Source organism: Oryctolagus cuniculus, chromosome 18 (assembly GCF_051225735.1).
Source record: "Oryctolagus cuniculus isolate XC-2025 breed Fujian yellow rabbit chromosome 18, ASM5122573v1, whole genome shotgun sequence".
Lineage (NCBI taxonomy): Eukaryota > Metazoa > Chordata > Mammalia > Lagomorpha > Leporidae > Oryctolagus > Oryctolagus cuniculus.
The window spans coordinates 1486656-1768257 of record NC_142884.1 but is presented as its reverse complement, the minus strand read 5'-3'; the positions used below and the strand labels follow the sequence as shown (position 1 = coordinate 1768257).

General features: G+C 46.5%; 14 protein-coding genes and 1 non-coding gene across 45 annotated transcripts; 13 read left to right on the top strand and 2 right to left on the bottom strand.

Moving 5' to 3' along the window:
• The first annotated feature begins 7683 nt into the window (after positions 1–7683).
• LOC100341826 (ubiquitin carboxyl-terminal hydrolase 29-like) lies at positions 7684–10988 on the top strand. Its single transcript, XM_008249040.4, has one exon. It carries the CDS (start codon positions 8062–8064, stop codon positions 10258–10260), a length of 2199 nt encoding a protein of 732 aa, XP_008247262.3. The 5' UTR covers positions 7684–8061; the 3' UTR covers positions 10261–10988.
• Positions 10989–29555: 18567 nt separating this feature from the next.
• Positions 29556–36608, top strand: LOC127486158 (ubiquitin carboxyl-terminal hydrolase 29-like). 2 transcript variants are annotated; one of them, XM_089319927.1, is made up of 3 exons: positions 29556–29612; positions 32679–32790; positions 33312–36608. In XM_089319927.1, exon 3 carries the CDS (start codon positions 33696–33698, stop codon positions 35892–35894), a length of 2199 nt encoding a protein of 732 aa, XP_089176053.1. In that variant the 5' UTR covers positions 29556–29612; positions 32679–32790; positions 33312–33695; the 3' UTR covers positions 35895–36608. The 2 variants fall into 2 exon arrangements, with proteins under 2 accessions (XP_089176053.1, XP_051685849.3); XM_051829889.3 differs by having other exon boundaries at positions 29558–29612; positions 32676–32790.
• Positions 36609–47917: 11309 nt separating this feature from the next.
• LOC138846740 (ubiquitin carboxyl-terminal hydrolase 29-like) lies at positions 47918–54952 on the top strand. Of its 2 annotated transcripts, none has more exons than XM_089319928.1 (3): positions 47918–47974; positions 51041–51152; positions 51674–54952. In XM_089319928.1, exon 3 carries the CDS (start codon positions 52057–52059, stop codon positions 54253–54255), a length of 2199 nt encoding a protein of 732 aa, XP_089176054.1. In that variant the 5' UTR covers positions 47918–47974; positions 51041–51152; positions 51674–52056; the 3' UTR covers positions 54256–54952. The 2 variants fall into 2 exon arrangements, with proteins under 2 accessions (XP_089176054.1, XP_069919424.2); XM_070063323.2 differs by having other exon boundaries at positions 47920–47974; positions 51038–51152.
• Positions 54953–70147: 15195 nt separating this feature from the next.
• Positions 70148–77300, top strand: LOC127488019 (ubiquitin carboxyl-terminal hydrolase 29-like). Of its 2 annotated transcripts, none has more exons than XM_089319949.1 (3): positions 70148–70238; positions 73326–73440; positions 73961–77300. In XM_089319949.1, the coding sequence occupies exon 3, from the start codon at positions 74637–74639 to the stop codon at positions 76560–76562; it is 1926 nt and encodes a 641-aa protein (XP_089176075.1). In that variant the 5' UTR covers positions 70148–70238; positions 73326–73440; positions 73961–74636; the 3' UTR covers positions 76563–77300. The 2 variants fall into 2 exon arrangements, with proteins under 2 accessions (XP_089176075.1, XP_089176076.1); XM_089319950.1 differs by having other exon boundaries at positions 70184–70238; positions 73329–73440.
• Positions 77301–100880: 23580 nt separating this feature from the next.
• On the top strand, positions 100881–103088 carry LOC100341314 (ubiquitin carboxyl-terminal hydrolase 29-like). Its single transcript, XM_008249038.4, has one exon. It carries the CDS (start codon positions 100881–100883, stop codon positions 103086–103088), a length of 2208 nt encoding a protein of 735 aa, XP_008247260.4.
• Positions 103089–115082: 11994 nt separating this feature from the next.
• LOC100342339 (ubiquitin carboxyl-terminal hydrolase 29-like) lies at positions 115083–126560 on the top strand. Of its 4 annotated transcripts, none has more exons than XM_089319925.1 (4): positions 115083–115172; positions 118278–118389; positions 118907–119065; positions 123160–126560. In XM_089319925.1, the coding sequence occupies exon 4, from the start codon at positions 123583–123585 to the stop codon at positions 125788–125790; it is 2208 nt and encodes a 735-aa protein (XP_089176051.1). In that variant the 5' UTR covers positions 115083–115172; positions 118278–118389; positions 118907–119065; positions 123160–123582; the 3' UTR covers positions 125791–126560. The 4 variants fall into 4 exon arrangements, 3 of the variants coding, with proteins under 3 accessions (XP_089176051.1, XP_089176050.1, XP_008247264.4); XM_089319924.1 differs by having other exon boundaries at positions 115116–115172; positions 118275–118389; XR_016225118.1 differs by lacking the exon at positions 123160–126560 and having other exon boundaries at positions 115116–115172; positions 118275–118389; positions 118907–119125.
• Positions 126561–134309: 7749 nt separating this feature from the next.
• ZIM3 (zinc finger imprinted 3) lies at positions 134310–148687 on the bottom strand. 4 transcript variants are annotated; one of them, XM_089319980.1, is made up of 7 exons: positions 148426–148687; positions 147192–147279; positions 142075–142130; positions 140824–140898; positions 139655–139799; positions 139020–139118; positions 134310–136700 (listed from the first exon to the last, which is right to left on the bottom strand). In XM_089319980.1, the coding sequence occupies exons 5-7, from the start codon at positions 139704–139706 to the stop codon at positions 135490–135492; spliced, it is 1362 nt and encodes a 453-aa protein (XP_089176106.1). In that variant the 5' UTR covers positions 139707–139799; positions 140824–140898; positions 142075–142130; positions 147192–147279; positions 148426–148687; the 3' UTR covers positions 134310–135489. The 4 variants fall into 4 exon arrangements, with proteins under 4 accessions (XP_089176106.1, XP_089176105.1, XP_089176107.1 ...); XM_089319979.1 differs by lacking the exon at positions 140824–140898 and having other exon boundaries at positions 148426–148685; XM_089319981.1 differs by lacking the exon at positions 147192–147279 and having other exon boundaries at positions 148426–148503.
• Positions 144191–144295, top strand: LOC127488025 (U6 spliceosomal RNA). Its single transcript, XR_016225561.1, has one exon. It is a non-coding gene; the product is annotated as a U6 spliceosomal RNA (small nuclear RNA).
• Positions 148688–155580: 6893 nt separating the features above from the next.
• DUXA (double homeobox A) lies at positions 155581–162391 on the bottom strand. Of its 5 annotated transcripts, none has more exons than XM_089319997.1 (6): positions 162258–162391; positions 159437–159603; positions 159108–159222; positions 158303–158478; positions 156571–156675; positions 155581–155970 (listed from the first exon to the last, which is right to left on the bottom strand). In XM_089319997.1, exons 1-5 carry the CDS (start codon positions 162280–162282, stop codon positions 156583–156585), a joined length of 576 nt encoding a protein of 191 aa, XP_089176123.1. In that variant the 5' UTR covers positions 162283–162391; the 3' UTR covers positions 155581–155970; positions 156571–156582. The 5 variants fall into 5 exon arrangements, with proteins under 5 accessions (XP_089176123.1, XP_089176126.1, XP_089176125.1 ...); XM_089320000.1 differs by having other exon boundaries at positions 158303–158463; XM_089319999.1 differs by having other exon boundaries at positions 159108–159210.
• Positions 162392–164264: 1873 nt separating this feature from the next.
• On the top strand, positions 164265–175283 carry LOC100343611 (uncharacterized). 5 transcript variants are annotated; one of them, XM_089319955.1, is made up of 4 exons: positions 164265–165308; positions 166733–166859; positions 170906–170985; positions 173637–175283. In XM_089319955.1, the coding sequence occupies exon 4, from the start codon at positions 173753–173755 to the stop codon at positions 175229–175231; it is 1479 nt and encodes a 492-aa protein (XP_089176081.1). In that variant the 5' UTR covers positions 164265–165308; positions 166733–166859; positions 170906–170985; positions 173637–173752; the 3' UTR covers positions 175232–175283. The 5 variants fall into 5 exon arrangements, with proteins under 5 accessions (XP_089176081.1, XP_017193392.2, XP_089176079.1 ...); XM_017337903.4 differs by having other exon boundaries at positions 164266–165308; positions 170890–170985; XM_089319953.1 differs by having other exon boundaries at positions 165275–165404; positions 170890–170985.
• AURKC (aurora kinase C) lies at positions 174693–196761 on the top strand. 8 transcript variants are annotated; one of them, XM_089319994.1, is made up of 7 exons: positions 192013–192132; positions 192468–192492; positions 192640–192751; positions 193139–193282; positions 194119–194267; positions 196108–196282; positions 196467–196761. In XM_089319994.1, the coding sequence occupies exons 5-7, from the start codon at positions 194122–194124 to the stop codon at positions 196635–196637; spliced, it is 492 nt and encodes a 163-aa protein (XP_089176120.1). In that variant the 5' UTR covers positions 192013–192132; positions 192468–192492; positions 192640–192751; positions 193139–193282; positions 194119–194121; the 3' UTR covers positions 196638–196761. The 8 variants fall into 8 exon arrangements, with proteins under 8 accessions (XP_089176119.1, XP_089176121.1, XP_089176120.1 ...); XM_070063466.2 differs by having other exon boundaries at positions 192015–192132; positions 192640–192831; positions 193139–193277; XM_089319992.1 differs by having other exon boundaries at positions 192016–192132; positions 193139–193277.
• A 3192-nt stretch (positions 196762–199953) lies between these two features.
• LOC100338781 (uncharacterized) lies at positions 199954–212924 on the top strand. Of its 4 annotated transcripts, XM_070063445.2 has the most exons (5): positions 199954–200207; positions 202601–202727; positions 207555–207650; positions 208102–208220; positions 208715–212924. In XM_070063445.2, exons 4-5 carry the CDS (start codon positions 208118–208120, stop codon positions 210343–210345), a joined length of 1734 nt encoding a protein of 577 aa, XP_069919546.1. In that variant the 5' UTR covers positions 199954–200207; positions 202601–202727; positions 207555–207650; positions 208102–208117; the 3' UTR covers positions 210346–212924. The 4 variants fall into 4 exon arrangements, with proteins under 4 accessions (XP_069919546.1, XP_002721938.1, XP_089176077.1 ...); XM_002721892.6 differs by lacking the exon at positions 208102–208220; XM_089319951.1 differs by lacking the exons at positions 199954–200207; positions 208102–208220 and adding an exon at positions 200249–201158.
• Positions 212925–213464: 540 nt separating this feature from the next.
• Positions 213465–238258, top strand: LOC100344112 (uncharacterized). 2 transcript variants are annotated; one of them, XM_002721908.6, is made up of 4 exons: positions 213465–223057; positions 229556–229682; positions 232127–232222; positions 235787–238258. In XM_002721908.6, the coding sequence occupies exons 1-4, from the start codon at positions 223028–223030 to the stop codon at positions 237373–237375; spliced, it is 1842 nt and encodes a 613-aa protein (XP_002721954.1). In that variant the 5' UTR covers positions 213465–223027; the 3' UTR covers positions 237376–238258. The 2 variants fall into 2 exon arrangements, with proteins under 2 accessions (XP_002721954.1, XP_089176082.1); XM_089319956.1 differs by having other exon boundaries at positions 232127–232274.
• Positions 238259–244341: 6083 nt separating this feature from the next.
• On the top strand, positions 244342–267676 carry ZNF304 (zinc finger protein 304). Of its 2 annotated transcripts, XM_017337898.4 has the most exons (3): positions 244342–250317; positions 252622–252748; positions 254868–267676. In XM_017337898.4, the coding sequence occupies exons 1-3, from the start codon at positions 250219–250221 to the stop codon at positions 256649–256651; spliced, it is 2010 nt and encodes a 669-aa protein (XP_017193387.1). In that variant the 5' UTR covers positions 244342–250218; the 3' UTR covers positions 256652–267676. The 2 variants fall into 2 exon arrangements, with proteins under 2 accessions (XP_017193387.1, XP_051691242.1); XM_051835282.3 differs by lacking the exon at positions 252622–252748.
• A 4243-nt stretch (positions 267677–271919) lies between these two features.
• On the top strand, positions 271920–279259 carry LOC149120686 (uncharacterized). 2 transcript variants are annotated; one of them, XM_089319957.1, is made up of 3 exons: positions 271920–272398; positions 276417–276543; positions 277689–279259. In XM_089319957.1, exons 1-3 carry the CDS (start codon positions 272258–272260, stop codon positions 279143–279145), a joined length of 1725 nt encoding a protein of 574 aa, XP_089176083.1. In that variant the 5' UTR covers positions 271920–272257; the 3' UTR covers positions 279146–279259. The 2 variants fall into 2 exon arrangements, with proteins under 2 accessions (XP_089176083.1, XP_017193400.2); XM_017337911.4 differs by having other exon boundaries at positions 271936–272272.
• Positions 279260–281602: the final 2343 nt, after the last annotated feature.

Genomic DNA, 281602 nt, shown 5'->3' with positions numbered 1-281602 from the left:
AGTTTGACTCCTGGGGTGGGAAGTTGAAAATAAATCTTTAAAAAATAATTTTTCAGAATACCAAAAACAATTCCATGGAGAATGTAATTCAGTTAAACACCTGGACAGAAGAGACACTCCATTCTTTATCTGTGATGTGCATTCAACACACTTGTATCTCAGCTCCCACACCACTTTGTTGTATATACTTGATAGCTAGTTGTTTAAAAATATTATTAGAGAAAAAGATAAGGCAAAGAGGAAAATATTTCATTCATATCTCTCCCATCAGTTATTATAAAACATCCTTAACATGTTAACATCATGACATATACACATCTCATTTTTTTTAGAAAAACACTTTTATTTGATTAAAAAGTACATGATTCCTATTAATTACATATTTCACCAAAGTGCGTAGACAGAAATAATCATCCTACTTCCCAAGAGTTCCTGTCTGTTAACAGTAAGCCAATGAAATTCCAGGCCTCTACTATTTTGAGTTCATACAAAGCAAGCTGGAGGGATAGATGGATGAGCGCATGTAAATATTTGGAACAAGATGTCATTAACTGAATGGGAACTCCATGAGGTCAGGGATTTTCTCTGCTGTGTTCCCTGCTACATCCTCCACCTACTTTTAGCAAGGTCTCTCACCTGGGGCTTTGTTAGTATTGGGGCTGGATAACTCTTCATTGCACAGGGTGGGGATGGCAACAGCATCTTCCTCTGTGTTTTTGATCAAGCAGCGTCCCTGGCAAGAACACCCTTTCAGTGTGGCAGCCAAAACCATCTCCACACATTACCAGATGGCCGCTCAAGGGCAACACTGCCACCAGCTCAGAACCACTGACCTAGAAAACATGTGGCACAAAAGAAAGGCTTGCTGAATGGATGAAGTGCTTGGAAAATCATTTAGGAGTAATTTTAAAAGTAAAGCAAACCCTGTGGCATAGCACATAAAGTGGCTGCCTGCAGTACCGGCATCCCATATGGACACCAGTTCAAGTCCTGCCTGTCCACTTCCCATCCAACTCTCTGCTATGGCCTGGGAAGGCAGTGAAAGATGGCCCAAGTCCTTGGGCCCCTGCACCCATGTGGGAGACCCAGAAGAAGCTCCTGGCTTTAGACAAGCTCAATTGTAGCTGATGTGGCCATCTGGGGATTGAACCAGCAGATGGAAGACCGAGCTCTCTCCTCTCCTCCCCTCCCCCTCTTCTTCTGCCTCTCTGTAATTCTGCCTTTCAAATAAAATATAAATCTTAACAAAAAGGGTTGGTGGCCGGTGCTGTAACACAGCAGGTTAAAGCCCTGGCCTGAGGCATTGACATCCCATATGGACGCGGGTTCTAGTCCTGGCTGCTCATCTTCTGATCCAGCTCTCTGCTGTGGCCTTGGAGAGAGAGCAGTAGAAGATGGCCCAAGTCCTTGGGCCCCTGCACCCACGTGGGAGACCTGGAGGAAGCTCCAGGCTCCTGGCTTCAGATCGGCTCAGCTCCAGCCATTGCAGCCCTCTGGCGAGTGAACCAGCGGATGGAAGACCTCTCCTGTCTCTACCTCTCTATAGCTCTGTCTTTCAAATCAATACAATAAATCTTAAAACAAATTGAGCCTGCTGAGAAGTACACAAGGAGAAACACAAAGGAATAGGAGAATCCAGATCTGCTCTGTGCCCTCTACAATAATCCACACCCCGAGTCCAAGCATTTAGCTGACATGGGCCCACACCCGAGTTCAGAAAGGGTGGGTGATCATGAGGAGCTGGGGTCGACCTGTCCATAGTAATCGAGTGAATTCCACGAGTTCAGCAGTAGCAAACAGGCAGAACCGTGTGTTGAGATTGCCATGCCAACCTTCAGGCCACATCAACTCCAGGAATTGGTGCTATGCCTGCGCAGAGCGACCCTCCGGTGACACTACCATCGCAGACTACATTTCCCTTAAGGTCCCATGGCGCGTCCTCCCGCAAGAGCTGCTGGGAAAGCCGCTGCTTGCAGAAGACTTGTGGTGGCCTTTGCCGGGGATTCCATTTTCCTGTAGGGGGCAGGGGGGTGGAAATGAAGATGCTCGAAGCCTGAGAGTGGAAGTCCCGACCCCTTTTAATTTCTCTTTCTCGCTCTTCAGTGGGCCCCTCCTTCGTCAGTGTCTGAGCCAGCCCCCTGTGCACCTTCCCCAGCGCGGGCAGCCACCCCCGCGCGCCTCTCTGCCGCCCCAGCCAGCGCCCGCGGGGCCAGCACCACACAGCAGCCATGTCCGGAGGCTCGGGCTGGCAGCCCCGGCAGGCGCGGGGTCTGGGCTCTAGAAGGCTGGGAAGCGGAGGTCCGCTTGTGCTCTGGGGATTTCTGTTCCCTTCCTCTCTGAGTGAGGAAAAGTTTTATATAGTTGTAAAGACCGAGAATGGAAAGCACGCTGCAAGGAAAAGATAAAATGACCACCCCAGACTCAAGTGGGGTGACCAGGAGGGCTGTAGTCAGCTGTTCCCATGTACTACACGCTTGAGGAAGGCGCAAGTGGGTGTAGGGGTGGCCAGACCATCCCACATGGGTGCCGGTTCTAGGCCCGGCCACCCCGCTGCGCATCCATCTACCTGCTGAGCTCGGTGCCTGGTCCGGCCTCCCGTGGGAGACCCGGATGGAGCCCCAGGGCCCTGGCTGTGGCCCCGCTGCGGCCCTGCCTGAGCCTGGCGGAGCCCTGGCGGATGCCCGGTGTGGCCCTGCAAGATGCCGGCGGAGCCCTGGTTGAGGCCTGGGTTGGCCCTGGCTGGGGCCTGGGTTCTTGCTGCTCAACTTGTGATTCTTATGTATATTTGCAATGATGTCCAAAGTTAAAATTTGTGTCATAGAGGCGGGTGCCGTGGCTCCCTAGGTTAATCTTCTGCTTGCAGCGCCCCCATCCCATGTGGGCACCGGGTTCCAGAATCGGCTGCCACTCTTCCAGTCCAGGTCTCTGCTGTGGCCCGGGAAGGCAGTGGAGGATGGCCTGAGTGCTTGGGCCCCAGCACCCAAGTGGGAGACCCAGATGAAGCTCCTGGCTCCTGGCTTCAGATCGGTGCAACTCTGGCCGTTGTGGCCATTTGGGGGGTGAAGCAACGCAAGGAAGACCTTTCTCTCTCTTTCTCACTGCCTAACTATATCTGTGAAATAAAAAAAAATGGTGTCATAAACAAATACAGTAAAATACAGTTGTCTACTGCTAGCATTTTTTTTGTGGGTGGGGGACAGGCAGAGTTAGCGAGAGAGACGGAGAGAAAGGTCTTCCTTCCGTTGGTTCACAATGCAAATGGACAGTAGGGCTAGCATGCTGTGCTGATCCAAAGCCAGGAGCCAGGTGCTTCCTCCTGGTCTCTCATGCAAGTGCAGAGCCCAAGCACTTGGGCCATCCTCCACTGCCTCTGGGCCACAGCAGAGAGCTGGACTTGAAGAGGAGCATTCAGGTCAGAACCGGCACCCAAACCGGGAATAGAACCCGGGGTGCTGTCGTCTCAGGCAGAGGACTAGCCTAGTGAGCCATGGCGCCAGAGCTAGCTAGCCTTTTTTAGGCATTTTATGCTTTTTAAAGATATATTTATTTTATTTGAACTTCAGAGTTACAGAAAGGCAGAGGCACGGGGGGAGGGTGGGAGAGAGAGAGACAGGGAGAGATCGAGAGAGAGAGGGCTTCCATCCACTGGTTCACTCCCCAGATGGCCCAGATTCTGCAGCTGGGCTGATCCAGAGACAGGCCCTCCTCAGCTGCTTCCCAAGGCCAGGGCAGTGAGCAGGATGGGAAGCAAAGCCCTGGCCTCAGCCCCTGCACCACAACACCCTCCCCTGCAGGCATTTTAAATTCATTGCCCTAGGGGATAGCCACACCTAAAAGGGTGTTTCCTGGGCGGGGCTGCCAGGGGTGTATAAATGAAAGGAGCTGGCTGACTGCACATCAGAGTTCTCATCCACTCCCACAGCGAGGACAGCAGCTCTCCACGTCCACACCGTGAGTTTGCTTCGGCCTGTCAGTGGGCTGTTTGGTGTGTGGGGGTGCTTTGAGAAGGTCCCGGGGCGGGAGGCATTGTGGCATCTTTAGCTGGCCTTTGGGATACTGGTGTGCAGATGGAGCCCTGGCTACTCCACTTCCTCTCCTGCCTCCTGATATTGGTTTGGAAAGCAGCAGATGGTGGCCCAAGTATTTGGGTCCCTGTCCCCATGTGGGAGACCTGGCTGGAGTTCCAAGCTCTTCGTTTTGGCCTGGCCCAGCCTTGGCTGTTGTGGCCATTTGAGGAGTGAACGGGAGATGAAAGGTATCTCTTGGGTCTCCCTCTCTCTGCCATTCTGCCTTTCCAGTGAATTAATAAATCTTTTAAGTACATGGAAATGCATATAATGAAAACATGCATGGATTTTTTAAAAGTTTATACAAAACCTTATCCCTTTTTTTGTTTTAATTTTTGTTTCTTTCTGTTTGTTTTAAAACCTCATCTTTGATGGCTGGCACTGTGGCTCGCTAGGCTAATCCTCTGCCTGCAGCACATGTACCCCCGGTTCTAGTCCCGGTTGGGGTTCTGGATTCTGTCCCGGTTGCCCCTCTTCCAGGCCAGCTCTCTGCTGTGGCCTGGGAAGGCAGTGGAGGATGGCCCAAGTGCTTGGGTCCTGCACCCGCATGGGAGACCAGGTGGAAGCACCTGGCTCCTGGCTTCAGATCGGCGCATTGCACTAGCCGTAGCGACCATTTTGGGGGTGAACCAATGGAAGGAAAACCTTTCTCTCTGTCTCTCTCTCTCTCTCTCACTGTCTAACTCTGCCTGTCAAAAAATAATAAAATTTGTCTTTTCATTCCATTTTCTATGAGCTTTTTGAAGAGCACTCATAGGCACTCAGAGAATGTGAGACTACATTTATTTCCCTCGAAGGATAATCAGTTATTGTCTGAGGGGGTTTATCTTCCACCATTGACGGGGATGAATTATTAAATTAGCAGGTCTTGATTCTGGGTTTTGCTTTTGGAATAGTTTTTAATTTTCTGTGACCTTAGATTCTGGCATCTCCAGAAGGGAACGTGCACTTAAAATGCAAATGATGGGGGGCCAGCCTTGTAGTGCAGGGCAATAACCCTCTTCCTGTAACACTGGCATCCCATATGGGTGCTGGTTCAAGTCCTGGCCATTCTTAACACCAATCCAACAAGCAAACTGTAAACAATACATGATGAAGGCTACTCATCTTTTGGTATCATTTCGGGATGCAACTGGAGATCTCTAATCCTTATGATTCCCCCTTCCCTTAAATTTAAGATTCAGTGAGAAGAACCATCCCCTATGAAAAAAGAAAGTCATTTCTCACAAGCACAGTGATAGGAGGATGAAATACAGGGCCTCTGGGTTCATACTGTGGTCGCTATGGGTACACAATGCAGGTGTTAGTATCTCTCAGAAAATTGAAGATGCATTAACTATTTGTTAAAGACTTACTTGTTTTTTATTTATTTTGAAAGAGTTACAGAGAGAGAGAGAGAGAGAGAGAGGAGGTCTTCCATTAGCTGGTTTACTCCCCAAATGGCTGTGACAGCCGGAGCTGAGCTGTATGGCTGTGTGAGAGCCATTCTTACCAGGGGAGGGAGAGATGTCTCCTCATTGTGGTTTGATTTGCATTTCCCTGATGGCTAGTGATCCTGAACATTTCTTCATGTGTCTGTTGGCCATTTGGATATCCTCTTTTGAAAATGTCAGTTTAAGCCCTTGGCCCACCTCTTAACTCGGTTGTGTGTTTTGTTGTGGTGCAGTTTTATGATCACAACAGTGCTGTTGTTGCAATCCCGTTTCACTTATGTGACACTAAGACCCAGGAAGCTTGAGTTTCAAGCTTCCTGTTCCAAGAGCAGTAAATAAGAAACCAGTCTCTGACTTCTAGCAGCTGGAATGTATATTGTATGATCATAGTGTATCCTCCTTGTTGCCTGTTTCTCAACAGAAAAAAACAACAACAAGAAGCAAACATGCTTAAAGTTCTAGGTCTTTCAAATAAATAAATTTTAAAATTCTAATTGTGGCAGAGCTCCAAAAATCTCCTCACCACCAAGACTGTGGCTGTATTAATCCAATCTATGTGATTGGGAAGGGCTGGATTTAGAAAGGTATTTAGAGGTAATCTCATTATCACACTGGATTTCCTCCTTGGTTTAATCAACTTTTAAGACATTTGAGCGCCAGGTGCCTGGGGTCACTAGGCTAATCCTGTCCCTGCAGCACTGGAACCCTGGGTTCTAGTCCCGGTTGGAGCGCCGGATTCTCTCCTGGTTGCTCCTCTTCCAGTCCAGCTCTCTGCTGTGGCGTGGAAGGCTGTGGAGGATGGCACAAGAGCTTGGGCCCTACACCTGCATGAGAGTCCAGGAGGAAGCACCTGGCTGCTGGCTTCGGATCAGCTCAGTGTGCTGGCTGTATTGGCAATTTGGGGGCTGAACCAACGGAAAAGGAAGACCTTTCTCTCTCTCTCTCTCTCTCTCTCTCTCTCTCTCTCTCTGTCTAACTCGGCATGTCAAAAATAAAAAATGAAGAAAAATTAAGAAAAAAAGGAAGTTGTGAAAATTCATCAGGTGTATCTGAAAAAAATGTACAAAAAAAAGTCATTGGAGGGTGTTGGATTGCCATTTGCTTTCTTGTCTTTACAAACTTTTATTTATTTGACAGGCACAGTTACAGAGAGAGGGAGAAACAGAGATCCTCCATCCACTGGTTCTCTTCCCAGAGGGCCATGGGGGCCAGGGCTGGGGCAGGCTGAAGCCAGGAGCCCAGAGCCTCTTCCAGATCCCACACGTGGTGTGGGTGCAGGAGCCCAAACACTTGGGCCATCTTTCTCTCCCTTCTCAGGCCCACCAGCAGGGAGCTAGATTGGAAGTGGAGCAGCTGGGTCTCAAAGTGGCACCCATAGAGGATGCTGGTGTTGCATGTGGTGGTTTAACCCACTATGCCAAAACACTAGCCTCTGCATTTGCTTTCTACCAGATAGTGAAATCAAACAACAGAAGATGTGGTTGGGAATCCACTGGTGATGACATAAAACTCACTTTTTGAGATTTCCTATTTTTCTTTCAGCAGCCTTGGCACTCAGGATTCTACTTGCAGTGTGGCCACAGACAACTCTCCAAAGAGTCAATTCCCTTGAATTCTGACGCAAGTTTCTTTGGAAGGAACTGAGAATGGACAACAGGTAATATCTTTTTTTCTGTAGTTTCCTTTGAATTTTTTTTTTCATTTGCTTTTTCTGACATCAGAATGTTGGAAAGACACAGACATTCTAGGCTGCTTAGAAAGACATAGGCAAATGGGTGAGGGGAGGGAGAAGAATTAAGAAAGTCATTTTAAATTTTCATTGCATTTGAAAGGCAGAGAGAGAGATCTTCCATCTACTGGTTCAGTCCTCAAATGCCTGCAACCATCAGGGCTGGGCCAGGCTAAAGCCAGGAGCCCAGAACTAGTGCACGTTTCCACACAGGTGGTAGAGTCCCAAATAATTGAACCTCACGTGCTACCTCGGAGGGTCTGCATTATGCTGTGTCTCTCTCTTCATGTTTCTCTTCGCCTACCCTCCTCAATTTTCATGAAAAGCTCACCATCTTAATTCTGTTTTCATACTCCTTGCATGAAATGGCTGCTTGCATGCTCAGCATTTACTCAAGTCCCCACTGTAGCTACATTTCTATTAAAATGTCCGTGTGTCTTTTTCTTTAGGGTACATGCGTTGTATTTGTAAACAAAGAACATCCCCTCACAAAGTGCATGGTTTTGTGCAGACGTGGAACAAGAGGACTGGACCTAGTACGTTGAAAGAACCCATCACACAAACAGTGGAAAGGGAAAAGGATATTCAACTGATTTTCATGTTTCAAGGTGGAAAACCTATAGATAAGAGGTTTTTCCCTAGACATTAATATTCTAGAATGTTTTAGACATTATGGAGAAAGACAAAATGGCCTGTATCTGACCTTCTGGAACAAAACCTGTGTCTTGGCAAACTCTCTCGCACACATACTGAACGGTTGCAGATCTTGCTGGACATCATTCGTCAGAACAAACATCAGTGGCCCATTAAATCAGAAAGTTATTGGGGTGTCATGGAGAGCATGAATGGGTACACAGAGCCTGACAAAACTCCATCTTCCAATGTATGTCGTGTGCCAAGTGCCGAGACCTTTACTACAGAAGAAGGAAGTGGAACAACGTTCCCCCAGCAGTTGCTGGGCAAATCGCCAATGCTTGCCAAACAAGGGTTACCAGAAAAGAAAGATAGGAAGAGAAAAACAACACTGTCGTCCAGTCTAGATACGGATGAAGGCTTCCTGGAAGAAAATGAGAGTGTGCCAAGCAAGAAATTCAAGAAAGATTCCTTGAAAGATCTAGAAAAGGATGGAAGTTCAAAACATGGACCTTCCCTCAGGACCGCCTCTCCTGGAAATTCTCCCCTGGATGAGACTGTTCTTTCTCCTCAGAGTGTGTCTGACAAAAGTCTGCTATTGCCATCGGTACCAGAACGTGCCCAGGACGACCCACAACACGATCAAGACCAATTGTGCCTTGACTCTCACCCAGAGCAACTGCAGCAGGGCTTCCCCAATTTGGGAAACACCTGTTACATGAACTCAATTTTACAGTCACTCTATGCAATTCCATCATTTGCTGATGGCTTACTAGGACAAGGTATTCCATGGGAGAACATTCCTTCTGACGTGCTTATCATGCCTTTAAGTATGTTGCTTGCTTTGAAAGATATTTGTAATCTAGAGACTAGCCAAGACCTACTCAGAGATATTAAAAATGCTATCTCAGCTGTTGCAGAAATATTCTCGGGCAACATGCAGAACGATGCTCATGAATTCTTATGTCAGTGTTTAGACCAGCTGAAAGGCGATTTTGAAAAAGTAAACACCATTTGGAAAACGAGGAGGGAGGCGGGAGATGAAAATTCACCTCCAGAGTTGTTTGCTGGTGATGCTGCCACCAAAGTGTTTGTTTGTCCAGTTGCTTCCAATTTTGAATTTGAATTGCAGGACTACGTGATTTGCAAAGCCTGTGGTCAAGTTGTTGTCGTGATAGAGCCTGGTAATTGTATCTCCATCAACCTACACCCAAAACCAAAAGCATCCCCTTTGTCCCTTCAAAATTGTTTTGATCATTTCTTTACAACAGAAGAATGTGAGCGCCTCTGTGAAATGTGTAACCACAAGAAGGCTGTGGTGATGCATAAATTTGGCAGGCTACCCAGAGTCTTCATTGTTCATCTGAAACGCTACAGTTTGAGTGACACTTACGTGCTAATGAAGGATGACCAACAAGTTCTTATTCCCAAATATTTGAGTTTATCCTCTAATTGCAATGAAGACACCAGACCACCACTTCCCTTGGATAGTAATGCACCTGTGTTGGACCCCGAAGTACTGAACCTCACCCAAGAGGTTAATTCTGAGAGAGTCAGCCCATGCACATCATCTGTGAAGCTGACCTGGCAATCCAGTGACTCTTCAGTTCTGCATGTTGCACCAGACGAAGATGCTGAACAAAACACACCTCAGAGAATTTGGCAAGCCAGGCCAAAGGAGCAGCAGCAGAGTGACCTAGCAAGTGGCTCAAATCTGGAGTCCAAACTGGGCAACGCAAGAGATAGGGAAGTCAGAGAAATGGAGATGCTGGCAGCTGCCTCAGTGATGGATCAGGGAGACATCTCTCTTCTTATGATCTGTGAAGATGAAAGTAATCCTATAAACAACCCAGACAGAGGACTTGAAGAAGTTTGTTGTCAAGAGGAGCCTGAAAATCCAGAACCCAAGGACGATGAGAAAACCAGTACATTGGTAGAGTTAGATTTTGATCATGTTAGTGAGTCTTCAAAAGATCTTTGTGACTACGAAAAACATAAGATTTCAGAAGGATTGAGTGGCATGGTTGAGCAGCTGCACGAATCTGTTACCAAAGACATCGTGGGCACCATAGCTAAGGTCAAGGAACCAAAAGGAAGCATGCAAATGGGAGATGCTCTTCATTCTTACCGACTGATCAGCGTCATCAGCCACATAGGGAACTCCCCGTGTGCAGGCCATTACATCAGCGACGTGTATGACTTTCAGAAGCAGGCCTGGTTCACGTATAGTGATCTGAGGGTGGCAGAAATCCCAGAGGCCATGGTGCAGGAGGCAAGGCTTCACAGTGGGTACATCTTTTTTTACATGCACAATGACATTTTTGAGGCACTTGTGAGCAAGGCAGAGAAGTCCCAGCTAACCAGCCAACAGGAAGAGGTGTTCCTTCCAGGAGAATAAGAGGGCTCCTGAAGACACAAGGAGCTCAGGACAAAGATCAAGGGCTGGTCTTGTGGTGCGAATGCCAGGCTGGTGGAGTGGCATAGCTGCTTCAGCCACCCCTTGGGAAGCACGTAGCCTGTCCTGGAGTGCCAGTTTGAGGTCCAATACCTCTGCTTCTGATCCAGCATTCTTACTAATGTGCGCGGGAAAGCAACAGAAGACGGCCTGCGTCCTTGAGCCTCTGCCACACACGTGGGAGACCACAGTGGAGTTCCTGGCTCCTGGCTTCAGCATGGCCCAGCCCTGGCTGTTGGGGCCATTTGGGGAGTGAGCCAGTGGATGAAAGATCGCTCTCATTCTCTCTGTTGTGCCTTTTACAGCAATAAATCGTCTTATATAAAATAAGATGGAAGATCCACAAGACTCATACATAACTCAGGCTAGGTTGCATGATTCTCTCCTACAAGATTAAAATGGCACTTGTCATGTTCTAATGCAGTGGTTTTCCAAGTGTTGCTGTGCAATCAATGTCACAGCAGCAAAGAGGATCTGATCAGAAATGACAATTTTGAGACCTCTCCAATCCAACTGACTCAGAAACTGCAAATGCGGACCAGAAATCTGATGGACATTATGATGCCCATGAACTTTTGAGAAGCACAATCATAGTGTGTAGAGTACCTAGGTTTTATTTTGCTGAATCTGCTGCTGGGGTGTGTGTGTGTGTGTCTGTGTTTGTGTGTGTCTGTGTGTGTGTATTTATTTAAAGGATTTTAATTATAATTTTAAGCTTCTTGAACTCACGTATGTCTGTTTTGTAAGCTTATTGAAATAAATACCCAAACAATGCAAGTACCATTAACTGGCTTCCACGTGTGTTTGTAACTCCTCACTGGAACAATTTGCTACCTAGCAAGCAACTGTATTTCCATATCCTCCCAGGAGCTGCAAGGTAGAACTTCAGGCTTACATGAGCAATGCAGTTAATGATATGATGAGGACAGGCACTGTGGCTCAGTGGGTTAAGACACTGCTTGGGGTGTTTGCATCCCCTCTTGGAGTTCCCGGGATTGAATGCCACCTCTGCTTCTGAGTCAGCTTCCTGCTAATACACATTCTGGGAGACAGTAGATACTGGCTCCAGGACTTGGGTTCCTGCCACCCACGTAAGAGAACTGGATGGATGTCCTGCCTCCTGGCTTCAGCCTGGCCCAGCCTCAGCAGCAGTAGGCATCTGGGGAGTGAATCAATAGAAAGAGGATCAATCCATCTCTCTCCCTCCTTCCCTCCCTCCTCTCTTCCTTCCTCTAGTCCCTCGCACACATCACTTTACCTTTGGAATAAATAAATTAAAACTGCAAAAGTGGTTTTATAATTAAACACTATGTAAAATGGGGCCGGTGTTGTGGTACAGTAGGTTAAGCCACTGCCTGCAATGCTAGCATCCCATATACCTAGCTAGAGTTCTATCTGCGCCACTCCCAATCCAGCTCCCTGCAGATGTGCCTGGAAAAGCAGAAGATGCCCCAAGTGCTTAGGTCCCTGCTGCACATGTGGGAAACCTGGGTGGAATTCCAGGCTCCTGACTTCAGCTCGGCCTAACCCCAACTCTTGTGGCCATTTGGGGAGTGAATCAGCAGAAAGAAGATCTTTCTGTCTTCCTCTGTCTCTCTGCCCCTGCACCCACCTGGAAGACTCAGATGAAGCTCCAGGCTTCAAACTGGCCCAGCTCCAGCCATTGTGGCCATTGGGGAATTAATCAGGAAGTGGAAAACTTCTCTCTGTCTCTTTCTCTCTCTCTCTGGACCCCTGTCTTTCAAATAACCTTTAAAAAAAAGGAAGGGATGGAGGGAAAGAAGGAGGAAATAGTGATGAGCAATCATTTTCTCTTGGTCACACTTCAGCTGGGTTCTTTGCGAACTCACTCATGTTTGGAACAGTACTTCTCAATGTTGGCATGGTTGATTGGTTAGTTCGTACTTTGGTGTAGTGGGCTGTCCTACTTAGTAAGATTTCTGACCTCAATCCACTAGATATCAGTATAATCTAGTCATGCCATCAAACCCTGTTGAACATCTACCAGGGCTGCAATCACCCTGATTGATGGTTTCTTCCCCCATCACAGTACCCCACATATCATTTGGAGTGATTGAGCAGTACTTTTTACAAGAAGTATTCAAGGTGGGGCGGAGCCAAGATGGCGGAATAGTGAGGGCGCACACCTATTGTCCGGGAAAATTTAGTTTAATAAAAGGGGAGTTATGGTAGCCGCAGAAAAAAGAACTAGGAAAATATTGCAGGGGAAACCCTTCTGGATGGAGTGGCCGTGAATCGGAGGACCTACTGGGAGAACAAGGTCGCCCACTGCGCAGAAGCCAAGTCGCGGGACCCAGCCGCGGAAGCCCCAGGGTCTGCGCGCCAGTGCTCAAAGGGGAGTGCATGCCACACAGACAACAGCGGGGAGACTTGGGATGCTCAGGGCTCCGAGTCCACACATCGGCGCTGGAAGGGGAGGTGAGCTCAATAACCCGAGACATTGGTGGGAAAACGGGGGTCAGAATCTAGAGGGGGGCCGGAAAGTGCAGCAAACTCACTACCAGAAAGAAGGAAAAAAAAAGCTTCGGGGTTTCTCTTCCCCCTAACCTTGCAAAGGTTACAAGGCTGCAAGGCTTGAAGAATTCCCAAGAGACAAAGAGCAGGCCCCCTCTCTGGATTTACATATCAATGGGGGAGAGCTAAGGAACTGAGTCACTACAATTCAGTAGCCTAGGCAACCCAGTGGGAGTCCAGAGGAGCCAAAGACTGTAAGGGAAATACCATCAATTCCGCAGAGCCATGCCATGCGGTGTTACTTACCCCCTGAATAAATAAAATACATAAATAAATAAAAAGAGAGAGATTTACCACGCATAACCTGAGGGTGTCACCTTTGCACACCCTTAACCAGGAAGAACCAGGCAGAGCTCTCAGGCCGCACCCATCTCAAGCCTCCAAGGCTCCTCCAACAGCAGGCAGTCCACTTAACACAGACACAGTAAAAAAAAAAAATGCACAGTGAAGCAAGAATTAACTATGCCGAGTAACAAACACAGAAATCGAGGGAACAAGATCAATGATGACACTATGATGCCTCCAAATAAGCAAAACACCCCAAGCCAAGAGTATGAAGATGATGAGATAGAAGAAATGCAAGATACGGATTTCAAAAAATTTATGATAAGAACATTTAGAAGTTTTCAAAAGCAAATCCTTGAACTACAGAAATCCTTAATGGACAAGATTGAAAATCTCTCTCGTGAAAATGAAATTTTAAGGAAGAGTCAAAATGAAACTCAGAAACTAGTAGAACAGGAAAGTGTGATAGTGAAGAGAAATCAAAATGAAATGAAGAGCTCAATAGATCAAATGACAAACACATTAGAAAGCCTTAAAAACAGAATGGGTGAAGCAGAAGAGAGAATATCGGACTTAGAAGACAGAGCACAGGAAAGGATAAGGTCAGACCAAAGAAAAGAAGAGGAAATTAGAAATCTAAAAAATATTGTTGGGAATCTACAGGATACTATTAAAAAAACCAACATTCGCGTTCTAGGAGTTCCTGAAGGCATGGAGAGACAGAAAGGATTGGAAGGCCTTTTTAGTGAGATACTAGCAGAGAACTTTCCAGGTTAGGAGAAGGACAGAGATATCCAAGTACAGGAAGCTCATAGAACCCCCAATAAACATGACCAAAAGAGATCCTCACCACGACACGTGGTAATTAAACTTACCACAGTGAAACATAAAGAAAAGATCCTAAAATGTGCAAGAGAGAAACGTCAGATTACTCTCAGAGGATGTCCAATCAGACTCACAGCAGACTTCTCATCAGAAACACTACAGGCTAGGAGGGAATGGAGAGACATAGCACAGGTGCTAAGAGAGAAAAATTGCCAGCCCAGAATATTATATCCTGCCAAGCTCTCATTTGTGAATGAAGGTGAAATAAAGACCTTTCATAGCAAACAGAAATTGAAAGACTTTGTGGCCACTCGTCCGGCCCTGCAAAAGATACTTAAAGATGTGCTACACTCAGAAACACAGAAACACGGCCATCAATATGAAAGAAGGGAAAGGAAGAACACCTACCAGTAAAAGAGCATGGGAAGCTCAAAGCATATACTAGAAAATATTTCCGGGAAAATGGCAGGGCAAAGTCACTAGGTATCAATAGTCACATTGAACATTAATGGTCTGAATTCTTCAGTTAAAAGACACCGTTTGGCTGACTGGCTCAAAGAACACAACCCAACTATTTGTTGCCTACAAGAAACACATCTCTCTAACAAAGAGGCATGCAGACTGAAAGTGAAAGGTTGGAAAAAGATATTCCATGCCAACAGAAACCAAAAAAAAGCAGGTGTAGCCATATTAATATCAGACAAAATAAACTTTAATACAAAATCTGTTAAGAGAGACAACGAGGGACACTATATAATGATTAAGGGTTCAATTCAACAGGAAGATGTAACTATTATAAATGTATATGCACCTAATTACAGGGCACCGGTCTATTTAAAAGATATGTTAAGGGACTTAAAGGGAGATTTAGATTCCAATACAATAGTACTGGGGGACTTCAATACTCCACTCTCAGAAATAGACAGATCATCCGGACAGAAGATCAACAAGGAAACAGCAGATTTAATTGACACTATTGCCCAAATGGATCTAACAGATATCTACAGAACTTTCAACCCTACATCTACAGACTTCACATTCTTCTCAGCAGTGCATGGAACCTTCTTCTCTAGGATTGATCACATACTAGGCCATAAAGCAAGTCTCAGCAAATTTAAAAGAATTAGAATCATACCATGCAGCTTCTCAGACCACAGCGGAATGAAGCTGGAAATTAGCAACTCAGGAAACCCCAGAAAGTATGAAAACACATGGAGACTGAACAACATGCTCCTGAATGAACACTGGGTCATTCAAGAAATCAAAAGAGAAATCAAAAACTTTCTGGAAGTAAATGAAGACAACAACACAACATATCAAAAGTTACGGGATACAACAAAAGCAGTACTGAGAGGCAAATTTATAGGAATAGGTGCCTATATCAAGAAATTGGAAAGGTACCAAATAAATGAGCTTTCAGCGCACCTCAAGGACCTAGAAAAACTGCAGCAAACCAAACCCAAATCTAGTAGGAGAAGAGAAATAATTAAAACCAGAGAAGAAATTAACAGGATTGAATCCAAAAAAACATTACAAAGAATCAGCCAAGCGAGAAGCTGGTTTTTTGAAAAAATAAACAAAATTGACACCCCATTGGCCCAACTAACTAAAAAAAGAAGAGAAAAGACCCAAATCAATAAAATCAGAGATGAAAAAGGAAACGTAACAACAGACACCACAGAAATAAAAAGAATCATCAGAAATTACTACAAGGACCTGTATGCCAGCAAACAGGAAAACCTATCAGAAATGGATAGATTCCTGGACACATGCAATCTACCAAAATTGAACCATGAAGACATAGAAAACCTAAATAGACCCATAACTGAAACAGAAATTGAAACAGTAATAAAGGCCCTCCCAACAAAGGAAAGCCCAGGACCAGATGGATTCACTGCTGAATTCTACCAGACATTTAAAGAAGAACTAATCCCATTTCTTCTCAAACTATTCAGAACAATCGAAAAAGAGGGAATCCTCCCAAATTCTTTCTATGAAGCCAGCATCACCTTAATCCCTAAGCCAGAGAAAGATGCAGCACTGAAAGAAAATTACAGACCAATATCCCTGATGAACATAGACGCAAAAATCCTCAATAAAATTCTGGCCAATAGAGTACAACAACACATCAGGAAAATCATCCACCCAGACCAAGTGGGATTCATCCCTGGTATGCAGGGATGGTTCAACATTCGCAAATCAATCAATGTGATTCACCACATTAACAGACTGCAAAAGAAAAACCATATGATTATCTCAATTGATGCAGAGAAAGCATTTGATAAAATTCAACACCCTTTCATGATGAAAACTCTAAGCAAATTGGGTATAGAAGGAACATTCCTCAATATAATCAAAGCAATTTATAAAAAACCCACAGCCAGCATCCTATTGAATGGGGAAAAGTTGGAAGCATTTCCACTGAAATCTGGCACCAGGCAGGGATGCCCACTCTCACCACTACTATTTAACATAGTTCTGGAAGTTTTAGCCAGAGCCATCAGACAAGAAAAAGAAATCAAAGGAATACAAATCAAGAAGGAAGAAGTCAAACTATCCCTCTTTGCAGACGATATGATTCTGTACTTAGAGGATCCAAAGAACTCTACTAAGAGACTATTGGAACTCATAGCGGAGTTTCGCAAAGTGGCAGGATATAAAATCAATGCACAAAAATCAACAGCCTTTGTATACACAAGCAATGCCATGACTGAGAAAGAACTGCTAAGATCAATCCCATTCACAATAGCTACAAAAACAATCAAATACCTTGGAATAAACTTAACCAAGGACGTTAAAGATCTCTACGATGAGAATTACAAAACCTTAAAGAAAGAAATAGAAGAGGATACCAAAAAATGGAAACATCTTGCATGCTCATGGATTGGAAGAATCAACATCATCAAAATGTCCATTCTCCCAAAAGCAATTTATAGATTCAATGCAATCCCAATCAAGATACCAAAGACATTCTTCTCAGATCTAGAAAAAATGATGCTGAAATTCATATGGAGGCACAAGAGACCTCGAATAGCTAAAGCAATCTTGTACAACAAAAACAAAGCCGGAGGCATCACAATACCAGACTTCAGGACATACTACAGGGCAGTTGTAATCAAAACAGCATGGTACTGGTACAGAAACAGATGGATAGACCAATGGAACAGAATTGAAACACCAGAAATCAATCCAAACATCTACAGCCAACTTATATTTGATCAAGGATCTAAAACTAATTCCTGGAGCAAGGACAGTCTATTCAATAAATGGTGCTGGGAAAACTGGATTTCCACGTGCAGAAGCATGAAGCAAGACCCCTACCTTACACCTTACACAAAAATCCACTCAACGTGGATTAAAGACCTAAATCTACATCCTGATACCATTAAGTTATTAGAGAACATTGGAGAAACCCTTCAAGATATTGGCACAGGCAAAGAATTTCTGGAAAACACCCGGGAGGCACAGGCAGTCAAAGCCAAAATCAACTATTGGGATTGCATCAAATTGAGAAGTTTCTGTACTGCAAAAGAAACAGTCAGGAGAGTGAAGAGACAACCGACAGAATGGGAAAAAATATTTGCAAACTATGCAACAGATAAAGGGTTCATAACCAGAATCTACAAAGAGATCAAGAAACTCCACAAAAACAAAACCAACAACCACTTAAGAGATGGGCCAAGGACCTTAATAGACATTTTTCAAAAGAGGAAATCCAAATGGCCAAAAGGCACATGAAAAAATGTTCAAGGTCATTAGCAATCAGGGAAATGCAAATCAAAACCACAATGAGGTTTCACCTCACCCCGGTTAGAATGGCTCACATACAGAAATCTACCAACAACAGATGCTGGCGAGGATGTGGGGAAAAAGGGACACTAACCCACTGTGGGTGGGAATGCAAACTGGTCAAGCCACTATGGAAATCAGTCTGGAGATTCCTCAGAAACCTGAATATAACCCTACCGTTCGACCCAGCCATCCCACTCCTTGGAATTTACCCAAAGGAGTTTAAATTGACAAACAAAAAAGCGGTCTGCACCCTAATGTTTATTGCAGCACAATTCACAATAGCCAAGACCTGGAACCAACCTAAATGCCCATCAACGGTAGACTGGATAAAGAAATTATGGGATATGTATTCTTTAGAATACTATACCGCAGTAAGAAACAACGAAATCCAGTCATTTGCAACAAAATGGAGGAATCTGGAACACATCATGCTGAGTGAAGTAAGCCAGTCCCAAAGGGACAAATACCATATGTTCTCCCTGATTGGTGACAACTGACTGAACACCAAAAAGGAAACTTCCTGAAGTGAAATGGACACTATGAGAAATGGTGACTTGATCAGCATAGCCCTGACTGTTAATGGACAACTTAATACATTATCCCTCTTAGTATTTTTTTTTGTCTGTTCTACTTAATATGACTGGTTTAATTCTGTAATTATCACACAGTTATTCTTAAGTGTTGAAAATTAACTGAAATGTGATCCCTGTTAAACATAAGAATGGGAATAAGAGAGGGAAGAGATGTATAATTTGGGGCATGCTCGGGCTGACTTGCCCCAATTGGTAGAGTTGGAAACATACCAGGGGATTCCAGTTCAATCCCATCAAGGTGGCATGTGCCAATGCCATCTCACTATTCCATGTGATCAATTTCAGTTCACAATTAATCAGAATGAAAGGACTAAGAGTCAAAGGGAGCACATAAACAAGTCTAGTACCTGCTAACACTAACCAATAGAATAAATAAAGGGGAGAGTGATCCAACATGGGAAGTGAGATACTCAGCAGCTCATAGAATGGCGGATGTCCTAAATAGCACTCTGGCCTCAGAATCAGCCCTCAAGGCACTCGGATCTGGCTGAAAAGCCCACGAGAGTATTTCAGGCATGGAAAGCCAAGACACTCTGGCAAAAAGATCTCTGTGAGTGAGATCCCAGTGGAAAGAACAGGTCTTCAAAGAGGGAGGTGCCTTTCTCTGAAGGGAGGAGAGAACCTCCACTTTGACTATGACCGTGTCTAAACAAGATAAGAGTCGGAGAACTCAAGGGGCTTCCATAGCCTTGGAAACTCATGACTGGTGCATAGGGAGATTACTGATGCCATAAACAGGAGTGTCAATTTGTAAAGTCAACAACAGGAGTCACTGTGCACTTATTCCTCATGTAGGATCTCTGTCTTTAATGTGCTGTACATTGAGGCTTAATGCTATAACGAGTACTCAAACAGTATATTTCACTTTGTGTTTCTATGGGTGTGCAAACGGTTGAAATCTTTACTTAATGTACACTAAACTGATCTTCTGTAAAAAAAAAAATTATCAATTCCCAACTTGACCCTCACTGGGATTAAACATGACAATAGGTCTGATCTGATTTCATCATCATTTGAAAAAAATCATCTATTATTTTTCACTTTATGTTTCTGTGTGGGAGCAAACTGTTGAAATCCTTACTTAAGGTATACTAAGCTGATCTTCTGTATATTAAGATAATCGAAAATGAATCTTGATGTGAATGGAAGGTGAGAGGGAGTGGGAAAGGGGAGGGTTGTGGGTGGGAGGGACAGTATGTGGGGGGAAGCCATTGTAATCCATGAGTCATACTTTGGAAATTTATATTCATTAAATAAAAGATAAAAAAAAGAAACTTTACTAAGAATGATAAATAAATAAATAAATAAAATAAAATAAAAGAAGTATTCAAGTCAGTGGGCATGTTTTCAGGATCCACAGCTTTACAAATGTTTAATCACCTGGAATGAAAGAACCGAGAATGGCCTTGTGAAGACTCAGTGACAAGCACCATTTATGAGGCAGTGCTTGTGGAGGTTTGAACTCTGATGTTCACGAACCTATCTGAAGCGTCATTTCTGCCCTACCCTGGTGTCCCAGAACCAAGGGGTGGAAGCCACTGTGACATTTCCCACTCTGATTCATTGGCAAAAATATTTACCCACTACTCCTGTGAATGAGGGCTGATTGGTACAAGCACTTATATTCCAGAGACGAAAGCCTACATACACGCATGTAAGTGTTGCATTCTATGGAACAGACTCTGTGTCAGCCAGTCTGCCTTGATTCAGCTTTTCTGTGTTTAAAAAGTAAACAACTCATGTTGGAATCCTAACCTGTCAGTACTTCAGAATGCAACTGTATTCGGTGATAGGATTTTTATAGATATGATTAAATTAAAATGAGTTGGTTGCATTCCTTAATCCTATGTGATGGTATCCTTATAGGAAGAAGACATTTGGACACAGATACTAAAGGAAGATACCTTGAAGATACAGGAAGATGTCGAGACATCTGCCAGCCAGAAAGGCTTAAAACATCCTGCCCTCAGAGGGAACCAACCATGATGACACCTTGATCTTGGACCTCTAGAGTCAAGTGCTGTCGAATTAAATTTCTGTTGTGGCTGGCACTGTGGTATAGCAGGTGGAAGCTGCCTCCTCTGGTGCTGGCATCCCATATGGGCACCGGTTCTGCTCACAAGTGCTCCACTTCTGATCCAGCACTCTGCTATGACCTGGGAAAACAGTGAAGGATGGACCAAGTGCTTTGGCCCCTACCCCCACGTGGGAGACCCAGAGGAGGCTCTTAGCTCCTGCCTTCGGATTGGTGAAACTCCAGCCATTGCGGGCATTTGGGGAGTGAACCAGTGGCTGCAAGAACTCTCTCTCTCTCTCTCTCTCTCTCTCTCTCTCTCTCTCTCCTTCTCTCTCTGTGTACCTAAACTTTCAAATAGGTAAATGAATTTTTTTGAAAAAAAGAAGCTAATTTCTAGTGCTTAGGCCAGTCTGTGGCACAGTTGACCCTTGAACCATGAAGGAGTGAGGAATACTGACCCCCTTGCAGGAAAAAACCTGAGTAAAACTCTCGACTCCCCTTAAAAGCTAACTCCTAAATGCCTACTATTGGCAGGAAGCTTTACCAATAACATAAAGTATCAGCAAACTATGTATGTTATACATATTATATATGGTGACAAATACGTAAGGATTGAGACATCATTTTTACTTGATGAGTTTATTAGGGAGACTAACTGCTCACATGTGGAAGATTAATGTTACAGGGCATTTCAGGTGGATCCTCACCACACTGGAGCCCACAGTAATAGCAACAAGATGTGGCTAAGAGATTACAGAAGCACAGCATGTGCAAGTTAATTTTATGCAGCTATAATTGAATACTGCACTTTTGTTTGCATTTCTCTTGACTGCGAATGGTGCCATCAACAGTCTGAGTTTTTGTGTGCATGTGTCTTGGCAAAGTTTTACAATAGATTTGGATATTCCATGGTAGTAAAGTACAAAGGAGATGATTATTACCTATACTTCTTGCACTCATGCACATACTTTGTAAAATGTATTTCTAAGTTCTGTGACTCATCTGGGAGCTTTTTCCAATCCCTGTGTAAGAAGAACCACAGAGTTCATACCTGTACTCTCACTACAAGCCTAGAAAACTACCACCACCTCCTTCTGCCAGAGCCAATGCAGGACTAATACACTGCTCGGTCGCTTTGACACGAGCAAGGTTATATGCCTGGTATGGGGGATATTCTGCACAGAGCAGCTCTGGACAGGCACAGCTGTGACAGCACAATGTCTCCAGTAATAAAGATCGGGTCTTTCCTCAAGGTAAACTGCACTTGCCTTCTAGAAACACGGGCACAGGGAAAGGAAGCATGATATGAACAGTTAAAGAAGCCATGGAGACCAACAGTGCTCTCCCACACATGTTCCTATTGACACATGGAGGTCTGGCACATACAAAGGTGTTTAAAAAGTTCACGGAGGGGCCGGCACTGTGCCTAGTGCCGGCATCGCATGTGGGTGCCAGTTCGAGTCCAGGCTGCTCCTCTTCTGATCCAGCTCTCTGCTATGCACTGGGACAACAGTGGAAGATGGTCCAAGTTCTTGGGTTCCTGTACCTCGTGGGAGAGCTGGAAGAAGCTCCAGGCTTCGGGTTGGCACAGCTCTGGCTGTTTTGGCCAATTGGAGAGTGAGCCAGCAGATGGAAGACACCTCTCTCTCTGAATCTCCTTCTCTCTCTGTGCAACTCTGACTTTCAAGTAAATAAATATATCTTTAAAAAAAAAAGTTCAAGCAGGGCCTGGCACTGTGGCAAAACGGGTAAAACCACTGAACCACTGACTGCAGTACTGGTATCCCATAAGGGCTCTGGTTTGAGTCCCAGCTGCTTTACTTCCAATCCAGCTCTTTTCTATGGCCAGGGAAAGCAGTGGAACATGGCCCAAATCCTTGGGTCGCTGCACCCACGTGGGAGACCCAGAAGAAGAAGCTCCAGGCTCCGGGCTTCGTTCTTGGGACTGGCCCAGTTCCTGCCATTGCAGCCCTTTGGGGAGTCAAAGATTCATATTTTCTCTCTCTCTCTCGCTTTCTCTCTCTCCCTTTCTCTCTCTCCTTCCTGTAACTGCCTTTCAAATAAGTAAATCTTTTTCTTTTTTTATTTTTATTTTTTGACAGGCAGAGTGGACAGTAAGAGAGAGAGACGGAGAGAAAGGTCTTCCTTTTGCCGTTGGTTCACCCTCCAATGGCCGCCACAGCCAGCGCGATGAGACCATTGCATTGTGCTGATCCGAAGCCAGGAGCCAGGTGCCTCTCCTGGTCTCCCATGCAGGTGCAGGGCCCAAGGACCTGAGCCATCCTCCACTGCACTCCCGGGCCACAGCAGAGAGCTGGCCTGGAAGAGGGGCAACTGGGATAGAATCCGGTGCCCCGACCGGGACTAGAACCTGGTGTGCCGGGGCCACAGGCCGAGGATTAGCCTATTGAGCTGTGGCACCGGCCTCAAATAAGTAAATCTTTAAAAACACAAAAACACCTAGTCATATTGCCTCTATTTTATAGCCCTGGAAACCCAGGTTCCTCCATATGCTTCCTAGCGTCTTTTTGTGCGTGTGTGTGTAAGAGCCACAATCCTGCTTTCTTTAAGTGAGCTGACCCATCAAGACAAAAGTCTTCAGAACCTTTATGTTTATGTTCAGAGTCTTCTGGAAGAATCTGAAAGCACAGGAGCACCTGTACAGACACTGGAGTCGTTGCTCGCTGCTGCCACTAGGTGGTGATAGGAACCAAGGCCGCTCAGGCTTGCACCCTGCCTTCCCCTCCCATTTAGGCCATTCTGAGCTCGCTTTGGAAGCTCCACTGAGGGGAAGGAGCTCTCCAGGAGTAGGTTTGAAGGTGACAGGGTGGCATAACAGGTCACCAGGTGTTTGTGGCAGCTGAGGGAAAAGGGGTGTCCAGATCATATTCTCAGGACTGTGGCTTCACAGCGCATTGAGGACAGCAGGAGGAACTGTTAACTGGAGCAGCTTCTACAGACTGATGAGCTACCCATGAGACTGTTGAAGCTAAAAGACCCTTGAGCATAAGCAGGGTGCTGAGACCAGACAACCAACATTCTCGGGTCTATAGCCACTACTTGAATTACTGAGTTGCAGAATCAATGCTTCTTCAGTCTTTCAAATTGATGTCAAAATGTGGTCCATGGTCATCTGTCAACTTGTAATTCCATCCACAACAAATTTTATGCTTTTGCAACACCGAACTTGTCCCTCAAGGATCGATTTTTATTCAGCTCTTGCCTCTGTACCTGGAACTTCTTTTTCTGTCAATTTCTAAAGCTCATGTTCTATATATAGCTCACCAGTTTGTAAAATTATTTATTTGAAAAGCAGAGTTAGAGAGGGGCAGAGGGGAAAGAGAGAGAGAGGTCTTATATCTGCTGGTTCACTCCCCAAATGGCTACAAAGGCCGGAGCTGGGCCGATCCAAAGCCAAGAGCCAGGAGCTTCTTCCGGGTCTTCCAGGTGGGTGCAGGGTCCCAAGGACTTGGGCCATCCTCTACCGCTTTCCCAGGCAATAGCAGAGATGGGTTGGAAATCAGCAGCTGGGACTCCAACCCGTGCCCATATGGGATGCGGCACTGCAGGCAGTGGCTTCACTCGCTACACCACGACAGGTGCCAGCCCCTGTAAACCTCACTTTCACACTTCTTTCTGGCATCAGAAAGGTCTACTAAGTGTTTACATGATTCAGTCATATCCTTCCAATGTCATCACACATGGTGCCCCTCAGAACACATAAAGAAACAGAGTGTGAGTGTGTGACCACAGAAGATCCCTGCTGCACTTAGCTCCAGATCACTTGACTCCTGGGGTATGTGAGGCACAAATCTCAAGCAGCTGAAAGCCAGTATGAGGCCATACAGAGCTACGTTTGAGCTGCTGTATACGCAGGACACGGACACTGAGGACGAGAGAAGGCACAGGCCATGGCAAAGCCAGAGCTCCAGGCAAGAGGACGGAAAGTTCCTGGACACAGGCCCAGTTCCATGGCATGCAACAGAGTCTCTGCCGTCCCACAGGGCTCAGAATTAAGACCACCCTGAATGTGGCTTGATTCTCTGCTCTTGCCATCTTGAAATTCTGTCTTGAAGTAAAAATCATATTCCTTCCAGATCCTTGGGGCACCTGGCATTTGGAATTTTTAATGATCTTGTATAAGGGACCAGGCATATTCATGTCTCACAGGACTCCTAAATCAGGTGGCCAGTCCATCTACATAAACAGAGTAAACACAAGGAAACCAGCAGCAAAGACTGAAATAATCAAGAGAGGGCATTGGGCATAGTGGTAAAGATGCCGCTTGAGACACCCACATCCCGGATCGGAGTGCCTGGGGTGGAGTCCTGGCTCCACTAGCAACTCCAGCTGCCTGCAGCATATTGTGTGCCTGATGAGGCAGCAGATGATGGTCCAGGTACCTGGGCTGCTGCCATCCATGTGGGAGACCAGGTTGCAGTTCCTGGCTTTACCCACTATGCCACAACGCCAGCCCCTACTCCACTTCTGATCTAGCTCCCTGCTGATGTGCACAGGAAAGCAGCAGAAGATGGCTCAACTACTCAGGCCCCTGTCGCCCATGTAGGAACCCTGGATGGAGTCCTAGGTTCCTGACTTTGGCCTGGCTCACCCCTAGCAATTGTGGCCATTTTAGGAGTGAAGCAGCACAAGAAAGATCTCCAGCTCTCTCTATCTGTAACTCTGCCTTTATACTAAAGAGATAAATCTTGGGCCAGCGCCATGGCTCACTTGCTTAATCCCCCGCTTGCCTGTCAAAAAATAAACAAAATAAATAAAGCAAGTTGCCCCACCCAAAATAAAGATTTATTTTGTTTATTTTTTTGGGGGGTGCAACTTGCTTTATTAAACAGAAAACGGAATCTGTGTGGCATGGAAGGTGAGGTCCCTCCCTCCTTCCCTGCCTCCTTCCTTCCTTCCTAGCTTCCCTCCCCGCTTCCCTCTCTCCCTCGCTGTTTTTTTTTTTAACTTTAAATTAGTAAACATAAAGTTCCAAAGTGCAGTTTATAGATTACAATGGCTTCCCTGCCCCCAATAACTTCCCTCCCCTCGCACCCCTCCCATCTCCCGCTCCCTCTTCCATTCACATCAAGATTCATTTTCAATTATCTTTATAGACACAAGATCGATTTAGTATCTATTAAGTAAAGATTTCATCAGTTTGTACCCACACAGAACATAAAGTGTAAACTACTGGTTCAGTACTAGTCATAGCATTAATTCACACTGGACAACACATTAATGACAGAGATCCCACATGGCCTAGTGGTTAGGATTCCTGGTTTTCACCCAGGCGGCCTGAGTTTGACTCCTGGGGTGGGAAGTTGAAAATAAATCTTTAAAAAATAATTTTTCAGAATACCAAAAACAATTCCATGGAGAATATAATTCAGTTAAACACCTGGACAGAAGAGACACTCCATTCTTTATCTGTGATGTACATTCAACACACTTGTATCTCAGCTCCCACACCACTTTGTTGTATATACTTGATAGCTAGTTGTTTAAAAATATTATTAGAGAAAAAGATAAGGCAAAGAGGAAAATATTTCATTCATATCTCTCCCATCAGTTATTATAAAACATCCTTAACATGTTAACATCATGACATATACACATCTCATTTTTTTAGAAAAACACTTTTATTTGATTAAAAAGTACATGATTCCTATTAATTACATATTTCACCAAAGTGCGTAGACAGAAATAATCATCCTACTTCCCAAGAGTTCCTGTCTGTTAACAGTAAGCCAATGAAATTCCAGGCCTCTACTATTTCGAGTTCATACAAAGCAAGCTGGAGGGATAGATGGATGAGCGCATGTAAATATTTGGAACAAGATGTCATTAACTGAATGGGAACTCCATGAGGTCAGGGATTTTCTCTGCTGTGTTCCCTGCTACATCCTCCACCTACTTTTAGCAAGGTCTCTCACCTGGGGCTTTGTTAGTATTGGGGCTGGATAACTCTTCAATGCACAGGGTGGGGATGGCAACAGCATCTTCCTCTGTGTTTTCGATGAAGCATCATCCCTGGCAAGAACACCCTTTCAGTGTGGCAGCCAAAACCATCTCCACACATTACCAGATGGCCGCTCAAGGGCAACACTGCCACCAGCTCAGAACCACTGACCTAGAAAACATGTGGCACAAAAGAAAGGCTTGCTGAATGGATGAAGTGCTTGGAAAATCATTTAGGAGTAATTTTAAAAGTAAAGCAAACCCTGTGGCATAGCACATAAAGTGGCTGCCTGCAGGGCCGGCATCCCATATGGACACCAGTTCAAGTCCTGCCTGTCCACTTCCCATCCAACTCTCTGCTATGGCCTGGGAAGGCAGTGAAAGATGGCCCAAGTCCTTGGGCCCCTGCACCCATGTGGGAGACCCAGAAGAAGCTCCTGGCTTTAGACAAGCTCAATTGTAGCTGATGTGGCCATCTGGGGATTGAACCAGCAGATGGAAGACCGAGCTCTCTCCTCTCCTCCCCTCCCCCTCTTCTTCTGCCTCTCTGTAACTCTGCCTTTCAAATAAAATATAAATCTTAACAAAAAGGGTTGGTGGCCGGTGCTGTAACACAGCAGGTTAAAGCCCTGGCCTGAGGCATTGACATCCCATATGGACGCTGGTTCTAGTCCTGGCTGCTCATCTTCTGATCCAGCTCTCTGCTGTGGCCTTGGAGAGAGAGCAGTAGAAGATGGCCCAAGTCCTTGGGCCCCTGCACCCACGTGGGAGACCTGGAGGAAGCTCCAGGCTCCTGGCTTCAGATCGGCTCAGCTCCAGCCATTGCAGCCCTCTGGCGAGTGAACCAGCGGATGGAAGACCTCTCTCTGTCTCTACCTCTCTATAGCTCTTTCAAATCAATACAATAAATCTTAAAACAAATTGAGCTAGCTGAGAAGTACACAAGGAGAAACACAAAGGAATAGGAGAATCCAGATCTGCTCTGTGCCCTCTACAATAATCCACACCCCGAGTCCAAGCATTTAGCTGACATGGGCCCACACCCGAGTTCAGAAAGGATGGGTGATCATGAGGAGCTGGGGTCGACCTGTCCATAGTAATCGAGTGAATTCCACGAGTTCAGCAGTAGCAAACAGGCAGAACCGTGTGTTGAGATTGCCATGCCAACCTTCAGGCCACATCAACTCCAGGAATTGGTGCTATGCCTGCGCAGAGCGACCCTCCGGTGACACTACCATCGCAGACTACATTTCCCTTAAGGTCCCATGGCGCGTCCTCCCGCAAGAGCTGCTGGGAAAGCCGCTGCTTGCAGAAGACTTGTGGTGGCCTTTGCCGGGGATTCCATTTTCCTGTAGGGGGCAGGGGGTGAAAATGAAGATGCTCGAAGCCTGAGAGTGGAAGTCCCGACCCCTTTTAATTTCTCTTTCTCGCTCTTCAGTGGGCCCCTCCTTCGTCAGTGTCTGAGCCAGCCCCCTGTGCACCTTCCCCAGCGCGGGCAGCCACCCCCGCGCGCCTCTCTGCTGCCCCAGCCAGCGCCCGCGGGGCCAGCACCACACAGCAGCCATGTCCGGAGGCTCGGGCTGGCAGCCCCGGCAGGCGCGGGGTCTGGGCTCTAGAAGGCTGGGAAGCGGAGGTCCGCTTGTGCTCTGGGGATTTCTGTTCCCTTCCTCTCTGAGTGAGGAAAAGTTTTATATAGTTGTAAAGACCGAGAATGGAAAGCACGCTGCAAGGAAAAGATAAAATGACCACCCCAGACTCAAGTGGGGTGACCACGAGGGCTGTAGTCAGCTGTTCCCATGTACTACACGAGTGAGGAAGGCGCAAGTGGGCGTAGGGGTGGCCAGACCATCCCACATGGGTGCCGGTTCTAGGCCCGGCCACCCCGCTGCGCATCCATCTACCTGCTGAGCTCGGTGCCTGGTCCGGCCTCCCGTGGGAGACCCGGATGGAGCCCCAGGGCCCTGGCTGTGGCCCCGCTGCGGCCCTGCCTGAGCCTGGCGGAGCCCTGGCGGATGCCCGGTGTGGCCCTGCAAGATGCCGCCGGAGCCCTGGTTGAGGCCTGGGTTGGCCCTGGCTGGGGCCTGGGTTCTTGCTGCTCAACTTGTGATTCTTATGTATATTTGCAATGATGTCCAAAGTTAAAATATGTGTCATAGAGGCGGGTGCCATGGCTCCCTAGGTTAATCTTCTGCTTGCAGCGCCCCCATCCCATGTGGGCACCGGGTTCCAGAATCGGCTGCCACTCTTCCAGTCCAGGTCTCTGCTGTGGCCCGGGAAGGCAGTGGAGGATGGCCTGAGTGTTTGGGCCCCAGCACCCAAGTGGGAGACCCAGATGAAGCTCCTGGCTCCTGGCTTCTGATCGGTGCAACTCTGGCCGTTGTGGCCATTTGGGGGGTGAAGCAACGCAAGGAAGACCTTTCTCTCTCTTTCTCACTGCCTAACTATATCTGTGAAATAAAAAAAAATGGTGTCATAAACAAATACAGTAAAATACAGTTGTCTACTGCTAGCATTTTTTTTTGGGGGGGGGGGGACAGGCAGAGTTAGCGAGAGAGACGGAGAGAAAGGTCTTCCTTCCGTTGGTTCACAATGCAAATGGCCAGTAGGGCTAGCACACTGTGCTGATCCAAAGCCAGGAGCCAGGTGCTTCCTCCTGGTCTCTCATGCAAGTGCAGAGCCCAAGCACTTGGGCCATCCTCCACTGCCTCTGGGCCACAGCAGAGAGCTGGACTTGAAGAGGAGCATTCAGGTCAGAACCGGCACCCCAACCGGGAATAGAACGCGGGGTGCTGTCGTCTCAGGCAGAGGACTAGCCTAGTGAGCCATGGCGCCAGAGCTAGCTAGCCTTTTTTAGGCATTTTATGCTTTTTAAAGATATATTTATTTTATTTGAACTTCAGAGTTACAGAAAGGCAGAGGCACGGGGGAGGGTGGGAGAGAGAGAGACAGGGAGAGATCGAGAGAGAGAGGGCTTCCATCCACTGGTTCACTCCCCAGATGGCCCAGATTCTGCAGCTGGGCTGATCCAGAGACAGGCCCTCCTCAGCTGCTTCCCAAGGCCAGGGCAGCGAGCAGGATGGGAAGCAGAGCCCTGGCCTCAGCCCCTGCACCACAACACCCACCCCTGCAGGCATTTTAAATTCATTGCCCTAGGGGATAGCCACACCTAAAAGGGTGTTTCCTGGGCGGGGCTGCCAGGGGTGTATAAATGAAAGGCGCTGGCTGACTGCACATCAGAGTTCTCATCCACTCCCACAGCGAGGACAGCAGCTCTCCACGTCCACACCGTGAGTTTGCTTCAGCCTGTCAGTGGGCTGTTTGGTGTGTGGGGGCGCTTCGAGAAGGTCCCGGGGCAGGAGGCATTGTGGCATCTTTAGCTGGCCTTTGGGATACTGGTGTGCAGATGGAGCCCTGGCTGCTCCACTTCCTCTCCTGCCTCCTGATATTGGTTTGGAAAGCAGCAGATGGTGGCCCAAGTATTTGGGTCCCTGTCCCCATGTGGGAGACCTGGCTGGAGTTCCAAGCTCTTCGTTTTGGCCTGGCCCAGCCTTGGCTGTTGTGGCCATTTGAGGAGTGAACGGGAGATGAAAGGTATCTCTTGGGTCTCCCTCTCTGTCATTCTGCCTTTCCAGTGAATTAATAAATCTTTTAAGGACATGGAAATGCATATAATGAAAACATGCATGGATTTTTTAAAAGTTTATACAAAACCTTATCCCTTTTTTTGTTTTCATTTTTGTTTCTTTCTTTTTGTTTTAAAACCTCATCTTTGATGGTAGGCACTGTGGCTCGCTAGGCTAATCCTCTGCCTGCAGCACATGTACCCCCGGTTCTAGTCCCGGTTGGGGTTCTGGATTCTGTCCCGGTTGCCCCTCTTCCAGGCCAGCTCTCTGCTGTGGCCCGGGAAGGCAGTGGAGGATGGCCCAAGTGCTTGGGTCCTGCACCCGCATGGGAGACCAGGTGGAAGCACCTGGCTCCTGACTTCAGATCGGCACATTTCACTGGCCGTAGCGACCGTTTTGGGGGTGAACCAATGGAAGGAAAACCTTTCTCTCTGTCTCTCTCTCTCTCTCACTGTCTAACTCTGCCTGTCAAAAAATAATAAAATTTGTCTTTTCATTCCATTTTCTATGAGCTTTTTGAAGAGCACTCATAGGCACTCAGAGAATGTGAGACTACATTTATTTCCCTCGAAGGATAATCAGTTATTGTCTGAGGGGGTTTATCTTCCACCATTGATGGGGATGAATTATTAAATTAGCAGGTCTTGATTCTGGGTTTTGCTTTTGGAATAGTTTTTAATTTTCTGTGACCTTAGATTCTGGCATCTCCAGAAGGGAACGTGCACTTAAAATGCAAATGATGGGGGGCCAGCCTTGTAGTGCAGGGCAATAACCCTCTTCCTGTAACACTGGCATCCCATATGGGTGCTGGTTCAAGTCCTGGCCATTCTTAACACCAATCCAACAAGCAAACTGTAAACAATACATGATGAAGGCTACTCATCTTTTGGTATCATTTCGGGATGCAACTGGAGATCTCTAATCCTTATGATTCCCCCTTCCCTTAAATTTAAGATTCAGTGAGAAGAAACATCCCCTATGAAAAAACAAAGTCATTTCTCACAAGCACAGTGATAGGAGGATGAAATACAGGGCCTCTGGGTTCATACTGTAGTCGCTATGGGTACACAATGCAGGTGTTAGTATCTCTCAGAAAATTGAAGATGCATTAACTATTTGTTAAAGACTTACTTGTTTTTTATTTATTTTGAAAGAGTTACAGAGAGAGAGAGAGAGGAGGTCTTCCATTAGCTGGTTTACTCCCCAAATGGCTGTGACAGCCGGAGCTGAGCTGTATGGCTGTGTGAGAGCCATTCTTACCAGGGGAGGGAGAGATGTCTCCTCATTGTGGTTTGATTTGCATTTCCCTGATGGCTAGTGATCCTGAACATTTCTTCATGTGTCTGTTGGCCATTTGGATATCCTCTTTTGAAAATGTCAGTTGAAGCCCTTGGCCCATCTCTTAACTGGGTTGTGTGTTTTGTTGTGGTGCAGTTTTATGATCACAACAGTGCTGTTGTTGCAATCCCGTTTCACTTATGTGACACTAAGACCCAGGAAGCTTGAGTTTCAAGCTTCCTGTTCCAAGAGCAGTAAATAAGAAACCAGTCTCTGACTTCTAGCAGCTGGAATGTATATTGTATGATCATAGTGTATCCTCCTTGTTGCCTGTTTGTCAACAGAAAAAAACAACAACAAGAAGCAAACATGCTTAAAGTTCTAGGTCTTTCAAATAAATAAATTTTAAAATTCTAATTGTGGCAGAGCTCCAAAAATCTCCTCACCACCAAGACTGTGGCTGTATTAATCCAATCTATGTGATTGGGAAGGGCTGGATTTAGAAAGGTATTTAGAGGTAATCTCATTATCACACTGGATTTCCTCCTTGGTTTAATCAACTTTTAAGACATTTGAGCGCCAGGTGCCTGGGGTCACTAGGCTAATCCTCTCCCTGCAGCACTGGAACCCTGGGTTCTAGTCCCGGTTGGAGCGCCGGATTCTCTCCTGGTTGCTCCTCTTCCAGTCCAGCTCTCTGCTGTGGTGTGGAAGGCCGTGGAGGATGGCACAAGAGCTTGGGCCCTACACCTGCATGAGAGTCCAGGAGGAAGCACCTGGCTGCTGGCTTCGGATCAGCTCAGTGTGCTGGCTGTATTGGCAATTTGGGGGCTGAACCAACGGAAAAGGAAGACCTTTCTCTCTCTCTCTCTCTCTCTCTGTCTAACTCGGCATGTCAAAAATAAAAAATGAAGAAAAATTAAGAAAAAAAGGAAGTTGTGAAAATTCATCAGGTGTATCTGAAAAAAATGTACAAAAAAAAGTCATTGGAGGGTGTTGCATTGCCATTTGCTTTCTTGTCTTTAGAAACTTTTATTTATTTGACAGGCACAGTTACAGAGAGAGGGAGAAACAGAGATCCTCCATCCACTGGTTCTCTTCCCAGAGGGCCATGGGGGCCAGGCCTGGGGCAGGCTGAAGCCAGGAGCCCAGAGCCTCTTCCAGATCCCACACGTGGTGTGGGTGCAGGAGCCCAAACACTTGGGCCATCTTTCTCTCCCTTCTCAGGCCCACCAGCAGGGAGCTAGATTGGAAGTGGAGCAGCTGGGTCTCAAAGTGGCACCCATAGAGGATGCTGGTGTTGCATGTGGTGGTTTAACCCACTATGCCAAAACACTAGCCTCTGCATTTGCTTTCTACCAGATAGTGAAATCAAACAACAGAAGATGTGGTTGGGAATCCACCGGTGATGACATAAAACTCACTTTTTGAGATTTCCTATTTTTCTTTCAGCAGCCTTGGCACTCAGGATTCTACTTGCAGTGTGGCCACAGACAACTCTCCAAAGAGTCAATTCCCTTGAATTCTGACTCAAGTGTCTTTGGCCGGAACTGAGAATGGACAACAGGTAATATCTTTTTTTCTGTAGTTTCCTTTGAATTTTTTTTTTCATTTGCTTTTTCTGACATCAGAATGTTGGAAAGACACAGACATTCTAGGCTGCTTAGAAAGACATAGGCAAATGGGTGAGGGGAGGGAGAAGAATTAAGAAAGTCATTTTAAATTTTCATTGCATTTGGAAGGCAGAGAGAGAGATCTTCCATCTACTGGTTCAGTCCTCAAATGCCTGCAACCATCAGGGCTGGGCCAGGCTAAAGCCAGGAGCCCAGAACTAGTGCACGTTTCCACACAGGTGGTAGAGTCCCAAATAATTGAACCTCACGTGCTACCTCGGAGGGTCTGCATTATGCTGTGTCTCTCTCTTCATGTTTCTCTTCGCCTACCCTCCTCAATTTTCATGAAAAGCTCACCATCTTAATTCTGTTTTCATACTCCTTGCATGAAATGGCTGCTTGCATGCTCAGCATTTACTCAAGTCCCCACTGTAGCTACATTTCTATTAAAATGTCCGTGTGTCTTTTTCTTTAGGGTACATGCGTTGTATTTGTAAACAAAGAACATCCCCTCACAAAGTGCATGGTTTTGTGCAGACGTGGAACAAGAGGACTGGACCTAGTATGTTGAAAGAACCCATCACAGAAACAGTGGAAAGGGAAAAGGATATTCAACTGATTTTCATGTTTCAAGGTGGAAAACCTATAGATAAGAGGTTTTTCCCTAGACATTAATATTCTAGAATGTTTTAGACATTATGGAGAAAGACAAAATGGCCTGTGTCTGACCTTCTGGAAAAAAAAACTTCGTCTTGGCAAACTCTCTCACACACATACTGAACGGTTGCAGATCTTGCTGGACATCATTCGTCAGAACAAACATCAGTGGCCCATTAAATCGGAAAGTTATTGGGGTGTCATGGAGAGCATGAATGGGTACACAGAGCCTGACAAAACTCCATCTTCCAATGTATGTCGTGTGCCAAGTGCTGAGACCTTCACTACAGAAGAAGGAAGTGGAACAACGTTCCCCCAGCAGTTGCTGGGCAAATCGCCAATGCTTGCCAAACAAGGGTTACCAGAAAAGAAAGATAGGAAGAGAAAACCAACACTGTCGTCCAGTCTAGATACGGATGAAGGCTTCCTGGAAGAAAATGAGAGTGTGCCAAGCAAGAAATTCAAGAAAGATTCCTTGAAAGATCTAGCAAAGGATGGAAGTTCGAAACATGGACCTTCCCTCAGGACCGCCTCTCCTGGAAATTCTCCCCTGGATGAGACTGTTCTTTCTCCTCAGAGTGTGTCTGACAAAAGTCTGCTATTGCCATCGGTACCAGAACGTGCCCAGGACGACCCACAACACGATCAAGACCAATTGTGCCTTGACTCTCACCCAGAGCAACTGCAGCAGGGCTTCCCCAATTTGGGAAACACCTGTTACATGAACTCAATTTTACAGTCACTCTATGCAATTCCATCATTTGCTGATGGCTTACTAGGACAAGGTATTCCATGGGAGAACATTCCTTCTGACGTGCTTATTATGCCTTTAAGTATGTTGCTTGCTTTGAAAGATATTTGTAATCTAGAGACTAGCCAAGACCTACTCAGAGATATTAAAAATGCTATCTCAGCTGTTGCAGAAATATTCTCGGGCAACATGCAGAACGATGCTCATGAATTCTTATGTCAGTGTTTAGACCAGCTGAAAGGCGATTTTGAAAAAGTAAACACCATTTGGAAAACGAGGAGGGAGGCGGGAGATGAAAATTCACCTCCAGAGTTGTTTGCTGGTGATGCTGCCACCAAAGTGTTTGTTTGTCCAGTTGCTTCCAATTTTGAATTTGAATTGCAGGACTACGTGATTTGCAAAGCCTGTGGTCAAGTTGTTGTCGTGATAGAGCCTGGTAATTGTATCTCCATCAACCTACACCCAAAACCAAAAGCATCCCCTTTGTCCCTTCAAAATTGTTTTGATCTTTTCTTTACAACAGAAGAATGTGAGCGCCTCTGTGAAATGTGTAACCACAAGAAGGCTGTGGTGATGCATAAATTTGGCAGGCTACCCAGAGTCTTCATTGTTCATCTGAAACGCTACAGTTTGAGTGACACTTACGTGCTAATGAAGGATGACCAACAAGTTCTTATTCCCAAATATTTGAGTTTATCCTCTAATTGCAATGAAGACACCAGACCACCACTTCCCTTGGATAGTAATGCACCTGTGTTGGACCCCGAAGTACTGAACCTCACCCAAGAGGTTAATTCTGAGAGAGTCAGCCCATGCACATCATCTGTGAAGCTGACCTGGCAATCCAGTGACTCTTCAGTTCTGCATGTTGCACCAGACGAAGATGCTGAACAAAACACACCTCAGAGAATTTGGCAAGCCAGGCCAAAGGAGCAGCAGCAGAGTGACCTAGCAAGTGGCTCAAATCTGGAGTCCAAACTGGGCAACGCAAGAGATAGGGAAGTCAGAGAAATGGAGATGCTGGCAGCTGCCTCAGTGATGGATCAGGGAGACATCTCTCTTCTTATAATCTGTGAAGATGAAAGTAATCCTATAAACAACCCAGACAGAGGACTTGAAGAAGTTTGTTGTCAAGAGGAGCCTGAAAATCCAGAACCCAAGGACGATGAGAAAACCAGTACATTGGTAGAGTTAGATTTTGATCATGTTAGTGAGTCTTCAAAAGATCTTTGTGACTACGAAAAACACAAGATTTCAGAAGGATTGAGTGGCATGGTTGAGCAGCTGCACGAATCTGTTACCAAAGACATCGTGGGCACCATAGCTAAGGTCAAGGAACCAAAAGGAAGCATGCAAATGGGAGATGCTCTTCATTCTTACCGACTGATCAGCGTCATCAGCCACATAGGGAACTCCCCGTGTGCAGGCCATTACATCAGCGACGTGTATGACTTTCAGAAGCAGGCCTGGTTCACGTATAGTGATCTGAGGGTGGCAGAAATCCCAGAGGCCATGGTGCAGGAGGCAAGGCTTCACAGTGGGTACATCTTTTTTTACATGCACAATGACATTTTTGAGGCACTTGTGAGCAAGGCAGAGAAGTCCCAGCTAACCAGCCAACAGGAAGAGGTGTTCCTTCCAGGAGAATAAGAGGGCTCCTGAAGACACAAGGAGCTCAGGACAAAGATCAGGGGCTGGTCTTGTGGTGCGAATGCCAGGCTGGTGGAGTGGCACAGCTGCTTCAGCCACCCCTTGGGAAGCACGTAGCCTGTCCTGGAGTGCCAGTTTGAGGTCCAATACCTCTGCTTCTGATCCAGCATTCTTACTAATGTGCGCGGGAAAGCAACAGAAGACGGCCTGCGTCCTTGAGCCTCTGCCACACACGTGGGAGACCACAGTGGAGTTCCTGGCTCCTGGCTTCAGCATGGCCCAGCCCTGGCTGTTGGGGCCATTTGGGGAGTGAGCCAGTGGATGAAAGATCGCTCTCATTCTCTCTGTTGTGCCTTTTACAGCAATAAATCGTCTTATATAAAATAAGATGGAAGATCCACAAGACTCATACATAACTCAGGCTAGGTTGCATGATTCTCTCCTACAAGATTAAAATGGCACTTGTCATGTTCTAATGCAGTCGTTTTCCAAGTGTTGCTGTGCAATCAATGTCACAGCAGCAAAGAGGATCTGATCAGAAATGACAATTTTGAGACCTCTCCAATCCAACTGACTCAGAAACTGCAAATGCGGACCAGAAATCTGATGGACATTATGATGCCCATGAACTTTTGAGAAGCACAATCATAGTCTGTAGAGTACCTAGGTTTTATTTTGCTGAATCTGCTGCTGGGGTGTGTGTGTGTGTGTCTGTGTGTGTGTGTGTCTGTGTGTGTATTTATTTAAAGGATTTTAATTATAAGTTTAAGCTTCTTGAACTCACATATGTCTGTTTTGTAAGCTTATTGAAATAAATACCCAAACAATGCAAGTACCATTAACTGGCTTCCACGTGTGTTTGTAACTCCTCACTGGAACAATTTGCTACCTAGCAAGCAACTGTATTTCCATATCCTCCCAGGAGCTGCAAGGTAGAACTTCAGGCTTACATGAGCAATGCAGTTAATGATATGATGAGGACAGGCACTGTGGCTCAGTGGGTTAAGACACTGCTTGGGGTGTTTGCATCCCCTCTTGGAGTTCCCGGGATTGAATGCCACCTCTGCTTCTGAGTCAGCTTCCTGCTAATACACATTCTGGGAGACAGTAGATACTGGCTGCAGGACTTGGGTTCCTGCCACCCACGTAAGAGAACTGGATGGATGTCCTGCCTCCTGGCTTCAGCCTGGCCCAGCCTCAGCAGCAGTAGGCATCTGGGGAGTGAATCAATAGAAAGAGGATCAATCCATCTCTCTCCCTCCTTCCCTCCCTCCTCTCTTCCTTCCTCTAGTCCCTCGCACACATCACTTTACCTTTGGAATAAATAAATTAAAACTGCAAAAGTGGTTTTATAATTAAACACTATGTAAAATGGGGCCGGTGTTGTGGTACAGTAGGTTAAGCCACTGCCTGCAATGCTAGCATCCCATATACCTAGCTAGAGTTCTGGCTGCTCCACTCCCAATCCAGCTCCCTGCAGATGTGCCTGGAAAAGCAGAAGATGCCCCAAGTGCTTAGGTCCCTGCTGCACATTGGGAAACCTGGGTGGAATTCCAGGCTCCTGACTTCAGCTCTGCCTAACCCCAACTCTTGTGGCCATTTGGGGAGTGAATCAGCAGAAAGAAGATCTTTCTGTCTTCCTCTGTCTCTCTGCCCCTGCACCCACCTGGAAGACTCAGATGAAGCTCCAGGCTTCAAACTGGCCCAGCTCCAGCCATTGTGGCCATTGGGGAATTAATCAGGAAGTGGAAGACCTCTCTCTGTCTCTTTCTCTCTCTCTCTGGACCCCTGTCTTTCAAATAACCTTTAAAAAAAAAAGGAAGGGATGGAGGGAAAGAGGGAGGAAATAGTGATGAGCAATCATTTTCTCTTGGTCACACTTCAGTTGGGTTCTTTGCGAACTCACTCATGTTTGGAACAGTACTTCTCAATGTTGGCATGGTTGATTGGTTAGTTCGTACTTTGGTGTAGTGGGCTGTCCTACTTAGTAAGATTTCTGACCTCCATCCACTAGATATCAGTATAATCTAGTCATGCCATCAAACCCTGTTGAACATCTACCAGGGCTGCAATCACCCTGATTGATGGTTTCTTCCCCCATCACAGTACCCCACATATCATTTGGAGTGATTGAGCAGTACTTTTTACAAGAAGTATTCAAGTCAGTGGGCATGTTTTCAGGATCCAGAGCTCTACAAAAGTTTAATCACCTGGAATGAAAGAACCGAGAATGGCCTTGTGAAGACTCAGTGACAAGTACCATTTATGAGGCAGTGTTTGTGGAGGTTTGAACTCTGATGTTCACGAACCTATCTGAAGCGTCATTTCTGCCCTACCCTGGTGTCCCAGAACCAAGGGGTGGAAGCCACTGTGACATTTCCCACTCTGATTCATTGGCAAAAATATTTACCCGCTACTCCTGTGAATGAGGGCTGATTGGTACAAGCACTAATATTCCAGAGATGAAAGCCTACATACACGCATGTAAGTGTTGCATTCTATGGAACAGACTCTGTGTCAGCCAGTCTGCCTTGATTCAGCTTTTCTGTGTTTAAAAAGTAAACAACTCATGTTGGAATCCTAACCTGTCAGTACTTCAGAATGCAACTGTATTTGGTGATAGGATTTTTATAGATATGATTAAATTAAAATGAGTTGGTTGCATTCCTTAATCCTATGTGATGGTATCCTTATAGGAAGAAGACATTTGGACACAGATACTAAAGGAAGATACCTTGAAGATACAGGAAGATGTCGAGACATCTGCCAGCCAGAAAGGCTTAAAACATCCTGCCCTCAGAGGGAACCAACCATGATGACACCTTGATCTTGGACCTCTAGAGTCAAGTGCTGTCGAATTAAATTTCTGTTGTGGCTGGCACTGTGGTATAGCAGGTGGAAGCTGCCTCCTCTGGTGCTGGCATCCCATATGGGCACCGGTTCTGCTCACAAGTGCTCCACTTCTGATCCAGCACTCTGCTATGACCTGGGAAAACAGTGAAGGATGGACCAAGTGCTTTGGCCCCTACCCCATGTGGGAGACCCAGAGGAGGCTCTTAGCTCCTGCCTTCGGATTGGTGAAACTCCAGCCATTGCGGGCATTTGGGGAGTGAACCAGTGGCTGCAAGAACTCTCTCTCTCTCTCTCTCTCTCTCTCTCTCCTTCTCTCTCTGTGTACCTAAACTTTCAAATAGGTAAATGAATTTTTTTGAAAAAAAGAAGCTAATTTCTAGTGCTTAGGCCAGTCTGTGGCACAGTTGACCCTTGAACCATGAAGGAGTGAGGAATACTGACCCCCTTGCAGGAAAAAACCTGAGTAAAACTCTCGACTCCCCTTAAAAGCTAACTCCTAAATGCCTACTATTGGCAGGAAGCTTTACCAATAACATAAAGTATCAGCAAACTATGTATGTTATACATATTATATATGGTGACAAATACGTAAGGATTGAGACATCATTTTTACTTGATGAGTTTATTAGGGAGACTAACTGCTCACATGTGTAAGATTAATGTTACAGGGCATTTCAGGTGGATCCTCACCACACTGGAGCCCACAGTAATAGCAACAAGATGTGGCTAAGAGATTACAGAAGCACAGCATGTGCAAGTTAATTTTATGCAGCTATAATTGAATACTGCACTTTTGTTTGCATTTCTCTTGACTGCGAATGGTGCCATCAACAGTCTGAGTTTTTGTGTGCATGTGTCTTGGCAAAGTTTTACAATAGATTTGGATATTCCATGGTAGTAAAGTACAAAGGAGATGATTATTACCTATACTTCTTGCACTCATGCACATACTTTGTAAAATGTATTTCTAAGTTCTGTGACTCATCTGGGAGCTTTTTCCAATCCCTGTGTAAGAAGAACCACAGAGTTCATACCTGTACTCTCACTACAAGCCTAGAAAACTACCACCACCTCCTTCTGCCAGAGCCAATGCAGGACTAATACACTGCTCGGTCGCTTTGACACGAGCAAGGTTATATGCCTGGTATAGAGGATATTCTGCACAGAGCAGCTCTGGACAGGCACAGCTGTGACAGCACAATGTCTCCAGTAATAAAGATCGGGTCTTTCCTCAAGGTAAACTGCACTTGCCTTCTAGAAACACGGGCACAGGGAAAGGAAGCATGATATGAACAGTTAAAGAAGCCATGGAGACCAACAGTGCTCTCCCACACATGTTCCTATTGACACATGGAGGTCTGGCACATACAAAGGTGTTTAAAAAGTTCACGGAGGGGCCGGCACTGTGCCTAGTGCCGGCATCGCATGTGGGTGCCAGTTCGAGTCCAGGCTGCTCCTCTTCTGATCCAGCTCTCTGCTATGCACTGGGACAACAGTGGAAGATGGTCCAAGTTCTTGGGTTCCTGTACCTCGTGGGAGAGCTGGAAGAAGCTCCAGGCTTCGGGTTGGCACAGCTCTGGCTGTTTTGGCCAATTGGAGAGTGAGCCAGCAGATGGAAGACACCTCTCTCTCTGAATCTCCTTCTCTCTCTGTGCAACTCTGACTTTCAAGTAAATAAATATATCTTTAAAAAAAAAAGTTCAAGCAGGGCCTGGCACTGTGGCAAAACGGGTAAAACCACTGAACCACTGACTGCAGTACTGGTATCCCATAAGGGCTCTGGTTTGAGTCCCAGCTGCTTTACTTCCAATCCAGCTCTTTTCTATGGCCAGGGAAAGCAGTGGAACATGGCCCAAATCCTTGGGTCGCTGCACCCACGTGGGAGACCCAGAAGAAGAAGCTCCAGGCTCCGGGCTTCGTTCTTGGGACTGGCCCAGTTCCTGCCATTGCAGCCCTTTGGGGAGTCAAAGATTCATATTTTCTCTCTCTCTCTCGCTTTCTCTCTCTCCCTTTCTCTCTCTCCTTCCTGTAACTGCCTTTCAAATAAGTAAATCTTTTTCTTTTTTTATTTTTATTTTTTGACAGGCAGAGTGGACAGTAAGAGAGAGAGACGGAGAGAAAGGTCTTCCTTTTGCCGTTGGTTCACCCTCCAATGGCCGCCACAGCCAGCGCGATGAGACCATTGCATTGTGCTGATCCGAAGCCAGGAGCCAGGTGCCTCTCCTGGTCTCCCATGCAGGTGCAGGGCCCAAGGACCTGAGCCATCCTCCACTGCACTCCCGGGCCACAGCAGAGAGCTGGCCTGGAAGAGGGGCAACTGGGATAGAATCCGGTGCCCCGACCGGGACTAGAACCTGGTGTGCCGGGGCCACAGGCCGAGGATTAGCCTATTGAGCTGTGGCACCGGCCTCAAATAAGTAAATCTTTAAAAACACAAAAACACCTAGTCATATTGCCTCTATTTTATAGCCCTGGAAACCCAGGTTCCTCCATATGCTTCCTAGCGTCTTTTTGTGCGTGTGTGTGTAAGAGCCACAATCCTGCTTTCTTTAAGTGAGCTGACCCATCAAGACAAAAGTCTTCAGAACCTTTATGTTTATGTTCAGAGTCTTCTGGAAGAATCTGAAAGCACAGGAGCACCTGTACAGACACTGGAGTCGTTGCTCGCTGCTGCCACTAGGTGGTGATAGGAACCAAGGCCGCTCAGGCTTGCACCCTGCCTTCCCCTCCCATTTAGGCCATTCTGAGCTTGCTTTGGAAGCTCCACTGAGGGGAAGGAGCTCTCCAGGAGTAGGTTTGAAGGTGACAGGGTGGCATAACAGGTCACCAGCTGTTTGTGGCAGCTGAGGGAAAAGGGGTGTCCAGATCATATTCTCAGGACTGTGGCTTCACAGCGCATTGAGGACAGCAGGAGGAACTGTTAACTGGAGCAGCTTCTACAGACTGATGAGCTACCCATGAGACTGTTGAAGCTAAAAGACCCTTGAGCATAAGCAGGGTGCTGAGACCAGACAACCAACATTCTCGGGTCTATAGCCACTACTTGAATTACTGAGTTGCAGAATCAATGCTTCTTCAGTCTTTCAAATTGATGTCAAAATGTGGTCCATGGTCATCTGTCAACTTGTAATTCCATCCACAACAAATTTTATGCTTTTGCAACACCGAACTTGTCCCTCAAGGATCGATTTTTATTCAGCTCTTGCCTCTGTACCTGGAACTTCTTTTTCTGTCAATTTCTAAAGCTCATGTCTATATATAGCTCACCATTTTGTAAAATTATTTATTTGAAAAGCAGAGTTAGAGAGGGGCAGAGGGGAAAGAGAGAGAGAGGTCTTATATCTGCTGGTTCACTCCCCAATTGACTACAAAGGCCGGAGCTGGGCCGATCCAAAGCCAAGAGCCAGGAGCTTCTTCCGGGTCTTCCAGGTGGGTGCAGGGTCCCAAGGACTTGGGCCATCCTCTACCGCTTTCCCAGGCAATAGCAGAGATGGGTTGGAAATCAGCAGCTGGGACTCCAACCCGTGCCCATATGGGATGCGGCACTGCAGGCAGTGGCTTCACTCGCTACACCACGACAGGTGCCAGCCCCTGTAAACCTCACTTTCACACTTCTTTCTGGCATCAGAAAGGTCTACTAAGTGTTTACATGATTCAGTCATATCTTTCCAATGTCGTCACACATGGTGCCCCTCAGAACACATAAAGAAGCAGAGTGTGAGTGCGTGACCACAGAAGGTCCCTGCTGCACTTAGCTCCAGATCACTTGACTCCTGGGGTATGTGAGGCACAAATCTCAAGCAGCTGAAAGCCAGTATGAGGCCATACAGAGCTACGTTTGAGCTGCTGTATACGCAGGACACGGACACTGAGGACGAGAGAAGGCACAGGCCATGGCAAAGCCAGAGCTCCAGGCAAGAGGACCGAAAGTTCCTGGACACAGGCCCAGTTCCATGGCATGCAACAGAGTCTCTGCCATCCGACAGGGCTCAGAATTAAGACCACCCTGAATGTGGCTTGATTCTCTGCTCTTGCCATCTTGAAATTCTGTCTTGAAGTAAAAATCATATTCCTTCCAGATCCTTGGGGCACCTGGCATTTGGAATTTTTAATGATCTTGTATAAGGGACCAGGCATATTCATTTCTCACAGGACTCCTAAATCAGGTGGCCAGTCCATCTACATAAACAGAGTAAACACAAGGAAACCAGCAGCAAAGACTGAAATAATCAAGAGAGGGCATTGGGCATAGTGGTAAAGATGCCGCTTGAGACACCCACATCCCGGATCGGAGTGCCTGGGGTGGAGTCCTGGCTCCACTAGCAACTCCAGCTGCCTGCAGCATATTGTGTGCCTGATGAGGCAGCAGATGATGGTCCAGGTACCTGGGCTGCTGCCATCCATGTGGGAGACCAGGTTGCAGTTCCTGGCTTTACCCACTATGCCACAACGCCAGCCCCTACTCCACTTCTGATCTAGCTCCCTGCTGATGTGCACAGGAAAGCAGCAGAAGATGGCTCAACTACTCAGGCCCCTGTCGCCCATGTAGGAACCCTGGATGGAGTCCTAGGTTCCTGACTTTGGCCTGGCTCACCCCTAGCAATTGTGGCCATTTTAGGAGTGAAGCAGCACAAGAAAGATCTCCAGCTCTCTCTATCTGTAACTCTGCCTTTATACTAAAGAGATAAATCTTGGGCCAGCGCCATGGCTCACTTGCTTAATCCCCCACTTGCCTGTCAAAAAATAAACAAAATAAATAAAGCAAGTTGCCCCACCCAAAATAAAGATTTATTTTGTTTATTTTTTTGGGGGGTGCAACTTGCTTTATTAAACAGAAAACGGAATCTGTGTGGCATGGAAGGTGAGGTCCCTCCCTCCTTCCCTGCCTCCTTCCTTCCTTCCTAGCTTCCCTCCCCGCTTCCCTCTCTCCCTCACTGTTTTTTTTTAACTTTAAATTAGTAAACATAAAGTTCCAAAGTGCAGTTTATAGATTACAATGGCTTCCCTGCCCCCAATAACTTCCCTCCCCTCGCACCCCTCCCATCTCCCGCTCCCTCTTCCATTCACATCAAGATTCATTTTCAATTATCTTTATAGACACAAGATCGATTTAGTATCTATTAAGTAAAGATTTCATCAGTTTGTACCCACACAGAACATAAAGTGTAAACTACTGGTTCAGTACTAGTCATAGCATTAATTCACATTGGACAACACATTAATGACAGAGATCCCACATGGCCTAGCGGTTAGGATTCCTGGTTTTCACCCAGGCGGCCTGAGTTTGACTCCTGGGGTGGGAAGTTGAAAATAAATCTTTAAAAAATAATTTTTCAGAATACCAAAAACAATTCCATGGAGAATATAATTCAGTTAAACACCTGGACAGAAGAGACACTCCATTCTTTATCTGTGATGTACATTCAACACACTTGTATCTCAGCTCCCACACCACTTTGTTGTATATACTTGATAGCTAGTTGTTTAAAAATATTATTAGAGAAAAAGATAAGGCAAAGAGGAAAATATTTCATTCATATCTCTCCCATCAGTTATTATAAAACATCCTTAACATGTTAACATCATGACATATACACATCTCATTTTTTTTAGAAAAACACTTTTATTTGATTAAAAAGTACATGATTCCTATTAATTACATATTTCACCAAAGTGCGTAGACAGAAATAATCATCCTACTTCCCAAGAGTTCCTGTCTGTTAACAGTAAGCCAATGAAATTCCAGGCCTCTACTATTTCGAGTTCATACAAAGCAAGCTGGAGGGATAGATGGATGAGCGCATGTAAATATTTGGAACAAGATGTCATTAACTGAATGGGAACTCCATGAGGTCAGGGATTTTCTCTGCTGTGTTCCCTGCTACATCCTCCACCTACTTTTAGCAAGGTCTCTCACCTGGGGCTTTGTTAGTATTGGGGCTGGATAACTCTTCAATGCACAGGGTGGGGATGGCAACAGCATCTTCCTCTGTGTTTTCGATGAAGCAGCGTCCCTGGCAAGAACACCCTTTCAGTGTGGCAGCCAAACCATCTCCACACATTACCAGATGGCCGCTCAAGGGCAACACTGCCACCAGCTCAGAACCACTGACCTAGAAAACATGTGGCAAAAAAGAAAGGCTTGCTGAATGGATGAAGTGCTTGGAAAATCATTTAGGAGTAATTTTAAAAGTAAAGCAAACCCTGTGGCATAGCACATAAAGTGGCTGCCTGCAGTACCGGCATCCCATATGGACACCAGTTCAAGTCCTGCCTGTCCACTTCCCATCCAACTCTCTGCTATGGCCTGGGAAGGCAGTGAAAGATGGCCCAAGTCCTTGGGCCCCTGCACCCATGTGGGAGACCCAGAAGAAGCTCCTGGCTTTAGACAAGCTCAATTGTAGCTGATGTGGCCATCTGGGGATTGAACCAGCAGATGGAAGACCGAGCTCTCTCCTCTCCTCCCCTCCCCCTCTTCTTCTGCCTCTCTGTAACTCTGCCTTTCAAATAAAATATAAATCTTAACAAAAAGGGTTGGTGGCCGGTGCTGTAACACAGCAGGTTAAAGCCCTGGCCTGAGGCATTGACATCCCATATGGACGCTGGTTCTAGTCCTGGCTGCTCATCTTCTGATCCAGCTCTCTGCTGTGGCCTTGGAGAGAGAGCAGTAGAAGATGGCCCAAGTCCTTGGGCCCCTGCACCCACGTGGGAGACCTGGAGGAAGCTCCAGGCTCCTGGCTTCAGATCGGCTCAGCTCCAGCCATTGCAGCCCTCTGGCGAGTGAACCAGCGGATGGAAGACCTCTCTCTGTCTCTACCTCTCTATAGCTCTTTCAAATCAATACAATAAATCTTAAAACAAATTGAGCTAGCTGAGAAGTACACAAGGAGAAACACAAAGGAATAGGAGAATCCAGATCTGCTCTGTGCCCTCTACAATAATCCACACCCCGAGTCCAAGCATTTAGCTGACATGGGCCCACACCCGAGTTCAGAAAGGATGGGTGATCATGAGGAGCTGGGGTCGACCTGTCCATAGTAATCGAGTGAATTCCACGAGTTCAGCAGTAGCAAACAGGCAGAACCGTGTGCTGAGATTGCCATGCCAACCTTCAGGCCACATCAACTCCAGGAATTGGTGCTATGCCTGCGCAGAGCGACCCTCCGGTGACACTACCATCGCAGACTACATTTCCCTTAAGGTCCCATGGCGCGTCCTCCCGCAAGAGCTGCTGGGAAAGCCGCTGCTTGCAGAAGACTTGTGGTGGCCTTTGCCGGGGATTCCATTTTCCTGTAGGGGGCAGGGGGTGAAAATGAAGATGCTCGAAGCCTGAGAGTGGAAGTCCCGACCCCTTTTAATTTCTCTTTCTCGCTCTTCAGTGGGCCCCTCCTTCGTCAGTGTCTGAGCCAGCCCCCTGTGCACCTTCCCCAGCGCGGGCAGCCACCCCCGCGCGCCTCTCTGCTGCCCCAGCCAGCGCCCGCGGGGCCAGCACCACACAGCAGCCATGTCCGGAGGCTCGGGCTGGCAGCCCCGGCAGGCGCGGGGTCTGGGCTCTAGAAGGCTGGGAAGCGGAGGTCCGCTTGTGCTCTGGGGATTTCTGTTCCCTTCCTCTCTGAGTGAGGAAAAGTTTTATATAGTTGTAAAGACCGAGAATGGAAAGCACGCTGCAAGGAAAAGATAAAATGACCACCCCAGACTCAAGTGGGGTGACCACGAGGGCTGTAGTCAGCTGTTCCCATGTACTACACGAGTGAGGAAGGCGCAAGTGGGCGTAGGGTTGGCCAGACCATCCCACATGGGTGCCGGTTCTAGGCCCGGCCACCCCGCTGCGCATCCATCTACCTGCTGAGCTCGGTGCCTGGTCCGGCCTCCCGTGGGAGACCCGGATGGAGCCCCAGGGCCCTGGCTGTGGCCCCGCTGCGGCCCTGCCTGAGCCTGGCGGAGCCCTGGCGGATGCCCGGTGTGGCCCTGCAAGATGCCGCCGGAGCCCTGGTTGAGGCCTGGGTTGGCCCTGGCTGGGGCCTGGGTTCTTGCTGCTCAACTTGTGATTCTTATGTATATTTGCAATGATGTCCAAAGTTAAAATATGTGTCATAGAGGCGGGTGCCGTGGCTCCCTAGGTTAATCTTCTGCTTGCAGCGCCCCCATCCCATGTGGGCACCGGGTTCCAGAATCGGCTGCCACTCTTCCAGTCCAGGTCTCTGCTGTGGCCCGGGAAGGCAGTGGAGGATGGCCTGAGTGTTTGGGCCCCAGCACCCAAGTGGGAGACCCAGATGAAGCTCCTGGCTCCTGGCTTCAGATCGGTGCAACTCTGGCCGTTGTGGCCATTTGGGGGGTGAAGCAACGCAAGGAAGACCTTTCTCTCTCTTTCTCACTGCCTAACTATATCTGTGAAATAAAAAAAAATGGTGTCATAAACAAATACAGTAAAATACAGTTGTCTACTGCTAGCATTTTTTTTTGGGGGGGGGGGACAGGCAGAGTTAGCGAGAGAGACGGAGAGAAAGGTCTTCCTTCCGTTGGTTCACAATGCAAATGGCCAGTAGGGCTAGCACACTGTGCTGATCCAAAGCCAGGAGCCAGGTGCTTCCTCCTGGTCTCTCATGCAAGTGCAGAGCCCAAGCACTTGGGCCATCCTCCACTGCCTCTGGGCCACAGCAGAGAGCTGGACTTGAAGAGGAGCATTCAGGTCAGAACCGGCACCCCAACCGGGAATAGAACGCGGGGTGCTGTCGTCTCAGGCAGAGGACTAGCCTAGTGAGCCATGGCGCCAGAGCTAGCTAGCCTTTTTTAGGCATTTTATGCTTTTTAAAGATATATTTATTTTATTTGAACTTCAGAGTTACAGAAAGGCAGAGGCACGGGGGAGGGTGGGAGAGAGAGAGACAGGGAGAGATAGAGAGAGAGAGGGCTTCCATCCACTGGTTCACTCCCCAGATGGCCCAGATTCTGCAGCTGGGCTGATCCAGAGACAGGCCCTCCTCAGCTGCTTCCCAAGGCCAGGGCAGGGAGCAGGATGGGAAGCAGAGCCCTGGCCTCAGCCCCTGCACCACAACACCCACCCCTGCAGGCATTTTAAATTCATTGCCCTAGGGGATAGCCACACCTAAAAGGGTGTTTCCTGGGCGGGGCTGCCAGGGGTGTATAAATGAAAGGCGCTGGCTGACTGCACATCAGAGTTCTCATCCACTCCCACAGCGAGGACAGCAGCTCTCCACGTCCACACCGTGAGTTTGCTTCAGCCTGTCAGTGGGCTGTTTGGTGTGTGGGGGCGCTTCGAGAAGGTCCCGGGGCAGGAGGCATTGTGGCATCTTTAGCTGGCCTTTGGGATACTGGTGTGCAGATGGAGCCCTGGCTACTCCACTTCCTCTCCTGCCTCCTGATATTGGTTTGGAAAGCAGCAGATGGTGGCCCAAGTATTTGGGTCCCTGTCCCCATGTGGGAGACCTGGCTGGAGTTCCAAGCTCTTCGTTTTGGCCTGGCCCAGCCTTGGCTGTTGTGGCCATTTGAGGAGTGAACGGGAGATGAAAGGTATCTCTTGGGTCTCCCTCTCTGTCATTCTGCCTTTCCAGTGAATTAATAAATCTTTTAAGGACATGGAAATGCATATAATGAAAACATGCATGGATTTTTTAAAAGTTTATACAAAACCTTATCCCTTTTTTTGTTTTCATTTTTGTTTCTTTCTTTTTGTTTTAAAACCTCATCTTTGATGGTAGGCACTGTGGCTCGCTAGGCTAATCCTCTGCCTGCAGCACATGTACCCCCGGTTCTAGTCCCGGTTGGGGTTCTGGATTCTGTCCCGGTTGCCCCTCTTCCAGGCCAGCTCTCTGCTGTGGCCCGGGAAGGCAGTGGAGGATGGCCCAAGTGCTTGGGTCCTGCACCCGCATGGGAGACCAGGTGGAAGCACCTGGCTCCTGGCTTCAGATCGGCACATTTCACTGGCCGTAGCGACCGTTTTGGGGGTGAACCAATGGAAGGAAAACCTTTCTCTCTGTCTCTCTCTCTCTCTCACTGTCTAACTCTGCCTGTCAAAAAATAATAAAATTTGTCTTTTCATTCCATTTTCTATGAGCTTTTTGAAGAGCACTCATAGGCACTCAGAGAATGTGAGACTACATTTATTTCCCTCGAAGGATAATCAGTTATTGTCTGAGGGGGTTTATCTTCCACCATTGATGGGGATGAATTATTAAATTAGCAGGTCTTGATTCTGGGTTTTGCTTTTGGAATAGTTTTTAATTTTCTGTGACCTTAGATTCTGGCATTTCCAGAAGGGAACGTGCACTTAAAATGCAAATGATGGGGGGCCAGCCTTGTAGTGCAGGGCAATAACCCTCTTCCTGTAACACTGGCATCCCATATGGGTGCTGGTTCAAGTCCTGGCCATTCTTAACACCAATCCAACAAGCAAACTGTAAACAATACATGATGAAGGCTACTCATCTTTTGGTATCATTTCGGGATGCAACTGGAGATCTCTAATCCTTATGATTCCCCCTTCCCTTAAATTTAAGATTCAGTGAGAAGAAACATCCCCTATGAAAAAACAAAGTCATTTCTCACAAGCACAGTGATAGGAGGATGAAATACAGGGCCTCTGGGTTCATACTGTAGTCGCTATGGGTACACAATGCAGGTGTTAGTATCTCTCAGAAAATTGAAGATGCATTAACTATTTGTTAAAGACTTACTTGTTTTTTATTTATTTTGAAAGAGTTACAGAGAGAGAGAGAGAGGAGGTCTTCCATTAGCTGGTTTACTCCCCAAATGGCTGTGACAGCCGGAGCTGAGCTGTATGGCTGTGTGAGAGCCATTCTTACCAGGGGAGGGAGAGATGTCTCCTCATTGTGGTTTGATTTGCATTTCCCTGATGGCTAGTGATCCTGAACATTTCTTCATGTGTCTGTTGGCCATTTGGATATCCTCTTTTGAAAATGTCAGTTGAAGCCCTTGGCCCATCTCTTAACTGGGTTGTGTGTTTTGTTGTGGTGCAGTTTTATGATCACAACAGTGCTGTTGTTGCAATCCCGTTTCACTTATGTGACACTAAGACCCAGGAAGCTTGAGTTTCAAGCTTCCTGTTCCAAGAGCAGTAAATAAGAAACCAGTCTCTGACTTCTAGCAGCTGGAATGTATATTGTATGATCATAGTGTATCCTCCTTGTTGCCTGTTTGTCAACAGAAAAAAACAACAAGAAGAAGCAAACATGCTTAAAGTTCTAGGTCTTTCAAATAAATAAATTTTAAAATTCTAATTGTGGCAGAGCTCCAAAAATCTCCTCACCACCAAGACTGTGGCTGTATTAATCCAATCTATGTGATTGGGAAGGGCTGGATTTAGAAAGGTATTTAGAGGTAATCTCATTATCACACTGGATTTCCTCCTTGGTTTAATCAACTTTTAAGACATTTGAGCGCCAGGTGCCTGGGGTCACTAGGCTAATCCTCTCCCTGCAGCACTGGAACCCTGGGTTCTAGTCCCGGTTGGAGCGCCGGATTCTCTCCTGGTTGCTCCTCTTCCAGTCCAGCTCTCTGCTGTGGTGTGGAAGGCCGTGGAGGATGGCACAAGAGCTTGGGCCCTACACCTGCATGAGAGTCCAGGAGGAAGCACCTGGCTGCTGGCTTCGGATCAGCTCAGTGTGCTGGCTGTATTGGCAATTTGGGGGCTGAACCAACGGAAAAGGAAGACCTTTCTCTCTCTCTCTCTCTCTCTCTGTCTAACTCGGCATGTCAAAAATAAAAAATGAAGAAAAATTAAGAAAAAAAGGAAGTTGTGAAAATTCATCAGGTGTATCTGAAAAAAATGTACAAAAAAAAGTCATTGGAGGGTGTTGCATTGCCATTTGCTTTCTTGTCTTTAGAAACTTTTATTTATTTGACAGGCACAGTTACAGAGAGAGGGAGAAACAGAGATCCTCCATCCACTGGTTCTCTTCCCAGAGGGCCATGGGGGCCAGGCCTGGGGCAGGCTGAAGCCAGGAGCCCAGAGCCTCTTCCAGATCCCACACGTGGTGTGGGTGCAGGAGCCCAAACACTTGGGCCATCTTTCTCTCCCTTCTCAGGCGCACCAGCAGGGAGCTAGATTGGAAGTGGAGCAGCTGGGTCTCAAAGTGGCACCCATAGAGGATGCTGGTGTTGCATGTGGTGGTTTAACCCACTATGCCAAAACACTAGCCTCTGCATTTGCTTTCTACCAGATAGTGAAATCAAACAACAGAAGATGTGGTTGGGAATCCACCGGTGATGACATAAAACTCACTTTTTGAGATTTCCTATTTTTCTTTCAGCAGCCTTGGCACTCAGGATTCTACTTGCAGTGTGGCCACAGACAACTCTCCAAAGAGTCAATTCCCTTGAATTCTGACTCAAGTGTCTTTGGCCGGAACTGAGAATGGACAACAGGTAATATCTTTTTTTCTGTAGTTTCCTTTGAATTTTTTTTTTCATTTGCTTTTTCTGACATCAGAATGTTGGAAAGACACAGACATTCTAGGCTGCTTAGAAAGACATAGGCAAATGGGTGAGGGGAGGGAGAAGAATTAAGAAAGTCATTTTAAATTTTCATTGCATTTGAAAGGCAGAGAGAGAGATCTTCCATCTACTGGTTCAGTCCTCAAATGCCTGCAACCATCAGGGCTGGGCCAGGCTAAAGCCAGGAGCCCAGAACTAGTGCACGTTTCCACACAGGTGGTAGAGTCCCAAATAATTGAACCTCACGTGCTACCTCGGAGGGTCTGCATTATGCTGTGTCTCTCTCTTCATGTTTCTCTTCGCCTACCCTCCTCAATTTTCATGAAAAGCTCACCATCTTAATTCTGTTTTCATACTCCTTGCATGAAATGGCTGCTTGCATGCTCAGCATTTACTCAAGTCCCCACTGTAGCTACATTTCTATTAAAATGTCCGTGTGTCTTTTTCTTTAGGGTACATGCGTTGTATTTGTAAACAAAGAACATCCCCTCACAAAGTGCATGGTTTTGTGCAGACGTGGAACAAGAGGACTGGACCTAGTATGTTGAAAGAACCCATCACAGAAACAGTGGAAAGGGAAAAGGATATTCAACTGATTTTCATGTTTCAAGGTGGAAAACCTATAGATAAGAGGTTTTTCCCTAGACATTAATATTCTAGAATGTTTTAGACATTATGGAGAAAGACAAAATGGCCTGTGTCTGACCTTCTGGAAAAAAACCTGTGTCTTGGCAAACTCTCTCGCACACATACTGAACGGTTGCAGATCTTGCTGGACATCATTCGTCAGAACAAACATCAGTGGCCCATTAAATCGGAAAGTTATTGGGGTGTCATGGAGAGCATGAATGGGTACACAGAGCCTGACAAAACTCCATCTTCCAATGTATGTCGTGTGCCAAGTGCTGAGACCTTCACTACAGAAGAAGGAAGTGGAACAACGTTCCCCCAGCAGTTGCTGGGCAAATCGCCAATGCTTGCCAAACAAGGGTTACCAGAAAAGAAAGATAGGAAGAGAAAACCAACACTGTCGTCCAGTCTAGATACGGATGAAGGCTTCCTGGAAGAAAATGAGAGTGTGCCAAGCAAGAAATTCAAGAAAGATTCCTTGAAAGATCTAGAAAAGGATGGAAGTTCGAAACATGGACCTTCCCTCAGGACCGCCTCTCCTGGAAATTCTCCCCTGGATGAGACTGTTCTTTCTCCTCAGAGTGTGTCTGACAAAAGTCTGCTATTGCCATCGGTACCAGAACGTGCCCAGGACGACCCACAACACGATCAAGACCAATTGTGCCTTGACTCTCACCCAGAGCAACTGCAGCAGGGCTTCCCCAATTTGGGAAACACCTGTTACATGAACTCAATTTTACAGTCACTCTATGCAATTCCATCATTTGCTGATGGCTTACTAGGACAAGGTATTCCATGGGAGAACATTCCTTCTGACGTGCTTATTATGCCTTTAAGTATGTTGCTTGCTTTGAAAGATATTTGTAATCTAGAGACTAGCCAAGACCTACTCAGAGATATTAAAAATGCTATCTCAGCTGTTGCAGAAATATTCTCGGGCAACATGCAGAACGATGCTCATGAATTCTTATGTCAGTGTTTAGACCAGCTGAAAGGCGATTTTGAAAAAGTAAACACCATTTGGAAAACGAGGAGGGAGGCTGGAGATGAAAATTCACCTCCAGAGTTGTTTGCTGGTGATGCTGCCACCAAAGTGTTTGTTTGTCCAGTTGCTTCCAATTTTGAATTTGAATTGCAGGACTACGTGATTTGCAAAGCCTGTGGTCAAGTTGTTGTCGTGATAGAGCCTGGTAATTGTATCTCCATCAACCTACACCCAAAACCAAAAGCATCCCCTTTGTCCCTTCAAAATTGTTTTGATCTTTTCTTTACAACAGAAGAATGTGAGCGCCTCTGTGAAATGTGTAACCACAAGAAGGCTGTGGTGATGCATAAATTTGGCAGGCTACCCAGAGTCTTCATTGTTCATCTGAAACGCTACAGTTTGAGTGACACTTACGTGCTAATGAAGGATGACCAACAAGTTCTTATTCCCAAATATTTGAGTTTATCCTCTAATTGCAATGAAGACACCAGACCACCACTTCCCTTGGATAGTAATGCACCTGTGTTGGACCCCGAAGTACTGAACCTCACCCAAGAGGTTAATTCTGAGAGAGTCAGCCCATGCACATCATCTGTGAAGCTGACCTGGCAATCCAGTGACTCTTCAGTTCTGCATGTTGCACCAGACGAAGATGCTGAACAAAACACACCTCAGAGAATTTGGCAAGCCAGGCCAAAGGAGCAGCAGCAGAGTGACCTAGCAAGTGGCTCAAATCTGGAGTCCAAACTGGGCAACGCAAGAGATAGGGAAGTCAGAGAAATGGAGATGCTGGCAGCTGCCTCAGTGATGGATCAGGGAGACATCTCTCTTCTTATGATCTGTGAAGATGAAAGTAATCCTATAAACAACCCAGACAGAGGACTTGAAGAAGTTTGTTGTCAAGAGGAGCCTGAAAATCCAGAACCCAAGGACGATGAGAAAACCAGTACATTGGTAGAGTTAGATTTTGATCATGTTAGTGAGTCTTCAAAAGATCTTTGTGACTACGAAAAACATAAGATTTCAGAAGGATTGAGTGGCATGGTTGAGCAGCTGCACGAATCTGTTACCAAAGACATCGTGGGCACCATAGCTAAGGTCAAGGAACCAAAAGGAAGCATGCAAATGGGAGATGCTCTTCATTCTTACCGACTGATCAGCGTCATCAGCCACATAGGGAACTCCCCGTGTGCAGGCCATTACATCAGCGACGTGTATGACTTTCAGAAGCAGGCCTGGTTCACGTATAGTGATCTGAGGGTGGCAGAAATCCCAGAGGCCATGGTGCAGGAGGCAAGGCTTCACAGTGGGTACATCTTTTTTTACATGCACAATGACATTTTTGAGGCACTTGTGAGCAAGGCAGAGAAGTCCCAGCTAACCAGCCAACAGGAAGAGGTGTTCCTTCCAGGAGAATAAGAGGGCTCCTGAAGACACAAGGAGCTCAGGACAAAGATCAAGGGCTGGTCTTGTGGTGCGAATGCCAGGCTGGTGGAGTGGCATAGCTGCTTCAGCCACCCCTTGGGAAGCACGTAGCCTGTCCTGGAGTGCCAGTTTGAGGTCCAATACCTCTGCTTCTGATCCAGCATTCTTACTAATGTGCGCGGGAAAGCAACAGAAGACGGCCTGCGTCCTTGAGCCTCTGCCACACACGTGGGAGACCACAGTGGAGTTCCTGGCTCCTGGCTTCAGCATGGCCCAGCCCTGGCTGTTGGGGCCATTTGGGGAGTGAGCCAGTGGATGAAAGATCGCTCTCATTCTCTCTGTTGTGCCTTTTACAGCAATAAATCGTCTTATATAAAATAAGATGGAAGATCCACAAGACTCATACATAACTCAGGCTAGGTTGCATGATTCTCTCCTACAAGATTAAAATGGCACTTGTCATGTTCTAATGCAGTCGTTTTCCAAGTGTTGCTGTGCAATCAATGTCACAGCAGCAAAGAGGATCTGATCAGAAATGACAATTTTGAGACCTCTCCAATCCAACTGACTCAGAAACTGCAAATGCGGACCAGAAATCTGATGGACATTATGATGCCCATGAACTTTTGAGAAGCACAATCATAGTGTGTAGAGTACCTAGGTTTTATTTTGCTGAATCTGCTGCTGGGGTGTGTGTGTGTGTGTCTGTGTGTGTGTGTGTCTGTGTGTGTGTATTTATTTAAAGGATTTTAATTATAATTTTAAGCTTCTTGAACTCACGTATGTCTGTTTTGTAAGCTTATTGAAATAAATACCCAAACAATGCAAGTACCATTAACTGGCTTCCACGTGTGTTTGTAACTCCTCACTGGAACAATTTGCTACCTAGCAAGCAACTGTATTTCCATATCCTCCCAGGAGCTGCAAGGTAGAACTTCAGGCTTACATGAGCAATGCAGTTAATGATATGATGAGGACAGGCACTGTGGCTCAGTGGGTTAAGACACTGCTTGGGGTGTTTGCATCCCCTCTTGGAGTTCCCGGGATTGAATGCCACCTCTGCTTCTGAGTCAGCTTCCTGCTAATACACATTCTGGGAGACAGTAGATACTGGCTGCAGGACTTGGGTTCCTGCCACCCACGTAAGAGAACTGGATGGATGTCCTGCCTCCTGGCTTCAGCCTGGCCCAGCCTCAGCAGCAGTAGGCATCTGGGGAGTGAATCAATAGAAAGAGGATCAATCCATCTCTCTCCCTCCTTCCCTCCCTCCTCTCTTCCTTCCTCTAGTCCCTCGCACACATCACTTTACCTTTGGAATAAATGAATTAAAACTGCAAAAGTGGTTTTATAATTAAACACTATGTAAAATGGGGCCGGTGTTGTGGTACAGTAGGTTAAGCCACTGCCTGCAATGCTAGCATCCCATATACCTAGCTAGAGTTCTATCTGCGCCACTCCCAATCCAGCTCCCTGCAGATGTGCCTGGAAAAGCAGAAGATGCCCCAAGTGCTTAGGTCCCTGCTGCACATGTGGGAAACCTGGGTGGAATTCCAGGCTCCTGACTTCAGCTCGGCCTAACCCCAACTCTTGTGGCCATTTGGGGAGTGAATCAGCAGAAAGAAGATCTTTCTGTCTTCCTCTGTCTCTCTGCCCCTGCACCCACCTGGAAGACTCAGATGAAGCTCCAGGCTTCAAACTGGCCCAGCTCCAGCCATTGTGGCCATTGGGGAATTAATCAGGAAGTGGAAGACCTCTCTCTGTCTCTTTCTCTCTCTCTCTGGACCCCTGTCTTTCAAATAACCTTTAAAAAAAAAGGAAGGGATGGAGGGAAAGAGGGAGGAAAGAAGAAGGAAATAGTGATGAGCAATCATTTTCTCTTGGTCACACTTCAGTTGGGTTCTTTGCGAACTCACTCATGTTTGGAACAGTACTTCTCAATGTTGGCATGGTTGATTGGTTAGTTTGTACTTTGGTGTAGTGGGCTGTCCTACTTAGTAAGATTTCTGACCTCAATCCACTAGATATCAGTATAATCTAGTCATGCCATCAAACCCTGTTGAACATCTACCAGGGCTGCAATCACCCTGATTGATGGTTTCTTCCCCCATCACAGTACCCCACATATCATTTGGAGTGATTGAGCAGTACTTTTTAAAAGAAGTATTCAAGGTGGGGCGGAGCCAAGATGGCGGAATAGTGAGGGTGCACACCTATAGTCCGGGAAAATTTAGTTGAATAAAAGGGGAGTTATGGTAGCCGCAGAAAAAAGAACTAGGAAAATATTGCAGGGGAAACCCTTCTGGATGGAGTGGCCATGAATCGGAGGACCTACTGGGAGAACAAGGTCGCCCACTGCGCAGAAGCCAAGTCGCGGGACCCAGCCACGGAAGCCCCAGGGTCTGCGCGCCAGTGCTCAAATGTGAGTGCATGCCACACAGACAACAGCGGGGAGACTTGGGATGCTCAGGGCTCCGAGTCCACACATCGGCGCTGGAAGGGGAGGTGAGCTCAATAACCCGAGACATTGGTGGGAAAACGGGGGTCAGAATCTAGAGGGGGGCCGGAAAGTGCAGCAAACTCACTACCGGAAAGAAGGAAAAAAAAAGCTTCGGGGTTTCTCTTCCCCCTAACCTTGCAAAGGTTACAAGGCTGCAAGGCTTGAAGAATTCCCAAGAGACAAAGAGCAGGCCCCCTCTCTGGATTTACATATCAATGGGGGAGAGCTAAGGAACTGAGTCACTACAATTCAGTAGCCTAGGCAACCCAGTGGGAGTCCAGAGGAGCCAAAGACTGGAAGGGAAATACCATCAATTCTGCAGAGCCATGCCATGCGGTGTTACTTACCCCCTGAATAAATAAAATACATAAATAAATAAAAAGAGAGAGATTTACCACGCATAACCTGAGGGTGTCACCTTTGCACACCCTTAACCAGGAAGAACCAGGCAGAGCTCTCAGGCCGCACCCATCTCAAGCCTCCAAGGCTCCTCCAACAGCAGGCAGTCCACTTAACACGGACACAGTAAAAAAAAAAAATGCACAGTGAAGCAAGAATTAACTATGCCGAGTAACAAACACAGAAATCGAGGGAACAAGATCAATGATGACACTATGATGCCTCCAAATAAGCAAAACACCCCAAGCCAAGAGTATGAAGATGATGAGATAGAAGAAATGCAAGATACGGATTTCAAAAAATTTATGATAAGAACATTTAGAAGTTTTCAAAAGCAAATCCTTGAACTACAGAAATCCTTAATGGACAAGATTGAAAATCTCTCTCGTGAAAATGAAATTTTAAGGAAGAGTCAAAATGAAACTCAGAAACTAGTAGAACAGGAAAGTGTGATAGTGAAGAGAAATCAAAATGAAATGAAGAGCTCAATAGATCAAATGACAAACACATTAGAAAGCCTTAAAAACAGAATGGGTGAAGCAGAAGAGAGAATATCGGACTTAGAAGACAGAGCACAGGAAAGGATAAGGTCAGACCAAAGAAAAGAAGAGGAAATTAGAAATCTAAAAAATATTGTTGGGAATCTACAGGATACTATTAAAAAAACCAACATTCGCGTTCTAGGAGTTCCTGAAGGCATGGAGAGACAGAAAGGATTGGAAGGCCTTTTTAGTGAGATACTAGCAGAGAACTTTCCAGGTTAGGAGAAGGACAGAGATATCCAAGTACAGGAAGCTCATAGAACCCCCAATAAACATGACCAAAAGAGATCCTCACCACGACACGTGGTAATTAAACTTACCACAGTGAAACATAAAGAAAAGATCCTAAAATGTGCAAGAGAGAAACGTCAGATTACTCTCAGAGGATGTCCAATCAGACTCACAGCAGACTTCTCATCAGAAACACTACAGGCTAGGAGGGAATGGCGAGACATAGCACAGGTGCTAAGAGAGAAAAATTGCCAGCCCAGAATATTATATCCTGCCAAGCTCTCATTTGTGAATGAAGGTGAAATAAAGACCTTTCATAGCAAACAGAAATTGAAAGACTTTGTGGCCACTCGTCTGGCCCTGCAAAAGATACTTAAAGATGTGCTACACTCAGAAACACAGAAACACGGCCATCAATATGAAAGAAGGGAAAGGAAGAACACCTACCAGTAAAAGAGCATGGGAAGCTCAAAGCATATACTAGAAAATATTTCCGGGAAAATGGCAGGGCAAAGTCACTAGGTATCAATAGTCACATTGAACATTGATGGTCTGAATTCTTCAGTTAAAAGACACCATTTGGCTGACTGGCTCAAAGAACACAACCCAACTATTTGTTGCCTACAAGAAACACATCTCTCTAACAAAGAGGCATGCAGACTGAAAGTGAAAGGTTGGAAAAAGATATTCCATGCCAACAGAAACCAAAAAAAAAAAAGCAGGTGTAGCCATATTAATATCAGACAAAATAAACTTTAATACAAAAACTGTTAAGAGAGACAAAGAGGGACACTATATAATGATTAAGGGTTCAATTCAACAGGAAGATGTAACTATTATAAATGTATATGCACCTAATTACAGGGCACTGGTCTATTTAAAAGATATGTTAAGGGACTTAAAGGGAGATTTAGATTCCAATACAATAGTACTGGGGGACTTCAATACTCCACTCTCAGAAATAGACAGATCATCCGGACAGAAGATCAACAAGGAAACAGCAGATTTAATTGACACTATTGCCCAAATGGATCTAACAGATATCTACAGAACTTTCAACCCTACATCTACAGACTTCACATTCTTCTCAGCAGTGCATGGAACCTTCTTCTCTAGGATTGATCACATACTAGGCCATAAAGCAAGTCTCAGCAAATTTAAAAGAATTAGAATCATACCATGCAGCTTCTCAGACCACAGCGGAATGAAGCTGGAAATTAGCAACTCAGGAAACCCCAGAAAGTATGAAAACACATGGAGACTGAACAACATGCTCCTGAATGAACACTGGGTCATTCAAGAAATCAAAAGAGAAATCAAAAACTTTCTGGAAGTAAATGAAGACAACAACACAACATATCAAAACTTATGGGATACAGCAAAAGCAGTACTGAGAGGCAAATTTAGAGGAATAGGTGCCTATATCAAGAAATTGGAAAGGTACCAAATAAATGAGCTTTCCGCTCACCTCAAGGACCTAGAAAAACTGCAGCAAACCAAACCCAAATCTAGTAGGAGAAGAGAAATAATTAAAACCAGAGAAGAAATTAACAGGATTGAATCCAAAAAAACATTACAAAGAATCAGCCAAGCGAGAAGCTGGTTTTTTGAAAAAATAAACAAAATTGACACCCCATTGGCCCAACTAACTAAAAAAAGAAGAGAAAAGACCCAAATCAATAAAATCAGAGATGAAAAAGGAAACGTAACAACAGACACCACAGAAATAAAAAGAATCATCAGAAATTACTACAAGGACCTGTATGCCAGCAAACAGGAAAACCTATCAGAAATGGATAGATTCCTGGACACATGCAATCTACCAAAATTGAACCATGAAGACATCGAAAACCTAAATAGACCCATAACTGAAACAGAAATTGAAACAGTAATAAAGGCCCTCCCAACAAAGGAAAGCCCAGGACCAGATGGATTCACTGCTGAATTCTACCAGACATTTAAAGAAGAACTTATCCCATTTCTTCTCAAACTATTCAGAACAATCGAAAAAGAGGGAATCCTCCCAAATTCTTTCTATGAAGCCAGCATCACCTTAATCCCTAAGCCAGAGAAAGATGCAGCACTGAAAGAAAATTACAGACCAATATCCCTGATGAACATAGACGCAAAAATCCTCAATAAAATTCTGGCCAATAGAGTACAACAACACATCAGGAAAATCATCCACCCAGACCAAGTGGGATTCATCCCTGGTATGCAGGGATGGTTCAACATTCGCAAATCAATCAATGTGATTCACCACATTAACAGACTGCAAAAGAAAAACCATATGATTATCTCAATTGATGCAGAGAAAGCATTTGATAAAATTCAACACCCTTTCATGATGAAAACTCTAAGCAAATTGGGTATAGAAGGAACATTCCTCAATATAATCAAAGCAATTTATAAAAAACCCACAGCCAGCATCCTATTGAATGGGGAAAAGTTGGAAGCATTTCCACTGAAATCTGGCACCAGGCAGGGATGCCCACTCTCACCACTGCTATTTAACATAGTTCTGGAAGTTTTAGCCAGAGCCATCAGACAAGAAAAAGAAATCAAAGGAATACAAATCAAGAAGGAAGAAATCAAACTATCCCTCTTTGCAGACGATATGATTCTGTACTTACAGGATCCAAAGAACTCTACTAAGAGACTATTGGAACTCATAGAGGAGTTTGGCAAAGTAGCAGGATATAAAATCAATGCACAAAAATCAACAGCCTTTGTATACACAAGCAATGCCATGACTGAGAAAGAACTGCTAAGATCAATCCCATTCACAATAGCTACAAAAACAATCAAATACCTTGGAATAAACTTAACCAAGGACGTTAAAGATCTCTACGATGAGAATTTCAAAACCTTAAAGAAAGAAATAGAAGAGGATACCAAAAAATGGAAACATCTTCCATGCTCATGGATTGGAAGAATCAACATCATCAAAATGTCCATTCTCCCAAAAGCAATTTATAGATTCAATGCAATCCCAATCAAGATACCAAAGACATTCTTCTCAGATCTAGAAAAAATGATGCTGAAATTCATATGGAGGCACAAGAGACCTCGAATAGCTAAAGCAATCTTGTACAACAAAAACAAAGCCGGAGGCATCACAATACCAGACTTCAGGACATACTACAGGGCAGTTGTAATCAAAACAGCATGGTACTGGTACAGAAACAGATGGATAGACCAATGGAACAGAATTGAAACACCAGAAATCAATCCAAACATCTACAGCCAACTTATATTTGATCAAGGATCTAAAACTAATTCCTGGAGCAAGGACAGTCTATTCAATAAATGGTGCTGGGAAAACTGGATTTCCACGTGCAGAAGCATGAAGCAAGACCCCTACCTTACACCTTACACAAAAATCCACTCAACGTGGATTAAAGACCTAAATCTACGTCCTGATACCATTAAGTTATTAGAGAACATTGGAGAAACCCTTCAAGATATTGGCACAGGCAAAGAATTTCTGGAAAAGACCCGGGAGGCACAGGCAGTCAAAGCCAAAATCAACTATTGGGATTGCATCAAATTGAGAAGTTTCTGTACTGCAAAAGAAACAGTCAGGAGAGTGAAGAGACAACCGACAGAATGGGAAAAAATATTTGCAAACTATGCAACAGATAAAGGGTTCATAACCAGAATCTACAAAGAGAGCAAGAAACTCCACAAAAACAAAACCAACAACCCACTTAAGAGATGGGCCAAGGACCTCAATAGACATTTTTCAAAAGAGGAAATCCAAATGGCCAACAGGCACATGAAAAAATGTTCAAGGTCACTAGCAATCAGGGAAATGCAAATCAAAAGCACAATGAGGTTTCACCTCACCCCGGTTAGAATGGCTCACATACAGAAATCTACCAACAACAGATGCTGGCGAGGATGTGGGGAAAAAGGGACACTAACCCACTGTTGGTGGGAATGCAAACTGGTCAAGCCACTGTGGAAATCAGTCTGGAGATTCCTCAGAAACCTGAATATAACCCTACCGTTCGACCCAGCCATCCCACTCCTTGGAATTTACCCAAAGGAGTTTAAATTGACAAACAAAAAAGCGGTCTGCACCCTAATGTTTATTGCAGCACAATTCACAATAGCCAAGACCTGGAACCAACCTAAATGCCCATCAACGGTAGACTGGATAAAGAAATTATGGGATATGTATTCTTTAGAATACTATACCGCAGTAAGAAACAACGAAATCCAGTCATTTGCAACAAAATGGAGGAATCTGGAACACATCATGCTGAGTGAAGTAAGCCAGTCCCAAAGGGACAAATACCATATGTTCTCCCTGATCGGTGACAACTGACTGAACACCAAAAAGGAAACCTCCTGAAGTGAAATGGACACTATGAGAAATGGTGACTTGATCAGCATAGCCCTGACTGTTAATGGACAACTTAATACATTATCCCTCTTAGTATTTTTTTTGTCTGTTCTACTTAATATGACTGGTTTAATTCTGTAATTATCACACAGTTATTCTTAAGTGCTGAAAATTAACTGAAATGTGATCCCTGTTAAACTTAAGAGTGGGAATAAGAGAGGGAAGAGATGTATAATTTGGGGCATGCTCGGGCTGACTTGCCCCAATTGGTAGAGTTGGAAACATACCAGGGGATTCCAGTTCAATCCCATCAAGGTGGCATGTGCCAATGCCATCTCACTATTCCAAGTGATCAATTTCAGTTCACAATTAATCAGAATGAAAGGACTAAGAGTCAAAGGGAGCACATAAACAAGTCTAGTACCTGCTAACACTAACCGATAGAATAAATAAAGGGGAGAGTGATCCAACATGGGAAGTGAGATACTCAGCAGCTCATAGAATGGCAGATGTCCTAAATAGCACTCTGGCCTCAGAATCAGCCCTAAAGGCACTCGGATCTGGCTGAAAAGCCCATGAGAGTATTTCAGGCATGGAAAGCCAAGACACTCTGGCAAAAAGATCTCTGTGAGTATGATCCCAGTGGAAAGAACAGGTCTTCAAAGAGGGAGGTGCCTTTCTCTGAAGGGAGGAGAGAACCTCCACTTTGACTATGACCGTGTCTAAACAAGATAAGAGTCGGAGAACTCAAGGGGCTTCCATAGCCTTGGAAACTCATGACTGGTGCATAGGGAGATTACTGATGCCATAAACAGGAGTGTCAATTTGTAAAGTCAACAACAGGAGTCACTGTGCACTTACTCCTCATGTAGGATCTCTGTCCTTAATGTGCTGTACATTGAGGCTTAATGCTATAACGAGTACTCAAACAGTATATTTCACTTTGTGTTTCTATGGGTGTGCAAACGGTTGAAATCTTTACTTAATGTACACTAAACTGATCTTCTGTAAAAAAAAAAATTATCAATTCCCAACTTGACTCTCACTGGGATTAAACATGACAATAGGTCTGATCTGATTTCATCATCATTTAAAAAAAATCATCTATTATTTTTCACTTTATGTTTCTGTGTGGGAACAAACTGTTGAAATCCTTACTTAAGGTATACTAAGCTGATCTTCTGTATACTAAGATAATCGAAAATGAATCTTGATGTGAATGGAAGGGGAGAGGGAGTGGGAAAGGGGAGGGTGGTGGGTGGGAGGGACGGTGTGGGGGGGAAAGCCACTGTAACCCATGAGTCGTACTTTGGAAATTTATATTCATTTAATAAAAGATAAAAAAAAATAAAAAAAAAATAAAAAAAAAAAAAAGAGTCATTGCTCGCTGCTGCCACTAGGTGGTGATAGGAACCAAGGCCGCTCAGGCTTGCACCCTGCCTTCCCCTCCCATTTAGGCCATTCTGAGCTTGCTTTGGAAGCTCCACTGAGGGGAAGGAGCTCTCCAGGAGTAGGTTTGAAGGTGACAGGGTGGCATAACAGGTCACCAGCTGTTTGTGGCAGCTGAGGGAAAAGGGGTGTCCAGATCATATTCTCAGGACTGTGGCTTCACAGCGCATTGAGGACAGCAGGAGGAGCTGTTAAGTGGAGCAGCTTCTACAGACTGATGAGCTACCCATGAGACTGTTGAAGCTAAAAGACCCTTGAGCATAAGCAGGGTGCTGAGACCAGACAACCAACATTCTCGGGTCTATAGCCACTACTTGAATTACTGAGTTGCAGGATCAATGCTTCTTCAGTCTTTCAAATTGATGTCAAAATGTGGTCCATGGTCATCTGTCAACTTGTAATTCCATCCACAACAAATTTTATGCTTTTGCAACACCGAACTTGTCCCTCAAGGATCGATTTTTATTCAGCTCTTGCCTCTGTACCTGGAACTTCTTTTTCTGTCAATTTCTAAAGCTCATGTTCTATATATAGCTCACCATTTTGTAAAATTATTTATTGGAAAAGCAGAGTTAGAGAGGGGCAGAGGGGAAAGAGAGAGAGAGGTCTTATATCTGCTGGTTCACTCCCCAAATGGCTACAAAGGCCGGAGCTGGGCCGATCCAAAGCCAAGAGCCAGGAGCTTCTTCCGGGTCTTCCAGGTGGGTGCAGGGTCCCAAGGACTTGGGCCATCCTCTACCGCTTTCCCAGGCAATAGCAGAGATGGGTTGGAAATCAGCAGCTGGGACTCCAACCAGTGCCCGTATGGGATGCGGCACTGCAGGCAGTGGCTTCACTCTCTACACCACGACAGGTGCCAGCCCCTGTAAACCTCACTTTCACACTTCTTTCTGGCATCAGAAAGGTCTACTAAGTGTTTACATGATTCAGTCATATCTTTCCAATGTCGTCACACATGGTGCCCCTCAGAACACATAAAGAAGCAGAGTGTGAGTGCGTGACCACAGAAGATCCCTGCTGCACTTAGCTCCAGATCACTTGACTCCTGGGGTATGTGAGGCACAAATCTCAAGCAGCTGAAAGCCAGTATGAGGCCATACAGAGCTACGTTTGAGCTGCTGTATACGCAGGACACGGACACTGAGGACGAGAGAAGGCACAGGCCATGGCAAAGCCAGAGCTCCAGGCAAGAGGACGGAAAGTTCCTGGACACAGGCCCAGTTCCATGGCATGCAACAGAGTCTCTGCCGTCCCACAGGGCTCAGAATTAAGACCACCCTGAATGTGGCTTGATTCTCTGCTCTTGCCATCTTGAAATTCTGTCTTGAAGTAAAAATCATATTCCTTACAGATCCTTGGGGCACCTGGCATTTGGAATTTTTAATGATCTTGTATAAGGGACCAGGCATATTCATTTCTCACAGGACTCCTAAATCAGGTGGCCAGTCCGTCTACATAAACAGAGTAAACACAAGGAAACCAGCAGCAAAGACTGAAATAATCAAGAGAGGGCATTGGGCATAGTGGTAAAGATGCCGCTTGAGACACCCACATCCCGGATCAGAGTGCCTGGGGTGGAGTCCTGGCTCCACTAGCAACTCCAGCTGCCTGCAGCCTATTGTGTGCCCGACGAGGCAGCAGATGATGGTCCAGGTACCTGGGCTGCTGCCATCCATGTGGGAGACCAGGTTGGAGTTCCTGGCTTTACCCACTATGCCACAACGCCAGCCCCTACTCCACTTCTGATCTAGCTCCCTGCTGATATGCACAGGAAAGCAGTAGAAGATGGCTCAACTACTCAGGCCCCTGCCGCCCATGTAGGAACCCTGGATGGAGTCCTAGGTTCCTGACTTTGGCCTGGCTCACCCCTAGCAATTGTGGCCATTTTAGGAGTGAAGCAGCACAAGAAAGATCTCCAGCTCTCTCTATCTGTAACTCTGCCTTTATACTAAAGAGATAAATCTTGGGCCAGCGCCATGGCTCACTTGCTTAATCCCCCGCTTGCCTGTCAAAAAATAAACAAAATAAATAAAGCAAGTTGCCCCACCCAAAATAAAGATTTATTTTGTTTATTTTTTTGGGGGGTGCAACTTGCTTTATTAAACAGAAAACGGAATCTGTGTGGCAGGGAAGGCGAGGTCCCTCCCTCCTTCCCTGCCTCCTTCCTTCCTTCCTAGCTTCCCTCCCCGCTTCCCTCTCTCCCTCGCTGTTTTTTTTTAACTTTAAATTAGTAAACATAAATTTCCAAAGTGCAGTTTATAGATTACAACGGCTTCCCTGCCCCCAATAACTTCCCTCCCACTCGCACCCCTCCCATCTCCCGCTCCCTCTTCCATTCACATCAAGATTCATTTTCAATTATCTTTATAGACACAAGATCAATTTAGTATCTATTAAGTAAAGATTTCATCAGTTTGTACCCACACAGAACATAAAGTGTAAACTACTGGTTCAGTACTAGTCATAGCATTAATTCATATTGGACAACACATTAATGACAGAGATCCCACATGGCCTAGCCGTTAGGATTCCTGGTTTTCACCCAGGCGGCCTGAGTTTGACTCCTGGGGTGGGAAGTTGAAAATAAATCTTTAAAAAATAATTTTTCAGAATACCAAAAACAATTCCATGGAGAATGTAATTCAGTTAAACACCTGGACAGAAGAGACACTCCATTCTTTATCTGTGATGTACATTCAACACACTTGTATCTCAGCTCCCACACCACTTTGTTGTATATACTTGATAGCTAGTTGTTTAAAAATATTATTAGAGAAAAAGATAAGGCAAAGAGGAAAATATTTCATTCATATCTCTCCCATCAGTTATTATAAAACATCCTTAACATGTTAACATCATGACATATACACATCTCATTTTTTTTAGAAAAACACTTTTATTTGATTAAAAAGTACATGATTCCTATTAATTACATATTTCACCAAAGTGCGTAGACAGAAATAATCATCCTACTTCCCAAGAGTTCCTGTCTGTTAACAGTAAGCCAATGAAATTCCAGGCCTCTACTATTTCGAGTTCATACAAAGCAAGCTGGAGGGATAGATGGATGAGCACATGTAAATATTTGGAACCAGATGTCATTAACTGAATGGGAACTCCATGAGGTCAGGGATTTTCTCTGCTGTGTTCCCTGCTACATCCTCCACCTACTTTTAGCAAGGTCTCTCACCTGGGACTTTGTTAGTACTGGGGCTGGATAACTCTTCATTGCACAGGGTGGGGATGGCAACAGCATCTTCCTCTGTGTTTTCGATGAAGCAGCGTCCCTGGCAAGAACACCCTTTCAGTGTGGCAACGAAAACCATCTCCACACATTACCAGATGGCCGCTCAAGGGCAACACTGCCACCAGCTCAGAACCACTGACCTAGAAAACATGTGGCACAAAAGAAAGGCTTGCTGAATGGATGAAGTGCTTGGAAAATCATTTAGGAGCAATTTTAAAAGTAAAGCAAACCCTGTGGCATAGCACATAAAGTGGCTGCCTGCAGTACCGGCATCCCATATGGACACCAGTTCAAGTCCTGCCTGTCCACTTCCCATCCAACTCTCTGCTATGGCCTGGGAAGGCAGTGAAAGATGGCCCAAGTCCTTGGGCCCCTGCACCCATGTGGGAGACCCAGAAGAAGCTCCTGGCTTTAGACAAGCTCAATTGTAGCTGATGTGGCCATCTGGGGATTGAACCAGCAGATGGAAGACCGAGCTCTCTCCTCTCCTCCCCTCCCCCTCTTCTTCTGCCTCTCTGTAACTCTGCCTTTCAAATAAAATATAAATCTTAACAAAAAGGGTTGGTGGCCGGTGCTGTAACACAGCAGGTTAAAGCCCTGGCCTGAGGCATTGACATCCCATATGGACGCTGGTTCTAGTCCTGGCTGCTCATCTTCTGATCCAGCTCTCTGCTGTGGCCTTGGAGAGAGAGCAGTAGAAGATGGCCCAAGTCCTTGGGCCCCTGCACCCACGTGGGAGACCTGGAGGAAGCTCCAGGCTCCTGGCTTCAGATCGGCTCAGCTCCAGCCATTGCAGCCCTCTGGCGAGTGAACCAGCGGATGGAAGACCTCTCTCTGTCTCTACCTCTCTATAGCTCTGTCTTTCAAATCAATACAATAAATCTTAAAACAAATTGAGCTAGCTGAGAAGTACACAAGGAGAAACACAAAGGAATAGGAGAATCCAGATCTGCTCTGTGCCCTCTACAATAATCCACACCCCGAGTCCAAGCATTTAGCTGACATGGGCCCACACCCGAGTTCAGAAAGGATGGGTGATCATGAGGAGCTGGGGTCGACCTGTCCATAGTAATCGAGTGAATTCCACGAGTTCAGCAGTAGCAAACAGGCAGAACCGTGTGTTGAGATTGCCATGCCAACCTTCAGGCCACATCAACTCCAGGAATTGGTGCTATGCCTGCGCAGAGCGACCCTCCGGCGACACTACCATCGCAGACTACATTTCCCTTAAGGTCCCATGGCGCGTCCTCCCGCAAGAGCTGCTGGGAAAGCCGCTGCTTGCAGAAGACTTGTGGTGGCCTTTGCCGGGGATTCCATTTTCCTGTAGGGGGCAGGGGGGTGGAAATGAAGATGCTCGAAGCCTGAGAGTGGAAGTCCCGACCCCTTTTAATTACTCTTTCTCGCTCTTCAGTGGGCCCCTCCTTCATCAGTGTCTGAGCCAGCCCCCTGTGCACCTTCCCCAGCGCGGGCAGCCACCCCCGCGCGCCTCTCTGCCGCCCCAGCCAGCGCCCGCGGGGCCAGCACCACACAGCAGCCATGTCCGGAGGAGGCTCGGGCTGGCAGCCCCGGCAGGCGCGGGGTCTGGGCTCTAGAAGGCTGGGAAGCGGAGGTCCACTTGTGCTCTGGGGATTTCTGTTCCCTTCCTCGCTGAGTGAGGAAAAGTTTTATATAGTTGTAAAGACTGAGAATGGAACGCACGCTGCAAGGAAAAGATAAAATGACCACCCCAGACTCAAGCGGGGTGACCACGAGGGCTGTAGTCAGCTGTTCCCATGTACTACACGCATGAGGAAGGCGCAAGTGGGCGTAGGGGTGGCCAGACCATCCCACATGGGTGCCGGTTCTAGGCCCGGCCACCCCGCTGCGCATCCATCTACCTGCTGAGCTCGGTGCCTGGTCCGGCCTCCCGTGGGAGACCCGGATGGAGCCCCAGGGCCCTGGCTGTGGCCCCGCTGCGGCCCTGCCTGAGCCTGGCGGAGCCCTGGCGGATGCCCGGTGTGGCCCTGCAAGATGCCGGTGGAGCCCTGGTTGAGGCCTGGGTTGGCCCTGGCTGGGGCCTGGGTTCTTGCTGCTCAACGTGTGATTCTTTTGTATATTTGCAATGATGTCCAAAGTTAAAATTTGTCTCATAGAGGCGGGTGCCGTGGCTCCCTAGGTTAATCTTCTGCTTGCAGCGCCCCCATCCCATGTGGGCACCGGGTTCCAGAATCGGCTGTCACTCTTCCAGTCCAGGTCTCTGCTGTGGCCCCAGAAGGCAGTGGAGGATGGCCTGAGTGCTTGGGCCCCAGCACCCAAGTGGGAGACCCAGATGTAGATCCTGGCTCCTGGCTTCAGATCGGTGCAACTCTGGCCGTTGTGGCCATTTGGGGGGTGAAGCAACGCAAGGAAGACCTTTCTCTCTCTTTCTCACTGCCTAACTATATCTGTCAAATAAAAAAAAATGGTGTCATAAACAAATACAGTAAAATACAGTTGTCTACTGCTAGCATTTTTTTTTTTTTTAGACAGGCAGAGTTAGCGAGAGAGACGGAGAGAAAGGTCTTCCTTCCGTTGGTTCACAATGCAAATGGCCAGTAGGGCTAGCACGCTGTGCTGATCCAAAGCCAGGAGCCAGGTGCTTCCTCCTGGTCTCTCATGCAAGTGCAGAGCCCAAGCACTTGGGCCATCCTCCACTGCCTCCGGGCCACAGCAGAGAGCTGGACTTGAAGAGGAGCATTCAGGTCACAACCGGCACCCCAACCAGGAATAGAACCCGGGGTGCTGTCGTCTCAGGCAGAGGACTATCCTAGTGAGCCATGGCGCCAGAGCTAGCTAGCCTTTTTTAGGCATTTTATGCTTTTTAAAGATATGCTTATTTTATTTGAACATCAGAGTTACAGAAAGGCAGAGGCACGGGGGGAGGGTGGGAGAGAGAGAGACAGGGAGAGATAGAGAGAGAGAGAGGGCTTCCATCTGCTGGTTCACTCCCCAGACAGCCCAGATTCGGGAGCTGGGCTGATCCAGAGACAGGCCCTCCTCAGCTGCTTCCCAAGGCCAGGGCAGTGAGCAGGATGGGAAGCAGAGCCCTGGCCTCAGCCCCTGCACCACAGCACCCACCCCTGCAGGCATTTTAAATTCATTGCCCTAGGGGATAGCCACACCTAAAAGGGTGTTTCCTGGGCGGGGCTGCCAGGGGTGTATAAATGAAAGGCGCTGGCTGGCAGCACATCAGAGTTCTCATCCACTCCCACAGCGAGGACAGCAGCTCTCCACGTCCACACTGTGAGTTTGCTTCGGCCTGTCAGTGGGCTGTTTGGTGTGTGGGGGCGCTTCGAGAAGGTCCCGGGGCAGGAGGCATTGTGGCATCTTTAGCTGGCCTTTGGGATACTGGTGTGCAGATGGAGCCCTGGCTACTCCACTTCCTCTCCTGCCTCCTGATATTGGTTTGGAAAGCAGCAGATGGTGGCCCAAGTATTTGGGTCCCTGTCCCCATGTGGGAGACCTGGCTGGAGTTCCAAGCTCTTTGTTTTGGCCTGGCCCAGCCTTGGCCTTTGAGGCCATTTGAGGAGTGAACGGGAGATGAAAGGTATCTCTTGGGTCTCCCTCTCCGTCATTCTGCCTTTCCAGTGAATTAATAAATCTTTTAAGGACATGGAAATGCATATAATGAAAACATGCATGGATTTTTTAAAAGTTTGTACAAAACCTTATCCCTTTTTTTGTTTTCATTTTTGTTTCTTTCTTTTTGTTTTAAAACCTCATCTTTGATGGCTGGCACTGTGGCTCGCTAGGCTAATCCTCTGCCTGCAGCACATGTACCCCCGGTTCTAGTCCCGGTTGGGGTTCTGGATTCTGTCCCAGTTGCCCCTCTTCCAGGCCAGCTCTCTGCTGTGGCCCGGGAAGGCAGTGGAGGATGGCCCAAGTGCTTGGGTCCTGCACCCGCATGGGAGACCAGGTGGAAGCACCCGGCTCCTGGCTTCAGATCGGCACATTTCACTGGCCGTAGCGACCGTTTTGGGGGTGAACCAATGGAAGGAAAACCTTTCTCTCTGTCTCTCTCTCTCTCTCTCACAGTCTAACTCTGCCTGTCAAAAAATAATAAAATTTGTCTTTTCATTCCATTTTCTATGAGCTTTTTGAAGAGCACTCATAGGCACTCAGAGAATGTGAGACTACATTTATTTCCTTCGAAGGATAATCAGTTATTGTCTGAGGGGGTTTATCTTCCACCTTTTACGGGGATGAATTATAAATTAGCAGGTCTTGATTCTGGGTTTTGCTTTTGGAATAGTTTTTAATTTTCTGTGACCTTGGATTCTGGCATCTCCAGAAGGGAACGCGCACTTAAAATGCAAATGATGAGGGGCCAGCCTTGTAGTGCAGGGCAATAACCCTCTTCCTGTAACACTGGCATCCCATATGGGTGCTGGTTCAAGTCCTGGCCATTCTTAACACCAATCCAACAAGCAAACTGTAAACAACACATGATGAAGGCTACTCATCTTTTGGTATCATTTCGGGATGCAACTGGAGATCTCTACTCCTTATGATTCCCCCTTCCCTTAAATTTAAGATTCAGTGAGAAGAAACATCCCCTATGAAAAAACAAAGTCATTTCTCACAAGCACAGTGATAGGAGGATGAAATACAGGGCCTCTGGGTTCACACTGTGGTCGCTATGGGTACACAATGCAGGTGTTAGTATCTCTCAGAAAATTGAAGATGCATTAACTATTTGTTAAAGACTTATTTGTTTTTTATTTATTTTGAAAGAGTTACAGAGAGAGAGAGAGAGAGAGGAGGTCTTCCATCAGCTGGTTTACACCCCAAATGGCTGTGACAGCTGGAGCTGAGCTGTATGGCTGTGTGAGAGCCATTCTTACCAGGGGAGGGAGAGATGTCTCCTCATTGTGGTTTGATTTGCATTTCCCTGATGGCTAGTGATCCTGAACATTTCTTCATGTGTCTGTTGGCCATTTGGATATCCTCTTTTGAAAATGTCAGTTGAAGCCCTTGGCCCATCTCTTAACTGGGTTGTGTGTTTTGTTGTGGTGCAGTTTTATGATCACAACAGTGCTGTTGTTGCAATCCCGTTTCACTTATGTGACACTAAGACCCAGGAAGCTTGAGTTTCAAGCTTCATGTTCCAAGAGCAGTAAATAAGAAACCAGTCTCTGACTTCTAGCAGCTGGAATGTATATTGTGTGATCATAGTGTATCCTCCTTGTTGCCTGTTTCTCAACAGAAAAAAAAAAAAACAACAACAACAAGCAAACATGCTTAAAGTTCTAGGTCTTTCAAATAAATACATAAATTTTAAAATTCTAATTGTGGCAGAGCTCCAAAAATCTCCTCACCACCAAGACTGTGGCTGTATTAATCCAATCGATGTGATTGGGAAGGGCTGGATTTAGAAAGGTATTTGGAGGTAATCTCATTATCACACTGGATTTCCTCCTTGGTTTAATCAACTTTTAAGACATTTGAGCACCAGGTGCCTGGGGTCACTAGGCTAATCCTCTCCCTGCAGCACTGGAACCCTGGGTTCTAGTCCCGGTTGGAGCGCCGGATTCTCTCTTGGTTGCTCCTCTTCCAGTCCAGCTCTCTGCTGTGGCGTGGAAGGCCGTGGAGGATGGCACAAGTGCTTGGGCCCTACACCTGCATGGGAGACCAGGAGGAAGCACCTGGCTGCTGGCTTCGGATCAGCTCAGTGTGCTGGCTGTATTGGCAATTTGGGGGCTGAACCAACGGAAAAGGAAGACCTTTCTCTCTCTCTCTCTCTCTCTCTCTCTCTCTGTCTAACTCGGCATGTCAAAAATAAAAAATGAAGAAAAATTAAGAAAAAAAGGAAGTTGTGAAAATTCATCAGGTGTATCTGAAAAAAAAAGTACAAAAAAAAGTCATTGGAGGGTGTTGGATTGCCATATGCTTTCTTGTCTTTACAAACTTTTACTTATTTGACAGGTGCAGTTACAGAGAGAGGGAGAAACAGAGATCCTCCATCCACTGGTTCTCTTCCCAGAGGGCCATGGGGGCCAGGGCTGGGGCAGGCTGAAGCCAGGAGCCCAGAGCCTCTTCCTGATCCCACACGTGGCATGGGTGCAGGAGCCCAAACACTTGGGCCATCTTTCTCTCCCTTCTCAGGCCCACCAGCAGGGAGCTAGATTGGAAGTGGAGCAGCTGGGTCTCAAAGTGGCACCCATAGAGGATGCTGGTGTTGCATGTGGTGGTTTAACCCACTATGCCAAAACACTAGCCTCTGCATTTGCTTTCTACCAGATAGTGAAATCAAACAACAGAAGATGTGGTTGGGAATCCACCGGTGATGACATAAAACTCACTTTTTGAGATTTCCTATTTTTCTTTCAGCAGCCTTGGCACTCAGGATTCTACTTGCAGTGTGGCCACAGACAACTCTCCAAAGAGTCAATTCCCTTGAATTCTGACTCAAGTGTCTTTGGCCGGAACTGAGAATGGACAACAGGTAATATCTTTTTTTCTGTAGTTTCCTTTGAATTTTTTTTTCGTTTGCTTTTTCTGACATCAGAATGTTGGAAAGACACAGACATTCTAGGCTGCTTAGAAAGACATAGGCAAATGGGTGAGGGGAGGGAGAAGAATTAAGAAAGTCATTTTAAATTTTCATTGCATTTGGAAGGCAGAGAGAGAGATCTTCCATCTACTGGTTCAGTCCTCAAATGCCTGCAACCATCAGGGCTGGGCCAGGCTAAAGCCAGGAGCCCAGAACTAGTGCACGTTTCCACACAGGTGGTAGAGTCCCAAATAATTGAACCTCATGTGCTACCTCGGAGGGTCTGCATTATGCTGTGTCTCTCTCTTCATGTTTCTCTTCGCCTACCCTCCTCAATTTTCATGAAAAGCTCACCATCTTAATTCTGTTTTCATACTCCTTGCATGAAATGGCTGCTTGCATGCTCAGCATTTACTCAAGTCCCCACTGTAGCTACATTTCTATTAAAATGTCCGTGTGTCTTTTCCTTTAGGGTACATGCGTTGTATTTGTAAACAAAGAACATCCCCTCACAAAGTGCATGGTTTTGTGCAGACGTGGAACAAGAGGACTGGACATAGTACGTTGAAAGAACCCATCACACAAACAGTGGAAAGGGAAAAGGATATTCAACTGATGTTCATGTTTCAAGGTGGAAAACCTATAGATAAGAGGTTTTTCCCTAGACATTAATATTCTAGAATGTTTTAGACATTATGGAGAAAGACAAAATGGCCTGTGTCTGACCTTCTGGAAAAAAAAACTTCGTCTTGGCAAACTCTCTCGCACACATACTGAACGGTTGCAGATCTTGCTGGACATCATTCGTCAGAACAAACATCAGTGGCCCATTAAATCGGAAAGTTATTGGGGTGTCATGGAGAGCATGAATGGGTACACAGAGCCTGACAAAACTCCATCTTCCAATGTATGTCGTGTGCCAAGTGCTGAGACCTTCACTACAGAAGAAGGAAGTGGAACAACGTTCCCCCAGCAGTTGCTGGGCAAATCGCCAATGCTTGCCAAACAAGGGTTACCAGAGAAGAAAGATAGGAAGAGAAAACCAACACTGTCGTCCAGTCTAGATACGGATGAAGGCTTCCTGGAAGAAAATGAGAGTGTGCCAAGCAAGAAATTCAAGAAAGATTCCTTGAAAGATCTAGAAAAGGATGGAAGTTCGAAACATGGACCTTCCCTCAGGACCGCCTCTCCTGGAAATTCTCCCCTGGATGAGACTGTTCTTTCTCCTTTTTTTTTGTCAGAGTGTATCTGACAAAAGTCTGCTATTGCCATCGGTACCAGAACGTGCCCAGGACGACCCACAACACGATCAAGACCAATTGTGCCTTGACTCTCACCCAGAGCAACTGCAGCAGGGCTTCCCCAATTTGGGAAACACCTGTTACATGAACTCAATTTTACAGTCACTCTATGCAATTCCATCATTTGCTGATGGCTTACTAGGACAAGGTATTCCATGGGAGAACATTCCTTCTGACGTGCTTATCATGCCTTTAAGTATGTTGCTTGCTTTGAAAGATATTTGTAATCTAGAGACTAGCCAAGACCTACTCAGAGATATTAAAAATGCTATCTCAGCTGTTGCAGAAATATTCTCAGGCAACATGCAGAACGATGCTCATGAATTCTTATGTCAGTGTTTAGACCAGCTGAAAGGCGATTTTGAAAAAGTAAACACCATTTGGAAAACGAGGAGGGAGGCTGGAGATGAAAATTCACCTCCAGAGTTGTTTGCTGGTGATGCTGCCACCAAAGTGTTTGTTTGTCCAGTTGCTTCCAATTTTGAATTTGAATTGCAGGACTACATGATTTGCAAAGCCTGTGGTCAAGTTGTTGTCGTGATAGAGCCTGGTAATTGTATCTCCATCAACCTACACCCAAAACCAAAAGCATCTCCTTTGTCCCTTCAACATTGTTTTGATCTTTTCTTTACAACAGAAGAATGTGAGCGCCTCTGTGAAATGTGTAACCACAAGAAGGCTGTGGTGATGCATAAATTTGGCAGGCTACCCAGAGTCTTCATTGTTCATCTGAAACGCTACAGTTTGAGTGACACTTACGCGCTAATGAAGGATGACCAACAAGTTCTTATTCCCAAATATTTGAGTTTATCCTCTAATTGCAATGAAGACACCAGACCACCACTTCCCTTGGATAGTAATGCACCTGTGTTGGACCCCGAAGTACTGAACCTCACCCAAGAGGTTAATTCTGAGAGAGTCAGCCCATGCACATCATCTGTGAAGCTGACCTGGCAATCCAGTGACTCTTCAGTTCTGCATGTTGCACCAGACGAAGATGCTGAACAAAACACACCTCAGAGAATTTGGCAAGCCAGGCCAAAGGAGCAGCAGCAGAGTGACCTAGCAAGTGGCTCAAATCTGGAGTCCAAACTGGGCAACGCAAGAGATAGGGAAGTCAGAGAAATGGAGATGCTGGCAGCTGCCTCAGTGATGGATCAGGGAGACATCTCTCTTCTTATAATCTGTGAAGATGAAAGTAATCCTATAAACAACCCAGACAGAGGACTTGAAGAAGTTTGTTGTCAAGAGGAGCCTGAAAATCCAGAACCCAAGGACGATGAGAAAACCAGTACATTGGTAGAGTTAGATTTTGATCATGTTAGTGAGTCTTCAAAAGATCTTTGTGACTACGAAAAACACAAGATTTCAGAAGGATTGAGAGGCGTGGTTGAGCAGCTGCACGAATCTGTTACCAAAGACATCGTGGGCATGGAGAAAACCATATCTAAAGTCAAGGAACCAAAAGGAAGCATGCAAATGGGAGATGCTCTTCATTCTTACCGACTGATCAGCGTCATCAGCCACATAGGGAACTCCCCGTGTGCAGGCCATTACATCAGCGACGTGTATGACTTTCAGAAGCAGGCCTGGTTCACGTATAGTGATCTGAGGGTGGCAGAAATCCCAGAGGCCATGGTGCAGGAGGCAAGGCTTCACAGTAGGTACATCGTTTTTTACATGCACAATGACATTTTTGAGGCACTTGTGAGCAAGGCAGAGAAGTCCCAGCTAACCAGCCAACAGGAAGAGGTGTTCCTTCCAGGAGAATAAGAGGGCTCCTGAAGACACAAGGAGCTCAGGACAAAGATCAGGGGCTGGTCTTGTGGTGCGAATGCCAGGCTGGTGGAGTGGCACAGCTGCTTCAGCCACCCCTTGGGAAGCACGTAGCCTGTCCTGGAGTGCCAGTTTGAGGTCCAATACCTCTGCTTCTGATCCAGCATTCTTACTAATGTGCCCGGGAAAGCAACAGAAGACGGCCTGCGTCCTTGAGCCTCTGCCACACACGTGGGAGACCACAGTGGAGTTCCTGGCTCCTGGCTTCAGCATGGCCCAGCCCTGGCTGTTGGGGCCATTTGGGGAGTGAGCCAGTGGATGAAAGATCGCTCTCATTCTCTCTGTTGTGCCTTTTACATCAATAAATCGTCTTATATAAAATAAGATGGAAGATCCACAAGACTCATACATAACTCAGGCTAGGTTGCATGATTCTCTCCTACAAGATTAAAATGGCACTTGTCATGTTCTAATGCAGTCATTTCCCAAGTGTTGCTGTGCAATCAATGTCACAGCAGCAAAGAAGATCTGATCAGAAATGACAATTTTGAGACCTCTCCAATCCAACTAACTCAGAAACTGCAAATGTGGACCAGAAATCTGATGGACATTATGGTGCCCATGAACTTTTGAGAAGCACAATCATAGTGTGTAGAGTACCTAGAGTTTATTTTGCTGACGCTGATGCTGGTGTGTGTGTGTGTGTCTGTGTGTGTGTCTGTGTGTGTGTCTGTGTGTGTGTATTTATTTAAAGGATTTTAATTATAATTTTAAGCTTCTTGAACTCACATATGTCTGTTTTGTAAGCTTATTGAAATAAATACCCAAACAATGCAAGTACCATTAACTGGCTTCCACGTGTGTTTGTAACTCCTCACTGGAACAATTTGCTACCTAGCAAGCAACTGTATTTCCATATCCTCCCAGGAGCTGCAAGGTAGAACTTCAGGCTTACATGAGCAATGCAGTTAATGATATGATGAGGACAGGCACTGTGGCTCAGTGGGTTAAGACACTGCTTGGGGTGTTTGCATCCCCTCTTGGAGTTCCCGGGATTGAATGCCACCTCTGCTTCTGAGTCAGCTTCCTGCTAATACACATTCTGGGAGACAGTAGATACTGGCTCCAGGACTTGGGTTCCTGCCACCCACGTAAGAGAACTGGATGGATGTCCTGCCTCCTGGCTTCAGCCTGGCCCAGCCTCAGCAGCAGTAGGCATCTGGGGAGTGAATCAATAGAAAGAGGATCAATCCATCTCTCTCCCTCCTTCCCTCCCTCCTCTCTTCCTTCCTCTAGTCCCTCGCACACATCACTTTACCTTTGGAATAAATAAATTAAAACTGGCGGGAGCCACAGAGTCTGAGCGCCAGTGCGGGAAGGGGAGTCGAAGCAGCATCAGCAAAAAACACACGCACACACACAGACACCAGTGGGGAGAGGAGGGACGCCCATGGCTCCAAGTCCACACATCGGCGCTGGAAGCGGAGGTGAGCTCAGTATCTGGAAACATTGGCAGGGAAATGACGGACAGAATTTTAGAGGGAAGCAGGCTTTGAAGCAGGAAAATTCAAAAGACTGAGTACAGGAGAGAAGGAAAAAAAAAAGTGGGGGCGTACTGGTACAGACAAGTTCCTCCTGGCCAACCTTGCAAAGGGGAGCAAGAGCCAAAGAGCTGGGATATACATAATAAAAGGGGAGAGTTAAGGCTACAATTCAGTTGCCTGGGCAACTCAGTGGAGTCCGCAGGAGAAATGGAGCCTGCACAGACTCTTTGGGTAGAAGCCAGAGATCGGAAACTAAACACCATCCATTCTGCTCAGCCTTGCAGTATTACTTACCTCCTGAATAAAAAAAAAAATAAAATAAAATAAAATAATAAATAAATAAACAAAGAGAGATTTACCATGCATAACCTGAGGGTGTCACCTTTGCACACCTGTAACCCTGAAAAACCAAGCAGAGCTCTCTGGCCACACCCATCTCAAGCCTCCAAGGCTCCTCCAACAGCAGGCAGTCCACTTAACACAGACATAGTATAAAAAAAAAAAAAACACCTAACAATGAGGGAAAAAGAATTAACCATGCCAAGCAATAAACACAGAAATTGAGGGAACAAGATCAATGATGACACTATGACACCTCCAAATAAAGAAAACACCCCAAGCCAAGATTATGAAGATGATGAGATAGAAGAAATGCAAGATATGGATTTCAAAAAATTTATGATAAGAACATTTAGAAGTTTTCAAAAGCAAATCCTTGAACTACAGAAATCCTTATTGGACAGGATTGAAAATCTCTCTCGGGAAAATGAGATTTTAAGGAAGAGTCAAAATGAAACTCAGAAACTAGTAGAACAGGAAAGTGTGATAGTGAAGAGAAATCAAAATTAAATGAACAGCTCAATAGATCAAATGACAAACACATTAGAGAGCCTTAAAAACAGAATGGGTGAAGCAGAAGAGAGAATATCGGACTTAGAAGATAGAGCACAGGAAAACATACAGTGAAACCAAAGAAAAGAAGAGGAAATTAGAAATCAAAAAATATTGTTGGGAATCTACAGGATACTATTAAAAAAACCAACATCCGCGTTCTAGGAGTTCCTGAAGGCATGGAGAGACAGAAAGGATTGGAAGGCCTTTTTAGTGAGATACTAGCAGAGAACTTTCTGGGTTTGGAGAAGGACAGAGACATCCTAGTACAGGAAGCTCATAGAACCCCCAGTAAACATGACCAAAAGAGATCCTCACCACGACACGTTGTAATTAAACTCACCACAGTGAAACATAAAGAAAAGATCCTAAAATGTGCAAGAGAGAAACGTCAGATTACTCTCAGAGGATGTCCAATCAGACTCACAGCAGACTTCTCATCAGAAACACTACAGGCTAAGAGGGAATGGCGAGACATAGCACAGGTGCTAAGAGAGAAAAATTGCCAGCCCAGAATATTATATCCTGCTAAGCTCTCATTTGTGAATGAAGGTGAAATAAAGACCTTTCGTAGCAAACAGAAATTGAAAGACTTTGCCGCCGCTCGTCCGGCCCTGCAAAAGATACTTAAAGATATACTACACTCAGAAACACAGAAACACGGCCATCAATATGAAAGAAGGGAAAGGAAGAACACCTACCAGTAAAAGAGCATGGGAAGCTCAAAGCATATACTAGAAAATATCTCCGGGAAAATGGCAGGGCAAAGTCACTATGTATCAATAGTCACATTAAATGTTAATGGACTTAACTCTTCAGTTAAAAGACACCGATTGGCTGACTGGCTTAAGGAGCAACACCCAACTATTTGTTGCCTACAAGAAACACATCTCTCTAACAAAGAGGCAGGCAGACTGAAAGTGAAAGGTTGGAAAAAGATATTCCATGCCAACAGAAACCAAAAAAAGCAGGTGTAGCCATATTAATATCAGACAAAATAAACTTTAATACAAAAACTGTTAAGAGAGACAAAGAGGGGCACTATATAATGATTAAGGGTTCAATTCAACAGGAAGATGTAACTATTATAAATGTATATGCACCTAATTACAGGGCACCGGTCTATTTAAAAGATATGTTAAGGGACTTAAAGGGAGACTTAGATTCCAATACAATAGTACTGGGGGACTTCAATACTCCACTCTCAGAAATAGATAGATCATCCGGACAGAAGATCAACAAGGAAACAGCAGATTTCATTGACACTATTGCCCAAATGGATCTAACAGATATCTACAGAACTTTCAATCCTACAGCTAAAGATTTTACATTCTTCTCAGCAGTACATGGAACCTTCTCTAGGATTGACCAAATACTGGGCCATAAAGCAAGTCTCAGCAAATTCAAAAGAATTAGAATCATACCATGCAGCTTCTCAGACCATAAAAGAATGAAGTTGGAAATTAGCAACTCAGGAATCCCTAGAGCATATGCAAACACATGGAGATTGAACAACATGCTCCTGAATGAACAATGGGTCATAGAAGAAATCAAAAGAGAAATCAAAAACTTTCTGGAAGTAAATGAGGATAACAGCACAACATACCAAAACTTATGGGATGCAGCAAAAGCAGTGTTAAGAGGAAAGTTTATATCAATAGGTGCCTACATCAAGAAATTGGAAAGGCACCAAATAGATGAGCTTTCAATTCACCTCAAGGATCTAGAAAACCTACAGCAAACCAGACCCAAATCTAGTAGGAGAAGAGAAATAATTAAAATCAGAGAAGAAATCCACAGGATTGAATCAAGAAAAACATTACAAAAAATCAGCCAAACGAGGAGCTGGTTTTTTGAAAAAATAAACAAAATTGACACCCCATTGGCCCAACTAACTAAAAAAAGAAGAGAAAAGACCCAAATCAATAAAATCAGAGATGAAAAAGGAAACGTAACAACAGACACCACAGAAATAAAAAGAATCATCAGAAATTACTACAAGGACTTGTATGCCAGCAAACAGGGAAACCTATCAGAAATGGATACATTCCTGGACACATGCAACGTACCTAAATTGAACCAGGAAGACATAGAAAACCTAAACAGACCCATAACTGAGACAGAAATTGAAACAGTAATAAAGGCCCTCCCAACAAAGAAAAGCCCAGGACCAGATGGATTCACTGCTGAATTCTACCAGACATTTAAAGAAGAACTAACTCCAATTCTTCTCAAACTATTCAGAACAATCGAAGAAGAGGGAATCCTCCCAAATTCTTTCTATGAAGCCAGCATCACCTTAATTCCTAAGCCGGAAAAAGATGCAGCACTGAAAGAGAATTACAGACCAATATCCCTGATGAACATAGATGCAAAAATCCTCAATAAAATTCTCGCCAATAGAATGCAACAACACATCAGGAAAATCATCCACCCAGACCAAGTGGGATTTATCCCTGGTATGCAAGGATGGTTTAATGTGCGCAAGACAATCAATGTGATACACCACATTAACAGACTGCAGAAGAAAAACCATATGATTATCTCAATAGATGCCGAGAAAGCATTTGATAAAATACAACACCCTTTCATGATGAAAACTCTAAGCAAACTGGGTTTGGAAGGAACATTCCTCAATACAATCAAAGCAATCTATGAAAAACCCACAGCCAACATCCTATTGAATGGGGAAAAGTTGGAAGCATTTCTACTGAGATCTGGTACCAGACAGGGATGTCCACTCTCACCACTGCTATTCAATATAGTTCTGGAGGTTCTAGCCAGAGCTATTAGGCAAGAAAAAGAAATTAAAGGGATACAAATTGGGAAGGAAGAACTCAAACTATCCCTCTTTGCAGATGACATGATTCTTTATTTGGGGACCCAAAGAACTCTACTAAGAGACTATTGGAACTCATAGAAGAGTTTGGCAAAGTAGCAGGGTATAAAATCAATGCACAAAAAACAACAGCCTTTGTATACACAGACAATGCCATGGCTGAGGAAGAACTTCTAAGATCAATCCCATTCACAATAGCTACAAAAACAATCAAATACCTTGGAATAAACTTAACCAAGGACGTTAAAGATCTCTACGATGAAAATTACAAAACCTTAAAGAAAGAAATAGAAGAGGATACCAAGAAATGGAAAAATCTTCCATGCTCATGGATTGAAAGAATCAATATCATCAAAATGTCCATTCTCCCAAAAGCAATTTATAAAACCAATTTTTCAACTCTGATCTCCCCTCCATCACCCCCACAAACATAAAAAGCACAACTCAGGCCTCCTACTACTTTTGATTCTGTTTCTCACAAAGGAAATACATTAATTCAGCCTCAGATCTTAGTCATTTTAACTTAATTCTATTCTTTGTTCTTCATATTGAATTATTGGCTGCAAATTTTCTAACCATATTTTGTGAAAGTAGACAAAAACTTTCCAAAGACAATGTTTTGGTTTCTTTGAATAACCAGTATGCTGCTCTTCCTAGAATATCACTCATCATTAAATTGCTGAATGACTGTATGAACATAAAACTTATCATTAAATTACTTCATGACCGTATGTAAAAAAAAGTGGTTTTATAATTAAACACTATGTAAAATGGGGCCGGTGTTGTGGTACAGTAGGTTAAGCCACTGCCTGCAATGCTAGCATCCCATATACCTAGCTGGAGTTCTGGCTGCTCCACTCCCAATCCAGCTCCCTGCAGATGTGCCTGGAAAAGCAGAAGATGCCCCAAGTGCTTGGGTCCCTGCTGCACATGTGGGAAACCTGGGTGGAATTCCAGGCTCCTGACTTCAGCTCGGCCTAACCCCAACTCTTGTGGCCATTTGGGGAGTGAATCAGCAGAAAGAAGATCTTTCTGTCTTCCTCTGTCTCTCTGCCCCTGCACCCACCTGGAAGACTCAGATGAAGCTCCAGGCTTCAAACTGGCCCAGCTCCAGCCATTGTGGCCATTGGGGAATTAATCAGGAAGTGGAAGACCTCTCTCTGTCTCTTTCTCTCTCTCTCTGGACCCCTGTCTTTCAAATAACCTTTAAAAAAAAGGAAGGGATGGAGGGAAAGAGGGAAGAAAGAAGGAGGAAATAGTGATGAGCAATCATTTTCTCTTGGTCACACTTCAGCTGGGTTCTTTGCGAACTCACTCATGTTTGGAACAGTGCTTCTCAATGTTGGCATGGTTGATTGGTTAGTTAGTACTTTGGTGTAGGGGGCTGTCCTACTTAGTAAGATTTCTGACCTCAACCCACTAGATATCAGTATAATCTAGTCATGCCATCAAACCCTGTTGAACATCTACCAGGGCTGCAATCACCCTGATTGATGGTTTCTTCCCCCATCACAGTACCCCACATATCATTTGGAGTGATTGAGCAGTACTTTTTAAAACAAGCATTCAAGGCAGTGGGCATGCTTTTAGGATCCACAGCTTTACAAATGTTTAATCACCTGGAATGAAAGAATCGAGAATGGCCTTGTGAAGACTCAGTGACAAGCACCATTTATGAGGCAGTGCTTGTGGAGGTTTGAACTCTGATGTTCATGAACCTATCTGAAGCGTCATTTCTGCCCTACACTGGTGTCCCAGAACCACTGTGACATTTCCTGCTCTGATTCATTGGCAAAAATATTTACCCGCTACTCCTGTGAATGAGGGCTGATTGGTACAAGCATTAACATTCCAGAGATGAAAACCTACATACACGGATGTAAGTGTTGCATTCTATGGAACAGATTCTGTGTCAGCCAGTCTGCCTTGATTCAGCTTTTCTGTGTTTAAAAAATAAAAAAACTCATGTTGGAATCCTAACCTGTCAGTACTTCAGAATGCAACTGTATTCGGTGATAGGATTTTTATAGATATGATTAAATTAAAATAAGTCCATGGCATTCCCTAATCCTATGTGATGGTATCCTTATAGGAAGAAGACATTTGGACACAGATACTAAAGGAAGATACCTTGAAGATACAGGAAGATGTCGAGACATCTGCCAGCCAGAAAGGCTTAAAACATCCTGCCCTCAGAGGGAACCAACCATGATGACACCTTGATCTTGGACCTCTAGAGTCAAGTGCTGTCGAATTAAATTTCTGTTGTGGCTGGCACTGTGGTATAGCAGGTGGAAGCTGCCTCCTCTGGTGCTGGCATCCCATATGGGCACCGGTTCTGCTCACAAGTGCTCCACTTCTGATCCAGCACTCTGCTATGACCTGGGAAAACAGTGAAGGATGGACCAAGTGCTTTGGCCCCTACCCCCACGTGGGAGACCCAGAGGAGGCTCTTAGCTCCTGCCTTCGGATTGGTGAAACTCCAGCCATTGCGGGCATTTGGGGAGTGAACCAGTGGCTGCAAGAACTCTCTCTCTCTCTCTCTCTCTCCCTCTCTCTCTCTTTCCTTCTCTCTCTGTGTAACTAAACTATCAAATAGGTAAATGAATTTTTTTAAAAAAAAAAGAAGCTAATTTCTAGTGCTTAGGCCAGTCTGTGGCACAGTTGACCCTTGAACCATGAAGGAGTGAGGAATACTGACCCCCTTGCAGGAAAAAACCTGAGTAAAACTCTCGACTCCCCTTAAAAGCTAACTCCTAAATGCCTACTATTGGCAGGAAGCTTTACCAATAACATAAAGTATCAGCAAACTATGTATGTTATACATATTATATATGGTGAAAAATACGTAAGGATTGAGACATCATTTTTACTTGATGAGTTTATTAGGGAGACTAACTGCTCACATGTGGAAGATTAATGTTACAGGGCATTTCAGGTGGATCCTCACCACACTGGAGCCCACAGTAATAGCAACAAGATGTGGCTAAGAGATTACAGAAGCACAGTATGTGCAAGTTAATTTTATGCAGCTATAATTTAATACTGCACTTTTGTTTGCATTTCTCTTGACTGCGAATGGTGCATCAACAGTCTGAGTTTTTGTGTGCATGTGTCTTGGCAAAGTTTTACAATAGATTTGGATGTTCTATGGTAGTAAATTACAAAGGAGATGATTATTTACCTATACTTCATGCACTCATGCACATACTTTGTAAAATGTATTTCTAAGTTCTGTGACTCACCTGGGAGCTTTTTTGAATCCCTGTGTAAGAAGAACCACAGAGTTCATACCTGTACTCTCACTACAAGCCTAGAAAACTACCACCACCTCCTTCTGCCAGAGCCAATGCAGGACTAATACACTGCTCAGTCACTTTGACATGAGCAAGGTTATATGCCTGGTATGGAGGATATTCTGCACAGAGCAGCTCTGGACAGGCACAGCTGTGACAGCACAATGTCTCCAGTAATAAAGATCGGGTCTTTCCTCAAGGTAAACTACACTTGCCTTCTAGAAACACGGGCACAGGGAAAGGAAGCACGAAATGAACAGTTAAAGAAGCCATGGAGACCAACAGTGCTCTCCCACACATGTTCCTATTGACACATGGAAGTCTGGCACATACAAAGGTGTTTAAAAAATTCACAGAGGGGCCAGCACTGTGCCTAGTGCCGTCGTCATATGTGGGTGCCAGTTCGAGTCCAGGCTGCTCCTCTTCTGATCCAGCTCTCTGCTATGCACTGGGACAACAGTGGAAGATGGTCCAAGTTCTTGGGTTCCTGTACCTCGTGGGAGAGCTGGAAGAAGCTCCTGGCTTCAGGTTGGTACAGCTCTGGCTGTTTTGGCCAATTGGGGAGTGAGCCAGCAGATGGAAGACACCTCTCTCACTGAATCACCTTCTCTCTCTGTGCAACTCTGACTTTCAAGTAAATAAATATATCTTTCAAAAAAAAAGTTCAAGCAGGGCCTGGCACTGTGGCAAAATGGGTAAAACCACTGAACCACTGACTGCAGTACTGGCATCCCATATGGGCTCTGGTTTGAGTCCCTGCTGCTTTACTTCCAATCCAGCTCTCTGCTATGGCCTGGGAAAGCAGTGGAACATGGCCCGAATCCTTGGGTCACTGCACCCATGTGGGAGACCCAGAAGAAGCTCCAGGCTCTGGGCTTCATTCTTGGGACTGGCCCAGTTCCTGCCATTGCAGCCCTTTGGGGAGTCGAAGATTCATATTCTCTCCCTCTCTCTCTCCTTCCTGTAACTGCCTTTCAAATAAGTAAATCTTTTTCTTTTTTTATTTTTATTTTTTGAAAGGCAGAGTGGACAGTGAGAGAGAGAGAGACAGAGGGAAAGGTCTTCCTTTTGCCATTGATTCACCATCCAATGGCCGCCGTGACGTGCAAGTGCAAGGCCCAAGGTCCTGAGCCATCCTCCACTGCACTCCCAGGACACAGCAGAGAGCTTGTCTGGAAGAGGAGCAACTGGGACAGATCCGGTGCCCTGACCGGGACTAGAACCTGGTGTGCCAGGGCCACAGGCAGAGGATTGGCCTATTGAGCTGTGGCACCGGCCTCAAGTAAATCTTTAAAAAAACAAAAACATCTAGTCATATTGCCTCTGTTTTATAGCCCTGGAAACCCAGGTTCCTCCATATGCGTCCCAGCATCTATGTGTGTGTGTGTGTGTGTGTAAGAGCCACAATCCTGCTTTCTTTAAGTGAGCTGACCCACAGGCCATCAAGACAAAAGTCTTCAGATCCTTTATGTTTATGTTCAGAGTCTTCTGGAAGAATCTGAAAGCACAGGAGCACCTGTACAGACACTGGAGTCGTTGCTCGCTGCTGCCACTAGGTGGTGATAGGAACCAAGGCCGCTCAGGCTTGCACCCTGCCTTCCCCTCCCATTTAGGCCATTCTGAGCTCGCTTTGGAAGCTCCACTGAGGGGAAGGAGCTCTCCAGGAGTAGGTTTGAAGGTGACAGGGTGGCATAACAGGTCACCAGGTGTTTGTGGCAGGTGAGGGAAAAGGGGTGTCCAGATCTATTCTCAGGACTGTGGCTTCACAGCGCATTGAGGACAGCAGGAGGAGCTGTTAACTGGAGCAGCTTCTACAGACTGATGAGCTACCCATGAGACTGTTGAAGCTAAAAGACCCTTGAGCATAAGCAGGGTGCTGAGACCAGACAACCAACATTCTCGGGTCTATAGCTACTACTTGAATTATTGAGTTTCAGGATCAATGCTTCTTCAGTCTTTCAAATTGATGTCAAAATGTGGTCCATGGTCATCTGTCAACTTGTAATTCCATCCACAACAAATTTTATGCTTTTGCACCACCCGAAACTGTCCCGCAAGGATCGATTTTTATTCAGCTCCTGCCTCTGTACATGGAACTCCTTTTTCTGTCAATTTCTAAAGCTCATGTTCTATGTATACCTCACCATTTTTTTAAGTTATTTATTTGAAAAGCAGAGTTAGAGAGGGGCAGACGCAGAGAGAGAGAGGTCTTATATCTGCTGGTTCACTCCCCAAATGGCTACAAAGGCCGGAGCTGGGCTGACCCAAAGCCAAGAGCCAGGAGCTTCTTCTGGGTCTTCCAGGTGGGTGAGGGGCCCAAGGACTTGGGCCATCCTCTACTGCTTTCCCAGGCAATAGCAGAGATGGATTGGAAATCAGCAGCTGGGACTCCAGCCAGTGCCCATATGGGATGCGGCACTGCAGGCAGTGGCTTCACTCGCTACACCATGACAGGTGCCAGCCCCTGATCTAGCTCCCTGCTGATGTGCACAGGAAAGCAGTAGAAGATGGCTCAACTACTCAGGCCCCTGCCTCACATATAGAACCCTGATGGAGTCCTAGGTTCCTGACTTTGGCCTGGCTCACCCCTAGCAATTGTGGCCATTTTAGGAGTGAAGCAGCACAAGAAAGATCTCCAGCTCTCTCTATCTGTAACTCTGCCTTTTTACTAAAGAGATAAATCTTGGGCCAGCACCATGGCTCACTTGCTTAATCCCCCGCTTGCCTGTCAAAAAATAAACAAAATAAATAAAGCAAGTTGCCCCCCAAAATAAAGATTTATTTTGTTTATTTTGGGTGGGGGCAATTTGCTTTATTAAACAGAAATGGAATCTGTGTGGCAGGGAAGGCGAGGTCCCTCCCTCCTTCCCTGCCTCCTTCCTTCCTTCCTAGCTTCCCTCCCCGCTTCCCTCTCTCCCTCGCTGTTTTTTTTTTTTACTTTAAATTAGTAAACATAAATTTCCAAAGTGCAGTTTATAGATTACAATGGCTTCCCTGCCCCCAATAACTTCCCTCCCACTCGCACCCCTCCCATCTCCCACTCCCTCTTCCATTCACATCAAAATTCATTTTCAATTATCTTTATAGACAGAAGATCGATTTAGTATCTATTAAGTAAAGATTTCATCAGTTTGTACCCACACAGAACATAAAGTGTAAAGTACTGGTTCAGTACAAGTTATAGCGTTAATTCACATTGGGCAACACATTAATGACAGAGATCCCACATGGCCTAGCAGTTAGGATTTCTGGTTTTCACCCAGGCGGCCTGGCTTTGACACCCGGTGTGGGAAGTTGAACAGAATCTTTAAAAAAATAATTTTTCAGAATACCAAGAACAATTCCATGGAGAATGTAATTGAGTTAAATACCCGGACAGAAGAGACACTCCATTCATTGTCTATGACACACATTAAACACACTTGTATTTCAGCTCCCACACCACTTTGTTGTATATACTTGATAGCTAGTTGTTTAAAAATATTATTAGAGAAAAAGATAAGGCAAAGAGGAAAATATTTCATTCATATCTCTCCCATCAGTTATTATAAAACATCCTTAACATGTTAACATCATGACATATACACATCTCATATTTTTAGAAAACACTTTTATTTGATTAAAAAGTACATGATTCCTATTAATTACATATTTCACCAAAGTGCATAGACAGAAATAATCATCCTACTTCCCAAGAGTTCCTGTCTGTTAACAGTAAGCAAATGAAATTCCAGGCCTCTGCTATTTCGAGTTCATACAAAGCAAGCTGGAGGGATAGATGGATGAGCGCATGTAAATATTTGGAACCAGATGTCTTCTACCTGAATGGGAACTCCATGAGGTCAGGGATTTTCTCTGCTGTGTTCCCTGCTACATCCTCCACCTACTTTTAGCAAGGTCTCTCACCTGGGGCTTTGTTAGTATTGGGGCTGGATAACTCTTCATTGCACAGGGTGGGGATGGCAACAGCATCTTCCTCTGTGTTTTCGATGAAGCAGCGTCCCTGGCAAGAACACCCTTTCAGTGTGGCAGCCAAAACCATCTCCACACATTACCAGATGGCCGCTCAAGGGCAACACTGCCACCAGCTCAGTACCACTGACCTAGAAAACATGTGGCACAAAAGAAAGGTTTGCTGAATGGATGAAGTGCTTGGAAAATCATTTAGGAGTAATTTTAAAAGTAAAGCAAACCCTGTGGCATAGCACATAAAGTGGCTGCCTGCAGGGCCGGCATCCCATATGGACACCAGTTCAAGTCCTGGCTGTCCACTTCCCATGCAGCTCTCTGCTGTGGCCTGGGAAGGCAGTGAAAGATGGCCCAAGTCCTTGGGCCCCTGCACCCATGTGGGAGACCCAGAAGAAGCTCCTGGCTTTAGACAAGCTCAGTTGTAGCTGATGTGACCATCTGGGGATTGAACCAGCAGATGGAAGACCAAGCTCTCTCCTCCCCTCCCCTGCCCCTCTTCTTCTGCCTCTCTGTAACTCTGCCTTTCAAATAAAATAATAAATCTTAACAAAAAGGGGTGGTGGCCGGCACTGTGGCACAGCAGGTTAAAGCCCTGGCCTGAAGCATCGGCATCCCATAGGACGCTGGTTCTAGTCCTGGCTGCTCATCTTCTGATCCAGCTCTCTGCTGTGGCCTTGGAGAGAGAGCAGTAGAAGATGGCCCAAGTCCTTGGGACCCTGCACCCACGTGGGAGACCTGGAGGAAGCTCCAGGCTCCTGCTTTGGATCAGCTCAGCTCCAGCCACTGAAGCCATCTGGCGAGTGAACCAGCGGTTGGAAGACTTCTCTCTGTCTCTACCTCTCTATAGCTCTGTCTTTCAAATCAATACAATAAATCTTAAAACAAATTTAGCTAGCTGAGAAGTACACAAGGAGAAACACAAAGGAATAGGAGAAACCAGATCTGCTTGTGCCCTCTACAATAATCCACATCCGAGTCCAAGCATTTAGCTGACATGGGCCCACACCCGAGTTCAGAAAGGATGGGTGATCATGAGGAGCTGGGGTCGACCTGTCCATAGTAATCGAGTGAATTCCACGAGTTCAGCAGTAGCAAACAGGCAGAACCGTGTGCTGAGATTGCCATGCCAGCCTTCAGGCCACATCAACTCAGGAATTGGTGCTATGCCTGCACAGAGCGACCCTCCGGGTGACACTACCACCGCTGACTACATTCCCCATAAGGCCCCATGGCAAGTCCTCCCCCAAGTCCTGCTGGGAAAGCCGCTGCTTCCAGAAGAGCTGTGGTGGCCTTTGCCGGGGATTCCATTTTCCTGTAAGGGCCAGGGGTGTGGAAATAAAGATGCTCGAAGCCTGAGAGTGGAAGTCCCGACCCCTTTTAATTTCTCTTTCTCGCTCTTCAGTGGGCCCCTCCTTCGTCAGTGTCTGAGCCCCCTGTGCACCTTTCCCAGCGCGGGCAGCCACCCCTGCACGCCACTCTGCCGGCCCAGCCAGCGCCCACGGGCCCAGCACCACACAGCAGCCATGTCCGGAGGCTCGGGCTGGCAGCCCCGGCAGGCATGCGGTCTGGGCTCTAGAAGGCTGGGAAACGGAGGTCCACTTGTGCTCTGGGGATTTCTGTTCCCTTCCTCTCTGAGTGAGGAAAAGCTTTATATAGTTGTAAAGACCGAGAATGGAAAGCACGCTGCAAGGAAAAGATAAAATGACCACCCCAGACTCAAGCGGGGTGACCACGAGGGCTGTAGTCAGCTGTTCCCATGTACTACACGAGTGAGGAAGGCGCAAGTGGGCGTAGGGGTGGCCCGGCCATCCCACATGGGTGCCGGTTCTAGGCCCGGCCGCCCCGCTGCGCATCCGTCTACCTGCTGAGCTCAGTGCCTGGTCCGGCCTCTCGTGGGAGACCCGGATGGAGCCCCAGGGACCTGGGTGAAGCCCCGGTGCGGCCCTGGCTGAGCCCGGCGGAGCCCTGGCTGATGCCCCGTGTGGCCCTGCAAGATGCCGGCAGAGCCCTGGTTGAGGCCTGGGTTGGCCCTGGCTGGGGTCCCCTGGAGCCCTGCTGAGGCAGGCATCTGCGGAGCGAACCAGCGGATGGAAGATGTCGCTCTCGCTTTCACTCTCGCTTTGCCTTTCAAGTGAATAAAAGGAAAAGAACCAAGAAAATGCGTATGCACACACGCGTGGGGTGCGTTTTCCTGACAGAACTCGGTGATGAAGGCCCCGAGCAAGGCCAGGTTTCCCCGTGGTAACAATATGGTTATCTGACAGTAAAAGCTCAGGCACGAGTTGGCCAGAGCTGACCGTGACGGGCGGCGTTGCCAAGCAGGGTTTCGGCAGGGCACCGCAGATAGTGAGCGGGGGCTGGAGCAGAAGCCCCGGCAGAGCAGGTGCTGAGCCCCACGTCCACACAGTGGCTTATGGCCCTCATCTGGGGAAAGCCTTTTCCTGCAGTTAACTCTCTGCTGAAAAACCTCTCTATATGTGACATTAGGGAAATGACCTCTTCCTACGCAGAATACTCTGAAAGCTTTTTTTCACTCAAAATTATTCTTAGTAATGCATTCTTAAAACACAAAAGCAAACTTTAAGATATCTGGTCAAACCATATTTGATGTAAGTTAAATATTACCTAGGAGTTTTCATTTTCAATACAATGTCAAGAGCCAAATACTAATTATTTAAATATATAAATTTTATATATACATTTATATAATTATAGAAGTGAGTCACAGATGTAAGAAAGTTCTTGCTGCTCATCTTGTGATTCTTATGTATATTTGCAATGATGTCCAAAGTTAAAATTTGTGTCATAGAGGCGGCCGACGTGGCTCCTTAGGTTAATCCTCCGCCTGCAGCGCCCCCATCGCATGTGGGCACCAGGTTCCAGTCTCGGCTGCCACTCTTCCAGTCCAGGTCTCAGTGTGGCCCGGGAAGGCAGTGGAGGATGGCCTGAGTGCTTGGGCCCCAGCACCCAAGTGGGAGACCTGGAGGAAGCTCCTGGCTCCTGGCTTCAGATCGGTGCAACTCTGGCCATTGCGGCAATTTGGGGGATGAAGCAACGCAAGGAAGACCTTTCTCTCTCTCTCTTTCTCACTGCCTAACTATATCTGTCAAATAAAAAAAATGGTGTCATAAACAAATACAGTAAAATACAGTTGTCTACTGCTAGCATTTTTTTTTTTTTTTTGGACAGGCAGAGTTAGCGAGAGAGACGGAGAGAAAGGTCTTCCTTCCATTGGTTCACAATGCATATGGCCAGTAGGGCTAGCACGCTGTGCCGATCCAAAGCCAGAAGCCAGGTGCTTCCTCCTGGTCTCTCATGCAAGTGCAGAGCCCAAGCACTTGGGCCATCCTCCACTGCCTCCTGGCCACAGCAGAGAGCTGGACTTGAAGAGGAGCATTCAGGTCAGAACCAGCACCCCAAACGGGAATAGAACCTGGGGTGCCATCGTCCCAGGCAGACGACTAGCCTAGTAAGCCATGGCGCTGGAGCTAGCTAGGATTTTTAGGCATTTTATGCTTTTTAAATATATATTTATTTTATTTGAATTTCAGAGTAACAGAGAGGCAGAGGCATGGCGGGGGTTTGGGAGAGGGAGAGACAGGGAGAGATAGAGAGAGAGAGAGGGCTTCCATCCGCTGGTTCACTCCCCAGATGACCCAGACGCTGGAGCTGGGCTGAACCAGAGACAGGCCCTCCTCAGCTGCTTTCCAAGGCCACGGCAGAGAGCAGGATGGGAAGCAGAGCCCTGGCCTCACCCCCTGCACCACAGGACCCACCCCTGCAAGCATTTTAAATTCATTGCCCTAGGGGATAGCCACACCTAAAAGGGTGTTTCCTGGGCGGGGCTGCCAGGGGTGTATAAATGAAAGGCGCTGGCTGACTGCACATCAGAGTTCTCATCCACTCCCACAGCGAGGACAGCAGCTCTCCACATCCAAACCGTGAGTTTGCTTCAGCCTGTCAGCAGGCTGTTTGGTGTGTGGGGGCGCTTCATGAAGGTCCCGGGGTGGGAGGCATTGTGGCATCTTTAGCTGGCCTTTGGGATACTGGTGAGCAGATGGAGCCCTGGCTACTCCACTTCCTCTCCTGCCTCCTGATATTGGTTTGGAAAGCAGCAGATGGTGGCCCAAGTATTTGGGTCCCTGTCCCCATGTGAGAGACCTGGCTGGAGTTCCAAGCTCTTCGTTTTGGTCTGGCCCAGCCTTGGCTGTTGTGGCCATTTGAGGAGTGAACGGGAGATGAAAGGTATCTCTTGGGTCTCCCTCTCTGTCATTCTGCCTTTCCAGTGAATTAATAAATCTTTTAAGGACATGGAAATGCATATAATGAAAACATGCATGGATTTTTTAAAAGTTTATACAACACCTTATCTCTTTTTTTGTTTTCATTTTTGTTTCTTTCTTTTGGTTTTAAAACCTCATCTTTTAGGGCTGGCAATGTGGCTCACTAGGCTAATCCTCTGTCTGTGTCACAGGTACCCCGGGTTCTAGTCCCCATTGGGGCTCTGGATTCTGTCCCGGTTGCCCCTCTTCCAGGCCAGCTCTCTGCTGTGGCCCGGGAAGGCAGTGGAGGATGGCCCAAGTGCTTGGGTCCTGCACCCACATTGGAGACCAGGAGGAAGAACCCGGCTCCTAGCTTCAGATCACCACATTGCGCTGACCGTAGGGAACATTTGGGGGGTGAACCAAGGGATGGAAAACCTTTCTCTACATCTCTCTCTCTCTCTCTCACTGTCTAACTCTGCCTGTCAAAAAAAAAATAAAATTTGTCTTTTCATTCCATTTTCTATGAGCTTTTTGAAGAGCACTCTTATGCATTCAGAGAATGGGAGACTACATTTATTTCCCTCGAAGGATAATCAGTTATTGTCTGAGGGGTTTTTATCTTCCACCATTGACAGGAATGAATTATAAATTAGCAGGTCTTGATTCTGGGTTTTGCTTTTGGAATAGTTTTTAATTTTCTGTGACCTTGGATTCTGGCATCTCCAGAAGGGAACATGCATTAAAATGCAAATGATGAGGGGCCAGCCTTGTAGTGCAGGGCAATAAACCTCTTCCTGTAACATTGGCATCCCATATGGGTGCTGGTTCAAGTCCTGGCCATTCTTAACACCAATCCAACAAGCAAACTGTAAACAACACATGATGAAGGCTACTCATCTTTTGGTATCATTTCGGGATGCAACTGGAGATCTCTAATCCTTATGACTCCCCCTTCCCTTAAATTTAAGATTCAGTGAGAAGAAACATCCCCTATGAAAAAACAAAGTCATTTCTCACAAGCACAGTGATAGGAGAATGAAATACAGGGCCTCTGGGTTCATACTGTGGTCACTATGGGTACACAATGCAGGTGTTAGTATCTCTCAGAAAATTGAAGGTGCATTAACTGTTTGTTAAAGACTTACTTGTTTTTTATTTATTTTGAAAGAGTTACAGAGAGAGAGAGAGGTCTTCCATCAGCTGGTTCACTGCCCAAATGGCTGTGACAGCCGGAGCTGAGCTGTATGGCTGTGTGAGAGCCATTCTTACCAGGGGAGGGAGAGATGTCTCCTCATTGTGGTTTGATTTGCATTTCCCTGATGGCTAGTGATCCTGAACATTTTTTCATGTGTCTGTTGGCCATTTGGATATCCTCTTTTGAAAATGTCTGTTTAAGCCCTTGGTCCATCACTTCACTGGGTTGTGTTTTGTTGTGGTATAGTTTTATGATCACAACAGTGCTGTTGTTGCAATCCCATTTCACTTATGTGACACTGAGACCCAGGAAGCTTGAGTTTCAAGCTTCATGTTCCAAGAGCAGTAAATAAGAAACTAGTCTCTGACTTCTAGCAGCTGGAATGTATATTGTGTGATCATAGTGTATCCTCCTTGTTGCCTGTTTGTCAACAGAAAAAAAAAAAAAGCAAAGATGCTTAAAGCTCTAGATCTTTCAAATAAATAAATAAATTTTAAAAATTCTAATTGTGGCAGAGCTCCAAAAATCTCCTCACCACCAAGACTGTGGCTGTATTAATCCAATCTATGTGATTGGGAAGGGCTGGATTTAGAAAGGTATTTGGAGGTAATCTCATTATCACACTGGATATCGTCCTTGGTTTAATTAACTTTTAAGGCATTGGAGGGGTCAGCGCCACAGCTCACTAGGCTAATGCTCCGCCTGCAGTGCTGGCACCCTGGGTTCTAGTCCCGGTTGGAGCGCCGGATTCTCTCCTGGTTGCTCCTCTTCCAGTCCAGCTCGCTGCTGTGGCCCAGAAAGGCTGTGGAGGATGGCACAAGAGCTTGGGCCCTACACCTGCATGGGAGACCAGGAGGAAGCACCTGGCTCCTGGCTTCGGATTGGTCAGCGTGCTGGCTGTATCGGCAATTTGGGGCTGAACCAACGGAAAAGGAAGACCTTTCTCTCTCTCTCTCTCTCTCTCTCACTGTCTAACTCTGTATGTCAAAAATGAAAAATTAAGAAAAAAAGGAAGTTGTGAAAATTCATCAGGTGTATCTGAAAAAAAAAATGTACAAAAAAAGACATTGGAGGGTGTTGGATTGCCATTTGCTTTCTTGTCCTTGCAAACTTTTATTTATTTGACAGGCGCAGTTACAGAGAGAGGGAGAAACAGAGATCCTCCATCCACTGGTTCACTTCCCAGAGGGCCATGGGGGCCAGGGCTGGGGCAGGCTGAAGCCAGGAGCCCAGAGCCTCTTCCAGATCCCACACGTGGCATGGGTGCAGGAGCCCAAACACTTGGGCCATCTTTTTCTCCCTTCTCAGGCGCACCAGCAGGGAGCTAGATTGGAAGTGGAGCAGCTGGGTCTCAAAGTGGCACCCATAGAGGATGCTGGTGTTGCATGTGGTGGTTTAACCCACTATGCCAAAACACTAGCCTCTGCATTTGCTTTCTACCAGATAGTGAAATCAAACAACAGAAGATGTGGTTGGGAATCTGCTGGTGATGACATAAAACTCACTTTTTGAGATTTCCTATTTTTCTTTCAGCAGCCTTGGCACTCAGGATTCTACTTGCAGTGTGGCCACAGACAACTCTCCAAAGAGTCAATTCCCTTGAATTCTGACTCAAGTGTCTTTGGCCGGAACTGAGAATGGACAACAGGTAATATATTTTTTTCTGTAGTTTCATTTGAATTTTTTTTTTCATTTGCTTTTTCTGACATCAGAATGTTGGAAAGACACAGACATTCTAGGCTGCTTAGAAAGACATAGGCAAATGGGTGAGGGGAGGGAGAAGAATTAAGAAAGTCATTTTAAATTTTCATTGCATTTGAAAGGCAGAGAGAGAGATCTTCCATCTACTGGTTCAGTCCTCAAATGCCTGCAACCATCAGGGCTGGGCCGGGCTAAAGCCAGGAGCCCAGAACTAGTGCAAGTTTCCACACAGGTGGTAGAGTCCCAAATAATTGAACCTCATGTGCTGCCTCGGAGGATCTGCATTATGCTGTGTCTCTCTCTTCATGTTTCTCTTCGCCTACCCTCCTCAATTTTCCTGAAAAGCTCACCATCTTAATTCTGTTTTCATACTCCTTGCATGAAATGGCTGCTTGCATGATCAGCATTTACTCAAGTCTCCACTAATTCTTCCTAATAATATCCTAGTTTTCTATTGGGCACCAACTATTCTATCCAGTCCAAATATTAAAGGAGTGCTGACTCATCCCCAGTTGAAGGGAGAGGCGAATTAGCCTAAGGTAATTCCAACACCTTGCTACAGTGGAATACTATGTACTGATTGTTTAAATAGGTTACTGCTGCAGGGGGCTTGAGTCTAAACATGAATTGTGAGAATTCATGTGAGTCGATGTGCTAGATGATTAGTGGGTCTTAAACAAAAAAAGACAGGTGTTGGTCCTTGGTCTAATAGATTGGGCCTCCACCTGCGGCACTGGCATTCCACGGGGGCACCAGTTCATGTCCCAGCTGATCCTCTTCCCATCCAGCTCTCTGCTGGTGGCCTGGGAGAGCAGTGGAAGGTGGCCCAAGTGCTTGGGCCCCTGCACCCACATGGGGGACCTGGAAGAACCTCCTGGCTCCTGGCTTTGAATCAGCTCAGCTTCAACTGTTGTGGCTATTTGGGGAGTGAACCAGCAGATGGGAGGCCTCTCTCTGTCTCTCCCTCTCAGTTTGTCTGTAGCTCTGCCTCTCAAATTAAAAAGAAAAGAAAAAATGGCAGAGGGCCGGCATTGTGATGCAACCGGTTAAACCATCATCTGCCATGCCAGCCACATGAGCTCATCCCACGTGAGCACAGCTTTGAGCCCTGGCTGATCCACTTCTGATCCAGTTCTCTTATAAATAGGCCTAAGGAAAGCAGTGGAAAATGGTCTGAGAGCATAGGCCCAAGTTCTCAGGCCATCTTCCCCTGCCTTCCCTGGTGGATCAACAGGAGGCTGGGTTGGAAGGGGAGATACTGGAATTTGCACTAGAACTCCAACAAGGGATGTTGGTGTCACAGTGGTGGCCTAACCCACTGCACCACAATGCCAGCCCCATGAGGTATGTTCTGATATACATTGTGAAGTGATCCTAACCATCAAGTTAATTGACCTGTCACCTTATTTATTTTTAGTGAAAGCACTTAAAGCCCACTCATTTAGAAAATAAGTATCTACTAGGGGACTATCAACTAGAGGGCCATGTTGTACATTAGATATCCAGAGCTTACTCCTCTTATAACTGCAAGCTTGTACCCTTTGACATCATCCTTCCATTTTTCGAACCCCAACTGCTGGAAACTACATTTCTATCTTTGCTTCTATGAGTTTGACCGTTTGGGTTCTACATTTAAGTGAGGAAACTCAGTGTTTTTCTGTGGCTGGCTTGCTGTACTTAGCATAATATTCTCTGGGTTCATCCATGTCAAAAATGGCAGAATTTTAAAGGCTTAATAATACTCAATTGTGTATATATACCACCAATTTCTTTATCCATTCATCTCTTGGTGGACACTTAGGCTGTTTCCATATCATGGCCATTGTGAATAATGGTACAACAAACTGCAATGTAGATATGTCTTCAAGATTCTGATTTCATTTGCTTTGAATATATATCCTGGTGTGAGATTGCTGCTGGTAGTTGTATTTTTAAGGGTGATGTTTCAATACATTTATACAATGTATTAATCAAATCAGGTTGATCAACATTTCCCCTTCTTTGACATTAGCTTATGACTAGAAACTTGGAGCTCCTTTCTTCTATGTGTTCATAAATATAGAGTAGTTCATTGTAAACCATAGTCAGGCAACTATATGGGGTAACACTGGGAGCTCCTTCCTTTGATCTAACTCTAATTTGACAGCTGTTATCCAAATTCTTTCTAACCACCCCCATCCTCCCACTTGCTCTTTTATGTTCACGTTAAGATTTTTTAGCTTCCACATGTGAGGAAGCACAAGCAGTATTGGTCTTTCTGTGTCTGTATTGTTTTATTTAATATGATGTTCTCATGTCCTCCAGTTCCATACATTTTGCTGCAAATGGCAGGATTTCATTCCTTCGTATAGCTGAATAATATTCTATTGTGTTTGCATACAACATTTTATTTATTTTTTAAAACATTTTCTTATCCATTCATCTAATGAGACACCTTGATTATTTCCATATTGGCTATTGTGAACTGTGCTGCAGTAAAATGGTGAAGCAGATATCTCTTTGATCCCATGATATCATGTCTTTTGGACATACACCCAGTAGTGGGATTTGGGGCATCAAATTGAAGTTCTGGGGCCGGCGCCATGGCTCACTTGGTTAATCCTCCGCCTGTGGCACCAGCATCCCATGTTGACATCGGGTTCTAGTCCTGGCTGCTCCTCTTACAATCCAGCTCTCTGCTTTGGCCTGGGAAAGCAGTGGAGGATGGCCCAAGTGCTTGGGCCCCTGCACCTGCATGGGAGACTGGGAGGAGTGCCTGGCTCCTGGCTTCAGATCGGCACAGTGCCTGCCATTGCAGGCATTTGAGGAGTGAACCAATGGAGGGAAGACCTTTCTCTCTGTCTCTCCCTCTCACTCTCTGTAGCTCTACCTGTCAAATAAATTTTTTAAAAAAATTGAAGCTCTATTTCTAGTTTAAAGGAATAAATAGCCAACAAATATATGAAAAAATGAATATCACTAGTCATCAGAGGAATGCAAATCAAAACCACAATGAGATATCATCTGATACCTGTTCAAATGGCTGTTATCAAAGAGAAGGTAACAGGGACCAGGTTGTGGTGCAGTCAGCTGAACTGCTGCTTGCAATACCAGCATCCCATGTGAAGTACTGGTTTAAGTCCCATCTTCTCTATCTGATCCAGTCCCTTCTTATGCACCTGGGAAGGCAGCAGCAGGTGATCCAGGTACTTGGACCCCTGGATCCATGTGGGCAATCAAGATGCAATTCCTGGCTCCTGGGTTCTGCCTAGACCAGCTCTGGCTTTTGTGGCCATTTGGGGAATGAACCCATGGATGGAAGATTTTCCCTCTTTCAAAAGAAATGCATAAATATATCTCTCCCCTTTCAAAATAAAAGAAATACATAATTTTACAAACACCAAATGCTGGTGATTACATAGAGAAAAGGAAACTTTTGTGTCCTATTTTTTTGAGGCAGCTTCATACTGTTTTCCATAAAAGTTGAACCAATTTGCACTCCCAAATCCATGTTCAAGAGTTCTCTTTTCTCTACACCCTCACAAACATTTGTTACATTTTCATATTTTGAAACAAGTCATCCTTTTTTTTTTTTTTTTTTTTTTTTTTTTTTTTTTTTTTGACAGGCAGAGTGGATAGTGAGAGAGAGAGACAGAGAGAAAGGTCTTCCTTTTGCCGTTGGTTTATTCCCCAATGGCCACTGCGGCAGGCGCACTGCGCTGATCCGAAGGCAGGAGCCAGGTGCTTCTCCTGGTCTCCCATGGGGTGCAGGGCCCAAGCACTTGGGCCATCCTCCACTGCCTTCCCGGGCCACAGCAGAGAGCTGGCCTGGAAGAGGGGCAACCGGGACAGATCCGGCGCCCCGACCGGGACTAGAACCCGGTGTGCCAGCGCCGCTAGGTGGAGAATTAGCCTATTGAGCCGTGGCGCCGGCCATTGAAACAAGTCATCCTAATAAGATGATCTTTTTATGGTTTTATTTGTACTTCCCTTATGATTAGTAATACTGAGCACCTTTGCATAACTGTGTTGGCCATTTATGTCATCTCCATCTTCATTTCCTCCTGATAGCTCCCCTGAGATAATGTCTTCTAGAGAACTGGCATAGCTTCACAATATAAATAATTCCCCAAAATAGTCTTTTAATTAGGGCATAAGGAACATACTTTAAACAAATACGATTCAATAAGATTGTACATATAATATCACTGTAGCTACATTTCTATTAAAATGTCTGTGTCTTTTTCTTTAGGGTACATGTGTTGTATTTGTAAACAAAGAACATCCCCTCACAAAGTGCATGGTTTTGTGCAGACGTGGAACAAGAGGACTGGACCTAGTAAGTTGAAAGAACCCATCGCAGAAACAGTGGAAAGGGAAAAGGATATTCAACTGATTTTCATGTTTCAAGGTGGAAAACCTATAGATAAGAGGGTTTTCCCTAGACATTAATATTCTAGAATGTTTTAGTCATTATGGAGAAAGACAAAATGGCCTGTATCTGACTTTCTGGGAAAAAACCTTGTGTCTTGGCAAACTCTCTCGCACACATACTGAACAGTTGCAGATCTTTCTGGGCATCATTCGTCAGAACAAATATCAGTGGCCCATTAAATTGGAAACTTATTGGGGTGTCATGGAGAGCATGAATGCGTACACAGAGCCTGACAAAACTCCATCTTCCAATGTATGTCGTGTGCCAAGTGCTGAGACCTTCACTACAGAAGAAGGAAGTGGAACAACGTTCCCCCAGCAGTTGCTGGGCAAATCGCCAATGCTTGCCAAACAAGGGTTACCAGAAAAGAAAGATAGGAAGAGAAAAACAACACTGTCGTCCAGTCTAGATACGGATGAAGGCTTCCTGGAAGAAAATGAGAGTGTGCCAAGCAAGAAATTCAAGAAAGATTCCTTGAAAGATCTAGAAAAGGATGGAAGTTGGAAACATGGACCTTCCCTCAGGACCGCCTCTCCTGGAAATTCTCCCCTGGATGAGACTGTTCTTTCTTCTCAGAGTGTGTCTGACAAAAGTCTGCTATTCCCATTGGAACCAGAACGTGCCCAGGACGACCCACAACACGATCAAGACCAATTGTGCCTTGACTCTCACCCAGAGCAACTGCAGCAGGGCTTCCCCAATTTGGGAAACACCTGTTACATGAACTCAATTTTACAGTCACTCTATGCAATTCCATCATTTGCTGATGGCTTACTAGGACAAGGTATTCCATGGGAGAACATTCCTTCTGACGTGCTTATCATGCCTTTAAGTATGTTGCTTGCTTTGAAAGATATTTGTAATCTAGAGACTAGCCAAGACCTACTCAGAGATATTAAAAATGCTATCTCAGCTGTTGCAGAAATATTCTCGGGCAACATGCAGAACGATGCTCATGAATTCTTATGTCAGTGTTTAGACCAGCTGAAAGGTGATTTTGAAAAAGTAAACACCATTTGGAAAACGAGGAGGGAGGCTGGAGATGAAAATTCACCTCCAGAGTTGCTTGCTGGTGATGCTGCCACCAAAGTGTTTGTTTGTCCAGTTGCTGCCAATTTTGAATTTGAATTGCAGGACTATGTGATTTGCAAAGCCTGTGGTCAAGTTGCTGTCGTGATAGAGCCTGGTAATTGTATCTCCGTCAACCTACACCCAAAGCCAAAAGCATCTCCTTTGTCCCTTCAAAATTGTTTTGATCTTTTCTTTACAACAGAAGAATGTGAGCGCCTCTGTGAAACGTGTAACCACAAGAAGGCTGTGGTGATGCATAAATTTGGCAGGCTACCCAGAGTCTTCATTGTTCATCTGAAACGCTACAGTTTGAGTGACACTTACGCGCTAATGAAGGATGACCAACAAGTTCTTATTCCCAAATATTTGAGTTTATCCTCTAATTGCAATGAAGACACCAGACCACCACTTCCCTTGGATAGTAATGCACCTGTGTTGGACCCCGAAGTACTGAACCTCACCCAAGAGGTTATTTCTGAGAGAGTCAGCCCATGCACATCATCTGTGAAGCTGACCTGGCAATCCAGTGACTCTTCAGTTCTGCATGTTGCACCAGACGAAGATGCTGAACAAAACACACCTCAGAGAATTTGGCAAGCCAGGCCAAAGGAGAAGCAGCAGAGTGACCTAGCAAGTGGCTCAAATCTGGAGTCCAAACTGGGCAATGCAAGAGATAGGGAAGTCAGAGAAATGGAGATGCTGGCAGCTGCCTCAGTGATGGATCAGGGAGACATCTCTCTTCTTATGAACTGTGAAGATGAAAGTAATCCTATAAACAACCCAGACAGAGGACTTGAAGAAGTTTATTGTCAAGAGGAGCCTGAAAATCCAGAACCCAAGGACAATGAGAAAACCAGTACATTGGTAGAGTTAGATCTTGATCATGTCAGTGAGTCTTCAAAAGATCTTTGTGACTATGAAAAACACAAGATTTCAGAAGGATTGAGAGGCGTGGTTGAGCAGCTGCACGAATCTGTTACCAAAGACATCGTGGGCATGGAGAAAACCATAGCTAAAGTCAAGGAACCAAAACGAAGCATGCAAATGGGAGATGCTCTTCATTCTTACCGACTGATCAGCGTCATCAGCCACATAGGGAACTCCCCGTGTGCAGGCCATTACATCAGCGACGTGTATGACTTTCAGAAGCAGGCCTGGTTCACGTATAGTGATCTGAGGGTGGCAGAAATCCCAGAGGCCATGGTGCAGGAGGCAAGGCTTCACAGTGGGTACATCTTTTTTTACATGCACAATGACATTTTTGAGGCACTTGTGAGCAAGGCAGAGAAGTCCCAGCTAACCAGCCAACAGGAAGAGGTGTTCCTTCCAGGAGAATAAGAGGGCTCCTTGAAGACACAAGAAGCTCAGGACAAAGCTCGGGGACTGGTCTTGTGCGAATGCCAGGCTGGTGGAGTGGCACAGCTGCTTCAGCCACCCCTTGGGAAGCACGTAGCCTGTCCTGGAGTGCCAGTTTGAGGTCCAATACCTCTGCTTCTGATCCAGCATTCTTACTAATGTGCCCGGGAAAACAACAGAAGATGGCCTGCATCCTTGAGCCTCTGCCACACACGCGGGAGACCACAGTGGAGTTCCTGGCTCCTGGCTTCAGCATGGCCCAGCCCTGGCTGTTGGGGCCATTTGGGGAGTGAGCCAGTGGATGAAAGATCGCTCTCGTTCTCTCTGTTGTGCCTTTTACATCAATAAATCGTCTTATATAAAATAAGATGGAAGATCCACAAGACTCATACATAACTCAGGCTAGGTTGCATGATTCTCTCCTACAAGATTAAAATGGCACTTGTCATGTTCTAATGCAGTCGTTTTCCAAGTGTTGCTGTGCAATCAATGTCACAGCAGCAAAGAGGATCTGATCAGAAATGACAATTTTGAGACCTCTCCAGTCCAACTGACTCAGAAACTGCAAATGTGGACCAGAAATCTGATGGACATTATGGTGCCCATGAACTTTTGAGAAGCACAAGCATAGTGTGTAGAGTACCTAGGGTTTATTTTGCTGACGCTGATGCTGGAGTGTGTGTGTGTGTGCGTGTGTGTGTGTCTGTGTGTGTGTGTCTGTGTGTGTGTATTTATTTAAAGGATTTTAATTATAATTTTAAGCTTCTTGAACTCACATATGACTGTTTTGTAAGCTTATTGAAATAAATACCCAAACAATGCAAGTACCATTAACTGGCTTCCATGTGTGTTTGTAACTCTTCACTGGAACAATTTGCTACCCAGCAAGCAACTGTATTTACATATCCTCCCAGGAGCTGCAAGATGGAATTTCAGGCTTACATGAGCAATGCAGTTAATGATATGATGAGCACAGGCACTGTGGCTCAGTGGGTTAAGACACTGCTAGGGGTGTTTGCATCCCCTCTTGGAGTTCCCGGGATTGAATGCCACCTCTACTTCTCAGTCAGCTTCCTGCTAATACACATTCTGGGAGACAGTAGATGCTGGCTCAAGGACTTGGGTTCCTGCCACCCATGTAAGAGAACTGGATGGATGTCCTGCCTCCTGGCTTCAGCCTGCCCAGCCTCAGCAGTAGTAGGCATTTGGGGAGTGAATCAATAGAAAGAGGATCAATCCATCTCTCTCCCTCCTTCCCTCCCTCCCCTCTTCCTTCCGCTAGTCCCTCGCACACATCACTTTACCTTTGGAATAAATAAATTAAAACTGCAAAAGTGGTTTTATAATTAAACACTATGTAAAATGGGGCCGGTGTTGTGGTACAGTAGGTTAAGCCACTGCCTGCAACACTAGCATCCCATATACCTAGCTGGAGTTCTATCTGCTCCACTCCCAATCCAGCTCCCTGCAGATGTGCCTGGAAAAGCAGAAGATGCCCCAAGTGCTTAGGTCCCTGCTGCACATGTGGGAAACCTGGGTGGAATTCCAGGCTCCTGACTTCAGCTCTGCCTAACCCCAACTCTTGTGGCCATTTGGGGAGTGAATCAGCAGAAAGAAGATCTTTCTGTCTTCCTCTGTCTCTGCCCCTGCACCCACCTGGAAGACTCAGATGAAGCTCCAGGCTTCAAACTGGCCCAGCTCCAGCCATTGTGGCCAGTGGGGAATTAATCAGGAAGTGGAAGACCTCTCTCTGTCTCTTTCTCTCTCTCTCTGGACCCCTGTCTTTCAAATAACCTTTAAAAAAAAAAAAGGAAGGGACGGAGGGAAAGAGGGAGGAAAGAAGGAGGAAATAGTGATGAGCAATCATTTTCTCTTGGTCACACTTCAGTTGGGTTCTTTGCGAACTCACTCATGTTTGGAACAGTGCTTCTCAACGTTGGCATGGTTGATTGGTACTTTGGTGTAGGGGGCTGTCCTACTTAGTAAGATTTCTGACCTCAATCCACTAGATATCAGTATAATCTAGTCATGCCATCAAACCCTGTTGAACATCTACCAGGGCTGCAATCACCCTGATTGATGGTTTCTTCCCCCATCACAGTACCCCACATATCATTTGGAGTGATTGAGCAGTACTTTTTAAAACAAGCATTCAAGGCAGTGGGCATGCTTTTAGGATCCACAGCTTTACAAATGTTTAATCACCTGGAATGAAAGAATCGAGAATGGCCTTGTGAAGACTCAGTGACGGCACCATTTATGAGGCAGTGCTTGTGGAGGTTTGAACTCTGATGTTCACGAACCTATCTGAAGCGTCATTTCTGCCCTACCCTGGTGTCCCAGAACCAAGGGGTGGAAGCCACTGTGACATTTCCTGCTCTGATTCATTGGCAAAAATATTTACCCGCTACTCCTGTGAATGAGGGCTGATTGGTACAAGCACTAATATTCCAGAGACGAAAGCCTACATACACGCATGTAAGTGTTGCATTCTATGGAACAGACTCTGTGTCAGCCAGTCTGCCCTGATTCAGCTTTTCTGTGTTTAAAAAATAAAAAACTCGCACTGGAATCCTAACCTGTCAGTACTTCAGAATGCAACTGTATTCATTGATAGGATTTTTATAGATATTATTAAATTAAAATGAGTCTATGGCATTCCCTAATCCTATGTGATGGTATCCTTATAGGAAGAAGACATTTGGACACAGATACTAAAGGAAGATACCTTGAAGATACAGGAAGATGTCGAGACATCTGCCAGCCAGAAAGGCTTAAAACATCCTGCCCTCAGAGGGAACCAACCATGATGACACCTTGATCTTGGACCTCTAGAGTCAAGTGCTGTCGAATTAAATTTCTGTTGTGGCTGGCACTGTGGTATAGCAGGTGGAAGCTGCCTCCTCTGGTGCTGGCATCCCATATGGGCACCGGTTCTGGTCGCAAGTGCTCCACTTCTGATCCAGCACTCTGCTATGACCTGGGAAAACAGTGAAGGATGGACCAAGTGCTTTGGCCCCTACCCCCACGTGGGAGACCCAGAGGAGGCTCTTAGCTCCTGCCTTCGGATTGGTGAAACTCCAGCCATTGCGGGCATTTGGGGAGTGAACCAGTGGCTGCAAGAACTCTCTCTTTCTCTCTCCCTTTCTCTCTCTCTCTTTCTCTCCTTCTCTCTCTGTGTAACTAAACTTTCAAATAGGTAAATGAATTTAAAAAAAAAAAAGAAGCTAATTTCTAGTGCTTAGGCCAGTCTGTGGCACAATTGACCCTTGAACCATGAAGGAGTGAAGAATACTGACCCCCTTGCAGGAAAAAGCCTGAGTAAAACTCTCGACTCCCCTTAAAAGCTAACTCCTAAATGCCTACTATTGGCAGGAAGCTTTACCAATAACATAAAGTATCAGCAAACTATGTATGTTATACATATTATATATGGTGAAAAATATGTAAGGATTGAGACATCATTTTTACTTGATGAGTTTATTAGGGAGACTAACTGCTCACATGTGGAAGATTAATGTTACAGGGCATTTCAGGTGGATCCTCACCACACTGGAGCCCACAGTAATAGCAACAAGATGTGGCTAAGAGATTACAGAAGCACAGTACGTGCAAGTTAATTTTATGCAGCTATAATTTAATACTGCACTTTTGTTTGCATTTCTCTTGACTTCACATGGTGTGATCAACAGTCTGAGATTTTGTGTGCACGTGTCTTGGCAAAGTTTTACAATAGATTTGGATGTTCTATGGTAGTAAATTACAAAGGAGATGATTATTTACCTATACTTCATGCACTCATGCACATACTTTGTAAAATGTATTTCTAATCTGGGAGCTTTTTCGAATCCCTGTGTAAGAAGAACCACAGAGTTCATACCTGTACTCTCACTACAAGCCTAGAAAACTACCACCACCTCCTTCTGCCAGAGCCAATGCAGGACTAATACACTGCTCGGTCGCTTTGACATGAGCAAGGTTATATGCCTGGTATGGAGGACATTCTGCACAGAGCAGCTCTGGACAGGCACAGCTGTGACAGCACAATGTCTCCAGTAATAAAGATCGGGTCTTTCCTCAAGGTAAACTGCACTTGCCTCCTAGAAACACTGGCACAGGGAAAGGAAGCACGAAATGAACAGTTAAAGAAGCCATGGAGACCAACAGTGCTCTCCCACACATGTTCCTATTGACACATGGAAGTCTGGCACATACAAAGGTGTTTAGAAAGTTCACGGCACTGTGCCTAGTGCTGGCGTCACATGTGGGTGCCAGTTCGAGTCCAGGCTGCTCCTCTTCTGATCCAGCTCTCTGCTATGCACTGGGACAACAGTGGAAGATGGTCCAAGTTCTTGGGTTCCTGTACCTCATGGGAGACCCAGAAGAATCTCCTGGCTTCAGGTTGGTACAGCTCTGGCTGTTTTGGCCAATTGGGGAGTGAGCCAGCAGATGGAAGACACCTCTCTCACTGAATCTCCTTCTCTCTCTGTGCAACTCTGACTTTCAAGTAAATAAATATATCTTTCAAAAAAAAAGTTCAAGCAGGGCCTGGCACTGTGGCAAAATGGGTAAAACCACTGAACCACTGACTGCAGTACTGGTATCCCATATGGGCTCTGGTTTGAGTCCCAGCTGCTTTACTTCCAATCCAGCTCTTTTCTATGGCCTGGGAAAGCAGTGGAACATGGCCCAAATCCTTGGGTCGCTGCACCCACGTGGGAGACCCAGAAGAAGAAGCTCCAGGCTCCAGGCTTCGTTCTTGGGACTGGCCCAGTTCCTGCCATTGCAGCCCTTTGGGGAGTCAAAGATTCATATTCTCTCTCTCTCTCTCTCTTTCTCTCTCTCCCTTTCTCTCTCTCCTTCCGGTAACTGCCTTTCAAATAAGTAAATCTTTTTCTTTTTTTATTTTTATTTTTTGACAGGCAGAGTGGACAGTGAGAGAGAGAGACAGAGAGAAAGGTCTTCCTTTTGCCGCCGTTGGATCACCCTCCAATGGCCGGCGTAACGTACCATTGCATCGTGCTGATCCGAAGCCAGGAGCCAGGTGCCTCTCCTGGTCTCCCATGCAGGTGCAGGGCCCAAGGACCTGAGCCATCCTCTACTGCATTCCCAGGCCACAGCAGAGAGCTGGCCTGGAAGAGGGGCAACTGGGACAGAATCCGGTGCCCCAACCGGGACTAGAACCTGCTGTGCCAGGGCCACAGGCAGAGGATTAGCCTATTGAGCTGTGGCACCAGCCTCAAGTAAATCTTTAAAAACACAAAAATACCTAGTCATATTGCCTCTATTTTATAGCCCTGGAAACCCAGGTTCCTCCATATGCGTCCCAGCATCTTTGTGTCTGTGTGTGTGTGTAAGAGCCACAATCCTGCTTTCTTTAAGTGAGCTGACCCATCAAGACAAAAGTCTTCAGATCCTTTATGTTTATGTTCAGAGTCTTCTGGAAGAATCTGAAAGCACAGGAGCACCTGTACAGACACTGGAGTCATTGCTCGCTGCTGCCACTAGGTGGTGATAGGAACCAAGGCCGCTCAGGCTTGCCCCCTGCCTTCCCCTCCCATTTAGGCCATTCTGAGCTCGCTTTGGAAGCTCCACTGAGGGGAAGGAGCTCTCCAGGAGTAGGTTTGAAGGTGACAGGGTGGCATAACAGGTCACCAGGTTTTTGTGGCAGGTGAGGGAAAAGGGGTGTCCAGATCATATTCTCAGGACTGTGGCTTCACAGCACATTGAGGACAGCAGGAGGAGCTGTTAACTGGAGCAGCTTCTACAGACTGATGAGCTACCCATGAGACTGTTGAAGATAAAAGACCCTTGAGCATAAGCAGGGTGCTGAGACCAGACAACCAACATTCTCGGGTCTATACCTACTACTTGAATTACTGAGTTTCAGGATCAATGCTTCTTCAATCTTTCAAATTAATGTCAAAATGTGGTCCATGGTCATCTGTCAACTTGTAATTCCATCCACAACAAATTTTATGCTTTTGCAACACCGAAACTGCCCCTCAATGATCGATTTTTATTCAGCTCCTGCCTCTGTACATGGAACTCCTTTTTCTGTCAATTTCTAAAGCTCATGTTCTATGTATACCTCACCAGTTTTTAAGTTATCTATTTGAAAAGCAGAGTTAGAGAGGGGGCAGAGTGGAAAGAGAGAGGTCTTATATCTGCTGGTTCACTCCCCAAATGGCTACAAAGGCCGGAGCTGGGCCGATCCAAAGCCAAGAGCCAGGAGCTTCTTCTGGGTCTTCCAGGTGGGTGAGGGGCCCAAGGACTTGGGCCATCCTCTACCGCTTTCCCAGGCAATAGCAGAGATGGGTTGGAAATCAGCAGCTGGGACTCCAACCCGTGCCCATATGGGATGCGGCACTGCAGGCAGTGGCTTCACTCGCTACACCACGACAGGTGCCAGCCCCTGTAAACCTCACTTTCACACTTCTTTCTGGCATCAGAAAGGTCTACTAAGTGTTTACATGATTCAGTCATATCTTTCCAATGTCGTCACACATGGTGCCCCTCAGAACACATAAAGAAGCAGAGTGTGAGTGCGTGACCACAGAAGATCCCTGCTGCACTTAGCTCCAGATCACTTGACTCCTGGGGTATGTGAGGCACAAATCTCAAGCAGCTGAAAGCCAGTATGAGGGCATACAGAGCTACGTTTGAGCTGCTGTATACGCAGGACACGGACACTGAGGACGAGAGAAGGCACAGGCCATGGCAAAGCCAGAGCTCCAGGCAAGAGGACAGAAAGTTCCTGGACGCAGGCCCAGTTCCATGGCATGCAACAGAGTCTCTGCTGTCCCACAGGGCTCAGAATTAAGACCACCCTGAATGTGGCTTGATTCTCTGCTCTTGCCATCTTGAAATTCTGTCTTGAAGTAAAAATCATATTCCTTCCAGATCCTTGGGGCACCTGGCATTTGGAATTTTTAATGATCTTGTATAAGGGACCAGGCATATTCATTTCTCACAGGACTCCTAAATCAGGTGGCCAGTCTGTCTACATAAACAGAGTAAACACAAGGAAACCAGCAGCAAAGACTGAAATAATCAAGAGAGGGCATTGGGCATAGTGGTAAAGATGCCGCTTGAGACACCCACATCCCGGATCGGAGTGCCTGGGGTGGAGTCCTGGCTCCACTAGCAACTCCAGCTGCCTGCAGCCTATTGTGTGCCTGACGAGGCAGCAGATGATGGTCCAGGTACCTGGGCTGCTGCCATCCATGTGGGAGACCAGGTTGGAGTTCCTGGCTTTACCCACTATGCCACAACGCCAGCCCCTACTCCACTTCTGATCTAGCTCCCTGCTGATGTGCACAGGAAAGCAGTAGAAGATGGCTCAACTACTCAGGCCCCTGCCGCCCATGTAGGAACCCTGGATGGAGTCCTAGGTTCCTGACTTTGGCCTGGCTCACCCCTAGCAATTGTGGCCATTTTAGGAGTGAAGCAGCACAAGAAAGATCTCCAGCTCTCTCTATCTGTAACTCTGCCTTTATACTAAAGAGATAAATCTTGGGCCAGCGCCATGGCTCACTTGCTTAATCCCCCGCTTGCCTGTCAAAAAATAAACAAAATAAATAAAGCAAGTTGCCCCACCCAAAATAAAGATTTATTTTGTTTATTTTTTTGGGGGGTGCAACTTGCTTTATTAAACAGAAAACGGAATCTGTGTGGCAGGGAAGGCAATGTCCCTCCCTCCTTCCCTGCCTCCTTCCTTCCTTCCTAGCTTCCCTCCCCGCTTCCCTCTCTCCCTCGCTGTTTTTTTTTAACTTTAAATTAGTAAACATAAATTTCCAAAGTGCAGTTTATAGATTACAATGGCTTCCCTGCCCCCAATAACTTCCCTCCCACTCGCACCCCTCCCATCTCCCGCTCCCTCTTCCATTCACATCAAGATTCATTTTTAATTATCTTTATAGACACAAGATCGATTTAGTATCTATTAAGTAAAGATTTCATCAGTTTGTACCCACACAGAACATAAAGTGTAAACTACTGGTTCAGTACTAGTCATAGCATTAATTCACATTGGACAACACATTAATGACAGAGATCCCACATGGCCTAGCGGTTAGGATTCCTGGTTTTCACCCAGGCGGCCTGAGTTTGACTCCTGGGGTGGGAAGTTGAAAATAAATCTTTAAAAAATAATTTTTCAGAATACCAAAAACAATTCCATGGAGAATGTAATTCGGTTAAACACCTGGACAGAAGAGACACTCCATTCTTTATCTGTGATGTACATTCAACACACTTGTATCTCAGCTCCCACACCACTTTGTTGTATATACTTGATAGCTAGTTGTTTAAAAATATTATTAGAGAAAAAGATAAGGCAAAGAGGAAAATATTTCATTCATATCTCTCCCATCAGTTATTATAAAACATCCTTAACATGTTAACATCATGACATATACACATCTCATTTTTTTTAGAAAAACACTTTTATTTGATTAAAAAGTACATGATTCCTATTAATTACATATTTCACCAAAGTGCGTAGACAGAAATAATCATCCTACTTCCCAAGAGTTCCTGTTAACAGTAAGCCAATGAAATTCCAGGCCTCTACTATTTCGAGTTCATACAAAGCAAGCTGGAGGGATAGATGGATGAGCGCATGTAAATATTTGGAACCAGATGTCTTCTAACTGAATGGGAACTCCATGAGGTCAGGGATTTTCTCTGCTGTGTTCCCTGCTACATCCTCCACCTACTTTTAGCAAGGTCTCTCACCTGGGGCTTTGTTAGTATTGGGGCTGGATAACTCTTCATTGCACAGGGTGGGGATGGCAACAGCATCTTCCTCTGTGTTTTCGATGAAGCAGCGTCCCTGGCAAGAACACCCTTTCAGTGTGGCAACGAAAACCATCTCCACACATTACCAGATGGCCGCTCAAGGGCAACACTGCCACCAGCTCAGAACCACTGACCTAGAAAACATGTGGCACAAAAGAAAGGCTTGCTGAATGGATGAAGTGCTTGGAAAATCATTTAGGAGCAATTTTAAAAGTAAAGCAAACCCTGTGGCATAGCACATAAAGTGGCTGCCTGCAGTACCGGCATCCCATATGGACACCAGTTCAAGTCCTGCCTGTCCACTTCCCATCCAACTCTCTGCTATGGCCTGGGAAGGCAGTGAAAGATGGCCCAAGTCCTTGGGCCCCTGCACCCATGTGGGAGACCCAGAAGAAGCTCCTGGCTTTAGACAAGCTCAATTGTAGCTGATGTGGCCATCTGGGGATTGAACCAGCAGATGGAAGACTGAGCTCTCTCCTCTCCTCCCCTCCCCCTCTTCTTCTGCCTCTCTGTAATTCTGCCTTTCAAATAAAATATAAATCTTAACAAAAAGGGTTGGTGGCCGGTGCTGTAACACAGCAGGTTAAAGCCCTGGCCTGAGGCATTGACATCCCATATGGACGCTGGTTCTAGTCCTGGCTGCTCATCTTCTGATCCAGCTCTCTGCTGTGGCCTTGGAGAGAGAGCAGTAGAAGATGGCCCAAGTCCTTGGGACCCTGCACCCACGTGGGAGACCTGGAGGAAGCTCCAGGCTCCTGGCTTCAGATCGGCTCAGCTCCAGCCATTGCAGCCCTCTGGCGAGTGAACCAGCGGATGGAAGACCTCTCTCTGTCTCTACCTCTCTATAGCTCTGTCTTTCAAATCAATACAATAAATCTTAAAACAAATTGAGCTAGCTGAGAAGTACACAAGGAGAAACACAAAGGAATAGGAGAAACCAGATCTGCTCTGTGCCCTCTACAATAATCCACACCCCGAGTCCAAGCGTTTAGCTGACATGGGCCCACACCCGAGTTCAGAAAGGATGGGTGATCATGAGGAGCTGGGGTCGACCTGTCCATAGTAATCGAGTGAATTCCACGAGTTCAGCAGTAGCAAACAGGCAGAACCGTGTGTTGAGATTGCCATGCCAACCTTCAGGCCACATCAACTCCAGGAATTGGTGCTATGCCTGCACAGAGCGACCCTCCGGTGACACTACCATCGCAGACTACATTTCCCTTAAGGTCCCATGGCGCGTCCTCCCACAAGACCTGCTGGGAAAGCCGCTGCTTGCAGAAGACTTGTGGTGGCCTTTGCCGGGGATTCCATTTTCCTGTAGGGGGCAGGGGGTGAAAATGAAGATGCTCGAAGCCTGAGAGTGGAAGTCCCGACCCCTTTTAATTTCTCTTTCTCGCTCTTCAGTGGGCCCCTCCTTCGTCAGTGTCTGAGCCAGCCCCCTGTGCACCTTCCCCAGCGCGGGCAGCCACCCCCGCGCGCCTCTCTGCCGCCCCAGCCAGGGCCCGCGGGGCCAGCACCACACAGCAGCCATGTCCGGAGGAGGCTCGGGCTGGCAGCCCCGGCAGGCGCGGGGTCTGGGCTCTAGAAGGCTGGGAAGCGGAGGTCCACTTGTGCTCTGGGGATTTCTGTTCCCTTCCTCGCTGAGTGAGGAAAAGTTTTATATAGTTGTAAAGACTGAGAATGGAACGCACACTGCAAGGAAAAGATAAAATGACCACCCCAGACTCAAGCGGGGTGACCACGAGGGCTGTAGTCAGCTGTTCCCATGTACTACACGCTTGAGGAAGGCGCAAGTGGGCGTAGGGGTGGCCAGACCATCCCACATGGGTGCCGGTTCTAGGCCCGGCCACCCCGCTGTGCATCCATCTACCTGCTGAGCTCGGTGCCTGGTCCGGCCTCCCGTGGGAGACCCGGATGGAGCCCCAGGGCCCTGGCTGTGGCCCCGCTGCGGCCCTGCCTGAGCCTGGCGGAGCCCTGGCGGATGCCCGGTGTGGCCCTGCAAGATGCCGGTGGAGCCCTGGTTGAGGCCTGGGTTGGCCCTGGCTGGGGCCTGGGTTCTTGCTGCTCAACGTGTGATTCTTTTGTATATTTGCAATGATGTCCAAAGTTAAAATTTGTGTCATAGAGGCGGGTGCCATGGCTCCCTAGGTTAATCTTCTGCTTGCAGCGCCCCCATCCCATGTGGGCACCGGGTTCCAGAATCGGCTGTCACTCTTCCAGTCCAGGTCTCTGCTGTGGCCCCGGAAGGCAGTGGAGGATGGCCTGAGTGCTTGGGCCCCAGCACCCAAGTTTGAGACCCAGATGTAGATCCTGGCTCCTGGCTTCAGATCGGTGCAACTCTGGCCGTTGTGGCCATTTGGGGGGTGAAGCAATGCAAGGAAGACCTTTCTCTCTCTTTCTCACTGCCTAACTATATCTGTCAAATAAAAAAAAAAATGGTGTCATAAACAAATACAGTAAAATACAGTTGTCTACTGCTAGTATTTTTTTTTTTTTTTTTTTTTTGGACAGGCAGAGTTAGCGAGAGAGACGGAAAGAAAGGTCTTCCTTCCGTTGGTTCACAATGCAAATGGCCAGTAGAGCTAGCACGCTGTGCTGATCCAAAGCCAGGAGCCAGGTGCTTCCTCCTGGTCTCTCATGCAAGTGCAGAGCCCAAGCACTTGGGCCATCCTCCACTGCCTCCAGGCCACAGCAGAGAGCTGGACTTGAAGAGGAGCATTCAGGTCAGAACCGGCACCCCAACCTGGAATAGAACCCGGGGTGCCGTCGTCTCAGGCAGAGAACTAGCCTAGTGAACCCTGGCGCCAGAGCTAGCTAGCCTTTTTTAGGCATTTTATGCTTTTTAAAGATATATTTATTTTATTTGAACTTCAGAGTTACAGAAAGGCAGAGGCACAGGAGGAGGGTGGGAGAGAGAGAGACAGGGAGAGATAGAGAGAGAGAGAGGGCTTCCATCCACTGGTTCACTCCCCAGATGGCCCAGATTCTGCAGCTGGGCTGATCCAGAGACAGGCCCTCCTCAGCTGCTTTCCAAGGCCACGGCAGAGAGCAGGATGGGAAGCAGAGCCCTGGCCTCACCCCCTGCACCACAGCACCCACCCCTGCAGGCATTTTAAATTCATTGCCCTAGGGGATAGCCACACCTAAAAGGGTGTTTCCTGGGTGGGGCTGCCAGGGGTGTATAAATGAAAGGCGCTGGCTGACTGCACATCAGAGTTCTCATCCACTCCCACAGCGAGGACAGCAGCTCTCCACGTCCACACTGTGAGTTTGCTTCGGCCTGTCAGTGGGCTGTTTGGTGTGTGGGGGCGCTTCGAGAAGGTCCCGGGGCGGGAGGCATTGTGGCATCTTTAGCTGGCCTTTGGGATACTGGTGTGCAGATGGAGCCCTGGCTACTCCACTTCCTCTCCTGCCTCCTGATATTGGTTTGGAAAGCAGCAGATGGTGGCCCAAGTATTTGGGTCCCTGTCCCCATGTGGGAGACCTGGCTGGAGTTCCAAGCTCTTTGTTTTGGCCTGGCCCAGCCTTGGCCTTTGTGGCCATTTGAGGAGTGAACGGGAGATGAAAGGTATCTCTTGGGTCTCCCTCTCCGTCATTCTGCCTTTCCAGTGAATTAATAAATCTTTTAAGTACATGGAAATGCATATAATGAAAACATGCATGGATTTTTTAAAAGTTTATACAAAACCTTATCCCTTTTTTTGTTTTCATTTTTGTTTCTTTCTTTTTGTTTTAAAACCTCATCTTTGATGGCTGGCACTGTGGCTCGCTAGGCTAATCCTCTGCCTGCAGCACATGTACCCCCAGTTCTAGTCCTGGTTTGGGTTCTGGATTCTGTCCCGGTTGCCCCTCTTCCAGGCCAGCTCTCTGCTGTGGCCCGGGAAGGCAGTGGAGGATGGCCCAAGTGCTTGGGTCCTGCACCCGCATGGGAGACCAGGTGGAAGCACCCGGCTCCTGGCTTCAGATCGGCACATTTCACTGGCCGTAGCGACCGTTTTGGGGGTGAACCAATGGAAGGAAAACCTTTCTCTCTGTCTCTCTCTCTCTCTCTCACAGTCTAACTCTGCCTGTCAAAAAATAATAAAATTTGTCTTTTCATTCCATTTTCTATGAGCTTTTTGAAGAGCACTCATAGGCACTCAGAGAATGTGAGACTACATTTATTTCCTTCGAAGGATAATCAGTTATTGTCTGAGGGGGTTTATCTTCCACCATTGACGGGGATGAATTATAAATTAGCAGGTCTTGATTCTGGGTTTTGCTTTTGGAATAGTTTTTAATTTTCTGTGACCTTGGATTCTGGCATCTCCAGAAGGGAACGCGCACTTAAAATGCAAATGATGAGGGGCCAGCCTTGTAGTGCAGGGCAATAAACCTCTTCCTGTAACACTGGCATCCCATATGGGTGCTGGTTCAAGTCCTGGCCATTCTTAACACCAATCCAACAAGCAAACTGTAAACAACACATGATGAAGGCTACTCATCTTTTGGTATCATTTCGGGATGCAACTGGAGATCTCTAATCCTTATGATTCCCCCTTCCCTTAAATTTAAGATTCAGTGAGAAGAAACATCCCCTATGAAAAAACAAAGTCATTTCTCACAAGCACAGTGATAGGAGGATGAAATACAGGGCCTCTGGGTTCATACTGTGGTCGCTATGGGTACACAATGCAGGTGTTAGTATCTCTCAGAAAATTGAAGATGCATTAACTATTTGTTAAAGACTTACTTGTTTTTTATTTATTTTGAAAGAGTTACAGAGAGAGAGAGAGAGAGAGAGGAGGTCTTCCATCAGCTGGTTTACACCCCAAATGGCTGTGATAGCCGGAGCTGAGCTGTATGGCTGTGTGAGAGCCATTCTTACCAGGGGAGGGAGAGATGTCTCCTCATTGTGGTTTGATTTGCATTTCCCTGATGGCTAGTGATCCTGAACATTTCTTCATGTGTCTGTTGGCCATTTGGATATCCTCTTTTGAAAATGTCAGTTGAAGCCCTTGGCCCATCTCTTAACTGGGTTGTGTGTTTTGTTGTGGTGCAGTTTTATGATCACAACAGTGCTGTTGTTGCAATCCCGTTTTCACTTATGTGACACTAAGACCCAGGAAGCTTGAGTTTCAAGCTTCATGTTCCAAGAGCAGTAAATAAGAAACCAGTCTCTGACTTCTAGCAGCTGGAATGTATATTGTGTGATCATAGTGTATCCTCCTTGTTGCCTGTTTCTCAACAGAAAAAAAAAAAAAAAAAAAAAAAAAACAAGCAAACATGCTTAAAGTTCTAGGTCTTTCAAATAAATAAATAAATTTTAAAATTCTAATTGTGGCAGAGCTCCAAAAATCTCCTCACCACCAAGACTGTGGCTGTATTAATCCAATCTATGTGATTGGGAAGGGCTGGATTTAGAAAGGTATTTGGAGGTAATCTCATTATCACACTGGATTTCCTCCTTGGTTTAATCAACTTTTAAGACATTTGAGCACCAGGTGCCTGGGGTCACTAGGCTAATCCTCTCCCTGCAGCACTGGAACCCTGGGTTCTAGTCCCGGTTGGAGCGCCGGATTCTCTCTTGGTTGCTCCTCTTCCAGTCCAGCTCTCTGCTGTGGCGTGGAAGGCCGTGGAGGATGGCACAAGTGCTTGGGCCCTACACCTGCATGGGAGACCAGGAGGAAGCACCTGGCTGCTGGCTTCGGATCAGCTCAGTGTGCTGGCTGTATTGGCAATTTGGGGGCTGAACCAACAGAAAAGGAAGACCTTTCTCTCTCTCTCTCTCTCTCTCTCTCTCTCTCTCTCTCTCTCTAACTCGGCATGTCAAAAATAAAAAATGAAGAAAAATTAAGAAAAAAAGGAAGTTGTGAAAATTCATCAGGTGTATCTGAAAAAAAATGTACAAATCAAAGTCATTGGAGGGTGTTGGATTGCCATATGCTTTCTTGTCTTTACAAACTTTTATTTATTTGACAGGCGCAGTTACAGAGAGAGGGAGAAACAGAGATCCTCCATCCACTGGTTCTCTTCCCAGAGGGCCATGGGGGCCAGGGCTGGGGCAGGCTGAAGCCAGGAACCCAAAGCCTCTTCCAGATCCCACACGTGGCATGGGTGCAGGAGCCCAAACACTTGGGCCATCTTTCTCTCCCTTCTCAGGCCCACCAGCAGGGAGCTAGATTGGAAGTGGAGCAGCTGGGTCTCAAAGTGGCACCCATAGAGGATGCTGGTGTTGCATGTGGTGGTTTAACCCACTATGCCAAAACACTAGCCTCTGCATTTGCTTTCTACCAGATAGTGAAATCAAACAACAGAAGATGTGGTTGGGAATCCACTGGTGATGACATAAAACTCACTTTTTGAGATTTCCTATTTTTCTTTCAGCAGCCTTGGCACTCAGGATTCTACTTGCAGTGTGGCCACAGACAACTCTCCAAAGAGTCAATTCCCTTGAATTCTGACTCAAGTGTCTTTGGCCGGAACTGAGAATGGACAACAGGTAATATCTTTTTTTCTGTAGTTTCCTTTGAATTTTTTTTTTCATTTGCTTTTTCTGACATCAGAATGTTGGAAAGACACAGACATTCTAGGCTGCTTAGAAAGACATAGGCAAATGGGTGAGGGGAGGGAGAAGAATTAAGAAAGTCATTTTAAATTTTCATTGCATTTGAAAGGCAGAGAGAGAGATCTTCCATCTACTGGTTCAGTCCTCAAATGCCTGCAACCATCAGGGCTGGGCCAGGCTAAAGCCAGGAGCCCAGAACTAGTGCACGTTTCCACACAGGTGGTAGAGTCCCAAATAATTGAACCTCATGTGCTACCTCGGAGGGTCTTCCTTATGCTGTGTCTCTTCATGTTTCTCTTCGCCTACCCTCCTCAATTTTCATGAAAAGCTCACCATCTTAATTCTGTTTTCATACTCCTTGCATGAAATGGCTGCTTGCATGCTCAGCATTTACTCAAGTCCCCACTGTAGCTACATTTCTATTAAAATGTCCGTGTGTCTTTTTCTTTAGGGTACATGCGTTGTATTTGTAAACAAAGAACATCCCTTCACGAAGTGCATGGTTTTGTGCAGACGTGGAACAAGAGGACTGGACCTAGTACGTTGAAAGAACCCATCACAGAAACAGTGGAAAGGAAAAAGGATATTCAACTGATTTTCTTGTTTCAAGGTGCAAAACCTATAGATAAGAGGTTTTTCCCTAGACATTAATATTCTACAATGTTTTAGACATTATGGAGAAAGACAAAATGGCCTGTGTCTGACCTGCTGGAAAAAAAAAAACTTCGTCTTGGCAAACTCTCTCGCACACATACTGAACGGTTGCAGATCTTGCTGGACAAATATATAAATTTTATATATACATTTATATAATTATAGAAGTGAGTCACAGATGTAAGAAAGTTCTTGCTGCTCATCTTGTGATTCTTATGTATATTTGCAATGATGTCCAAAGTTAAAATTTGTGTCATAGAGGCGGCCGACATGGCTCCTTAGGTTAATCCTCCGCCTGCAGCGCCCCCATCGCATGTGGGCACCAGGTTCCAGTCTCGGCTGCCACTCTTCCAGTCCAGGTCTCAGTGTGGCCCGGGAAGGCAGTGGAGGATGGCCTGAGTGCTTGGGCCCCAGCACCCAAGTGGGAGACCTGGAGGAAGCTCCTGGCTCCTGGCTTCAGATCGGTGCAACTCTGGCCGTTGCGGCAATTTGGGGGATGAAGCAATGCAAGGAAGACCTTTCTCTCTCTCTCTTTCTCACTGCCTAACTATATCTGTGAAATAAAAAAAAATGGTGTCATAAACAAATACAGTAAAATACAGTTGTCTACTGCTAGCATTTTTTTTTTTTTTTGGACAGGCAGAGTTAGCGAGAGAGATGGAGAGAAAGGTCTTCCTTCCATTGGTTCACAATGCATATGGCCAGTAGGGCTAGCACGCTGTGCCGATCCAAAGCCAGGAGCCAGGTGCTTCCTCCTGGTCTCTCATGCAAGTGCAGAGCCCAAGCACTTGGGCCATCCTCCACTGCCTCCTGGCCACAGCAGACAGCTGGACTGGAAGAGGAGCATTCAGGTCAGAACCGGCACCCCAACCGGGAATAGAACCTGGGGTGCCATCGTCCCAGGCAGACGACTAGCCTAGTAAGCCATGGCGCTGGAGCTAGCTAGGATTTTTAGGCATTTTATGCTTTTTAAATATATATTTATTTTATTTGAATTTCAGAGTAACAGAGAGGCAGAGGCATGGCGGGGGTTTGGGAGAGGGAGAGACAGGGAGAGATAGAGAGAGAGAGAGGGCTTCCATCCGCTGGTTCACTCCCCAGATGGCCCAGACGCTGGAGCTGGGCTGAACCAGAGGAGGCCCTCCTCAGCTGCTTTCCAAGGCCACGGCAGAGAGCAGGATGGGAAGCAGAGCCCTGGCCTCACCCCCTGCACCACAGGACCCACCCCTGCAAGCATTTTAAATTCATTGCCCTAGGAGATAGCCACACCTAAAAGGGTGTTTCCTGGGCGGGGCTGCCAGGGGTGTATAAATGAAAGGCGCTGGCTGACTGCACATCAGAGTTCTCATCCACTCCCACAGCGAGGACAGCAGCTCTCCACATCCAAACCGTGAGTTTGCTTCAGCCTGTCAGCAGGCTGTTTGGTGTGTGGGGGCGCTTCATGAAGGTCCCGGGGCAGGAGGCATTGTGGCATCTTTAGCTGGCCTTTGGGATACTGGTGTGCAGATGGAGCCCTGGCTACTCCACTCCCTCTCCTGCCTCCTGATATTGGTTTGGAAAGCAGCAGATGGTGGCCCAAGTATTTGGGTCCCTGTCCCCATGTGAGAGACCTGGCTGGAGTTCCAAGCTCTTCATTTTGGTCTGGCCCAGCCTTGGCTGTTGTGGCCATTTGAGGAGTGAACGGGAGATGAAAGGTATCTCTTGGGTCTCCCTCTCTCTGCCATTCTGCCTTTCCAGTGAATTAATAAATCTTTTAAGTACATGGAAACACATATAATGAAAACATGCATGGATTTTTTAAAAGTTTGTACAAAACCTTATCCCTTTTTTTGTTTTCATTTTTGTTTCTTTCTTTTGGTTTTAAAACCTCATCTTTTAGGGCTGGCAATGTGGCTCACTAGGCTAATCCTCTGTCTGTGTCACAGGTACCCCGGGTTCTAGTCCCCATTGGGGCTCTGGAATCTGTCCCGGTTGCCCCTCTTCCAGGCCAGCTCTCTGCTGTGGCCCGGGAAGGCAGTGGAGGATGGCCCAAGTGCTTGGGTCCTGCACCCACATTGGAGACCAGGAGGAAGAACCCGGCTCCTGGCTTCAGATCACCACATTGCACTGACCGTAGGGAACATTTTGGGGGTGAACCAAGGGACGGAAAACCTTTCTCTCTGTCTCTCTCTCTCTCTCACTGTCTAACTCTGCCTGTCAAAAAATAATAAAATTTGTCTTTTCATTCCATTTTCTATGAGCTTTTTGAAGAGCACTCTTACGCATTCAGAGAATGGGAGACTACATTTATTTCCCTTGAAGGATAATCAGTTATTGTCTGAGGGGTTTTTATCTTCCACCATTGACAGGGATGAATTATAAATTAGCAGGTCTTGATTCTGGGTTTTGCTTTTGGAATAGTTTTTAATTTTCTGTAACCTTGGATTCTGGCATCTCCAGAAGGGAACATGCACTTAAAATGCAAATGATGAGGGGCCAGCCTTGTAGTGCAGGGCAATAACCCTCTTCCTGTAACACTGGCATCCCATATGGGTGCTGGTTCAAGTCCTGGCCATTCTTAACACCAATCCAACAAGTAAACTGTAAACAACCCATGATGAAGGCTACTCATCATTTGGTAACATTTTGGGATGCAACTGGAGATCTCTAATCCTTATGATTCCCCCTTCCCTTAAATTTAAGATTCAGTGAGAAGAAACATCCCCTATGAAAAAACAAAGTCATTTCTCACAAGCACAGTGATAGGAGGATGAAATACAGGGCCTCTGGGTTCATACTGTGGTCGCTATGGGTACACAATGCAGGTGTTAGTATCTCTCAGAAAACTGAAGATGCATTAACTATTTGTTAAAGACTTACTTGTTTTTTATTTATTTTGAAAGAGTTACAGAGAGAGAGAGAGGTCTTCCGTCAGCTGGTTCACTCCCCAAATGGCTGTGACAGCCGGAGCTGAGCTGTATGGCTGTGTGAGAGCCATTCTTACCAGGGGAGGGAGAGATGTCTCCTCATTGTGGTTTGATTTGCATTTCCCTGATGGCTAGTGATCCTGAACATTTCTTCATGTATCTGTTGGCCATTATATATCCTCTTGAAAATGTCAGTTTAAGCCCGTGGCCCATCTCTTAGCTGGGTTGTGTGTTTTGTTGTGGTGCAGTTTTATGATCACAACAGTGCTGTTGTTGCAATCCCGTTTTCACTTATGTGACACTAAGACCCAGGAAGCTTGAGTTTCAAGCTTCATGTTCCAAGAGCAGTAAATAAGAAACCAGTCTCTGACTTCTAGCAGCTGGAATGTATATTGTGTGATCATAGTGTATCCTCCTTGTTGCCTGTTTGTCAACAGAAAAAAAAAAGCAAAGATGTTTAAAGTTCTAGGCCTTTCAAATACATAAATAAATTTTAAAATTCTAATTGTGGCAGAGCTCCAAAAATCTCCTCACCACCAAGACTGTGGCTGTATTAATCCAATCTATGTGATTGGGAAGGGCTGGATTTAGAAAGGTATTTGGAGGTAATCTCATGATCACACTAGATTTCCTCCTTGATTTAATCAACTTTTAAGACATTTGAGCGCCAGGTGCCTGGGGTCACTAGGCTAATCCTCTCCCTGCAGCACTGGAACCCTGGGTTCTAGTCCCGGTTGGAGCGCCGGATTCTCTCCTGGTTGCTCCTCTTCCAGTCCAGCTCTCTGCTGTGGCGTGGAAGGCCGTGGAGGATGGCACAAGAGCTTGGGCCCTACACCTGCATGGGAGACCAGGAGGAAGCACCTGGCTGCTGGCTTCAGATCAGCTCAGTGTGCTGGCTGTATTGGCAATTTGGGGGCTGAACCAATGGAAAAGGAAGACCTTTCTCTCTCTCTCTCTCTCTCTCTCTCTCTCTTGCTGTCTTTCTCGGCATGTCAAAAATAAAAAATGAAGAAAAATTAAGAAAAAAAGAAAGTTGTGAAAATTCATCAGGTGTATCTGAAAAAAATGTACAAAAAAAAGTAATTGGAGGGTGTTGAATTACCATTTGCTTTCTTGTCTTTACAAACTTTTATTTATTTGACAGGCACAGTTACAGAGAGAGGGAGAAACAGAGATCCTCCATCCACTGGTTCTCTTCCCAGAGGGCCATGGATCCCCTCACAAAGTGCATGGTTTTGTGCAGACGTGGAACAAGAGGACTGGACCTAGTACGTTGAAAGAACCCATCACACAAACAGTGGAAAGGGAAAAGGATATTCAACTGATTTTCATGTTTCAAGGTGGAAAACCTATAGATAAGAGGTTTTTCCCTAGACATTAATATTCTACAATGTTTTAGACATTATGGAGAAAGACAAAATGGCCTGTGTCTGACCTTCTGGAAAAAAAAAAACTTCGTCTTGGCAAACTCTCTCGCACACATACTGAACGGTTGCAGATCTTGCTGGACATCATTCATCAGAACAAACATCAGTGGCCCATTAAATCGGAAAGCTATTGAGGTGTCATGGAGAGCATGAATGGGTACACAGAGCCTGACAAAACTCCATCTTCCAATGTATGTCATGTGCCAAGTGCTGAGACCTTTACTACAGAAGAAGGAAGTGGAACAACGTTCCCCCAGCAGTTGCTGGGCAAATCGCCAATGCTTGCCAAACAAGGGTTACCAGAAAAGAAAGATAGGAAGAGAAAAACAACACTGTCGTCCAGTCTAGATACGGATGAAGGCTTCCTGGAAGAAAATGAGAGTGTGCCAAGCAAGAAATTCAAGAAAGATTCCTTGAAAGATCTAGCAAAGGATGGAAGTTCGAAACATGGACCTTCCCTCAGGACCGCCTCTCCTGGAAATTCTCCCCTGGATGAGACTGTTCTTTCTCCTCAGAGTGTGTCTGACAAAAGTCTGCTATTCCCATTGGAACCAGAACGTGCCCAGGACGACCCACAACACGATCAAGACCAATTGTGCCTTGACTCTCACCCAGAGCAACTGCAGCAGGGCTTCCCCAATTTGGGAAACACCTGTTACATGAACTCAATTTTACAGTCACTCTATGCAATTCCATCATTTGCTGATGGCTTACTAGGACAAGGTATTCCATGGGAGAACATTCCTTCTGACGTGCTTATCATGCCTTTAAGTATGTTGCTTGCTTTGAAAGATATTTGTAATCTAGAGACTAGCCAAGACCTACTCAGAGATATTAAAAATGCTATCTCAGCTGTTGCAGAAATATTCTCGGGCAACATGCAGAACGATGCTCATGAATTCTTATGTCAGTGTTTAGACCAGCTGAAAGGCGATTTTGAAAAAGTAAACACCATTTGGAAAACGAGGAGGGAGGCTGGAGATGAAAATTCACCTCCAGAGTTGTTTGCTGGTGATGCTGCCACCAAAGTGTTTGTTTGTCCAGTTGCTTCCAATTTTGAATTTGAATTGCAGGACTACGTGATTTGCAAAGCCTGTGGTCAAGTTGTTGTCGTGATAGAGCCTGGTAATTGTATCTCCATCAACCTACACCCAAAACCAAAAGCATCTCCTTTGTCCCTTCAACATTGTTTTGATCTTTTCTTTACAACAGAAGAATGTGAGCGCCTCTGTGAAACGTGTAACCACAAGAAGGCTGTGGTGATGCATAAATTTGGCAGGCTACCCAGAGTCTTCATTGTTCATCTGAAACGCTACAGTTTGAGTGACACTTACGCGCTAATGAAGGATGACCAACAAGTTCTTATTCCCAAATATTTGAGTTTATCCTCTAATTGCAATGAAGACACCAGACCACCACTTCCCTTGGATAGTAATGCACCTGTGTTGGACCCCGAAGTACTGAACCTCACCCAAGAGGTTATTTCTGAGAGAGTCAGCCCATGCACATCATCTGTGAAGTTGACCTGGCAATCCAGTGACTCTTCAGTTCTGCATGTTGCACCAGACGAAGATGCTGAACAAAACACACCTCAGAGAATTTGGCAAGCCAGGCCAAAGGAGAAGCAGCAGACTGACCTAGCAAGTGGCTCAAATCTGGAGTCCAAACTGGGCAACGCAAGAGATAGGGAAGTCAGAGAAATGGAGATGCTGGCAGCTGCCTCAGTGATGAATCAGGGAGACATCTCTCTTCTTAAGATCTGTGAAGATGAAAGTAATCCTATAAACAACCCAGACAGAGCACTTGAAGAAGTTTATTGTCAAGAGGAGCCTGAAAATCCAGAACCCAAGGACAATGAGAAAACCAGTACATTGGTAGAGTTAGATTTTGATCATGTTAGTGAGTCTTCAAAAGATCTTTGTGACTATGAAAAACACAAGATTTCAGAAGGATTGAGAGGCGTGGTTGAGCAGCTGCACGAATCTGTTACCAAAGACATCGTGGGCATGGAGAAAACCATAGCTAAAGTCAAGGAACCAAAAGGAAGCATGCAAATGGGAGATGCTCTTCATTCTTACCGACTGATCAGCGTCATCAGCCACATAGGGAACTCCCCGTGTGCAGGCCATTACATCAGCGACGTGTATGACTTTCAGAAGCAGGCCTGGTTCACGTATAGTGATCTGAGGGTGGCAGAAATCCCAGAGGCCATGGTGCAGGAGGCAAGGCTTCACAGTGGGTACATCTTTTTTTACATGCACAATGACATTTTTGAGGCACTTGTGAGCAAGGCAGAGAAGTCCCAGCTAACCAGCCAACAGGAAGAGGTGTTCCTTCCAGGAGAATAAGAGGGCTCCTGAAGACACAAGGAGCTCAGGACAAAGATCAGGGGCTGGTCTTGTGGTGCGAATGCCAGGCTGGTGGAGTGGCACAGCTGCTTCAGCCACCCCTTGGGAAGCACGTAGCCTGTCCTGGAGTGCCAGTTTGAGGTCCAATACCTCTGCTTCTGATCCAGCATTCTTACTAATGTGCCCGGGAAAGCAACAGAAGACGGCCTGCGTCCTTGAGCCTCTGCCACACACGTGGGAGACCACAGTGGAGTTCCTGGCTCCTGGCTTCAGCATGGCCCAGCCCTGGCTGTTGGGGCCATTTGGGGAGTGAGCCAGTGGATGAAAGATCGCTCTCGTTCTCTCTGTTGTGCCTTTTACATCAATAAATCGTCTTATATAAAATAAGATGGAAGATCCACAAGACTCATACATAACTCAGGCTAGGTTGCATGATTCTCTCCTACAAGATTAAAATGGCACTTGTCATGTTCTAATGCAGTCGTTTTCCAAGTGTTGCTGTGCAATCAATGTCACAGCAGCAAAGAGGATCTGATCAGAAATGACAATTTTGAGACCTCTCCAATCCAACTGACTCAGAAACTGCAAATGTGTACCAGAAATCTCATGGACATTATGATGCTCATGAACTTTTGAGAAGCACAATCATAGTGTGTAGAGTACCTAGGGTTTATTTTGCTGCTGCTGCTGCTGCTGCTGGGGTGTGTGTGTGTGTGTCTGTGTGTGTGTGTGTCTGTGTGTGTGTCTGTGTGTGTGTCTGTGTGTGTGTATTTATTTAAAGGATTTTAATTATAATTTTAAGCTTCTTGAACTCACATATGTCTTTTTTGTAAGCTTATTGAAATAAATACCCAAACAATGCAAGTACCATTAACTGGCTTCCACGTGTGTTTGTAACTCCTCACTGGAACAATTTGCTACCTAGCAAGCAACTGTATTTCCATATCCTCCCAGGAGCTGCAAGGTAGAACTTCAGGCTTACATGAGCAATGCAGTTAATGATATGATGAGGACAGGCACTGTGGCTCAGTGGGTTAAGACACTGCTTGGGGTGTTTGCATCCCCTCTTGGAGTTCCCGGGATTGAATGCCACCTCTGCTTCTGAGTCAGCTTCCTGCTAATACACATTCTGGGAGACAGTAGATACTGGCTCCAGGACTTGGGTTCCTGCCACCCACGTAAGAGAACTGGATGGATGTCCTGCCTCCTGGCTTCAGCCTGGCCCAGCCTCAGCAGCAGTAGGCATCTGGGGAGTGAATCAATAGAAAGAGGATCAATCCATCTCTCTCCCTCCTTCCCTCCCTCCTCTCTTCCTTCCTCTAGTCCCTCGCACACATCACTTTACCTTTGGAATAAATAAATTAAAACTGCAAAAGTGGTTTTATAATTAAACACTATGTAAAATGGGGCCGGTGTTGTGGTACAGTAGGTTAAGCCACTGCCTGCAACGCTAGCATCCCATATACCTAGCTGGAGTTCTATCTGCTCCACTCCCAATCCAGCTCCCTGCAGATGTGCCTGGAAAAGCAGAAGATGCCCCAAGTGCTTAGGTCCCTGCTGCACATGTGGGAAACCTGGGTGGAATTCCAGGCTCCTGACTTCAGCTCGGCCTAACCCCAACTCTTGTGGCCATTTGGGGAGTGAATCAGCAGAAAGAAGATCTTTCTGTCTTCCTCTGTCTCTCTGCCCCTGCACCCACCTGGAAGACTCAGATGAAGCTCCAGGCTTCAAACTGGCCCAGCTCCAGCCATTGTGGCCATTGGGGAATTAATCAGGAAGTGGAAGACCTCTCTCTGTCTCTTTCTCTCTCTCTCTGGACCCCTGTCTTTCAAATAACCTTTAAAAAAAAAGGAAGGGATGGAGGGAAAGAAGGAGGAAATAGTGATGAGCAATCATTTTCTCTTGGTCACACTTCAGTTGGGTTCTTTGCGAACTCACTCATGTTTGGAAGAGTACTTCTCAATGTTGGCATGGTTGATTGGTTAGTTTGTACTTTGGTGTAGTGGGCTGTCCTACTTAGTAAGATTTCTGACCTCAATCCACTAGATATCAGTATAATCTAGTCAAGCCATCAAACCCTGTTGAACATCTACCAGGGCTGCAATCACCCTGATTGATGGTTTCTTCCCCCATCACAGTACCCCACATATCATTTGGAGTGATTGAGCAGTACTTTTTAAAAGAAGTATTCAAGTCAGTGGGCATGTTTTCAGGATCCACAGCTTTAGAAATGTTTAATCACCTGGAATGAAAGAACCGAGAATGGCCTTGTGAAGACTCAGTGACAAGTACCATTTATGAGGCAGTGCTTGTGGAGGTTTGAACTCTGATGTTCACGAACCTATCTGAAGCATCATTTCTGCCCTACCCTGGTGTCCCAGAACCAAGGTGTGGAAGCCACTGTGACATTTCCCACTCTGATTCATTGGCAAAAATATTTACCCGCTACTCCTGTGAATGAGGGCTGATTGGTACAAGCACTAATATTCCAGAGACGAAAGCCTACATACACGCATGTAAGTGTTGCATTCTATGGAACAGACTCTGTGTCAGCCAGTCTGCCTTGATTCAGCTTTTCTGTGTTTAAAAAGTAAAAGACTCATGTTGGAATCCTAACCTGTCAGTACTTCAGAATGCAAGTGTAATCGGTGATAGGATTTTTATAGATATGATTAAATTAAAATGAGTTGGTTGCATTCCTTAATCCTATGTGATGGTATCCTTATAGGAAGAAGACATTTGGACACAGATACTAAAGGAAGATACCTTGAAGATACAGAAAGATGTCGAGACATCTGCCAGCCAGAAAGGCTTAAAACATCCTGCCCTCAGAGGGAACCAACCATGATGACACCTTGATCTTGGACCTCTAGAGTCAAGTGCTGTCGAATTAAATTTCTGTTGTGGCTGGCACTGTGGTATAGCAGGTGGAAGCTGCCTCCTCTGGTGCTGGCATCCCATATGGGCACCGGTTCTGCTCACAAGTGCTCCACTTCTGATCCAGCACTCTGCTATGACCTGGGAAAACAGTGAAGGATGGACCAAGTGCTTTGGCCCCTACCCCCACGTGGGAGACCCAGAGGAGGCTCTTAGCTCCTGCCTTCAGATTGGTGAAACTCCAGCCATTGCGGGCATTTGGGGAGTGAACCAGTGGCTGCAAGAACTCTCTCTCTCTCTCTCTCTCTCTCTCTCTCTCTCTCCTTCTCTCTCTGTGTACCTAAACTTTCAAATAGGTAAATGAATTTTTTTTAAAAAAAAGAAGCTAATTTCTAGTGCTTAGGCCAGTCTGTGGCACAGTTGACCCTTGAACCATGAAGGAGTGAGGAATACTGACCCCCTTGCAGGAAAAAACCTGAGTAAAACTCTCGACTCCCCTTAAAAGCTAACTCCTAAATGCCTACTATTGGCAGGAAGCTTTACCAATAACATAAAGTATCAGCAAACTATGTATGTTATACATATTATATATGGTGACAAATACGTAAGGATTGAGACATCATTTTTACTTGATGAGTTTATTAGGGAGACTAACTGCTCACATGTGGAAGATTAATGTTACAGGGCATTTCAGGTGGATCCTCACCACACTGGAGCCCACAGTAATAGCAACAAGATGTGGCTAAGAGATTACAGAAGCACAGTATGTGCAAGTTAATTTTATGCAGCTATAATTTAATACTGCACTTTTGTTTGCATTTCTCTTGACTGCGAATGGTGCCATCAACAGTCTGAGTTTTTGTGTGCATGTGTCTTGGCAAAGTTTTACAATAGATTTGGATATTCCATGGTAGTAAAGTACAAAGGAGATGATTATTACCTATACTTCTTGCACTCATGCACATACTTTGTAAAATGTATTTCTAAGTTCTGTGACTCATCTGGGAGCTTTTTCCAATCCCTGTGTAAGAAGAACCACAGAGTTCATACCTATACTCTCACTACAAGCCTAGAAAACTACCACCACCTCCTTCTGCCAGAGCCAATGCAGGACTAATACACTGCTCAGTCGCTTTGACACGAGCAAGGTTATATGCCTGGTATGGAGGATATTTTGCACAGAGCAGCTCTGGACAGGCACAGCTGTGACAGCACAATGTCTCCAGTAATAAAGATCGGGTCTTTCCTCAAGGTAAACTGCACTTGCCTGCTAGAAACACAGGCACAGGGAAAGGAAGCATGATATGAACAGTTAAAGAAGCCATGGAGACCAACAGTGCTCTCCCACACATGTTCCTATTGACACATGGAAGTCTGGCACATGCAAAGGTGTTTAAAAAGTTCATGGAGGGGCCGGCACTGTGCCTAGTGCCGGCGTCACATGTGGGTGCCAGTTCGAGTCCAGGCTGCTCCTCTTCTGATCCAGCTCTCTGCTATGCACTGGGACAACAGTGGAAGATGGTCCAAGTTCTTGGGTTCCTGTACCTCATGGGAGAGCTGGAAGAAGCTCCAGGCTTCGGGTTGGCACAGCTCTGGCTGTTTTGGCCAATTGGGGAGTGAGCCAGCAGATGGAAGACAACTCTCTCTCTGAATCTCCTTCTCTCTCTGTGCAACTCTGACTTTCAAGTAAATAAATATATCTTTCAAAAAAAAGTTCAAGCAGGGCCTGGCACTGTGGCAAAATGGGTAAAACCACTGAACCACTGACTGCAGTACTGGTATCCCATATGGGCTCTGGTTTGAGTCCCAGCTGCTTTACTTCCAATCCAGCTCTTTTCTATGGCCTGGGAAAGCAGTGGAACATGGCCCAAATCCTTGGGTCGCTGCACCCACGTGGGAGACCCAGAAGAAGAAGCTCCAGGCTCCGGGCTTCGTTCTTGGGACTGGCCCAGTTCCTGCCATTGCAGCCCTTTGGGGAGTCAAAGATTCATATTCTCTCTCTCTCTCTCTCTTTCTCTCTCTCCCTTTCTCTCTCTCCTTCCGGTAACTGCCTTTCAAATAAGTAAATCTTTTTCTTTTTTTATTTTTATTTTTTGACAGGCAGAGTGGACAGTGAGAGAGAGAGACAGAGAGAAAGGTCTTCCTTTTGCCGTTGGTTCACCCTCCAATGGCCGCCACAGCCAGCGCGATGAGACCATTGCATTGTGCTGATCCGAAGCCAGGAGCCAGGTGCCTCTCCTGGTCTCCCATGCAGGTGCAGGGCCCAAGGACCTGAGCCATCCTCCACTGCACTCCCGGGCCACAGCAGAGAGCTGGCCTGGAAGAGGGGCAACTGGGACAGAATCCGGTGCCCCGACCGGGACTAGAACCTGGTGTGCCGGGGCCACAGGCCGAGGATTAGCCTATTGAGCTGCGGCACCGGCCTCAAAAAAGTAAATCTTTAAAAACACAAAAACACCTAGTTATATTGCCTCTATTTTATAGCCCTGGAAACCCAGGTTCCTCCATATGCTTCCTAGCGTCTTTTTGTGCGTTGTGTGTGTAAGAGCCACAATCCTGCTTCCTTTAAGTGAGCTGATCCATCAAGACAAAAGTCTTCAGAACCTTTATGTTTATGTTCAGAGTCTTCTGGAAGAATCTGAAAGCACAGGAGCACCTGTACAGACACTGGAGTCGTTGCTCGCTGCTCCCACTAGGTGGTGATAGGAACCAAGGCCGCTCAGGCCTGCACCCTGCCTTCCCCTCCCATTTAGGCCATTCTGAGCTCGCTTTGGAAGCTCCACTGAGGGGAAGGAGCTCTCCAGGAGTAGGTTTGAAGGTGACAGGGTGGCATAACAGGTCACCAGGTGTTTGTGGCAGCTGAGGGAAAAGGGGTGTCCAGATCATATTCTCAGGAATGTGGCTTCACAGCACATTGAGGACAGCAGGAGGAACTGTTAACTGGAGCAGCTTCTATAGACTGATGAGCTACCCATGAGACTGTTGAAGCTAAAAGACCCTTGAGCATAAGCAGGGTGCTGAGACCAGACAACCAACATTCTCGGGTCTATAGCCACTACTTGAATTACTGAGTTTCAGGATCAATGCTTCTTCAATCTTTCAAATTGATGTCAAAATGTGGTCCATGGTCATCTGTCAACTTGTAATTCCATCCACAACAAATTTTATGCTTTTGCAACACCGAACTTGTCCCTCAAGGATCGATTTTTATTCAGCTCTTGCCTCTGTACCTGGAACTTCTTTTTCTGTCAATTTCTAAAGCTCATGTTCTATATATAGCTCACCATTTTGTAAAATTATTTATTTGAAAAGCAGAGTTAGAGAGGGGCAGAGGGGAAAGAGAGAGAGAGGTCTTATATCTGCTGGTTCACTCCCCAAATGGCTACAAAGGCCGGAGCTGGGCCGATCCAAAGCCAAGAGCCAGGAGCTTCTTCCGGGTCTTCCAGGTGGGTGCAGGGTCCCAAGGACTTGGGCCATCCTCTACCGCTTCCCCAGGCAATAGCAGAGATGGGTTGGAAATCAGCAGCTGGGACTCCAACCCGTGCCCATATGGGATGCGGCACTGCAGGCAGTGGCTTCACTCGCTACACCACGACAGGTGCCAGCCCCTGTAAACCTCACTTTCACACTTCTTTCTGGCATCAGAAAGGTCTACTAAGTGTTTACATGATTCAGTCATATCTTTCCAATGTCGTCACACATGGTGCCCCTCAGAACACATAAAGAAGCAGAGTGTGAGTGCGTGACCACAGAAGATCCCTGCTGCACTTAGCTCCAGATCACTTGACTCCTGGGGTATGTGAGGCACAAATCTCAAGCAGCTGAAAGCCAGTATGAGGCCATACAGAGCTACGTTTGAGCTGCTGTATACGCAGGACACGGACACTGAGGACGAGAGAAGGCACAGGCCATGGCAAAGCCAGAGCTCCAGGCAAGAGGACCGAAAGTTCCTGGACACAGGCCCAGTTCCATGGCATGCAACAGAGTCTCTGCCATCCGACAGGGCTCAGAATTAAGACCACCCTGAATGTGGCTTGATTCTCTGCTCTTGCCATCTTGAAATTCTGTCTTGAAGTAAAAATCATATTCCTTCCAGATCCTTGGGGCACCTGGCATTTGGAATTTTTAATGATCTTGTATAAGGGACCAGGCATATTCATTTCTCACAGGACTCCTAAATCAGGTGGCCAGTCCATCTACATAAACAGAGTAAACACAAGGAAACCAGCAGCAAAGACTGAAATAATCAAGAGAGGGCATTGGGCATAGTGGTAAAGATGCCGCTTGAGACACCCACATCCCGGATCGGAGTGCCTGGGGTGGAGTCCTGGCTCCACTAGCAACTCCAGCTGCCTGCAGCATATTGTGTGCCTGATGAGGCAGCAGATGATGGTCCAGGTACCTGGGCTGCTGCCATCCATGTGGGAGACCAGGTTGCAGTTCCTGGCTTTACCCACTATGCCACAACGCCAGCCCCTACTCCACTTCTGATCTAGCTCCCTGCTGATGTGCACAGGAAAGCAGCAGAAGATGGCTCAACTACTCAGGCCCCTGTCGCCCATGTAGGAACCCTGGATGGAGTCCTAGGTTCCTGACTTTGGCCTGGCTCACCCCTAGCAATTGTGGCCATTTTAGGAGTGAAGCAGCACAAGAAAGATCTCCAGCTCTCTCTATCTGTAACTCTGCCTTTATACTAAAGAGATAAATCTTGGGCCAGCGCCATGGCTCACTTGCTTAATCCCCCACTTGCCTGTCAAAAAATAAACAAAATAAATAAAGCAAGTTGCCCCACCCAAAATAAAGATTTATTTTGTTTATTTTTTTGGGGGGTGCAACTTGCTTTATTAAACAGAAAACGGAATCTGTGTGGCATGGAAGGTGAGGTCCCTCCCTCCTTCCCTGCCTCCTTCCTTCCTTCCTAGCTTCCCTCCCCGCTTCCCTCTCTCCCTCACTGTTTTTTTTTAACTTTAAATTAGTAAACATAAAGTTCCAAAGTGCAGTTTATAGATTACAATGGCTTCCCTGCCCCCAATAACTTCCCTCCCCTCGCACCCCTCCCATCTCCCGCTCCCTCTTCCATTCACATCAAGATTCATTTTCAATTATCTTTATAGACAGAAGATCGATTTAGTATCTATTAAGTAAAGATTTCATCAGTTTGTACCCACACAGAACATAAAGTGTAAACTACTGGTTCAGTACTAGTTATAGCGTTAATTCACATTGGGCAACACATTAATGACAGAGATCCCACATGGCCTAGTGGTTAGGATTCCTGGTTTTCACCCAGGCGGCCCAGGTTTGACTCCCAGTGTGGGAAGTTGAAAAGAAATCTTTAAAAAATAATTTTTCAGAATACCAAAAACAATTCCATGGTGAATGTAATTGAGTTAAACACTCGGACAGAAGAGACACTCCATTCATTGTCTATGATACACATTCAACGCACTTGTATTTCAGCTCCCACACCACTTTGTTGTATATACTTGATAGCTAGTTGTTTAAAAATATTATTAGAGAAAAAGATAAGGCAGAGAGGAAAATACTTCATTCATATCTCTCCCATCAGTTATTATAAAACATCCTTAACATGTTAACATCATGACATATACACATCTCATTTTTTTAGAAAAACACTTTTATTTGATTAAAAAGTACATGATTCCTATTAATTACATATTTCACCAAAGTGCATAGACAGAAATAATCATCCTACTTCCCAAGAGTTCCTGTCTGTTAACAGTAAGCAAATGAAATTCCAGGCCTCTACTATTTCGAGTTCATACAAAGCAAGCTGGAGGGATAGATGGATGAGCACATGTAAATATTTGGAACCAGATGTCTTCTAACTGAATGGGAACTCCATGAGGTCAGGGATTTTCTCTGCTGTGTTCCCTTCTATATACAGAGAGAGGAAGGGAGGGAGAGGGAGAGGGAGAGGGAGAAGAAGAGGGAGAGGGAGAGGTTTTCTATCTTTTAGCTCACTCCCCAAATGGCTGCCACAGCTGGAGCTTAGCCCATTGGAAGCCAGGAGCCAGGAGCTTCTTCCAGGTCTCACATGCAAGTGCAGGGGCCTAAGGACTTGGGCAATTTTCTGCTGCTTTCCCAGGCCATAGCAGAAAATAAGATGGGAAGTGGAGCAGCCGGGACAGGAACTGGTGCCCATATGGGATGCTGGTGCTGCAGGCAGAGGCTTTACCTGCTACACCACAGCACCAGCCCTTAACTTAATTTTTCTATGAACCTTTTGAAGTACTCTCATACTACTGGTACAATACCATGTCATTACATTTTCTTGTGTCTATTCCCAATTAGTGAATGTTTTTAAGTTTTTAAAGGAATGGTTATCACTGGTCATTATTCACTAAATTAAAATTTCATGAAGGTTTTTGGTTTATTGCTACATATTCAGTGTTTAAAACAAAAGACACTTTATATTTGATGAATGAATAAGCCAAATCATTCTTCACAAGATACTCCACTGAAGTCTTCACTGTTTCAATGGCCCAAGTGCTTGGGCCCCTGTACTTATGTGGAAGACCTAGAAGAAGTTCCTGGCTCCTGGTTTTGGATCAGCACAGCTCTGGCTGTTGAGGCCATTTGGGGAGTGAACCAGCAGATGGAAGATCTCTTCCCCTCTCTCTCTCTCTCTCTCAGCCTCCCTGTAACTTTCAAATAAATAAATGAATCTTTAAAAAAAAAGTCTTCACTGCTTCAGAAATAGCCTTCAAATACTAAAGCATTTCAGTACAAATTCCTGGGTGACTACTACATTCTACAATAAACGAAGGCATTCTCAAATTTTTCAAATTTATGGGACTCTTATTTGCTATGAATTCTCTTCTGGTGTCTCAGAAGATATGACTTGTCAGCAAAGGCTTTCCCACACTCAGAACATTTGTAAGGCTTTTGTCCACTATGCGTTTTTTTATGCAAACTGAGGTTTAGCTTCCGGCTGAAGGATTTTCCACATTCATTACATGCATAGACTCTTTCTCCAACATGAATTTTCTGATGACTGTGAAGGTTTGACTTCTGAAAAAAAGCTTTGCCACATCTAGCACATTCAAAGGGTTTCTTTCCGGTATGGATTTTCTTATGTTGAATGAGATTTTTCCTCTGGATGAAGGTATTGCCACACAGATCACACTCATAAGCTCTCTCTCCAGAATGAATTTTCTCATGATCAATGACATTTGACTTCTGGGAAAAGGCCTTTTCACATATGCTACATTTATAGGGTTTCTCTCCCGTGTGTATTCTCTGGTGTTTCATAAGGTCGGACTTGTAAATGAAAGTTTTTTCACAGTCCTTACACCCATAGGGTTTTTGCCCCGTGTGGATTTTTTTATGTTGAAAGAGGGTCGCATACTGCTTGTAGGATTTGCCACATTCATTACATTCATAGGCTTTCTTGGCATTATGAGTTTTCTCATGATTAATGAGGCATGACTTCCAGAAAAAGCCTTTCTCACAGGTCTTACATTTATAGGGTTTCTCTTCAGTGTGACTTTTCTGATGCTGGATGAGATTGAGCTTCTGCTTGTAGGCTTTTCCACACTCACCGCATGCGTAGGGCTTTTCCTCCATGTGAGTTTTCTGATGCTTACTGAACTTCCACTGCTTACTGAATGCTTTTCCACATTTGCTGCATTCAAAGGCTTTCTCCCCAGCATGCATCCGCAGGTGACTCAGAAGGCATGCTTTGGAACTGAATAGCTTTCTACAGAAATCACATTCAAATTGTGTCTCTGCCAGTTTGGATGCATTATGGCCAACCAATTTCCTGAATCTCTTAGATTCATGAGAGTTGTTTTTTACACAGCTTTTCATATCCACACTCTGTTCCAGATCTCTCCCAAACAGGTCATGGTCTATGAGTGGGGGACTTGAAGTAGTATCATCTCTGTTTGAAGGAAGTGTTTCTTCCCGTTCAACGCCTTTCTGCTTGGTCACTGCTGCGTTCTTGATCGATGATGCAGCGTCTCTCTTGAGATCTTCCTCCACTGCCTGGAGTCTCCAAGCACACGCTTCTAAAATCGAACACAGAGAAGTTTCCTGTGTCAGATTTTCCACTCCCATGATTGAAATGAAATGTCATAAACAGTCTATTGGGGCAATCATTCTGCACTGCGCCCTAATGTCTCTGGGAAACTGGACTTAATCTAACCTCAGCGAGGTGTTAAAGGATGTAACTTATGTATAACCAAGCAGATGTGCTGTTGGGGCAACCACAGGTACTGCAATCAAGACATCAGTTAGTGTAGAACAAACTGATTTACTGTTGACTGTTTACAAAAAGTAAAACTCCACATAAAAATTGTAGTTTTAACTCCACATAGACAAAATATAACTCAACATCTACTGCAGCCTTGTAATCATTTGTGAGTTACCTGTAACACATGCATTCTGATTTTCTCTCATTAATAAACATATATTTATATAACTGTTTATAATTGGCTTGTTCTTTTTGGTTAAGATAATCTAGGTTTCTCAGTACGCCCAAACATAAAAGAAACCCTAAGGCCAGAGACTCTATGATATGGCTCCCAAATTCATGCAGGTTAGTCCCAAAACTCATGTTAGGGGACTGAGAGGAATATAGTACAACAGGGGCAGTCCCTGTATTTTCTTTTTAAAGATTTATTTGTTTATTTGAAAGGCAGAGTTACAGAGAGGCTGAGGCAGAGAGAGAGAGAGAGAGGGAGAGAGAGGAAGTCTTCCATCCACTGGTCCACTACCTAGGTGGCCACAATAGCTGGAGCTGTGCTGATTTGAAGCCAGGAGCCAGAAGCTTCTTCCAGTCTCCCACAAGGGTACAGGGGCCCAAGGACTTGGCCATCTTGTACTGCTCTCCCAGGCTATAACAGAGAGCTGAATCGCAAGTAGAGCAGCCAGGACTCAAACCAGTACTCATATGGCATGCTGACATGGCAGACAGTGGCTTTACCCGCTATGCCACAGCGCCAGCCCTGCAGTCCCTGTATTTTGCTGTGTGGTGCTCCCTACCACTCTGGGACTCTGTCACCATAGGCTGAGGCTTTGGGGCGCACCTGATCTTGGACTGCTAAGCTCCAAAACTCTGAGTTGAAAATGTATCTCTTTCCTTATAAAATTATCCTGCCTTAGGTTTTTTTTTTTTTTTTAAGACTTGTTTGTTTATTAGAAAAGCAGAGTTACAGAGAGGCAGGGGCAGAGAGAGAGAGGTCTTCCATCTGCTGGTTCACTCCACAAATGGCTGCAATGGCCAGAGCTGGGCCGATCTGAAGCCAGGAGTCAGGAGCTTCTTCTGGGTCTCCCAAAGGGGTACAGGGGCCCAAGGACTTGGGCCACCCTCTGTACTTTCCCAATTGCATTGGCAGAGAGCTGGATCAGAAGTGGAGGAGCCAGGACTCAAACCAGCACTCATATGGGATGCCCGCACTGCAGGCGGCAGCTTTACCTGATATGCCACAGCACCAGCCCCCCTAGGTATTTTTTATAATGATGAAAAGTTGGCCAATACAGGTTCTGAGAACAAAACTAATATTGAAGAAATTGCGGGGAGAAACTTATACACATAGGTACAAAAGAACAGTTAAGACTCCAGTTACTTGCTGTAACCATTTCATTCTTATCTGCATATACAGTTGTGTAGCCTGACCTGCCCACAGGAACATGACAGAACCAGGTCCCCCAGACTCAGCCCAGCCCAACATCAAAAGGGGAGCAGGCAGAAGCCTGTGTCCTAGCCAGCAGCTTTTGGGAGACAGAATATGTATTTTTTTTTCTTAAGGTACAGGGCCAGGGCTGGCTCTGTTGAAGTAGTGGGTTAAGCCTCAGTCTACAGCACTGGCATCCTATGTGGACACCGGTTCGAGTCCTGACTGTTCCACTTCTGATCCTGCTCCCTGCTAATGCACCTTGGAAAGCAGTGGAAGATGACCCAAGTCCCAGTGCTGTGGCTATCTGGGGAGTGAACCAGCAGATGGAAGATTTCTCTAACTCTGCCTTTCAAATAAATAAATAAATATTTAATAATAATAAAGGGGAAAAAAAGGCACAGGGCCAAGATAATGGAGGACTTCCAGGTAAGGTCGGGAGTGTCAGATCTCACGAGGAGCACAAAAGAGGAAAGAAATGAGCCACAGCTTCCGGAGCGCTGCTGAGCGGCCTGCACCGGACTGCAAGAGACCCAGCACACGGGAGCTGAGAGCTCAGGGCGAGAAGAGAACAGTTCTCATCTGCAAAGGAAAACACAGCACCTGCACACTGAGGCTGTCCCAGCCATTCCCAGTCACTGCCAAATGGTTCCTCTTTAACAGGACAGCTGGCTTCCCGGGACCTTGGCCCACCGGTGCTGCCCTGATTACCTCGTCCGCTGCTGCTCAGCCCCTCGCCTCCCACCGTCCAGGGCTCTTCTCCGCGCTCCAGCCTCAAGATCACCTCAGGTTTGCTGGCTTCCTCTTGGCCTGTTTGTAGGAAACACCACAGGGCTTGGTGGGGTGGCGTAAGGGCGGGGGCGGGGGGGGGGGTGTTGGTTTGTGGGGGGGTGTTTTGTGAGCATGCATTTCTTCCATGTGGGAGTGTTATAAACGTGTGTGAATGTTGCCATGTGGGTGCTCCTGAGTGTGAGTATGAGTGTGAGGCTTTGTGTGTGGGTGTTTTCGTGAACGTGTGAGATGAGGGTGCCATTGGTTGAGGGGGATGAGGTGAATGGACAGGGAAGCTGCTGTGTTAAGGAATCCACATGAGCAGTCAAACCAAACAGAACAAAGAAAGGCTTTTCTTCCTGGGGGATGAAGCTTTCCCAAGAACCAGGGTCAGGGCTGGGCTGAAGGGGTAGGGGCCTCATCCGCAGGGCACCACCCTGGAAGTGAGCATCTGAGCTGTCCTTCACTGCACCCTACTCCCGGCTCAGCCCAGTGAGGGGCACCTCGAGGATGGGCCCTTCAGCCACACAGTGGCCTGCCCACACATTTCAGACCTCATGTGTTAAGTCACCCACCCTGGCAGCCGTGCTGGGCCAGGGAGACCACGTTGCTGTAGTTCTCCAGCATCACATCCCTGTGCAAACGCCTCTGCCTGGGGGTCAGCCACTGCCATTCTTCCTGCGTAAAGTTCACACTGACGTCCTCGAAGGTCACGCTTCCCTGGAACGAGAGATTCCCCGTGAGGGCTGGGATACAAGGCGTTGCTGCCCCTGAACCGAGCTGTAATTCTGTGTGGAATTCACCAGGCAGTTTCTCTGGAGCCTGAAATGTCTTGCCGGGCGCCATCAACCCAAGATCTATGTGGTGGAATGAGAAGGCCATGCCAAGGTGGCCACTGGCAAGCGAGTGTCAGTTACTCAGGAATGGCTTTGAAGCCCACCTGGCAATGGAGCCTGCCTGGCAACAGGCTGTGATTGGATGGATTTGAAGCTGCCTGGCAACAGGCTGTGATTGGATGGCTTTGGAAACTGCCTGGCAACAGGCTGTGATTGGTTGGGGCATAGACCGCCCCTTGACCAGATTGGCTGGTCTTGGCTATATAAGCTATTGTACCAACTGAAATAAACGAGTCTGTGGGCTGCTCGCCTCAAGCCTGCTTTCACCCGACTCCCCGGGTCTGTGTGGTGACTCCGAGCCTCTTGCCCCCACCACGCTGCTCCTCTCAGAAATGAATCCACTGCAACATTGTTGAGAAATCAAAAGCAACAGATCTACTCATGAGGCCACTGTCTCCCTCAAAACTCCTGCCATCCCACACACACTCCTGAATTCCACTTCCAGAATCTCAACCCCATTCAGCCACTTTCCTTGCCCCACTGCTCACTGATCTGTGCTGCCACCTTTTCCTCAGAGCAGGGCAGCAGCTGCCTCATCTGAATAGACCCTTTCTAATCTGGTTCCCAGTCAGCATGGGAACTAGATGGTGCCATCCCTTAATTTAGTGGGTTTTCTTGCTTTCCTCCTGGAAAATAACAATAATAATAATAATAATATTAATAATAATAATAAACTTTAAGAAAGGGTGGGAGACGGCCTTTACATTCCCTGCAGTGTTGCACTCCCACTCCATGTCTGTCTGCATCTCACGTCATCGAGGGCTATATCAGCATTTCATTTCTGCCACTCAGTGTTGGGAATCACACTTGCAAAGTACAGGCCTTTGTTGTCCACTGAAAAATCTCACCTCTTGAGGCTGGCATGGATTGTCTTCTTGGACAGAGGAACTTTGCAGTGGCTGTTATGTTCCAGTCCGCTTTTCCTGCCAAAACCAGATTCCAACCTCGGGCTTCAGTGGCTTAATTTTAACAGTTATGAGGAAACAACGCTGCTTAGCTGGTTACTTTTTGCTGCTCCATGAATTCTGTGCACTTGGCTTCAGTTCTGATCTGCATCAGTTTATTGTGCAGATTCTTTTTGTTGTTGTTGTTGTTCGTGGTGTTTTTTAAACCACTGAATATAATATAAACATATCCCCTTCCTATCAAGAAGTCTTAGTGAAGATTTTTAGTTGTTGAATAATATTTCATTGTTTCAAAACACTCAACTGTTCCCAAAGAGATATTTATGTTTTCCCATTTGTTTGATGTTATAAATAATACTGTAATAAACATCTTTGTGCACAAGGCACTGTTTCTTTATGATAGTGACTAAGTTTGAGCTGTTATAACAAGTACCCAAAACAGCATGACTTATCAATGGTAGAAGGTTATTTCTCCCAGTTTTGGATGCTGGTAACCTGAGATCAGAATGCCAGCATGGTCAGGTTTTTTGTTTTTTGTTTTGTTGTTGTTGTTCGTGGTGTTTTTTAAACCATTGAATATAATATAAACATATCCTATTGTGCAGATTCTAAGAATGCTGCCAAATGAACACAGGACAAAGCTGAGGGAACACATATTAAATATATCAATAATTAGAGGAATATACTGGGGTGATACATTCATAATACTGTTATGTCTGGGGCAAAACAATTGACTGGATTTGTGGAAGCAGTGGTCAGATGTTCAGCTTTGATAGGAAAGAACTTAGAGCATGATATCTTTTAGCATATATACGAAAAGGAGGAGGAAAATATGCCAAAAGACTAGCAAGTTGCACATGGTTGACAGATAGTTCATTTTGATGATGTGAACTTACTGAAAAACTCAGGGGTGGGTGTTTAGTGCGGTTATTAAGCCACAGCTCAGGATGCCCACCAACATTCCATACTGGAGTGCCTGGGCGCAAGTCCCAGCTCCACTTCCCACTCCAGCTCCATGCTAATATGTCCTGTGGGAGGCAGCACATGATGGCTCAAGGAGCAGGGTTCCTGGCTTGGACGTGGCCCAGCCTGGCTATTGCAGGTGTTTGGAGAATGAGTCAGCAGATGGAAGGTCTCTCCCTCTCTCTTTCAAGCAATTAACAACAACAACAACACACACACACACAAACTCACCCTAACATGGTTCATTTCGTATCCTTTTCCAGCCCAAACAGTCCTGGAAGGAAAACCTGAGGAAAAATGGAAAGAACTGTGAGAAAGCAGAATGGCTCTGGTACTCACCAGTCATCCTATGTAGAAAGCGCCACACACCAGCTCCTCATAAGAGCCCTACTGCACCTACACCCCTTTCGGGGCACCGGGTGACTCTGAGCTGTGTCACTGATTTCATTGAGTGTAGTGTGCAACTTCCATGCTTCATTGTATCATCACCTCTCAGAACCTGCAGTCCTGCTTCCAATCATTTGCTTAAGCAATAACGAGAGTGAAAATAACCCAAGTCTGAGACATCTCTTTATATCTTATGTTCCTATGTTCTTATCAAACAACTGGGAACAGCCTACATAAATAAATGGATAAGTGGTCCCTTGAGGAAATTATGGTGCAAACTCATAAGCTCATAACAAAACCAAGGGTCATGCAGTTTTCAAAGACCTGGTTTTCTCCTTGTGCAAACCTAGTCAGGCCAGTTCCCAAGTGTTCATGCATTTGCCAACACGGACAGGACAGAGGCTACACTGGCTTGGAACCCTCTGTCAGCCGTGGCAGGAGCAGAGGCATGTCCTGAGACTGCGGGGGTCTATGTGAAATCTCTGCCTCCTCTGAGAGGGAATGGTTCCCACGCGACTGCAGCTGTCCCCAAACGTTTTCCAAGTCAGAGTCTTCCCCGTATGCAAAAGCAGCATTGGCCAGCAGACTCAAGGCCACACCATCCACAAGAGGCGGGGTTTGTGGTGTAGCAGGAACCCAGCCAGAGCTCAGGGTGAGGACAGTGGACACATCTTGCCTGATGCTCAGTTGCTTCATTTCTGGCCATACTTTGTTTTCGATTTTCACTGTTCTGTGCAGAACGGGGCAGACTGTTTCGGAGGGAGCGTCGTGGAGGCTTACCCTGGGGGATGTGTTAGGAGGAGCAAATGGTTTTTCCTGAGCCTTGGCTGCTGAACACAGACCACCCCTGTTCACTATCGATCTTTTTAAGACTTATTTATGTATTTTAAATGCAGAGTTACAGAGAAAGACAGAGAGACAGTGACAAAGAGCTTCCATCCACTGGTTCACTCCCCAGATGGCTGCAATTGCCAGTATTGGGCTAGGCTGAAGCCAGGAGCCAGGAGCTTCATCTGTTCTCCCACGTGGGTACACGGGCTCAAACACTTGAACCATATTCTGCTGCTTTTCCCAGGCCATTAGCACAGAGCTGGAGTGCAAACAGAGCAGACGGAACATGAAGCAGTGCCCGTATGGGATGCCAGTGACCAGGCGGTGGCTGTACCCACTCTGTCACCATGCTGGCCCCCCACTACATATCTTTTTGCTAGGATGTTTCTAGCAGAAAAATATTTTTGCCTAAATGCATTTTAGGCTCTATTATATGTGAAAAACAAAACTAACCAAAATAGGCAGATTTTCAGTAGGAATGAAAAACTTGGTCTTGGGGCCAGCACCATGGCACAGTAGGTTAATCCTCCACCTGAGGCGCCGGCAACCCATATGGGTGCCGGTTCTAGTCCCTGCTGCTCCTCTTCCCATCCAGCTCTCTGCTATGGCCTGGGAAAGCAGAAGATGGTCCAAGTGCTTGGGCCCCTGCACCCACGTAGGAGACCTGGAGGAAGCACCTGGCTCCTGGCTTCAGACAGGCATAGCTCTGGCCATTGCGGCCATTTGAGGACTGAACCAACATAAGGAAGACGTTTCTCTGTCTCTTCCTCTCACTGTCTGTAACTACCTCTTATAAATAAATAAAAATCTTTTAAAAAAAAGTTACTTTAAAAAAAAGAAAAACTTGGTCTTGATATCTTAATAAGTGTAGCATTCAGTGACAGGTTCAATAAGTTAATCAATTTATCTAAAAATATAAGCATGTATTGAATTGTTATATGGCATGTCATAAATATGTGCAATTATTGTGTTAATTAAAAAGAAAAAGACTGCAGAAACAAAGCCCAGAGCGCTAGGGAAGCCCTGTGGGAGCTTTCTTCCACAAGTGCTGAGTGGAACAAAAGAGCCAACTTGGGGACTCAGAAACTTTACCCTCCCCCACTTCCTACAGCCACCCTGTCCTAAAGGAACGCCGGTGGCTGCAGCATGTATTCTAAAGTTGGAATTGTTCAAGGAAGATTAGCATGGTTCCTGCACAAGGAAGACACAAATTTGAGAAATGTTCCATATTTTGCACCATCCCTGGGTGGCCATTCAACTAACTGACCAGTTTGAAGACAACAGTGTGAGTTCAAGCAAAACTTTAAGACAAACTAATCAAGATTTTTTTTTTTTTTACAGAGTTAGACAGTGAGAGAGAGAGAGAGAGACAGAGAGAAAGGTCTTCCTTTTGCCGTTGGTTCACCCTCCAATGGCCGCCACGGCCAACGCGCTGTGGCCAGCGCACCGCGCTGATCTGATGGCAGGAGCCAGGTACTTATCCTGGTCTCCCATGGGGTGCAGGGCCCAAGCACTTGGGCCATCCTCCACTGCACTCCCGGGCCACAGCAGAGAGCTGACCTGGAAGAGGGGCAACCGGGACAGAATCCAGCACCCCAACTGGGACTAGAATCCGGTGTGCCAGCGCCACAGGCAGAGGATTAGCCTAGTGAGCTGTGGCACCAGCCTAGCTAAGATTTTTTTTTTTTAAGGACTCCATAATGATACAGAGTAAAATCCTTACTGGAGAATCACTACTCATACTTTATGCCTGCAACTAATGGCAAAATGATAAAGCAGGCCGGCGCCGCGGCTCACTAGCCTAATCCTCCGCCTTGCGGCGCTGGCACACCGGGTTCTAGTCCCGGTCGGGGCGCCAGATTCTGTCCCGGTTGCCCCTCTTCCAGGCCAGCTCTCTGCTGTGGCCCGGGAGTGCAGTGGAGGATGGCCCAAGTGCTTGGGCCCTGCACCCCAAGGGAGACCAGGAGAAGTACCTGGCTCCTGCCATCAGATCAGCGCGGTGCGCCGGCCTCAGCCCGCCGGCCGCGGCTGCCATTGGAGGGTGAACCAACGGCAAAAGGAAGACCTTTCTCTCTGTCTCTCTCTCTCTCTCACTGTCCACTCTGCCTGTCAAAAAAAAAAAATGCAGACATGACTAGAAGTGCATACAGAAACAAAGAAGACCCCCAAAATTCCAGTGACTTCTGACCACGCCCAAAATTGGGGAAATTGAACAGAGTTGATTGACACACAGCAAACCCAGGATCTAGCAAAGTCGGTTGCCTCCCTTTCCAGAGCCCGTGGAACATGCACACAGCGCCAAGCATAACCACATTAGGTGGGAGAAGTCCGTGCCGGTTACAGGCAATCATTTAGAATATAAACCTGTAAAGGTTTTTCAGTGTACTGGGGGTGGCACACAGGGAGGCAGGAGTATTGACATTCTCCTCAGTGCTCCTAAATTAGTGGTTACTTCTAAATTCCCTGAGGACAACACACCCTCCCACTCCTCCCTGTCCTGGGGCCCTCTGTAATGGCTCAGAGGCTGGCCTCTCTGGGACTTGAGAAGAGATTAGAGCCACTGGAGAATTCTCTAGAACAGAGAGGCCCCAGGTCCTGTCCTAAGTGGGTGAGCTTGGACCTCTGGGTTCCTCCTCAGCTCTCTAAGTGGCTCCGAAACAAAGTTGGAGAAACGCTGGATTAGTTTTAGTGCAGATAGTATAGTGCTGTGTTAAAAGTGGAAATGATTAACAAATTTAAAAATCTGTAGGTTCCTCTAACTTGCCAGAAATTCAACAAAATTATTGAAAGCAATCATGAGTCAAAATAGAAATCAGGGGCTGGCGCCGTGGCACGGTAGTTTAATCCTCTGCCTGCTGCGCCGGCATCCTATATGGGTACAGGGTCTAGTTCCGGCTGCTCCTCTTCTGATCCAGATCTCTGCTATGGTCTGGGAAAGCAGTAGAAGATGGCCCAAGTGCTTAGTCCCCTGCAGCTGCATGGGAGACCTGGAAGAAGCTCCTGGCTCCTGGCTTCGGATTGGCGCAGCTCCGGCCATTATGGCCATTTGGGCAGTGAAACCAGTGGAAGGAAGACCTTTCTCTCTGCCTCTTCCTCTCACTGTCTGTAACTCTGCCTCTCAAATAAATAAAATATTTTTTAAAATGTGTAAATAGAAATCAATCTCCTAAATTAAGAGTAGCTATAAAATGACCTGTATAAAAACACTTTTATTTTAAAAGATTTATGTGTTTGTTTGATAGTCAGAGTTACAGAGGGGGAGGGGTGAGGGAGAGAGATCTTCCATTAGCAGGTTCACTCCCAAGACTGCCGAGCAGGCCGGAGCTGGGCCAGGCCAAAGCCCAGAGCCAGGAGCCTCCTCCAGGCCTCCCAAGTAGGTGCAGGGGCCCAAACACTTGGGCCATTCCCCACTGCCCCTCCCAGGCCATTAGCAGGGAACTAGATTGAAGTGGAGCAATCAGGACACGAACCAGGGATGCCAGCATTGGAGGCAGCAGCTTCACCCGCTATACCACAATGCTAGCCCCCAAAATATCATTTTTTAAGTCTTTCACATATCATCTCTCTGAAGCTATTGGAGGTACACACAAATGAGGCAGTAGGCCAAAAGGGGTTCCGGAAAACAGGGGTCCCAGCACAGGAGTATTAAGGGGAATCCCTGGCCACCAGCAGTGCCAATCGTAGCAGCCATGGTCTACCAGGGCATGGAGGTTCCGGGAAGGAGGTCTCTAAGAAGACACCCAGAACTGATATAAGAGATACTGAAAGGGGGCCAGCACTGGGGCACAGCCCCTAAAGCAGCCACCCGACATGCCGGCATCCCATATGAGCACTTGGTGTCCCAGTTACTCCACTTCTGATCCAGCTCCCGCAAGAAAACCAGCGGCAGATGACCCAAGTACTTGGGCCCCTGCTACCCTTGTGGGAGACAGAATGGAGTTCCTGGTCCCTAGCTCTGGCCTGGCCCAACCCTAGCCATTGGGGCCATTTGGGGAATGAACAGTGGATGGAAGATCTTTCTGTCTCCCTCTTTCTCTGTCACTCTGCCTTTAACATAAAAAATTAAAAAAAAATCCCAACCTTTCAAATCATAAAACATTTTGCTTTCAAGGGAAAAAAGAATAGCTTACCTCCAACTGCACTGGCAAGACGATTCCCTGGTCTTTTCTTCTAGGGTGTATTGGAAATGAAGACATGCATTCGCATGGAAAAGCTAAACTAGTGATCAAGGTAAGCTTAATCTACATCATAATCCAGTCAGGACACCACCAACTTTGATCACACCCTGTCAAGCCCCACCTGATCTGATCAGGGCTCTACCTTGTCCTAATTCCCAATTATTTCCTCTATCTCCTCAAATATGAAGAACTCCCATGAAAATTGTGATTACAGGGGCTGGGGTGGTGACATGGTGGCGGGTAAAGCCACTGTCTGTGATGCCAGCACCCCAAGTTCATTTCCCTGCTGCTCCACTTCTAATCCAGCTCTGTGATAATGGCCTGGGAGGGGCAGCAGAGGATGGCCCAAGGGCTTGAATCTCGGCACCCACGTGGGAGATCCCCAGGAAGCTCCTGGCTCCAGGCTTCAGTCTGGCACAGCCCTAGCCATAGTGGCCATTGGGGAGTGAACCAGCAGATGGGAGATAGCTCTCTTCCTCTGACTACCAAACGAATGAGTCTTTTAAAAACATAGATAAATAGATATCAAAGTCTTATTTTTAAATATGTTCAACATGTTTCCAATGAAAATTTTAAAAATTTCATGGAAGTAAAAAATTTCATCTTAAATTGAAATAGTAAAAAACAAAAATTGAAATAGTAAGCAAGAAAAAACAAAACCTTTACCCACATGGCATAAAGCCAAGTGAAATAAATTAAAAGAAAATATCACAACCTCATTGGTTTTTCTTCTTCTTCTTTTTTTTTTTATTTGACAAGTAGAATTACAGACAGTGAGAGAGAGAGAGACAGAGAGAAAGGTCTTCCTTCCATTGGTTCACTCCCCAAATGGTTGCAACGGCCGGAGCTGCGCCAATCTGAAGCCAGGAGCCAGGTACTTCCACTTGGTCCCCCATGCTGGTGCAGGGCCCAAGCACTTGGGCCATCCACCACTGCCTTCCCGGGCCACAGCAGAGAGCTGGACTGGAAGAGGAGCAGCCGGACTAGAACCAGCACCCACCTCATTGTTTTTTCAATGGTTAAAAAAAATAAGAAAAGAAAAAAAAAAAAAAGAAAGAAAACAAATATCTGAGACTTCATCAGAAACATTGATATAAAAATGAAAGTGAAAGCTAAAAATAGACTTTGATTTTTATAAACTCTTTGTTTCTGCTTGAAAACAACTTGCAAACTGAAAATGGTTTACCTGAAATGCCTTGAGAAAGAGGGCCGAAAGCAGCTGACACCAGAGAGAGAGATGGACACCCTCCAGCCATCCGGGAGGCTTCACTCTGAAGAAACCAGCACGCCACTCGGGTCCCTTAGTCTGGGTCTTGAATTTAAATTTCAGCTATGGCAGCACAGCCCTTCCTACCCAGGCACCGCATTAGGCAGCACAAGTCTATCTAACTCCCTGTTTCCCACGAATTCATTAGCATTTCTCCGCCTCCGGTCTCTGGGAGGGGCTCAGTTAAACAGGGTATGAATGGATAAAGTGAGTCAGTGACTTAAAACTGTCATGTTTTCAAGGTTGTCACATATAATCTGTGAAGTAGTTAAATGGGAAATAAGCTTTAAAATTTTCACGGTTGGTTGGGCCCTGCACCAGCATGGGAGACCAGGAGAAGCACCTGGCTCCTGGCTTTGGATCAGCGCGATGCACTGGCTGCAGTGCGCGGGCCGCGGCGGCCATTGGAGGGTGAACCAATGGCAAAAGGAAGACCTTTCTCTCTGTCTCTCTCTCTCTCACTGTCCACTCTGCCTGTCAAAAAAAAGGGGGGGGGGGCCGGCGCCACGGCTCACTACCCTAATCCTCCGCCTTGCGGCACCGGCACATCGGGTTCTAGTCCCGGTCGGGGCGCCAGATTCTGTCCCGGTTGTCCCTCTTCCAGGCCAGCTCTTTGCTGTGGCCCGGGAGTGCAGTGGAGGATGGCCCAGGTGCTTGGGCCCTGCACCCCAAGGGAGACCAGGAGAAGCACCTGGCTCCTGCCATCGGATCAGTGTAGTGCGCCGGCCACAGCGCGCGGGCCACGGCAGCCATTGGAGGGTGAACCAACGGCAAAAGGAAGACCTTTCTCTCTGCCTTTCTAGAGAAAGACTCTGCCTGTCAAAAAAAAAAAATTTTTTTTTCATGGTTGGGAGCCATTGGTGTGGTGCAATGGGTTAGGCTGCCAGTCTGTAAAGCTGGCATTCTATATGGGTGCCCATTCTGGTCCTCGCTGCTCCACCTGGGTCCCGGCTCCCAGCTACCATGCCTGGGAAAGCAGTGGAAGATGGCCCAAGTGTTCCTGGCCCAGGCCTGGCCCAGTCCCAGTCATTGTCGCCATATGGGGAGTGAGCCAATAGGTGGAAGATCTGTCTCTCTGTAACTCTGCCTTTCAAGTGAATACATTTAAAAAAATTGTCATGGGTATAACGTTATTTATTAAAAGGGATGCCAATGTCTTGCCAGGCAAAACAGCTTAAGCCACTAGGTTACAACATTGGCCCCAGACTATTTAAACTATTTTTAAAGCTATACTATTTTTAAATAGTCTAGTATATTACTATTTTTTAAAGCTAAAATTAAATCCCGTGGTGATTAATTAGAATCAGAAGTCCCAATATGGATTCATTCCTAATGTATATACAGATAAAGAGACACGGAAGTGCATGCAAAGGGAATGTGTCTCGTATTGGAAGCTGAGATAAACGTGGGCTATCTTTGTTGAGGATAGACCTAGCCCGCCCATGAATTCCTTCGGCTATTCAGGGTTTTATATGGTTCCATACGAATTTTAGGATTTTTTTTCTTTTCCTTCAAAGAATGCTCTGTCTCCAAAAATAGCCTAAAAATGACCAACAGGTACCTGAAAAAGTGCCCACCACTCCCAGTCCTCAGGGGAATGTAAATCAATCTCCCGGGCGACCTTCTCACACCTGTTAGGATGGCGATCCAGAGGCGGGCACGCAGGCACGCACCCTGGCGAGACCAAGGCTCCTGGCTGCAGGCGGCCAGGCGGTGCGGACCGGGAGGGGCGCGCTCCTCCCCCGCAGGTGTGGCGCCACGGTGGTGCAGTTTCTCTGCAAGGTGAGCTCTGCGCATGCGCTGTCCTCAAGTTCGTCGGGGGACCACCGGTGGGGCCGGATCGGTGAGACCAACGTCCGTGACCCCTGGACGCGTAGAGGCTTCGGGGTCAATCTTGGAGAAGCGGGGCCCCAGAGTCACCTTCCCCAGGCTTGGTTCCAACTTTCGTCGGGGGCGGTGTGCTCTGCACGTTCCCCCGAAGCACACTGCTGGCATTTTCGCGCAATATTGTGCGGATTTTCTCCGCTGACGGCAGCTTTTATCACAGATTCCTGAATGACTCCTCCATGGGCAGGTAAAACCCGGAAAGTGAGGGGCTCCAAGGACTGCCTCTCAGGGCTTGGGGTGGGGGGGCGCCTTGTGCAGGATGGAATTTCGCAGCCGGTTGTCTGCTTTGCTATTCCATGGAAGCTTGAAGAAGGATCTGAAAGCAGCTCCCTTAGCCTCTTCTGCAAATGAAACCGGGGAAAATTCCACGAAGTTTTTTTGGGCCTGGACAGCTGCTGCTCTCTCTAAAGGAAGCGCCTCCTGTGTTGCTGATCCGTACAAGGTCGTGGGGACCCCGCGCCGGCAGGAGGGCACCAAGGACAAGACTGGTGCCCGCGACGCCCCTGGGGTTCCGGGAGGAAGGGGCCTCCTTGCCCAGCTGAACCCCCAGATCCCAAACACTGCCATTGGGGTTTTCCTTGCTTGAGATAGATCCCTGCTTCCTTGGAATCCTGCCTACTTCTGTGCTCCCGACTGAAGCAGATTCAAGAATCTTCATGGTGCGGCTCATCACTCGCAGTATCAAACTCCTATTTTTTGTTATCTTACATGCTGTCGGAGTTGCTGGGGAACTTCTTACACTACGTGCTACCTTGCCATGTGGGGTATGTTTTCAGGATGACTTCCTAACAAATACAATGTCTCTTTTGACTACCACCGTTTTCTTCTTCTTTTAAAGAAACTCTTACTTATTTGAAAGGCACAGTTAGAGAGAGGGAGGAGACAGACATCTTCCAGCTCCTGTTCACTCCCCAATGGCAGCAGAAGCCAGAAGCCAGGAGCTCCTTCTGATCTCCCACGTGAATGACAGGGGCCCAGCACTTGGGCCATCTTCCACTGCCTTCCCAGGTGCATTAGCAAGGAGCTGGGTCAGAAGTGGAGCAGATGGAGTTCTCGCCTTCTCTGTCTGCCTGGCCCAGCCCGGGCCTCTGCAGCCATTTGAGGAGTGAACCAGTGGATCTCTCTCTCTCTCTCTCTCTCTCTAACTCTACCTTTCATGCAAAAAAAAAAAAAAATCCATCCACATGAGTACTTCAAACCTATTATCTCCTAAATTAACCTCCAGTCTTCCCCATTACATAAATGATCTCACCGTATTCCAGTTGAATGAACCAAAAGCTTGGAACTCTTCCTTGCTATCTCCATTTCCCTCACCTCTTCCTCACAAAGCCCAGTAGCAGTTCCCACAGGACCCACGTTTCATGCAGCTCTCTTCTGACCGCTTCTCCCTTTACTCTCAATCTTCTTTTTTAAAATACTAATCTTTTTTTTGAAAAAAAAAGTTTTTATTTCTTTGAAAGGCAGAGTTACAGAGAGAGAGGTCTTCCATCCGCTGGTTCACTCCCCAGATGGCCTGCAATGGCGTAGCTGCGCCAATTAGAAGCCAGGAGCTTCTTCCAGATCTCCCACGTGGGTGCAGGGGCCCAATACTTGGGCCATCTTCTACTGCCTTCCCAGGCCACAGCAGAGAGCTGGATGGGAAGAAGAGCAGGTGGGTCTCTAACCGGCGCCCCTATGGGATGCCGGCACTGCATGCAGGAGCTTTACCCGCCGCACTAGAGCACCGGCCCCTCACAGTCTCTTAGAAGCCTTTCCGTTGCAGGCCCCTCACAGCTGCCGCCTTTATACAGAGAGCTTCACAGGTATCAGATGCAAACCATCTTTCATCTGAATCAATGCAGTTCTAAAAGAAAATGTTCAAAAAGTAACACTTTATAGCTATAATGCCATGTAAATTTAAATCCTAAACATTTCCTTTTAGGAATTATTATCTTTTTAATATGGAATTCTTAAATTCAAAATTGTAAAAGTTCAAAAAATCATCAAGTTTGTATGATTCAAAAAATACAGTGTAATTTAAACTTTTATTTTAGGAATCATCACTTTCATATGCCAAAATTTTTAGAAATGTGCAAGACCTACATATATGCATATAATTAGTAAGCCTCACTTATTTATTTTTCCATTCACCTTACCCTACTGACCCAAATAGATGGATTTTGTACATTTTGAAATTGTTTCAGTTTTTCTTTATGTGTTCACAATCAGTATGAATATACAGTCAACATTTTTTAAAAAAGGTTTATTTATTTATTTGAAAGTAAGAGTTAAACAGAAAGAGGAGCGGGAGTGAGAAAGAGAGAGAGAGAGAGAGAGAGAGAGGTCTTCCATCTGCTGGTTCACTCCCCAGTTGGCCACAATGGCCAGAGCTGTGCCGATCCAAAGCCAGGAGCCAGAAGCTTCTTGAGTGCAGGGGCCCAAGGACTTGGACCATCTTCTACTGCTTTCCCAGGCCATAGCAGAGAGCTGGATCAAAAGAGAAGCAGCCGGGTCTTGAACCGATGCCCATATGGGATGCTGGCACTTCAGGCCAGGGTTTTAAGCCGCTGCACCACAGCACTGGCCCCAGCATTGTTTTGTTTTGTTTTTAAGATTTATTTATTTATTTGAAAGGCAGAGTTGCAGATAGAGAGAGTGTGTCTTCCATTCGCTGGTTCACTCCCCAATGCAACGGCCAGAGCTGAGCCTATCTGAAGCCAGGAGCCAGGAGCTTCTTCCTGGTCTCCCACACAGATGCAGGGGCCCATGGTCTTGGGCCATCTTCTACTGCTTTTTCAGGCCATAACAGAGAGCTGGATTGGAAGTGGAGCAGCTGGGACTTGAACCAGCGCCCATATGGGATGCCGGCACTGCAGGTGGCAGCCTTACCCACTATGCCACAGCACTGGCCCCCATGCATTGTTTAATGATAGGCACATGTTCTGGGAAATGAGTTGCTAGGTTATTTTATACTGTGCAGACATTAAGAGTGCATGTGTACAAACCTAGATGGTACACACTTACTGCTTCTAATTTATAAATCTGCATGGTATGTTACTATACTGAGTACTATAGGAAATAGTAACACAATGTTGTGTAGCTAAGCTCATCTAAACATAGGTACAGTAAATCTAAAGATTTAAAAAAAACATTTATTTATTTTATTTGAAAGAGTTACAGAGAGAGAGGGAGAGACAGAGAGAGATGAGATCTTTCATCTGCTGGTTCACTCCCTAAATGACTGCAACTCCCAGGGCTGGACCAAAACCAGGCCACAGCTGGGAGCCAGGAGCTTCATCTAGGTCTCCCACATGGGTGCAGGGACCCAAGCACTTGAGCCATCTTCCACTGCCTTCCCAGGCACAATTGCCAGGAACTGGATTGCAAGTGGCGCAGCCAGTACTTGAACTGGTGCCCACATAGGATGATGGTACAGCAGATGGTGGTTTAACCTACTGCACCACAGCGCTGGCCCCCATGTAATGATTTTTTTAATGGAATTCTTGTATTGGGCACTAACCATGAATGGAGCTTGCAAGCTTCGAAGTCGCCCTGAGTGGGCCAGCTGAGTGCCTGGTGAGTGAATGTGAGGCCTTAGGATATTGCTGTACTCCACTGCAGACTTTATAAGCACAGCATATTTAGACTATACTCAATTTATAAAAATATTCTTCTTCAATCATGAATTAACCTTAGCTTACTATAACTTTACAAACCTTTTAACATTTGAAACTTTTTGACTCATTAGTAAAAGTACTTATCTTAAAACACATTGTAAAACTGTACAAAAATATTACTCCTTTATATTCTTACTCTAAGTTTTCTTCTACCTTTGGAACTTTCCAATTTTTGCCTTTTGAACATTTTTTGTTAAAAACTTAAGACAACATGCAAATTAGCTCAGGTCTGCACTGGTCAGGATCATTAACATTACTGTCTTCCACCTATACCTCTTGTCCCACTAGAAGATCTTTAGGGGCATTGGGTAACTGGAGCACAGTTACACAAACCTACATGGGCTAGCCTGCCATACACTTAGACTATAAAACAGGTGCATGATAGATCATACATAGGAATGGTTGACCAGAAGGTAATTATGCAGTGGATGACTGTACATGGGATATACATACAATGGAATTTTGTTCAGCCTTAAAAAGCAAGAAAATTCTGATGTGCTACAATGTGGATGAACCTTGAGGATAACTATTGAAATAAGCCATATATGAAGGGACAAATAAAAATTGCCACTTCCTAAGCACAGACAGACCTCTGAATATCCACATAAATGGTAGCAGGGTCTACATATAGGAAAGAACTCTGGAGACTTATTCTATTGGTTCACCTCCCAAATGGCTGCAACAACCACAGCTGGGCCAGGCCAAATCCAGGAGCCTGGAGCTTCATCTGGGTCTCCCAAGTGGGTGGCAGGAGTCCAAGGACTTGGGCCATCCTCCACTGATTTTCCATGTACATTAGAAGGAAGCTGGATCAGAAGTGGTGAAGCCAAGACTTGAAGCAGCACTCAGGTATGGGATGCTGGCATCACTGGTGGCAGGTTACCACAATGCTAACCCCATGGAGTAGATTTTAGCCACTTGATTAAGATGGAACCAGCCAGGTTTCTCCACTGCACAATGATCAGCTTTCCTTTTGTAATCAGTAAGCATGTATGAGGAGATTCTTTGAGATAATGTACGTACCTTGTTATTCACACTTTAAGATTTTTTAAAAAGATTTTTATTTATTTATTTGAGAGATAGTTACAGACAGAAGGAGAGACAGAGATAAAGGTCTTCCATCCACTGGTTCACTCCCCAAATGACTACAGTGGCCAGAGCTGTGCCAATCCAAAGCCAGGAGCCAGAAGCTTCTGGGTCTTCCACATGATTGCAGGGGCCCAAGGACTTGGGCCATCTTCTACTGCTTTCCTAGGCCATAGCAGAGAACTGGATCAGAAGAGAAGCAGCCGAGACACGAACTGGAGCCTATGTGGGATGCTGGTGCCACAGGCAGAGGCTTAGCTTATTAGGCCAAACTTTAAGATTTTTAAATATCAATTTATGCTTTTTGCCTGCATCAATAATTATTGTGATGATTGAAAAAATTACTAGATTTATTTTCATTTTTAAGAAGATTTATTTATTAGCATTAGAGAGGTAGAGACACAGAGAAAAAAAGAGATCCTCCATCTGCTTTTTCACTCTCCAAATGGCTGCAATGGCCAGAACTGGGCCAGGCTGAAGCCAGGAGCCTGAAACTATCCAGGTCTTGCATATGGAAAGCAAGGGCCCAAGCCCTTGGGCCATCCTCTGCTGCTTTCTTAGGAACGTTAGCAGGGAGCTGTATCTGAAGAGGAGAGGCTGGGACTTGAACCGGTGAACTATGGAATGCTGGCATAGCAGTGTGGCTTTACTCCGGCATCACAACACTGGCTCCTATTAGATTCATTTGCATTGTCTCGATGTCTGGTGAATTCTGAAACCAGGATGGGTCAGTCAGACTGTGTAGTTTCTCTTGTATTTGCCTCCTGAAGTCCTGTTTACTGTTTCTTGAAGGTTTATCTTGAACTCTCAGTGAAAAGGTAGATTTCTTGAAAGACTGTGAGAGAAATGTAGGGCTCAGGTTGATTATATCAAATATATTGAATTTGTCTTTATGTCTATAATGTTCTGACTACAGAGAAAACAGTTGCTAATGAAGGGGTACCATTTTATGTACCTTCCATACCTAAGGAGGAAAGATAGAAGAGAAAATCTTACAGGCCAATTTATATTCAGATGTGGAAGGCAACCAGTCCCCACTTGCCAATCCAATATGGAAGCCATTACCTCCTTAGAAAGCCATGCCCCATCCTGCCCCTAGGAAAACCCAGCTGAGGATCTACAACTCCATTTCCTCATTCTTACCATCAACAAAAATTTGAGCATTTACTATGCAACCAGGTACTGAGGAGACATCAGTGAAAAAAAAAATCCACATCTAAGTAGGACTGGACTTATGGGAAAAGAGGGCGATGGAATTCCTTGGAAGATCCACAGACTTGGAAAGTCTTTAAGGACTGTGACTAATCTCCTGACTCTGGGGAGCCAGATAAGGTGTGGAAATATCCCGCACCTCCCAAGAGAACTCCTGCATGGAAGCAATAGATACCCAAGAGACTCCTCCTATGAACTGAATTAGGTAAAAGAGGCCGGTTACCTTGAAGCAGTCTCAGTGTTCTTCCCCTGGGTCTTGTTCTAAGAGCTCATTAGATTTCCTTTTTCTCTGGATATTGAATCTATTTCTCCGGTTTTGAAACCAAATCTAAGCCAGAACAAATGTATTTAGTGAAAATAACAGATGCTGCATGAAACTCACCATTTTTTTTCTTAATGTATAGGAGAGGGGTGGTTCATTTTAGGACTAATCTCAATATCATTATTGACATTTCAGGTGACACCTGTGAAAGTCTATGAAATCTGAGAATAGGACACAAAATTGTGGACCTCACATCCAGTCCATTCCTAAACTGGTGATGGGTTGTGTATCTATCCTGATAGTCTCCATGGCCCCTATTACAAGGGTTGGCCTTTTTTTTTTTTTTAAAGGTTTATTTATGGCCGGCGCCGTGGCTCAATAGGCTAATCCTCTGCCTGCGGCACCGGCACACCAGGTCTAGTCCCAGTCGGGGCACCAGATTCTGTCCCTGTTGCTCCTCTTCCAGTCCAGCTCTCTGCTATGGCCCGGGAGTGCAGTGGAGGATGGCCCAAGTGCTTGGGCCCTGCACCCGCTTGGGAGACAAGGAGAAGCACCTGGCTCCTGGCTTTGGATCAACATGGTGCGCTGGCCACAGCGCACCAGCCGCAGCGGCCATTGGGGGGGTGAACCAATGGAAAAGGAAGACCTTTCTCTCTGTCTTTCTCTCTCACTGTCCACTCTGCCTGTCAATAAATAAATAAATAAATAAAATATTTGTTTATTTATTTGAAAATCAGTTACACAGAGAAAGGAGAGGCAGAGAGAGAGGTCTTCCATCCGTCCGATGGTTCACTCCCCAGATGGCTGCGACGGCCTGAGCTGCGCCGATCCGAAGCCAGGAGCCAGGAACTTCTTCTGGGTCTCCTATGTGGGTGCAGGGGCCCAAGGACTTGGGCCATCCTCCACTACTTTCCCGGGCCTGGAAAGAGAGCTGGACTGGAAGAGGAGCAGCCGGGACTAGAACTGGTGCCCATATGGGATGCCGGCACTTCAGGCCAGGGCATTAACTCACTGAGCCACAGCGCTGACCCTGGGTCAGCCTTTTTCTAAAGTGCAGTTCTGTATTGCAGTGCTGTCTTTTCCCTGAAATCCTTTCAATCTTTACATTTTCCCTTGAAAAATGCTTATGTCACTCAAGATCTTTAGTAGAGTAACATTCTAGAAAGACATTCTTCATCTGCAAGACCTAATTAATTTATATTCCTTGTCTGTGCCCATAAATTCTATATAGATATATATATATATATTCTATGTATATATTTGCATATAAAACATAGAAACTAATACAGTATAATTTGTAAAATATAACTTCAAATACACTCATGCTTGTATCAATGCATTCTGATAAAATTATTTTAGGATTAATCAGGAATGAATCCTTGAGCAGGCCTCCACATTTCTCTGAGCTAAATGTTAGATCTCTAAAGTGGACAGAATAATTCCAGTCTCAAGGGAAAATTAGAAAGGCTGCAGGGTAAAATAGATATAAAGATTTTTGCCAAGTGCCTAACTAATATTCAATGTTTACTCATTCATTCATCTCATTCCTAGTGTCATATGCTCAGTACTGTTCAGGTCACAATGGATACAACATTGATATTGAAAGGTAGAACAGCCCACGGCCAATGTGGCTTCCCGGTCTATGCATCTCAATATCTAGGAGGTGGAGCAGCCACAACTCTGTATCACTTACTTGGATTCTTGACTCAGGAACCCCAATTTCTTTGGCAAGTTGTTCTCTGGAATCAATTCCTGGGTAAGGGTTGCTCATAAATGCCTTGATGAGGGTGTGCAGTTGAGAGGAGCTGTAGTTGGTACGACACCGTCTGGATTCTCTTTGTACAGTAGAAGGATCTAGAGAGGATGGGTCTAGGAACATTTCAGGGGTTACTTTGCATATTTAAATATGGAAACCAATCATCTTGTCCCTCTCCATCCAATTTGTAACCTGCTTTCTCTCCCTGAGAGGACTTTGTCCCGATCCCACTCCAGATAAGATTCTAGAGGAGATGCCGATAATGTGTCTGGGCTACTGGACTTGAGCTGAATAGAAGTAGCAGGGGGCAGGATGAGGGGGTTCTCAGAAGGTCCAAGAACAGGACAGAGAACTTCCTGGGTCATGTTGAACCCTTTGTCAACAGAAGACCTAAATGGAAGACCATGCGGGACGGAACAGCCTTACTACTCAAGACAGTAGTTAGCCCTGCTATAGAGGCCAAGTTGGGAACAACATTGGAGCAGGCTATTTAGTTTTCTGTTAGCCATAATGGTACATATTAATGGGGTGCAGTGCATATGTACATATGTACCATATGTACAGCTCAAATCATGGTTATCACTCTACATCTGAGTTGGATTGAATGGATATTTTCCTAGTGTTACATAGCACAAGGGGGTTAACTTTCGTTCACAATAGCCTATTACGTATTTTATGAGCAAATAGAAGAATGACACTCTGAATTCCAAATCATTAAGTAATGTCAAAGAAAGCTATTTACTTTGAATCTCTTCTTGAGGACAGTCTTCTCCATGGCCTTGGCTTGATTCTAAAGCTTCCTTAAGCTCTGGTGTTTTCTGGAATCGATGTCGTGCTCTTCGATTCTGAAACCAAACCTAAGAAGACTATGACTTAGAGAGAGTAGAAAGTTCACCGTATTTCCTCCCACCTCCTGTGTTGTGAAGTGAGACTAAGAGCAACATCTTTTTCAGTCAGGAACCTGAGTGTGAAGCTACTCCAAAGATTTAGCACACTGGTTTGTAATATGTGCTCACTCAATGCTTTTTCCCTTCTACTTCTACCCTTGGAGATATAGAGTGCATGACTGACCTGGATTCTTGACTCTTCAGTGTTGATTTCGGAAGCAAGTTTTTGTTTGGTAGCATAGCCAGGGTATGGTTTTTGGTTGAAGGCATTGATGAGGATTTTCAGTTGTTCTTCTGTGAATCTTGTGCGACTGCGCCTATAATTTTTTGATAGCTTCTCTGTGGAAAGAACTGTAGAAGGACTTAACAGCCAATTTAGATACTCAAATTTCAGTTCAAGGTGCCCCTCATTTCCTTTTCCCATTTGGAATCCCAGAACCCACAGAACCATACTCATTCCATGATAAAGACCCTGAACATACAAAGTCAATTTTCCAACTGTCCCCACTGATCTAAATGCCATGACTTGGGAATCTGGGTCCTGTTCTGAAAAACTGATAGTTTTTTTTTCATATAGATTAGGAGAAATGAGTCAAGATAATGCATATCATTACAGCGATGAAATGAAGAGTCTATGACACAAGCACCCTCAAGTTTTCTGGTCAAAATTGCTTGGCAGATTTTTTTAAATAAGTTTAGCTATCTGGTATTTTTTAAAAGATTTTATTTTTATTTATTTGAAAAGTAGAGTTACAGACAGTGAGAGGAAGAGACAGAGAGAAAGGTCTTCCTTCCGTTGATTCACTCCCCAATGGCCACGATGGCCAGAGCTGTGCCAATCCGAAGCCAGGAGCCAGGTGTTTCTTCCTGGTCTCCCATGTGGGTGCAGAGGCCCAAGGTCTTGGACCATCTACCACTGCTTTCCCAGGCCATAGCAGAGAGCTGGATAGGAAGTGGAGCACCCGGTACCTGAACTGGCACCCATATGGGATGCCGGTACTGCAGGCAGTAGCTTTACCCGCTACACCACAGCACTGGCCCCGCTGCTCCACTTCTGATCCAGCTCCCTGCTAATGTGCCTGGGAAAGCAGCAGATGATGGCCCAGTTCTTTGTGCCCCTGCCACCCATGTGAGAGACCCAGAAGTTCTTGGGTCAGACGTAGCTGTTGTAGCCATTTGGGAAATAAACCAGCAGATGGAAGATCCCTATCTCTCCTTATTTTCTGCCTTTAAAAAGAAAAACTAAAAAGTAAAAGAAAATAAATACAATATAATAGATCAGAAAGGAAATATTTTGGGGTCCGCATGTGGTTTAACAGATTAAGCCACTGCCTGCAATGTCAGCATTACTTATGGGCACCAGTTCGAGTCCTGGATGCTTCACTTCCAATCCAGCTCCTTGCTAATGAGCTTGGGAAAGCAGCAGAGGATAGCTCAAGTCCTTGGGTCCCTGAACCCACATGGGAGACCCAGAAGAAGCTCCTGGCTCCTGGTTTCAGACTGGCCCTGCTCTGCCCATTGCAGCCATTTGGGGAGTGAACCAGTGGATGGAGTTCCTCTCTCTCTCTCTCTTTCTCTCTTTGCCTCTCTGTAACTTTGCCTTTGAAATAAATAAATCTTTTTTTAAAGATTTATTTTATTTATAATTTGAAAGTCAGAGTTAGAGAGAGAGAGAGGTCTTCCATCTGATGGTTCACTCCCCAATTGGCCACAACAGTTGGAGCTGCACTGGATCTGAAGCCAGGAGTCAGGAGCTTCTTCTGGGTCTCCCATGTGGATGCAGGGGCCCAAGGACTTGGGCCATCTTCTGCTGCTTTCTCAGACCATAGTAGAGAGGTGGATAGGAAGTGGAGCAGCCGGGACTAGAACAGGCGGCCATATGGGATGCTGGCACTTCAGGCCAGGGCGTTAACCCACTGCACCACAGCGTCGGCCCCAATAAATAAATCTTAAAAAAAAAAGTTGAATATTTCTATGGGAAAGAACGAAAGTGGCAAGTAGAGAGTGCAGGGGTGAAATCAGAATTCTAAATGCAGTAGTTAAGGAGGGGCTTACTGAGAAAATGACATGAGCAGACTCTTTAGAAGCGATTTATTTTATCCACTCCCCAGATGGCCACAACAGCCAGAGCTGAGCCGATCCGAAGCCAGGAGCCAGGAGCTTCCTCCGGGTCTCCCACGTGGGTGCAGGGGCCCAAGGACTTGGGCCACCTTCTACTGTTTTCCCAGGCCATGGCAGAGAGCTGGATCAGTAGTGGAGTGGCTGGGGCACGAACTGGCACCCATATGGGATGCTGGCATTTCAGGCCAGGGCTTTAACCCACAGCATCACAGCACCGGCCCTAACCTCTGAATTTTGTAATGCTTCCTACAGCTGCTTTTGATAGTGCATCTGCCTCTCTCTTACTTTCCATCCGTACCTCCCTTGCCTCTTTCCTTATGAAGCAAAAATTTGTCTCATTTAGTTCTTGAATATCTGTACCTGTCTAAAGTCCCAGTGCCCAAATACACAGAAAATAGTATTTGTTCAACTTTTTCCCCTTTTACCAGCAGTTATTTCTAAGGTTTAAAAATGCAATTTCTAAGTAAATAAATAAAAAATAAATGCAATTGCTGGGGCCAACACTGAGGCACACTGAGTTAAAGCCCTGATTCTAGTCCTGGCTGCTCCACTTCTGATCCAGCTCTCTACAATGGCCTGGGAAAGCAGTGAAAGATGACCCACGTGCTTGGGCCCCTGCACCCACGTGGAAGACCTGGAGGAAGCTCCTGGCTCCTGGCTTCGGATCGGCTCAGCTCCAACCATGGCAACTATTCGGGGAGTGAAGCAGCAGATGGAAGACCTCTCTCTGTCTGTCTCTACCTCTCTCTGTAACTCTGTCTTTCAAATAAATAAAATAAATCTTTTTTAAAAATGCAATTTCTACAACTGACAAGCCCAGTCGTGGTTAGCCCAATTTCTTCCTCCTGTCGAGAAAAGTGCAGTCAAACGTGAAAGGAACTTACCATTTGAAGAGTTGTCTTCGGCCATGTTGGAAGACAATCACAGTGTCTAAGTGTCTGTCTAGGACACAAACCAAGGAGCATGGCTTTTATAGGATTAGCCCAGATGGCCCCACCCATTTCTTTAATCATTTGGGTAAATCTCATCATCCACAGCAATTGTAAGAGTACTTGAATCAAATGGTAATATCATCATTTCTTAAAGGGCTTTTCTTTATCTAAAAAAGGTCTTGATAGGCTTTCTTCAATAAACAGATTTAATAATTTATACCAATGCCTGCATCTAAATCATCTCAGGAACAGTTCTGAGTGCTATTACCTGTACACGTCTTGTTTGCAGTGTTTATTGTATACTTAAAAAAATATACCAGGACCAATGTGGTGTAAGGGGGTAAAGCATCTGTCTGCAGCACCAGCATCCCATATGGGCGCTGATTCTAGTTCTGGCTGCTCCACTTCTGATCCAGCTCTCTGCTAATGGCCTGGGAAAAGCAGTGGGAAATGGCCCAAGTACTTGAGTTTCTGCCACCCACATGAGAGACCAGGAAAAAGCTCCTGGCTCCTGGCTTCAGCCTGATCCAGCCCTGGCCATTGTGGCCATCTGGGGAGCAAACCAGAAAGCCGATGAAAGATTCTCTCTCTCTCTCTTTCTCCCTCCCCCTCCCTCCCTCCCTTCCTCCCTATATAACTCTGATTTTCAAATAAAGTTAACCTTTAAAAAAAATCTCATTAATCTACAGGACAAAACTGTCACTTGTGGGATGAACTTTAAGAAAAATGCATTTCTTTAAAAATGTAAAGCAACAGAGAGAGGGAAAGAGAAAGATGTTTCATCTGTTGGTTCCTCCCCAAATGATCACAGTGGTAGTCTGGGCTATGTTGAAGCCAAGAGCCAGGAACTCCATCCAGGTCTCCCGTGTGTGGCAGGATCCCAGGCAGTTGGACCATCTTCTGGTGCTTTCCTAAGCACACTAGCAGGAGGCTGAATCTGAAGGAGAGAAACAGTAATGGAGGCTCTGACACACCGATAATGGATACTGACATCATGAGCAGCAGTTTAACCTGCTGTGCCACAACACTGGCCTCTATAATTTTAAAATTGCTTTTACACAGGCTTTACCTATCTATTGAAGCAGTGACTTTTTCTTTGTAAATTAAAAGTATTCTTGCTTATTACAGTTCTGCAACTCTTAATAATGGGACTACATTCATTTTGGCATTGTGTGACCATCATAGAGTGTACTTACATAAATAAGCTTCCGTAAAGCAAAGGAAACCATGAAAAGCCAACCTAGGGACTGGCATCATGGCATAACAGGTAAAACTGCCACATGCAGCACTGGTATCCCATATGGGTGCCAGTTTGAGTCCCTGTTGATCCACTTCCCATCCAGCTCCCTTTTAATGTGCCTGGGAAAGCAGTGGAGGATGGCCCAAGTGCTTGAGTCACTGAACCCATGTGGGAGACCTGGAAGAAGCTCCTAGCTCCTGGCTTTGGTCTGACTCAGCCCTGGTTGCTGTGGCCATTTGAGGCATGAACCAGCAGATGGAAGAGAGCTCTCTCTCTCGCTCACTTGCTCTCCCCCCCCCCATCTGTAACTTTCAAATAAATAGGTAAATGTTGGGGCCAGCACAGTGGCACAGTAGGCTAATCCTCTGCCTGGGGCGCCAGCATCCCATATGGGCGCCGGTTCTAGTCCCGGCTGCTCCTCTTCCAACCCAGCTCTCTGCCTGGGAAAGCAGTAGAAAATGGCCCAAGACCTTGGGCCCCTGCATCCACAGGAGAGACCAGGAAGAAGCACCTGGCTCCTGGCTTCAGATCAGTGCAGCTCTGACCCTTTCGGCCATTGGGGAGTGAACCAATGGATGGAAGACCTCTCTCTCTCTGTCTCTCCCTTTCATTGTCTGTAACTCTACCTCTCAAATAAATCTTTTAAAAAATAATAAAACAAATAAATAGGTAAATGTTAAAAAAAAAAAAAAAACAGGGCAAATGGAGAACAAGACACAATGAGTTTTAATAACGTTTACCAGAGGACACACTCATGGTTGCTTTTCTGATCATGTTGGTAACATGGCAGGAATCTGTGGAAAAGGATGCAGGTGCCTGTGGTTCTGATCTCTTTGGTTCTTGTCTCACGACCACGGAGAATGAAGAGCATGGACAAGGAAGGGCAGGCACAGAAGCAAAGTTTATCGAAGAAAGACAAAGCCCTCCCGTGAGGAACGGGCCTCCAATGGAGTAAAGGAAGCTGTCTCGGGGTTTAAATCCTTTGGGCTACGAGGAAGCTTGTACAGGGTTTTGCAAATTTGTCATTTAGCCGTCAGTGACTTTCTCATTGCTGGGGAGTTGATATCTGGAGCTGTACAAGTCCAGCTGTAACCACATCTTGCTTTGTTTTCAGTTTCTCTCTCTTGATTTTGAGTAGTGAGGCTTTTGGATGGTGTCGCCGTTGCTCCTCGGTCCCCGCTCTCCCCGTAGTGAACACCGAGATGAGCCGGATACGGAGCGGCGCTCCGGTCCTGGCGCACCTTTCATCCCAAGGGAGACAGGCTGGTTAAGGTATCCCTCAGGTCGTTGGACATCGCATGGAAACTACATTACCCAGAAGTCTGTGCATCGAGCACGTGGCCCGCGCTCGGCCAATGACGGCCCGGGACAGAGGCGCTTCCTGTGGCTCAGGGAGGCAGGGGCGGGACTTCTGGGTTGCTGCCCTCCGACGCCATTTACCCCTACGCTTTGGTTCCCTGCAGTGTTGAGTCGCTGAGTATTCGGGCTGGGCGCCCTTTTCGGGCTTCTTTTCGGAACCTAGTGAGGAAATCCCCTCCGCACCTTTGCACAAATCGAGGCCTTCCAGGGAGGGCGTGTCCCCGGCTCTCCCGCCCTCCAGCCTCGCAGTCGCCGAGGGCAGCGCCCTGCGCCGGGTGCGCACCTTCCACCGGGGAGGCGGCGGCCGCGAGTGCGTCTGTCAGCTGGGTCGCAGGGCGCCGGCTGCACCGACCGCCCAGGGTCCCGTGATGGCGGCCGTGGCGTCCCTGACAGACCAGACGCCGGTGAGTGGACGCTGATTCCACAGCTGCTGTCTGGCGGGGCGGAGACGGTTCCTGGGGGCCGGGCCCGGCCTCGCTCCTGGCTTTCTCTCTGCTGCGGTTCGTGTTGCCAGTGGGGCTGCCTTGTGGTTTAATTTAACCCTGGTCTTAAAGGTTGTTGGGCGAAAGAACGAGCGATGCTTCCCTCGGCTTCTGCCGTCATACTTAGGCCAAGACTCGGGTCCCGCTCCGGCCTGCGGCGTGTGTTGGCTGTCTAGGTGGTGCTGTGGGGAGTCTGAGGGTGCCACGATGCCCTCCGGCCGCCGAGACGTTGAGAGTGAAATTGTGTCCCTTTCTTGCGTGTCCCCCCGCCCTCAGCCAGTGCCGGCATTGTGGCCCAAGGCTCTGGTTCTCACGGCACAGCCTGCGTGACTGTTGACCGCTTGCGTTCCGTGATTCTGCAGTGTTCTGGCCACAAGGACGAGTGCAATCAGGTCCCAGCAAGGAGAAAGGCTGCGGCTCCTTGTGGAGCTTCCCGGGGATCTGAGAGGCCCAGGCAGAGCCCCGATGGCGCGGGGCACTGCTGTGGGTCCTGCCCCTTCCTGGGAACACGCCAGCTCCTCCAAGGCTCCTCGTGGGGTCGGTCACCAGAGCTGTGCTGCTGCTGCCCGTGGTCGCAGTGCAGGCACAGGTGACTGGAATGGATTTAACAGCGAAAGCAAGTGGGACACTTCACAGGTTTCCCTAGATTCGTTTGGGTGGTGGGGGAAAACTGTGTTCAGATCCTGTCTGGTTGTAAATCTGTGCCTTTGAATGGTTGGTAGAGCACCTTTAGTCTGAGGTCTCCGCCTGTGACTTAAAATGGTGTTCCTGTCGGCCTGTGGGAGGCTTCATGAGCACCTTCATGAAGGTGCTGAGCATTGAATAATGGCTCTCAAAGCCTCCCAGCTGTCACTGGTAACTTGAGATGCAGAAATTAGGACTCTCAAAAATGGAGTGATGTCTCCGGAGTGTCATGTGTTGGCTTCCGGATTTTGGATTCGAACCCCAAGAGTCTGACATCAGCGCTGGGGAATTTTAGTCACTTTAACACGGAACGTGGAGCCTGCAGCTTGGGGCAGGCCTCTAGCGGAACCAGTGAGGCCCCGGTACTGCTGCTGTTAGCTCTATTACTGTCATTACCGTTATCACTGATTCCTCATTCCCTGACTGCCTAGCGCTCCTCTTGTTTGCATCTCGCATCTCTCCAGCTGTGTCCCTCGTCCCCTGTCGTCCTCTTATGGTTCTTGCATAGGAAGGTCTCTCTCAACACGACTACCTCTGCCGTCAGCCCACTGCAGAGTTAGGCTTTCGATTCTGTCTCCACCTTTTCCAGCAAAGCGAAGACAAGCTCTGCTCACGTTCAGCAGCTCACAGGCCAACACCACTGCCTGTTCTTGACTTCCCAGGTGCCTGTGACCTTTGAAGACGTGGCTGTGACTTTCACCCAGGAAGAGTGGAGGCAGCTGGACCCAGCTCAGCGGTCCTTGTACCAGGAGGTGATGCTAGAGAACTGTGGGCTCCTGGTCTCTCTAGGTAAGGGTTTCTACCTTCATCATAGAAGGAAACTGCAGCCTCCCTCAACTTACCCTCTGGCTTTCAGCCTAGCTAATAAAAAAGCTCCTGGATTAATCCCCGCCTCGCCCTGCCTGGCCTGCCCCTCCCCCAGTCCTTCCCACTGCTTCAGCCATTTTCCAACCTTACTTCCTTGCTGGTATCCCTGTGTCTTTTTTTTTTTTTTTTTTTTTTAAGAATTTATTTATTTATTTATTTGAAAGTCAGAGTTGAGAGAGAGAGAGGGGATTATTTTTTTTTTTTTTTTTTTTTTTTTTTTTTGGACAGGCAGAGTGGACAGTGAGAGAGAGACAGAGAGAAAGGTCTTCCTTTTCTGTTGGTTCACCCCCTAATGGCTGCTGTGGCTGGTGCGCTGCGCTGATCCAAAGCCAGGAGCCAGGTGCTTCCCCTGGTCTCCCATGAGGGTGCAGGGCCCAAGCACTTGGGCCATCCTCCACTGCACTCCTGGGCCACAGCAGAGAGCTGGCCTGGAAGAGGAGCAACCGGGACAGAATCTGGCGCCCCGACCGGGACTAGAACCTGGTGTGCCAGCGCTGCAAGTGGAAGATTAGCTTATTGAGCCTCGGAGCCGGCCTAGAGAGAGAGAGGGGACTTCTATCTGCTGGCTCATTCTCCAGATGGCCGAAATGGCTGGAGCTGCATCGATCTGAAGCCAGGAGCCAGGAGCTTCTTCCAGGTCTCCCATGTGGACACAGGGGCCCATGGACTTGGGCCATCTTCTGCTGCTTTCTCAGGCCATAGCAGAGAGCTGGATTGGAAGTGGAGCAGCCAGGACTCAAAACCAGTGCCCATATGGGATGCCTGCACTGCAGGCGGCAGCTTTACCCACTATACCAGAGCACTGGCCCCTAGGTCTATTAGGATCATAAAATTTTATGCCTTTTTTAAGTGCTTGGCACTTGATAAGTGAAACATATACTCAGGTATTGTCAGTAGTGTCTGTAACTGTGAAAGGAATAAGGAGTGTCTTGGGAAGGCCTTATTTTGTAGTAGTATTATGTGTAGAGCTGTGTGGTTAATTTATTTTTTGTCTGTGAGGCAGGTTTTATTACCTGGAAAAAAAGTTTTATACAGTGGTCTAGCAGTTCATAATAATTTTGAAAAACGAGACCTTTATTTTTTTGTTAAGGCATCCAGTGCTACAAGTTTGCAGTTTGGCCAAGTGTGTTTTACTATAGGCCTTGTCCTTTATCTAAGATTTCCTAGCTGAAGAATAGAAGGTGGCCGGCGCCACGGCTCACTAGGCTAATCCTCTGCCTGCAGCGCCAGCACACTGAGTTCTAGTCCTGGTTGGGGTGCCAGATTCTGTCCCGGTTGCTCCTCTTCCAGGCCAGCTCTCTGCTGTGGCCTGGGAGTGCAGTGGAGGATGGCCCAAGTGCTTGGGCCCTGCACCCGCATGGGAGACCAGGAGAAGCATCTGGCTCCTGGCTTCAGATCAGCGCGGTGCGCCGGCCACAGCGGCCACTGGAGGGTGAACCAACAGAAAAGGAAGACCTTTCTCTCTGTCTCTCTCACTGTCCACTCTGCCTGTTAAAAAAAAAAAAAAAAAGAAGGCTACAGTAATCCGTTAAACTCCCATGGTGTCTGATGGTTAGAACTGTCATTCACATAGTCTGAAATTCTTTTTTGTTCTCTCAGTTAAATCCCTGAGAGTTTGGGGAAGTGGTCACCTCCAGTACGTTTGCACATTGCTAGATTGAGTGTAGCTCATAGACCACCACTTCCTGCAGGGGGCACACAGGAGAGGACCCACACTGGATTCTGTCCCGTCTTCAGGAGGCCTGGGAAACCATGTGAAACTAGGAAGGTACTGTTTCCATGACCCAAAGCATGAAGAGCTGCTGGGTGTGTAGTATTATCAGTCATTTTTAAAAATGTATTTATTTATTTACTTGTTTGTTTGAAAGGCAGGGTAGGGGAAAGGGAAAACCAGAGAGAGCAAGAGAGAGTCCATAAGAGTCCATACAATGATTTACTCCCCCAAATGGCTGCAGTGGCCAGTGTTTAGTCAGGCCAAAGTCAGGAGCCTGGAACTCCATCTCAGTCTCCCACATGGGTGCAGGGGCGCAAGGATGTGGGCCATCTTCTACTGCTTTCCCAGGTACATTGGCAGGGAGCTGGACCAGAAGCAGAGCCATCGGGTCTGGAACCAGTGCTCATACAGGATGCTGGGATTGTAGGCAACCCCAATATTTCAGATTTTTAAATTTTCAGTGATCCCTGAAAGGCTAGTGTGTAGAGGCATCAAGTCTGCCCTGCCCCCTGCCCCCGAGGATGAGTCCCCCTCACCCGCCTGCCTGACCCAACACCACCTGCCACTCGGCCTCTGCTGCTGACCCACCGGGGCACTCTCAGCTGCCTTCTGTGGTGCTTGGAGAACACGATCTATAGCCAGATCCCTCATGTGGTCTCCCCCGTGGGTGCAGGGGCTTAAGGACCTGGGCCATCCTCCACTGCTTTCCCAGGCCATAGCAGAGAGCTGGGTTGGAAGTGGAGCAGCTGGGACTAGAACCAGCGCCCATATGGGATGCCAACGCTTCAGGCCAGGGTGTTAACCTGCTGTGCCACAGTGCCGGCCCCTGGTTTCTTCATCTATACAGTAGTGCTGATCACGATATAGACATCCTGGCTATGCTGTGGGGAAATTCATTTAGTTTATGACTTACAGGAAGAGAACTGTAAAACTTTGTTCGGGGCGAAAAAGACTTCAATCAGTGAAACTACATGCCTTGCATTGAATGAAATCAGTTGGTATGTTAAATATATCACTTTCTTACCCCATAAATTTATTTCAATTTGAAATGACATAATGTGTTGCTTGGTACATTTCCTAGAATGTGGTCACACTCAATAAATAGTAGTTTTTTATGTTTAAGAGGGAAAGTTCCACAGCAGGCAAAGTGGGATAATGACTAAGCACGCAGACTTAGAAGCTGCAGTTCATAAAAGTCTTCTTAAGAAATGACATTTGAGAGGATCCCCGAGGTATTAGAGTTAGCTGGAAGGAGCAAGGAAGAGGAGCAGACCTTGTTCAGCTAGAAGGATTGGTGTGTGCAAAGACCCTGAGGTGGGAGGAAGCATGAAACGGACAGAGCTGAGGACTGGCCCACCTCTTTGCCTGCCTGATCAGAGTCCAGTGCCAGGCATGAAGCAGACACAAGTGAACCTTGCTTGGGGATGACTGACGAATCCTGTGCTGTGGTTCAGGACATCCAGAGAAGCCAGCTGTGAGTCCTGGTGCTCCTGCTGTTGACTTCTCCACAGAGTCTTTGCTTCTGTTACCTCCGTGTCTGTCAATGTGTGTTTGACTGCACATGACAACCAGTTCAAACGGTCCTTGCTCTGTAAGAAAGGTGCTATATCACGTAGTAAGCCCAGAGCGGGGCTGGCCTCCGGTGGTGGTGGCTGCCATCTTCTGCTCCTTGTTACAAGCCTGAAGGAGCTTCCCGCACAGAAGTCCCAGGATGCTGCCGGGCAGCAGGAGCTTCCGACCCCTCCATTGATCCCTGCCTGGAAACAACACTTCCTCTAGGTGGTCAGTGTAGGGGACCTGGCCGCCTCAGACTGTGGAAGGTCAAGGAATGCAGCTCACAAGTTGGACGGTTTTTCAACTGTCCCTGGCCGCCAGAATCACCAAGAGGAGTTTTGAAATTCTAATGTTCAGGCCTCAAGACCAGAGATTTGGATGTGAACCAGACATCCAAGGAGGTATTGATATGCTGTGAGGTTGAGACTGACTTTCTGGACTAATTAGAAAAAGTTTTTCAGGAAAGAAGTGTAATTTTTCCAGAGTCTGCATCTGAACAGGTCTGGGATTTTAGAAAAAGGAAGCCGAAGTGAATACAGGTTGCCCACCCAGCTACCACTACGATCGACAGAGTATATTTGCACGTCACAGGATAGCATCTGTTCGTGTCGGTGGGAGCAGCTTCTAGACTAGATTTAGAGAAGTTACTTCTTTTCACAAAACGCCTGTGTGTACCCTGAACAGGATGTCCTGTTCCCAGACCTGAGCTGATCTGCCAGCTGGAGCGGGTGCAGGAGCCATGGACTCTGAAGAATGACCTCTCCCAAAGCTCTCGGTCAGGTAAGAGCTGAGATTGGGCAGAGGGAATCACTGGGTAGCTCTTGTTCTGTTGTGTTTTGCTTTCAGCATCTAGATTTTTATTAATGCAAGTTTTTAAAAACAAACATCTTTACCAGTATAGGGGGTTCGGGTAGAGCAAGGGAAAGGAATTCCGCTCTATTGCTAAGAAAGCTCCAGGTTCACCTGTCATGGATTTTCTAGTCCACCAGCAACTTGTCCTTAGAAATTTTATTTTTTAAAGATTTTTTTGTTTATTTGAAAGGCAGAGTTACAGAGAGGCAGAGGCAGAGAGAGACAGACAGGTCTTCCATCCACTGGTTCACTCCCCCAAATGGCTGCAACAGTTGGAGCTGGGCTGATCCGAAGCCAAGAGCCAGAAGCTTCTTCTGGGTCTCCCACGTGGGTGCAGGGGCCCAAACATTTGGGCCATCTTCCACTGTGTTCCCAGGCCATAGCAGAGAACTGGTTCGGAAGTAGAACAGCTGGGACTTGAACTGGCACCCATATGAGATGCCAGCACTGGCTATGCCACAGTACTAGCTCCCATATACCATTTCTTAAGAACAGTCTTATTCCCATGAGTGCCAGTTTGATCTGCAGTTTCTTAAGGTCCCTGATAGTGTTACTGGTGTTGTAGTTAACACAGCCTTCTTGCCCATAGGGTTGTTGCAAACAACCTCTGTCATCCCGGCTGGAGCTGTAATCTCAAACCTGTAAGTCACTGCAACCTCTCACTTGGGAAGTATTTTGTAGCCTCTTTGGGGATGCAGAACCAGGGAGCCTTTGACCTGTGGCTCCCCTGTCCTCCTAGCTCCATCACAATCATCACCACTTCTGGGAGAGGGGAGGTTTATGAACTGTGATCTGTGTCAGGGTTCCATCTAAGTGGGTTTGAAGTCTGGCTTGCTGATTACCAGCTTTGTGGCCCTAGCACAGAGGTGTGATCTTGTGTCTTCGTAAATAAGTTCAGCTGAATTAATGCTGCCTGCCTTATGAAGCAAGCATCAAAATCTCAGTGGTTTGCTCCCACCGTGGTTTCTGTCCATAGTGAGCTCTGTGCCACCTGGTTTTTCAGAGACCCAGATATCTTCTGTTGCTTTAAGATTATCCTGCTAAGGGGGCCAGCATTGTAGCGTAGCAGGTAAAGCTGTTGCCTGTGACGCTGGCATTCCATATGGACATGGGTTTGGGTCCTAACTGCTCTGCTTCCGATCCAGCTCTGCTAATGCATTTGGGAAAGCAGCAGAAGATAGCCCAAATCCTTGGGCCCCTGCCACCCATGTAGGAAACCTGGAAGAAGTTCCTAAATCACAACTCAATTGCAAGTTTGGGTTTCTGCAAACCACCCTCAGGTTTGCTAATTAAAAAGACTCACAAAAACTCTGTAAAACAGGCCGGCACCACGGCTCACTAGGCTAATCCTCTGCCTAGCGGCGCCGGCACACCAGGTTCTAGTCCTGGTCGGGGCGCTGGATTCTGTCCCGGTTGCCCCTCTTCCAGGCCAGCCCTCTGCTGTGGCCAGGGAGTGCAGTGGAGGATGGCCCAGGTGCTTGGGCCCTGCACCCCCTGGGAGACCAGGAAAAGCACCTGGCTCCTGGCTCCCGCCATCGGATCAGCGCGGTGCGCCGGCCGCAGCGCGCCGGTGAACCAACGGCAAAAGGAAGACCTTTCTCTCTCTCTCTCTCTCTCTCACTGTCCACTCTGCCTGTCAAAAAAAAAAAAAAAAAACTGTAAAACATACGTTGTTGACAATCCTGTTTATTACTGACAAAGGATACCAATTAGAAGAGATGTGCCATGCGGAGCTGCAGGGTTCCAAATACTGAGCCTCCGTGTCTTCAGGAGTTCTTAACCTCCTGGCCTTGACGTGGAAATATGTGCCTGAAGTGTTGCCAACCCAGGAATCTCAGCAGTTTTGGTGTCAGAGTGTTTTTGATGTTTCCTTCCCTAAACAGATTTGTTTGAATTGTTGCCAAATGGCTAAATAGCCACACTTCTCTTTCCGGAGGTCCAGCTTTCAATCACATGGTTTGTCTTTCTATGTGGCCAGACCTTATCTTCAGTCATCTCTTCAGGATAAACTGTGTAGGGAGGGGCCTATAATGAGTTGCCCATTGATATAAACAGTTGTGGTCCTTGGGGCCTACTGGATAAAGACAGTCTGAGGGGAGAAAGGAAAGAAAATAAGAAAAAAATTCTGAAAACACCCAGTGTTTGAGGGATACTTCTCATGGCCAGACAAAACCCAGACTTCCCTCTGGGAAGTCTGTTTTCCTTTACAGACATCTTGTCTTCCATGTGTCTGCATGAGGTGCCCTTTCTCAGCATTCTTTTGGGAACACGAGCTATTATTGCTTAGAGAAAACTGACAACACCCATCGGCATTACTCCATCCATGTTCAGTCTAACTTTGAAGGTGGCTATTCAGTAGACCCTCATCCCCTGAACCAGGCTCTCCCCAGAATCTCCATTCAATGTTTTCTGCTTCAAGGACCAGAAAAGAAAGAAATTAGAAACCTGGAGCTCAAAGATAAAACATAATGGATATAGAGGGACCACTTTCAACTTTATTTTCTTGTTTTTACCAAAGTGCTGATTTTGTTTTATTTTGATACTACTGATAGGCTGTTTTGCGTACTGCGTTTTTTCAGGTCCTAAAGGAAGACTCAAGAACACAGAACCTGCCGCTTGTGAGCCAGCCTTGCGTGACGGAGCCTCAGGGGACTCCCAGCTGGTGCAAGTCAGGCATCAGGACAGGTCATCAGAAATGCAGGAAGGATACTTGAGACAATGGCTAGACTCCCAAGAGGAAAAGCTTCCTGGGAAAGTGAATTCTGGACATGTTTTAGGGCCAGCTGAGGACATGTGTTCAAGGATTATACAGCGGCAAGTCTCTCTAGGAGACACTGCCCATAACCCTAGCTCCCATGGACCAGGTAAGCATCCCATGATTCAGGAAGAAGAAAATACCTATAAATGCAGTGAATGTGGGAAGGTGTTTAACAAGAAACACCTCCTTGCTGGACATGAGAAAATACACTCTGGAGTGAAGCCCTATGAGTGCACAGAGTGTGGGAAGACCTTTATTAAGAGCACTCACCTCCTTCAACACCAGATGATCCACACCGGGGAGAGGCCCTATGAGTGCATGGAGTGCGGGAAGGCCTTCAACCGCAAGTCATACCTTACCCAGCACCAGCGGATTCACAGTGGAGAGAAACCTTACAAGTGCAATGAATGTGGAAAGGCCTTCACTCACCGCTCCAATTTTGTGTTGCATAATAGGAGACACACGGGAGAGAAATCGTTTGTGTGTACAGAATGTGGGCAAGTCTTTCGACATAGGCCAGGTTTCCTACGACACTATGTTGTCCACAGCGGGGAGAATCCCTATGAGTGCTTCGAGTGTGGTCAGGTCTTCAAACACAGGTCCTACCTCATGTGGCACCAGCAGACTCATACTGGGAAAAAGCCCTATGAGTGCAGTGAGTGTGGGAAGGTCTTCTTGGAGAGTGCGGCCCTGATTCACCACTATGTCATCCACACCGGGGAGAAGCCCTTTGAGTGCCTGGAGTGTGGGAAGGCCTTCAACCACAGGTCGTACCTCAAGAGGCACCAGCGGATTCACACTGGGGAGAAACCTTTTGTGTGCAGTGAATGTGGGAAAGCCTTCACCCACTGCTCTACATTTATCTTGCATAAGAGGGCCCACACTGGAGAAAAACCTTTTGAGTGCAAAGAGTGTGGGAAAGCCTTTAGCAACCGGAAAGACCTCATTCGACACTTCAGCATCCACACTGGAGAGAAGCCCTATGAGTGTGTAGAGTGTGGGAAGGCCTTCACTCGCATGTCAGGCCTCACGAGGCACAAGCGGATTCACAGTGGAGAAAAGCCCTATGAATGCGTCGAGTGTGGGAAATCCTTTTGTTGGAGCACAAACCTCATTCGCCACGCCATCATACACACTGGAGAAAAGCCCTATAAGTGCAGTGAATGTGGAAAGGCATTCAGTCGCAGCTCATCCCTTACTCAGCATCAAAAGATGCACACGGGGAAGCACACTATCAGTGTGACAGACGTGGGAAGACCTTTCACAAGTGTACCCACCTCAGTCACCCTCCGAGAACTCCTTTTAGGGAAAGACTTTTTGAATGTGACAAATGAGAAAAATGTTTTGCCACAGGAAACTTCCTCAGCATCTGAGAATACACACCAAAGAAAAACCCCACAAGTGTCTTCACTGTGAGAAAACCTTCAGTTGCAGGATATTACTGCCATTTGAAGATTCATATTAGAAATTAGAGCCTTATTCTCCATCTGAAAATTCATACTGGAGAGAAACCCAGTACAGTTTTTGCACATAGGAAAACTTTTAGCTTCTATTTTTTCTTAGTTTACAGTGCCAATTTATCTCAGGAATTGTTTTTAAAATAGGAAATGTAGAGAAAGTAAAGTGCAAGCACAGATCTCAGACTCCTCTGCCAAAAGTTATGACTCTCTGCCATCGTCTTCTCAGTTTATTTGAGGTGAGAGGAGTGTTGTGTCTTATGTCTGTCCAGGATCAAGAGGTTGACGCTTGAAATCAAGTCTGTAAATTCTACTGTGTTCTTACGACAGTGGGAGGCTTGAGCCATGAAATACATTTGTATTTAAGGCAATAATAATACACACTTGAACAGGCACATTTTTGGAGCACCACTTTAGACTATTTAAGGCTTAATTTAAAAAAAAAAAGCTTCGTTCATTTGCTTTTAAAAACCTGACACTCAGACCATTTCTCGATTCCTATATGTTGGTGTACTTGATTGCTGTAGCTATATGGTAAATCTTCAAATTAGGTAAAAATAATTGCTTTCTAGGTTAGAACTTATTTGACATTTCTCTTTAACATTTCCTATAAAATTTCAAGTTAGTCTATACTTGCAAAAAATTTCTCAGATTTTCAAAGAAATTGAGATCAGTTTGTTGAGAATTTATATCTTTGTTGAATTTTGGTATTATTAATATATATCTCCATTTATTTAAGCATTCTTCAGTTTTATATAGTTTAAAATATATATATATATATATATATATATATATATATATATATATATCCTGTATGGTTTTCTTAGGATTCACATTTAGTGGTTTTTTGTTTTGGCGTAGATTTTTTTTTAACTTTTCATTTTATTTGAAGGCAGAGAGAGATCTTCCATCTGCTGGTTCACTCTCCAAATGTCCATAACAATCTGGGGCTACCTCAGGCCAAAACCAGGAGCCCTCTAGGTTTTCCACATAGAGGGCATATACCCAAGTACTTGAGCCATCGTCTGCTGTCTCCTAGGGAGCATGCCAGCAGGAAGCTGGATTGGAAGCAGAGTCAAGTACTGTCAATACGCAACACAGGCACCTCCTGTGGTGTCTTAACTGCTGCACCAAATGCCTTTGTGTTGTGGGTTTTTTTTTGGGTGGTGATAAATAGCCTTTATTTTTTAAACTTGGAGTTTCTACATATTTTGTAGTGTACAGAAACACAATTACACACACACACTCATATATATATTAAAGATTGATTTATTTTATTTGAAAGGAAGAGTGACAGAGAGGCAGAGACAGGTCTTACATCCACTGGTTCATTCCCTAAGTGACCACAACGACCGGAGCTGGGCTGATCCAAAGCCAGAAGCCAGGAGCTTCTTCTGGGTCTCCCACATGGGTGCAGTGGCCTAAAGACTTGGGCCATCTTCCACTGCTTTCTCAAGCCATTAGCAGAGAGCTGGATCCAAAGTAGAGTAGGGGCTTGCACTGTGGTGTATCAGGTAAAGCCGCCATCTGCAGTGCTGGCATCCCATATGGGCGCTGGTTTGAGTCCTGGCTGCTCCACTTCTGATCCAGCTCTCTGCTATTGCCTGGGAAAGCAGTAGAAGATGGCCCAAGTCCTTGGGCCCCTGCACCCACGTGGGAGACCTGAAAGAAGCTCCTGGCTCTTGGCTACGGTTGGTGCAGCTCCTGCTGTTGTGGCCAATTGGGGAGTGAACCAGCAGATGTAAGACCTCTCTCTGCCTCTCCTCTCTGTATCTCTGACTTTCAAATAAATCTAAAAAAAAAAAAAAAAAGGAGCAGTCGGGACTGGTGCCCTTATGGGATGCCTGCACTGCGGGCAGCGGCTTCACCTGCTATGCCACAGCACCGGCCCCCACAATTATATTTTGAATATTTTGCTATCCTGCAACTTTGCTGAACTCAGTTATTATTTCTAGCCTCTTTTGAGCAAGTCTAGATTTTCTACATAAAAATATCATCTGCAAATAGTTTTAGTTCTCATGAATAGTTTAGTTCTTTTGTTTCTCTTTTTAAAAAAACAAAAAACTTTGAGAGACAGCTCCTATTCACTGGTTCACTCAAATTTTGTAATTTGAATCATTGTTTGAATGTTTCTTTATTCTTTCAATGGCAGCATTATTTTATCAGTATCACTGGTTTCTGCTCTGACATGTATTTCTTCTGCTTGCTTTACTTGTATGTGGTTCTTACTAATTCTTGAGGTAGATATTTGGATTTTTTACTTAAGACATTTTTTTACTTTTTAATGTAAGAAAGTTTTTTTTTAAAAAAGTTGGTTTGTTTGAGAGAGAGCTTCCATCTTCATTCCCTATGTGGCGACTACAGCTAGTGCTGGGACAGGCCGAAATCGAGTTTCATCCAAGTCTCCCATGTGAGTGGTAGGGGCCCAAACCCTTGGGCCATTTTCTGCTGCTTTTCTTAGGCTATTAATAGGACGCTGGATTGGAAGTGGAGCAGCTAGAATGAACTAGCACCCTTAGGGGATACCAGCATTGTAGGCTGCAGCTTTACCACCGTGATGCTGGCCTTAAACCAAATTCCATGTTTCCCTCATAGTATTGTTAGCTTTGTCCAACAAGTTTTAATGTTTTAATTATATTCAATTATTTTTTTAAGGAAATTCCCTTTTTTTAAAGATTTTTTTTTTTATTGTAAAGACTTAGATCTTCCATCTGCTGGTTCACTCCCCCAAATGGCTGCAATGACCAGGGCTGGGCTAGGCCAAAGCCAGGAGCTAAGAGCTTCCTCTGGGTCTCTCATGTGGGTACAGGGGTCCAAGCACTTGGGCCATTCTCTACTGCCTTCCCAGGCACATTAGCAGAGAGCTGGATTGGAAGATGAACAGCCAGGACTGGAACTGGCACCCACATGGGATGCTGACGTCTCAGGTGGTGGCTTTACCTGCCACACTACAACACTGGCCCTATATTTCATTCAGTTCTGGAATCCTTCATTTTGAGACTTCCCCTCCAACCCTGGAATTACATAGATATTTGTGACTTCCTGGTGTATGGACTATCTCCTATCTGTTAATTCATTTCTAATTTGATTCACTTTTGACCTGACTTTAAATTTGTACACTTTCTTTTTTAAAGACCTACCATATGGTGTCTTGTTCTGTATGGATATTTAACAAGAATGTGTGTTCTGTCATTGGGTGGAGTTTCTGTAGTTGCCTGCAGATCTGTTGGTTAATGGAATCATTTAGCTGTTGTAGATCTTTGCTGTTTTTTTTTGGTCCAGGCTTTATTTTTTGAGAAAATTGTAAGACTTTATTGAGAATGTTGTCAAATATCCAATCTAAGAACAGTTTGCATTGTTTAAACTTACCTTTCTTTAAACCTTCAGCTACTTCTGGCCCCTTATAGGGTTCTAGGTTTGATACAATCTCTTGGACATCAACACCAGATACCTTGTTAACCTCAAGTCTTTTTTTTTTTTTTTTAAAGATTTATTTATTTGAAAGGCAGAGATACAGAGAAAGAAAGGGGGGGGGGGGGGATCTTCCATCAGCTGGTTCACTCCCCAAATGGCTGCAATGGCTTGGGCTACATGAGACCGAAGCCAGGAGCTTCATCCAGGTCTCCGATGTGGGTGCAGGGGCCCAAGGACTTGGGCCATCCACTGCTTCCAGTCAGGCCCTTTAACCTCAAATGTTCCCTCATTTTCTGTCTCCTTGCCAGGTATAATACCCTCACCTTAATTAGTGCCTCTTTTTTTTTTTTTTTTTTTTTTTGGAAGATTTTTCGTTTTTATTTATTTTAGAAGTAGTTACAGAGAGAAAGAAATGGAGACAGACAAAGTCTTCCATCTGCTGGTTCACTCCCTAAATGACTGCAACAGCTGGAGCTGAGCCATTCTGAAGCCAGGAGCCAAGAGTTTCTTCCGGTCTCCCATGCAGGTGTAGGGGCCCAAGGACTTGGGCCATCTTTGCTGCTTTCCCAGGCCATAAACAGAGAGCTGAATCAGAAGAGGAGCAGCCAGGCCTCGAACCGGCGCCCATACAGGATGCCAGCACTGCAGGTCGAGGTTTAGCCTACTGTGCCACCATGTGGCTCTTGTCGAGGTGGTTGATCACCAGATTGTGCAGAAAGCAGAGGCCCAACCAGATTAGAAGCTTCTTGTGTCATCTTCTAGATTTACATTTTGATCTTTCTTATATTTCACATGACTGAGTCTCAAGCAGCAAGAAAGGATCTGTCTAATATTTCTGTTGATGAGAGAGGGGTGTTGAAGTCCCGAACTGTAATTATAGAATATATTCCTCTATGGGGCCAGCACTGTAGCGTAGCCAGTAAAGCTGCCACCTGCAGTGCCAGCATCCCATATGGGTGTCGGTTCAAGTCCCAGCTGCTCCACTTCTGATCCAGCTCTCTGCTATTGCCTAGGAAAGCAGTAGAAGATGGCCCAACTCCTTGGGCCCCTGCACCCACGTGGGAGACCCAGAAGAAGCTTCTGGCTCCTGGCTTGGGATCTGCACAGCTCCAGCCATTGCAGCCAACTGGGGAGTGAACCAGCAGATGGAAGACCTCTCTCTCTCTCTCTGCCTCTCCTCTCTCTGTGTAACTCTGACTTTCAAGTAAATAAATAAATCTTTTAAAGATGTCTTTTTTTTATTTGAGAGGTAGAGTTACAGACAGTGAGAGAAAGAGACAGAAAATTCTTCCATCGGTTCACTCCCCAAATGGCCGCAACAGCCGGAACTGTGCCGATCTGAAGCCAGGAGCTTCTTCTGGATCTCTCATGCAAGGGCCCAAGGACTTGGGCCATCTTCTGCTGCTTTCCCAGGCCATAGTAGAGAGCTGGATGGGAAGAGGAGCAGCCAGGACTAGAACTGGCACCCATATGGGATGCTGGTGCTGCAGGCGGAGGATTAACCTACTGCACCACAGCGCTAGCCCCAATAAATAAATCTTTAAAAAAAAAAAAAAAATTCCTCTAAATTCTTTCAGTTTTTGCTTTATGTAACTCAAAGCACATTTGTTTAGTTTATGTATATTTATGATTGCTTAGTCCTTTTTCACCATTTTGCCACTGTTAATTTTGTTGGCTTTCCAATGTGCTTTATCTTAGCTAACAGTCATTACTGCATTTTTTTTAAAATAAAGATTTATGTATTTATTTGAGAGGTAGAGTTACAGAGAAGCAGAGGCAGAGAGAGAATCTTCCATCTGCTGGTTCATTCTGCAGATGGTTGCAATGGTCAGGGCTGTGCCAATCCAGAGCCAGGAGCTTCTTCTGGATCTGCCGTGTAGGTGCAGGGGCCCAAGGACTTCAACCATCTTCTGCTTTCCCAGGCCATAGCAGAGAGCTGGATTGGAAGTGGAGCAGCTGGGACTCAAACTGGTGCCCATATGGGATGCTGGTGCTGTAGGCAGTGACTTTACCCGCTACTCCACAGCACCAGCCCCTGCAATTTTTTTTTTTTTTTTTTTTACAGAGAGAGGAAGGTCTTCTGTTGGTTCACCCTCCCCAAATGGCCGCTACAGCTGGAACTACACCGATCCAAAGCCGGGAACCAGGTGCTTCCTCCTGGTCTCCCATGCGGGTGGGTACAGGGACCCAAGCACCTGGACCACCCTCCACTGCCTTCCCAGGCCACAGCAGAGAGCTGTACTGGAAGAGAGCAACTGGGACTAGAACCCGGCGCCCATATGGGATGCTGGTACCGCAGGCGGAGGATTAACCAAGTGAGCTACGGCACTGGCCCGCCCCTGCATTTTTTTAAAGTTAATATTTGTATGGTTTATATTTTTCATTTTATTTTCAACCTTGTGTTAGTCAATTTTCATTAAGATACTTGAAAGGAAGGAGGAACTCGGGAAGGGAAAGTTTCATTTCAGCTTATGGTTTTAGGTTCGGTTATTCTGGTGTTGTGTGGAGGCTGGCTGTGGCAGAGCAGGTATGAAGGAGCTGTGGCGTGGTGAGCCAGGCCTCAGAGAGGTTAGGCTGAACTAAGTTGAATAGCTAACCTTATAGAAGAATTACCTTCTGAGGACAGCACCCCAGTGACTTGAAAGACTTCTACTAGTCCCAGCTTCTGGCCTCCACAATTAGTTCATCAATCATTAGTGTTGATCCATTAACTTTACCACACAAGACTTTGTGGTTTAAGTGTCTGCACGAGTATGAGAAGCTAAGTCCTCAATCCATAGCAAGTTTTATCTATATCATTGTATTTGAAGTAAGCTGCTTTTAAATAGTACATATTGCAGTCATGCTTTTTATCTGTTCAGTGATTTGCTAAGAATTTACAAAACTGAGCATTTTCTAATTCTCAACATCTATGATGTACCACACCAAAGAACTACAAACTAAATAAAACTCTCATAGGCTGAAGTCCAGAAAAAGACAAGCACAATTTTAGAGCCCTATGTCAGCAGAGTCACACAGAATGAGCAATAGCCTGCATCTAGAATTTGTGTGAAATGTCTCCTGGGCCAAAGTTTTTTGGGGGTGCACTGTGTAGGACATATTAAAACTATAGACCTTTAGAAGATAGCAGGTGTTCAACATAAGTCACATTGTTCACACACAAAACCTGGGCACACCAAGCTACTCTTGGAGCAGTAGGAAGTTTCCCAAATCTAATGACCCACGCCTCAGCCGAGGGTGGATTTTTTTAAGCTTGAAGGATAGCAGTCTGGCTTGCTGTTTTAACTCTTATTCACTAAAGTAAATTGTATTAAAATACAAGTAAATTCGAACTTCTGTTAAACTCAATTCATTTCCTTTAAACAAGGGTTATAGTTTTGATATTAAGGCTTATATAAATATAACCATTATAATAAAAAAAATCCTGTCACTGTGGGAACTTCTTATAAACAACATAGCCAGTATTTAATTTAGTGATGACAAAATACAGAGGAAGTCTGAGAATGGGCTTTGTCTGCCTGAGGTGTTTATAAACCTACACTGGATGCACCATTGAAACTTCATATAGTCGTGTCCAGCACGAGGACATTTCGGTCAACAATGGTGGTCCCTTAAGATTGTTAACCTTGGGCCGGCGCCGCAGCTCAATAGGCTAATCCTCCGCCGTGCGGCACCGGCACACCGGGTTCTAGTCCTGGTCAGGGTGCCGGATTCTGTCCTGGTTGCCCCTCTTCCAGGCTAGCTCTCTGCTGTGGCCCGGAGTGCAGTGGAGGATGACCCAAGTGCTTGGACCCTGCACCCGCATGTGAGACCAGGAGAAGCACCTGGCTCCCGGCTTTGGATCAGCGTAGTCTGCCGGCCACAGTGGCCGTTGGAGGGTGAACCAACGGTAAAGGAAGACCTTTCTCTCTGTCTCTCTCTCTCTCACTGTCCATTCTGCCTGTCAAAAATTAAAAAAAAAAAAAAAAAAGATTGTTACCTAGTGACTCTGTGGCTGCCTTGGTTTGTGTTGGTGTACTTGGAACTACAAAACTGCCTAATGATAACATTTCCAAGAAGGTGTGCAATGCATGACTGAATACGTATGTTTGTATGTTTGTACGTAATATATACAGTTTCAAGTTGTGTGATTTGGCAAATACTGTTTGCCTGTGTCTGTAAAGATGTAATTGTCAGATCAGTGCAAACAGGTTTTCGTCTTATTGCTGCCCATGACACTAGCCCCGGCTTCATTGGGGAGAGAGATTTTGGGGTCCATAATAGTTCCTGCATCATTATATGCAGCTAAATTGACACTTAAGAGTTTGTTACTGCTGACACTGTCATGAGTCTGAGTTTTACTTGGAGAGCAGTTCGCTCCAGCTAAGGTACCCTCTGCTGGAGACCTATAGGAATATGGTATCTGGGTGTGTGTGCAGCCTGATTTTTAAATATTTTACCAGAGGTGTGGTGTTTATCTTACAAGTTGTATGGTCTCAGCTTGGTTGCACATGGGAAACCGACTTGTCCTCCTCAAAGCAGTGTCCTGAGGTGTGGGTGCTGTACTCAACCTGGGTATATTTCTTGTCATTGCTCTTACCTGCTGAATGACAAACCCCCTTTCACTTGAAGATCCACATATTAAGCATTTGTTTTTATTCTCTTTCCATACCTGGGACCTTGCCACAATGGGAGAAACTGTACCTTCCAAGCAAGCCAACTCCTGGAGACAGCACAAAATGGCCCTGTGAGCTTGCCTCTAGTATGGAAACTAACTGACCTGGATCCCTTACCCCTTCACTGTCGTCTTTATGAAGTTCTCACATATCTAGACAAAACCTCCTTCCTTGTTTACTCCAGTACTAGGAACTGGGAAACTAGAGCAGTCCCTATACTCTAGGGATCACTAAAGTTATTCATACTAGCCAATTCTAAACTTGTTTGGCCTGCTTGCCTCAGATCACCCATTTCTTTAGAGCCTGGCATTGTGGTACGGCTTTGCTGCCACCTGCAGTGCCAGCATCCCATATCGAAGTGCCAGTTGGGTTCCAGAAACTGTTTCCAATCCAGCTCTCTGCTAATGTGCCCCAGAAAGCAGGATGGCCCAAGTACTTCGTCGATTTGGGGAGTGAACCAGCAGATGGAAGATCTGTTTCCTCTTCAAATAAATATTTTAAAAAATCACAATGCAGCAGGCTGGCACTGTGGCATAGCCGGTAAAGCTGCTGCCTACAGTGCCGGCATCCGATATAGGTGCTGGTTCGAGTCCCAGCTGCTCTACTTCTGATCAAGCTCTCTGCTATGCCCTAGGAAAGCAGTAGAAGATGACCCAAGTGCTTTTGGATCCCTGCCATCCATGTGGGAGACCTGGGTAGAGTTCAAGGCTCCTGGCTTTGGCCTGGCCCAGTTCTAGCTGTTGGGGCTATTTGGGGAGTGCACTAACAGGTGGAAGCTCTCTCTCTCTCCCTCTTGCTCTTAACTCTGCCTTGAGGAATAACATCTTCAAAAAGCTGAAACCAAATCCTGGAGATAACCATCTATTGGGCATTATTTAATTCAGGGTATGAGTACTTTACTATCTTTTGCACACAAGCCCTTTTTTGTTTTAGTTTTGTTTTAATTTCTGACTTTTTGTTTTAAGATTTATTTATTTGAAAGTCTGAGTTACACAGAGAAGGGAAGAGAAGGAAAGAGAGAGAGGTCTTCCATTTGCTGGTTCACTTCCCAGATGGCTACAACAACTGGGGCTAGGCCAGGCTGGAGCCAGGAGCTTCTTCCATGTCTCCCACATGGGTTCAGGGGCCTGAGCACTTGCCATCTTCTGCTGCTTTCCCAGGCCATTAGCAGGAAGCTGGATCAGAAGTGGGGGTAGCCAGGGCTTGAACCGGTGCCCATATGGGTTGCCAGTGTTGCAAGTGATGCCTTTACCCTCTGTGCCAGAATGCTGGCCCCTGGTGTGACTTTTTTAAAGTACTCTTATTGTCTGTATTTTCTTTCTTAAGAAACATAAAATTCTTTTAAAGTTTTTTTATTTTAAGTTTGTTAGACTGACAGATTTTTTTTGCATCCATGGTTTACTCTCCAAATGTCCCTATCGGCCAGGCTGGGCCAAGCCCAAGCAGTAACCTAGAACTCAGTCCAGGTCTCCTGTGTGTCAGGGACCCAGTGCCAGCCATCTATTGCCTTCCAGAGTGCATTAACAGGAAATGAGTTGTAAGCAGAGCCATGGACTCTGATAGAAATGTGGGCATCGCAAGTGGCATCTTAATCCCTGCACCAACTGCCTGCTCGGCTGTATTCCTGATGCTCTGGAATTTGAAGTCTTGCTGACTGACTGCCCCTCCCAGAGTTAGCCAATGATTAACCACTCAGGTGGTCCCTTTGAACTAACCACCTCTACTGGCTGTGCCTTCTGGAAGACACTCGTTCACCTTAATCACTAGAGCCAGGTACCAAACAGCCAAGGACGGTTCCTATACCCTGAAGCCTTTGGATGTTACTCACACTAGCCCATTCTAAACTGTTTACCTTTCCTTTCCTCCGGCTGACTTTCCTGAGGAAAACACAGTGAAGGCTCTGGGCTGTGCCTTTCTCTGTGGTACCTTTGCCTCCTAGCACATCTTGGTGCTTCCACACGTCTAGAGCTCTCTGAGTATAAATTTCATTCTTCATGACAGTCATTTCTGTGTGTGCACCTTATACCCTTTATTTTTAAATCAAATCCCAGTTACATTTTAAAATTAACAGGCAGCTTATTCCAGCCTCCTTACTGTGGACTACAATTCTATACAAGTTGTCTCTCTGATTCATCTCATACCGTCTTGTTTCTCATAATCTGCTATGGTCACACCAGCCTTTTTCCAATTCCTCAAACATTTAAGAGTCTTCCCACTTTTGTTCCCTTGTCCTAAGTGTTCTGTCTGTATGAGACACTGTCCCTTCACCACTCCTTCAAGTCCATGCTCAGATATAACCATCTTTTTTTTTTTTATCTTTTATTTAATGAATATAAATTTCCAAAGTACGACTCATGTGTTACAATGGCTTCCCCCCCCCATACCGTCCCTCCCACCCACAACCCTCCCCTTTCCCACTCCCTCTCCCCTTCCATTCACATCAAGATTCATTTTCGATTATCTTAATATACAGAAGATCAGCTTAGTATACCTTAAGTAAGTATTTCAACAGTTTGCTCCCACACAGAAACATAAAGTGAAAAATAATAGATGATTTTTTTTAAATGATGATGAAATCAGATCAGACCTATTGTCATGTTTAATCCCAGTGAGAGTCAAGTTGGGAATTGATAATTTCTTTCTTTCTTTTTTTTTTTTTTTACAGAAGATCAGTTTAGTGTACATTAAGTAAAGATTTCAGTCGTTTGCACCCCCATAGAAACACAAAGTGAAATATACTGTTTGAGTACTCGTTATAGCATTAAGCCTCAGTGTACAGCACGTTAAGGACAGAGATCCTACATGAGGAGTAAGTGCACAGTGACTCCTGTTGTTGACTTTACCAATTGACACTCCTGTTTATGGCATCAGTAATCTCCCTATGCACCAGTTATGAGTTTCCAAGGCTATGGAAGCCCCTTGAGTTCTCCGACTCTTCAGATATAACCATCTTAATAGACATGTCTCAACCATGCTTCTTAATATTGGAAATGTGTTTTTATTCCATTTTTCCCTAATTCATTCCCCCTCTACTTTTTCTTATCTCCATGAACACTACCTCCTTCTAACTTTCTTATTTTTTCCTGCTAATTTTCTATATTGCTTAGGTGTTGTTGCCTTTGAATTGGTAGTTATTGAAATCAAAGATCTTCAAAAATAGGAATGCATAACTGTTACTATGAATATATTCCCATTGTTTAGGGCTGTGCTTGTTACATGGTAGGGACCGAATCAGAATTTGTGAATTTAACTAATTGTACCTAAATATATAAAATGCAACTCAAATGATGGCCTATAATCTGCAGAAAATAAAACAGGATGATATTGACCGAACTGCTTTAGGCTGAGACTGGGGAGGCCTCTGAGGAGGGAATGGTTGACGTCAACTGCATCTCATCATCCTGAACCAGCTACATGGGTGCTGACAACCCTACTCTTTGCAGTACCTTTCTAAGCGTCTTCCCTCGGCTTTTCGAGGACGTATTCCTAGAGTGGGTTTTGTGTGTATTTTACAATGAGGCTCATCACTCTGGTCACCATTGTAGAACTGGTGGGCCACACTTTGTTGAGGCCGCTGGTTCCCTGTCTGTGTTCCCAGAAAGCCTGTGACTACAAAAGGCGCTCCACGTCGAGGACGAGAGGCCTGGTTTGGGATGAAGATTGTGTTTATGCTTCTGACTCCCTAGAGACACAACAGCTTCCACAGGAAGAGAAACAGGAGCTGATTGGAGCAGATACCTCTTAGTGGACACATCTCCTGCAGAGAGATAGGACAAAGTAGAAAGTGACGGATTCCAGAGGAATTTCAAGTTTATGGCTTTTGTGAGGATTCGGGGTCCCCAGCTCTTCATTCCAGGTTCTTGCCGCCATGTGAGATAAGAATTCAAGGCAGCGCAAGGATGGGAACAGGATTTATTTAAGGAGGAAGAGAAAGAGTACACATTCAGATGTGAATGCCAGCAGCCCCTTGAGGAGAGGTGTGTGCGAGGAGAAATGTCTGTGAGGAGAGGAATGTGCCTCTGCCTACTTTAGTTGTCCCCTTTACTGGGTAAGAGGTAGTGCCAGAATTGAATATGTAGAAATGGGAGTGGAGTTTGGGCGGGGTTCAGTAATTGTGATGTTCTCAGAAAAGGTTTTCATAGTGTTGCCACATGGAGTTCGCCTGTGTTTGTTATGCCATCTTTTCGTGGAGGAGGCACAGATGCATCATGGGAAAGTGGTGTGTTGAACTGCCATGTAAGGGGGTGGAGTGAGGGGTACAAGGGCTATAAGACAGAAACTGCCCGAAACCACTCAGCTCCTTTGTTCACTGACTCCCTGCCTAGCCCACATCAGTACCATTCATTACTGGCCAGAGTCTGGTTGTTGACTTGCACACCTTCAGAGATCACTAACAGGGTTTGAGGGAAGAGTTAAGACTCTCTGGAGCATAAACTGTATAACCCCAAACCAAAAGATTCGGGGCTTCTTTGTTTCCATGGCATGTGGTGATCATTCGCTCTGACCCTACCTGTTCACCTAGTCCACCCTCAGCGAACACCTCTGGGCTGGGGTTCTGGTGCTCAGGAGGAAACAGGGCCACTTGTCTCAGCCTGGCTTTGGGCAATGAATGCGCCATTCAGCAGTGGAGACCAAAGTCAGTCTTCTCCCCCGGGTGGAGAACTGGGCAAGTACGATGAGCCCCAGTGTACTCAGTGGCATGGTGCCTGAGGTGCCGCTTGTGTCCCCCAGGTGGTGACTGCGGAGGAAGGTGGGCCCCTCCTGAGGCAGCACTTGCCAGGAAGTTCCTCAACACCGAGTGGCTGGGGCAGTGTGAGAAAGCCTTATACCCTCTCTCCTGGTAGGATAGGCCTGTGCCACTATGGAGAAGAGTTCCATTTCACCAAAGTAGGGTGGAGGGAGGGTGGTGGCCTCGGCCAAGTACTGCAGACCTGCTGTTTTCACAGGTTGTCTTGAATGAACACTATTTAGTACGTTCTATATGCTTGGGACCATCTTCAGACACATTAAGTATTTGCTTGCATATTTGAATTTTCATCAGTTTTGCTGGGGAGCAAGCCTGTCATTCTAGAAGCCTCTGCTCTTTTTGCTTTAAACTTTTTATGTTAACAATTTAGATTTCCTTAAATGTGACAAAGATAGTGTGAAGGGTTCTTATAGAACCTGCACCCTGGGGCCGGCGCTGTGGCGTAGCGGGTAAATCTGCCACCTGCAGTGCCGGCATCCCATGTGGGCGCCAGTTCAAGTCCTGGCTGCTCTACTCTGATCCAGCTCTCTGCTAATGGCCTGGGAAAACAGTGGAAGATGGCCCAAGTCCTTGGGGCCCTGAACCCACGTGGGAGACCCGGAAGAGGCTCCTGGCTCCTGGCTTCGGATCGGCACGGCTCTGGCAGTTGCAGCCATCTGGGGCGTGAACCAGCAGATGGAAGACCTCTCTCTCTCTCTCTTTCTCTGCCTCTCTTTCTATCTGTGTGTGTAACTCTTTCAAATAAATAAATAAATCTTAAACAAAAAAAGATGCTGGTTAGAATACCCACATGCCATATCAGAGTGCCTGGGTTTGATTTAAAAAAAAAAAAAAAAAAGAACCTGCACCCTTCTTCATATCATGTTAATATAACATCTTACAAGTGTATGGCACATTTTCAAAGCCAATAAATGCTGAAGAAAATAAAAGAGAAAAGAAGGAAATTAATATTGGTTTACATATAACAGTCTTACCTAAACTACAGACTGTATTTGCATCTCACCATTTCTTCCTCACTAATGTCTTCTGTTGCAGAAGAGAATTCAGGACAGCACATTGTGTTTAATCATCCTATATCTTAATCTCCCATTTCTCAGAGTTTCTCTGTCATTGTTTTTCATGATCCAGACATTTTTTCTTTTGAGATTTGTTTATTTATATGAAAGGCAGTTACACAGAGAGGGAGAAACAGCGCCCTCTTCTATTTGTAGGTTCAGTTTCCAAATGGCTGCCAGGGCCTGGGCTGGGCCAAATCAAAGCCAGGAGCCAGGGAATCCGTCCAGGTCTCCCATGTGGGTGACAAGGGCCCAAGTACTTGAGCCATCTTTCTTTGCTTTCCCAGATGCATTAGCAAGGCGATGGATCAGGGGCCAGTGCTGTGGCATAGCAGGTAAAGCTGCCGCCTACAGTGCTGACATCCCATATGGGCGCCAGTTTGAGTCCCCGCTGCTCCACTTCCCATCCAGCTCTCTGCTGCGGCCTGGGAAAGCAGTAGAAGATGGCCCAAGTTCTTGGGCCCCTGCACCCGTGTGGGAGACCCGGAAGAAGCTCTTGGCTCCTAGCTTTGGATCGGCACAGCTCCGGCTGTTGTGGCCAATTGGTAAGTGAACCAACAGATAGAAGACCTCGCTCTCTTCCCTCTCTGTCTCTCCTTCTCTTTGTGTAACTCCTTCAAATAAATAAATAAATATTAAAAAAAAAAAAACAAAACTTGAGAGCCATTGTGGCCATTTGTGGAGTGAACCAGCAGATAGAAGATCTCTCTTACTCTGCCTTTCAAATAAATAAATATTTTAAAAATGCTTGGCCACTCTGATATCCTTTCGCCAAACACACATATGGGATGCTGGCACTGCAGATGGCTTTACCTGCTACGCCACAGCGCTGGCACCCGGCAAGTTTTTTTTTATTTATTTGAAAGGCAGAGTTACAGAGAGTGGGGAAGAGAGGGAGAGAGACTTCCCAAATGGCCACAATGGCTGGAACTGAGTCAGGAGCTTCTTCCAGGAGCCCAAGGACTTGGGTCATCATTAGCAGGGAGTTAGACCAGGGCCTATATGGGATGCCAGAGCTGCAGGCAGCGGCTTTAACCAATATGCTACAGCATCAGCCCTGACTAAAAGTCATTGTATCATCCTAGATGGTCTGTGATGTCTGTGAATTATCACTAATGTTGCTAATCTTGATTTCTTGGTTAGGATGCTGTCTGCCAGCTTTCTCCTCTGTCAGGTTACTATTTTGCTCTTTCGTTGCCTAGTCACTAAGTCCACCCAACCAAAGGGAAAGGGAGTCAAGCTCCCCTGAGTTACCCATGCACACTGTTAAAAGATATCCCCTGAAGCCAGTGGTGTGGCACAATGGGTTAACACACCATCTGTAACACCAGAATCCCATATGGGCACCAGTTCAAGTCCTGGCTGCTCCACTTCCCATCCAGCTCCCTGTTAATGCATCTGGGAAAGCAGTGGAAGATGGCTCAAGTCCCTGGACCCCTGCACCCACGTGGGTGACCCTGATGGAGGTCCAGGCTCCTGGCTTTGGTCTGGCCCAGCCCTCACTGGTCGCTGTGGCCATCTTGGAGTGGGTGGTGAACAAGCAGATGGCAACCTCTGCACCTTCCATCCCTTTAGACATATTTGAGTATGATTGTGAGGTGCAGAAGTGTTGATGCCATCTTGTGACAAGATCACTAAAGCCAACACATACTCTGAAAATAGTGTAGGAGAAGAGAAAAAGCCAGAGACTCCTTCGTCACATCACATTTTAAGGTACTGAACAAACCCTGGGAATTTTAGGCTTGTATTTCTGTGAGATACACCGCAACAGAAATCCTTGGATTTTAAGTAATTTATCAATTGGGAATCTGAACCTTTCCACTGCGTCTATAAGGACAAACATAAGGAAAGAGACAAATTCTCCCTGTTAAAAGTGAGAGAGGGGGACTGGCGTTGTGGCACAGTGGCTAGAACCACTGCCTGCAGTGCTGGCATCCCATATGGGTGTTGGTTCGAGTCCTGGCTGCTCCACTTCCGATCCAGCTCCCTGCCGATGTGCCTGGGAGAGCAGTGGAGGATGGCGCAAGTGCTTGGGCCCCTGCACCTGTAGGAGACCCAGATGAAGCTCCTGGCTCCTGGCTTCAGTATGGCCCAGCTCTGGCTGTGGCGGCCATTTGGGGAGTGAACCAGCGGATGGAAGCTCTGCCTTGCAAATAAATTTTCTAGCCCTTTGCCAACTTTCAAACTCAAGAATGTCTTCCTAAAGACCTCTGTGACATACAAACACCAAGGGAAGCAAAACCCCATCTCCCAGCTTCTAACTTGCCTAACTTCCCTGGGCATCTTGGCTACCTACCCCTGAAAACTTGGTTTGCTTTTTGATTGATTCCTTTATACATTTTAAAGGCAGAGGGAGAGACTATGAATCTTTATCCACTGGTTCACTCCCCCAAACAGCCCAACAAGCCAGCAGCCCAGAACCCCGTCCGGGCCTCCCGCGTGGGTGGCAGGGCCCCAAGCGCAGGAGTCGCCATCCACGCACCCTCAGACACGTGGAAGGAAGCTGGCTCGGACACAGCAGCCGGGACTCCAACCTGCACTGTACGGTGCCGGCATCTCAAAACCCCGACCGCAACGCAGGACCCCGCTTGGTTTTTGTTACGGAAAGTGAAGTCAGCTAGTTCAGAAAAGTAACCCAACTAACGAGTGGGTTCAGGGAAGCTTTGTGCACCAACGGGAACTCCACTTTCCCCTACTTGCGGACTAACTACGGTTTACACTGGTTTAGCGTTCCCCGTGTTCACGCGCCCGCCGCCGCACGCGGGCGTTAGCCTCCCTTCCGCCGCCTGCCTCGCCCACGCTTCCGTGGGCGGCCCCCGTGGGCGGGTGCCGGGCGACCCGCGCCCGCCCATTGGTGTAGTGCCTTCGCGCCCGAGCGGAAGCTCGTGTTTCTCTCCTTTCTATTGGGCAAGCGGCCGCGCGGCCTCGAAAATCTTAACCAATGGGAATCGGGAAGTGCCCGCCCCGTAGCAGGCGCGCAGTACGAAAGGTCTCCCCGGTTCGCCCAGGGCATGCCCGAGGGGCTTGGTGTGGGCGCGGCGGCTGTGGGCGGGACGGGCTCGGCCGGGAGCGAGTAGCTCCGCGGGACCCGCAGGCTCGCGTGGGCTCGGCACCAGCGAAGGGGCTCGGGCGGTAGCATCGCCCGCGGGAGTCCCCGAAGGCCGTTATGCAGTCGGGCAGTTCTCAGGCCGCAGGTGGGACGGACGGAAACCCAGGCGGCCGAGGGGAAGGGGCTCGGGCTGCTGGCGTTGGGGGCGGGGTGCACCGAGGAAGGCGCTCACTTCGTTCTCTCTGCCTTTGCTTTTCCCTCCGCCGCGGCCGCAGGCCCCGCGCAGCCGAGCGTCCCCCTGTGAGTGACTGCCTGAGGGAGGGGGGCGGGACCTGGGTGTCCGGGTCGGAGCGCCCAGCTCGCCGCCGTGCGAGGGCGCGGGGCGGAGGGAGGGGCGGGAGGGAGCCCCGGGGCCTGTCCCCAGCCGAGCCTCTCTTCCTGTGCCAGGAGGCGCCTCACGATTGAGGACTTCGAGATTGGGCGTCCGCTTGGCAAGGGGAAATTCGGGAATGTGTACCTGGCTCGGCTCAAGGACAGCCATTTCATCGTGGCCCTGAAGGTCCTCTTCAAGTCCCAGATAGAAAAGGAAGGCATGGAGCACCAGCTGCGCAGGGAAATCGAAATCCAGGCGCACCTCCAGTGAGGGCTGCCCGCGGGAGACCCCCGCTCCCCCGCTCCCCGCCTCCGCTGCCTGCTGCGGTGTCTGCACCCTGCACTGCCCCAGATAAGCTCCTTGGCTCACCTTCCAGGTGTTCTCTGCAGCTCGTCCCACTTAGAGCATGCAAAGCTTCCTCCTTGCCAGGCAGCCCAGTCGAGATGTGGGTGCCTGGCTCTTCCCTTACACGCTCCCAGGTCCGGCTGTTTATCCACCGCTCGCCTAACTTCCGGAAACGGGACGTGTGAGGCCTCAGGGAGAAGTCTGACCCTTCCTCTGTCCCGTTTTCAGACACCCAAACATCCTGCGCCTGTACAACTACTTCCACGATGCTCGTCGGATATACCTGATTCTGGAATATGCTCCACGGGGTGAGCTCTACAAAGAGCTGCAGAAATGCCACACGTTAGATGAGCAGCGGACAGCCACGGTGAGGTGGGAGCGTGGAGGCTGGGGGCGCTCTGTGCAGATGGTTGATCTGTTCCTTCCAGATGCAGCAGAAAGTCATGCACTGCACAGGGTTTCCCGTGGCTCCTTACACAGTTTATCCTGTGCAAAGTTGATATTTGAACTAAGTACATGAAGAAGAACATCCCATTAGAAAATGGCAACATTTCCGAAAAGTGGGTTTTATGTTTATGTGGTGGGAAATCAACTTCCCATCTACCACCTAAAAATACTCCTTGAGTCTAAGCTAAGACAGTTACAATCACAATTAATGTAGTGCCCATAGATGGCATCTATCCTACATTTCCTATTTGGATACTCTAATTATCTCCAGTGTATATCCAGGATACTAATAAGTACTATGTATGAGTTTAGATTCTTTGTAAACAACAAAATCTATCTTTACAGTGTCATGCGAAGAAACATAATGAATGTCTATGAGGAAATTCTCTGTACAAAGGAGTAGAACTAGATTAGAATTGGTAGAGGAGCTTTCTAGAGGGCTCCAGAAAAGGAACATAGCCGTGGTCATCTCAGTGGTAGTGGTTGGGTCAGCTTGTTTGGAATCACCCTTCTTCTGGAGTCTGTATTATTCCCTCAGGACTCAGGTCCTTTGTGACATCATCCAGTTGGCTCAGCATAGGTCCTTCCCCGACAGTAACTATGGTGCTGTTAAAAGGAGATAATGGGGACCAAAAAGAAGCATTGGCATTGGTATCCAAGAATTAAAAGATTCTACTACGCTCGCATTCATGATGAATACTACCATAAAGGGGAATTGTGGCCAGCTTCCCTTCCGGGGTGCTTTTTCTTCGTTCACACAGATAATGGAGGAGTTGGCAGATGCGCTGACCTACTGCCATGGCAAGAAGGTGATTCACAGGGACATTAAGCCAGAGAATCTGCTGCTGGGGTTCAGGGGTGAGGTGAAGATTGCCGACTTTGGCTGGTCTGTGCACACCCTCTCTCTCAGGTGGGTCACGTGGTGGTAGGGACCACTTGGAAATGATCCATTTGAATTTATTCCACTTTGCAAAACCTATATACAAACCTAGATATGTATTTGAGTACTTTTTTCCCCGAATACATATGTTTACTATGTATTTGTAGATATAAAGAATGTGGCACATTTATTGCTGATCTTCATTAATATATAACTTGACCAATAAGGTCCCAGATGAAAAAATATTGAAGAGCATTTTCCCCATAATTCCCAGGAGTGTGTTTTTTCTTGATGAATAAATCATAATTTATGTAGTTCTCTTGATGTACCATCATTTTGTTCCAGATCTCTATCTCTTCCCCTCCCCTGCCCCCCTTCGTTCCTTCCTTTGGCAGAGGGGAAGACATAGCAATATCTTCTATCCTCTGGTTCACTCCCAAGTGCCTGAAACAGCAAATACTTGGGTCATCTTTCACTGCTTTCCCAGACACATGTAGGCTAAGCCTCTGCCTACAGTGCTGGCGTCCCATATGGATGCTGATTTGAGTCCCGGCTACTCCTCTTCCAGTCCAGCTCTCTACTTATGGCCTGGGAAAGCAGTGGAAGATGGCTCAAGTCCTTGGGCCTCTGCACCTATGGGGGGACCCAAAAGAAGCCTCTGGCTCCTGGCAATGGCTCAGCTCTGGCCATTGCAGCCATCTGGGGAGTGAACTATCGGATGGAAGACTTCTCTGTGTCCTTCTCTTTGTCTGTAATTCTATGTCTAAATGAATGAATAAAACATTTAACAACTAGGACTCAAACTGGTGCTCCTGTATAGAATACCCACATTGCAAATGGTGGCTTAACCCACTGTGCCACAGTAACAACTGCTAGATCTTTATTTTTTAGATTTTTTAAAAATATTTTATTTATTCAGGTCGGCGCTGCGGCTCACTAGGCTAGTCCTCCGCCTTGCGGCGCCGGCACACCGGGTTCTAGTCCCGGTTGGGGCACCGGATTCTGTCCCGGTTGCCCCTCTTCCAGGCCAGCTCTCTGCTGTGGCCAGGGAGTGCAGTGGAGGCTGGCCCAGGTGCTTGGGCCCTGCACCCCATGGGAGACCAGGAAAAGCACCTGGCTCCTGGCTCCTGCCATCGGATCAGCGTGGTGCGCCAGCTGCAGCGCGCCGGCCACAGCGGCCATTGGAGGGCGAACCAACGGCAAAAGGAAGACCTTTCTCTTTGTCTCTCTCTCTCACTGTCCACTCTGCCTGTCAAAAAAATAAATAAAAAAAATATATTTTATTTATTCATTTGAAAGGTAGAGTTACAGAGAGGGAAAGACAGAGAGAAAGGTATTCTATCTGCTTGTTCACTCCCCTTATGGCTGCAATAGCCAGAGCTGGGCCAATCCGAAACCAGGAGCCAGGAGCTTCTTCGGATCTCCCATGCAGGTGCTGGGGCCCAAGAACTTGGGCCATCTTCCACTGCTTTCCCAGGCCATAGCAGAGAGCTGGATTGGAAGAGGAGCAGCTGGGACACGAACCAGTGCCCATATGGGATGCCCGCGCTGAAGGCGGAGATTTAGCCACTATGCCACCACAGCTCCAGCCTCCAGATCTTTCTTGATACTGAGAATATTCTCATGAAGCCATTCTGTGTCATGGACTAAATAATTTTACAAATAATTGCAAAATATGGAATTAGTGGGTACCAGGCTTTGTCTTCTCCGAATCTTGATCCATATTAAAAGTTAGTGTCTCCTAACCTCCATGCTTGGGAGGTGACTATTCAGGTTGTCCTAGTCTCCCCATCATGCAGGAAGCTCGGGAAGGAGAATTTCTCATCCTGGGACCCTGCACAGAGCTCCAGAAATCTCTGTCGTCCTCTAGGAGAAAGACGATGTGTGGCACTTTGGATTACTTACCCCCAGAAATGATTGAGGGGAGAACGTACGATGAGAAAGTGGACCTGTGGTGCATCGGGGTGCTCTGCTATGAGCTGCTGGTGGGAAATCCACCCTTCGAGAGCGTCTCTCACACTGAGACATACAGACGCATCCTTAAGGTGAGAGGCCCACATACTTGAGGATTCAAGGGGAAGCTGCTTGGTGGGGGGGCTGTAGGATATGGGGCAGACATACAAGGTTGTCTACAAAGGTCCAGACAATACCTTAAATACTCAATGAGCAGGGACAACATTAACCAGAGGAATTAACCAGACTTTTCTTTTTCTTTCCTGACCTTATCAGGTGGATGTGAAGTTTCCTGTAACAATGTCTTTGGGAGCCCGAGACTTGATATCCAGGCTTCTGAGATACCAGCCGTCAGAGCGGCTACCCCTAGCCCAGATCCTGAGGCACCCCTGGGTCCAGGCCCACTCCCGGAGGGTGCTGCCTCCTTGTGCTCATCCAGCTTCCTGAATCCTGTCTGCTTCTGTCTGCATTTGTGCAGGGAACTCTCCTGGCTCTGCTACCTCATCTATTTTTTGTTTGTTTCCTTTTTAAGATGCAAGATATAAATTAATAAAAGCTGAATCGTTTAGTACTAGCTGAGTTGGCGTGTAATACAGTAAAATTTTGAAAAAGATTTATTTATTTGAAAGAGTTACAGTGACTTTCAGAGTGTTTCTGTCCACTGGTTCACTCCCCAAGTGCCTGCACAAGACAGGGCTGGGCCATGCAAGAGCCAGGAACTCCATGTGGGTTTCCCATGTGGTTGCAGGAACCCAAGTATCTGCCATCATCTGCTGCCCTTCCCAGGTGCATTAACAGGAAGTTAGATCCAAAGTGGAGTAACATCCCTGCTGATGGCTTAACCCACTGTGCCACAATGCCTGCTCCTCAGTAGAATCTTTATTTCATGTGGAAACTCCTTGAAAACTAATGCCTACTCACTGCAGATAAACACCCCAGGATTGCATGCCATTAGTGGCTTCTTTGCATAACTTAACGTTTCTCACATTTTCATGAGTATGTCATTTGTAAGACAAGACTTTAAACAATGCAGAGGTCCACTCTGTACTGCCATCAACATGTTGCCACCATTTTGTTTTAAAGATTGATTTATTCAAAAAAAAGATTGATTTATTAGGCAGAGAGAGAGAGTGTCCATCCGCTGGTTCACTTCCCAAATGGCTGCAATGGCCAGAGTTGGGCCAATTTATTATAATGGCAGAGAGAGAGATTGTCCATCCGCTGGCTCACTCCCCAAATGGCTGCAATGGCCAGAGTTGGGCTGATTTATTAGGCAGAGAGAGAGATTGTCCATCCGCTGGTTCACTCCCCAAATGGCTACAATGGCCAGAGTTGGGCCAATCCAAAGCCAAGAGTCAGGAGCTTCTTCCAGGTCTCCCACGCAGGTGCAGGGGTCCAAGGACCCTGCCATCTAATACTGCTATCCCAGGCCACAGCAGAGAGCTGGATCAGAAGTGGAGCAGCTGGGACTCGGTGCCCACATGGAATGCCAGCACTGCAAGTGGCAGCTTTACCCACTATACCACAGCACTGGCCCCTGTTGTCTTTTAAGATTCACTTGAAACGGCTGTAGAGAAGGGGGAAGAGGCAGAGAAGAGATCCATCTGCTGGTTTCATTCCTCAGATGACCACAATGGCTAGGGCTGAGCCAGGCTGAAGCCAAGAGCCAGGAGCTTCATCCAGATCTGCCATGTTAGGGCCACCTTCGACTGCTTTTCCCAGGTCATTAGCAGGGAAAAGCACTGGAAGATGGATTGGAAGTGGAGCAGCTGGGACTCTAATTGACATCCCTATGGGAATATGGTGCTGGCCCCATGCTGCCACCTTTGAAACAATGTATTTTACTGCATATCAGTGCTGGCTTTTTCTTTATTTGAAAAGTTATAGAGGAAGAGACAGAGAAAGAGGTATCTTTACTGGTTCACTCCCCAAGTGGCTGAAACAGCCAGACTGAAGCCAGGATCCAGGAGCTTCATCCAGGTCTCACAAGTGCAGGGGTCTATGCACTTAGATGATCTTACATTGCTTTCCCAGCCCATTATCAGGGAGCTGGATCACCAGTGGAGCAGCCAGGACTGGTGACACAGGGAATATAAATGAACATTCTGACTCTAATGCGTGTTCTACATCCCATCCCAAAGTCATTTAAGAGTCATCCACATATGAAAAGGAGAATCACGGCTCTTTTATAATTGGGGTTTATTACTAGTGCCAGTGATTAGTAACAGTGTTCCCTGCATGGTAATTCACACACATTTCTCCATTTTCTTTTTATAAATAGTTTCTCCTAGGACATGAATTCCACTTCCACTCCTTTATTCAACTCAATGCTTTTCCACTTTAAAAATTAAATCTGTTGATATTTCCTGTCCTGTTTTCATTGTCATAACCATATATGTCCTTTACTTGGCACAAGGAAATGGGGCTTGGGGCTGGTGCTGTGGCATAGCGGGGAAAGCCACTGTGTGTGGTGCTAGCATCCCTTATGGGTGTCAGTTCGAGTCCTGGTTGTTCTACTTCCAATCCATCTCCCTTCTAATGCACCTGGGAAATCAGCAGAAGATGGCCCAAGTGCTTGAGCCCCTGCTACCCATGTGGGAGACCCCAAAGAAGCTCCTGGTTTCAGTCTCTGCCATTGTGTATTTGGTGAGCAAACTAGAGAATGGAAGAGTCAGTCTCTCTCTCTCAACTTTGCCTTTCAAAATAAATAAATCTTAGAAAAGAAGGCTTTCTTTTGAGCAGTTCCCACTATGGTTGATTATTACGTGACATTGCAAGTGAACAGGTCCCTGGTGTCCATGACCTCATCCTGCTGGGAAATGTTTTATAATTTCATTTGTAATTGCAATGATGTCTGTACAAGGAGTTGAAATTATCCGTTGAAAACACTGTTGAGGGGCCAGCGCTTTGGCTTAGCTGGTAAAGCCAGTGCCACCATCCCACATAGGTGCCGGTTCGCATCTTGGCTGCTCCACTTCCGATCCAATTCTGCTATGTCCTGGGAAAGTAGAAGATGGCCCAAGTCTCGGCGTGGGAGACCTGGAAGAAGTTTCTGGCTTCTGACTGGTGCAGCACTGGCCTTTGTGGCCATTTGGGTAGTGAACCAGCGGATCAAAGACTTTTCTCGATCTCTGTAACTCTACGATTCAAATAATTATAAACTTTTTAAAAATTGCTTTAAGAATTGTTCATTTCTAGAATTTCCACTTAGTAGTTTCAGGTTGGTTGACCGTGGGTAACTGAAACCGTGGACTGCACGACTACAGGTTGGGGGTGGGAGGACAAGTGCCCTCCTCAGACGCCCCTGCACTGTGAGGGTGGAGTGGTCCCAAGACAGGTACGTCCGAGAGAGCGCAGGCTGCGGGCCAGCAGGCTTCTTGCCTTTGGGGGTTACTTGGTCTGTTACCTGTTACCAACTAAGAGAAGATGCAAGTGGAAGTCAGGGGCCCAGTCCAGGTCTGGCTCCTGCCTTTATCCTTGCCCTCACCCCAGAATATTCCTGCCTCTCGCGCCTCTATGTCCCCAGGATAACCTTGTTTCGCGCCTTGGTGCCCCCGAGTTGTGCCCACTGTAGACAGGTCTGAGAAGCAGCCCTGGGTCTGTGGCGTCTTTTACACCAAAAATCCGACTCTAGAACGCCCTCCTTTGTCGGTTGTTAGTACAGAAAAAACTACGTTGCTGAAGAAGGCACAACACCGGGAACCTCCTTGAAGCTCAGGACGGGGCATTTCCTGCGGGCCGAGGGCCCAGGGCGGGACTTCCGGCTCCTTGGAGGTAAACGTCATCTGCCCGCGACGGTGCGGTCCACGCCGGCTTTGCGGAGGGCGGTGGTGTTCCTTGGTCCTCACCTGGCAGCACTTCGTAAAGCAGCAGGAGGGCGTCTAAGACTGACTTCCGTGGGTTGCAAAGAGCCGCGAGCCTCCCTGTTCGGACGGAGTGTGACAGTCAGCCGGGGTCTGGGGTCAGCTGGGTCCTCAGGATCCCGGGATGGCGGCGGCGTTCATGGACCCGGCGCAGGTGAGCGGATGGTTTTTTGCATTGTGGCTTCTCTGTTAGTTCAGAGAGGCCTCGTGGGCAGTCTGAAGGCAAGAAAACCGCGGGGTAGCTCAGCGCAGGTGTGACTATTGATGTAAAGTGGAGCTGGCTGGTCGCACTGCTTAATTCCAGTCAATACCTGGGAAGATAAAGATACAAATGGACAGTAGCCGGGCCATACATAAAAGTCGGCCTTTTAGCTACACCCTGCAGCAGCTGCTCCTCTTTTCTACAGCCAGCAACTCTGGAAGGCAGCCGGTTCCTCGTCAGTCAGACTGGCGGGAGGGCGGATTGTGGCGGGGTAGGGTCTCCTGCTTCTCCCTCCACGTGAGATGCGAATTCAAAGCAGAGACAGATACAGTGCAAGGATGGGAACAGGGTTTGTTTAAAAACTTGAGTCCACATTCAGAGGTGGTGTGTTAGGAAACTGGCACAATCTTATCTGTGGCGCGATCTACACCTGATTTGTGTTCTATACCCCGGTTCCCGCCGCCATTGCTGGCAGCCAGGTGGCCACATGGCCCAGCTACCTGTGCCAAGCTCCACCCCCACCCTAATGGGATTCGCTGCACCTGCTTCCCTGCCGGACCTCCGGCAAAGTTTAAAAGGGCCTGTTCCTGAACACGTGCTCTCTCTAGCCTCCTCCTCTGCTCTCTCCTCTCTCTTGGCTCTTCTCTGCTCTCCTCTCCTCCTCCCTTCTCTCTCTCTCCTCTCCTCGCTAGCTCCTCTCCCCTGTGACTCTCTCATACTCTCGTTCTCTCTGCTATCTTTCTTCGTCCCTCCCCTCCAGTCTGCTGGGTTTTCCCCAATAAACTCTTTCCCTTACTCCGCTGTTAGGTGTGCTTTGTGACGGCTAACAGAAATATATAACAGTGTGGGCAGGCCCATGAGGAGAATCCACTTGCACCTCAGTTCAGTGGTCCCCTCTGTTAGGTAGGTGATAGAAACGGGGTGGAGTTTGCGCAGGGTTCATGGTGGTCTCTAGGAGGTTTTTCGGGGTCTGCAGGTGGAGCTCAGTGCATATGTATTCATTCATCTTGGTGTCTTTTTCATGATGGGGTACAGGTGCATCATAGGAAGGCGGGTGTGCTGGAGTGGCATAGAAGGGGGTGGAGTTCCGGGCGCAGGGCTGTGAGACAGAGTGTGCTGGAAACCTCCCAGCTGGTTTGTTTTCACTGACTCCCTACCTAGCCCATATCAAGATTACTGTCTCTGGTGACAGTCCAGGGAGCTCAAAGATAGTTCATGTAGTAACTGACCCTAAATGCTCTTTACTTACTTAATAAGTGTTTCCTCGTTTTTGCCCGTTTCTGCTGTAAGACCAGCCAGAGAAAGGTAGACATGTACTCCCTAACCGATCGTCCAGGATGCCCCTCTTCCCACTGGCTGTTCCACAGCTTCCCAGTGCAAGCCGTGTCAGGCCTCTGGTGCTGCTCTGTGATTGGTCAAAGGATAAATGAGGCTTCTCAGGGGCTTTCAGTGCACCTTATTCGGATTTTGGTCTTGGCTTATGAGCCCTGGCCCACTGACCACAGAAATTTCTCTTCCCATTCTGGCGCTTGGTCTGCAGTTCACTCTGTCTCAGATACTGCCCTCAGGCTGCTCCAGGACTGCACTTCGCATCTTTTTTGGCTTTGCTGAAGTGTCTTTCATGACAGTTCAAGCAGAAATTGCCTCCTCTCTTCTTACCCTGGTTTCTGTTCTCAGGAGGTGAGCCTCTGCGTGAATTTGTGAAGCATTAACCTGCGGTCACTGACTGTAACGTGGAGGTGATTCTCGAAGGTGTTTACCTTAGTAGCTGTGGAAAGATTAATAAAAACTCCAAAGCCTGTGAAGCGCTGGATATGTTCTTTTAAATCTCACAGTTGCTATCGGTGAAGTCAGAAGTACTATATTGACATGGACATTGAAGTTCAGAGATTAAGTCCCTGCTGGCAAATGTCAGTTTGAGGAGGTTGCTTTCAAACATAAGAAATCTGACTTCTCTGAGGAGTTGTAGTTCCTTAGACACTGAGTGTACACATGTGCTGCTATTGTTACTCCAGCATACCTGCCTTCCCATGATGCACCTGTTATTATTAATAACCTGGTACTATTGTTTCCTCATTCCTCTAACTTTCTAGAGCCCTCACTGTTTGCATCTCACAGTCCACAAGTCATGTCCATTGTCTTCTTTCATTATCTAATGACTTCCACATAGGAGCATTTCTCTCTGACACCACTTATGTCCAAAGCAATGTCTGCCATCTGCCTTCAGGCCAGTACAAAGTTAGGCCCTCAGAATGTGCCCAGTGATTCGGATCTTGATCTCCCACGACTTCTTCCAACAAAACACGCGTGTGAGACAGCACTGCTATCTCTATTTGACTTCCCAGGTGTCTGTGACTTTTGAAGATGTGGCTGTGACTTTCACCCAGGAAGAGTGGAGGCAGCTGGAGCCCGCTCAGCATAACTTGTACCGGGAGGTGATGCTGGACGTCTGTGGGCTGCTGGTCTCGCTGGGTAAGGCCGCCCTCTCCACCGTGCAGGAGACCTGCAGCCTCCTTGCCTCTCTGGCACTAGGTGCGGATGGTTAAAGACACCGGAGCCCGCCCTCGCCTTTTCTCATAGCTTCAGTCATTTTCTACCCTCACCTGTTTGTTGCTGGCCTCCCTGTGTCTCTTTGAGCAAGAAACAGTACTCTGGCTTGCAGCCAAAGGACATGGAGGGTGCTTTGCAGAACCCAAGCAGGATTTCTAGTCCGACACGCTGATGGAATGATACAGAAACTGAGAACCATCATGGCTATGTACTAGTGTTTCTCTTGGTCTCATGGCACTCTATACAAAATGGCGTTTTCTGCCTCAGTGAGTTTGTAGCATGAGAGGCCACCAGTGTCCTCGTTCTCCCTGACCCCTGTATTTGTCTCTCTTTGCATGTCTGTGTTGTTTTTCTTAGCAGCTGGCCTCCATGGGTTGTTCTTAGCAGGAGGTGGCACCCAAGCCGTATGTCCCTTTGCGTCTCCAGCAGTCTAGGCATAGGGTAGTCTCTCAGGGATTGTTTTTTGCCTTTCAGTGAGGGATCTGAATGAGTAGGCCTAGTTGGCTCAATGTCCCCTATGGCCCACTTAGCAGGGCCATGGAGAGCAGGAGGTTCTCGAAGAAGAGGGACTCAGGCCAATCCTAGCAGATGTTTGCCGGCAGTATTACCAGACACTCTTGTAAACAGCGCTAGCTCTGTTAAAAGACTTTTCTTTCTTCATATGCCTATATGATTTCCTCTTTCCTAAGCCCTGGACCAAAGTATTCTGTTAGTATGAGAAAGTTTGGACCAGCACTTCTCAACACTTGAGGGTTTTGGCTACCAGGAGACATTTAGTCACTTTTGACTGTCACACATGGAATGACAATCACTAGATGTTGACATCTAGTGGGTAGAGTCCAGAGGTGCTGTTCCGTATCCTACAATACATGGGATATGCCCTGTAACAAAGAATTATCAAGCCCTAGATGTCAAGAATGCTAAAAATACCAGGTTAGTTGGTTCTCTTCTTAAAAGTCTCTAATAACCATCAAGCATTCCGTTTAGAAGAAAGAGGGTTTAAATCCTTTTCATTAGAGGGAGCAGCCTCAGGCTCAGAGCCCTGAGCAGGCAGCGTGAACTTGCTGGGACTGAACGCTATTTTGATTTCATTGCCTGGTTTTCATGGGGACCTGCCATCAAGGCCAGTGACTCTGGGTTTTTCATTTACCAGAGTGATGTAGCCTTCCCTTTGTAGGAAACCTAGGACGAGTAAAAAGAGTCATTTTAAAAGCAATTAAAGGGGCCAGTGCTGTAGCATAGTAGGCTAAGCTGCCGCCTGCGGTGCCAGCACCCCATATGGGCACTGGGTTCTGTTCCAGCTGCTCCCCTTCCAGGCCTCTGTGCTTCGGGTCAGCCCAGCTCCAGCTGTCATGGTTGTCTCTCTGTCCCTCTCTCTGTCTGTAACTCTACCTCTCAAAAAAATAAATAAGTTCCACGCTGTTACTAAAAAAAAAAAAAAAGCATTTAATGATCACAGTTCATGTCCCTAGAGCACTGTTGAGGTATCCAGCTTGTTGCAGGGACTGCTCATGTTCCCTTAACTCTCTCAAAAAATTAATGAAAATATGAACACTGCAGCAAGTCCCTCATCGAATTTAGCTTGCTGCATACTATAGACACATCTTCATTTAATGAGGCTGTCATAGTATATTTTTAGTAGTTTTTTTGTGTGTGAAATATTGATGAAAATATATGCTGTCTGATATTTCTGTAAATGTCTTTATGCAATGTATCATTGGGATCTCCTTTTTAAAAGATTTTTTTTTAATAAAGCTTTTGGGGAGGGCAGGACAGGTATGTGACTTTTTTCCCTTTAATTTTTATTTATTTAATTTATTTGAAAGGAGAGAGCTAGAGTTCTCCCATCTACTGGTTCACTCCCTAAATGCCTGCAATAGCTAGGGCTGGGCAAGGCCAATGCTAGCTGATAAGAACTCAATTTGGGTTGTCCACATGGGTGTCAGGGACCCAACTACTTGAGCCATCACCTGCTGCCTCCCAGGTAGGCATTAGCAGGTGGAATGGGGAGCAGAAGCAGGACTCGAACCCAGGTACTCTGCTATGGAATGTATGCATGCCAAGTGGCGTCTTAATCGCTAGGCCAAACACCTGCCACTTAAAATTGTCAGTGATTCATGAAAGGCTGAGATTCAGTCAAAGTCTGCCCCTGCCCTGCCCCCTGCCCCCTCAGGATGAGTCTGTCTGCTTGTGGAGCTCCCTCACCATCACCCTCTGCAGTCTCTCCTGCTGGCCACACAGGGTGGTGGGGTGTTCTGTTTCCTTCTTAGTGTGATGCTTGGGCAACCACAGTCTGCAGACAGACTCCCAGGTGTTCTTAAAACCTGTGTGGTCCTGGCCAAGTTACTCAGTCTGCCTGTGCCTCAGTGTGTTCTTGGGCATTTAGTTTATGACTCACAGGAAGAGAGCTATAAAACTTCATTTGAGATCTTTAAAAAGATTCAGATCAGGGGCTGGCATTGTGGCACAGTGGGTTAAACCACCGTTTGCAATGCTGACATCCCATATGGGCAGGAGTTTGAGTCCTGGCTGCTCCAATTCCAATCCAGCTCCCTGCTAATGTACTTGGGAAGGCAGTGGAGGATGGCCTAAGTGCTTTTCTTCCTGCCACCCATGTGGGAGACCCGGATGAAGCTCCTGGCTACTGGCTTCAGCCTGGCTCTGCCCTGGCCATTGCAGCCATTTGGGGAGTGCACCAATGAATGGAAGCTCTCTCTGTCTCTCTGTAACTCTCCCTTTCAATTAAATTAATAAATCTTTGGAGTCGGCACTGTGGCCTAGAGGGTAAAGCCACAGCCTTTAGTGCTGGCATCCCATATGGGCACCACTTCAAGTCCTGGCTGCTCCATTTCCGATCCAGCTCTCCGCTATGGCCTAGAAAAGCAATGGAAGATGGCCCAAGCGCTTGGGCCCTTGTACCTGCATGGGAGACCCGGAGTAAGCTCTTGGCTCCTGGCTTCAGATTGGCTCAGCTGCAGCCATTGTGGCCATTTGGGGAGTGAACCAGCAGATGGAAGACTTCTCTTTGTCTCTCTGCCTCTCTGCCTCTCTGTAATTCTGCCTTTCAAATAAATAAATCTTTTTAAAAAATTAATCTTTTTAAAAAGTTAGATCAAAGAAGATGTATACTTCGTTTTGAATGAAGTCATTATTGCCTTTGAATATCATCATACCCCTATAATATATATATATATTTTTTAATAAAAGCATTTGGCCGGCGCCGCGGCTCACTAGGCTAATCCTCCACCTTGCGGCGCCGGCACATCGGGTTCTAGTCCCGGTCGGGGTGCCGGATTCTGTCCCAGTTGCCCCTCTTCCAGGCCAGCTCTCTGCTGTGGCCTGGGAGTGCAGTGGAGGATGGCCCAAGTACATGGGCCCTGCACCCCATGGGAGACCAGGAGAAGCACCTGGCTCCTGCCATCAGATCAGCGCGGTGCGCTGGCCGCAGCGCACTGGCCGTGGCTGCCATTGGAGGGTGAACCACCGGCAAAGGAAGACCTTTCTCTCTGTCTCTCTCTCACTGTCCACTCTGCCTGTTAAAAAAAAAAAAAAAAGGCATTTATTGAGAGTGACAGAGGGAGAGAAATCTTCCATTTGTTGATTCATTCCCCAAGTGCCTGCAGCAGCCACTGTTGGGCCTGCCTGAAGCCAGGAGCCTAGAACTCCATCTGGGTCCCCTACAGTGAGTGGCAGGAAACCATGTACTTGAACCATCATCTGCTGCATCTCAGGTTATGTATTAGTGGGAAACTGGATTAGAAGCAGAGGTGGGATTTGAACCTAGGCCCTCTTATATGAGATGCAGGCATCCCATGTGGTAGCATAACCTATTATTCCATGATGTCTACCCCTATAAATAGTAATTTTAAGACTTACTATTGGGGCCAGTGCTGTGGCTCAACAGGTGAAAGCCATGGCCTGCGGCACTAGCTCCCATATGGGTGCCAGTTTGAGTCCCAGCTGTTCCACTTCTGATCCAACTCCCTGCTAATGCACCTGGGAAAGCAGTGAAGGCTGTCCCAAGTCCTTGGGCCACTGCACCCACATGGGAGACCTGGAAGAAGCTCCTGGCTTTGGCCCAGCCCTGTTTGTTGCGGCCACTTGCTGAGTGAACCAGTGGATGGAAGATCTTTGTCTCTCCTTCTCTCTCTCTGTAACTCTGCCTCTCAGATAAATAAATAAGTCTTTTTAAAAAATGAAGACTTACTATTAATCGTTAAAAACTATTGTAGGGCCCGGCGCAGTGGTGTAGCAGGTGAGGCTGTTGCCTGCAGTCCCAGCATCCCATATGGGCACCTATTCAAGTCCCAGCTGCTGCACTTCCAATCCAGCTCTCTCTATGGCCTGGGAAAGCAATAGTAAAGGGCCCAAATCCTTGGGCTCCTGTGCCCATGTAGGAAAACCCGGAGGAAGCTCCTGGCTTCAAATCCACACAGCTTTGGCTGTTGCAGCCAATTGAGAAGTGAACCAGCGGATGGAAGGCCTCTCTCTCTCTGTCTCTCCTTCTCTCTCTGTGTAACTCTTTCAAACAAATAAATAAATCTTTAAAAAAAAAAAAAAAAACTATCGTAGCATGGCATGGCACGGCACGCCCTTGGTTTGCTAGGTACATGACAACTTTTTGTTTGTATTGATGGGTACAGCTCCATTCTGAGATCTAGTCCTCATCCTAAAATCCCATCCAGACTAGATTGAAGATCTCTATTTCTTTCTACAAAAATCCATTGTCCACTTTTTTTCCCTGAACAGGGTGTCCTGTTCCCAGACCTGAGCTGATCTGCCATTCGGAGCACAGGCCGGAGCTGTGGACAGTGAAGAAACACCTCTTCCAAAGCACCTGTCTAGGTAGGAGCCAAGATGGGCAGGTATCAATCCTTGCAGGCTTGAGACCAGAAGAGACCATGGGCCCTTTAATCCCAAGTGGTAGCTTAACACACCATTACCATGACGCATACTCCAAAACTGTCAAATCTTTCCAACTCCTCTGAACACATTGGTAATGTAATAAATTAACAGCAGGTTCTATGATCAACTAAAAAGACTTAGAAAACAGTTACATTTTTTACAGTTAAGGGACACAAATTAGAAGAGGTACAAAACGGGACTGAAAGGATTGCCATCAGGAAGCATTGCTATTCAGGAGCTCATTATCTCCCTGGTATCTCTATGTGGCAATGTCGGGAAGGAGGGTTGCCAACCCAGGAAGGTCACTGGAGCTTTGCTGTTCAGTTGTTGAACCTCATACACAACCATTGATTGAATCATTGTTTTTGGGCTCACTTCATCCCCTTTCCAGATGTTCAACTGATGTCATGTCATGTGCTCGAAGGGTTAAAGCTGCACTCCTTGGTCTTCTGTTGTGGCGAGCCATTAGCTGGAGTCATCCCTTTAGAACAAACTATCTATGGACCCAAAGTGAGTTAGCTTTTGTAAATGTTCTGTCTGGAGTTGAGGTACTTGCACTCTAGATCCTCTGATACTTCACCCTGCTTTTTTTACTTGATCTCCCTTTCAAGGAATCAAGAATCCAAGACCAGAAAAGAAGTTGCAGAGCTGGAGATAGAGTAACGTAGATGTGAGCATTTGGTGTTGTGGTTGAGACACTGCTTGGGGTGCCTGCATCCCCTATTTGCAGTGCTTGGGTTTGATCCAGCATATGGGAGACCCAGATTGAATTCTAGATTCCTGGCTTTAGTCTGCCCCAGCCCTGGTTATTGTAGACATTTGCAGAGTAAACCAGTCTACTTGCTTGTCTTTGTGCCTTTCAGATAAATAAATAACATTTTAAAAGAGCATAACAAAACAGACATAGAGGCATTATTTTCAACATAACTTTTTTCACTAAAATCCTGGTTTTATTGTATTTTGTCAGTATGAACAATCCCTTTTGTGTATTGGATTTCTTTTAGATGACAAAAGAGAACGCAAGAACACAGAACCTAATGCACGTGAGCCAGCCCTGTCTGAGGTGGCTTCACTCCAGGGACAACTAAAGCAAGGAGCCTCAGGGGACTCCCAGCTGGTGCAAGCCAAGGATCAGGATGGGGCATCAGCAAGGCAGGAAGGACACTTGAGACTGGGGGTTGACCTCCAGAGCAAGAAGCTTCCTGGGAAAATGATCCCTGAAGATGGTGTTTTAGGGACTGCTGAAGACCTGTGTTCCCGGAATGTACAGGAACAAGCCGCTCCAGGAAGCACTGTCGGTGAGCAGAACTCCCACGGGCCAGGTACATGTCCCATGACTCCGGAAGAAGAAAATAGTTTTAAATGCAGTGAATGTGGGAAGGTGTTTAACAAGAAACGCCTCCTTGCTCAGCATGAGAGGATTCATTCTGGGGTGAAGCCCTACGAATGCACGGAGTGTGGGAAGACCTTCAGCAAGAGCGCATACCTCCTTCAGCATCACATGGTCCACACTGGGGAGAAGCCCTATAAGTGCATGGAGTGTGGCAAGGCCTTCAACCGCAAGTCACACCTCACGCAGCACCAGCGGATTCACAGCGGAGAGCAGCCTTACAAGTGCAATGAATGTGGGAAGGCCTTCACTCACCGCTCCAGTTTCGTCTTACATAACAGAAGCCACACTGGGGAGAAACCCTTTGTGTGCAAAGAATGTGGTAAAGCTTTCCGAGACAGGCCTGGTTTCATCCGCCACTACATCATCCACAGCGGGGAGAATCCCTATGAGTGCTTCGAGTGTGGCAAGGTCTTCAAGCACAGGTCCTACCTCATGTGGCACCAGCAGACTCATACTGGGGAGAAGCCCTATGAGTGCAGTGAGTGTGGGAAAGCTTTCTGTGAGAGTGCGGCCCTGATTCACCACTATGTCATCCACACCGGGGAGAAGCCCTTTGAGTGCCTGGAGTGTGGGAAGGCCTTCAACCACAGGTCGTACCTTAAGAGGCACCAGCGGATTCACACCGGGGAGAAGCCTTACGTGTGCAACGAATGTGGGAAAGCCTTCACCCACTGCTCTACATTCATCTTGCATAAGAGGGCCCACACTGGAGAAAAACCTTTTGAGTGCCAAGAGTGTGGGAAATCCTTTAGCAATAGAGCAGACCTCATTCGACACTTCAGCATCCACACTGGAGAGAAGCCCTATGAATGCGCAGAGTGTGGAAAGGCCTTCAACCGCAAGTCAGGCCTCACAAGGCACCAGCGGACTCACAGCGGAGAGAAGCCCTACGAATGCGTCGAGTGTGGGAAATCCTTTTGCTGGAGTACAAACCTCATTCGCCACTCCATCGTCCACACTGAAGAGATGCCCTATGAGTGCAGTGAATGTGGAAAGGCCTACCGTCGCAGCTCATCCCTTATTCAGCATCAAAGGATGCACACGGGGAGAAACCCTGTCAATGTAGCAGAAGTAGGAAGACCTTTTGCAAATGAGCAAACCTCTGTCAACATCCAAGAATTACTTTTGGGGAATGACTTCTTGAATGTAACTACTAAAGAAAATCTTTTGCAGAAGGAAACATCTTGCGTGCTGTCTGACCATTCTTACCACAGAGAAACCCCACAAGTGTCTTCACTCTGAGAAAATCTATTTGCAGAATACACTGGTCATCTAAACAGTTTTTTGTTTTGTTTTGTTTTTTATCCCCCCCCCTCCCTTTTTTTTTTGACAGGCAGAGTGGACAGTGTGAGAGAGAGACAGAGAGAAAGGTCTTCCTTTGCCGTTGGTTCACCCTCCAATGGCCGCTGTGACCGGCATACTGCGCCTATCCAAAGGCAGAAGCCAGGTGCTTCTCCTGGTCTCCCATGGGGTGCAGGGCCCAAGCACTTGGGCCAGCCTCCACTGCACTCCCTGGCCACAGCAGAGAGCTGGCCTGGAAGAGGGACAACCGGGACAGAATCCAGTGCCCCAACCGGGACTAGAACCTGGTGTGCCAGCGCCGCAAGGCGGAGGATTAGCCTAGTGAGCCGCGGCGCCGGCCTATCTAAACAGTTCTATTAGCAATTGACCCAGTTTATAAGCCTTATTCTCCTAAGAAGTCACAGAGAGACCCACTAGTTATTGTGCAAATAGGAAAACCAAACTTCCTCTTTCTCCTTAAAATTTTTTTTATAAAAAAGAGATCATAATTGGAGAGAAGAGAAAATGAAATGCAAACACTGCTTCACAGTGCTGTGCTGAGTCTGTGACACTAGATCATGGAGTTCCTAGTTTATTGGTGTGGAAGTGGGCCTTGGTGCTCTACGCGTGTCTTGTGTATGCACCCATTGCGGCCTAGGGTCAAGAGAGGTAGAATGTTGTAGGAACATTTGGAAACTTACCAGGTATCTTCCATGTTCCACAACATTGTTTCTCTTCTTGTGGGGCACAATTTTCATGAGAAATATGAAGACTTGAGTTCTAAAGTGCTTCTATATAAGGAGCCAAGGAAACATATGAATGGGCACATTTTATTGTACCACTTAAGACTTTTATCTATTTGATTTTTAGAAAAAAAAGTATGTGGTTTTAAACACAAAACATTCAGAATACTTTCTTGATCCCAATTTGATTGTATATTTTATTGCTGTAGCTATGGTAAATCTTAAAATTGGGTAAAGTGATTACCTTGTTCCTATTTAAAATGGATTTTGCATTCTTAGCTCCTCTGACCTTCCATAAACATTTTAGGTTTTGATTTTCTGTTTTTACAAAGAAATCGTCCTCAGATTTCAATACAAAATATGTTAAATCTATGGATCAGTCTGTTGAGAATCAGCTTTATTGTGTTCAGTCTTCTAGTTCATGAACATAGAAGTATCTAAGTATTCCTTGTTTTATTTCATTATTCTCTTATAACACACAGGGTATAGCTTCTGTACATTTCAAATTAGATTTATAGCTTCATTTTTGCTTTGATTACAAATATATTTATATATAAAGCTTAAATCTTCACATGGTGGGGCACCATTGGGGTATAGTCTGTTAAGCTGCTACTTGTAGCATCAGCATCCCATATTGGATGTGTTAATTTGGGTCTTGGCTGCTCCAGTCCCAATCCAGCATTCTGATAAAGTTACTGGGAAGGCAACAGATGGTGCCCCAAGTGCTTGGTACCCTGTCACTCAAGTGTGAGACCAGGATAGAGTTCCTACATCCTGGCTTTGGCCTGGCCCGGCGCTGGCTGTCATGGGCATTTGAGGAGTAAACCATTAGATGGGAGGTTTCTCTAGTCTTTCCATCTGTGTCACTCTGCCTTTCAAATAAATAAGTATTACAAAATCTTTTACATGGTATTTGATCATATACAGAAATATCACTTTAAAAATTTTTGACATCCTACAACCTTGCTAAATACACATGTAAGTTTCTACTTCTTTCAGAGAATCCTTGGGATTTTATGTGTGGAGATGTGATATGCAAATAGAGGCACTTGTATTTCCTCCTTCCCATCTGTGTACCTTTATTTTTCTTGAGTTACTTCTTTCAGTATGATTTCCACTATGATGCCAAATGGGAATAGTAAGAAATCTTCCATACCTGGTTTGTGATACTTGGCAAAAATGTTCAGTCTCTCATTAGTATGATGTTATAAATTTTCTCATACAGTTTTCATTCAACTTCAGAAGGTTTACCCTAGTATTTTACTGAGTTTCTTTTTAGTGACTTGGATTTTGTCAGAAACTTTTTCTCCATCAGTTGCTGTGATCATGCAGTTACTCAGTTGTCTGTTGTGATATACTGCATTGAGTTTTAGATAGTGAGCCAGCTTTTCATCCTGGGAGTAAGCACCACTTGGTTATGTGGAATAGTTTTTTATTATATTACGTATTGCATTTGTTAGTATTTTCTTCTAATTTCATTAGTGAAATTGCTGTCATTGTCTTATTTTAATGTCCAGGTAATAGTAGCCATCCCACCCACACACTCCTGAATTGGAAGATACTCTCTCTTCAATTATCTGGAAGATAGTTTGTAGAGCTAGTGTTGTTTAATATGTGGTAGCATTCTCCAGTAGACTATTTGGACCTATAGACTCTTTCTTTTGGTTTTTAGATTATGTATTTATTTTATTTAATAAGTTTAGAACTATTCAGAATGTTTCATACTGGAAGAATTATAATTCTTTTCAATGAATTGTAAAATTGTAATTGTAAAAAATATATAATTTCTAATTTGCAGCATTGTTTCAGGCATTCCTTTATTATCCTGCTGATGACATGAGGATGTTTACTTGTAGTCCCGTTTATTCTGATATTGTAAATGCATCCATCCTGTTACCCCATTGTGCCACAAAAGTTGGCCCACAAAATATATCCATTTTCTTGATCTTTATCATTCTTAGACATTTATCAATATCATTTGTTATGTTAAAGAACCAGTGTTTGGCCAGCGCCTTGACTCACTAGGCTAATCCTCTGCCTGCGGCGCCGGCACCCCGGGTTCTAGTCCCGGTTGGGGCACGGGATTCTGTCCTGGTTGCTCCTCTTCCAGTCTAGCTCTCTGCTGTGGCCTGGGAGTGCAGTGGAGGATGGCCCAAGTGTTTGGGCCCCTGCACTGATGTGGGAGACCAGGAGGAAGCTCCTGGCTTCGGATCGGCGTAGCTCTGGCGTTGTGGCCATTTGGGGAGCAAACCAACAAAAGGAAGACCTTTCTCTCTCTCTCTCTCTCTCACTGTAACTCTACCTGTCAAGTAAATAAATAAACGTCTTAAAAAAAAAAAAAAAACAATACATTACATCACTGAATTTTCCTGTTTTCTTAATACACTGATTTCTGCTCTTTATACCCTTATGTTTCATGTACTCGGCTATTAATAATTTCTTGAAGTGGATCTATAGATTATTAATTTGAGGGTGTTTTTCCTTTTTGTAAATGAAAGATCTATTTATTTGAAAGGCAGGTCAGCAGAGAGAGCATGCACATGCTTTCATCTGGTTCACTCCCTGAATGGCTGCAACAGAAGGGTCTGGGCCAGACCAAAGCCAGGTACCAAGAATTCCATCAGGTGTCCCACATGGGTGGCAGGGCCGTCTTCCACTGCCTTCTCCAGGCACACTGGCAGGAGCTGGATTGGAAGCAAAGTAGCCAGGACTTTAACTGGCATTCTGATGTGGGATGCTGGTGTCACAGGCAGCTTAACCCACTGTGCCACAAAGCTGACCCTCCCCCCACTTTTTTCTTTCCTTACACATGGCACATGGATTAAGTCCTATGGATTTCCATTACAGCACTGTTGCCTTCATCCCACAAGGTTTAATGTTTTGATTATAATTTCTTTGTTTCTAAAATTATTGGATTTCTTTTGAGACTACTTCTCTAACTTATGAATTATTTGGAAGTACATTTCATTTCCTGGTATTTGCAAGATTTCCTGCTGTTTCTTATTGATTACTAGTGTGTTTTGCATTTGCTCTCTCACTTTAAATTTGTTGACTTTTTAAAATGTCCCAGCATTTGCTGGTCTGTCTTGTTATATATGGCTGCTTGAAAGAATGTGTGTTCTGGCCGGCGCCGTGGTTCACTAGGCTAATCCTCCGCCTTGCGGCGCCAGCACACTGGGTTCTAGTCCCGGTTGGGGCGACGGATTCTGTCCCGGTTGCCCCTCTTCCAGGCCAGCTCTCTGCTGTGGCCAGGGAGTGCAGTGGAGGCTGGCCCAAGTGCTTGGGCCCCGCACCCCATGGGAGACCAGGATAAGTACCTGGCTCCTGCCATCGGATCAGCGCAATGCGCCGGCCGCGGCGGCCATTGGAGGGTGAACCAACGGAAAAGGAAGACCTTTCTCTCTCTCTCTCTCACTGTCCACTCTGCCTGTCAAAAAAAAAGAATATGTATTCTGTTTTCATTGGGTGACATTTCTTCTTTTTCTTTTTTTTAAGATTTATTTATTTATTTGAAAGTCAGAGTTACACAGAGAGAGGAGGAGAGGCAGAGAGAGAGAGGTCTTCCATCCACTGGTTCACTCCCCAGTTGGCAGCCAAAGCTGCACCAATCCAAAGCCAGGAACCAAGAGCTTCTTCCAGGTCTTCCCACACAGGTGCAGGGCCCAAGGACTTGGGCCATCTTCCATTGCTTTCTCAGGCCACAGCAGAGAGCTGGATTGAAGTGGAGCAGTTGGGCCTTGAACCAGCTTTAGCTGCTATGCCACAGCGCTGGCCCCTGGGTGAAATTTCTGTAAATGCCTCCTTGATCCCATTGATTGATGGTGTACTCAGATATTATATATCTTTGCTGGCTTACTGTCTTGTATTTCTATCACTTGCTCAGAATGGAATGTTGAAGTCCTTAACTATTATTAGAGAGTTACCCTTCCTTTAAGTTATATCTATCTTTGCTTTACTTAATTCAAAGCTGTAATTTTGATACATACACATGTAGACTTGCTCTGTCCTCTTGGTGTATTGATCCTTGTATCATTATGTAGTGCCACCTCCCTCCCCCACTCCTGTTAACGTTACTTGGTCCTGAAGTATACTTTATCTTGGTCCTGAAGTATACTTTATACTCCTGCACTTTCTGATTAATGTTTTCAGGCTTTAACTTTTTTCATTGTTTCAGTTTAAGCGTTACCTTTATGATTGCATTTGAAGTAACTTTTTTTATGATCAGCATGTTCTTGGATCATCCTGTCCATTTTGCATGTCTGTCTTAATTGGTATATTTAGACCTTTTAAGATTAAAATAATTAATTATTGATATGTTAACACATCTACCACTTTATGATTGGGTCGTTTTTTATTCTGTTTATTATTCCTGTCTTTATGTCTTTGTCTTGTGTGTTGCATCAACAACTTTTAGAATTCTATTTGATATTTTTAGTATATCTGTTTATTTTTTAGTGCTAGCTCTAATTATTATAATATACATGTAATCACAGTAAATGATATCTGTAATTTAGCACTTTGATGTTATAGGAACCTTACATCCATCAATTTCCTTTACCTTCCCATTCAATGTAAGTGTCAGAAATATTCTTTTTATACACTGAGCACCATGTTGGCAGATGTAGTTTTGTTTTTGTTTTAGAGATTTATTTATTTGGAAGGCAGAGTTACAAAGAGAGAAGGCAAGAGATCTTCCATCTGCTGGCTCACCACCCCCTCCCCCTCCCGAATGGCTGAACAGCCAGAGCTGAGCCAGGCCGCAGCCAGGAGCTTCATCCAGGTCCCCACGTGGGTGCAAGGGCCCAAGCACTTGGGTCATCTTCCACTACTTTCTCAAGCACATTAGTAGGGAACTGGATCAGAAGTGGAGCAGCTGGGACTTGAACTGGTGCTCATATGGGATGCTAGTGCTGCAGACAGCAGCTCAACCTCAACCTCAACCTGCCATGCCACAGCACCAGCCCATCAGATGTAGTTCTGTTGTTGGTTTTTGTTTTTGTTTTAGACAGGCAGAGTTAGACAGTGTGAGAGAGGCAGAGAGAAAGGTCTTCCTTCCGTTGGTTTACTGCACAAATGGCCGCTGCAACCGTATTGCGCCGTTCAGGAGCCAGGTGCTTCTCCTTGTCTCCCAAGTGGGTGCAGGGCCCAAGCACTTGGGCCATCCTCCACTGCCTTCCTGGGCCACAGCAGAGAGCTGGACTGGAAGAGGAGCAACTGAGACAGAATCCAGCGCCCAGAGCAGGACTAGAACCCGGGGTGCCGGCGCCGCAGGCAGAGGATTAGCCTAGTGAGCCACAGTGCCGGCCTCAGATGTAGTTTTTACTTCAGATATCAGATAAAGGTGACAAATCGTGAGACGCATCTTCCTTTACCCATCCCATTGTTCTGTTCTTCCTTGATAATTCCTTCCTGTTTGGTGAACTTCCTGTAGTCTTCCTTCTGGGTTGGTCTGCTGGTGACAGATTCTCTTTGTTTTCCTTCATCTGAAAATATCTATGTTCCCTTCATCCCTGAAGAATATTTTTGTGGGATATAGGATTTGGGGTTGACAGTTCTAAGCACCAGTCTCTTCCTTTTGTCTTCTGTGGTTGCAGATGAGAAATCTGCCACTATTTGAATCATTGCTCTTGCAGGTTGTAATGTGTCATTTGTTTTTCTATTTCTAAAAACATTTATTAGAAAGGTAGTGTTGCAGAAAGAGAGGAAAGAAAAAGAGATACCTTTCATCCACTGATTCACTGCCCAAATGCTCAAAATGGCAAGGGTTGTACCAGGTTAAAGCTAGGAACTAGGAACTCCATCCAGGTCTCATGTGGCTGGCAGGGACCCAAGTACTTGAGTCATCTGCTGCTTTTACAGGTGCTTTAGGAGGGAGCTGTATTGGAATTGGAGCAGCTGGATTCCACTGGTTTAGTAGTGTTCATAAGGGATGTCGCTCTGGTGTATCAGCCAACTGCACCATAGCGCTGGCCTCTGAATGTGTCCATCCACCAGGTCTCCTCTCCCCTCTCCTTTGTCTTGTAATTTTTTTTAAAGATTTATTTATTTGAAAGAATTACACGGAGAAGGAGAGAGAGAGGTCTTCCATCTGCTGGTTCGCTCCCCAATTGGCCACAGTAGCTGGAGCTGTACTGATCAGAAGCAAGGAGCCAGGAGTGTCTTCCCAGTTTCCCATGTGGGTACATAAAAGAGTTAGAAGGAGAGACAGAGAGAGAGCTTCCATCTGCTGATTCACTCCCTAGATGGTCACAATGGCTAACACAGCCAGTCTGAAGCCAGGAGCTAGAAGCTTCAATTTGGGTCTTTCACATGGATGGTAGAGGTCCAAACACTTGGGCCATCGCTCGCTGTTGCCAGGCCACTAGCCAGGAGCTGGATTGGGTATCAAGCAGCCAGGACACAAACCGGGTGCCCATATGAGATGTTGGTGTCACAGACAGCTGCTTTTCCACTGTGCCATGACACTGGCCCTTGTTTATGTTAAGCTACAATCAAAAGTTTGTGATGTGTCCAACAAGGAATTTTTTACACTGTTTAGTGGTCAGTTTTTTCTTTTAAAAAAATACTAAAAAAGATTTATTGATTTATTTTAATTGAAAGGTAGAGTGACAGGAGGGAGAGAGAACTTCCATGAAGGCAGAAGTCGGAGGCTAGGAATGCCGTCTGAGGCTCCCACATAGGTGGCAGAAGCCCAGGCATTTAGGCCGTCATCTGTCTTTGCATTGCATTAGCAGGAAGCTGGGTCAGAAGCAAAGTAGCAGGGACTTGGATCAGCACTCCAGTGTTTGCAGCATTGCAAGTGGCAGTATCCACTGTGCCACAACATCAGTTGTAGTGTTCAGCTTTTTTTAACTGTAGGTTTTTGCTATTTCCCAAATTTGGGGAATTTTCAGCCATTCAAATTTTTTTCATTCCTTTTTTTTTTTTTTAAGGTTTTATTTATTTGAGAGGTAGAGTTAAAGACAGGGAGTGGGAGAGAGAGAAAGGTCTTCCATCTACTAGTTCACTCCCCAAATGCTACAACGGCCGGAGCTGAGCCAATTTGAAGCCAGAAGCCAGAATCCTCTTCCGGGTCTCCCATGGGGGTACAGGGACCCAAGTGCTTGGGCCATCTTCCACTGCTTTCTCAGGCCATAGCAGAGAGCTGGATCAGAAGAGGAGCAGCTGGGACTAGAACTGACCCATATGGGATGCTGGTGCCACAGGCGGAGAATTAACCTACTCTGCTACAGCACCGGTCCCCCTATTCTTTCTCTTTTCTTGGTAACTTCTGCCACATGAATGGTAGGTCTTTTGTTGCTGTTAGGTTCCTCAAGTTGTCATCTCAGTAATTAATTTTGTTTTATTCTAGTCTAGTTTCTATTGTTCATACTAATTATTTCTATCGAGCTTTTATTTTTTTCATGTACCTTTTTTAAAAGATTGATTTATTTAAAGATATATTCATTTATTTGGAAAGACAGAGTTACAGAGAGAGGTAGAGACAGAGAGGTCTTCCATCCACTGCTTCACTCCCCAGATGGCCGCAATGGCTGGAGCTGCGCCGATCCGAAGCCAGGAGCCAGGAGCCTCTTTCAGGTCTCTCACGTGGGTGCAGGTTCCCAAGGACTTGGGCCATTTTCCACTGCTTTCCCAGGCCATAGCAGAGAGCTGGATCGGAAGAGGAGCAGCCGGGACTAAAACCGGCGCCCATATGGGATGCCGGTGCTTCAGGCCAGGGCTTTAACCCGCTGTGCCACAGCATCAGCCCCACTGCCATTTCTAATCTGTTGAGCTTATCCAATGTGTTCTCATTTTGATTTTTTTAATTTTCTCAATTGCTTTATTCCCATTTTTTCTTTTTTAGATTTTTTTAAATTTTTATTTAAGAGGGAGAGACAGAAAAGTCTTGCATCTGCTGGTTCACTGCCCAAATGACCAAAACTGGAGCTGAGCCATTCTGAAGCCAGGAGCCAGGAGCTTCTTCCAGGTCTCCCACGTGGGTGCAGGGGCCCAAGCACTTCAGCCATCTTCCACTGCTTTCCCAGGCCACAGCAGAGAGTTGGATCAGAAGAGGAGCACCTGGGACTAGAACCAGTGCCTATATGGGATGCCAGCACCAGAGCCGGAGGCTTAGCCTACTATACCATAGCACTATGCACCCCCTCCCCATTTTTTTTTTTTTTTTTTATTCCTCACTTTGCTTAGTTTATAATGCCAAAGGACTCTGAGAAAATCGACAGAAGTCATGGTTCTATGATAGTTTGACATTTAGTTAGAAATTCTAAATTACCTGGAGGAATGAAAGTCCTTCAGTGTTCTATTTTGAGTATCACAAAATATTTCTAGGAACGGAGAGCTGAGTGATCTGTAGATGCTGTAGGGTTATGTTCTGTAGGGAAGAGAAAGTTTTGCATGAGAAATTTCCCAGTTCTCTATACCTCATATCCTCAAAAGAGAAGTAGTCACTCCTCTTCCAGGCTTTGGTGATGGACACATACCCTTCCCTAACATAGATTATCTAGGAGTTCTTTGTTTCACACTCTCAACTATTAAGTCTAACTTTTGCTTATTAACCCCATAACCTATACCATGTTCAAATCTCCAATCTCATTTGCAGCCCACTTCTACAGTGCTTGCCTATCAAGTTCTGCCCATTTCTTTTTGTTCGTCTCATAAATATGCCCTTTGAACCTGTTCTCTACCTGTCTGCTCCACCTCACATTTCTTTCATTCCACAGATAGTACAGAATGGCTTCTGCTACTGTAACCTGACTTAAATCTCAAGTCTCCTTTGATGATCTTCCCCCTCCCCTCCAACTCCCTTTTTGGACCCGTAAGCCGCTAGCTACCTCTGTGTACTCACTGATCATTCTTGTACTCTTTCTCTGTATTCATATACACTGAGCCTGTATCCATGTGGCTGTCATCCGGCAATGGGTATGCAATCGTAACCACCATAAAAGCAAGCATGGTATTATATACATTAGACCACTGTTTTGAATGTTTTACACACATCAACTTTTTTTTTTTTTTTTTACAGGCAGAGTGGACAGTGAGAGAGACAGAAAGGTCTTCCTTTGCCATTGGTTCACCCTCCAATGGCTGCCGCGGCCTGCACGCTGTGACTGGTGCACCGCACTGATCCGAAGGCAGGAGCCAAGTGCTTCTCCTGGTCTCCCATGCAGGTGCAGGGCCCAAGGACTTGGGCCATCCTCCACTGCACTCCCTGGCCATAGCAGAGAGCTGGCCTGGAAGAGGGGCAACCGGGACAGAATCTGGTGCCCCGACCGGGACTAGAACCCGGTATGCCGGCGCCGCTAGGTGGAGGATTAGCCTAGTGAGCCGCGGCGCCGGCCTAACTCTTTTAACCTATATGAAAACTCTATTTGGCAGGTTATATTTATCCTACTTTATAGCTCAGAAAACAAGAACAGAAAGATTAAACGAATCTTTTCAGAAGTGTATGATTATGAAGTTTGGATTTAGAGGCCATGTGGGGCTCCAGAATCCATTGCATCTCAATGAGTGGCGTTGGTTTTCCTGATTACTAATTGTCAGTAAAATTGATCAAACAGTGCTTATTTATGTACAACCTATTCTCATTTGACAGTACCTCTCGGTCACTCTTCAAGTAAGGTAAATCAAACTCAGTTTTTAATGGCTGCATAATTAGTATAACTGAGTAGAAAATGCAGAGAATGCCTAGGTTTGAGGAAATTAAATCAGGTGAGGGTGGTAGTGAGAAGAAAATGACCGATGCATGGATTTGGTGTTCGATGTTGAGTTTGATGCGTGGAAGGGCGTCTCAGTGTGTGTACCTAACTTTGACCTTGTTGCCCATGTTGGACACACTGCAACCTGTTATATAGTAGACCCTCAGTGTATGTGTGATTAGGTGAGTGTACATATACCAGGGTTTTCTCCCATTGCTCACCACAAATGTATATATGGATGGCAGCATACATGACGATGTTGACCTTAAGAGAATGCATATGGACTTTCATGGACACATGTGTAAGATTCTAGAGGTCATAATGGATGCCTCTTAGTTTCCTGACGGCCTCCTCCAGGTTCAATGGTTTTCTAGGACGACTCACAGTACTTAGATTTTTTTCATACCCAATGGCAGCGATCTCTTACAGCCCAAAGATACAAAGCAAACTCAAAAGGCTCACTAGGTGAAGTCCAGAAGAAACAGGGCATCTCTAAGAGTTTTGTCTCAGTGAAGTCACATGAGATAGGCCGATCCAAAGCCAGGAACCAGTAGCTTCCAGGTCTCCCATGTGGGTGCAGGGGCCCAAGAACTTGGGCCATCGTGTGCTTTTCCAGGCTATAGCAGAGAGCGAGATCAGAAGTGGAGCAGCCGGGATTCGAACTGGCGCTCATATGGGATGTCAGCACTGCAGGCTTTGGCCTTACCTGCTACGCTGTGGCGCCAGCCCCAGTAAAGGCCCTTCCCTTTGCTCAACACTGGTGCTTCCGTCTGTGGCCCCTCCTAGCCTGGTTTTCTTTTGGAAACTAACAAATTATCTCTTCAATGGCAATTGTCCCATGACGTTCTTATCTCAATGAACATAAATAATGTTTGGCAATCCAATAATTCAAGACATTAATGGGCTACATTTTAAGAGTTTAGCAAAGCAAGTCAACCCTTGATATGTTACTTCCAAAGCCAGGGTGTCAGTGCACCACGCAAGACAAGGTGGAGAGCCGTGGATGGCACAGCAGTTGGTCCAAGTAGATGAGTAGTAACCAGGCACTTTAGGGACTGCTGTGTTGGTGGGATTTTTAGGAGGGTAGTTAGTCCTCTGAGTCTTTGTCATGGACACTTTTGAAAAGTGTCAGGCACAAGCAATTGCAGGCCGCAGATAGACAATGCATCTTCTGAGTGAGTGTCCGAGGTTGGAGGAAGAACCTGTTTCTGTATGCAGTCTCCCACGCTGCGTACATTTGTTTGCCTAATTATCCTCTGCCTTAAAGCAATTGTAGCCATGCGGTCTCCACTCTTTTCCCAGTTCCTTCCATGTCCCCACTTCCGAGCCAAGTCACCGACATTTGAACTACTCCGTTCTCGCTGTGTCTCACGTTGACCCCCGGAATGACACTTGGGCAGTGCTACCGCCCTTGTCCTCCCTTCTCCCTAAGGCGTCACCGCAGCCACTGACTGCGGTTCACCTTGCGTGTTCTCCGTCACCACCTCCTTCCTGAGACTCCTTGGCATCGTTTTCTGCATCCTTTCGGAAAAGATCCTGAAAAAGAGGCAACGTGGGCAGGGAAGTCACGGACCCAGTGGAAACCCAGGCTCGCCTTTTGCACTCGCCCCGATTCGGGGGGGAGCGTCCCGGTCTCCCGAGGTTTTATTTCCCCGTGAGCTCAGGTTTCTGCTCACTCTAAAAAGGAGACCTGGCGGAAGATTGCTCTCCGAAAGTTTCCTCGCAGCTGGCCGGCTCTGCGAGAAAAGACTGCATTACCCAGGAGGCATTGCCGCGTACGGCCGCGGCGTGCGCCGGTCGGGGACCTCCCGGGACAGGAGCGCTCCCGGCGGCTCACGCGAGCGGAGGCGGGACTTCCGGCTCCCCGGCGGAAACGTCATCTTCCAGTGCCGGGTTGTTCCTGACAGGTTGTGGGCAGCGGAGAGCAGGGCCGAGCGTATTTCCAGCCTCGAGTGAGGAGTGCGTCCACCATGCGCACGTCTGTGTAGCCTGACACTTCCCCTCGTACTAGCAGCGTGTCTGTAGCTGGGACCTCAGCCTCCACACCCGCCTTCTGTGTCCACCTCCGACGCGGTGCCGTGCGCTTTGTGCGCGTTTGGCACGGAGACTGGGTTTCTGAGTGCGACAGCCAACCGAGGTCACTGCACCGAGGGCAGAGAAGGGCTGGGGGTCGTCTGCGCCCCACTGGGTCCTCAGCGTCCCGAGATGGCGGCGGCGTTGATGGACCCGGAGCAGGTGAGTGGATGGGGTTTTGGCTTTGCAGCCTCTCTGCCAGCTCGGAGAGATCCGGGTAGGCTGTAAGCCTCGAAGCCACTCGATGTCTCCCTGTCGTTGTCACTTGTTTATGAACAGCTGTTGTCACTTTATCGCTGTCCCCTGACGCTGTCCGGACTCTGACAGAGCTCAGTCGGAAGGTGAAGGACTGATGATGCCTCCTTGGGGCTCCCATCGCGCGTCATAAATGCAAACGCTGACTGTGGCCTTGAGGCTCTACCGCTGACCTTGTCTCCTTCAGCTTTCCCCATGTTCGTCAGCATCCAGCTGTTGCGGGTTGAGTAGGATGTGTCCTCAAAACTCATGCAACTGTTTAACATCTTTTTTAAAAAGGGTTTATTTTGTGGATTTGAATGGCAGTGTTAGAGAGAGAGCTTCCATCTCCCGGCTCACTCCCCAAATAGCCAAAACAGCTAGGGCTAGGCCAGGCCAAGCCAAGAGCCGGGAGCTTCCTCTGGGTCTCCCCCGTGGGTGCAGGGGCCCAAGCACTAGGGCCATCTTCCACTGCTTTCCCACGCACATCAGCAGGGAGCTGGATCAGAAGTGGAGCAGCTGGGACTTGAACCGGAAGCCACATGGGATGCCTGTGTCTCAGGAGGCAGCTTTACCTGCTACCTGCTGCACCACAATGCCGGCCCCTAAACCAATGCCTTGATCTAATGATTGATTGATTGATTAAGGGTGGAGACTGGAACTAAAGTTGGCATCTCAGAGGTGGGGCCCATGGGTCATTGGGGGTGTGCCCTCAGAGGGTTCAAGGTCTTCCTAGCTGCACTCTCTCTGCTTACCTCAGGACGTGATCCTTTCTCCACACCCATCATTAGCCAGACTCCAGACTGTGGGGCCAACCCGCCCTGTAACCTCAAACTGTGAGCTGAAACAAACGAAACTCCTCTCAGGTGTTTTAGTGAAAATAATGGGAAATGGGCTAATACAGAAAATTGGTATGGGAAAATGGGGTTGCCACTATTAACTACACCTTTAGATTGGGAGGAGCCTTTGGAATTGATTTGCTGGCAAGGGTTGGAAGAATTTGGAGAAGGCTAGGGAAAGCCTAGAGTGTTGTAAGCCGAGTGTGTTGGGCAACTCTGATGGGGCTCAGTCGGTAGAAATGTGAAGGCAGAAAGGCCAGGCTGATGAGGTTTCGGTGGAAATGAGATTCTTATTGGGAATCGGATTAAGGACCAGCCTTGCTGCAGTGTGGCGTGGGGCCTGGCTGTATAGTTTCTCTGTGGGGAGAGTTTGTGGGATGCTGAACTTCGTGGTGGCCTGGCTTGTTTGGCAGAGATTGCCAGAGTGTTCAGTCAGTAGTAGAGATGTTAATGGCCACTCATAGAACGTTTTGCAGTGAGGATCAGGAGCAGAAGGGAGCAGAGTGGTGGTGGTGGTGGTGGTGGGGGTGGTGGTGGTGGGGGTTGACTAGAGAAGGAAGAAAAGGCTGCAGTTCGGTTTGGGACAGGAAACTCCGTGGAGAAACTGCTTCCTGAAGACATTGGTTCAGGTAAAAGGTAGTCATGTGTTAATGGGCAGGACAATGGGATGGAGACTTGAAGGCTTCTACCTCTTTGAGGCTACTTCTGCAGTCACTGCCACATTAGAGGCATAGAAATGCAAATTTGTTTTGGGGATCTTCCTGGGCAGAGTCCTCTCATGAAGCTGTGCCCCCGTTGGTAGCAGATCTCAACACTGTCCATTTGGTGGCTTGTGGGGTGCAGGAGCACTGGCCCTTAGGCATCCTTTTTTTTTTTTTTTTTTTTTAGATTTTTAAAATTTATTTGAAAGAGGGCCGGCGCCATGGCTCACTTGGTTAATCTTCCACCTGTGGCGCTGGCATCCCATATGGGCACCAGGTTCTAGTCCCGGTTACTCCTCTTCCAGTCCAGCTCTCTGCTGTGGCCCAGGAGGGCAGTGGAGGATGGCCCAAGTGCTTGGGTCCCTGCACCCACATGGAAGACTAGGAAGAAGCACCTGGCTCCTGGCTGCGGATCAGCGCAGCGCCGGCCATAGCGGCCATTAGTAATGGGAGTGAACCAACGGGAGGAAGACCTTTCTCTCTGTCTGTCTCTCACTGTCTGTCACTCTGTCAATAAAAAAAAAAAAATTTATTTGAAAGACAGAGTTACAGATGGCCACCACTGGCAGAACTGGGCCGATCTGAAGCCAGGAGCCAGGAGCTTCTTCACTTCTGGTCTCCCACATGGGAGTAGGGGCCTGAGGACTTGGGCTTTCCCAGGCCATAGCAGAGGGCTGGATTGGAAGTGGAACAGCTGGGGCTCAAACTGGTGCCCATATGGGATGGCCACACTGCAGGCGGTGGCTTTACCTGCCTTGCTACAGCACCAGCCCCTAAGTACCTTAAATTTTTGAGCTGGAAGACCGCACTTTCACCACTCTCCTTTGTGATCTGATGCCCCTACCTGACCACACCTGGATGCCTACCTGCCAATCCTGCTACATAACCATGCCCTTTTGGAAGTGGATAAAAGCCCTGAAACACGGTGGGCCTGGCCCTTTCTTTTTCCCTTTTTGCCCTTTTTCGCCATTAAGGACCTTTGTTGCCCTTGTTGCCCTGCACCTTCGGGCCGCCTGCGCCCTCAGCCTTCGCTTCGCTGCCTGTGATAAGCTGCTAGTAGTAGCTGCTCTTAACCAGCTGCACGTGGCTTCCGACCTGCTCTCTGATCATTGTAGCCCCAACTTAATTTCCAGACTTTCCTTCCTCCCTTAAGGTCCTCACTCTCCAATGCATTTCTCTCACTGAATAAAAAGCTTAAAAACTTACCATGCTGCCTGGTTTATTTGAGGCAGGATTCAGAATTCTCTGAATTCATGGCAAGAACCCACACAGCTTATTACTTTCAGAAATATTAGTAAGCAAATCGGTATCAAACCTACAAACCTGACCATGCAAAGTTCTCTTCCATTTCCCAGCCTTTGTCCGTGCACTTTTTCCTTTGCCTGGGACGCTGCCCTTGTTTCCGCCTACATGTCACCTGTTTGGAGATGCCTTTCCTACTGGTTTAGACTGCAGTGGCCCTTCACACAGGCCCAGGTGTTAAGGGCTGGGTTGGGCCTAAATTGATTTTCCAGACTCTTGTCTTTTACTTAGAGAAGAATTCTAAGTACAGACCCAAACAGCATGCAATGTGATAAACTTTATTTACAAAGTGGGAAAAATACACAGGCTCATTAGGGCTTTATGAGGAAGAGTGAGCCAAAGAAAGGGAATTATCACACCCTGCTCTCTTCATGAGTCCACGAGGAAGAGCTAGAGAACTTCTGTTCTTCCTAGCTTTTTATGAGCTTTAAAAAAATAGAAGTGTTTACATGGTGCCACCCCTACATCTCCAGTAACAGAAAGTACTTCTTGGGGAGAGGTCTTCTGATTGACAGGTAAGTGAATGTGGCAACCCAGTGTGAAGGAGGTACAGTTTCCAGCACATGAACTTAAAATTATCTAAGCTTTCCTACATCACAGGGTCTGGCATTTTTATGTAGGAAGGCCAGAACATTAAAGGACCATGCTGAGTTGATTTTGTCCAGGATATTACAGGAACAAATAATTACAACAGTGTCATAATAGCTGAGGTGTCCTTTATGTGGGCTGGTAGGCAGCTATGATATATCACCTCATTTAATCCTGAAGTCCTTAGAATTTGGTCCTATTATCATCATGCTAACAGAGGTTCAGCTACATGCCCCCGGTCACTACCATTCTTAAAGTATCGGAGACTAGCAATCAGTACGTCTACCATCACAGGCTAGGTAGACCTGTGGGTGTCATCTAAAGTGAAGTTTGCCAGATGAGCAGACCTACTTCCAGCAAGATGTCTTGGGCATGTGGGGTCATGGTATTTCATGCAGGTGGAACTGTGTGCCCAAAAAAGGGTATTTTGGTTGATTGAAGTTCCTATCTACTGACACTTGTCCTGGCTGGGAAGGTGAGCTTGTATGGTCTTACATGTCTCATCCTACTCAGCCAGGTTATACGTATGTCTTGTCAAGGGTCCATGTTATGCTTTTCACAGCTTGCTGTATCCCGTGACTCCTGTTCCCTCTGCCTGAAATAGTCTGGCCTTTGGGATCTGTCCCAGCATGACTGGGTGGGAAGAGGAAGTGGTGGCTCATTATGGATCCTCCTGGGCACTTGCTTCAGGTCCTACCAATTCACAGACATGTGTGAACACCTTAGGTGACTTTTTTATTGGTATTTTTATTTTGTAGTTTATTTTATATAAAATTTTAAATATAATTTTTAATATTTTGCCACATTCACTGCATATATAGACTTTATATGTATTACATTTTTCTTGAAAACAGTAATATCATGAAGTGAGGGATTCATGACAGTGATCATGATGTGACTGTCATATACATGATATGATTTAATGAAGCAATATTTATAACTAAATGCCAAATGATATCTACCCAGTTTTTATACTCTATTTATTAACTTCCACAAATAAGAGAAAGCTGCAATATTTGTCCTTCTGGGCTGACTAGTTCAATCCATTTTGTTGGAAATGTCATGGTTTCATTCTTTTCAATGGCTGAGTAATAATCCATTATGTATATATACCTGATTTTCTTTATCCAGTCATCAGCTGATGGACATCTAGGTTGACTCCATATCTTTGCTCTTGTGAATTGAATTGCCTTAAACATGCGGATGCAGATCTCTCTCTCATATGCTGATTTCACTTCATTTGGGTATAGTAGTCAGCTTTTGATTACTGTAACTAAAATATCTGAGAGATGCTTCTTGGGAAGGAAAAGGTTTATTTTGGCTCATAGTTTGGAGGTCGCAGTTCAGGATCAGGTGACCCCATGAGTCTGGCATCTGATGGAGCTGGCAACAGTAGAACATGTGTATGGGAGAAATCACATGGTGGTCAGGAGACAGAAAGGAAAGTTAGGCCAAACTTGGCCTAAGAAACCAATTCTGTTGCTAAAAATAGCTTACAAGGGCCAGATCCAGTGACCTAAAGGCCTCACGCTGAATCCATCTTTGATAACTGGATCAAGAATCCACCCTGATCCACTCGTTGGTCCATTGACCATTAACCGCAGGACTTGGGGTTAAACTTCTGCATGAGTTTTGAGGAACTATATCCTATTCAAACCATAACAGTGTTGATTTCCAGGGCTATAGCCATTCACTCCAGTCTGTCTGTCTGTCTGACTTTCTTTCTTTCTTCTTACAAGATTTATTTGTTTATTTGAAAGTCAGAGTTACACAGAGAGAGGAGGAGAGGCACAGAGAGAGAGAGAGAGAAAGGTCTTCCATCCTCTGGTTCACTCCCCAATTGGCTGCAACGGCTGGAGCTGCACCGATCTGGAGCCAGGAACCAGAGCTTACTCTGGGTCTCCCACATGGGTGCAGGGACCCAAGGACTTGGACCATCTTCCACTGCTTTCCCAGGCCATAGCAGAGAGCTGGATTGAAAGTGGAGCAGCCGGGTCTTGAACCGGCGTCCATATGGGATGCCGGCACTGCAGGTGGCGGCTTTACCTGCCACGCCACAGCACCGGCCGCATCTCCAGTGTTTCTACAACATTTTTTCCCTTTAATTCTTATGACTATTCTTGATGAAATGGGAAATATTATATTGATTTGGAAATTGAGGCTCAAAGAAAAGAAATGACGAGGTCGGTGCTGTGGCGCAATGGGTTAACGCCCTAGCCTGAGGTACCAGCATCCCATATGGGCGCCAGTTCGAGACCTGGCTGCTCCACTTCCGATGCAGCTCTTGGCTGTGGCCTGGGAAAGCAGTGGAGGATGGCCCAAGTGCTTCGGCTCCTACACCTGTGTGGGAGACCCAGAAGAAGCTCCTGGCTCCTGGCTTCAGGTTGGCACAGCTATGGCCATTGCAGCCATCTGGAGAGTGAACCATCGGATGGAAGACCTCTATCTCTGCCTCTCCTCTCTCTGTGTAACTCTGACTTGCAAATAAATAAATCTTTAAAAAAAAGAAAAGAAATGATGTCCCCCAAGGTCACATAGCAGGCCCATATTGATTTAAGGAGTTTTGATTTTGAAGCTTGAGTTTCTTCCTGTAGAGCTGGGCACTTTCAGTTGCATTACCGTGGCATATAAGGCTGTCAGCATGAGACAGAACACACGGTGATGGCCAGTAAGCTCAGATGCTGTTGGTTGTTTTTGTTATTCTTTCCCGATTCTCTGACATTCCAGATTTACTCTCTGTTCCTCATGGCCCACTCAGTAGTGTTCTAACATTGCCTCAGTTTTCACCAGCTTGTCACTGGAAGCCTCTCCTTCCTCTGTTCTCTCATGGTGTCTCCAAGTGCGTGTGCCCCTGGCCCTTGAGCACAGCACAGGGCTCAGCCCCTAGAGGTGCCTGATGGTTTGGCACTCCGGTTTCTGCGTCTTTTGCTGTGATTGAGTGATGGCTTCTTATCCTAAGTGTTGCAAGGCAAACATTACTATCCCTGACTTTCCAGGTGTCTGTGACCTTCAAGGATGTGGCCCTGACATTCACCCAGGAGGAGTGGGGACAGTTGGATGTGGCTCAGAGGACTTTGTACCAGGAGGTGATGCTTGAAACCTGTGAGCTTCTGGTCTCCCTTGGTAAGTCCTCTCCAGCATTTGAGGCACCTGAAGTTTCCCTCCTACTCTGGCTGTGGGTCTGGCTGGTCAAGCCCTCCTTGCTCCCCACCCTTTGCACTATTTTCTGGAGTCACCCCTTCCTTCCTGACCTTGGATCTCAGTTAAGGAGGGTTAAGCAAGAAACATAGTTTCTATATGTGTAGGCAGGAGATGGAAATGTTTTGCAGAACCCAAAGTCAGCATTTCTAGCTGGGCCCCTTGAGAGAGGAAGCACAGTTATGCCCTGCTTCGAGGTCTATTGGCTGCTCTTTGTGAATGTGCTCCTACCACTGTCTTGTCAATTTTTTTTTAATTTGTTTGAAAGGCAGAGTTACAGAGGGAGACACAGAGAGAGAGAGCGAGAGAGAGAGAGATTGTCCATCCGCTGGTTCACTCCCTTTAATGGCCGCAATGGCAGGAGCTGGGCCAGCCTGAAGCCAGGAGCCTGGAGCTTCCTCCAGGTCTCACATGGGTGCAGGGGCTCAAGCACTTGGGCCATCCTCTACTGCTTTCCCAGGAGCATCAGCAGGGAGCTAGATGGGAACCAGTGCCCATAAGGGATACTGGCATCACAGTTGGCAGCTCAACCTGCTACACCACAACACCGGCCTCTGCTACTGTCTTCTCAGGAACTTTTTCTATATGATGGCTTGTGGTTGTTGTTTTTTTTTTCCCCCAGAAGGAAGTGGCCACCTGATTCTCAGAGCCCTTTTCCTTTCCCATGTCTACTTCCTGCATGTTTATATTGTTTCTCTCTTCAGGCTCCACTTACTTACCTCTCCTGGTATCCTGTCCTTTATAAGTAAGGAAAACAGCTGGAGCAGTGAGTTCTCTGTAAAGCGTAATCCATTCTGTGTAAAAAACACTTTCCAGGGCTGGCACTGTGTTGTAGTGGCTAATCCTCAGCCTGCGGCACCAGCGTCCCATATGGACACTGGTTCATGTCCCAGTTGCTCCTCTTCTGATCCAGCTCTCTGCTTATGGCTTGTGAAAGCAATGGAAGATGGCCCAAGTGCTTGGGCCCCTGCACCCTCATGCAACACCCGAAAGAAGCTCCTGGCTCTTGGTTTCAGATCAGCTCAGCTCCGGCCACTGCAGCCATTTGGGCAGTGAACCAGCAGATGGAAGACCTCTCTCTCTGTCTCTCCTTCTGTCTGTAACTCTACCTCTCAAATAAATAAATAAATCTTTTAAAAAAATACTTTCCTTATGAGATGCTGTCCCTTACATTTTGGGTTGGTAAGAGACCTTTGTTCCATGACTATTGATATTATTAGGTGACGCTTAATGTTTGTGTCAGTATTTGCATGTGATCAAATCATTTTGTAGGATTTTTCCCCAGTTTTTTCATGTTTTAGTGATTCATGAAATCCTGAAGCCTAGAGTCTCTGAGTCTGCCCCCACCCTCCCCTGGTATTCCCTGAGGATTGAATCCCCTGAGTTAGCTCTCCTTCTCAGCTACCTCAGCAGCCCACACATTAGTGTTTGCTGTTTCCTCCCTAACATGGGCACACTTGAGAGATTAGGGTCTGGTGCCAAAGCCCAATCCCAGTCATACTTCTTTTGGGTCATGTGTTCCGGGGCAAGTTAGTGAACGCTGTGCACCTTCATTTTCATATGGATGAAATGGGAGGTACGGTAGTATCTGTTTCATACAGCTGTTGTGAATGTACACACCAGAGAGCAGCACTTGGTGACATGTGCCTGTGTGCAGGTTAATAACTGTGACTGCTGGTGTCACCAATTCTTACTGAAGTCTTGATTGTCAGCAGTATGCTTGGAATCCCTGTTTTCAGCAACAGTGTTGTGTAGCTTTGTGGTTAAAATGGCCAAATGCCACAGATGACCAGACTCGGGTTTACGTCTTGGCTCAGCCATTCACCATTTCCCAATGACAAATCACTTTATCTGGCTGAACTTTAATTTCTTCATATATAAAATGGTGTTGATCACAGTATATACTTCATGTGGGTGCTGTGAGGAAATACTGAGATAGAATTTTTCATGCAAGGCTGACAGAAATAGCAATATAATACTTTGCTTAGGACCTGAAAAAAGACTTGGATAAATGAAGACATTTGCTTCTTCCTCTTTATTCAGAGTGGCCAGTGTAGGTCACCATTCACATTAGACCACAGGATCAAGGATGTCATTTGCAAGATGAGGGAGGCCTGGGCTTTTCCACTTGCCAAGGAGGCTGTGGTCACCTGGGGAGTGTTTAAAATCTGTTGATGTCCTGGCTAATCTTCAGATGTTTGAATTATTCTATAGTGACAAATAGGCATTCCCAGGGCTCGCCAGTTCACAGACAGTTAAGGCTTTGTGCCTTGGAATACATAGACAGTAACTTTAGGAAATGTGTCTGCACAGTGTTGAGATTCTAGAATGGAGTTCAAAATTATCCCTATGTCCGTTTCTATTCACAGGCTGTCCTTTGTCCCAGCCAGAGCTTATTCACCAGATGGAGCACAACCCAGAGGTATGGATGGCAATGAAAGAGCTCTCCCAGAGCTTCTGTCCTGGTAGGTACCAACAGCTGGCAAAGTGGAGAGAAGGGACCTAACAGAACAAAAGGTGACCGCTTGCTTATGAATGGGTTGGGGGTGGGGGGTTGGAAATCCAACTGAAGTCCGTTCATTCTCACTGCTTTGTAGGTGTCTCATGAAAACCTGTAAGATTTATTTACTTATTTATGTGAAAGGCAAAGCAACAGAGAGAAGAAAAGATATTTTTCATTTGCTGACTCACTCCCCAGATAATCACAATAGCCAGGAACTTCGTGCAGGTCTCCCACTGAGTGGCAGAACTTGACCATCTTCCTGAGGCTTTCTGGGCACATTAGCAGGAACTTGGATTATAAGCAGAGCAGCAGGACTCAAACTGGCTCTCTGATATTGTGGCAGCATCGCAAGCCTCAGGTTAACCTGCTGTACCACTATCCTGGCCCACTGTTTGACTTTTCATCCCATTCCTTTAAAAAATATTATTTTTTAATTTATTTGATCTTCTAGTTCACTCCCATAATGCCTGCAATGGCCAGGGTCCCGAAGATAGGAACTTGGAACTCAATCCAGGTCGCCCATGTGAATTGCAGAGATCCAGCTTACATGAGCTTTCATTGCTGCCTCCCAAGATCTTCATTAGCAGGAAGATGGAATCAGGAATCAAATCCAGGTGTTCCCATATAGGAGTACTACAATTCTGTTTTCTGGTGGGTGGAAGCATTGACTTCTGTTAAAAATATACTCTGGTGTGTTTACAGGCTGGGTTGCGGAGTAAGCCTGTGTTTGGCTTTAATAGAAACTGCCCAACATATAGGCAGAGTGACTGCACCATTTCATTTTCCCAGCATCCGTGTGTGAAAGCTTCCATTACTCCCATTCCTTGTCAGCACTTGGTACTGTGCTCTTTGCTCTGTGAGGCCCTGTGAGGAGCTTTCTTTGCTCTGTAGTACTGCGGCTAGTCCTTGTACGGTCACTGCTTTCATCCTAACAGTGACTGGATGTTCATGATTCACAGTTTACTGAACCCTGATGCAGTGCCTGCCACTGTGCCACGCACTGTCCTGGCATTTTTCTCATTTAATGCTCATGACAACCTATGAGACAGAAACTCAGAGTTCTGCATAGTGTCTCAAATAAGGAAATTAAGACTAGAAACAGCCTCACCTTAGTCTAACCTCAGCTGATTTGGTACAGGCAGGATTTGGACTAAGGTGTTGGGACAACAGAGCTACATTCTTCCTCTTCCTCTTTCCTCCTCTGCCTTTTCCTCCCCCCACTTCTCTCTCTTTTAAAAGTTTTATTTATTTGAAAGGCAAAGTTACAGAAAGATCTTTTATCCACTGGTTCACTCTCCCAAATGGCTGCAACAGCCAGGGCTGGAACTCTATTTGGGTCTCCTACATTGGTACAGGGACACAAGCACTGTGGACATCTTCACTGCATCCCCAGGGAGCTGGGTCAGGGGTGAAGCAGCCAGGACTGGAACTGTCACCCACCTGGGAAGCTGGAGTCCATCGCAGCGGTTTAATCTGCTGCACCACAACACCGGCCCCCGGAGCTGCATTCTTAACCTCCAGCAACAATAGCTCAAGATGCAGCACAGACTTTTCCAGCCTCACTGTGGTGTTTGGCTGCCTTGAACTCTTTCCCTGTTCTCACTGGAGTTGCCTGCTGTTCTTACTCTGCCCTTATTGAGTTTTCTGGGACTAGGGCTGTGATTTTTATGCTTTTAAACCAGAATATTCCTGTGGTTTCTATACTGTTTTTATTGGATGTCAGTTATGCAGATTTTGATTAGTCATAAACCTTAGTTTATGATATTCTCTCATCACTGACTCATGAGTGACCATGATTAACTAATATTAGTTTAATTATTCATTCTCATGCATTTCTCAATGATATCACTCAGCATGAGGACATTACTCATACTATACTCGCTTAGACAGTTTTGGTTGCTGTAACGAAAATACTAAAATTTGAATGGCTTAAACAGCAAATATTTCTCACAGTCTTGGAGGTTCGAAAGTCTAAGATCTAGGTGCTGTAAGATCTGGTGTCTGGGGAGAATTTTTTTTAAGATTTATTTATTGGAAAGGTAGAGTGACAGAGGGGGAGAGGGAGAGAAAGAGATTAATTTTCCATCTGTTAGTTCATTTCCCAAATGGATACAACAGCCAGATCTGAGCTAGGGTGAAATCAGGAGCCAGGAACTTCCATCTGGCTCTCCAGCATGGGTACAGGGGCCCAAGTCCTTGGGCCACCTTCTGCTGCTTTCCCAGGTGCATTAGCAGGAAGCTAGGTGGAAGCAGAGTAGCTGGGACTTGATCTAGCACCCTGATGAGGGATGCTGATGTCACTAACAGCAGCTCAACCTGCTGCACCACAGTGCTAGCCCTTTGTGTCTCTTATAAGAGCGCTAACCATATCATGGGGATGCCACTCTAAGACCTCATTGTTTTACAAGGGCTCCATTGCTAAACGCCATTGTGTCGGGGTTTCTGTTTACAGCATAAGCACTTTAGGGCACAGAGATGCTCAGACCATCACACCCACCTGCCTACCTTTGTGTGCTTCTTCCTTTTCCATGCAGACTTCTTCAGAGATGATCATTGGCTTTGGTTTTTGGGTATAAGTTTTTTTTTTTTTTATTTAAAGTGTTTTCACTTAATATTTTTCAAAAGAACAATGTTTCAAGAGTCCAAGGACTCCTACAAAATAATGCAAGCATAAGTTTCAGGGATTTCAAATCATAGTTGGTACAGAGTCACTGTTTTCATCTTCTTTTTTTTTTTTTAAGGATTTATTTATTTATTTGAAAAGTAGAGTGAGAGAGAGACAGATCTTTAATCTACTGATTTTCTCCCCAGGTGGCCACAATGGCCAAGGCTGGGCCAGCCTGAAGCCAGGAGCCAGGAGCTTCATTTGGGTCTCCCAGGTGGCTGCAGGGGCCCAGGGACTTGGGCCATCTTCCTTTGCTTCCCCTGGCACATTAGCAGAGTGATGGATCAGAAATGGAACAGCCAGGGGCCGGCGCTGTGGCGCAGAGGGTTAGTGCCCTGGCCTGAAGTGCCAGCATCCCATATGGGCACCGGTTCTAGTCCTGGCTGCTCCTCTTCCAATCCAGCTCTCTGCTATGGCCTGGGAAAGCAGTGGAGGATGGCCCAAGTCCTTGGGCCCCTGTACCCACATGGAAGACCCGGAAGAAGCTCCTGGCTCCTGGCTTCAGGTCAGCACAGCTCCAGCTGTTGCGGCCATCTGGGGAGTGAACCATCGGATGGAAGACCTCTCTCTCTGCCTCTCTTCTCTCTGTGTAACTCTGACTTTCAAATAAATAAATAAATCTTAAAAAAAAAAAAAAAAAAAAAAAACTGTCCTCTGGGAACTTAAAAAAAAAAAAAAAAAAAGAATTGGAATCGCCAGGTCACAAACTAGCACCCATATGGGATGCTAGCATCATAGACAGTGGCCTCACCTGCTGTACCATGACACTGGGCCCATCCTCTGGTCCCTGCTGAAATGGTAATTTTATTTATTCTATGATGCTATCACTAATAACCCCTCTGTATGTTGTATTCCCTTCAGGTGAGAACACAAAACCTAAAGCCACAGAGCCCAACCCTTTGTTCCTGCATGAGAAAGTCTCATTCCGGGAACATCTGATAGAGGGAGCCTCAAGGGATTCCCTGTTGGTACACTCCAGGGATCAGGATGGGCCATCTGAAATTCAGGAGGAACACTTGAGACCAGGGATGGACACCCAGAGGGAGTGGCTCCCTGGGAAAAGGAGCCCGGAACATGGTTGTTTAGAGACAGCTGGTGTTTGTTCAAGGATTGTACAAGAGCAAGTCTCTGCAGAAGATGCCATCTGTGATAGTGACTCTAATGGACCAGTTACCGATCCCGTGATTCATGAAGGAAGGAATCTCTACATATGCAAGGAATGTGGGAAAGTGTTTAACAAGAATTGCTTCCTGACACGGCATGAGCGGATGCACAGCGGGGTGAAACCCTACAGATGCCTAGAATGTGGGAAAACCTTTAGTAAGAGCACACATCTTCTTCAGCACCACATCATCCACACCGGGGAGAAGCCCTACAAGTGCATGGTGTGTGGCAAGGCCTTCAACCGCAGTTCACACCTTGTACGGCACCAGCGGATCCACACTGGGGAGAAGCCTTACAAGTGCGGTGAATGTGGAAAGGCCTTCACCCACCGCTCTACTTTTGTCTTGCACAAGAGGAGCCACACTGGAGAAAAACCTTTTGTGTGCAAAGAGTGTGGCAAAGCCTTTCGAGATCGGCCAGGTTTTGTAAGACACTACATTATTCATACTGGAGAAAAACCCTATGAGTGCCTTGAGTGTGGGAAGGCCTTCAACCGCCGGTCATGCCTCACATGGCACCAACAGATTCACACTAGAGTGAAACCCTTTGAGTGCAACGAATGTGGGAAAGCATTTTGTGAAAGTGCAGACCTCATTCAGCACTACATCATCCACACCGGGGAGAAGCCCTACAAGTGCATGGAGTGTGGCAAGGCCTTCAACCGCAAGTCACACCTCAAGCAGCACCAGCGGATCCACACTGGGGAGAAGCCGTATGAGTGCGGTGACTGTGGAAAGGCCTTCACCCACTACTCCACTTTTGTCTTGCACAAGAGGACTCACACAGGAGAAAAACCCTATGAGTGCAAAGAATGTGGGAAAGCTTTCAATGATAGGGGCGACCTCATCCGGCATTTCAGCGTCCACACTGGTGAGAAGCCCTTTGAGTGCACGGAGTGTGGGAAAGCCTTCAACCGCAGGTCGCACCTCACCAGACACCAGAAGATTCACACTGGAGAGAAGCCCTATGAGTGCATTGAGTGTGGGAAAGCTTTTTGCCGGAGTGCAAACCTTATCCGACACTCCATCATCCACACTGGCGAGAAGCCCTATGAGTGTAGTGAGTGCGGGAAGGCCTTCAATCGCAGCTCATCCCTCACTCATCATCAGAGGATTCACACTGGGAGAAACCCTCCCAGCGGAACAGGGGTGGGAAGACCCTTTGCAAGTATGCAAGCTTCAGTCATCCCAGAGCTTGTGTTAAGGAGTGACTTTTTGAATGTCACCACTGAGAAAAAGCTGTGGTCAGAGGAAACATCCTACTCAGCCTCCAGCCATCCATACTGAAGAGAAACTGCATTAGCATTGCGGATATTGGTCATTGAAAGGGTGCTGTTTGAAACTGGCCCAGCCTTGAATTTGTTTCTGCCTCTCAGAATTCATCCATGAGAAGGACCCAGCGGTTATTACTGTTATGTGCTCTTAGGGAAACCTTCGGCCGAAACTGTACTCTTGGTTCACGGTACAGTGTTCTCTCAGGGATTTCTATTTATACTTTTTTTAAAAAATTATTTATTCAGGAGAGAGAGCACTCATATTTGCTGGTTTACTTCCCAGATGCCTGCAGTGGCTGAGCCTGGGACAAGGCCAAAGCCAGAAACCAGGAACTCAATCAAGGTCCCCCATGTGGGTGGCAAGAACCCAACTGCCTGAAGCTGGAGGCAGGTTTTGAACCCAGGCACTCAGATATGGGTTGCGGGCATCTTAACTGCTAGGCTGAATGCCCACCACTCTCAGGGATTTTTAAATGAGGAGGAAGAGACACAGAAAGGAGAAACCAATGAAAGCATAGCTTCATTAGACACTTTGGCAAGCCTATGGTGATTTGGAATCCCTTTTTTTATGGATAGATGAGAATGTTATTTCAGAAACAAACAAAAGGGCCTCATCTTTTTTTCCCCATATATATATATTCACTGCCACCCAGCGTCAGTACAGTTAGACAAATGAGAGTTTGTTTAAAAAAATGTATTGGAAACATTCTTTATTTTGTTTCTACCCTTGAGCAAGAGCGTTAAGTCATTGAGAAGTATAGAAACTCGAGTTGTGAAATACTTTCATATATAAGGAGATAAGAATGTATATATCAGTGGACACATTTCATCACACACCTAAGACTGAATTTTAAAAGTTTCTCCATTTTCTAATAAACAGGCAATTTTTAAATTTATTTGAGACAGATTGATTTCCCATCTGCTGGTTCTTTCCCCAAATGCCTGCCAAGGCTGGGGCAGGGCCATGGCCAAGGCTGGAGCCAACTACTCAAGCAGTCATTGCTGCCTCCAAGCTCTGCATGGGCAGGAAGCTGAAGTCGGGAGCCAGAACTGGACATGGAGCCTAGGCATGCCAATGTTGGATGTGTGTATCCCTGCCAGCATTTTAACTGGCCACCTGGCCCTCTGCATGTGGGATGGGGATGGTCATGTAACTATATACAGTGTGGCCCAGATGAGACCTCATTCTTTTTTTTTTTTTTTTTTTTTTTGACAGGCAGAGTGGATAGTGAGAGAGAGAGACAGAGAGAAAGGTCTTCCTTTTGCCGTTGGTTCACCCTCCAATGGCCGCCACGGCTGGCGCACCCCACTGATCCGAAGGCAAGAGCCAGGTACTTCTCCCGGTCTCCCATGGGGTGCAGGGCCCAAGGACTTGGGCCATCCTCCACTGCACTCCCTGGCCACAGCAGAGAGCTGGCCTGGAAGAGGGGCAACCGGGACAGAATCTGGCGCCCCGACCGGGACTAGAACCCGGTGTGCCAGCGCCGCAAAGCGGAGGATTAGCCTAGTGAGCCGCGGCGCCAGCCCGAGACCTCATTCTTCCCTCTGGTATTTCTCAACTTCTTAAGTCCTCTGGAAAGAGAAAATCTCTTCTATGATTCTTTAGAATTGAACTTCAACAAATTTCTAGAGATTGAATTACAGCCAAAACAAAATTTAAAAAAAATATATAAATTAAGTGGAAGGATTATGATAGTCACAACAACAGGTGCAGAGAAGGTATCTCACTTCTAATTTTATGAAAGGTGTAAAGGTTCACTGTAAAATGACTGGAATTATATGAAGGGTGACCTGCAAGTGTATATTGCAGATATGTGTACAATTCACAATTGTCATCCTGTACTTAGTCTATTTTTATTGTCAGTACTTTGTTTTTCTGGATATACAATTTGCTTGTTCACTCCCCAAATGCCCATAACAGTCGGGGCTGTGCTGTTATCCAGGGGTTCCATGTGAGTGGCGGGAACCCAGTTACTTGAGTCACCTCCTTCCAGGGTCCACATCATCAGGAAACTAGAGGCAGAAGCTGGGGCCAGGTGTCGAACTCAGGCACCCCGATGTGAAACACAGGTCTCTGGGCTGGAATCTTAACAGACAGTCTCAACACCTGCCGCTTACGTAGTCATAGATTTAATGAGTAGTATCTTTCTTCAGGTATTCTTTTTGAGCTACAAGTGATAATATCACATCACACTAAAAACATTACCATTCAGAAAGAAAAGAGAATTATGTATTGACTCTTCAGAGCCTTTTAGATGGCTGCATGTGTAGTTTGACTTTCCCACTTGAGGCAGTCATTTGTGTTGTACTAATCCATGTTACAATAGTGAAGGCACCTCTTGGTCCATATCATGTCAAGTCTAGGAAGTCTCCACAAAGGTCAGTCCTGCATATGTTCTCTTAAAAGTTGTCTAGTTGTACCTTTTTTGTCTTACTGTGTAAGGCTAGGTTTCATTTCTTTGTTTCTTATGGATGATCACTTGTTCCAGCACTGTTATAATGACCTGCCTCTATTGAATTGCTTTTAGGCCTTAGTCAAAGGTCATTTGGGCCTAATCATGTTGGTTTACTTCTGTGCTATGTATATTATTTTATTGGCAGAGATAAACATCTTCAAATGCCACGTTATTATTGCTCTTTTAAAAATTAAATTTAGCCTTCCATGTCAGTTTTCTTTCCTTTGGCCTTCTTTGTAAACTTTGTCATGTATTTTGAAAACATCTGAAGACCAGTGCCACTGCTCACTAGGCTAATCCTCCGCCTGCGGCGCTGGCACCCCAGGTTCTAGTCCCAGTTGGGGCGCTGGGTTCTGTTCCGGTTGCTCCTCTTCCAGTCCAGCTCTCTGCTGTGGCCCGGGAGTGCAGTGGAGGATGGCCCTGGTGTTTGGGCCCTGCACCTGCATGGGAGACCAGGAGGAAGCACCTGGCTCCTGGCTTTGGATCAGTGCAGCGCGCCGGCTGTATCGACCATTTGGGGAGTGAACCAACAGAAGGAAGACCTTTCTGTATGTCTCTCTGTCTAACACTGCCTGTCAAAAAAAAAAAAAAAAAAAAAAAAGAGAGAGAGAGAGAGAAAAGAAAACATCTGATGAGATTTTTACAGAAATTGCCTCAAGACTGTACCTTAGATCATTTTAGTGATGACTGATATGTTGCTAAGTTGAGTCTTCCAGTCTTCTGAACATGATGTGCCTCTGTTAATTTAGATCCTCTGACTCTATTTCATTACAGATTTGTAATTTTCAGCTTGTAAATCCTAGGCATTTTTTTCACTTTCATTTAGGCACAAATGTGTCAGGGCTATTATATGTGGCATTGAGGTTTTAGTATTGGTTTGCACATAATTCTATTGTAGAGAAATACAGTTTTTACATTCTGAACTTGTATGACTGCTGAACTTTTTAGGTCTGGCAGTATTTCTTGATAGATTCATGAACAGTAACGTTATTGACCAGTAGTGGATGTCTTGTTTCTTCCTCCTTCATAATCTGTGTCCCTTTTATTGCCTTCTCCTGTCTTTACTGAACTGGCTAGAACTTCAGTATGAAGTGGAGTAAAATGGGAAAGAGAATATACTGGCCTTGTTCTCCTCCCTCCCCCTCTTAAAAATATTTATTTACTAGTTTGAAAGGGTTAGAGAGAGAGATCTTTCATCAGATGGTTCAGTCCCCATAAGCCAAAACGGGTGGGGCTGGGCCAGGCTGAAGCTGGGAGCCTGGAACTCCACCCAGGTCTCCCTTGTGAGTGACAGGGACCCAGGTAGTTGGGCCATCTACTGCTACTTCCCCAGACATATTGGTAGGGAGTGGGATCAGAAGTGGAGCAGTTGGGATACAAACTGGCCATAACAGTAGCTCTTGGCCTTGTTCTTGATGTTTGGGTGGAAAATGTTCATTGTTGACCACTAAGTATAATAGCTGTGGGGTATTTTTTAAATATAGATGTTCTTTGTGTCATTTAGAAAGTTTTACTTGTAAGTTGCTGTGAATTGTTATGAGTAGGTGCTTGTCAGATGGTTTTTCCTCTCTAATATGACCACATCTTTTTTTTTTAATTAATTTATTTATTTGAAAGGCAGAGGTACTGAGAGGCAGAGGCAGAGGCAGAGAGAGAGAGAGAGAGAGAGAGAGAGAGAGAGAAAGAGAAAGGTCTTCCATCCGCTAATTCACTCCCTAGTTGGCCACAATGGCCGGAGCTGGGCCGATCTGAAGCCAGGAGCCAGGAGCTTCTTCTGGGTCTCCCACGCAGGTGCAGGGGCCCAAGGACTTGAGCCATCTTCTACTGCTTTCTCAGGGCACAGCAGAGAGCTGGATCAGAAGTGGAGCAGCTGGGACTTGAACCGGCTCCCATATTTTTTTTTTCAATGTGAATAAGCCTTACATCCCTGCAGTAATGCCAGCAGGTCACAGAATATGGGAGAAAAAAATATACAGGGAGTCAGTGCTGTGGCATAGTGGGTAAAGCTACCATTTGCAGTGCTGACATCCCAAGTGGGCGTGTCTCTTTCCCTCTCTGCCTCCTTTCTGTAACTCTGACTTTCAAATAAATAAACAAATCTTTAAAAGAAAAAATATATACATATGTATATACCAGTTACTAGTATTTTCTTGGTAAACCTTTCTAAAACCGTGAGTATTCTCTTAGAATGTACTGCTGGAATTGCTCCAGAAATGGAGACTGGGACATTCCCACTGTAGACTGTCCTAGACAGTTCTGAGATTTGGTTTGGATTTCAAAACTGAAGCATTAAGCATCAGGGTGACCACTTGAAGGTGTTTATTACAAACTTGAGGACAGAGGGTGCTGCACACAGTGATGTACCCTTAGGGGTTAAGTGTTTTGTACAACTTACATGCATGTAAAAGATTGTGAAGAAGGGAGACCTGGACTGTTTCCCACAAGCAACTGGGAAAGTTCCGTTCTGCTGTATCCTCAGAGGAGCCCAGGTAGGATGGAGACAGTTGTCTCTGTTTTCTTAAGAGACGGGCTTGTGAGCTAAAGCCCAGAGCGTGAAGCAGTCTTCTCAGAATGAAAAAAAATTATTTACAGGGGCCAGCACTGTGGTGCAGCAGGTTAAAGCCCTGGCCTGCAGTGTCATCATCCCTTATAGGTGCTAGTCCCGGCTGTTCCACTTCAATCCAGCTCTCTGCTATGGCCTGGAAAAGCAGTAGAAGATGGCCCATGGGGCCGGTGCTGTGGTGCAGCAGGTTAAAGCCCTGGCCTGAAGTGCCGGCATCCCTTGTGGGCGCTGGTTCAAGACCCGGCTGCTCCACTTCCAATCCAGCTCTCTGCTGTGGCCTGGGATAGCAGTGGAAGATGGCCCAAGTCCCTGGGCCCCTGCACCCATGTGGGAGACCCAGAAGAAGCTACTGGTTCCTGGCTTTGGATTGGCACACCTCAAGCCGTTGTGGCCAACTGGGGAGTGAACCATCTGATGGAAGACCTCTCTCTGTGTAACTCTGACTTTCAAATAAATAAATCTTTTTTTAAAAAAAGAAGATGGCCCAAATCCTTGGGTTCCTGCACCCGTGTGGGAGACCCAGAAGAAGCAGCTGTGGCTGTTGCAGCCTTTTGTGGAGAGAACCAGCAGATGGAAGACCTGTCTTTCTGGCTCTACATCTCTGTAACTCTGTCTTTCAAATAAATAAAATAAATCTTTTTTTAAAAATTATGAATGGTTTGAAACTAAGATGACTATGACTTAACCTCTGAGTACATGAGAATCACCTGGAAGACTTGTTTAAAAATTCCAGAGTCCATGCTTAAAGATTTTCTTTTTTAAAAACCTTCTCTACCTCCCTCCATTCCTTTCTCTTCCTCCTTGGAGGTCGAGAGCTCCCATCTCCTGATTCCCTGCAATGGACCCTGGGAACTCAATCCAGATCTCCTACATGAGTGAAAGGGACCCAGATGTTGAATTACCACCTACTGCCTCCTAGGACGGGCATTAGCAGGAAGCTGGAATCAGGAGCAGAGCTGTGATTCCAAACCAGGCATTCTGATACGGGATGTGGGTGTCCCAAGCAGTGTCTTAACTATTGTGCCAAGCACTTTTGCCTGGAGATTCTGATTACGATTCTAATTCAGTGATTCTGGATGGAGTTGGAAAAGTAGCCTGTGCCTCATGTCTTGCAGCTGTACTACACACTGTTGTATGTATGAGCCAGTGCACACATTTTGAGAAACCCTGCTTGAGGCTGTGAGCTCTTGGAAAGTTCATCAAGATGCCATAATCAAGAACTGAAATCATTGAACTGGCTTCTGTAAGATCCTTAAGGAAATTGTGAGTTATTAAATGGATGAAAGCACTGCAATTAAATTTGCTGCTTTCCTGCAACTTGATGGATTAATTTGCCAGCTGGGGGAAAAAATCCTTGAGTTGAAGTTGCAGGTCCCAGCCTTCCTGTGTTTTGGGGTTGTTACTTACCTTATGTAGCAAAGGGGAGGGTTTCGTTGGTATCAGCATTTGGCAGGAATAGAAAGACAGGGATCGAGGCCTTGAGTTCTGGTTGAGACAGATACTGACTGCAATCAGAAAAACCAGAGTGAGGGATGTTTACCTCTAGAACACATCACTGTTAACTTTGTCCTGCGTGTTGTGGTATTCACAGAAGCAGGTTACTTCATAATAATAACACAAAAACAGGCTTCTTCAAAAAGAAAATACTTGGGGGGCAGTGGTATGTCAGACAAAGCAGTAAATACAGAGTTGAACTGATAATTTCATAGCCAGGCAAGCCTAATACATGGTGACAAAGGATAGAGTAATGGCCACATTTGTGCAGGGAAGACGAATTTATGCCTGAAAAGCTACTGGCCATGTTCCTTCTCTTTGCATAACCAATGATTACATAGGAGGCACATTTAGGTGGTATTCCAGATTTGTTTGCTTAATCTCACTGACTTGTACATGTATGAGAAAGAAAAACAATTGCAATAAGTAAATACTAATGCACCTACCCCTGCCCCAAACTGAAAAATAAAAAAGGAACAAAATCTTAGCATGTCTTGCTAGAAAGTAAATTCCATCCTGTACTTTAGAGGACATCATTATTTATAACTTTACTCATTTTCTTACTCTACCTCATAGTTTTTTCTTTTGTTTTTAAACATTTTTTTAAAGATTTATTTATTTTAATTGAAAGTCACAGTTACACAGAGGGAGAAGGAGAGAGAGACAGAGGAAGGGAGGAAGAGGTCTTAGATCTACTGGTTCACTCCCCAGATGGCCACAACGGCCAGAGCTGCACTGATCAGGAGCCAGGAGCTTCCTCCGGGTCTCCCACATGGGTGCAGGGGCCCAAGGACTTGGGCCATCTTCTACTGCTTTCCCAGGCCATAGCAGAGAGCTGGATTGGAAGTGAAGCGGCCAGGTCTTGAACTGGCACACGTATGGGATGCTGGCACTGCGGGCGGCGGCCCGTACCCCATAGTTTGATATTTTAACTGTGTACCAGTAATAGTAACTTAGGTTTTTTGGATTTTGAAATCTGCATGAGTAGAATAATGTATTGATGCTGTGTGTGTGTGTGTTGCCTGGATATACAAGGGCATTTAAAAAGTGGGAAGGAATTTAAAAAGCTTATTATGGTGCAAAAATTTTTGAAATCCATGCATAATTTAAAATTATTACACCTTGGCCAGTGCCGCGGCTCACTAGGCTAATCCTCTGCCTGCAGCACTGGCACCCCGGGTTCTAGTCCTGGTCGGGGTGCCAGATTCTGTCCCGGTCGCTCCTCTTTCAGTCCAGCTCTCTGCTGTGGCCTGGGAGTACAGTGAAGGATGGCCCAAGTGCTTGGTCCCTGCACCCGCATGGGAGACCAGGAGAAGCTCCTGGCTCCTGGCTTTGCATTGGCGCAGCATGCTGGCCGTAGCAGCCATTTGGGGGGGGGGGGGAGTGAACCAATGGAAGGAAGACCTTTCTCTCTGTCTTTCACTGTCCACTCTCCCTGTCAAAAAAAATTATTACACCTTGAGTAAAACAGGTAAAAGTCAAGTGCCTAGTCCAAATCCATACTTTTAAAAATAAGGGCAGGTCTCTTCAAAGTTTGCAAAGATAGTATTCTCCAATTTTGATTATCTGCCTCATTCATATAGATGGGTTATTTAGTATTTTGTGACTTGATTTTTAAGCACATCTGAAAATTTTCAACTATCTTCTGTTACTGATCATTATCCAGATTGTATTCTTTGCTTCATTTTAGTTAAAGAGGTTATTTATGATCCAACAGTGTTGGTTTTGTTCCTGTTCAGTGCTAAAAGCAAACATCCTCCAACTGACATCTGCCATTATGTATCTATCAAACCAAATTAATCAGTTATGATGTGTGACCCCCAATGCAGCTTTACCAATGCTTAGCCCATCTTAAAAATCAATTGCTCAGCCGGCGCCGTGGCTCAATAGGCTAATCCTCCACCTTGCGGCGCCGGCACACCGGGTTCTAGTCCCGGTTGGGGCGCCGGATTCTGTCCCGGTTGCCCCTCTTCCAGGCCAGCTCTCTTCTATGGCCAGGGAGTGCAGTGGAGGATGGCCCAGGTGCTTGGGCCCTGTACTCCATGGGAGACCAGGAAAAGCACCTGGATCCTGGCTCCTGCCATCGGATCAGCGCGGTGCGCCGGCTGCAGCGGCGGCCATTGGAGGGTGAACCAACCGCAAAGGAAGACCTTTCTCTCTCTGTCTCTCTCTCTCACTGTCCACTCTGCCTGTCAAAAATTAAAAAAAAAAAAATCAATTGCTCAGCTAGTATTACATTTCCTGATTTGTTTACATATTTATTATTATACTAAAATTGTTGTTTTAAGTAAGTTGAATTGATGTTAATATTCATTTACGAGGTGTAAGGTAGGCTTTTCTGCTGATGTTTTCTTCTATTTTTTAGATACAAATACACATTTTATGTATTTGTGATAATTACAGGGTGTACATTTTGTACATGTATCTTTGACCCACTCACTTTTTTTAATACTGGGGCTAGCGCTGTGGCACAGCAGGTTAACGCCCTGGCCTGAAGTGCCGGCCTCCCACATGGACGCGGTTCTAGTCCTGGCTGCTCCTCTTCCAGTCCAGCTCTCTGTTATGGCCTGGGAAAGTAGAAGATGATGGCCCAAGTCCTTGGGCCCCTGCACCCACGTGGGAAACCTGAAGGAAGCTCCTGGCTCCTGCCTTCAGATGGGCACAGCTCCAGGCGTTGCTATCAACTGGGGAGTGAACCATTAGATGGAAGACCTTTCTCTCTACCTCTCCTTCTCTCTGTAACTCTCTGATTTTTGAATAAATAAATTAGATCTTTTTTTAAAAAAGTATTTATAGTTCTCAAGAAAGTAAAATACAAGATTAAAAATTTTTTTAAAAAAAGATTTATTTATTTATTTGAAAGAGTTACGTAGAGAGAGGAGAGCCAGAGAGAGCGAGAGAGAGAGGTCTTCCATCTGCTGGTTCACTCCCCAATTGGCTGCAACAGCTGAAGCTGTGCCAGTCCAAAGCCGGGAGCCTCCTCCAGGTCTCCCACAAGGGTACAGGGGCCCAAGGACCCACTCACCATTGAATGTCAGTGGAGACAATTTATTTTGTGCTGTTTAAGAAGCTGAAAAAGTAGAGTAGTACAAATGTGTATATTGATGTAAAACTTTTTTTAAGATTTATTTATTTTAAAAGAGTTATAGAGAGGCAGAGAGAGAGAGAGATCTTCCATCCACTGGTTTACTTCCCAGATGTCTGCAACAGCCAGAGTTGTGCCAATCTGAGCCAGGAGCCTCCTCCAGGCCTCCCACACAGGTGCTAGGGGCCCAAGGACTTGGGCCATCTTCCACTGCTTTCTCAGGCTATAGCAGAGAGCTTGATCAGACGTGGAGCAGCCGGGACTCGAACTGGCGCCCATATGGCATGCGGGCACCACAGGCGGTGGCTTCATCTGCTGTGTATTTGTGGACTGGTTTGGTTGATCCATTGGGTGTTAGAATTTTTTCTGACAGCTTTACAAGATCAACCAATAAGGATAACCTTAAAGAGTTTGTAGTGGAACCTTCACCAATCCAGTAAGAATTCAGGACCCTCCTAACACAATGATTACCTCCAGCTCAGGCTTCTGCAACACATTGAAGGCTCCTAGCCGATGAGCTGGTTAATATGATGGACAGACTTGCTAACGGTCACACCATTAAGAACTCTGTTTGAGGTCATCGTGGTTCACATAACTCCTACATATGCTATGACCTTGCTTTGCCTTATAGCCCTGTCTGTGCGCTTTGTCAGGTCTGGTGGGTGTAGGGAGTCCTGTGGAATGCAAGATATGGTAGTACTGCCAACACTGTACCATACAAGAAAATGTTACACTGGTCTGCTGCTTTCTCCATTCCTCCTGGATGCACTGGTATACATTCATTCCTCCTTGATGACTGCTTCAGATGGAATGAGCCAATACTATTTATTGAGCAGTATGTGATGGGTACTTTTAATATAAATTCCTTCATGGGCATGGTAGTATTTCCCAGGCTAGTCCTGGCACAGCGATTGTTCTCAGACTTGGGTGAGCAACACAGTCCTCTGGAGGTTTTGTTACAGCAAGATTGCTAAGATCCACTCTATAAGTTTTTTTGGGGGGTTGAGTAAGGCCAAAGAACCTACATTTCCAGTAAATTATTGTATCATGCAAATGACACTGGTCTGGTTGGAGGGGCCGGCAGTGTGGTGCAGTGGGATAAAGTCCTGGCCTGCAGCACCAGCATCCCATATGGGCACCAGTTAGAGTCCCGGCTGCTCCACTTCCAGTCCAGCTCTCTGCTGATGCACCTGGGAGGGCAGTGGAGGATAGCCCAAGTCCTTGGGCCCCTGCGTGCATGTGGGAGACTTGGAAGACACTCTGGCTCCTGACTTCAGATCGTTGCAGCCATTTGGGGAGTGAACCAGCAGATGGAAGAATTCTCTCTCTCTCTCTCTCTGGTTCTCGCTCTCGCTCTCTCTCTGTGTGTGTGTGTGTGTGTGTGTGTGTGTAACTCTGTCAAATAAATGAAATAAATCTAAAAAAGAAAAATGAATGCTGGTTGGACTTCCAGCTTCTCCACTTCTGATACAGCTCCCTGCTTATGCACCTGAGAATGCAGAAGATGACCCCAAGTATTTGGGCTCCCATCACCCATCTGAGAGACCCAGGTGGAATTCCAGTTTCCTGAATTTGGCTTGGACCAGCCCAGGCTGTTGGGAACCTTCAGGGAGCGAGCCAGCAGATGATGATCTATCTCTTCCTCTCCCTCTGACGCTCCACCTTTCAAATAAAACTTTAAACAAACAATAAAAAAAAGCCCTCAGCATTAAGCTCATTTCTCAGCATGCTTTTTCTCTATTAATAGTTTTCTCTTCCTCAATCTGTATGCCATCCTCAAATTCTTTCCTCCATTGGTGACGATAAACTAGGTCTCCTAGTCCCCAACAGCCTCAAAATGGCCACAAAGGCTAGTACCAGTTCAGGCCCAAGCCAGGAGCCTGAAACTCCATCCAGTTCTCCCAGTGGATGGCAGGGGTCCAAGCACTCGGGCCATCTTCCACTATCTTCTCTGGCATGTTAGGAGGGAGCTGGATCAGAAGCAGAGCAGCTGGGACTTGAACTAACACTGTGATATGGGATGGTGGCAGCCTAACCTGTTGTCCCACAATGCTGGCTTGTATACATAAAAATATATGAGTGAGCTGAAAAGTACGCAAGTTTGCTTTCACGAAAAAATTTTAGCCATTACCTATGATGCTACTTGCTGAATCAGGGAGCGATTGCATCTTGTTTTAAAAAAAATATCAGCAACTGCAGACAGGGGTCTGATTTATCATGGTATAGCACTGTGTGAGAGCCTTTGGTAATGGTGAATGCTAATGACCTACAGACATTTAGCACTGTGTCCCAGGTCCTGTGCTAGGCACTCTCCCTCTAACTTCCCATGAGTTAGGCTGCAATATTTTTCCACTTTATTTTACTGTTTTGGTTTGTTCATGACTTTTCGAGTTCTCAAACTCAAGTTAGGGCCTCACCTCCCAAGGGATGCTATCTCAGAGGGTAAGCTGAGTCGGGGAACTTGAAATTTTTAATATGTAAGTTCGCAGTGATGGTGATGCTGCCAAATCAGGAACCAGATTTGGAATCTACGCCTTGCAAGATTATGTTACTATAAAGTCCTTGCGAGCACGGTATAGGCGTTGTTCAACTCAACTTTGAGTCCCCAGAGGTGAGAGAAGTGAAATGGCCTCCCCGGGCCTCAGACACAGGAGGATTAGGTCATCTGCTGAAAATTCCTGCGGCGTGGCCTCGTCCCGCGTGGCCCTGGAAACCTCGCCCCCTTTAAGAGGAACTTTGGCGTCCGCAAACGTCAAGACGCTCCTCCATCCTAATATTCTCTCCCTGCCTTCGCCCCGCGCCTCTTGGATGTTGTCCCGAAGAATCAAAGCTGTGTCCAGGGCCTCGCTGGTTGCAGCGAACCACCGACAGCACGCAAAGGTCTCCGCTGGGCCCCTCGGCAACAGCACGGGGTCAAAGGACCGCGCAGAAAACGCGCATTTCCGGTGCCCGCCGGGCAGAGGCGGGACTTCCGCCGTCGCCGCGGTGACGTCGTTTGTCTGTGCCTGGTCTGTCCACACCGGCGGCGAAGGCTAGGCCGGGAGAGCCGAGCGGAGACGGCTAGTAGGAAGGCTGGGGTCTTCGCCCGCGACGCGCACTGTGGCACGGGCGTCCTCGCGCGAGGGTCCGCCGGGGCTGCGCTTGCCGCGGCCTCCGCACCTGTCCCCGGCGTGTGTCACCCCGGGAGGCGGCACCCTGGCCTTGTGTGCGTGTTGACGCGGCGGAGACTGAGGCTCGGAGCAGCCCCTCCGTGGACTCATGAGGCTTCGCCCGAGCCTTCCAGGCCCACCCCGCTCGCCCGCTTCCCGCAGATCGGTTCTGCGCGCGGCAGCGGCTGAGGCGATGGACCCGGCTGAGGTGAGTGGAGGGTCCTTCAAGACCTCCGCCACCCGGACACGGCGGGTGGTGAGTCCTGGGGTGCCCCGCCTGCATTGATCTTTCCTCTGGAGTGTAGACCCGCGCCGGCGGGTGAGTGGAGATTCCCATTTCCAGGGCGAGTGCGATGAGGTGTGGAAGGGTTTCCCAGGCACAGGAGTACTTGTACCCATGCCTGGAGATGAGAACGCCTTAGGAGAGCTCAGGGAACAGCCGGTCTCTGTTCTGAACGGTGAGACGGGAAGCAGAGGGCCCGGGCTCGGGCTCGGGCTCGGGCTCGGGCTCGGGCTGGCGGCTTGAGCAGTCGAGGGAGCCGGGTTCGGAAGGTTTGGAAGGTTGGCACCGACGAGGGAGGTGCTCTGACGCAGCTCTTGCCAGGCTTCTGCTGGCCGCAGAGTGAAGAGGTGGAGAGGTCTGGTGGTGGGCTGAGACCCGGATGGAGTCCGCTGCAGTCGACCGAGGGAGTGTTCATGGCCGGTGGACAGTGGGGCCGTGGAAGTTAGGGCAACAGTATGGGCTTTTGTATATGTTCTGTTAGCAGGGCTCACCAGATTTTCTGATGAGCTGTAGTGATATCCTGGGATTCTTTACCTATTCTTTTCTCTGTATATGAGCCTGGGGGTGGGGCTGCAGGGTGGTCATTTATAGCATGATGTCCTCAGTGCAGGCTAGAAATTATGTGAAGTGTTCAGTATGGACAGCCAATCGAAATAGGACTGGTAGGTATAGGGAGCCCAGGGACAGGCATGTGCATGCGCCAGTGCTTGGAGCTAAGAGTGAGTTGGCAGTGCTCAGGGAACCACAGGTCTTAAGTGTATCTATTGAGAACATAGGACTTAGGTCGGATTCAAGCAGGAATGCTGGGCTGAAGAGCTGGGCCTCTGCTTGGAGTGGAGAAAGCCGCGAAAGACTCAGAGTAGAAGGAGGAAATGATCGAGATGTCTCAGATCTTAATAAGCTCCCTCAAGGGGCCAGTGCTGTGGTGTAGCAGGTAAAGCCGCTGCCTGCAGTGCCGGCACCCATTTGGGTGCTGGTTGGAGTCCCGGCTGCTCCATTTCCATCCAGCTCTCTGCTATGGCCTAGGAAAGCAATAGAAGATGGCCCAAGTGCTTGGGCCCCCTCACCCACGTGAGAGACTCAGAAGAGACTCGTGGCTCCTGGCTTCAGATTGGCGCAGCTCCTGCTGTTGCAGCCATTTGGAGAGTGCGTGAACCAGCAGATGGAAGACCTCTCTCTCTCTCTCTCTCTGCCTCTGCCTCTTTGTAACTCTGCCTTTCAAATAAATAGATAATTTTTTTTTTTAAGCTTCCTCTGGCTTTCAGGGAAACAGACAGACTGTGGGCATGAGGTGGGATTGTCGATGGTATCCTGCCCAGGTGTATGACTGTGAAGGTGAAAGAAGTTGGGGAATCTTTTTTAGTAGGTACCTGGGTTTTCTAGGGAAAGAAAAGAAAGAGTCATGGATGACCCCAGGAAGTGGAGAAATTAATGGCATGAGTAATTTTTAGTAGTTCTAACAGGAGTTAGGTTTGGCCATGTTTAGTTTGAGACGTCCCAAGAACTCTTGAGTTGAGGCCTCTGTTTGAACACAAGATTTAAGTCCTGGGGAGGGGTTCTGTTGGAGAAGTACAAAAGAGACAGCCAGTATATGTAGTGGGGTTGGGCAGTAGGGTCTTCAAGTCATGGTGGCAGTGCCATTAGTGAACTGGAAAGGGGAATCTGAGGACCGAGCGCTGGGCCTGTTGTGGAGGCACATGGGTGGCAGTACTGCATGTTACAGAGACAGAGAGCACTTCCTGGAAACTGCAGAGTGACATGGGGGATGCCGTGGGGGTGCGTGTGGTGTAGGCCAGAAGATTGTCAGTGGCGATGGGGAGTCCACATAGAGGCAGATGTGCTCCGCAGAGTGATGTATATATGTACATGTAGGGAGAACGTGAACTGTCAGCCGTCAGGCCTTGGTATTGCTGGCCTACTGGAGAAGGCTGAGCTAAAGTGTGGTCAGATCTGGGAGGCGTGATCTGAACAACACTTAGGAAAACTGGTTGGCAGGAGAGCGTCTGAACCCTTCATACCAGACCCAGAGTTTGGCAGCATCTAACCTGCCTGGTTTCACCTGTGTGAGAAGAGAGAGAGGCACTCGTGGGACCAAGGTCCGGCATCTCTTCTGAGTTAGGCTGGAGACGAGGGATACTGCGGGCCATAGATATGTAAGTGGATAGAGCGGGCGTGAGGGGTGTTCTGGGAAGACGCTGCCTCTGTGCTCAATTGTCCCCTTCGTGCCAGGGCTGTGTGACCTTTGAGGATGTGTTTGTGTACTTCTCCCCGGAGGAGTGGGAACTCCTTGAGGAGACGCAGAGGTTCCTGTACCGTGATGTGATGCTGGAGAACTTTGCACTTGTGGCCACAGTGGGTAAGTCCCTGCTTTTATCTATTGCTACGTGGCAAATTATTCTCACCTCCCCACCCCCAGTTTAGTGTCTTAAAACAACAAGTACATTACTTCTCAGTTCCAGTGCTCCAGGAATCTGGTCACAGCTGATGTGGGTGCTTTAGGCTCAGTGTCTCTTAGGTATGTCAGTCAAGCTGCCAACTGGAGGTGTCTCATTTGAAGGTGCATCTTGGGAACAGTCCATTTACCAGCTCATTCATGTGGGTCTCTGCAAGGATTTAGTTCTTTGTGGCTTGCTGAATATGAGTTAGTTCCTCGCTGGCTGTTGGCCAGAGGCCTCCCTCTTGTCATGTTGGCCTTTCCATAATGTACCTCGTAACACGAAAGCTGACTTCTTTTTGAGCAAGCGAGCAAGAGAGTGCCCACGACCGAATCCAGAATTGTCATCTAATCTCACAAGTGACAGTCCATCATGTTTACCATATTCAGTTCTTTAGAAATGAGTCAGTTGGGGACGGTGCTGTGGTACAGTGGGTTAAGCTGCTGCCTGCAACACCAGCATCCCGTATGGGTGCCAGTTGGAATCCTGGCTGCTCCACTTCCAATCCATCTCCTTGCTAATGCATCTGGGAAAGCAGCAGAAGTTGGCCTTAATACTGGGGCCCCTGCCCCATGTGAGAGACCCAGAAGAAGCTCCTGGCTTTGGCCTGGCCCAGCCCCAGCTGTTCTGGCCATTTGGGGAGTGAACCTGTGGATGGAAGACACCCCCGCCCCCCAACTCCGCCTTTCATGTAAATAAAATAGATATAAAAAAAAGAAAAGAGCCAGTCCAGCTTATAATCAAGGCAAATCACACAAGGGCAAGAGTAACAGAAGGCAGTGATCATTGGGGGCCATCGTGGAGGCTGGCTTCCACAGTCCTACACTCCTACACTTGTGTTCTTGGTAGTCTGATTCTCCCCAAGACATTCATTCTGTGCAGCTAGATGACTGACTCTTCTTGCCCCCAGCTTAGGTTCACAGAGTAGATGGAACGGGTCCAGTCAGGGCCGGGCCATGTGCAGTGGCCCCTTCCTCTCTGAATAGTCTCACCATCTGCTGCCCCAGATTTGGGGGTTGTTCATTGTGCTCGGCAGATTTGTACAGCTTGGGCACTCATTGGTTGTTACTTTCCTGGCACCTCTGTGTCCTAGGTTCTATCCTCCATTCTTCAGCTGATGTTTCCTGAGGCCTTATTAGGTCAGGAATTATAGGTATTGATATTGTCACTGCTAATGGTAGTTACAGGGCTGATCTTGGTTTTTGTTTATTTTTAACATTTTGGTTCTTCTCTGGGGGTGGATCTGCCAGCACCACTTACCTGCCCTTTTCTTTACATCTTTAATCCTCCAAATCCAATATATTTGCCCAAGTGGAGAGACAGGAAGCCGTGGGTATGTATAGGACAGGTGCCACTTTAGCCACCATTAGAGAGACCTGTAAAAGACTCAGAAAGGCTGAACAGGAGCTAGGGGAGGGTGTTATGTTAGGGATGGGTTCAAATTAAATCTTCAGACTATTCTATAGTCACCAGTGTTTTGTTACCAAGGCCTATAGTGATACTTAATTTCTTTTCCTTCACCATTCTTGGCACTTAGCCTACTTGTCACTTCTCTCCTGTCTTCCACCCTTTGGCTGTTCCCTCAATTCTCTGCCTCCATGTCCCACTCATGCTCCTCTGCTCCCCCTGTAATTCTCTACAACACTGGCCTACCTTCATGTGTCATGAGGTGTGTCCATGAAGTAGTCCTTGGGAGACAGCTACTTAGTTGGATTCAGATTTTGCAGGAGCTGGACATACCCTTCTGCACAGAGCTTAATGCAAAGCCTTCCTGAACTCTTTTGCAGATGAGTAAATAAAGAGACCTCGCCTCTTCTCCCTATCCTGTATACCATCATTAGGACCTCACCTGTTGTTAAGGTTCTTCCACTCTGACTTTTCAGGGCCCAGTATCAACAACCTGCCCTTCCTTAGATTGATTCTGGCTCCCTCATCCTTGTAACAAGCCAATGGACTATTTCATTGAAATATCACACACGTGACGGCTACTGCTTCCCATCAAAGTCAACATGCACTTCACCATCATCTCTTTGTTTTCAGATTGTTGGTGTGGAGCAGACAATGAGGAAGCATCTTCTGAGGACAACAGTGTAGAAGGAGTGTCACAGGTAACAACTCCTGAGTCAGGTCCGTTCATCCAGAGAGCCCCACCATGTGAGATGTGTTCCCCACTCTTGAAAGATGTTTCCCATCTGGCTGAACATCAGGAACCACATCCTCTCCACAAATTATACACATATGAACCATATGGGAGAGGATTCTCATTCAGTGCAAAGTTTTACCAGCAGCAGAAGCAAGATAATATGGACACTTCCTTCCAAGGGGATGGTGGAGGGGCCTCATTTGTGAAGGACCATGCAGTTGAGAAGTTAATGAGACCTCTTAGATGTAGTGAGGAAGAGATGGATTTTCCAGATAGCTCTGGCTTCTTCCAAAACAAGATCAATCCATGCAAAAGGACTGAGTGTGTGGAATCATTCCCACATAGCTCCAGTCTCAGGCAACACCAGGGAGACCATCATGGACAGATGCTTCTCAGTTGCAATAATGATGGAAAAGCCTTCCTGAATACCTGTACTGCCTTTGACAACCAGATGACTCATACTGGGGTGAGACCCTTTAGATGCCTCTCATGTGGAAATGTGTTCAAGGAGAAATCAGCTCTCATTAATCATAGAAAAATTCACAGTGGAGAAACATCTCATGTGTGTAAGGAGTGTGGAAAGGCCTTCGTTCACCTGTCTCACCTAAGAATGCACCAGAAACTTCACATTGGAAAAAGACATTACTCATGCAGTGAGTGCGGGAAAGCCTTCAGTCGCAAAGACACGCTTGTGCAGCACCAGAGAGTTCACACTGGGGAAAGATCTTATGACTGCAGTGCTTGTGGAAAAGCCTACAGCCGGAGCTCCCACCTTGTTCAGCACCAGAGAATTCACACTGGAGAAAGACCCTATAAGTGCAGTGAGTGTGGGAAAGCCTTCAGCCGTAAAGACACACTTGTTCAGCACCAGAGATTTCACACTGGAGAAAGGCCTTATGAGTGCAGTGAATGTGGGAAATTCTTTAGCCAAAGCTCCCACCTTATTGAGCACTGGAGAATTCATACTGGGGCAAGGCCTTATGAATGCATTGAATGTGGGAAATTCTTCAGCCATAATTCTAGCCTTATTAAACACCGGCGAGTCCACACAGGAGCAAGGTCTTATGTGTGCAGCAAGTGTGGGAAAGCCTTCAGCTGTAAAGACACGCTTGTTCAGCACCAGATAATTCACACTGGAGCACGGCCTTATGAATGCAGTGAATGTGGCAAGGCCTTCAGCCGTAAAGACACGCTTGTGCAACACCAGAAAATCCACACTGGAGAAAGGCCGTATGAATGTGGTGAATGTGGAAAATTCTTTAGCCATAGCTCCAACCTTATTGTGCACCAGAGAATTCACACTGGAGCAAAGCCTTATGAGTGCAGTGAATGCGGGAAATGCTTTAGCCACAACTCCAGCCTCATTCTACACCAGAGAGTTCACACTGGAGCAAGGCCTTATGTGTGCAATGAATGTGGAAAAGCCTATATAAGTAGCTCCCACCTTGTTCAGCATAAGAAGGTTCACACTGGAGCAAGACCTTATGAGTGCAGTGAATGTGGAAAATTCTTTAGTCGCAACTCCAGCCTCATTCTACACCAGAGGGTCCACACGGGAGAAAAGCCTTATGTGTGCAATGAATGTGGGAAAGCCTACAGCAGGAGCTCCCATCTGGTTCGTCACCAGAAAGTTCATACTGGAGAAAGGCCTCTTGAGTGCAATAGTTTTGGTGACCCTTAAGCTGCATCTGGTAAACTTGTGTAGTGCCAGACAATTCATACTAGAGAAAAAGGTTTATAAATAAAGAAAATGTGTTATATCCTTGCTCAACCTAATAGGGACTCACACCAGAGAAAAGCTCTAAGAGTAACCTTGATGACAGGACCATCATCCAGCAGATGAACCTTGTACATTCATACATCTATCCTGGAGAGATTCCTAATAAGCACCATGTATGTGGGAAGTTCTCCTAAGGTGCATTGGACATCTAAATGTCCAGGGCTCTTGACAGAGTTATACCACTGCCAGTGCCTGTGGTAGAAGCCATCTTATTGCTACCAGCCTTTGTGTCAATCATTCCATTTTGCTCAGGGAAGGCAGATCTCTGTGCTGTTATTCCTTTCAGGGAGTCATGAGTGTTCTGATCCCATTGAAGGTCCTACTTTATCCCTTGTGATTAGGTTCTGAGTGGATGTGATCCAGCTCTGGCTGAAAGGTTCTAGATGAGGTTTCCTTTTTTCTTTTATTTATTTATTTATTTATTTTTTATTTTTTTGACAGGCAGAGTGGACAGTGAGAGAGAGAGACAGAGAGAAAGGTCTTCCTTTTGCCGTTGGTTCACCCTCCAATGGCCGCCGTGGCCAGCACGCTGCGGCCGGCGCACCGCACTGATCGGATGGCAGGAGCCAGGTACTTATCCTGGTCTCCCATGGGGTGCAGGGCCCAAGTACTTGGGCCATCCTCCACTGCACTCCCGGGCCACAGCAGAGAGCTGGCCTGGAAGAGGGGCAACCGGAACAGAATCTGGTGCCCCGACCGGGACTAGAACCCGGTATGCCGGCGCCGCAAGGCGGAGGATTAGCCTAGTGAGCCGCGGCGCCAGCCAAGAGGTTTCCTTTTTTCATGGACAGTGTTGACTGTAAACATGAGAGCTGTGAATTGTTTATCCTGCTGCCAAATAACTCAGTTTTAGAACTCTGTCCCATGCTGCTGCGTAGTGCAGCATTTACTCATGAGGATTTTGTTAACTGTGTGAGGTGAGTTGAGAGAAGAGATGGGTCTGTCAACAGAAGGGAGGAACATACTTTGTGGGCACAACCTTTGCTGTGTCTCAAAGGGGACCACAGTATTGGAGAACAGTTACGTGGCCTGGATGTGAAATTTCCTGTGAGCTCAGTGTTTATTCTAGAGGGCATAGAAGCAGATTTTCCATTGCTTCTAAAAATGATGTGAGTTGGGTCCTTTGACTGTCACATATGTCTCAGCACTGCTAAGGGATTGCTATCTCCCAGGCTTGCATATAAGCCACTTCCTGATATTCAGGATTCTATAGGCAAGTGCTGTTGACTGTAAGGCCTACAGGGCAAGGTGGGAATTATAATTCGTATAGAAACACTTGAGTTAATGGAACAGGGATCACTGTGACATATGAGATATGTGCATTCTAAAAGAGAATTCACAAATGTTCTTACATTATGGCTATGTGAGATGAGAATGTACGGAAATCCTCAAGACCTCCAGACATCAGGAGTGGCCAAGGCCATTGTTAGAGATAATAATCTAAAGTGTGGTGGGCTTCTCTGCTTCCCTGGGCTATTGACCTTGTGGCCATCACTGCCTAGGTAGGCACACAAGCTCTGACAGGAGAGATCCAGGTATGGGGCTTCTCCGACCCTGCCAGCATTCCTGGTGACTAAGTGGACATGGGCTCCATTGTTCTCTGCTTTTTGCCGACTTTGAGGCAGGGCTCATTCTAAATTGTGGGGAGAGAGATATAGTAGAGCCAAAATAAGTTGGAAGATCTGATTCTCCAAGAGGAATGGTAGATAAGGATTTTGATGGGGAATATTTAGTTCTTAATGATTGATTGAGGTATGGTTAACACACAATCAAATGCAAATATATGAAGTATAAAATGTGCTGTCTGTTTTATCGTATGAAGCCACTATAGTCAAGATAATGAAAGTATCCAACACTATAAAAAGATTCCTTGAGTCCCTTAGTAATCTGTACCTCCCAATTCTTTCTAGCCCTCTTTCAATTCACAAACAGCAGCAAGTGTTTTCTAGAATTTTATAAGTAAAATCATACAATATACTTTTTTGTAGGTGAGATTTCTAGCTTTTGCCACTAACCAAAACTGTTTTGAGATTAATCCATCTTGTTGTATGATTCAAGTTTATTCATTTGCATTACTTGGTTTTTCATTGCATACTATAATTTTTCTTGTTGTTTTGCTTTTATGCATTCAGTTAATGGCTATTTGAGTTGTTTCCAGTTTTTGACTGTTAAAATAAGGCTGCTGTGAAGTACCCTATTAAGAATATGTTTTATCTTGTAAGAAAATGCCAGTGACTATACCAATTTGCATTACACCCAGCAATGAATGAGTTTCTGCTGTTCCAGGTTCTTTTCAACATTTGACATTGTTAGTGTTTTTGGATTTATGTGAAGTGTTATGTCGTTGTTGCTTAATTGTAGTTCCCTAATGACACACCATGAACATCTTTTCATATTCTTTCAACAATGTCCAGCAGAGCAGAAGTTTTAAATTTAATCAAGTTTCATGAACCTAATTGTTCTTTCATGGATTATATTTTGGTGTTGTATTTAAAAAGTTATTGCCAAACCCAAGGTCACCTACGTTTTCTCTGACAATATCTTCTAGGAGTTTTTCTAGTTTTGTTTTCTATATTCAGGGCCTATAATCTTGAGTAAATATTTGTGAAGGCTATAAGGTGTGTTTCTAGATTCATTTTTTTAAAACATGAAGTGTCTAGTAGTTCTAGCACTATTTATTGAAATTCCATTGAATTCTCTTCAATCCTTTGAAAAAAATGCATTTGTGTGCATCTATTATAGGGCCCTCTATCCCAAGTCTCTGCATGTATTGAGATATGTAGTATTTTGGTGTTTTTGGTTTTTATATATATGGTGTCTTAATTGATTTTCTAATGTTAAACCAACCTTGCATTCCTGAGACAGATCTCTGGTCATCCTTTATATTTGTTGAAAAATTAATATTAATGATACTTTGTTCACGTATTTTTATCTACACTGATGAAGGATAGTTGGTTTGTAGTTTTCTTGTGATGTCTCTGACTTTGCTATCAGGATAACTTAGACCCCATAGTCTGATTTGGGAAATGTTTCCTCCTTTATTTTCTGGAGGAATTTGTAAATGGTTAATGATTTTTTTTTTTTTTTAATTTTGACAGGCAGAGTTAGACAGTGAGAGAGACAGAGAGAAAGGTCTTCCTTCTGTTGGTTTACCCCACAAATGGCTGCTGTGGTTGGCGAGCTGCGCTGATCCGAAGCCAGGTGCTTCCTCCTGGTCTCCCATGCGGGTTCAGGGGCCCAAGCACTTGGGCCATCCTCCACTGCCTTCCCAGGCCACAGCAGGGAGCTGGACTGGAAGAGGAGCAACCAGGACTAGAACCCAGTGCCCATATGGGATGCTGGTGCTGCAGGTGGAGGATTAACCAAGTGAGCCACGGCGCCAGGCCCTGGTTAGTGATATTTTTTAAATGTTTGATAGAATTTACAAGTAAAGGTATTTGAGCCTGAGATTTTCTTGTGAGAATATGTTTGATGAGAAATTACTTAGAGGTAGGTGTTTGGCACAACTGTGAAGATACCTTTTGGGGGGACAGAGTTCTGCTGTAGGGGATTAAAATGCTGTTGTGACACTGGCATCCTGTATCACAGTGCTGGATTGAGTCTCAGCTGCTCCTGTTCTAATCCAGCTTCTTACTAATGTACTTGGAAGGGCAATGGAAGATGGCCCAAATACTTGAGCCTCTGTCATCTCTGTGGGAGACCAGGATGGAGTTGCTGGCTCCTGGCTGAGCCCTGGTTGTGTCATTTGGAGAGCAAACCAGCACTTGGAATATCAATCACTCAGTCAGTCTCTCCCTTTCAAATAAGTCAACCTTAAAAAAAAAAAACAAACAAAGATGGGAGCCAGCATGGTGTTTTTGGTTTTTATATATATGGTGTCTTAATTGATTTTCTGATGTTAAACCAACCTTGCATTCCTGAGACAGATCTCTGATCATGATGTATAATCCTTTACATTTGTTGAAAAATTAATATTAATGATACTTTATCCACGTATGGTTAAGCCATTGCTTTCAAAGTTGGCATCCCATATTGGAGCACTTGCTTGAGTCCTGGCTACTCTTTCCAATCTGGCTCCCTGCTAATGTGCCTGTGGAAGCAGTGGAGGATGACCCAAGTGTCTGGACCGGCCTTGGCTATTACGGCCATTTGGGGGGTGAACGAGTAGATGGAAGATCAGTCTCTTTTCATTTCAAATAAATAAAAAAAATACACATAAACACATATGTACATCAATAATAATAATAATAATAATAAAAGATGTTTCTGGGGATCCCTCTAACCCATATCAGTGTTCAGAGTGCCTGGGTTTAAGTCCCAACTCTGCTTCCAGTTCCAACTCTGAATTTGCACTCTGGGAGGCAGCAGGTGATGGCTCAAGTACTTGGGTTCCTACCACCCACATGGAGACCCAGATGGGCTTCTGGGATCCTGGCTTCAGCCTGGACCAACCCTGACCAGGAGGGCCATTTGGGGAGTTTCTGTCTCTGCCCCTCTTCTTTTCAGATAAATAAAAAGGAGAAAAAAATAATATTGCTTGGGATACCTGCATCCCACATTGGAGTGTCTGGGTTCAAGTCTCAGCTCTGATTCCTTTTTTTTTTTTTTTTTTTTTAAGGTTTATTTTATTTATTTGAAAGAGTCACAGAGAGAGAGGCAGAGAGACAGAGAGGTCTTCTATCTGCTGGTTCACTCCCCAAATGGCCACAACAGCTGAAGCTATGCCTATCTGAAGCCAGGAGCCATATGGGATGCTGGTACTGCATGTGGCAGCTTTACCCACTATGCCACAGTGCCGGATCCATCTTCAGTTTTGTTTTATTTATTTACTTGAAAGAGTTACACAGAGAAGGAGAGGTAGAGAGAAAGAGGTCTTACATCTGCTGGTTCACTCCCCAGTTGGCCGCAATGGTTGGAACTGTGCCAGTCCGAAGCCAGGAGCCAAGAATTCCTCCAGGTCTCCCACATGGGTGCAGGGGCCCAAGGACTTGGGCTATTCTCCATTGCTTTTCAAGGCCATAGCAGAGAGCTTGATCAGAAGTGGAGCAGCCGGGACAGGAACCAGCACCCATATGGGATGCTGGCACTGCAAGTGGCAGCCTCACCCACTACACCACAGTGCCAGCCCACCCCCCCACCTCAGCTCTGCTTCTAATTCCAGCTTCCCTCTAATTTGCACTCTGGGAGATAGCTTGTAACAGGTCAAGTTCTTGGGTCCATGCCACCCACATGGAAGACCCAGGCTGAGTTCCAGAGTCATAGCTTCAACCTGACCCAACCCAGCTGTTGTAGGCATTTAGGGAGTAAACTAGCAATGAAAGATTTCTCTGTATGTGTTTTTCTGCCTTTCAAATAAAATGAAAATGAGGGCCCAGCGTTGCGGTTTTATGGATAAAGCTTTCACTTGCAATGCCATAAAGGTGTGGTTCATGTCCTAGTCATTGCAATTCTGATCCACCTCCCTGCTAATGGCCTGGGAAAAGCAGTGAAGATGCCCAGTGCTTGGGCCCTGCACCCATGTGGGAGACCTGGGAGAAGCTCCTGGCTCCTGGCTTCAGCCTCTCCCAGCCCCAGTCATTTTGTCCATCTGGGGAGCGAACACACAGATGGAAGATCTCTGTCTTTCCCTCTTTCTATAACTCTTTCAAATAAATAAATAAATTTTTAAAAAAAATGAAAATGAATAAAGTTACTTACTCTAGTTCTATATACTAATTGTTAAGTCACTCTTGATCACTTTGATATGTTCTGAATATACCCCTGCCCAGAATTCCTGAATTGAAACCTTAGCATCAGTGCATCCCCATCAAAAGAGGAGTTGATTAAATCAAGTGAGTGGGTCCTCGTGAGTAGAGTTAGTGCCCTTGAAAAGAGGTTTGAGGGAGCCGTTCACTTGTGCCAGCAGAGGACAGAGAAGGTGCCGTCTAAAGCAGAGAGCAAACCCTTACCAGACACTGAATTCCTGTTGCTTTCATCATGGACTTTCTAGCCAGTAAGACTGAGAAATAAATTTATTTTTATTTTTTAAGATTTATTTATTTATTTGGAAGTCAGAGTTATACAGAGAAAGAAGGAGAGGCAGAGAGAGAGACCGAGGTCTTCCATCTGCTGGTTCACTCCCCCAGTTGTCCGCAGTGGACGGAGCTGCACTGATCTGAAGCCAGGAGCCTCCTCCTGGTTTCCCACATGGATGCAGGGGCCCAAGGACTTGGGCCATCTTCTACAGCTTTCCCAGGCCACAGCAGAGAGCCGGATTGGAAGTGGAGCAGCCGGGACTTGAACTGGTGCCCATATGGGATGTCAGCATTGCAGATGATGGCTTAACCCGTTATGCCACAGTGCCGGCCTCAATATATTTATTTTTCTTTAAAGGTTTATTTATCTATTTATTTGAGAGGCAGAGTTACAACAGAGAGAGAGAGAGAGAGAGGTGCACTCCCCAAATGGCTGCAGCAGCCGGAGCTGGGCCAGGCTGAAGCCAGGGACCAGGAGCTTCTTTCTGATGTCCCACATTGGTGCAGGGGCCTAAGCACTTGGGCCATCCTCCACTGCTTTCCCAGGCCAATTAGCAGGGAGGTGGATGGGAAGTGGAGCAGCCAGGACTCAAACTGGCACCCATAGGTGATGCCAGCACTGCAGGCAGAGTCTTAACCTACTACACCATAGCACCAGCTCCAAATGTATATTTCTTATAAATACCCAGCATAGAGTATATTGTCATAATAGCCCAAGTAGACTAAGAGACAGTATCTTTGTGTATTTCAACTAAATTTTCTGATTTTGGCAGAATGGGGGGGTGCAGATAAATTTTTAATTTATTTGACAGGTAAAGTTACAGACAGACAGAGAGAGAGAGACAAAGAGAAAGGTCTTCCTTCCATTGGTTCACTTCCCAAATGGCTGCCACGGCTGGCACTGTGCCGATCCGAAGCCAGGAGCCAGGTGCTTCCTCATGGTCTCCCACGCAGTTGCAGGGGCAGGGGCCCAAGCACTTGGGCCATCCTCCACTGCCCTTCTGGGCCACAGCAGAGAGCTGGACTGGAAGAGGAACAACCGGGACTAGAACCCGGCACCCATATGGAGTGCCGGCACCGCAGGCGGAGGATTAACCAAGTGAGCCATCACACTGACTCCAGATAAAGAATATTCTTAATGGGGCTGGCACTGTGGCACAGCAGGCTAGCCTGCAGCGTGCATTGTCAACAGCCATATGGGTGTCGGTTTGAATCCTGACTGCTCAACTTCCAATCTCTCCCTGCTAATGTGCCTGGGGAAGCAGAAGAAGATGGCTCAAGTCCGTGGGCCCTTGCACCCATGTGAGAGACCCAAAAGAAGTGCCAGGCTCCTAGCTTTGACCTGGCCCAGCCCTGGCCATTGTGGCCATTTGGGGAGTGAACCAGCAAGTGGGAGATCTTTTTCTGCTTCTCCTCCTCTTTCTGTAACTCTGCCTTTTAAATAAATAAAAGATTTATTTGTTTATTTGAAACTCAGGGTTAGAATCAGGGAGGGACAGAGAGAGCCTCTGTCCTCTGTGTGTTCCCCAGTTGGCCACAATGGCCTGGGCTGGGTCAGGCTGAAGGCAGGAGCCAGGAACTTCATCTGGGAATTTCACATGTGTGTACCTATTCAAATGATGTGTGATTTTTGTTCTTCATTTTATGGATGGGATGAATCATATTTTTGACCTGCATATTTTGAATTATCCTTATATCCCTGGGATAAATCTCACTTGATCATGATGTAGAATCTTTGTGATATGCTGTTGGATCGAGTTTGTTAGTATTTTGTTGGGATTTTCTATATCTGTATTCATCAAGGACAGTGGTCTCTAGTTTCCTTTGTGTGTGTGTCTTTTTCTGGTTTTGGTATTAGCACTGTTAAGTGGCCTTGTAGAATAGTTTGACAAAACTACCTTCCCAGTTTTCGAAAATAGTCTGAAAAGAATTAGAATTTATTCTTCTTTAAAGGTTTTGTAGGCATATACATTTAGCCTAACAATTAAGGTGTCGGTTAAGATGCCTGCATCCCGTATCAGAGAACGTGGGTTACTTAGCCGGCTCCGGCTCCTGCTCCTAACTCCATCTTCCTGCCACAGCAGGCTGAGTGATTCTGTTCCTGCTGCCTACGTGGAAGAGCTGGGTTGAATTCCTGGCTACTAGCTTCAGTCCAGCCAGTCCTGGAGATTCCTCCCCACCCCCCACCGTTGATAAGTGATTTGAATAAGTACGAATTAAAATAAAACTTTTAGCATTCAGTATTGAAGCAGTCAGACCCTGGACTTTTCTTTCATTAGGAGATTTAAAATTGCTTCTTTAATTCTTGTAATTATTGGTCTATTTAAATTTTCTTTTTAAAAATTACTTTTATTTGAAAGAAAGTTACAGAGAGAAAGGGGAGAAAGAGAGGAGAGAGATCTTCTATCCGCTGGTTCACTGTCCAAATGACTGCAATGGCCAGGGCTGGCCAGTTTGGAGCCAGGAGCCAGAACTCCATCCAGGTCTCCCACGTGGTTAGCAGAGACCCAAGCTTGTGGGCCGTCTTCTGCTGCTTTCTCAGTTGGATTGGCAGGCTTCAAAGTGGAACAGGTGCAACTTGAACTGGCACCCGTATGGGATGCCAGCATTGCAGGCAGAGGCTTAGATCACTGTGTCCCCCAATGCCGGCCCCTTAATTTTCTGTTTTTTTTTTTATTTGATCTTGGTAGGCTGTATATGTACATGGATTTAACCATTTTTTCTAGTTTCCCGATTTTTAAAAAGATTTTTAAATTTCTTCATTTATTTGAAAGGCTGAGGAGGGGAGATGGAGCGAGAGAGAGAGAGAAAAATGGAAGGAGAGAGACAGAAAGAGCTTCCACCCAGACTCACTTCCCAGATAGCCAGTTCTGGGCCAGGCTGAAGCCAGGAGCCAGGAGCTCAGTCTGGGCCCCCCATGTGGATGTTAGAGACTCAGATACTTGAGTCATCTTCCACTGCTTTCCCAGGCCCATTATCATGGAGCTGGATCAGAAGTTGAGCAGCTGAGATGCAAACTGGCACTCTGATCTGGGATGCTCGATGCTGGCATTGCAAGCTTAACCCTCTGCACCCAATGCCAGCCCGTAGTTTTCTAATTTGTTAGTGTAATATATAACTGTCCTTATAGTTTATTATGATCCTTTGGTATCCATTGTATTGTCCTTTTTGTTCTTAATTTTATTTGTGTGTTTTCATTTTTTAAAGATATATGTACTTATTTGAAAGGCAGAATTACAGAGAGAGGGAGAGATAGAGACAGTTTTCCATGCACTGGTTCACTCCCCGAATGACTGCAATGGCTGGGTCTGGGTCAGGCCATAGCCAGAAGCCTAGATCTCCCTCTGGGTCTCCCGCTTGGGTGGCAGGGGTCCAGGCACTGAGACCATAGGTGCTTTCCTAAGTGCATTAGCAGGGAGCTCGATCAGAAGTAGAGCAGCTGCGCCTCGAACCAGAGTTCATTTGGGATGCCTGTGTTGCAGGCGGTGGTTTAACCCACTGTGCCACAACACCAGCTCCTCCCTCTTTTCTTTGTTCTTGCTAAAGTTTAAAAATTGTCTGTCTCAAAAGATCAGTTTTTGTTTTGCTAATCTTTTGCATTTTTATCTTGATTTTGTTTATTTGTTCTGATCTTTATTATTTATTTCCTTCTAGTAATGTTTTTTTATCTTGCTGTTTGGGGTCCTTTAGTTACATTCTTTAAGAAAATCTTACTTTTTTAGGCTGACGCAGCGGCTCAATAGGCTAATCCTCCACCTGCGGCACTGGCACACCGGGTTCTGGTCCCAGTCAGGGCACCAGATTCTGTCCCGGTTGCCCCTCTTCCAGGCCAGCTCTCTGCTATGGCCCAGGAGTGCAGTGGAGGATGGCCCAAGTACTTGGGCCCTGCACCCCATGGGAGACTAGAAGAAGCACCTGGCTCCTGGCTTCGGATCTGCGCAGTGCACCGGGCGCAGCGTGTTGGCCGTAGCGGCCATTGGGGGATGAACTAACAGAAAAGGAAGATCTTTCTCTCTGTCTCTGTCTCTCACTGTCCACTCTGCCTGTCCAAAAAAAAAAAAAAAAAAAAAAATCTTACTTTTTTGATATAGGTATTCATTGTCATAAACTTTTTTAAAAATGTGGATTTTGACGTATCTCATGGGTTTTGATATGTGATGTTTCATTTGTTTTAGGAAATGTTTTTTAATTTCTTAAATGACCATTTGGTCACTTAGGAGCATGTGTTTAATTTACATGTATTTGTATAGTGTTCATTCTTCTGTTGTTGATTGTTTGTTGTGGAACATCAGGTTAAGCTGCACTTGGCAATGCCAGCATCCCATATCACAGTGTTGGTTTAAGTCCTGGCTCCTCTGCTTCTGATCCAGCTTACCGCTAATGTGCCTGGGAAGGCAACAGAGGGTGGCCCAAGTACTTGGGCCCCTGCCACAGATGTGGGAGACCCGGATGGAATTACAGGCTCCTGGCTTTAGTCTGATTAGTCCTAGCTATCGTGGCCACTTGGGGAATGGACCAGCAGAAAGAAGAGCTCTCTCTCTCCATCTCCATCTTCCTTCCCTCCCTTTCTTTGTCACTCTGCCTTTCAAATGTATGAATCTAAACATAAAAATGTCATGTTATGTAAAACTCAGAACATGTTGTCAAAATGTCATGTAACCCTTTGTTTGAAGTGTTTTGCTTGTTACCACCAAAAATACTTGTTGAACAAGTCATGAAAGCCACTTCTTTGTATTGTGTGCAATATTTGGAGGATATCATATTTACCCAATGTCCAATTTAAAGGAGACTTTATATATGTATGTATGTAAAAGATAATATATTGTTCCAGTGTCCTATTTATAGGACCATCTGTATTTTCATTTTTGGTGATAATAAAGTATATATAGCTCTACATATAATTTCCAACCTATTTTAGTGCACCTGTGTCAATTGTGTTTTAATATTCACAGAATTGAAAACTTGGAACTTAATGGGTCAATAATTGCCCACTGAGAAAGTTCACAAATTTTGAGGTGCATTTGTTGTACAAAAAAATTGATAGTACAACTTCCACAAGAATTGAAAATGCGTTTTGCGGCCGGCGCCACGGCTCACTAGGCTAATCCTCCGCCTGCGGCGCCGGCACACCAGGTTGTAGTCCCGGTCGGGGCGCTGGATTCTGTCCCGGTTGCCCCTCTTCCTGGCCAGCTCTCTGCTATGGCCAGGGAGTGCAGCGGAGGATGGCCCAAGTACTTGGGCCCTGCACCCCATGGGAGACCAGGATAAGTACGTGGCTCCTGCCATCGGATCAGCGCGGTGCGCCGGCCGCGGTGGCCATTGGAGGGTGAACCAACGGTAAAGGAAAACCTTTCTCCCTGTCTCTCTCTCTCACTGTCCACTCTGTCAAAAAAAAAAAAAAAATACGTTTTGCAATGTCATGTCTTGTTTAGCTACTTTTAAAGTCTAAGTTTATAATAAACTCGTTAAGAATAAATTGAACTTGATTTCTGATGGAGAAAAATGAACTTGTTTGCCTGCAAAGCAGAGAGCTGTGCCAGGCAGTGTCTTCCAACAAAGCCCAAACCACTGTTACAGTCTCTTGGGAAGCCTGACCTTGAGGGACTGGGGAGTTTCAGAAGCTGCAATTTTGAAGTTTTTCAGGTTTTCTAGTGTGATCACAGCTGCTGAAAAATTGACTGATAAACAGGGTCACTGAGTTTAGGCTCTTGCTGATTGGTTGTTGCCTATGAATACTGGGCTGTCATGGATTCTTTGTCTTTCAGGACTGGGACTTTCTCTATTACCAGAATTTTAGAAGCTTGATCTATCAGTGATTTGATGGATTTTTTTTTTTTTTTTTTTACAGGCAGAGTAGACAGTGAGAGAGAGACAGAGAGAAAGGTCTTCCTTTGCCGTTGGTTCACCCTCCAATGGCTGCCGTGGCCGGCGCGCTGTGGCTGGCGCACCGCGCTGATCCGAAAGCTGGAGCCAGGTACTTACCCTGGTCTCCCATGGGGTGCAGGGCTCAAGGACTTGGACCATCCTCCACTGCACTCCCTGGCCACAGCAGAGAGCTGGCCTGGAAGAGGGGCAACCGGGACAGAATCCGGCGCCCCGACTGAGACTAGAACCCCGTGTGCCAGTGCCGCTAGGCGGAGGATTAGCCTAGTGAGCCACGGTGCCGGTGATTTGATGGATTTTAAGAGATTAATTACTGGGGTGAGGTTATTGTTGACTGTCTGACTTGCAAAGCATATGAAGTTATCCAAAGTTATACGTAAACAATGAGTCAGAGAAAGACTTCCTTTATTAAACACCACAAATAAGCAATTTAATTTTGCATCTCCCTCTTTTTTAATCTTCCCGTAACCAAACCTTCAGAAAGACCATAGGTATTTTCTATATTTTTATTTGGGGTGTATAATTTTAAGCTAATATTGACACTAAATGATTCAGTTACCAATTACAGTGAGATAAATAGCTCTAAATGTTGACGTTTGTGATGTATTGCTAAATACAGGATATGTATGCCATCCTGACAAGTCAACACAGGATTCAGGACAAAATTATCAAATATAGAATGTTTTTGAATTATATCCGGGTCTAATTTATAAAGCTGAGTTGAGAGGCTGGCATTGTGGTGTAGTGGGTAAGGCCACTGCTTGCAATGCCAGCATTCCACATGCGTACTGGTTCTAGACCTGGCTGCTCCACTTGCACCTAGCTGCTCCACTTCTGATCCAGATCTCTGCTAATGTGCCTGGGTAATCAGTGGAAGATGACCCAAGTGCTATATAAAGTTGAGTTAGAGTGACAATACCATTGAAAGAAAAGTGTTTTTTGTGTTTTAAGATTTATTTATTTTTGACAGAGTGGAGAGTGAGAGAGAGACGGAGAGAAAGGTCTTCCTTTTCCGTTGGTTCACCCCCCCCCAATGGACTCTGCGGCCGGCGTGCTGCAGCCAGCGCACTGCGCGCTGATCTGAAGCCAGGAGCCAGGTGCTTCTCCTGGTCTCCCATGCGGGTGCAGGGCCCAAGCAATTGGGCCATCCTCCACTGCACTCCCGGGCCACAGCAGAGCTGGACTGGAAGAGGAGCAACCTGGAAAGAATCCAGCGCCCAGACCGGGACTGGAACCCGGTGTGCCGGCACCACAGATGGAGGATTAGCCAAGTGAGCCGCGACGCTGGCCTATTTATTTATTTGAAAGAGAGTTAAGGAGAAAGAGGGAGGAGGAAAGGAGGCAGGGAGAGAGAGAGCACAATATCCTTCTGCTGGTTCACTCCTTAAATGACCACAACAGCCATGTCTAGCCATGTCTGGGCCAGATGGAAACCAGGAGTCAGGAACTCCATCCTCTTTTCCCACATAGGTAGTAGGGTCCCAAGTACTTGGGCCATCTTCTGTTGCCTTCTCTGGCACATTAGCGGGGAGTTGGATTAGAAACAGATCAATTGAGACTCGAACTGGCCCTCCAATATAGAATGCCAGCATCACCAGTGGAGCTTAACCCACTGCACCACAACACCTTCCCCTGATAGGAAAAGCTTAATGTTATCGTTTCGGAAAGTAAATGCACTGCACACACCACACAGGCCACAAGAGATCTCATCATTTGAAAAATGCAGCAGAGACAGAAGAGGAACTAGGATCCTGCCTTCATGACTAAAAGAATGTTATTGGGTGGAGGTGGGGAGACATCCTCATCTGCATTGGACAGGAAGGGAATATACCCGTTAGGGTTTGCTTTGCAGAGGTAGGGGCTTGTAATACTTGTAATATAGATTTCAGGTATCTTAGTAACTTGCAAGAAAGAGAAGTAAACAACTTTGGTCTTGTGGTTAGTGATTAAAAATACAGAACTTGGGATGGCGCCGTAGTGCAGTGGTTAATCCTCCACCTGCGGTGCCGGCATCCCATATGGGCGCTGGTTCTAGTCCCGGCTGCTCCATTTCTGATCCATCTCTCTGCTATGGCCTGGGAAAGCAGTAGAGGATGGACCAAGTCCTTGGGACCCTGCACCTGCATGGGGGACCCAGAAGAGGCTCCTGCTCCTGGCTTGGGATCAGTGCAGCTCCAGCCGTTGCGACCATTTTGGGGTGAACCAACGGAAGGAAGACCTTTCTCTGTCTCTCCCTCTCACTGTAACTCTACCTTTCAAATGAATAAATAAAAAAAAAAAAACTTTAAAAAAATACATAACCTAAGAGAACACAGGTACTAAGAGAACACAGATAAATCCTATGTGTACAGAGCACTGTCAACCCTACTCCCAACGTTTCCAGCATGTTCTACCATTCTGAAACAACACATCACCACATTGCTTCCTTGTTCATTTACACTTTTGTGGTGAGTCATTCATTATCTCTGCTTCTCCCATCATACAGCTAATGAAAATAAAACACCCGCATTTTGTAGACAAATGCATATGTGTAGAGAAGGTTCTAGCACAGCCACAGGCTCAGACTTCATTCTCTGGCTTCCTAGACTTCACCCTCTTAAACTTCACTGAGATCTTTATTTTTACGTGGCACAGGTACATTTCTGTAGAACTGTTTCTGCAACTTCCTTTAAATAACTACACAATGGCCAGTGCCACAGCTCACTAGGCTAATCCTCTGCCTGCGGCGCTGATACTCCGGGTTCTAGTCCTGGTTGTGGCGCTTGTTCTGTCCGTAGTAGGCTATGCTTCCGCCTGCAGTACCAGCTGCTCCACTTCCGATCCAGCCCTCTGCTGTGGCCTGGGAAAACAGTGGAAGATGGCCCAAGTGCTTGGGCGCCTGCACCCATGTGGGAGACCCAGAAGGAGCTCCTGGTTTCGGACTGGCCCAGCTCCAGCTGTTGTGGCCATTTGGGGAGTGAACCAGCAGATGGAAAACCTCTCTCCACTTCTCAAATAAATCAGTCTTTAAAAAAATTATAAACAAATGACGTTTTGAGTGGTTACAATGTGCCCTTATGGCATGAAAATTTTGAAATAATACATCCTTAAGATTTGCGTGAATATCCTTTTACTATATCCAAGAAAATCTAGGTGTGTCGCCTTTAAGAAACAGCCGCGCTCCGTCCTTTTTGTGGAGCCCTGGAACTCCATTTCCCAGAGTCCCCCACGGGGCACTACGTATTTATCCCTAGTAGGAGGGACGAACGGGCTAACAGACGTGCAGGAAGCGTAGGAACTACACAACCCAGAATTCCGTGGGGCGGACAGGACTGAGCCAATGCGGACCTGAGAGTCGACGCTTGCGTGCGTGCACGTCACGTGAGGGCAGTACTTCCGGCGTCCTCCTGGGAGCTGCCATTTTTGTTGCTCTATGGTTGCTTTAACGTTTCGGGCCGTGGAGCGCTTGGTTGTCACCTAGGCGACGGGGAGGCAAAGCAAGCTAAGAAGTTTGGTTCCCACTGCTAAGAGGCGAGCGTGCCCGGGCTGAGAACGGCGTGGCCCCGTCGCCGTCGCGATTGCCGGCCGCTCTCTGCCCTGTTCTCCGGCTCGGTTGGCGGAGGCCGTCCCCATGAACTCGACTCCGGTGGGTCTGCGTTCCCAGGCCCGCACCCGAGTGCTAAGGCTCGGATGGAGGGGCGCCTTCTCGGTTCACTGTGTCCAGAGGAGACGGGCGCTGTTGTGTGGGTGCTTCTATTTCAGTCATGATGAGGTGCGAGGGAGAGCATTGAGGAAACTTTGTGCAGCCAAGTGAGGTTTTGGTGCCATTGCAATGGCAGTGGGGCAGCTGGGAGCCGTGTGGTGTTGCGAAGGGAGGGCGGATGGGAAGGCTGTGACCGGAGTTCGCAGTAAAGATTGCGTGGAACGGTGGGGAGCGGAGGCGGGGAGGCTGGAGAGGAGGCCCCGGGAATATCATGGTGAGGTCGGACGAGAGTGGCGGTGCTGGGGGGAGACGTGATGATGTTCTGGGAGCCGGCAGGATTTCTTGCTGCGTCGTGCATGGCGTGTGAGTTCAGATGAAGGCGTTAAGCACCATCCTAGGTTTTCTGTTTCGTAAGCATCTATCTGGCCGGTGTTGGGAAGTCAGCTTGGTCTAGGGTTTGGCTGTCATTGTCCTCAGGGGTCGCAAAGTGAAGGCATTGAATGGGTAGATGGATACAATGGTTTGGAGATACCGTGGAATGGTGGGTGTGCACCGGACCAGGGCATGGCCTGAGGTTCAGATTGAAGAGGGGATGCTTTTGCAGTTTTTATTCACTTTATTTCAGAGACAGAGATCTTACGTCTTTTGGGTCATTACCTAAATGCCCTCAACAGGATCTCCCACTCTGGTGACAGGGACCCAAGTACTTGAGCTGTATCTGCTTCCAGGTTGAGCATTGGTAGGACACTGGGTTGGAAGCAGAGTAGCCGGAACTCGAACCAGGCACTCCTGTAGGGACGTAAGCCAGTCCTCCTAATGCCCACTTCCGTGAGTAGGGAATTCTTGCAGCTTTGATTTGAGATGGATTCTGTGGTGAGAGAAGGAATGGGTCCACAGTCCTGATAACTTCCTCCAAAAGCCGTAGACCTGGGAGATTCTGGCTAGTGTCTGCCAAAAGGAGGGCCCAGATGGGCTAAGGAGATGGCCTAGGGTGGAGACTGAGGTGTGAGGTGTGTGTTCAGTTTCTTTATCTGTGACCTTGGTTGACCATTAGTGTGTCGGTCTCTGTGGAACAAGAGAAAGCTCATCCGGGCTAGTGGAGCAGCTGGGCTGCAGACTAAGTCACTGCTCTCTTCCACATTTCAGCAAGAGGCAGGATTTACTGATCCAGCAAAGCTGCTTTCACACAGATATGTAGCAGATGGGTCTTGTTGCAGAGAGGGCTAGTAGTACCTGCCTGCTCAGCTCCTCCATTCAAGTCATTAATTTAAGATTGTTTGGAACACTTATTTAAGCTCTAAATTAAGTAGTATCCCTGTAAGTAGATGTGCATAGACAGAGAATTAGAAGTGAAGTTAGGGGGCCGGCACTGTGGTGTAATGGGTAAAGCTGTCGTCTGCAGTGCTGGCATCCCATATGGGCACTGGTTCAAGACCCAGCTGCCTCACTTCTGGTCCAGCTCTCTGCTATGGCCTGGGAAAGCAGTAGAAGATGGCCCAAGTCTTTGGGTTCCTGCACCCATGTGAGAGACCTGGAAGAAGCTCCTGACTCCTAGCTTCGGATCAGTGCAGCTCCGGCTGTTGCGGCCTATTGGAGCGTGAACCAGCGGATGGAAGATCTCTCCCTCTCTCTGCCTCTCCTTCTCTGTGTAACTCTGACTTTCAAATAAATAAATAAATCTTTAAAAAAATTAAATTTAGTAGGCATAGCACTTGGGCCATCCTCCACTGCACTCCCAGGCCATAGCAGAGAGCTGGACAGGAAGCGGAGTAGCCAGGTCTCAAACTGGCGCCCATATGGGATGGGCCAGAGCGTTAACCCACTGCGCCACAGCGCCAGCCCCTTAAATTTAAATTTGATTCAAAGCTTCATTCTAGTTCTCCTGCTGGCCACCGTGTTCTGAATGTCTAACCTGAATTTTTGCCAGCAGCCTCTGGAACACATGACACATGGCTTCACTCCTGATACTCCCTCTGAAAGTTCTGCATATTGTGATGTCCCCCTTTTTAGGTGGTGGAGTATCTGTCTGTCCAAACAAGGACACTGGATGGTGGTAGTGGGGGGTCCATGAAGGGGTGTGTGTGTGTGTGTGTGTATTTATGTATGACTGTGAGTGTGTAAGACAGTGGTGTCTAGGAGTGAGACTTCTGAGGTGAGAGTAACCATATGAGTGCCGAGGGGGAATGGGAGATCTGTGAGGAGCATGTTTAAGTGTTGACTAGGGTGGCATGAAGGTGTGGTAGAGTGGTGAAGGTCAGTGCTGGGTTTTGGGTGAGGTTTTGATGGACAGCAGGTGATCTTGACTGCTTAAGGGACAGGGTGTGAAATCAGAAGTGAGAGATATGGGCCATGCTGTGATGCAGTAGGTTAACACTCCTGTGGTGCTGACATCCCATGGGAGGGAACCCATGGAAGGGTTATGGCCTTGCACCCTCATGGGAGACCTGGAAGAAGCTCCTGGCTCCTGGCTTCAGATCAGCCCAGCTCTGTCCGTTGTGGCCATTTGGGGAGTGAACCAGTGGGTGGAAGACCTTTCTCTCTGCCTCTCCCTCTCACTGTCTGTAACCCTGCCTGTCTAATAAATAAATAAAATCTTAAAAAAAAAAAAAAAAAAAAAAAAGAAGTGAGGGACAGCCAGGAAGATGTGAGGTCCTCATGTACGTTTGGGTGACTGTGAAGTGAGAAACAGTGCCAGGTGGGGAGACCTTCAAAGCAAGGGTTGAGCTTCCCAGGGCATTGATGTACTGGGGCAGAATTGGCTGCTGAAGTTATTTGTCATGACCTACTGCCTGGTTTCTGTGTACAGAATGATCTGTTTGGAGGTAAAAGGAACCACTATAGTGTGTGTTGGGAGGTGTCTGGAATTGCAGTAAGAAGGGGCTAGAGAGATGACTGAGGGGTAGTGAGACATAGGTGGGAGGAGTGAAAAGAATGGCCCTTCGTAGGTGAAGCCACCGCTTGTGGTGCCAGCATTCCATTTGGGCTCCAGTTCGAGTCCCAGCTGCTCCACTTCTGATCCAGCTCTCTGCTGTGGCCTGGGAAAGCAGTGGAGGACAGCCCAAGTGCTGGGGCCCCTGCACCCGTTTGGGAGACCTGGAAGAGGCTCCTGGCTCTTGGCTTCAGATCAGCACAGCTCCAACCATTGTGGCTAGTTGGGGAGTGAACCAGCAGATGGGAGATCTGTCTGTCTGTCTGTCTCTCTCTCTCTGCCTCTCTGTAACTCTGCCTTTCAAATAAGTAAATAAAATCTTAAAAAAAAAAAAAATGGTGTCCTTGACCCTAGCACTGGGCACATAAAGGAGACCGATGAGTCTGAGTTTGGTTGTCAGAGAAATTAGCTGATGAAATTAGGGGAGGGGTCCACATAGCAGGCCCACAGCCTGCTTTTTTTTCTACTTCTTTCAGCACCAGTTTTTCTGTGTGCTGAATGCAGTGACCAATGGAGATGAGAGAAAGGGTGCCAGTAGCACCAAGGACCTGCTGTCTCATCCCCATTGGGAAGGGATGGAGGGAAGTCTAGCAAAATATGAATATGTGGGGGAAAAGGACTGAGAACCTGGAGAGAGAAGTGTGGTAGTGATTGTACCCAGTGGGTTTTAATTTAGGGACTGACAACAGGAATAGGCCAATGCCGTTGAAAGAGTTTATTTCTTACCCATTTATGAGGAAGATGCCTACCATGTAATTCAGAGCCACGTGATGAAGTAATCAGATTTTTGTAGGAGGCAAAAGACAGGGACAAGAGGTAAGCTTAGGACACAGCATTTGTTGGCATTCCCAAGGGAAAAGCAAGGCGGGCAGAGTGATCAGTTGAGGTTTGGCTAATTTGAATAATTCGAGCACACCTGGAGCTCAAGGGCTATCACTCATTTCTTGCACCTGGTCCTGGGTTCATTTAGGATTAGGGAAATCTAGCTTAGTGTGTGAGTTAGATAAGAAGATTGTTCAGAATTTGGGGTCTGGATGGAAGGGGCGATGTAAACAAATTTGGCCCCATAAGCAGTGAATGCCAAATAGCTAAATGAAAATCTAAGAAGACAGCATGACAAGAAGCTGCTCCTCTACTGACCTTTCCCAATTTTGGCAGGGCCGTGTGGCCTTTGAGGATGTGGCCGTATATTTCTCCCAGGAGGAGTGGGGACACCTTGACGAAGCACAGAGGCTTTTATACTGTGATGTGATGCTGGAGAATTTGGCACTTTTGTCTTCACTAGGTAAGGTCCTCGTACTCTCCCAGGATCCCTGGCTGGGTGCTTTTCTCTTCTTTTTACCCGAGGGTGGCTCTGTCTTCTCCACACTGGGCTGTGGGTGCCACTTCCTTCCCTCATACATGTTTTGTGGGAGCCGCATGGGTTCTGTGCACTGTATTTGTCTCCCCACAACCATCCCGGTCCCATGCTGCTCTTGCAACATGAGCCTCGAGAGTTAGAAATTTTGTAGTTTCTCAAAGAGATCCCAGTGATCTTGCCTGTCCCTGGTCAGATTGCCCTGTACAGCTGCATGGATCCTCAGTTCCTCTTGGAGGTATTTTTGTGCTGTGCCGGGAATTTCAGTCACCTGGTCACCAGTTTGATTCTATAAGACTTCCCTGACTTTAAAGCATTTTTAGAATGTGGGATGAATCTGTGTGGGGGATCCAGGCCACGCCCCTTCCTTGTTATTCCCATGGGACTGGCCTCTTCACATTCCCTATAATTTCTCACCTTTAGCCCTGGCAACTTGAGAGGGCAGTATTTCTCCAGCAGGGCATTACTGGTACTGAAAGTTGGAAGAGAATATGAAGTCAGAGCTGTGTTCCGGTCACACTGGGAACTGTCCTGATGCCACGGCCAGTGACTGCACCTCATTGCCGTGTCTTCTTCCCCATTGTCATTTCTACTCTGACTTCCTGCCACTTCTTCTGCCCCGTCTCTCACTTCTGTGGCCTCTGTGTCCTGCTCATTGTATTCCACTGCTCCTTTAGCTTGGCCTCCAATATATGACTTGAGAGTTTAGGTGTTGTAAAGTCTGCACATCTCTCTCTATCTTGAACACTTGCTGCTCTGTTGCAGTCAGATATCTCTGGGTTTGGAAACAATCTTCCACACTCTGCTCAACAGGAAGCCATTCAGAGAGGAGCGGGTTGAAGACCCTGCTTCTCCTCCCTGCACAGGACCCCTCCCTGTGTCCTTACTCATGATCAGGGCTCCCTTAGTAGGGGAGCTTGAGGGTCCAGTTGTGCATAGCAGGCCTTCCTCTCAGCAGCTTGAGTGTCCATTAGATGGACTTGCTTGTCTGATTTCTGATACCCATTTACAAAGGCTTTCTGTCCTGCCCCTATTAGTTAACATGTACTTCATCACCATTTCTGTTTGTACAGGTTGTTGGCATGGAGCTGAGAATGAGAAGGTACCTTCTGAACAAGATGTTTTTGTAGGATTGTCACAGATCATGACTCCAAAGCCAGGTTTGTCCACTCCAAAGGCCCACCTTAGTGAGATGTGTGGCCCACTCTTGAAAGACATTCTGCAGTTGGTTGAGCACCGTAGAATACAAACTGAGCAAAAACCACGCATTTGCGAGGCAGAGCTCTGCCAGCACCAAAAACAGACTGGAGAGAATCTTCCCAGAAGGGACAACTGGAGCCCTTCGTTTTCCAAGAACCACAGAGTTCACATGGCAGAGAGGACCTTCACACACAGGGAGGGTTGGAGGGACTTGCCAGCCACGCCGGACCTCACCCAGCACCAGGCCCCTTACCATGGGTGGAAGCCATACAAGGAAACGGAGGGTGGCAAAGCCTTTCAAGCTGGACACACCGACTGCACGTGTGGTGAATGTGGGAAAGTCCTCAGATGCCGACATTCACTCGTTGAGCACCAGAAAGTTCACACAGGAGAAAGGCCTTATGAGTGCAGCAAATGTGGGAAGTTCTTTAGGTACAACGCTAACTTCATGAAACATCAGAGAACTCACAGTGGAGAAAGGACTTACGAGTGCAGAGAGTGTGGAAAGTCCTTTTTGTACAACTACAGACTCATGAGACATAAGAGGGTTCATACTGGAGAAAGGCCTTATGAGTGCGACATATGTGGGAAATTTTTTAGGTACAGCTCCACCTTCTTTAGACATCAGAGAGTTCACACTGGAGAAAGGCCTTATGAGTGTAGTGAATGTGGGAAATTCTTTATGGACAGCTCCACTCTCATTAAACATCAGCGAGTTCACACTGGAGAAAGGCCTTATAAGTGCAGTGAATGTGGGAAATTCTTCAGATATAACTCCACCCTCATTAGGCATCAGAGAATTCACACTGGAGAAAGGCCATATGAGTGCAGCATATGTGGGGAGTTGTTTAGGTACAACTCCAAGCTCATTAAACATTGGAGAAATCACACAGGAGAAAGGCCTTACAAGTGTAGCGAATGTGGGAAAGCCTTTAGGTACCACTGCAGACTCATTAGACATCAGAGAGTTCACACAGGAGAAAGGCCTTATGAGTGCAGTGAATGTGGGAAATTGTTTAGGTACAACTCCAACCTCATTAAACATTGGAGAAATCACACTGGAGAAAGGCCTTATGAGTGCAGTGAGTGTGGGAAAGCCTTCAGCCACAAACATATACTCGTGGAACACCAGAAAATCCACACTGGCGAAAGGCCTTATGAGTGCAGTGAATGTGGGAAGGCCTTCATTAGGAAGTCCCACCTTGTTCACCACCAGAAAATCCACACTGAAGAGCGGCTTATGTGCTCTGTGAAGGTAGGGAATGCGATAGACATAACTCCGACTTCATTACACATCAGAGATTTCACAATGAAGAAAATTTACCATTGACTCTTTATTGGACAGTTCAGTAATGTTATATAAATATAAATTCATATTTTTGTATGCAACTTACCTGCAAAACTCTTCATCATGAAAAAGTAAACTATCTCCATTAAACCAGAACTACTTCTGTTCCTTCCCTGTTGCCCCTGGGAACTATGTTTCTATACCCTATTGGTACTTCATGTAAGTAGAATTACACAGCATCTGTTTTGACTGGCTTACTTCCACTTTAGAAAATTTCTTAAGGTTCACCCGTGTTGTATCATGTGTCAGAATTTCCTTCGTTTTGTTTTTTTCCTTGGTGAAATATTCCGTGTGTGTGTGTGTGTGTGTGTGTATCATGTTTCTTTATCCATTCATCCATTTGTGGACATTTGGATTAGTTCTGTCTTTTGGCAAATATTTGGAATAATGCTGTGGTGATGAGTGTACCAATATCTTCTCATGACTTTGCTTTCATTTACCCAAAGGTACATGCCCAGAAGTGAAAATACTAGATCATATAGTATTCCTGTTTTCCATTTCTGCAGAACTGTCTTTCATAGTACTTGTGCCATTTTACATTCCCACCAATACTACATAAGGGCTTCAGTCTTATCTACATCCTTACATTTTCTGGGTTTTATTACTCTAAGAATTTATTTTTAAAAAAGATTTTATTTGTTTATTTGAAAGGCAATGTGAGATCAAGAGAGGTCTTCCATCTGCTGCTTCACTGTCCAAATGGCTGCAGAGTCTGGGGCAGAAGTCCCTTTGAGTCTACTACATGAGTGGCCATCTGCTGCTGCTTTCCCAGGCTTATTAGCAGGCAAATGAAGCTGCTGGGACTTGACCTGGCTCTCTGATGTGGGATGCCAGCCTTGCAAATGGCAGCTTAACTTGCTGTACCACAGTACCGGCACCCTCTGTTTTTGTTTGCTTGCTTGTAGCTATCCTATTGGTTTTGAGGTAGAAACAATGCATTTTAAATTATCCTAATGATTAGTGATACAGAGCATGTTTTCTTGTGCTTGTTAGGATTTGTGTATGTTGAAAAGTATCATTTTATCTTTTTCCATTTTTAAATGGGGTTATTTTATTGAGTGGTAGGAATTTTTAATATACTTTTATGTATTATATATATATTTTATATGTAGGGATGCAGCATGACATGGGTGTAGCCATATTGGTTGTAACCACCATCCTGACTTGCTGGTAGCCATCCAGACACTATGGCATAGACGAAGTTATTAAGATAATCTGGTATCTGGGATGTATCTTATCCAGCTTCCGAAATGTTAGTATTTCTTTAAAAAGTCCAGGTAAATTGTGGTTGGCTATGGACACCTTTGTTTGGTGTAGCAAATAAACCCTCTTTCCTCTTGCTTTGGGGTGCATAGGATCATCTCGTCTTGCTGCTGCCTGAGATACACTGCTGTCCGTAAATTCTTGATAAAGTGTACTAAGTGTGTTCCTGGGTTTGTTTGTCTCTTGCTTCATTTGTTCAGCACCTTTTTTTTTTTTTTTTTTTTTTTTTTTTTTTTTGACAGGCAGAGTGGACAGTGAGAGAGAGAGACAGAGAGAAAGGTCTTCCTTTTGCCGTTGGTTCACCCTCCAATGGCCTCCGCTGGCGCTCTGTGGCCGGCATACCGCGCTGATCCTATGGCAGGAGCCAGGTGCTTCTCCTGGTCTCCCATGTGGTGCAGAGTCCAAGCACTTGGGCCATCCTCCACTGCACTCCCTGGCCACAGCAGAGAGCTGGCCTGGAAGAGGGGCAACCGGGACAGAATCCGGTGCCCCAACCGGGACTAGAACCTGGTGTGCCGGTGCTGCAAGGCGGAGGATTAGCCTAGTGAGCCATGGCGCCGGCCTTGTTCAGCACCTTTCACCTTTGGTGACCAGCTTGCATATGCTAGGTTTTTCCAGAAACACTACATGTTGCCTTTTTTCTCTGTTGATCATGTCCTTTGGTGAGATTTTTATCTCGGTGTTCACTTTATCCATTTTTGCCTGTTACCCTGCTTTTATGTTTTATTCCAAGAATTTTGTATTTGTAGGTTTCATACTTAAGTGTTTGGTCCATTTTTGTATGTGATGTAAGGCAAGGCTCCAAATTCATGTTTTTGTATGTGGATACCCAGTTTTCCAAGCACCATTTATTGAAGTCTCCTTTCCCCTATTGAATATCCTTGGGACACTTTAAAAATTGTTTGCCTCGGCCAGCGCTGCGGCTCAATAGGCTAATCCTCTGCCTGTGGCGCCGGAACCCTGAGTTCTAGTCCCGGTTGGGGCACCGGATTCTGTCCCGGTTGCTCCTCTTCCAGTCCAGCTCTCTGCTGTGGCCCGGGAGTGCAGTGGAGGATGGCCCAAGTCCTTGGGCCCTGCACCTGCATGGGAGACCAGGAGACGCACCTGGCTCTTGGCTTCGGATCAGCGCAGTGCGCCGGCTGCAGTGGCCACTGGGGGGTGAACCAACGGCAAAGG

What these genes read in the sequence shown, in the direction of transcription:
- DUXA (XM_089319997.1), bottom strand. Translation starts at nt 162,282, where the DNA reads ATGGCCGAAGACAACTCTTCAAATG. An exon ending in CGAAGACAACTCTTCAAATG is followed by an intron (nt 159,604 to 162,257) that starts GTAAGTTCCTTT and finishes GTCCTTCTACAG; the next exon opens with TTCTTTCCACAGAGAAGCTA. An exon ending in TTCCTGAGTCAAGAATCCAA is followed by an intron (nt 156,676 to 158,302) that starts GTAAGTGATACA and finishes GTTCTGGCTTAG; the next exon opens with ATTTGGTTTCAAAACCGGAG.
- LOC127488019 (XM_089319949.1), top strand. Translation starts at nt 74,637, where the DNA reads ATGGAAGTTCGAAACATGGACCTTCCCTCAGGACCGCCTCTCCTGGAA.
- ZIM3 (XM_002721904.3), bottom strand. Translation starts at nt 148,495, where the DNA reads ATGGCTGGAGGGTGTCCATCTCTCTCTCTGGTGTCAGCTGCTTTCGGC. An exon ending in TCTTTCTCAAGGCATTTCAG is followed by an intron (nt 142,131 to 148,425) that starts GTAAACCATTTT and finishes ATTTTTCCTCAG; the next exon opens with GTTTTCCTTCCAGGACTGTT. An exon ending in ACGAAATGAACCATGTTAGG is followed by an intron (nt 139,800 to 142,074) that starts GTGAGTTTGTGT and finishes CTCTCGTTCCAG; the next exon opens with GGAAGCGTGACCTTCGAGGA.
- LOC100344112 (XM_002721908.6), top strand. Translation starts at nt 223,028, where the DNA reads ATGGCGGCGGCGTTGATGGACCCGGAGCAG. An exon ending in TGAGCTTCTGGTCTCCCTTG is followed by an intron (nt 229,683 to 232,126) that starts GTAAGTCCTCTC and finishes TTCTATTCACAG; the next exon opens with GCTGTCCTTTGTCCCAGCCA. An exon ending in CTCCCAGAGCTTCTGTCCTG is followed by an intron (nt 232,223 to 235,786) that starts GTAGGTACCAAC and finishes TATTCCCTTCAG; the next exon opens with GTGAGAACACAAAACCTAAA.
- ZNF304 (XM_017337898.4), top strand. Translation starts at nt 250,219, where the DNA reads ATGAGGCTTCGCCCGAGCCTTCCAGGCCCACCCCGCTCGCCCGCTTCC. An exon ending in AGGCGATGGACCCGGCTGAG is followed by an intron (nt 250,318 to 252,621) that starts GTGAGTGGAGGG and finishes CCTTCGTGCCAG; the next exon opens with GGCTGTGTGACCTTTGAGGA. An exon ending in TGCACTTGTGGCCACAGTGG is followed by an intron (nt 252,749 to 254,867) that starts GTAAGTCCCTGC and finishes CTTTGTTTTCAG; the next exon opens with ATTGTTGGTGTGGAGCAGAC.
- LOC100343611 (XM_017337903.4), top strand. Translation starts at nt 165,273, where the DNA reads ATGGCGGCCGTGGCGTCCCTGACAGACCAGACGCCG. An exon ending in TGGGCTCCTGGTCTCTCTAG is followed by an intron (nt 166,860 to 170,889) that starts GTAAGGGTTTCT and finishes TACCCTGAACAG; the next exon opens with GATGTCCTGTTCCCAGACCT. An exon ending in CTCCCAAAGCTCTCGGTCAG is followed by an intron (nt 170,986 to 173,636) that starts GTAAGAGCTGAG and finishes GCGTTTTTTCAG; the next exon opens with GTCCTAAAGGAAGACTCAAG.
- LOC127486158 (XM_089319927.1), top strand. Translation starts at nt 33,696, where the DNA reads ATGGAGAGCATGAATGGGTACACAGAGCCTGACAAAACTCCATCTTCC.
- LOC100341314 (XM_008249038.4), top strand. Translation starts at nt 100,881, where the DNA reads ATGGAGAGCATGAATGCGTACACAGAGCCTGACAAAACTCCATCTTCC.
- LOC100341826 (XM_008249040.4), top strand. Translation starts at nt 8,062, where the DNA reads ATGGAGAGCATGAATGGGTACACAGAGCCTGACAAAACTCCATCTTCC.
- LOC149120686 (XM_089319957.1), top strand. Translation starts at nt 272,258, where the DNA reads ATGAACTCGACTCCGGTGGGTCTGCGTTCCCAGGCCCGCACCCGAGTG. An exon ending in TCTATTTCAGTCATGATGAG is followed by an intron (nt 272,399 to 276,416) that starts GTGCGAGGGAGA and finishes CAATTTTGGCAG; the next exon opens with GGCCGTGTGGCCTTTGAGGA. An exon ending in GGCACTTTTGTCTTCACTAG is followed by an intron (nt 276,544 to 277,688) that starts GTAAGGTCCTCG and finishes CTGTTTGTACAG; the next exon opens with GTTGTTGGCATGGAGCTGAG.
- LOC138846740 (XM_089319928.1), top strand. Translation starts at nt 52,057, where the DNA reads ATGGAGAGCATGAATGGGTACACAGAGCCTGACAAAACTCCATCTTCC.
- AURKC (XM_008248965.5), top strand. Translation starts at nt 192,310, where the DNA reads ATGCAGTCGGGCAGTTCTCAGGCCGCAG. An exon ending in ATGAGCAGCGGACAGCCACG is followed by an intron (nt 193,278 to 194,118) that starts GTGAGGTGGGAG and finishes TCGTTCACACAG; the next exon opens with ATAATGGAGGAGTTGGCAGA. An exon ending in GTGCACACCCTCTCTCTCAG is followed by an intron (nt 194,268 to 196,107) that starts GTGGGTCACGTG and finishes GTCGTCCTCTAG; the next exon opens with GAGAAAGACGATGTGTGGCA.
- LOC100338781 (XM_002721892.6), top strand. Translation starts at nt 200,178, where the DNA reads ATGGCGGCGGCGTTCATGGACCCGGCGCAG. An exon ending in TGGGCTGCTGGTCTCGCTGG is followed by an intron (nt 202,728 to 207,554) that starts GTAAGGCCGCCC and finishes TTCCCTGAACAG; the next exon opens with GGTGTCCTGTTCCCAGACCT. An exon ending in CTTCCAAAGCACCTGTCTAG is followed by an intron (nt 207,651 to 208,714) that starts GTAGGAGCCAAG and finishes GATTTCTTTTAG; the next exon opens with ATGACAAAAGAGAACGCAAG.
- LOC100342339 (XM_089319925.1), top strand. Translation starts at nt 123,583, where the DNA reads ATGGAGAGCATGAATGGGTACACAGAGCCTGACAAAACTCCATCTTCC.